General features: G+C 44.5%; 20 protein-coding genes and 1 long non-coding RNA gene across 42 annotated transcripts; 11 read left to right on the forward strand and 10 right to left on the reverse strand.

Annotated features, from left to right (window-relative positions):
• Positions 1-794: 794 nt before the first annotated feature.
• On the reverse strand, positions 795-17,739 carry itpkb (inositol-trisphosphate 3-kinase B). Of its 3 annotated transcripts, none has more exons than XM_084700629.1 (8): positions 17,409-17,739; positions 13,877-15,375; positions 6,185-6,284; positions 5,634-5,847; positions 5,284-5,488; positions 4,347-4,448; positions 3,819-3,890; positions 795-3,456 (listed from the first exon to the last, which is right to left on the reverse strand). In XM_084700629.1, exons 2-8 carry the CDS (start codon positions 15,290-15,292, stop codon positions 3,181-3,183), a joined length of 2,385 nt encoding a protein of 794 aa, XP_084556755.1. In that variant the 5' UTR covers positions 15,293-15,375; positions 17,409-17,739; the 3' UTR covers positions 795-3,180. The 3 variants fall into 3 exon arrangements, with proteins under 3 accessions (XP_084556755.1, XP_084556754.1, XP_084556753.1); XM_084700628.1 differs by having other exon boundaries at positions 13,877-15,372; positions 17,170-17,739; XM_084700627.1 differs by having other exon boundaries at positions 17,170-17,739.
• A 2,096-nt stretch (positions 17,740-19,835) lies between these two features.
• On the forward strand, positions 19,836-34,331 carry coq8aa (coenzyme Q8A, genome duplicate a). 2 transcript variants are annotated; one of them, XM_084699663.1, is made up of 15 exons: positions 19,836-19,946; positions 23,772-23,977; positions 24,065-24,487; positions 25,019-25,085; positions 28,051-28,125; positions 28,849-28,977; positions 29,845-29,930; positions 30,050-30,190; positions 30,733-30,814; positions 30,924-31,017; positions 31,803-31,944; positions 32,303-32,410; positions 32,684-32,749; positions 32,866-32,952; positions 33,185-34,331. In XM_084699663.1, exons 2-15 carry the CDS (start codon positions 23,795-23,797, stop codon positions 33,479-33,481), a joined length of 1,980 nt encoding a protein of 659 aa, XP_084555789.1. In that variant the 5' UTR covers positions 19,836-19,946; positions 23,772-23,794; the 3' UTR covers positions 33,482-34,331. The 2 variants fall into 2 exon arrangements, with proteins under 2 accessions (XP_084555789.1, XP_084555790.1); XM_084699664.1 differs by having other exon boundaries at positions 28,051-28,113.
• Positions 34,332-34,458: 127 nt separating this feature from the next.
• LOC146287007 (uncharacterized) lies at positions 34,459-37,563 on the reverse strand. 2 transcript variants are annotated; one of them, XM_084699666.1, is made up of 9 exons: positions 37,400-37,563; positions 36,860-36,915; positions 36,711-36,755; positions 36,386-36,407; positions 36,243-36,308; positions 35,950-36,156; positions 35,628-35,821; positions 35,280-35,338; positions 34,459-35,185 (listed from the first exon to the last, which is right to left on the reverse strand). In XM_084699666.1, the coding sequence occupies exons 1-9, from the start codon at positions 37,416-37,418 to the stop codon at positions 35,038-35,040; spliced, it is 816 nt and encodes a 271-aa protein (XP_084555792.1). In that variant the 5' UTR covers positions 37,419-37,563; the 3' UTR covers positions 34,459-35,037. The 2 variants fall into 2 exon arrangements, with proteins under 2 accessions (XP_084555792.1, XP_084555791.1); XM_084699665.1 differs by having other exon boundaries at positions 36,711-36,765; positions 36,858-36,915.
• A 2,083-nt stretch (positions 37,564-39,646) lies between these two features.
• On the reverse strand, positions 39,647-44,493 carry LOC146287008 (triadin-like). Of its 2 annotated transcripts, none has more exons than XM_084700781.1 (6): positions 44,087-44,493; positions 43,423-43,606; positions 42,533-42,571; positions 40,469-40,528; positions 40,005-40,136; positions 39,647-39,732 (listed from the first exon to the last, which is right to left on the reverse strand). In XM_084700781.1, the coding sequence occupies exons 2-6, from the start codon at positions 43,586-43,588 to the stop codon at positions 39,710-39,712; spliced, it is 420 nt and encodes a 139-aa protein (XP_084556907.1). In that variant the 5' UTR covers positions 43,589-43,606; positions 44,087-44,493; the 3' UTR covers positions 39,647-39,709. The 2 variants fall into 2 exon arrangements, with proteins under 2 accessions (XP_084556907.1, XP_084556906.1); XM_084700780.1 differs by having other exon boundaries at positions 43,423-43,611; positions 44,087-44,492.
• Positions 44,494-49,042: 4,549 nt separating this feature from the next.
• On the forward strand, positions 49,043-80,221 carry nkain2 (sodium/potassium transporting ATPase interacting 2). Of its 3 annotated transcripts, XM_084699875.1 has the most exons (8): positions 49,043-49,218; positions 63,929-64,066; positions 65,419-65,499; positions 71,268-71,468; positions 75,479-75,539; positions 75,976-76,062; positions 77,863-77,944; positions 79,120-80,221. In XM_084699875.1, exons 1-8 carry the CDS (start codon positions 49,165-49,167, stop codon positions 79,127-79,129), a joined length of 714 nt encoding a protein of 237 aa, XP_084556001.1. In that variant the 5' UTR covers positions 49,043-49,164; the 3' UTR covers positions 79,130-80,221. The 3 variants fall into 3 exon arrangements, with proteins under 3 accessions (XP_084556001.1, XP_084556002.1, XP_084556003.1); XM_084699876.1 differs by lacking the exon at positions 75,976-76,062; XM_084699877.1 differs by lacking the exons at positions 75,976-76,062; positions 79,120-80,221 and having other exon boundaries at positions 77,863-77,948.
• LOC146287010 (GTPase IMAP family member 8-like) lies at positions 54,478-58,490 on the reverse strand. Its single transcript, XM_084700174.1, has 6 exons — positions 58,460-58,490; positions 57,627-58,331; positions 56,722-57,435; positions 56,455-56,561; positions 55,418-56,195; positions 54,478-55,186 (listed from the first exon to the last, which is right to left on the reverse strand). The coding sequence occupies exons 1-6, from the start codon at positions 58,488-58,490 to the stop codon at positions 54,858-54,860; spliced, it is 2,664 nt and encodes an 887-aa protein (XP_084556300.1). The 3' UTR covers positions 54,478-54,857.
• Positions 80,222-82,501: 2,280 nt separating the features above from the next.
• rnf217 (ring finger protein 217) lies at positions 82,502-92,255 on the forward strand. Its single transcript, XM_084699394.1, has 6 exons — positions 82,502-83,769; positions 86,935-87,165; positions 87,479-87,643; positions 88,552-88,753; positions 89,700-89,771; positions 90,088-92,255. Exons 1-6 carry the CDS (start codon positions 82,834-82,836, stop codon positions 90,162-90,164), a joined length of 1,683 nt encoding a protein of 560 aa, XP_084555520.1. The 5' UTR covers positions 82,502-82,833; the 3' UTR covers positions 90,165-92,255.
• Positions 92,256-92,336: 81 nt separating this feature from the next.
• On the forward strand, positions 92,337-101,184 carry tpd52l1 (tpd52 like 1). Of its 7 annotated transcripts, XM_084699401.1 has the most exons (11): positions 92,337-92,457; positions 92,667-92,858; positions 93,234-93,745; positions 94,283-94,303; positions 95,687-95,805; positions 96,077-96,225; positions 96,892-96,993; positions 97,565-97,597; positions 98,061-98,075; positions 98,953-99,013; positions 99,434-101,184. In XM_084699401.1, the coding sequence occupies exons 3-11, from the start codon at positions 93,589-93,591 to the stop codon at positions 99,551-99,553; spliced, it is 777 nt and encodes a 258-aa protein (XP_084555527.1). In that variant the 5' UTR covers positions 92,337-92,457; positions 92,667-92,858; positions 93,234-93,588; the 3' UTR covers positions 99,554-101,184. The 7 variants fall into 7 exon arrangements, with proteins under 7 accessions (XP_084555527.1, XP_084555524.1, XP_084555526.1 ...); XM_084699398.1 differs by lacking the exon at positions 93,234-93,745; XM_084699400.1 differs by lacking the exons at positions 93,234-93,745; positions 94,283-94,303.
• A 344-nt stretch (positions 101,185-101,528) lies between these two features.
• hddc2 (HD domain containing 2) lies at positions 101,529-104,161 on the reverse strand. Of its 2 annotated transcripts, none has more exons than XM_084699402.1 (7): positions 104,125-104,161; positions 102,884-103,004; positions 102,593-102,714; positions 102,340-102,442; positions 102,171-102,239; positions 101,950-102,103; positions 101,529-101,809 (listed from the first exon to the last, which is right to left on the reverse strand). In XM_084699402.1, the coding sequence occupies exons 2-7, from the start codon at positions 102,953-102,955 to the stop codon at positions 101,685-101,687; spliced, it is 645 nt and encodes a 214-aa protein (XP_084555528.1). In that variant the 5' UTR covers positions 102,956-103,004; positions 104,125-104,161; the 3' UTR covers positions 101,529-101,684. The 2 variants fall into 2 exon arrangements, with proteins under 2 accessions (XP_084555528.1, XP_084555529.1); XM_084699403.1 differs by having other exon boundaries at positions 101,950-102,088; positions 104,125-104,153.
• LOC146287014 (uncharacterized) lies at positions 103,311-113,285 on the forward strand. Its single transcript, XM_084700245.1, has 10 exons — positions 103,311-103,398; positions 104,128-104,323; positions 104,620-104,822; positions 105,902-106,123; positions 108,121-108,376; positions 108,677-108,879; positions 109,391-109,594; positions 110,994-111,086; positions 112,092-112,287; positions 112,588-113,285. The coding sequence occupies exons 1-10, from the start codon at positions 103,378-103,380 to the stop codon at positions 112,905-112,907; spliced, it is 1,914 nt and encodes a 637-aa protein (XP_084556371.1). The 5' UTR covers positions 103,311-103,377; the 3' UTR covers positions 112,908-113,285.
• Positions 113,286-120,691: 7,406 nt separating this feature from the next.
• LOC146287015 (uncharacterized) lies at positions 120,692-146,457 on the forward strand. The gene is made up of 39 exons (XM_084700247.1): positions 120,692-120,878; positions 121,130-121,326; positions 121,426-121,569; positions 122,756-122,951; positions 123,203-123,399; positions 123,499-123,642; positions 124,829-125,024; positions 125,276-125,472; positions 125,572-125,715; positions 126,902-127,097; positions 127,349-127,545; positions 127,645-127,788; positions 128,975-129,170; positions 129,421-129,617; positions 129,717-129,860; positions 131,047-131,242; positions 131,493-131,689; positions 131,789-131,932; positions 133,120-133,315; positions 133,566-133,762; positions 133,862-134,005; positions 135,196-135,391; positions 135,642-135,838; positions 135,938-136,081; positions 137,271-137,466; positions 137,717-137,913; positions 138,013-138,156; positions 139,346-139,541; positions 139,792-139,988; positions 140,088-140,231; positions 141,421-141,616; positions 141,867-142,063; positions 142,163-142,306; positions 143,494-143,689; positions 143,940-144,136; positions 144,236-144,379; positions 145,566-145,761; positions 146,012-146,208; positions 146,308-146,457. The coding sequence occupies exons 1-39, from the start codon at positions 120,692-120,694 to the stop codon at positions 146,455-146,457; spliced, it is 6,978 nt and encodes a 2,325-aa protein (XP_084556373.1).
• Positions 146,458-147,646: 1,189 nt separating this feature from the next.
• Positions 147,647-149,899, forward strand: LOC146287016 (uncharacterized). Its single transcript, XR_014758454.1, has 4 exons — positions 147,647-147,833; positions 148,084-148,280; positions 148,380-148,523; positions 149,710-149,899. It is a non-coding gene; the product is annotated as an uncharacterized LOC146287016 (long non-coding RNA).
• A 489-nt stretch (positions 149,900-150,388) lies between these two features.
• On the forward strand, positions 150,389-162,059 carry LOC146287017 (uncharacterized). Its single transcript, XM_084700248.1, has 14 exons — positions 150,389-150,595; positions 151,780-151,975; positions 152,226-152,422; positions 152,932-153,094; positions 155,120-155,314; positions 155,413-155,606; positions 155,697-155,945; positions 156,316-156,385; positions 158,431-158,559; positions 159,183-159,377; positions 159,508-159,713; positions 159,842-159,988; positions 160,121-160,236; positions 161,654-162,059. Exons 2-13 carry the CDS (start codon positions 151,789-151,791, stop codon positions 160,172-160,174), a joined length of 1,986 nt encoding a protein of 661 aa, XP_084556374.1. The 5' UTR covers positions 150,389-150,595; positions 151,780-151,788; the 3' UTR covers positions 160,175-160,236; positions 161,654-162,059.
• Positions 162,060-162,229: 170 nt separating this feature from the next.
• On the forward strand, positions 162,230-165,139 carry LOC146287018 (uncharacterized). Its single transcript, XM_084699796.1, has 7 exons — positions 162,230-162,567; positions 163,258-163,452; positions 163,571-163,776; positions 163,913-163,949; positions 164,039-164,233; positions 164,402-164,612; positions 164,718-165,139. Exons 2-7 carry the CDS (start codon positions 163,266-163,268, stop codon positions 164,737-164,739), a joined length of 858 nt encoding a protein of 285 aa, XP_084555922.1. The 5' UTR covers positions 162,230-162,567; positions 163,258-163,265; the 3' UTR covers positions 164,740-165,139.
• Positions 165,140-166,112: 973 nt separating this feature from the next.
• trdn (triadin) lies at positions 166,113-190,686 on the forward strand. Of its 7 annotated transcripts, none has more exons than XM_084699509.1 (31): positions 166,113-166,639; positions 168,430-168,639; positions 170,289-170,342; positions 171,226-171,351; positions 171,447-171,473; positions 172,714-172,740; positions 172,860-175,121; positions 175,383-175,532; positions 175,697-175,861; positions 176,227-176,283; positions 176,526-176,552; positions 177,133-177,174; positions 177,337-177,381; positions 177,476-177,523; positions 177,752-177,802; positions 177,897-177,941; positions 178,024-178,077; positions 178,260-178,310; positions 179,144-179,353; positions 179,571-179,618; positions 179,786-179,824; positions 180,423-180,470; positions 180,564-180,617; positions 181,008-181,055; positions 181,301-181,345; positions 181,552-181,584; positions 183,509-183,556; positions 184,300-184,338; positions 184,436-184,465; positions 186,596-186,640; positions 186,795-190,686. In XM_084699509.1, coding segments are annotated over exons 1-31 (4,278 nt in total). In that variant the 5' UTR covers positions 166,113-166,638; the 3' UTR covers positions 186,944-190,686. The 7 variants fall into 7 exon arrangements, with proteins under 7 accessions (XP_084555635.1, XP_084555634.1, XP_084555636.1 ...); XM_084699508.1 differs by having other exon boundaries at positions 166,113-166,616; XM_084699510.1 differs by having other exon boundaries at positions 166,113-166,616; positions 172,860-175,097.
• Positions 190,687-194,817: 4,131 nt separating this feature from the next.
• On the reverse strand, positions 194,818-204,632 carry clvs2 (clavesin 2). The gene is made up of 5 exons (XM_084700556.1): positions 204,244-204,632; positions 203,642-203,816; positions 197,829-197,939; positions 197,240-197,472; positions 194,818-194,911 (listed from the first exon to the last, which is right to left on the reverse strand). Exons 1-5 carry the CDS (start codon positions 204,630-204,632, stop codon positions 194,818-194,820), a joined length of 1,002 nt encoding a protein of 333 aa, XP_084556682.1.
• Positions 204,633-216,424: 11,792 nt separating this feature from the next.
• smpdl3a (sphingomyelin phosphodiesterase acid like 3A) lies at positions 216,425-222,268 on the reverse strand. Its single transcript, XM_084700279.1, has 8 exons — positions 222,096-222,268; positions 221,254-221,467; positions 220,257-220,401; positions 219,863-219,959; positions 219,254-219,417; positions 218,963-219,143; positions 218,047-218,171; positions 216,425-217,069 (listed from the first exon to the last, which is right to left on the reverse strand). Exons 1-8 carry the CDS (start codon positions 222,190-222,192, stop codon positions 216,767-216,769), a joined length of 1,326 nt encoding a protein of 441 aa, XP_084556405.1. The 5' UTR covers positions 222,193-222,268; the 3' UTR covers positions 216,425-216,766.
• A 373-nt stretch (positions 222,269-222,641) lies between these two features.
• fabp7b (fatty acid binding protein 7, brain, b) lies at positions 222,642-224,172 on the reverse strand. The gene is made up of 4 exons (XM_084699646.1): positions 224,019-224,172; positions 223,630-223,802; positions 223,201-223,302; positions 222,642-222,894 (listed from the first exon to the last, which is right to left on the reverse strand). The coding sequence occupies exons 1-4, from the start codon at positions 224,089-224,091 to the stop codon at positions 222,844-222,846; spliced, it is 399 nt and encodes a 132-aa protein (XP_084555772.1). The 5' UTR covers positions 224,092-224,172; the 3' UTR covers positions 222,642-222,843.
• A 1,677-nt stretch (positions 224,173-225,849) lies between these two features.
• On the reverse strand, positions 225,850-242,959 carry pkib (protein kinase (cAMP-dependent, catalytic) inhibitor beta). Of its 2 annotated transcripts, XM_084700486.1 has the most exons (3): positions 242,801-242,959; positions 228,499-228,670; positions 225,850-226,097 (listed from the first exon to the last, which is right to left on the reverse strand). In XM_084700486.1, exons 2-3 carry the CDS (start codon positions 228,641-228,643, stop codon positions 226,012-226,014), a joined length of 231 nt encoding a protein of 76 aa, XP_084556612.1. In that variant the 5' UTR covers positions 228,644-228,670; positions 242,801-242,959; the 3' UTR covers positions 225,850-226,011. The 2 variants fall into 2 exon arrangements, with proteins under 2 accessions (XP_084556612.1, XP_084556613.1); XM_084700487.1 differs by lacking the exon at positions 242,801-242,959 and having other exon boundaries at positions 228,499-228,756.
• Positions 242,960-245,694: 2,735 nt separating this feature from the next.
• serinc1 (serine incorporator 1) lies at positions 245,695-251,191 on the forward strand. Its single transcript, XM_084699670.1, has 10 exons — positions 245,695-245,830; positions 247,036-247,197; positions 247,289-247,482; positions 247,618-247,697; positions 247,829-247,966; positions 248,266-248,435; positions 248,698-248,788; positions 249,197-249,338; positions 249,454-249,678; positions 249,906-251,191. Exons 1-10 carry the CDS (start codon positions 245,792-245,794, stop codon positions 250,042-250,044), a joined length of 1,380 nt encoding a protein of 459 aa, XP_084555796.1. The 5' UTR covers positions 245,695-245,791; the 3' UTR covers positions 250,045-251,191.
• Positions 251,192-251,284: 93 nt separating this feature from the next.
• hsf2 (heat shock transcription factor 2) lies at positions 251,285-256,965 on the reverse strand. Its single transcript, XM_084699669.1, has 10 exons — positions 256,777-256,965; positions 256,197-256,305; positions 255,789-255,916; positions 255,529-255,653; positions 254,848-254,923; positions 254,519-254,659; positions 254,137-254,249; positions 253,567-253,902; positions 252,867-252,969; positions 251,285-252,433 (listed from the first exon to the last, which is right to left on the reverse strand). The coding sequence occupies exons 1-10, from the start codon at positions 256,867-256,869 to the stop codon at positions 252,014-252,016; spliced, it is 1,644 nt and encodes a 547-aa protein (XP_084555795.1). The 5' UTR covers positions 256,870-256,965; the 3' UTR covers positions 251,285-252,013.
• Between the last annotated feature and the right edge of the window lie 25,855 nt (positions 256,966-282,820).

Raw genomic sequence — 282,820 nt, forward strand, 5'->3', positions numbered from 1 at the left:
CTGTATACAGTCAGTGTATCACCTTTGGCCCCTGTCCAAGCCTCTCCCCCTTCAAGGTCTGTGTTTCTCAGGCTTCCAGCTCAGGCCAGCCATGACTAAATAAGGAAGTCCTGCTCTGGGAAAAGCACAGGCTCACATGCAGGCATTCTTCTCCACCTCAAACAGTGCCTCTCCACACACACTCACTAATGACTGTGTGTATCAGTCTGTCAGCTACAGGTGTGTAGGTGTGTAGGTGTGACACAAACACAGGAATGTAAACACTTCTCCCCTGATCTGTAGGGCTGAGGCATAACAGGTTTGTGGTTAGATACAATCCAAATGATACAATAGATACTCCTGGACAACTGCTTCTGTGTTCATCTCTGCCTGCTGTGATCATGGATGTAGCTTTCTTCATGCTAACCAATCACAGGTGAGTGGTTGGTGTAACCCCACCTAGTCATTTCTGATTGTACATTGTACATCAGAACACCCAGCTACCTGCCATCAGAGCAATATATTAATAAATAAAGTGTTTATAGAGAATTTACATTCTATTACTAGCTCTGCTTGGCATGTAGGTACGTGTTTGATCTGTCACATTGCACCCAGAGCTAGAGCTTCTCTGGCAGACAGAGTGAGGATAGCTAACTAGCTAGCTATGGAACTAGCTCATAAACTGAATAGGTGTGACATCAATGACTTTTTCTTGTTGATATGTGAAAGGTCAAGTGGGCCATGGTTAGAATAAACAAATATACATTTCAGTCATATTAACAAAGAAGCAAACACAAAAACTAAGAAACACGTGGCTACATTTAGTGTTTATGTGCAAAAGTCACATAGAAATAAATATGGTACACAAGTATATCATCAACCTAAGATACTTTGAAGGGAGTGTTCAAAAACTGTACTCTCTAAAATAAAATTGACAAACATCTCTAAATTAATTCTGAAAAGAATGGATGAAGTTAAGACTTTAATTAAAATGCAAAACTGTGGAAACAAACCCTTGTCAGGTCTTTTAAGTAACACCACTCAGAGCCAGCAGAGGGCAGACCACTCCCAGTTCTCACCACAACCTGTTCACACAAGCCGTACTTCAGTAACATTGACCTGTCGCAGTTGAAAACTAATACTAAAACTCAAACTCTTATCAAGGATAAATGATGAAGAATGCTCTATTTAGCTAGGCTGTTATGATGTTCTACAATGTGAAGATATAGGCATTCCACAAGTGGAACTCTTGAGACAGCATGCTGACGGTTCTGGGGCTAGTGACTCTAGAATGCTGATGGTACTGGAATTTGTGACTCTAGAACACTGAAGGTACTGGGGTTAGTGAATCTAGAATACTGAGGGTTCTGGGGCAGTTGGTCCAGGATGCTGGTACCGGTTCACTTACTCTTAGAAGGAGACCTTATGAGTGTTTTGAGAAGTGAACCGTTTGGGAGTTTAGTTTGCTACCCTAAACACACTCCACATAGTCCCACATCTCTCTCTCATTTCCTCTGACTGAGATTGTTGAAGTGTTGAATGACTAAATAGCTATTATGGTATACCAGGAGGAGCATCTTTGAAGAAGTACTGTTTGGTCCAAGTTAACTTGGCTCATCTGTGGCTTGTTTCCTAAGAACTAAGAGATATTCTCCACCACCATGTTTCATTGGTTAAATCTAGGCTTGGTCCCCTCATTGGTCAGGCTGATCTAAACAAGCAGCTGAAAAACCTGAGTCAGGCTGCTTCAGTTTGGCTAGCGTGGTCAGGATGCTTGGTCAGGATGCACGATTGGTGCATTTGAAAGTCAAATGTTCATGCAAACAGCCAATCATCTAATGGAGCCTGACAACACGAAGCTGAGCAGGTCAGAAGGATCACAATGGTGTGCTGTCACAGCGACACTATCAATATTGTTAACACCCCCGAGGTGTGTTACACAACAGCAGTCAGTCTGAGGGGTTGTGTTTGCATCATGACAGAGAGAAACCAATCACTATTGCCAGAGCTATGGTCCTAACTTCTAAACCAGACAGTGAAACCTGCTGTTATGGTGCTGAGGTCACGACCCAGTGGTGTGCTTTTGAGGGGTCATAGCCCAGCGCTTCAGTTCTATAGTCTCAACCCAAAGTTCCGGTTATAACCCAGTATTCAGATTCTGAGGTGCTAAACCAGTGTTAGGGTGAAGGTTTTTCCAGACACACTAGGTCACCTTTGACTGAAATTACTTCACACTGAAGACCTTTGTGCTGGAAATGCAGTGCCTCCCCTCCAAATCTTGTTAATTTAAGGCTTCTTCCATTGTCGGGTGGTGTGAAAGGCACTTGGATCCGTTTGTACATCACTAAGGCACTGGGATTGATACACGATAGCATCCGCATACTGTCTCAACTCTAATCTTCTACAAAGGTATAATTCAACACAAATAGAAAGGAATGCATGAATGGTGATTAAAGGACATTTGATCTAGGCTATAACATTTCAAACATTTCATTTCTGTTTTGTAAAGGTAAGAATCGACAGACAGCTGAATCCAATCCCACGGGCCTTCAGTTGTTTGCCCGTTCATTCAAGGTCAAGCACCTTAGTCATTGTTGCAGCTCATATAAACATTATCATGTCACAACGTTGACAGAGCTACGTGTTCAAAAATGTTAGCTAAGACTACATTTACATGAACGAGTCCCCTACATAATAAAAACAATAGACTACAATCTCCAGAAAGTGTTAAAACCGGTTGCAGAGAAGGGTCTATAAGCAAAGGTCCAATATAATTGGACCAATAAGATCATCCCATAGGCTAAGGAACCTGTAGCCACACACTAAGGAACCTTTCGGCTACATTCTGGACCAATAGCATCACAGTTACTGTACAGCTGTATGTACAGAATCTACATGTTAACGCACACGAGTGACCATGTGACACCTCAGTCATCACTGGGGACTATCAGTCTGTCTTCATGGTGAGGATGGAGGGGTGGAGAACATGAAAGACAGAAGGGGAGGGATAAAGGGGGTCTCTAGTCGATGGGCAGAAGGGGGTTAGAAGGGTAAATAATGGTGTTGGAAGTTTGGGGTTAGGATGTCCTTGTGTGGAGGGGTCAGGGGTCATTGTTACCATCATAGGGAGGGAAAAGGGTTATCCTGATTTCAGAGAGGTCAGGGGTCAGGATATTCTCATGTGGAGGGGTCAGGATATTCTCATGTGGAGAGGTCAGGGGTCAGGGCATCCTCATGTGGAGGGGTGAGGGAATTAGACACAGCCCTGTTCTCAGAGTTGGTGACCATGGAGGTGATGATGTCTGTGAGGTTGTCGAGGCCATACAGGTAGCCGTCCTCGCGGTTCCCCTCTGCCCAGGTGGCCCTATGGCTCAGCTCCTGGCCGTCTGCCAGGGGAGTCGTCTTTCCAAAGTCAATCATCCACACCTTGGCCTGCTCACGATGATCATGGACGAACAGCAGAGAGCTGCCAATCACCTGGGAGGGGAGAGAAGGAGAGAACAGAGGCAAAGAGAAGAGAGGTGAGGAAATGAGAGGAGCAGAGAGGAAGAGGAGAAGTATTTCTGTCAGTACATTCACTTCAATTGTAGCGTGCGAGGGGTTAATCTCTTCTATTGTCTGACTCCACCAAGGTACTCACACTCCAGACACTCTTCTGTCTGACCACATAACTTCCAGGGGCCTAACCTCATTTCCTGTTTGGAAAACCAACATCCTGTGCGGGCTTGGTGTGTATGAGGGTCTGAGTGTGTGTTTATGTGTGCGAGAGTATTGTGTTTTCTGGCTCAACTCTCAACTGAGAGAGAAAGAGAAACAAGGAGAAAGAGAGCAGTTTTCACCTCATGAGTTTTGAAGAAGGGAGATATCTCCAGCGTATCCCTGATTTCCTTCAGTCTGTCCAGATAGCACATCTACAGAACACAAACAAGAAGCCATTTCAGCCATTCACAACCACTGAGCCAAGTCAGCAGCTGGGTCCAGTTCAAGAATGTTATTATCGCAAAAGACAATTGACACATTCAATGTTTCCCCTGAGATACATATGAAAAATAATCTAACTAATTGGAGTGTGTGTGTCAACCCTTGGACTTTTTGAAAGAAGATAAACACACTGCAGGCTGTTGAATGGAGTGTAAATTTTGTTTCACAGTTCTGTTTTTAGAACCCCCCAGAGATTATCCCCGCCTACCCTGTGACCTCACTTCCTGGGGAAGTCCTCTGAGCCCCGACTCATAGGGAGTCTTCACACACACACACACACACACACACACACACACACACACACACACACACACACACACACACACACACACACACACACACACACACACACACACACACACACACACACACACACACACACTTACCAGGATGTTATGGTTTCCTTTCACAAAGTCCTGAAAGGCCCCTGTGACCTGCTCTCTAGTCCTGGTCTTCTTAAAGTCTCTGTTCACAGTTCCGTCCTCCTTCTGATCAAAAGACGACAACAACACAGGCCACGTTCAGTCAACGGTCTAAACTCTGAGAGTGTGTGTGCGTGTGTGAGTCTCGGTCAGCCATCTGAGTCTTCTATGGCCTTTTCCAGGAGAGGGAGAACGAGGGGAAACTGCAAGCTCCACATGCTTCACTGCTACCTCCACTTCTCCTCCTCCTGCCATCTCCTCTGCCACCCTCTGCTTCTCCTGCCCCCAGGCCACCCCCTCCCTCTCCTCCTCCACCTCCTACATGCCCAACATGGTTTTCCCCAGGACAGTAGAACTGGTCTTGTCAGGGCTAAACAAGGTTAATCCCACAACCGGGGGAACAGAAGATTGGGTTCTCCTCTGACAGTCTCCAAATGTGGTCATCTGCCTCAAGCTGACCCTGTTGTTGCTACTGCTGTCTTGAATCTATTCCTGTCACACTGTGTGTGCATGTGGGTGTGTGTGTGTGTGCGTGTACAGGGGGAGTGGGGCAGAAGGACAAAGAAAGAGAGAGAGGGATGGAGGAAGGAAGGGAGAAAAAGGCGGGGGTGCAAAGAAAGACAGGACCTGTGTGCACGATTATTGTAGCCACGTCGGGACCTGATGTTATTGGCTATAGAGGTGCCACACACAGACGTCAGGGATGACAGAAACACACACAGAGACGCATTCAAACACAAGCACACAAGCGCACACACCTAGACACACACGTGCGAAGAACATACAATGCGTACAGAGACGGGGGTCTCCCCTCTTACCTTTCCATCACACACATGCACACCGTAACACATACACACACCCACACACAGACAAACACACACACACACACACACACCCTCACCTTGATGCCCTCGATCCTGAAGCCCAGCGTGGCAGTGGAGGAGATGGTCTCTCTCCACTGCATGTACCTGGGCTTGGTGACGGCCTGCTGCTGGCGCTCCTCCGGGGTGGGGGCCTCGGGGTCCACCTCCACCATCTTGGCGTACATGTCCTCCCTCAGGCTGGGCTTCTTCCGGGCCTTCGTTAGCTCCTCCTCCAGGTACGTCCTGATGGGAGAGGCACCGCGGCTCTTCACACGTTTCAAAGACACTTAGACGTGTGCGAACACAACACCAGACGCGCGTCACGGACGCACGCACGCACACACAGGACAAAAGGAGAGTGAAGAAAAAAGAGGGTGCTGCTGCTCACCTGACTCCCATCTTACAGTCCATGACACAGGGCAGGTCGAACTCAGCCAGCAGGTCGTCCATCTGGTTGTACTTCTCCCCGTCCTTCTCCACGTCCCCGTGATAGGCCGGGATGTACGGCCGCAGCACGTCCCTCATGAGCCAGTCCAGGCAGCGCTGCTCGCAGTCACAGTGCTTCTTCAGGATACGCCCGTTAGCCCCCGCCTTGAAACTGCCTGAAGGGAAACCAGGAGGCTGCTGAAAACGACAGACTCTCCCCTATCCTAACTGTCAGGTTTAGAACATTCTGGAATGGAACCAGAGAATCCCCAGATTTAGGTCATTCTTGAAAATTGGCAGACAACCCGAACCACAACTGTAACTCTCGGATTTTGTCATTATTATATACATTTGCATACAGATAAAACAAGTGCAACAGATGATTGTTAGAGCATAACTTTAGGCTGCATGCATCATTTGAAAAACAAAATCTTAAGTTAAAGTCTTCGTGTTTTTTTCCAACAATAAACAATAAATGCATCCAACCAAAGAGCAGTCCTTCAAAGGTAATACCTGCATGCCCTGCAAGCTGTATCCATGGATACTTCTTCTTGAATGACATTACAAAGGGGGACCAGTGGACCATGTTTTTGATCTTCTTCCATGACTTGTGCTGTGGACACACACACGCCTCAACATTTAAACCATAAATAATGCTTTGGGATTATTCACCATCACCTTTCACCTGTTTATGTGTGCAAAGACTTGTTTCATTGTTGGAGCAATGAGTTCACATTTCCAGTTAAACTATAAACTTTTTTGTCTATTCAACAGAGAGTGAGATAAAAAGAGGAAGAGAAAGAGAAAGAGAGAAACAGAAAGAGAGCTCTTTAATCTTTCCTTCTGGCAAAGCCTGAACATTCTCCACTGCTTTCTCCAGGGGGAACAAGGGCTTCCCCCCGGCGGCCAGGAAAACCTTCACACACAAACCCATACACACACACACACACACACACACACACACAGCCACACTTTGAACACACTGTGCTATCAGTGGGCTCTCGCTGTTCTAGGCCATGGCACAACATGAACTATGGGTCTCCCTCACACACACACACACACACGACACCCATGCACACACACACTGCTGTTTTGGCAAACACAAGAGTGAACGGTGCCTGTGACTAATTTTAAGAGGCCCTCTCAGTAATAATAATAAGATTAGCCTTGAGAGAACTCAAGCGTAGCCGGGAAATCCCTTGCACTCTTCCTCATTCGGCCTTCGTCATTTCCCTTCAACCACAGAGCGACTTTTAAGGATTTTCTCTGAGCTGTCCTCCCTACATGGAGGTTTCAGTGTTATCTACCTCAGGAATATGAGCATGTCTGGGCAGGAGAGGAGCTGTATGGGAGGAGACAGGGAGGGGGATATGGTAGGAGGGGAGATGGAGGGGGAGATGGTAGGAGGAGAATGAGGGAAGTAAGAAGGACAGGAAAATGAAAATAGAAAATCTTTCCAGCGAAATAAGCTTGGACTTATAACTCATGACAGTTTCTATTTGAGTTGGGTTATAGTTACAAATACTACTGTTTCTGTTGGGTTAGCCTGGTTAGGCTAACCCAACAGAAGGTTAGGATTTATGTTCTGGGGTTAGGTTTAGCCAGGGGTTTAGGATTGACTACATTTGGTTAAAGGATAGCTGTGATTAACAACATTTAGCTAAAGCAAAGGAGGAAGGCAGAGATGCCGAAAGATGCTCCAGTATAGAGACATAATTGCACACACACAAACACACATACACTAAGGGTCTTTCCCCTGCATCCCCAGGAATCATGGTGGAAACTCAATGTCTCTTAGGGTCACCCAGAACTTCCCCTCAGATTATACACACACATGCATGCGTGCACACACTGAACACATACTGTACACACACACAGCTTCAAGAGACAGTGTGATCCACTCATGCTTGATTGCATGCTGGTGATTCTCCACTAATGGTGAGAGACAGAAAGAGAGATACAGAAAGAGACACTTAGAAAGACAGGGGAGAAGGAATCAAGACATAGAAAGAGAGAGAGAGAGAGAGAGAGAGAGAGAGAGAGAGAGAGAGAGAGAGAGAGAGAGAGAGAGAGAGAGACAGAGAGAGAGAGAGAGATGTTCTGAGTTCCACGGTGGAGCAGTTCTAAGTTCTAGAGACGTTCGGAATTCCAGAACTTCCTGTGAACCCGCCCTCCATTCATCTTCAGCTCCATAACATTTAGTGACATCTTCTCTCTATTCACATGTAATGGTTTATAGGAAAGGAAAGGGTTTGAGGGTGTGTAAGTGTGTGTGTGTCTGGCGTATATCAGGGTAGCTGATGTGAGACAGAGGCTGTCAGATGGAGGAGCTGGGTCTTGGGCTGCGAGCGCTTAAAACCCCATCAGTAACACACACTACACACACCCACACACACAAATGCACCTACAAATGCACACACCAGTGTTTCCGCGATGCTGATTTTTCCGTGGCGGCCCACCACGGCTACATTTCTGCCGCCACGGTATCAGAAATAGGGCTGTAGAAAAATTTAGGCCGTCAATCAGCAGTGATTGTTAGAAAGCATATCAGAGGATAGCACGGACACGCGCTTCACAGCGCAGTTGAGTTTGCGTGTGTGCGTCCTTGAGAACTGTAGCACTAAGTCGTATAACTTATGTTGTCAGTTAATTTAAGCCTGAAAAAAATATGTGCAATATTACATTAGCTATAGACTATTACATTAACCTGCTCCGAAATATAGGGTTAGCACTCTGTTTCGGCGGTGGGGGGGTTAGGGTTAGGGGGGGGTTCAGACAGACTAGCCCCCACTACTAAAAAAAATCCCAGAGGAAACACTGGCACACACAAATGCACACACCCGGTGATGGGACACCAATGTCGGCTGACGGTGAAGGCGCCGAGGTAGGTGTGTGTTTGTGTGAGGGAGGAAATGCAGCTCAACCTGCCAGTTGTAGGAGGCATCAGGAAAGACAGAAAGAGGATGGAAACAGAAGAGTAGAGACGGGAAGAGGCAGGAGGACAGGAACTCTACAGAGGTTGGCGACAGGACATTCCTTTATCAGTGGACAAGCAGAGGATTGATCTCAGTGCTTCATACATGCTAAGCTCTCGCACTGAGCTACAGTCCCATGTACTACATCATCATCATCATCATCCTCACCAGGTAGTTTATTATAAACATCCTCAACGCTTTTATACAGTATTTTATCATAAATAGTCACTGATTGATCTCAATCTCGAAAATCCAATTCAATCTCTAATGGTATGTCTAATGCTATCTCTACTGCCTCCTCTACTGGTAGGCTATATTTAATGGCATCTGTTACTACTAATGGTATCTCTAATGGTATTTTTCAACTCTATCTCTAAGACCATTCTACAATGTATCTCTAATACTATTTCTATGACAGAGCAGAGCTGTTACAGTACCTTGGTTGCTCTGAGGAAGAAGATGGTAGATGTGCTGATGAAGGCCAATGCAGGGACTAGCAAAGCCCACATTCTGGAAAACAGGAAGGCCATGCTTGGCCAGGCTGGCCTGCTCTACACTAAGATTGGAGCTGGTCAAAACAAGGTGGATCCAGATCCCTAGCTTTCTACCTCCACCCCTGTCTAGTCAGGTCCTATCGACTCCCTCTCTCCTCTCCTGTGGAGCACATAGGTAGACAGGGAGAGGAGGGCTAAGGGTTCAGAGTCAGACAGTCGGGTTCACACAGAAGGCAGGCCAAACACCACATGCTCATTTGTTTGACAAAGACTGGACAACAAAATCAGGGCCATGCAAATGATCTGGTGGACCAAGACAGAGGACAAATAAGATGGTCAGACAGGCAGGCAGATTGACAGTCAGATGGATACACAGACAAACAAATAGACAGGAGGCAAGCTGAAATACATCCAGAGAGGCCATTAGATGCATAGACAGGCATGGACACAGGCAGAGGAACAGACAGACAGAAGAAGTTATGTAATAGACACTAGATAAACACAATTGAATACATATAGGGGTTGGTTAACATTGCGTTTCTTCTGATTGTTTTAATTGTCACTACATCCATGAACTTTTAAAGTAAACAGTGTCTCTGATGACAGTGCCACCCTCCTCCTTCCACACACACACACACACACCCGCACACACTGACTTGCACAATTCCAGTAGCTGCAACTCAACGCCAACATGGCAGGTTTTTGTTTACCTAGCTTAACATCATGTATTTCCATAAGGAGAAGCAGTATTTGCATGACTATGACTCTTGCCTAGTACTCTGCTTAGGTTTATTGTAATATGATTGCTAGCACTGTCTGTCTGCCTGTCTGCCTGTCTGCCTGTGTCTGCCCATTTGCCTGTCTGCCTAGGTCTGTCTGCCCTCTAGTTTATTGTGTAACCTTACACAGTGCTTCAGAACTGGGAAACCACTTAATGGTTTAAACCATGATGCCACTTAAAGCCAGTCAACACTATGTTCATAGTAAGTCTAAATACCAGTTTCACACTTGCCTATAGTACGTGCGCACACACTCTCACTGACACTAAAACACACACTATCTGAAACCACAAGACTTTCCTACTACCGTCTCCACCACAGTGCATTTTGGGTATTTTCTCACAAAATGCAAAATGTTTTTTCATGTCACTGTGTGTGTGAGAGTTTTTGGTGTCCAGAGTGAGTGTTGTTTGTTATTCATTAGGTTTTAAGAGGCTGGTATCTGTCAGGGCTGTGGTCCCATCACATGACGTCTGGGTCACAGGAACCTACAGCGGTTCTCACTCCTCTGTCCTAACTCACTGAATTACACGGCTGTATGAGAATCACATGTCTTCTCACACACACACACACACACACACACACACACACACACACACACACACACACACACACACACACACACACACACACACACACATACAATGCAGCTATCTTTCCTTGCTCTCTATGATGAGTTTGTATTCTCTTAATTTTGCCATTGTTTGTGTTATACTGTGTAGTATGTTAGCTGTGTGTGTGTGTGCGTGTGTGTGTGTGTGTCCGTGTCAGCATCATATCTCTTCCAGGCCAGGCGGACAGGCTACATTGTGCTATTGTTCTGATACAGCCCAGCAGCTATATCTAGCATCAGAGAGGAAAAGGATGCCACTGTGTGTGTGTGTGTGTGTGTGTGTGTGTTGTTGTGTGTATGTGTGTGTGTATGTGTATGCATGTTGATGATCTCTGTCTATTACTGTAAATAAAATTAAAAGTATGTCTCTCTCTATCTCTCTCTATCTCTCTCTCTTTCTCAACCACACCTCCACCTTACTGATGTTGTTAAAGTTTCCACTCTGAACTAAGGGGGAGGAAGTGGGTTTGAACCCTCGCTGAGCTGCAGGAAGACACAGGGGCTCGGCCACAGTATTTTCCACATCTGCACTCTTGAAAAAGAATTTTAAAAAGAAAAGAAAAAAAGAAACGTAGACTGAAAGAAGGACAAAGATCTTCTGACGATAGCAGAGAGTTTCCACTGGCCCATGTGAAGGAGTGTGTGGAGAGTGTGGTTCTGTGTGCTTCTTTATCATGTGGGACATTGATAACAATCCCAGCCCTGTCCCCTGACCCTTGACCTGAGTCTGTGGTCCCAGGTCAGAGGTTGTATGGAGGTTGGACAACTACATTATCCCATCTTATTATATTATATTTGATACAATATTATTTTCTGTCCTGTCTTATTTATTTTGCCCAGTCCCATCCTCTCCAATTCAGCACTATTACTGTTTACTATTATGTTGTATTATTTCATGCTCTAGTCATCAGAGTAGATTCTGAATAGAGAATTCTTTAGAAGCCAGCTGCCATTACTACCATAAATACACATGCATATGCAAGCTCCTGTTTTTAGATGAATACAGGAGATACCTTGTGCTTAGTCAACTAAAAAAATATTTGATCATCTTCGGTCAGTGCGTACATTTAAAAAATGATATACTAAGAAGATAAGAGACTGGCACACCACAGAAGAAACATATTCCAACCCTTTACTTAATTGTTCATTGTCTTCATAGCTCAAAACCTTCAGCTACATGTAAATTAACAGGAACTTTAATCAGCCCAAGTATAAATACAAGGCTTCTAGCACCTTGTCAAGACCAGTAAACACACAAAGGTCTATTCTAGCTAGTCCCTTTAAGGCAAGAGACAGAGGGAGAAAGAGAGAGGAGAGAGAGAAGAAGATAGAGAGGTCACAAGAGAGAAAGAGAGAGAGAGAGAGAGAGAGAGAGAGAGAGAGAGAGAGAGAGAGAGAGAGAGAGAAGGGGGAGGAGTTCATTGGTGCTTTCCCCTCAGTGGCTAACCAAGCAAAATAGGCTCCCTGCACCCAGCTTGGGCCTGCCTCTCGCACACATACACGCACGCACACGCACATTTAGACAAACAAAAGGGGAGGGGAAATGAAAAATGTTACACTTCCTGTCTCATGCACAAGAAAGCGAGGCCCTCCGTGTTCTCCTTACACACACACACACACACCCTGCAAACCCCAGCTGTTTGAAACATGCCTAGTTTGACGTCAGGCTGTTCCTAGGCAACAGGCTACAGTGGTGGGGTTAGATTTTCCATTGCTCTGCAGCAACAGATCTTTACACAGCTAAGCGTGACCCAACACTGTCTGAGTGTGTGAAAAGAATGTGTGAGTGTGTATGTGGGATTTGTACTGGATGTATATGTTTGTGTGTGTATGTGTGTGTGTGTGTGTGTGTGTGTGTGTGCGTGTGTGTGTGCGTATGTATCCTTGCATATTTTGCAGAACAGCAAGGGTTCAAATGGCATGCCTCTGAAGGGTGAAGAGAAGGCTTGTCAAGTACTTTAGTTCTCTAGTCGTCTAGGCTACATTGGTTTTCTTGAAGAAATGTCAAATATTTCAGCACTATACTGTTTTCATGTATCAATGTGTGACTCGTGCCATGTGTTTAAGAGCAGGCAACACCTCAATGGGACAGCCAGGGAGCGTTTGGTGATAGTGTTAATGGAGTCTCCCTCTCTGAGACCCCTCCTCCACCTGCTGTCTCCTGGGGAGCAGGGGTGCTACACATAGATGGAGTACCAAGGTCTGGGTGAGCATCAAATGAATCGCTTGGTCTGTTGGTGCATCACATCGATTGGCTTACTTGGTCTGCATGAGCACATTGATTGGCTAGCTAGGTCTCAATAATCATCAAATTGATTAGCTTGGTAGGTCTGTGTGAGCATAATGGATCGACTAGCTAGGTCTGGATGAGCATCACAACAATCGACTAGCTAGGTCTAGATAGTCAACATTTGCATTTGACACTGGTGCCATCACAGCACTGAGTTAGTAGGTTGATTGATAAACGTGTGTCCAAAACCAAGGCTTAGTTAGTACCACACACAAGTGCACAAGCGCACAACTTACAGTATGTTAAAGAAACATTTAGCTAGTGATGTTCCGTATGTTTCATGCCTAGTAGTGACAGACACAACCACCACACACAAAGCTCCTTTATATGAATACAAAGTTAAATCAAGACTAAAAAATGTTATGTTCTGTAGTCCAAAGCTTCAGAATGGACACAGAACGGATACTTAATGTTGCAAATGTAGAGTTATTCTGGGTTGGTTGATATATACAGTATATTATTAGTAGAGATTCATTTGTTTCTCTAACAAATTAGTTTTTCTCTAAAACAGAATTCTCTCATTTGTAAACAGATCCCCCTGTCTTTACAAACCCCTTCTGTTCTTTGAACAACTGACAGTGGCACCATGGTTTAAGTGTTGGAGTACATGTGTGAAGCTATGCCTGTGTCTGCATGCTTGTGGGTGATGCTATGCATAAGTCAATTAGTCTGTCGATATCTGTTTGTGTGTGTGTGTGTGTGTGTGCAAGTGCATGCGTGTTTACAACTGTGAGACTGGCGATGGGATACACAAGCAGCTTTGTTAGAGAGAATGTCAACAGTTACTCATGGAGAAGGACACAAAAGTGCTGAGCAACAAAGAGCCAGGAGCCTCTTAGTGGGGCTTCCTAGATGGCAAGTCTAGTAGTGTTGCAACAGTGTAGTGTACTCTTCTAGGGTGTTGTGTTGTGTAGTGTGGTGTGTTGTGGTGTAGTGTAATGTAATGGAGTATGGTATATTGTAGATTAGGGTAATGTCATGTAATGTTGTGCCGTTTCGTGTAGTGTGTTGTGAAGTGTAAGGTTTCAGAGTGGACAGTGGGGTGTGTACTCACAGCTCTTTGCTGAGTGTTGAGCAGGGCAGGCACGAGTCCCTCAGTCCTCTCCGGGTCACTGGAAATGTCATCTTCTGATTCCTCCCAGGACGAGGAGAAACCAGTGGAGGAGGCTGAGGAGGAGGAGAGCTTCCTGAGGGAGCGAATGGAGCGGGGGCTGTGGCCAGGGCTTGGGTTGGGACCGGGGCTGGGGCAGTGGCCGGGGCTGGGGCAGGGCTGAGGCTGGCCAGATCCCCCTGCATCTGGGCCCTCTGCTGGGCCTTCCATACCGTGGAGGGTGACTATAACGGCGGGAATGGTGGGGGTGGAAATGCTTGGGATGGGGGTGGAGAGGCTGGGGGTGGGGGTAAGGGTGGAGAGGCTGGGGTTGGTGGTGGAGAGGCTGGGGGTGGGGGTGGGAAGGCTGGGTGTGAAGGTGGAAAGGCTGGGGGTGGGGGCAGACCCCAGTTCCAGGAGGCGGCCCTCGTCACCAGTCCAGGCCAATGTGCACTCTGTCGGGTAGGTTTCCGTTGGCTCTTCTCCTGCTGGCTCTCTTAGACACGTCTTGGTCTGGGGACCTCCTGGCTGTTGTTCTCTCTCCCCTCTGTCTTCTCTCTCCTCTGTCTCCCGCCTGTTCTCTCCCCCAGGCAGAGAGCTGCCAGTTAGTGCTGTGCTCACAGAGGAGTGGCTGTTGTGACTGCTAGCAGGACTGAGCCATTCAGTCTGACATCCTCCTGTTCTGTTTCCAGTCTCGCTGCTTGCCTCCCTATTTAGCTTAGTCCTGCTGCTCTCGTCTCCTTCATCCCCTCTCCATGCCCCCCTCCCATTGGGAATCCCCAGGAATGGGCTGTCCCTGGACTGGGGGCTGGGCGGGGCTTGGGGCGGGCCTAGGGCGGGGCTGAGTGTTTGGGGGGAGGAGACAGTTCTGCGCGAGGGTCTGGGGCTACGTTGCAGCTCTGCAGTCTGCACCTGGGCTCTGAGACCGGAGATCTGAGCCTCGAATAGACCCACCTTCTTTATCACCTCCACGTTCTGCAGCTGCCGGCTTATCTGTAGGGCCTGGACGGACCTCCGTGCCTGCACTTCACCGTTAGCCTCCTCCTCCCCTGCCCCTCCTCCTCCAGAGCTCAGCCGACGCACACGGTTGCCCACCATCACCCCCAGGGTGTCTGGCCGGCGGCCAGGGGAGCGGGCACGGGGGCTGGAGGGGGTGGGTGAAAGGGTGCGAGGGCTGGGGGGGCCAGAGGAGGGGGGAAACACAAAGGAACCCCCACTGGGGCTGAGGCTGGCAGGGCTGTAGGGGCCTCCACCTAGCAAGGGGCAGTATGTAGAGCGGTCGGGCACCGGCAGTATCGGCCGGCCAGAACGGGGACAGCTTTCACTCTTCAGGTTGTTGGTGTTCATCATGATTAGAGTGTTGAGGGCATACGCTGCCATAGTAGCCTGCTGGCTGAGCAGGGGCCCATGAGGGCCCTAGTCCTGGTCTGGTCTGGGGGTCCAGGAGCCCAGCATGGCAGCTGCTGTGGGGGAACACATTAAGGATCTGAGGTGAGGTCCCTTACAGGAAGGAAGAGGTGGAAAGGCACTGACAGAAAGGATAGAACAAGTGAGTTAGATACCACAGAAATCACAGAGAGAGACCAGAGAGAGACCAGGGAGAGGTCAGAGCTGTATCTGTTCGTGTTTGGGCTGTTCTATAAATCAACAGGAGAGAATCCCTGACCAAGGTCAAATTCAAGACCAAGGCTGCGGATTGCTGGTGTTTGGAAAAGCAATCCACAAACATGCAGCAAGAAACCACGCAATTTAGTTACCTCGTTAGGCAAAAACATTTTTTGTTTCAAGTCTTGGAATGTTAGCCTTGATTCCCGAATCAGACTGATACCGTGGCATTCCCTGTATTAGTGACAGTCTAAACAGTCAAGGCTGAAACCAAAGACTGAACTAAATAAACAAGAATCTCCACAAGAAAGAATTTCCAGAGTTTCTAAAGCAAACCTTATGTTCAGGTCCTTAGTTGGAGAAACACTGTTGGAGCAACTGCGTTGAAGCCAATCAGCATCAGCTCTGATCCACAAATTCTACAGTTACACAATACACTACATATCACACTATAACACTACATGTTATCCAAATTGTACTAGGCTAAACATTCAACGATATACAACAGACTATACTATATAAGAAATCTTCTTAGATACTCTAAGAAAGAGGAGACTTAGTTGAGGTGAAGGATGTGAGAACCTGGGTTGAAGGTGAGGAACTCCAAAATAGCTTATCGGACAACATGGTAGACAAAGTCGAAACTGCTCAGACTGAGCATACTTTTTGAATTGTATATGCAATCTTTACATTCTACCAGGATTTGGCTGATTATGTACATGGATTCTTGACAATGACCCACATATTCTCTAAGACAGGGCTATACTTGTTGGCTCTATGTAGAAAAAATGCATGAAATGCCATAACATAACACTATTAGGCTAAAGGCAAACATAGTTTTAAAAAATGCTTTGGGTCTAGCTTCAGTCGTTTGGAAATTGGATTCCTCTCTTCAAGGAAATTCTCTTCAAAAGAACTGGGGTGTCAGTTAACAGGTGCATTAGCCCCACACACACATCCATGCACTCACACATGCACAGTGGGGGGCAGATAGTACAGTGAACAGGGTGCCTTACAATTGGCCTGGAGGTGCTTGTACGCTAAACTTTAATATTAGTTTGAATTCCTGTTATCTTTAAAATCCCATGATGTTGTCTGCACATGTTAGGATTAAGGAAACAAGAGGTTTAACTCGCTATTCTGGATATATGCTACACGCCCACAGTACAATTTTTTACTATGTTATAGTGCTTGTTGTTAGGATTGGTAAATTCGTCGGACAAAAGAAACGGCATTATTAATCAGTAACAATGTTTGTCATAACAATTTTCATCAACTCGGGATGTAGCGCTGATGGAAGTGGCATAGGCAAACGGATCGCCTGATACAGATGTGACAGTTTACAACCATTTTGCAGATATTGTTCAAAAAGTGTAGTTTTGAATGAATGGTATTTATTATTATCACCTGCCTGTTTCGTTGTCTTTTTAACTGTATGTTGCTTTGTTTCTTCAACTAAATCAGTTGGCTAAATGTCTACGTTACCACTTGCTACAGCAGCATACAACACAATGTATTCACAATTTATAGTGAATGGGCATGGGCAAAAGTGGACTATTATAGTTTGAATCTAGGTCCCTTTGTAGAAAGTTCAATGCCTTTCTAAAGAAGACGATGATACTTAAGTTTGAAAATGAAAATAAGAGTCTCACCTTAGTCAGTTGGTTAACCGACACCCATCCGTCGCAAAAATCACAAATTCTATCGTTTGATTCTGAATACACGCTTCGAAGACTTTGGGCATTCCGTCAGAAGCTGAAGCAGTCCAGGCGCGTCTCTAACTTATTTGAATTATCGTTGAGACTTTACATAGTTTAACACACCAACAAGTTATCCACGAACGGAAAAGGGCAACTGGTAGAACTCTTTCTGTAATTAAATTAAGTTTAACCTTGTCCTTTGTGTATCCAGAAGGCGTCATCCGCACATCGTGCAAGCTTCACAGTAGGCTACTTTGCTCCGCCGTAGTAAAACATTTGTGTTTGCTTAGTGTTGTTCTAAAAGCAGGAAGAACGTCGTACAGACAGTCAGTGACTCGCAATGCGTACCAACAAGCTATTTTTCTCTCAGTTGCCTCACAGGAAAGAGAAAAACTCAGTGCGCACCCAGCGCAGAAGAAACGTCAGCGAGGTTGTCTGAATGGCAAAGCATCCCCCCACTCCACAAAGTAAGCTACTAATAACAGCACCTAGTAATAATAATACAAAATGGGTTGAAGCATTACTTTAATTTAAACCAGAACGGAAAGCAAAACACCGGGGAACATCAACACACCGCAATATACTACATTCAGTTTGCAAGGGGAGTGTTGGCTTTCCACATGTCATCATGTTTACACAATTTCGTGGTTGTGAATGACAAAGTTTATTTGCCAAATGGAACCCTGCCCTTCTTATCAACATGGGTATTTGCTGGAGACCGGTTGTTAATTTCATCAGAATTCCAAGAGCAATCAATTATGTCTTCTGTGATTTGTAGGCTCCAGTCAGCCAGACTGTCAGTCTGCCAGCCAACCAGCCAAACAACCTGTCAGACAGTCAGCCAGATGGCCAGCTGGTCAGCCAATCAAACAAGCTAGCCAATCAAACAACTGTCGGTGAGCCAATCCAACAAGTTAATAGTCTGAAACAGACAGCTAGCCAGTCAGCCAATCAGGCGACCAATCAGTCAACCAAACAGCCAACCAATCAGTCAACCAACTAACCAGTTAGCCAGCCAGTCAACCAGTCCGCCTGCCAGCCAGCCAGTGACCCTAACAGGCTTACCAGAGTGGAAACTCTTGGTCTGTTTGTGGCCTATCTCATTTGAATGAGCCTAGTCAAGTGGGGAGATGGTATGAAAATGAATTTTCCATCCCTTGAGATTCAGACCACACTATCTGTGTTGTTAAATTTCAGACTAAGCAACCTCTTTCCTGTGTTATCTCATTAGGCTTAGGGTTACAATTTGAATCAAACATAGAGTAGCCTCTGTGTTGTCCCACAATCATAGATATATAATCAGAACGATAAATTCATAGAAGTATACTGTAGTCAAATAATAGAAATAACTCTGTTTAAGAATAGAGGTTCAAGAAATATATAAATACAAAACTAAATTGTATATAATATAAGCATACTTATCCATGGAAAAAAGTCAGAAAAAGTTATGTTGAGTGGATTGCAGTGGTGTTTAAAAGGTTTGTGAACACACGACACACACACTCACTGTGTGTGGCACGCAAGAGATTCTTCATGGGAACACTGAGATCAGGCCTGATAATCTGTTACTGGTCCTAGACCAGACCAGATCTACCTGACTGTTACTTGTATTAGACCAGACCTAACTATAAGTTACTTGTCTTAGACTAGACCTACCTGTGTGTTACTGGTCCTAGATCAGGTCTACCTGACTTTTACTGGTCTTAGACCAGACCTAACTATAAGTTACTGGTCTTAGACCAGACCTAACTATAAGTTACTGGTCTTAGACCAGACCTATAAATTACTTGTCTTAGACCATACCTATAACTATATGTTTCTTGTCTGAGACTAGACCTACCTGTCTGTTACTGGTCCTACATCAGATCTACCTGACTGTTACTAGTCTTAGACCAGACCTACCTAACTATAAGTTACTGGTCTTAGACCAGACCTAACTATAAGTTACTTTTCTTAGACTTGACCTGTCTGTCTGTTACTGGTCCTAAACCAGGTTTACCCGTCTTTCACTGGTCTCCAGACCAGAACTCCCTGTCTGGATTATCTGTCTGTTACTGGTCCCCTAGAGGGGAAGGCTGAGTCTTCCTCTTGGCTAAGGACTAATAGCAGTCACAGTTTAGATGCTCGTGCTTTTACTGGCTGTTGCACATCTCAGTTAGAGACGGTCGTGGTGTTGAACTGAGCGCTGGTCAGCGTACTCCCAGTACATGTGGCCCATCTACTGTCTACAGCTGGTATGGCATGTCATTCGGGTTTACAATGAAACCAGCAGGTGGCGGTGATAGATAATAGGGAAAGTAGACGAATAATCCCGAGTATGCCATATGCCTGTCGGGTTTGTTACATTTTTAGCTTAATCTGTATCCCACAATGAAATCGATTGGTTTTATTATCTGCTGCTCGGCAGTGTAGATTAAAGCATGACTGAATAGTTTCACTACAATCAGCGAATGTTTTTCAGTTGATTAGGCACAACCCCTCCTTGGCAGGTTTCTGAGATCGTTTGTTAACTACCTGAAAGACGAGCCAACGAGCTACCGCCGAACAGCCACCACCCCTCCAAGTTGACGCCCATCTGTCAAAGTCTCATCCAATGGAGCGTCCTGTGGGCGGGCTGACAGCTTCCATCTTTCTGCACAGTTGGTAAACATAGTTGACCTCATGGTGATCAGACGAGTCGTCAAGGCAGCAACACTGAAAGGGCAATTACGTACTTACAAATTCGAGAGGTAAGTGTGTACTTTTCATTATCGTTACACTTTGTAGCGATACAAGTTTTTTTTGTCTTATTTAGACAACACTTTGAATAAGCAGAGGTGCTAGGCAAGGCAATCTACCCAAGAAACGCTCATTGCTAGCGATGTTAAGACAACTAGGCTAACTAACACGTTAATACATGAACATTGTCACTAGTAGTGTGACATTTCAACGAGGGAACAAACTTGCTTTTTATCGCCTGTCTGGTAACTCGATTGTTGTCTCACGTTAACAAGTGTAGCTACATAAGACTAGTTACGTTGCTGTCATGTGCATGGATCAAACATAAAGACCATGCGTTATTCATTTTGAGAGCTGCTACTTGGTGCGGTGAATTAATTGTAGTGCAATATAAAGCAAACTGTCTGATCTTAAGCTCGAATATTGTTTGACGACAGAATCGCTTAATTTTCCATTGGTTCTACCAAAGGGCCGGAGTAGAGCATAAGGAGAGAGGGGTGTTAAAACGAGAGAATAAGTTGCAGAAGGAGAGGGGGCAAAGGGAGTAAAGAGACGGGGGGGGGGGAGGACATAGTTCTCTTGCCCATAAACGACATTTACCAGCCAGCAGCTGTGCCACAAGCTGTCCTGTCTGTCCCATAATGAATATGTGGATACAGTAACCGTACAGGTTGCAGTATGCATGTGTTAGCATAGTAGGCCTATGCTACGCCACAACTTGTGACTGATGTCGCATTATAGGCTACTGTTAATTACAGGGTCTATGCAAATACATGTTGCAGTGCAGTGCACTAGTTCAAAGCCATGCTTCCTTATTAACTTGTTACTCAAAGCTGCCCACTTGGACACCAGCATGCGTGGTTGCATTGTATGACATTGTAGAATACTAGGCCCACTAGGGAACAAACATGTGAGGTGTGATAGGGAAGGTCAATAGTATCTAATTACAGTTGATAGCTTGCTGTGATTTTCATGAATGTGACCCTACAGAAACAACAGTGACCTACTTGGTAGTTAATCATTCGCTGTCACTTGGGGAAATCTGTTGATGTGTTAGGGAGGGAGGCAGGAAAGGAGTGAGGGAGGGAGGTAGGTTGAAAGGGTGGGTAAAAGAGAGAGTGGACGGATGAGGGCAGTGTTGAAGAGGGTCAAAGAATGAAGGTGAGAGAGAGGGGCGGGGGGAATTTGAGTAAGATGTTGGAGATGGTATGAGCAGCGGGAAATGGCATGCCCGTCTTGTTGACGCATAGCCTTGTGTCAGGCTATCTGGCTGTCCGTCAGTTAAGGTTGTTCTTGGCCAAGGTCAGGCCCATGACTGGGTTAGGGTCAGGAGTGGGTTAGGCTGCCTGCTGTATGCCTGTTGACAGGGTTGTCTCAAGGGCAGATGTAGGCAGCATGCCACCCCCAAACCAGAGCCGGCTCCCCACTAAGTCTTTGAGGAAGCAGGGAGACTGGGGCATTCCTTCTACTTTCATTTGGGGATTTCCCCTCACTGCAGGTTCAATTTCATGATGATGTTTAGGCTAATATCTGCTGCTCGTGCTTCAACTAAACAAGCTTTACAGAGTACTTCTGAGCACTCGCTAGCAGTGCATTATCTGTCTCTGCTTTTCCCTGCCCGGTTGTGTCCTGTGAAGACACTGTCAACACTGCCCAGCTTCAGAATAATTCAACCATTAAATGCCTGACTGGGGTCAAGGTTGTGGGCTTTGAAGTTAATAAAAGTATACAGAATAGGCTGCTCCTGCTTACCACACAGTATTTTTTAATTTAGCCTTTTATGGACGTTTTGGCCCACCAACAAATGCCTTACAAAATATTTGTAAGCCATATGGCGCAACAACATATTTACTTGCTGACGCCCCCTGCTCTGGGTGTCAGTTATGGTAGTGACAGAGTTGCTTGTTACTTCAAGTTGTAGGTCAACTGATCTAGCCTATAGAATACGGTTAACTCGCTCCCTTCCCCTCTGTCAAAACGAGAAGTTGCTCAAGGCATTTCATAATCCTTTACTTGGCATGTTCTTGTATCTTTTGCCATGTTATGTTAGTCTTTTTCTGCCCAAAACACAGACCAGACCAACAGCTCACTTGTTTCACCCTTATAAGAAGGCCCTGTGAATGCTGTCCATGTGTGGATGAGGGCTACAGTGGAAAATGGTAGATAGCAACACCTTTGTAAAGTTGTTTTTTTTCTTCCTGCTGGACCACACCTAACAGTAAATACCTGCAAGATTTGTTTTAGTGCCTGAGCAAGAACTCATCCTATTGGTCCAGAGAGTTGTGTCGAGGCTTGCTGTCACCCACACAGCATCAGGAATGTTGTCATGTTTTCATCCCACTACAGTCAAAACACAGTACTCTATCTGTGTAGATGGTGACTGGTGAGCCACACACAGCCTTAGTTACGGACCCTAGGATATTTTACAGTCTTTTAATGTCTTAAAAAGTATTTTAAGACTGACTGGGTTTGTTGTCTTTCTGGTCCTGTACTCTGGCAGGTTCTATAGTCTGGCTAAGTCTGTAGTTTGAAGCTTTTTGTATAGGCTATAAGAATAACCTTTTTCTCTGTCAAATGCCTGGGAAAATATCAGATTAAGAGAGATGACCTTTAAAAGGGAGGCAGTGCTCTGACGTGCTTTCTGAAGTGTGTTCTAAGGTGCATCCTAAATTAACACCTTAAACACCTGATTTAAATGAGCCTGTTAAATCTGTTTTATCCACAGGTGCCCACGGTTACCCTAACCCTGCCAAACCCTAACAAACCTTTATCAGCGGTGCTATGTTTTACTGAGTCAGGGTCAGTTCTCCTCTGGTGAGCTGGACTACGGATGTTTAGAGTAGAGTGGCCTGCTCTTAGCACTGTGTTGCTTCTCACCAGACCACTGAACACTGCATGTCACAAGGGGGTGAGGTTCCTATACAGTAGCTCCCTTGAGAGAAGCAGAAGTCAGGTTCCTACTCACTGAGCCAATGTCACATGCTGACTAACAAGACTCTCGTGGACTCGCTTCGTCACCAATCACACCCCCTCGACACACACTGATGCACACAGACTCACGCAAATCGTCATCGCACACGTCCGTTGGGACCTCTCACAGTGTGTTCTGCAACTTCCTCTGTTCTTCGAATGTTCCAGCCAGGGCAGAGGAGCTTTTGTAGGCCAGATGAAGAAGCAGCTGGGCTGGGGTATTATTAGACAGCAAGGCATCTTGGGAGATTTATCTAGAGCAGGGATATGTGTTTGTGTGTGTGTGTATGAATGTGTTTGTGTATTCTTGTTGGGACATTGTTTCCATCCAGTCTGACTAGAGGGAACAAGGCAACCTTGAGAGCAAAACATTTTGGAAGTTTTGTTTTAGTCATAGGCTCATGTGGAATCATCAGAGGAGAACAGCCTGGTTTGTATTGTGCTAAAGTGAACACACTTGATCTGAGCTTTCTCATGTCAACAGAATTGGGCTTTATTTCCCTCGGTGGAAATGGTGTAACACCTGAGTGGATCTGGTCTGAAACTTGTGTGTCCAGTTTATCTCCTGTCTACAAGCTTCCAATCACTGGTTCTTGTTTTCACGACTGTACGTGTCAGGGTGAACACATGCATAACCTCTACAATGACTGGTTACCATTTGTTAAGCCTGAACAAACAGTCAGTTTATCAGCAGGTTTGCGGTGTGTCTGTGTAGCTCCTTGCAATCCAGTCCATCAGCCAACCAATCAGCTTCCAGGATGCTGGCATTAGCCAAAACCCCCTGGCTCTCTCATTGACTAATCTTTGTGAAGACTTCTCAAATTTTTGCCTTGTTTTCTGCCCCCACCTTCCCCTGTTGCCTCCAGTGTGTGTGTGAGTGTGTGTGGGCATGGCGGCAGCCGGTGACGTGATGTTGCTAATGCGTGGTCTGGCCAAGCTGAGCCAGGCTGTTCTTGAGACCCAGGCCAGCACCCTGCGGGCAGGAGCGGGGGGCGAGGGGCTACAGGCGGCAGCCCAGAGCATCCAGATGAGCGCGGAGCAGGGACTCTCTGCTGCCATGATGAAGATGCAGGTAAGGAGAGAAGGGGAACGCCCTCTGCTGTCAGTCTGCCACGTCAGGAAGTGATGTAACTAAGCACCCCTGTCTGCTGTTGTCCAGGAGTTGAGCGGTCAGCAGCAGAGCGCCCCAGATATGGGGATGGACTCGAGCTACGATTTCAGCAGCGAGGAGGCGGCTGTCAACTCCTCCGAACACGGACGCTTCCGGGAAGAAGAGGCCAGCTTCCCAGAGGAAACGGGAAGTGGGCACGGTACAACCAGCGCAGCAGCAGGCCACGCCCAAGGGAAGTCTCTGTTTGAGGGTTACAAGGATCCCAGCAAGCAGTTCACCCCTCCAACCCGCTCCTTCCATTTAGACAGAAAGTGTTATGGACAGACCCGAGCGTACCATTTGAACAGGCAGTTTGTTGGACAGCTGAGGTCCTACCACCAGGACCACCCCTCTGTGGGAGGGCTCACTGCAGAGGACGTGGAAAAGGCTCGCGAGGCCAAGAGGAAAGACAACAAGCCACACAAACAAATGGTACACACACACTCCCCACACACCCACTCAGGGAACACACACCCACTCAGGGAACACACACCCACTCATGGAACACACCCACTCAGGGAACACACACCGACTCATGGAACACACACCGACTCATGGAACACACACCCACTCAAGGAACACACACCCACTCAGGGAACACACACCCACTCAGGGAACACACACCCACTCAGGGAACACACACCCACTCAGGGAACACACACCCACTCAGGGAACACACACCCACTCAGGGAACACACATCCACTCAGGGAACACACACCTTCTCAGGGAACACACACCCACTCAGGGAACACACACCCACTCAGGGAACACACACCCACTCATGGTTTGTTGTCTTGCCCTCATACCATCTCTTCCCTTTTTCTCTTTCTTTCTCTCCCTCTCGACCTCCCTGTCTCCCCCTCTCCTTCTACCTCTCTTTCTCTGCTTCTCCCCCTCCTCCCTTTCTCCATCTCTTCCCTTCCCTCACTTCCTCTGTCCACCTCGCTCTCTCCATGGACCAGCTGAGTGAGAGAGCCAGAGAGAGGAAGGTGCCAGTGACCAGGCTAGGAAGACTGGCCAACTTTGGAGGTGAGGGTTATTTATGTTGGCCTCTGTCAGTCTGGTGGAGACTGCGGGGAGACGAGACAGGCCTGGGGGGGGGCCCGACTGAGAGTGAACAAAGCGGATGTGATGATGGTCCATCCATGTTGTTAAGCAACACCTTACTCATGCCCACTATGCTTCTCTATCAGACCCGGTATACTCTAAACAACCCTGAAATCCAAACAGCAGGGAGATCATTTTGTGTACGTACTGTATCAGTATGTGTGAATCGGCGGAGAGTTAAAGTAGGGCAGATTGATGCTGAAGGTTAATCAGTGCTGCTGATATTGCTGGATTAGGCACCTTCTGCTATGGGGTGGAGGTGGGTTACAGTTAGAATGGACAGTTACTACAGAGGGTTAGTGTCTAAAGTTAGTACAGAGGTTTAGTGTTTGGTTTAGTGCAGATTGTAAACCCTGGGGATTAGATTTAGTGCAGAGTCAGTATAGGGGGTTATTACAGATGGTGGGTGTGTAGAGGGTTAGAAGAGAGGGGTATTGTTTGTACAGAAGGAAGCTTGTTTGTGATGGAGGGGATTATGAGGCAACCTCGGACATCTTTCTGACTCTTGACCAGCTAACCTCTGTTCCCTCTCTGGTTTGGTTAGGGTCACCATCTGCACTCAGTAATAAACAAAACACACATATTGAAGGTCCTTCCCTCTTGTCAACATCCACTCACAAACATGCAGGCACCTGCAGAGTTATGTGTGGAATTAGAGGTGGAGCGGAAAGGTGGATCCTCAGGAAACCTGGCAACCTTGGTGCCCCTGTGCTGCTGAGGGGAAGTTGCTGTGCTGTCATTGGCTCGTTCAGCCTTCGCACTTTGATTTCAAGTTACCCATCCTTTTGCTGTAATCTCAACCAAGCAAGATAGGCTTCATCGTCCCGTCCCCCCCACCCCTGCTGCGTGTTGTCGTGGCCTTCTTGTGTCACCTACCGATGATGGGTGAGGTGGTACAGGTGGTGTTTCAGTCAATGTAGCACCTCCATGTTGTCCTGCGAGGTTCACTGAGACGCTCTCTCGCCAGATCTCTAAACAGGCTGCCTGTATGCCACTCTCCGGTCACATACTGATCTGGTCCTGAAACATGATATCTGACAGCTCACTGGTGGCATGCTGTCTCTGCTTTTGTCCTGACGTGAGTCTTTGAGTTGCTGGGTGCAGTAGGAAGGTTTGTGTGTGCATGTTGGTGAAGAACCGTCAGTGTGACCTTTCTTAGCTGCATGTACAGTCGGCCTGGTCCACACATCATAGGGTGCAGCAGGCCATCACAGGGTTATTGCTAGGGCTGGGGTTAGTGCTGTGGTTGGAGCTTGGGTTATTGCTAGGGCTGGGGTTAGTGTTTGGGTAGTTTATTCATTAACTGGGTCTCACCTAGGTTGTTGTGGTGGATGTCTGCCGCTGGCCTCTAACATTGGCAGCCTGTTAATGTTTATTCAGACTCTCCTGTTCCTATCCCCTTAAGGGTGTGTCTCTCGCTCTACTCTCCATTCATATCGCCTCTCTCTGCTCTAATCTCTTCTCTCACCCTTCCTATCTCTGTTCTCTCTCTCTCACTCTGCTGTCTCTCATGTCCCCCACTTCTCAGCGAGCACCGCACTTCTGCAAGTGGGGGAGAGAGCATTGGATTGCATAACGGTGGTGTTATGTAATCCTCTGGCTCGCAGTGCTCTGGAGAGAGAGGACTCTGCCACAGCTTGTTGTTGTTTTACCCCTCAACTCCAGCGCAGATGGAACGATACACTGTAGAGTGTGTGGCTTTAGAACTGCTGCCCTCAGTATTACATGCAGGTTATTACATTGTTCTAGTGATTGTAACAACTGGTGATTCGTCCGTAGACGTTATCGGTGTTCTAGAACGTTCTATATTCAGCATTGAAACGTGAGGTTTTCTTTTCAGCATTCGAGACTGTGTGAACTCTTTCCCCTGGTCAATCCTGATGGCAACATAGAATGTGTCAGCTCTTTGTGAGCCTGATCCTTGTAAGACGATGAACTTGCTCTCCATTTTCTCTCCTCTCTGCTACATGCTCATTCTTCACCTTCCACAAGTCCTGTGCATGAGCACAGCCAGAATGCCAGCTGGCCGGTTCAAGCTAAAACATGATGACTTTATTAGGAGTGTCTCTCTGACCATAACCCCTTGCAGGCTTTCCCGCAGAAAATGTGAGTTAAGGTGGTAGGGTGGGGTTTGCCATCATAGAAGGGAGACTGGCATTTTGGAATGGAAGGGAGAAAACAGGACAGAGTAACAAGGTGGATATTGCTATGAAAATAAATAAAAAATGTGTTGCTTAGGCGGCCGCCTTAACTGAAAAGTCCTGCGGGAAACCCTGCCTTGTGTTTGATGCCGTTGTAATCAAGGCCAAGGTCTGAATACTGGCCCTCCTACCAGAGAGAGAAGGGGGTGGAAAGGGGTGGGGGGGAGAGAGAGAGAGAGAAAGAGAGAGAGACAGAGATGAACTTCACCTTTTCATCTAAAATAACAAATGCATATTATTGAATCCTATGAATTTGTACATTGCCAGGATTCCATATATCCAGATTAATAGGGTGGAGGTATATGTGTGTGTGTGTGTGTGTGTGTGTGTGTGTGTGTGTGTATAACCAACATTAGTTTCATAACTGGAGTTATAAACTAGAAAGGTCTGAACAAGTGGCGTTTCCCAGATCTATTCACCATTCCTACTCTGTAGCTTTGACTCCACAGCTACCGGAACATTAGGACAAAATCTGGTCATTCAACTAAAGAGAAAGCAGGACAAAATCTGCTTATTACCTGTCAGCACTCAGCCCCTCACATGTATTAACTGTCTGTTCATGCCCAGAAGATTCAAACATTGAACTGTACACCCCCCCCCCCTCCCTGCTAGAATGTAAACTGTGATCAGGGCTAGTTGGGTTTGTTGTTAATAGTGTTATTGTCTATGTTGTTGTTGTTGTGCAGGTCTTGCGGTAGGACTGGGGTTCGGGGCTCTGGCTGAAGTGGCCAAGAAGAGCATGAGGCCAAGTGAGAGACACGGTAACTGTTACACATGACCCAGCTTCCTATCCATGCAGGAAACTGGTATATGTTTGACAGTACTCTCTGCATGCATGCTCACTGAACACACACGTACACATAAAATACACGCCAACATGAAAGTAACACAAGCAAAGCAGGAGCGCGACTTGCTCTCTGACTGTTTTCACGGTAGTTTGTAGCCAGGCTGGAGGGCTGGGGGACAGGAAGACTGGGGAAGTGGAGATGTGGGTAGTGGAGGACCAGGGGAATAAGGTACTGAAGGACCACAGGAGCTTCAGGTTGAACTGGAGACCTTGACAGTTGGGATTGACCTACTGTGGTAACTACCTGTAGGCGGTGCTCCATATGCCAGGCTTAATCTCCTTCTGCTCTTAAAGCTGGCAAATACACCTGGCCAGTGATGTCACAACATGCCCCACTGACACACATTGTAATACCCACAATGCTCCTAGGCTGGCCTGTCCTGTCTAGCCTGTCCTGTTTGATCATGATAGGTTTCAGACACAAACTTGTGCCAAGCAGCAAGAACACACAATATATGCTCACACAGCTAATTGGGTTCAAAAGAAAACAATCTTCTTTGTGGTGGACTGTGCCTTGGTCCAATAGAGCAGACCAGACAGTAAACAAACAGAGCTATCTCCCTCGCCTCCCCCCATTCAATTGCCCTAATCCCCCTCTTTGCCCTTTTCCCACCTTGATCCCCCCTCCATCCTCCAGGTGAAAAGAATGCGGTGCTGGACTCCACCAGCCCCTTCCTCTCGGAGGCCAACGCTGAGCGGATCGTCAGAACGCTGTGCAAGGTCCGTGGGGCGGCCCTGAAGCTGGGCCAGATGCTCAGCATCCAAGGTGAGACGCAGGGAATGGTCGGGGGGGGGGGGGGGGTAGAGGAGGGAGATGGGGGGGGGGGGGTAGAGGGGAGAGATGGGGGGGGGGGGTAGAGGGGAGAGATGGGGGGGGGCAGGGAGGAGAAGTAGGAGGAAAAATTGGAGGGGGGGGTTGGGGCTGGGGCTGGGCTTGCGAGAAGAGGGGAGGCGAGTTATGTAATCTGCAAGACATGCTATTGAATACTTAGCACTGCTATCATGTGGGTGGTCTATTGGCTCACATGACTAAGGCAGGAGAGCCATTGTCACTCTCCTTGAATCGATGTCACCTTGCCACCTAGAGCTTTAATGGTGAGATCATTTATAAGTAGGATTTAACTGATTTGGCAAGCATCTGAAGTTCCCTTGGTGTCGCTTAGGGAATAGGGTAAAGGTCAATCACAGAAACCAACTAACTGGCAGAGGAGGGCAGCTAGAGAGGGAGGTGGCTGTGTCCCTGCACCTGGCAGACAGCAGGGTAGAGCGGGCAATGAGTTGGCATTTCACCACCATTGTTATGTCAACCGTGTGGAACGTCCCACATATAGCAGCTCTCTGCTGAGGAACGCTGAGTGACAGGAGCAGCCTGGCATGGCAACACTTATAATAAGACTGGAATCATGTCAGAGACACGACCTTCAGGCTGGAACCAGCCCACAGGCATACGTAAACACTGTCTTACATAAACACTCACACACACTCTGACCCACACACTTACAAGACACAGACACCAACACTGACACACACACACGCACACACACACACACTGGCAGACACACACGGATTGACATGAAATGTAGGGCTGTGTTGATCAACCAGTCGCAACTGCCCCTCGTCTTTCTTGTTTCAGACGATGCTTTCATCAACCCCCAGCTTGCCAAGATCTTTGAGCGTGTGCGCCAGAGTGCTGACTTCATGCCCATCAAACAGATGACGGTAGGTAGTGTTGCAAGTGTAGTCCCCCAAGGTCCTGTACCCAGAAATCATTCCAGCACCAGATATGACATGAGAGAAAGAAAATTACTCAACGTGTGTGTGTGTGTGTGTGTGTATAGAAAGCCCTAAATAGTGACCTGGGTCCTAACTGGAAGGACAAGCTGGAGTTTTTTGAGGACCGCCCTTTTGCCGCGGCCTCCATCGGGCAGGTGCACCTGGCAAAGATGAAGGATGGCAGGGAGGTTGCCATGAAGATCCAGGTGTGTGTATGTGTGTGCGCGCGCGTGCGTGAGAGGGAGCGTTTGTGTGGGAAGGTGTTTGCTGAAGCCCAGCGCAGTATTAGGGTTAGCCCCTTGGTCTGTTCCATGTCCAGCCAGCTTTGTTTACTTTTCATGATCTGGTTAGAGCTCGGCAGGCTAGCCGGTGGTCCTTGAAAGCTTGTTCCCCTGTGGGTTTGTGCTCATAATAACATCTTGTTTATACTGGTGCAGGCTGTGTGGGTGAATCTGCTCTGGGCCTCGGAAATCAGATCAGTTTTCCCAGCAGTATATCACCCCAGCTCTACACTGCAGGAGACATACAGTAACCCATCTCAGAGCAGAATGGCTAAAGACACCGCCTTACCTCTCCAGTGGTCGTTTAGACATATTCACATATAGACCTCGGCATGTCATCTCATTCACTTAAGCCCTTCTAGCAGGTTGTGAGCGCAGCTATGAACTTCAGTCTGTGGTGACTTTGACAAGCGGTTGTGGTTCTGTGTGGTGTTGTGACCTGGTTCTGTTGGTCCCTGTGGAACCAGTACCCCGGAGTGGCCCAGAGCATCAACAGTGATGTCAACAACTTGATGACGGTCCTCAGCATGAGCAATGCTTTGCCTGAAGGTGATCACAGTACACACACATGCTTACACACACACACACACACACACACAAATCTGCACACGCAGGTCTATGCCCATCAGGTAGACATGAGCACCTTGTCCCTTCCCAGGCCTGTTCCCAGAGCACCTGATCGAAGTGATGAGCAGAGAGCTGGCTCTGGAGTGTGACTACATCAGAGAGGCTCAGTGTGCCAGGAAATTCAAGTGAGTCCAAAAAATAAACAGCCCTGACTAACCTAGCACATGATACTAACCCAGGACAATGATCTATACTACCCCAACTAACCTAGCACAATGATCTATTCTACCCCAACTAACCTAGCACAATGATCTATACTAACCTAGCACAATGATCTCTACTGCCCCAACTAACCTAGGACACAGATTTTACTACCCCAACAAGCCTAGAATAATAACATGTATACCAACCCAACTAACCTAGCACAGTGACCTATAGGTCTACTACCTTAACTGAATTAACTTTATCCTTGATAAAATCATCAGCTAGTATCTGCCTGTACTATCCAGATAGCTACTCTACTTGATATAGCCACCAATACTACACTAGTTAGCTTCTGCGCTAGATATAATTCCTTTTATTAGCCAGTTACACTGCTGATATAGTTCCAGTTCTACTGTAGCTATCTACTCTTTAATACTTGTCATTCAGTATAGCTAGCTACCTGTATTGGCCTAGCTAGCTACTCTACCTCTCTCTCTAGTGAGAGTCTAAGAATAGAAGAATGTTTTTGGCTTGAAGTCGATGGGGTAGGTTTTCAAAGGACCCCCCCCCCCCCCCCGCTTGCTGTAACACTATGAGGACAGTGATTGTGAGTGATTAGGTTTATGTCCAGAGTCCAATCTCCTGTTACACACACAGACGCAGATGTAAAGGAGTGAACATATTGTGTAGCTGTCACCTTGACCTGGAACACTGCCATGTTCTATGTGTTGTGGTCGACATGTTCCTTGTTCTACATGTTCTCCAGGCTGCTACTGAAGGACCACCCATTCTTTTATGTGCCTGATGTCATTGATGAGATGAGCGGCAACTCTGTTCTCACGACAGAGCTGGTTCCGGGGTTCCCTCTGGACCAGGCCGAAAAACTGCCCCAAGAGCTCAAGAATGAGGTGAGGAACCACCACAGACCCCTTGGATGCTGCACTGATCCAGTTTGAACAGCTCTGCCCCAGTCTAACCAGTACTGCCCCCATTTGCCCCCCAGTGTAACCATAACTGCCCCAGGGACAAGGCCCACAAGTGTATCTCTGTAGGTTTTGTGTAATTAAGTGGCGCCACAATCCATTCAACTGTACTCAACTCTACATGTGGCGGAAGCTGGGATGCTGCTCTCTGCTGGTCTAGCTGTGGAACTGCAAAGTGTAAAACAGTACTTCAACCAACAGCACAGGTCACGTTCTACCACATTTAGCGACACTGTTCCTATTGAATACGAATGTGCTCTCTCTGCCCCCCCCCCCCCCTCAGATCTGTGAGCACATCCTGATTCTGTGTCTGAGGGAGCTGTTTGAGTTCAGATACATGCAGACAGACCCCAACTGGTCCAACTTCTTCTACGACCCGCAGACGCACAGGGTGAGTTCAGCTCCAAAACCATGTGACATGAGTCTGTCATCATGTTTCTATTGGTTAACAGATCCGACCAGCCAGATGAGGCTGAGTAGCGACTCCACAATACAGAATTAGTACAGTGTAATACTGTTGCATTCAGTACAGGACTATGTATAGTGTGGGGGCAGCTGAGGCAGGGTAGCAGGCTGGCTAGTAAGTTCTTGGGAAATGGTGAAACAGCTGTCCCGAAACTTGTTCCGTTATGGTTATTATTAACTGGTGCTGTGCTTCTGACAGGTGGCACTGTTAGACTTTGGAGCCACAAGAGGGTTTGATGAAAGCTTCACCGATGTCTATATCGAGGTGAGAGGCACCCCACTGGAACCACGTACAGAGTGGAGCCACACACCGTTTAACCACGTACACCTGTGTCTGGATCGTTCGGTGTGACCCTTGATCTTTTGTCCCGATTTTCTCAGGTCATTAGATCAGCATCGGAGGGAGACAGAGAGGGGGTTCTCAAGAAGTCTATAGAGATGAAGTTCCTCACCGGATATGAATCCAAGGTGGGTCACCCCTTTCTGACTCCTTCCTCAGCCTTCCATCCCATTTCTCTCTCTCCACCCTGAACCTGACGTTCACCTACACACACTCACATATGCGTTCTCTCCCTACCGACCACCTGCCTCCCCTGGTGTCCTTCTGTCTCTGCACACTCCCTTCATTTGTCTCTCTCTCTCTTTCATCTCCATGGGACTCCCCACCTCCTGACCCCTCCTTCCTCCTCCCCCCCTGCAGTCCATGGAGAATGCCCATGTGGATGCGGTGATGATCCTGGGCGAGGCCTTCGCCTCCACGGAGCCGTTTCACTTTGGCGCCCAGAGCACGACGGAGCGCATCCATAATCTCATTCCCGTCATGCTAAAGCAGAGGTTGACTCCGCCCCCCGAGGAGACCTACTCGCTGCACCGCAAGATGGGCGGGTCATTCCTCATCTGCTCCCGCCTCAATGCTAAGCTCAGCTGCAAAGCCATGTTCCAGCAGGCTTATGACAACTACTGGAGGGACCGCCCCAAGCCCCAGCCCAGCCAATGACTGGCCTGACCCACACTGACGGACACTGCCCAAAGCCAATGGCAGGGCTCACAGGGCTGGGATCAAGGGTCTGAGGGACTGGTGTTTGGAGGGAGAGAAGGCTAAACCAGCCTAGTGATGAATGTATATGGGTTGTCCTTTTTCTCCTTTTCTCTCCATCCCTCTCTTCCGGTAATGTCATGTTTTATTTGTCATTTTTGAGTGAGCGTGTTAATACACCATAGCTGTTCAGTTAACAATTTATCACAGGACTGGTCTTACGGTCAGTTTGTTAGTGTCTGAATGCGTCAAGTTAGCTGGAAGCAAGCAAAGGGAGTCTGACAATCGGGAGTGTAAATCTAATCTACTGCTTTAGTCTGGTCTGACTGTCTACACTGGGAATATTTCAGACATGCCATTTTGTAAGAAGGGTTATTGGTATCAAAGTAGTCCAATTAGAAAGCCACCAGAGAACAAGCATAGGACACCAGCCTGTGACACTGCTTACTGATTACTTCGAAGGACTGATTGTGTTATTGTATATTTTGCAACAGCAAACCCCAGGGTTATTCAGTGACCCTCAGAGAGTATCATCTTAGCTGTACAGACGATGGAAGTGGGAGAGCGTGGGTCTCCGTTGGATGGAACATGAGGACGTTGGAGGAAAGACGATGCACAATAACTTTCTTGGCATACAAATGAATAATGTGCCTATAGATTTCTAGTTGCGGGTTGTTAATGACATGTCTCTTTATATCGATATTAGAAACGACAACAAAAAAAGATGGTTTTACATTTTCTAATCAAAGGCATTCTCACCACATGTTGTGACGATCAACAGGAAAATATTAAATATGTGATTCTAAACTTACTTTCAATTGCGTCTGTGTTTTCTGTGTATGTGAAGTCAACAAACCACATGGTAAGGGATTCTTCCTGTTTTATTAGAGAGCAAGTCTCCTCTCAGTGAAGTAATAGAGGCTGCATTACACACACACCACCTGGTGGACCTTCTACTCTGCAATATAAATGTCATGTATGTCCCTTTATGTATCTTCATACATACATCAGCTACCACTAACCAACAAGAGCAACAGTCTAAGCAACAGTCATTGTGATCCTTGAGGAAACTAGCATTGGGTTCAGCAAACCATTCCTAAGTACCGTTGTACTCCCGGAACAAGTGCGTCTTGAGCCTTCTCTTGAAGGTGGAGAGACAGTGTCTCTGATGGAGGTGGGGAGTTGATTCCACCACTGGGGGGCCAGGCAGGAGATGAGCTTGTGTTGGGACCGGGCGGTCTTGAGTGGTGGGACCACCAGGCGGTTGTCTGAAGAAGACCGTAGGTGGCGGGTGGGGATGTAAGGCTGCAGGAGAGACTTGATGCAGTCGGGTGCAAATTGAATATATTGACTATTAGTTTGAGGTTTTGAAATTACATTACTAATACATTGCGTGTTTATAAGTCAGACAGAAACAGGACTAGGACTAATATGACATCGAAAATGCAGAGTAATAATACAGGCTGGTTTGATGTTCCTATTACTTGGACTGTACTCAATATAATGTGTTAAAGTGTTTAATCAATTCGGATTGATTCATCCCTGTTTGCAGGCTGAAGTGCTTCTTCCCTGTTTGCAGGCTGAAGTGCTTCATCCCTGTTCCAATAAAAAAAGCTGCACAACGTCTGTGACATGGCACCCATGAACCACATACCAGATGTAGCTCTGCAAACCAGAAACATATCAACATGAATATGCAGAAACTACAATAATGTAATTATTATAATTAGGTGAATTTGATTTAAATATTGAAACTTACAAACTGTTCACAATTTGATAAATCATATTTTGGATTGCATTGAGAATTCCATGGTCAGCCTAGACAGAAAGAGAACAGGCCTGAAATCTACAGTGTGAACATGTGAAGCCCTGCCCAGACAGCAAAGTCCTCTTTACACACACCTGCACACACACACACACACACACACAGTGCTGCTCACACACACAGTTCTGCTACAACAGTACAGCTCATACACACACACACACATATTCCTCCTCACACAGTCCTGCTAACACACACACACAGTCACTAACATACACACAGTCTGTGATAGTTATCATCTCTAATAATGACAGTGAAAAGAGAAACAAAGGAAGGATTTGAAACCTTATAGCCCAACTCAGAAGATATCATTTTGAGTGATTTGTCGTTTTGCGGACAGGTCAGCAGTCCTCCTTGGGTGGCGTGGTACAGGAAGTTCACAGTCAGAACATCATTTCTGGTCACATGTCTGTTGATGTCAGGTATAGTGTAGTCTGGGTCAAAGGTGTGATGTAGCACCACCAGGGCAAGACGCTTCTCTGTAACAGACACACACACACACACGCACACACACACACACACACACACAAACACACACACAAAGATACACACACAAAGTAATATATCTTTCACTGAACCAAATCTTAGTTAACTGATTTCCTCTTACCTAGCATTACCGGTTCATTACACTTCTCCAGAAAGGCTACAACGTCAGTGCCAATGCGAGAGACAATTGGACAGAAAGCCAGGATGAGGTCACACTGCTCTACTGACTCCACCTTGGTGAGGTATGTGTATGTAGTGAGGTATTGCAGAATCTGCTCATCAGAACCCAGGACTTCCCCAAAAATCAGGAAGAACACCTTCTTAGGGCCTGCAGAGAAATATCACCAACACGTTACAAAGATTAGATTAAAACACATTTAAGTCGGTAATAAAAACAGACATAATAAATATTACCTTTGATAATACTAAACTCCTCTGTCACTTCATTGACATGCTCTGGCTTTGACTCTTTCTGAGCATCTATAAACCAGAAATGTTGATTAGTAATGAGTAATAATACTAGGGTATAGATTTGCTCTGTGTTAATAGTACTCTACCTTCCAGGGCATCAAGATTCACCTAAAAAAGATACACATGGTGTTCAGTGTTTCAGTTTTATCAATGTCTGCTAAAAACAAAGACACTACTGTTATTCTGCATACTATTCCTCTCCCGCTCACTTTTTTGGCCGTCTAACTAGTTATCATTGTGCCATTCAATGTTTATTTCAGTCAGGAGACTCAGGCCTAGGAGCTTAGCAAAATGTAGTACAGATACACCATCTTTGCATGTACTCAGCAGCAATGTTGGATGAGCAAATGAGTTCTTGGTCTTCAATAGACCGCTCTGTTAATGTTAGTGAGATTGATTGGATGTGCTTACTGTGAAGATGGAATGGCCAGCTGATGCATTGGTCCCCTCATCTGCCTCCAGATCCACCCATAACCATGTAGAACACAGCAGGTCATGTGATCGTCCTCACAAACACACACAATTCTGGTTTCTCATACACACCCACGCTGTGAGCCTACCTGTTTACCCTCTGACATGACAGTTGACATTCCACCTGCAAAGCGACAGGTCTGCTCTGTCACAGAACAAGAAAACATCCCAGAATCAGGATACATTTAAGTTGCACAAAGCTTTATTTTATTTTTTATAAATAGCGGTAGGCTACATGAATTTAATGTTTTTTTAAACAGGGGGTGCAAAGGGTAATTAATTACACATTTTTGCTTACAAAAACATGCTCAAAATACTAGATCTTCAAATGTAAAATGAATCATTAGAGTACAACAAACCATGATAGAACATACAACTCTGAAATCACGTATATAAATATTCTAAAAACATGTAATCGTTTTTTTACATAATTTTTTTATTATGTTTATTTCATCCCAACGGTAAATGTGCAAATGCACCCCTTGTACCCGCGGTAAAATCGCCTATGACAGCATGCATAGTAAAACGTATACGTTTTATGTCTGCAGCATGTGATTTTAAACATAGGCCCCTCGACTTGTCAGATATTACTGTATTGTTTGATCCGTTTAAATAGGTTATTAACTTACCACGAGGCTGCGTTTCCATTCTGAAGAAAAACTTGTTCCGTTAGTCTATATCAGAGGACGTTATTTACTGAATTGTTTTTCAAAACACTTAGTTTAGAGCAGACCCTTCGTACCGTGTGCTTTCAGAGAAATAATCTGATGCGTTGTTAAGATTGAAAGTGAAAGTAAAAGTTATTCAGATGTGAATTTGTCCTTCCTTTACCTATTTTCGGGGTTGTCATTTCTGCTGTTGTAACATGCTTTTGGTGTGTTCATGCTTATTTTAAACAACAAAATGGCCATTTTAAATGTGTCCTTGGGCAAGGCACTTCAACTTACTTGCGGGGGAAATGTCCCTGTACTTACTGTGAGTCGCTCTGGATAAGAGCGTCTGCTAAAGAACCAAATGTAAATAATAAACTACTGGCCATTACACTACAAACATAATCAACCAGAACATTTAATGAATTAAAAAACAATTTTTGCTTAATCGTTTGAGTTACGGTTGTGGTTGCATGTTGATGCATGTTCATGGTTGATGTTACTTTCTGTAACTGGACACATAAAACAGGTTCTGGGTAGAGCTAGTTATTTGTTTTACCAGCACTACTCAACCTTCCTCTAGATGGAAGTGTATCCCCAGGCTACCTGAAATTCCATCTCAGACTGCACTCCAGACAGTAAAGCTGCAACAGTTAACATTATAAAATACCTAAAATATGGGAAACAGTGCCCCCAATTCTGGTATGAATTTATGGGCTTTCCATGCAGCTCAAGAACAGTAGATTCAAAAAATAATCCAATAATGATAGAAGGCCCACCTCGCCGATTGGCTGTAACAGGATTGCTGGAACATACATGGCTGGAAAGTAGCGGGCCACTGCAAAATTAGAAGCGTATACATTCCACTGGCACTGAGCTGTCTGTGTTGCTAAACAACTCTCAGAGAACCTCATTAACTTACACAACATGCTTACATGAGACTAAATGTATCCTTTTACAGTAATGGAAAATCGTACCTATTGTGTACTGTAACTAGCCTGCTGCTGGGTCACAAACTATGAGCTGGAATCATGATTTAGGCTAAAGGAAGAGAGAGCCAAAGCTGTCTGGTGACCTCGAGGGGGGAGGGAGGGAGGGGTCACACATGAAAGCTTAGTCTGCATCCCCCCTGCTTCTCTGGAAATACAACAGCATGGTGACAGACTGACCTCCCAGAACCTGGCAACCACACAGTACACATTATGGCAACTCTTCTCCTTTTATTCAGTGTTTCTAAACCTGGACCCCATACAGCAGCAGGGGCATGAGTGCAAACTCAACAGCATGCGGGGATGCAGCCCGTCAAGTCGCTTCCCCCTCTTCCCCTGTCAAACCTGACAACCCTGTAGAGTCTTTGCAGCTGCTGCTATGTGACCTCTGCAGCAGGCAGATCTGGGGGAGGCCACACTCACTCCACAACAGAGAAAAACTCATGTTTTACACATCACACTATAATTGTTCCTAAAATGCTTTAGAAATGTTCCATGAATGAATGCTTCATTACTGTACTGGCTCATTGAGGACACACTGCTTACACCACCACGTCTTCATCCGTGTTCACAATCATCTCAGAGTTTTATGCATGTCAAATATCACAATAGTTGCCATTCATATGTCTCATCTTCATGGAACATTATAAATAACACATTAATATCACATTGCTGGGAACTGAATAACTAAATGCTAGGGTTATTGTGCTGAAAATGTAATATTCAGTATCTAACAAATCGTCACTCAGGGATACAGTAATACTGTAAAACGCTGTCTTGCATCAGTCAAGGTTATGACAGTTACCAGGGGTGTTTAGAATATTGATTATAGAGATTGTATGACACGAATAGCAGATTTGGGAACACTGGATGTCCTAGTTGTGCTGTGCTCGTGTGTCGGTGTGTGTATGTGCGTGTGTGAATGGATTTGTGTCTGACTGAGTGTGTGTATGCATGTGTGAGTGTGGGAATATAATTTGAGTGTGTGTGTGTGTGTGTGAGTGAATGTACAGTCTGTGTATGTGAGTATGTGCAGCTTTATTGACATGTCCTCTCTGAGCAGATTAGCCTGAGGGCTGAACTTTCTGTAAATAAATAAAACCAACAAATACTGTATAAACACCACCTTTCAGCCAGTGAGCTGTGTGTATGAGAGTCTGTGTGTGTGTGAGAGTCTGTGTGTATGTGTGTGTGTGTGTGTGTGTGTGTGTGTGTACGTCCTTAAATGACAGAAGCATTGAGAGACAAGATTGTTTTTATTCACAAGGCTATCCAAAGACCAATGCACAGTTAGACGGCTTCATAGCTCCTCGTTGTGTACCCCTGAAACACAAAACAGGTTTAAACAGGTTTACAACATAACTGCTATTTTCTTTCTTGCTTTGGCTATGGATTCTCTTTAAAACAGTATTTCACTTAATCTGTTCTTGGCAGTCCTTCAAACACAGTATCTCAAAGCAAAAGGCTTGTATTCATTGTGCATCCCTATTTACTCACACTGACATACTCGCACACACACACCTACACACACACACCAACATCCTCACACACACTAACATACTCAAGCACTGTAACACACTCATATGCAAACATACCCTCTATTTCTTCTTCCTCAGGTGCAACCAGACTGGATACAAAGGTCACAAGTAGGTTTAGCCAATCAGTGGAGTCCTCTGTAGCATCGCTGACAACCACCACAGGATCAGAGATCACCTGTTGAACCCCACCTAATAAAGAGGTAAGGGTTAGCCACCTGACAGTAGAGAATGGTAAAGAAGTTAAGTATTAGTAGAGAAGATCATTGTGATAGTAGAATGGAGTAGAGTACAATTTGGAGTAAAGCATTGAAAGAATAGAGTGGAGTATTACAAGAGTAGAGTGCAGTATTGGGAGAACAGAATAACGTATTACAGTAGGAACATTTGGCAGAATATATCAGGCGAGTAAAGTAGAGCGTATGGAGTTTTGGGAGAGTAATGTAAGCAGAATATAAGGAGGGTAGTGTGGAGTATTTATAAAGTACAGCAGAGTATAAGTAGGGCAGAGTAGAATGTCTTGCCTTTGGACCTGCCTGCCTCTTTCAAGGCCTTCCTGACAGCAGCAGGAGGAGGAGCCAATCCTGCTGGGACCAAACACACATCAGCATGGGGACAATGGAGGGTGAGGGGCGGGTAACAAGGAGGGGGTGACAGTAGGGGTAATAAGAGAAGAAAACAGGAGGGGTAACAGTTATGGGTAAAGTAGAGTTAACAGGAGTGTAAAGATATACATGTATCTGCATGAACAGAGACACGAGGACACATTCTGTACTCTTTAATTATATTACTCTGTAATATATACATCTTTCTATAAATATGTAAAGCTATATTGTATACACACCTGAGCACATCCCTAACTCACGTATAACAAGATGAAACTGTGATCATGCTTTAAATCACACTGATCACAAACACACAGTCGACACATGCTGTTAGAGTCTCCACGATTGAACTCCTTACTAAGTGGGCGGGTACTTTTTTTGGCTTGTTATGTCTATTGTGTTTGTCTCTGTCTAATTTCCTCTAGATTTAATTAAATGTGTTCTAACAGATGATGTGACTCATTTCAATATCATACATGCTGCACAAAGAGGATCATGACATTTAATATGAATGTGAAGCAGAAGAGAATATGACCACTAATGAAATGCTGATTGATTCAGTGACATTTGTTTGATTGTCCTTCTGACAAAAAACTGTTCTGGAGCATTCTGATGCAGCCTGATTGTTGTTCCCAGGTGTGTGTTGCTGTAGCAGAGATGGTTATAAACTCCCCGTTGGGAAGCCAATGATGGCAATAATACAACCAGCTACCATTGCTACCTGTCTTTTACAGGGCAATGTGACACAATCAAAATCTCAGCAACATCCAGAAGTGAAGTGAGTCTACTTAGAATGAAACTGCTGTCACACATGTTGAATAATAGCAGATCGCTGAACGGAAGAATATGTTTTGATCAGTATACTATACAGTATGCGACACAGGGAAGGAGATATGCAACAGACTGGGAGCTGTCTGGAAACGTGTGGTTGGGGAACGTGTGGTTAATGAACATGTGTGTGGTTAACGTGTGTGGTTGGAATGTGTATGGTAAACATGTGAATGGTTAACATATGTATGGGTTAACGTGTGTGGTTAGCATGTGTATGGTTAACATATGTATGGGTTAACGTGTGTGGTTAGCATGTGTGTGGTTAGCATGTGTAAGGGTTAACTTGTGTGGTTAGCATGTGTGTGGTTAGCATGTGTAAGGGTTAACTTGTGTGTGGTTAGCATGTGTAAGGGTTAACTTGTGCGGTTAGCATGTGTGTGGTTAGCATGTGTAAGGGTTAACTTGTGTGGTTAGCATGTGTGTGGTTAGCATGTGTAAGGGTTAACTTGTGTGGTTAGCATGTGTGTGGTTAGCATGTGTAAGGGTTAACTTGTGTGGTTAGCATGTGTGTGGTTAGCATGTGTAAGGGTTAACTTGTGTGGTTAGCATGTGTGTGGTTGGCATGTGTGCTGGAGAACATGAGTGTGTTGGAAGTGTTGAGAGTATGCTGGCCACTCACCATTTGTTTCAATACTGCCATATTGTCTGCCATTTCCAAACTCTGCCCTTTATTGAAATGTCATTCTGGGGTGTCTGATTAAGTATGCAGGCAGAGTCTCCATGTTAGTGTTTGATGGGGGAGAGGACTAATTTCCAACCTAACACTTACTCAGCAGACATCTAGCATGCCTAATAGTATTTGAAATCAAACCATCAAATTCTCAAATGTTGGCTGTAGCCTGATCAGGCAAGGGCTGATAGGCAGAGCTCCTGATCCATAGAAAACACACAGGCATGGCCAACAGAGCACAGGGGTATCAATCCAGAGCAAACACACAGGCATCGCCAGTAAAGTTAAGTGTTACTTTTCCATAGCAAACACGCAGACATGACCAGTAGAGCAGGAGCTACTTATCTATACCAAACACTCAGACTTGATCAGTAGAGCATAGAGCCACTAATCCATAGCAAACATGCAGGCATGACCAGTAAAGCACAGAACATTGAGGATGAGCAAAATGGAGCAGATCAGGCAGAAGATGAATTCTTTACCAGGTGGCAAACAGGGGTCATCACAGTATGATGTATAGTCTGGATGGCATGGCATCATCATGGAGATGTGGTGGTGAGGGGAATGAGGAAGGGAGGGGGGAGGGGGGAGAGGGATTAGAGATGGGAAAGAGATGTGAGACTAAACTAGTGAGAGACTGGGGGCGGTGCGTAGCGGTGTACTGAAGACTGGAAGAGGTGAAGGGTGGTGTGTGGAGGTGAAGGAGTGTGTGTATGGAGGACTGGAGAGGGAAATGATGGTGACAGAGTGTATGTAGGGGGGCATGGAGGTGAGGAGGTGGAGGATTGAAAACTGGACAGGAGGGTTACTTGGGATAGGACAGTCTTCAACTCGGCAGACGTCTAACGAACGTGAGTTAATCAGATTTACGAGAAATCATGGTGCCCACTTTTGAAATCCCATTCAAAAATGTGAGTTTTTTTGGAAGACCTCTATATGTAAATTAGTTTTAAATGCAGATTAAGTGTGATATGATGATATGAGAGTTGATCATAGCTAAACACATTACACAATCATAATTTGTGTAATTCACAGCCAATCATCAAAGTGGATTGTTTTTTTACAAAATAACAACAAAACTATACTAAAAACACCCATCTTCAGAGAATACATTGTGTTCAAAGACATGATAACAACACAACAAAATCAAACTGGGTATGCTGTGATCTGTAAAGATAACTACAAAAAGGATCAACCTTAAGAAGAAGTCCACATGGAATCCAAAGGCTCAAGAATAACTGGCCAAACTGTTTCCAGCAGAAGTGAACAGGAAGTAGCTGTGTCCAATATAAGTGATATAGGAAGTACCAATGTCCAATATGAGTGGAGTAGGAAGTAGCTGTGTCCAATATGAGTGAAGTAGGTAGCTAACCTGTCAGTGTTTTGTAGTCAAGCAAGTCGAAGAGGACGACGGCCACACTGGCCCAGGTGATCAGCAGCGCCACGACCAGCATCCAGCCCATTGGGGACCGGAAGGTCAGGTAGAGGTCATCTAACACTGTCCTTTTAGAGCCCGCCTCCTTGCTGGTCACCACCATGGTAACAGTGGATGAGGACTGGACTAGGAAACAATGGAGAGACATTTCATCTCTCTTTCTCTTACGTTTCTATAGTGACATCTCATGTCGTTGTGTGTTGAGTGATCTGTTCTGATTCTCTCCAACAAGCCCTGCATCTGCTGTCTGAAAAACCATAGAATAGAAATTGGAAAAGCTCTGGAACATTTGCCAACATGTTGAGCCAGCACTGTTCCATGCCAACCATGGCAGGCGTTCAGGTCATCAGACCAGCTCTACGATAGTCCACACCATAAGCACCCTCCTACAATATACATGATCCGGTAGATACTCCTGTACTAACTCCTACTGTGTACAATATATACGCATGTACACATGCCAATATATCTTCTCCTATATACAGTACACTTATACATACTCTTATACACATGCCAATATATTCTCCTACATTCGGTACACTCCTAAACACTCTATATAACTCTCTTATACTGCCCCCTCTCAGACCTGCAGATACTGTACCTTCCTCTGCCATGGTGCCTCCAAACTGTAGGCACTGTGCTGCTTGATCCGTCAAGCTAGCTGTGGAAGCCAGTACCAGGGCCCCTGCACACGTGTGTCAGTCCCCTGTTGGTCCTCACAGACAAACAGCGAGACGACAACAAAAGCGTTTGAAGAGCCAGACTGGATCACTGGAGCCAGTCCTGCCCAGTACACAGTGTCTGATGTTGCAAGTGTCTGTCCGCTCTCCTTGAACCACCAGACAGCAATGATGGAGGGTTCTATTTCCTCCTCAGTGGAGGTTCAGCAGCGGGAGGTAGCCGGCTGGGTTAGCAATCCCAGGGAAGAGGGCTGTTTGAGGGCAGAATATGTTGGAGAGTCCCCCTGCCCCTGTGGAAAGCTGAGCTCACCCAGGCTGCATGGGGCGACAAGGTAACCTTACCCCCAGCCTCTCCCTGCATAGCCTTCTGGGAGTTATTCTTAGTTGCAGACACCAGCTGCATTCTGATAGTTCTTTTTTTTTTTTTTGGACACAGGGACGAGAACTACAAAATACAGTTGGGCATACAGAGAAAGACAGAAACTCTCTCTCCCTTCCCTTCTCAAGTCATCCACCTCTCTATCCCTCCTCCTTTCTTCTCTATCTGTCTATGCCTCCTCTTATCTTTTCCATTTCTCCATCTCTCAATCGATCTTCTTCTCTACCTCTATATTCCTCCCTTTCTCCCTCCTCCCTTCGTCTTGCGTGCTACAATCTCCACAGCTCTCCAACCCACTTTGATCTGTCTGCCATCATCCAGATGTGTGCGCCTGTGTGTTTGTGTGTGTGTGTGTGAGAGTATTTCTGAAGGTATGTGTGTGCGTGTGCATGACTTTGTTTTTGTGTGTTAGAAAAAGGGAGATGGAATGGGGTGTCCCCTGGAGGCATGATGATGCCGTTCAAAGGCTCCATCAACGCGATTACAGCCCAACATAAACAAGGTTGATGTGCTTCACACACACACACACACACACATGCACACACAATTACATACACCTTCTGTTTCATCCTGAGGGCATGAAAAGAATGGGTTGTGCTGTTCTACAAACCTTTCGGTCTCACTCCTGGTTTAGTGGTTTGGTAGAAATAACTCTTGTAAGCTGCAATGTGTGAATCCTTATCATTAGATGCTGATCCAGGAGGTGAGCTATCCTTGCTGGCCAGAGGCCACCTCTTATGCTGTCCGTCCGTCTGTTTGTTTGAGAACCCACACGGCAGTAACGCAAAATCCTCCCATCTCTCCAGAAAACCAGCTACCAGCCACACATACCGGAGCTGTGCATCCGTGCGTGAGGGTGTGTCAGTTTGGATGTATGCGTGTGTGTACTTGTGTGTCTTGTGTGGCTGTCAAGGGTACCTGCTGCACACAAACACAGCCAGCAGGTTGAGCAGACCCCCCCTCCTCCTCCTCCAGCCGTCTGAGAGCTGATAACAGGATTATCCTTCCCACCGTATCCCAGTCTGAGACACCACTGCTCTCATTACAAACAACACACCACAATACTCATAATACCGGCTACTCCACTGGTCTGTGGCCTACTCTGACCATGACAAGCTAGGCTTTGAGTGATCACCGGCTGAGTAGGTGAGGACAGTTCATCTGCAGCAGTACCCCTAACTGTCCACCAGGAGGTGGCGTACTGGCCCACCCAGCAGGTCTCTAGTGCTTTCTTACTGAAATATTAATTATGTCTGTTATCCACCCGAGGCATTGTTGTTGGATTTAATTGGTTCATTATGTGAGCTTACATAAGCAGCCTTCAGCCTGGCTGTAGTCTCACAGGTAGCTCAGACACCTCTCAGCTTGACAAATGCCAATTCACATACACACACAAACACACACACATACAAGCACACACACGCAGACACAAACTGAGAGGCGGAGACACACACACATTGCGCCTATATCTAGGTCAGCCAGATGCCTATAGGCCTGACTGCTGTAGGGTTATAATTAGCACTAAAACACTTACTTTGATGCAACAAAACTCTCTCCCTCAACTGGTCTGTGTACTTAGCTGTCCTTTTGGAGTTTGGGATTTGAGTTAACCCTGGTGTACTTAAGTAATGGTCAGGACCTTTATTCCAGGGTCAGGGATGTCGTCTAGAGAGGAAGGAGGGCAGGAGAGGCGAGGGCAAGAGACGATGGAGAAGGGGAGAAGATCAGAAATGAGGAAATGCTGCTTAAACTACAGTTTAAAGCATCACAGGAGCTCTGTAGACAGCAGTTCATGATTTTTTTAAGGATCAATATTTCAGATGGTCTTCTGTGTAAACTGCCTCTCTCACCCAGACTGAATGGAAACGGTCTCACACACACCACGCATATCATAGCATGGGCATGGAGACGGGCAGAAAGAATGACAGACAGAGAGGGTACAAAGAGAGGAAGAGAAAGAGACAAAGGGGGGAAGACAGATACCAAAAGGTGTGGAGAGAGGCTAAGAGAGAGAGAGAGAGGCAGGTTGAAGGAGATAGCCTTTTCACACCTCAGTTCGAGTCAATAACTGCTGCTTGACACTCACACACAGTTTCTTTTTGTCCGTGTGAAGCTAACTGCACCGCTAGGGAGTCCTGAAAGACTCCAGTTGAGGAACTTGCAATAGTAGCAGTAGTAGTAATTATATTTCAGTCCTTACTAGGCATCCAAGCAGGGAAGCAGCAGGAGCCGTACTGCTGTATTACAGATTATTAGGATTCCTCTGGTAGAAGGAAACCTATTGGAACTGTTAGTTTTGTTATGATTCCAAGATGTCCTGGATTCAAGGTTCAAATCCTGGTCCATCTCTGTTGCATAAAACCTGGATTGTGTACATCTGTAGGATACATTTCTCTGCCATAACAAAGTAGCAAGAAGGACGTACAGACGAACAGAGGGCAGGCAGGCACATGAAGACACAGACAGGCGGGCGGGCGGGCAGGTGGGCAGGCGGGCAGGCAGGCAGGGATCAGTGTCAGAGCGGTCTGAGGCTGTCAGGAGCGGACGGCAGCATCTAGCCTACAGATAAGTAATAAACATATCCCCATCTCTCTCTACATCTCTCTCTCCTTTCTCAGTCTCCCATTCTGTCTACTCTCCTTGCGCTGTTACCTTCCCTCCACCCCCATCTTTCTCCACCCTGTCCTCGACTCCTCTCTCCATCTCTCTCTCTTTCTTCTTTTATCTTCTCTCTCTCCATGTCTATGCCCTCTCTCCATCTCTCACTCTCTCTATATATCTTGTGTATTACTCTCAGAAGCAATGCTAGGAAGGCCATGTGAGATTACCCACTATCTCTCTCTCTCTCTCTCTCTCACACACACACACACACACACACACACACACACACACACACAGCATCAGTTTGGTCTAATATATGATAGCCAGAGGAGGATGGGATGTCACACCCGGGACAGAAGCTCACAGTAAATACCTGGAGCTGTCCCTCTAGATCATCCTGATAATGAAGCTATATGGAACACACTGCTACAATCGTGTGTCGGGGGATGTGCGTGTGTGTGAAAAGGTAGAGATAGGTGAGCGAGCACGAGAGAGAGAAAGAGAGAGAGAGAATGAAAAGGGGAAAGAGTGAGAAAGAGAGTTAGGTAGAGGTACAGTTAGACTGGGTGTGTGGGAGATATGTCAACTCAGAGCTGGTGGATAGGGTGGGCAGACCACTTTGGATGTTATCACCATATAGCGTTGTCAATGACAATGGAACGTATCCCACGTTAAGAAATCCTGCCATCGGTTGCATGTCACACTCCTGCACAGCCCATCGATCTTGTCTGCCGGTTTACAGTAACCTGTCGCTAACTCCTCTACTCTGAATCTACACCTACAACACAACATTATCACCTCAATGTTAGACAACTCCTCGCCAATCAGGCTTACTGCCAAACAGACCCGAAAGCTAATCCGTTATTCGGTGCTGGTTTCTGCCCTCGGCAGCGCTCTATAGCCTATCATATCTCTTCGGCGCAGCGTGAGAAAGGAACCTCGCCGCCTCCCCGCGGTGAGAGACGCTGCGTGCGGCTCATTCAATCTGGAGCGTCAGATGGTGGGGCTGGCGACAGCGCAAGGTGCACCGCGTCGTTCTATTGTCCCCGTTTTTACCGGATTGTCTCGGCCACCGACCACAGGCTGTCAATGATACAGTAACCAACTGAACCAGCGCTTAAATCATGGTAAACAATTTTTTCCTATAAGTTAATAAATGGTATTGAAACGGGAGGACGCAAGGAACTGAAGATACCCTGTTCAGCTTCAACGCTTTCTGACCAGAACGGATATAATTCAACTGATATAATTTGCTGCACTTGTCTTTCAAATACTGAAATTAACATTTAAAATAAGGATACTTCATCCTCGGATGGTTTACATCCCACATATTATTTTTGAGTTGTCTTCAAGCCTGAAGAGATATTGAGGTTTATCAAGCTTCGGTTAGATTTCTTCAAGAGCCCAAGGCAACCTTTCCCGGGAGGGAGGAGCGAGGAGACTAGAGGAACAGTCTCCGTCAACAACATTGCATTGTTTCTCTGCAAAAGACCATATCAAGGCGACACTGATATGCTAACATTACTGCAATGATCCAAGTGGCCTGGATATAGCCTTGTGTTTGTAGTGCTTGGCGTGCCTGGGTGCATTGATTGCCAATTTAAGACATCAGGCGCAGCCAGTAATCCATGTGTTTTATCTTGTTTTATCTAATGATTTGTTTATGATATATTTGCCAAGATAATGCGGCTACAAAAGAACCACGGACTTTCGAAAGGTTGAACTGGACATTCAATCCAGATTTGCCCTGTGTTCGATTCAAGAGTATGAAGGATTAGCAAATTGAATCAGTTTTCCCTGTTTGCCTTTACTCTTGAATGTTGTTATACACTGCCCACCAATCCTACAGACTATAGTTTGGATATAATCAGCTTCTTTGCGTCTAAACATCCGAAACTTCTGCTCACACGTACGGCGGCCAAGCAGCCCTCGCCCCTACCCGGTTACCAAGAGGCTACGGAGATTTGGGAGTTACAGCGACCCACGTGGAGGGAGAACTGCCGTGGACCGGCCGACACCATGGGTTGTTGCAGCGGCCGGTGCACGCTGGCTTTCATCTGCGGCATGCAGCTGGTGAGTTGTTACTGTTGATGGTGATATGTAGCGGAACCCTATCCTGCGTGAGCGCAGGTTAAATGACTTCTGCTTCTAAACTAAAAGTTGCGACAGTATAATGCAAATAGCGATTAATAGTTTAGGGGGATTCTCTCCCACAAAAAAAACAAAAACAAATAAGGGGCTCTGAATTACACAAAGGGGAGTGCACCTAGGCCAGCTGCACCCCGGTGCTCCTAGTCTTTCTGCACGCACGAGATCTTCCTCACCAGCTGTGCCACCGGAGAATGGTGCCAGCTGGGGCGGGGATATCGACTGTAGGCGATGTTTGCGCTTCTCCTCCGCACTCGAACGCAATTAGCTTTGTGTTGTCTCGGAGTCACAGAGTTTGAGTCTCAGGGGCAGCCCCATTCGTTGTTTAACGAAGCTGTCATGTGTTCATTTGTGAGTCGGTAGATGAAGCAAGTGTGAGTGACGGGAGGTGATACACCCTGCTCCCTAGCAGGGATGATTCCAGCTGATGCTTATGTCCTTATACTACATGTCTTACTAAGACAGTCTTAGGCCTACTTACGTTCAGGTGAGTAGGCAGGTCCAGTCTTTGTTTCATGGGCCTGTCGTCATGGAAACACCTGGTGGTCTCAGATGTTCCACCAGACATTGTGTGGGTAACGAGCCTCAGCCTCCTGCGGATGTCACCATGACAATGTGACTTATACAGTGATTCACCATCACTGTCACTGCTAGGGGGCGTTTCAACCACTACAGCCCTCCACACACCATCTGGTGTCACATGATGAATCACCCTGTCCTGATAGGTCACAGCAGCCCACACCCCAGGGCAGGTGGATAGCCCTTGGGGAGTGTGAGTGTGCAAGGGGAGGGGTGAAGGGGGTTGGTAATTCTGACTGCTAGCCCTAACCGTGAATACTGTCGTTAATGCAAATATTTCAAACTTTTTATGAGTATCACAACAGCCCAGTTTCACGTCAAATAAATACAAAGGGCAGTATGGTTGTTGGTATGTGCCCAAAACCAGTTGGTTTCTCAGGTGGGTCTCAGGACAACAGAAAACATGGTCTCTGGTGAAAGTTGTGGGTGGGGGATATTCTCATGAATAATCCTTTGGGGCTTTCTGAAATGTTCAAAGTGAAAATGAAATATGAACACATCCAATGATCATGTACAATTTAAATCAAATCAAATCAAAAAAAATTGTATAGCCCTTTTTACACGCAAGAATGTCACAGAGGGCTTTACCCGGTGATTGGCACCTCTGACATGAATGTCCTCATGTATTTAATAATTAGGGGCAAAAATCGCTGTGATTTACCACTTAATAATTAAAAGTAACTTCAATCAGAATCAATCAATCAGAATCAAAACCAGGATTGATGTGTTGAGCTGTGCATGGATATCAAACATATGAGTTTAACAAAATAAAATTGTTTTTGGTGTTTAGCTACTCTTTAAAGCTGGTAGCTGTAACCAGCTGTGCATGTGGAGGACTTGAGGGTCTGCTAATTGGCAGTAAAACACATCATTAGGACTGGCACATTAGGCTTATTGAACCGTGGAGGCTTCATCCCACAGACTGACTGCTCAAATCTCTGTGGTCTCCAAACTAATAAACAGAGTCCCTAATCACTTGCTTTGTACATGGAGTTTATATGAACACACTGGCTAGATATCGGTGCACTAATGCTGTGTCTAATGTGTCTATGTTTTAACTTGGCTAGTGTGGCATTCTGTACCATGCTGATCTGTGTCAGGCTAATGCTGACTTTGAAAACCTCGACCTGACATTCTGATCGAATAAGCTAATATGGAACAGCATTCCCAGTGTACTGGTGCTACTTTGCAGCTCAAAATGAAGATGAATTGGAAATCCAATCAAAGACACAAACGGGGGTTGCTCTGGTGGCTGATGAGCAGCATACTGAATGGGCTGAGGCTTCACTGCAGCCAGGCTGATTCCACCCCGGGCCATTTCGGCATGTCTTCCCCTCTCTCATTCCCCTGCCTCTCTTGTCTAGATTGATCTGTCATATCTAATAAAGCATAAAATGCCCCAAAATATATTTAAAAGCCAAGCTTTTGCCCTCATTACTAAAGCCTGGGTTCCAACTCTGTTTTGGTGAAATAGTAAACAGGCCTGTTATGTTATTTGGACCACTATGCTTCTCAGACTAGTTATATTATCCTTATCAGTTATGGTACTCAAACCAGTTCTGTATAATTAGAGTTTTGATGATACATGCAGCAGGAGACAAATCCACTTGACAGCATGAATGTGTTGTTAGAGGCCAGAGTCCTATAGTGTTGTATAACCAGTACTGCTGTCAGCGGAGGTGGGGGGGGGGGGGGGGGTGGGGGTGTAGGGGGGTGGGGGGGGGGGGGGGAGTGTACGGGGGTGGGGGTTCAATTGGACACAGTCTACAAACCAGATGGCTGCAGCCATGGCCTTTTATGTAGGTAATTGGCTTCGAGTTGTTTGAGTCCAGCTTTTTATACCAGTGATTGTCAACGGCATGAGCTTTCCCTGGATATCCTCACAGGCCCCACAAAGACAGCAGGTCTAGTGGCAGGAGTTAAACACACAATCAACACGTGCTTCAAAACACACAGCAATCCTATGTCCTTAAATAGAGCATGAAGAATGGGACATGTTGCCTTTTCTTAGCTCTTCCTCTGACATCCATAGCAGTGGACCAACCCTGCCCCATGGACTGTGGAAGTGTTGGGGTCGGGCTGATTCTAACAACTAAAGCTTGGCAACTTAAGCGTGGCTTGATACCCTTCAGTTTCCCCCTCATCCTTGTTAAGGCATCTATAATGCATGTGCAAGTGAAAGCAAAATCAGGTGGTCACAACATGTTGGTCAAAGTTTGCAACCCTGTAGCTAACTAACGATAACAGAGTGAACCTTTCTAAGCTGCTAGACTAGAAACATCCAGATTTCTAACCAGGGCTAAGCAAACCACAAGAGCATCTGCACCTGATTGACAGGCAGAGAGATCTTCAGGGGCGACGTGATAGCTGGAGAGATGCTGCTACTGGAATCTGACAACTCTGAATGATTTAATGACTCTACACATGTAATAAATCAGTCACAATTTAACATGACCTATACATTTGAGCTGTCAATGTGTGAGTGTGGGTGTCTGTTCTTGTGTGGATGTGTGCCTGTGTGCTAGCACTTGCTAGATTAAATCTTTCCATCCGGAAGGTTACACCCATTGCTTTAAACCTACTGTATTCCATTAACCTATCTTCTCAGGCCTGTCCATCTGCTGTCAGTGGGGACATCAAACTTACAGCTACCAGTGAGACTAGCTCCTTGTGCTAACAGCTAACAACAACTGGTGCTATCAGCTAACATTGCTAACAAGTATTTGTGCTAACAGATACGTTATGCTAACAGCTACCTGTGCAGACAGCTAACAGGTACTTGCACTAATATGGCTAACAGCTATGTGCACCAACAGTCTGGTGTTGTATGGGTAGTAGTGATTTATTGTGGAGTACAGCAGCCTAATGTACTGTATGTGTGGTCATGTTCTGTAGTCTTGAGTACAGCAAGCTGGTGATGAATGGGGGTTGATATATGGCGGCACTGTCTTGCATGTGCAGATGAGTTGTACTGAGATCCTTTGCAACAGCAGGTGTAGTTGATCTCTGGGCTGTATATGTAATGCAGTAGGTATGACTACAACCTCCTGACAGCACATCACACCCCTGAAGAAGGCAGCATGTTAATGACTTTAGATATCCATGTAAAATGGTTATTCTTTTTTCCTTTCTCGCTCAGTCGCTTTCCAGCCATTTGACTAGTTCACGGAGCTGTGACGGCCTGGCAGTTCTAGAGAGGCTGAGAGGCAGTGGAGCGTGTAAAGGCCTATAAGAGAGGCCGGAGGCTGCCAGGGAGACTGGAGGAAAAACTGTCAAAGAGAGAGACAGGGAGATGGATTTGCAGATGGGGGGCGGGGACAACGGTTGAAAATGGAGAGAGAAGAAGGGAGGAGGCGGATGGAGAAGCGGGGAGAGCAGGCATGACTGGACACAGGGTTCAATGAAAGCACATCAGAGGCATTCTGCAGGATAATTATGGGATGACCGGAGGCGAAACCATGGCTTTGAAGAGAGAGTAGAGGACAGCAAATTGTGGGGGTCAGATGGATGTAGCTGGTGTGGGTCATTGTAATGTGTTAACAGGGAAGACTGTTTTCCATGTTACATAGACAAAGAAACTAAGACCAGTGATACCCATCCCTACATGGAGCTGGATTCGTGTTTAGGAAACAGGCCGAAGGTGCATTTGAGAAGCATATTAGCATGCCCATGTTGTGGTGATGGTTCTGGTGTCTGTCACTTCATTATAATAGACATGTTCCTCTTGTCGTGCTTATCAACAAATACCCAGAATGCTTCAATGCCTGTGATGAGTCCTTGTTGTGATCACCTTTGATGCTGTCGCACTCTCCCTCATCTCTCCCCTACCCTGCTCCTGCCCTCATCTCTCCTGAACCATACTCTCTCCCTCATCTCTCCCAACCCTGCACTTTCCCTCATCCCTCCCAAACTCTTCTCTCCCTCATCCCCTCTCAACTCTGCTCTCTTCTTCATCCATCCCCAACCATGCTGTCTCACTCTTCTCTTTGTAACCCTGCCCTCTATCTCATCTCTCACCCTGCTGGTATACCACTAACCCTCCCAACCCTGCTGATCTCTCTCTAACCCAGCCACGAGATGCTCTCACATTCACATTTACATTCACATAATCAGGAGTTGATTGATAGAAATGGGCGGAGACAGTTCCTAATGGCAGTTATGTCAGCTGTCCAATTCTCATCCAGGCTTTTCTGAGTGACAGGGATGATGGCAAGTGACTGAGTGACTGAGTAGCTCACACGTTGTCAGCATGCCTCTCCCACGAGCACTGAGGACGAGAGGTGGGGTGAAGGACAGACAAAGGTAATGGGAGGAGAGGGGGTGGGTGTTAGAGAGGAGAGGGGAGAGTGAAAGGACAGGGAAGGTAGAGGAGAGGGGAGGTGGAGAGGAGCAGGAAGATGGAAGGGTAAAAAAGAGGAGGGGAAATACGATAGAACATCAGCTGTCTTCAATAGCAAAAGGTCTTCTTGTACTTGCTAACATTAGATGTCTAGAGGATCATTCTGCTAGTTTTGTTAACTAACATTAGGCTGTCCAAAGGATCAGCCATTTTTTTGCTGTACTACATGAAGAAAGACTGGAAGAAAACACAGTCTCCATTCTGGATAAAGAGGGATAAAATATATATGTTTTAATTACAGAGTGAAATTAGGTATAAAGTAAGTACAAAAATAGCTTTGCTCCAGCAACCATCACTCAGACTAACAAGGTGTATCAACATTGCACACATTGAATTGTACAACATTGTATTTTTTTATTTTGAGTGGTTTAGAGATGATTTGAACCTTGAGTACTTTCATAATGTCTGCCGTCTATTGTCTGTGTTGACTCTAATGTGTATCATGATGGATGCCTCATCTTACTGCAAACCAAATCTTTAAAATAATGTAACATGAACTTAATAACATTGGATACAGTAGTCACAATACAACACAAACCCTCCCCCTATACTTTGTTCTAGAAAGCAAATCCATGGATCTCTCTTTTCATTTATCTCTGTCTATCTTGTCATACACATGCTCGCCCTCAAAAACCAACGAGTGTTCTTGTTCCGCGGTGACTCTGGGTGTTGTCGGGTATGCGTGGTCGGCTTCGCTGATGCAGGTCTCATATAATGATGAGCTGTCACGTTCAGGCAAATGCCCTTCTCCATAGTAGTTGTACTCTGAGGAGAAGGCGTCTCCACTCACTGACCCGTACCCTGATGTGCAGGCTAGAGCATGTCCCCTCATCAGCCAGTCTGACACCTTGCCTCCTGCCCCGTAGACACAGTACAGGTAGGAGCTGCCGTCCTCTGACGGTGCCCCTCCGCTCACTGAAACACAGTGTAACACACACAAGTTTACCATACTCAGTATCATCCAGCTCTTTGGGCTGAGTTGGAGACTTTGTTGCCATAAAATATGAGGGGGCCCTTTTAGCTGGCTAAAATGTATCCAATGCGTGACAGTCCTGATGTTGTTATATTACTGGGGGGGGGGGGGGGGGGTGTATGTGTTCTATCGATACTCAATACTGGGGAGGATGTGTTTCTATTAATACTCACAACTGGGGGGTATGTGTTCTAGGCTGCCCCTCCTCCTCCTCATAGGCAGTAATGGCTCCTCTGGCTCAGTCAGCACAACCTTCAACATCCGGTCTATTAGATCCTTCTCCCTCCTCTTGGACTCCTCTTCTCTCCTTCTCCACTCTTCCTCTTTGTTTGCCCACTCCTTCTCTTTACTCCTCCACGCTTTCTCTCTGTCACTCAACTTATCCACTTTTGTTACGAGTTTGTGTAACACAGACGATCGATGTCTCAAGTCTACAGCTGTGTTTCTATTGCTCATGTCTGCTAAATCAACTCTAACACTGAGCACCTCAAAGTGGCCCAAGTTTCTCCTGGTCATTTCCTCTATCTTCTCTATCAGCAGGGTGAGATCAGCCATGTCTTCTGTGTTCTGAAGCACATGGTACCTGTGACCACATTTCTCCACCAGCCAGTGGAGGGCTTCCCCTTCCCCCTGGATGTGTTGCTCAATAGCCCTGTCCCCTAGCCAGTAGCCCCAGGTGAACAGAACTAGGGCATATCTCCACACCCTCTCCCCGAGAACCTTCATGTGCTCCTCCAGAGCCATCCTGTCTTTCTCAGAGAAGGAAGAAGAGAGTGGAACCACCAAGAGGAAGACGTGAGGGCCGGGGGAACACAGGCTGAGTCCATGCTCTCTGAGCTGCTCTGAGCAGTCAGTGTCCCAGCCGGGGGATTCTATCACCATCAGGTTCCTCCCAGCCAGCTGTCTCTGTCTCATCACATATGGGGTTGGTTTCCTCTCAGCACCAAACTCCTTTGAATGGAAACAGGAGATGTACTACAAGTGAGGTGACAGCCTTAGGCCACATTATCAACTCACATCAGGATTGCCAACTAAAGGAAAACAACAACCCAAAAATATTACGGTAAACTAAAAATAGGTATTTATTTTCCGGAACAGCTGGGTGTTTCCTGTTTTACTGGTTATGTTTCTTGTCACATGACATGGCAAAAGTATGCAGGTAATTGCATGCCCACACACACGCACTGCTCCATTATCCTGCATTAAGTACCTTTGCTATAGCTGCTTCTTGCAGTATCATATTGGCAGCAACACTCTTCCCAGTATTGCTTCTGCCCAGCAGCAGCATCCTTAGCTCTGTCTGCGTAAGGTCTTCTCCTGTCAGACAAGCAGAAAAAAATCACTTTTGCTATTATCCTGACTATAAGCACATCAGCACACATTTTCTAGAATTCTGACCACGTACACATCAAGAAACATTCATTTCATAAAAATACTATTGTTACTAAATAAATTGTTATAGCTGAAATGTCTTTACCTTCAAATAAAGCTCTTAGTAATGTTCTTTGGCGGTTTACCGTCCTTCTGGTAATCTCTGCTCTTCTATCTGCCTCTCCACTGGCCTGCCGTAACACCTTTGAAACATCTCTGTCAGTCTCATAATAGCCTCCTCCGTTTCCCGCCACCATCTCCTCTATCTTGTCCAGCAGCTCTGAGACCTGAGAGCCATCCTCTCTGCTTAAACTGTCGAGGACATGATACCTGTTCCCACATTTCTCAACAAGCCACTGGAGAGGCTTCCCTTCGCTCTCAATGTGCTGCTCGACCGTAGTGCCTCGTAACTTGTCTCCGTGTGTGAACAGTATCATAGTGTGGCTCCAGACCTTCTCAGTGAACAGGTTCACGTGCTGCTCCACAGCTACCCTGCTGCACTCTGGGAAGCCCGTGTCCAGGGGAACCACCAGCAGCACTGCGTGGGGACCAGGAGGACAAAGTGTCACACTGCGATTGATTTCCAGCTTGTCCAGCTTGGAGGTTTCTTCCAGGGTGTTTTTATAGAGCCAGCCCGGAGAGTCGACCACCTCCAGATTTCTCCCTGATGCGACACCGCGGGCTTTCTCACTGCTTGTCGTTCGTTTACACCCAACTTCAAACGTTTCTCTCCCCAGGATGACGTTTGCTGCTCTGCTCTTCCCAGCCCGGTGGCTTCCTGTTAGCACAATCCTCATGTCGGACAGCCTTTTGCATTCATCTGGGAGAAAGAGGATTTCATTTTTTAAATAGTCATTTTTATTAAATCTGATAATTTATAATCATTTTCAAGAACGATAATTAATAATTAACAGTAATTTAAATTCTGTTGAATTTGCCTTCACATTACTATATTGAAAGTCCCTCTAGGATTCAACTTTACATTCTGTAAAACAGTGTTTCATGACTAACCTATTTGACTGCGGAGTCTAGATCTTTGACTCTGTACTTCAGTGATCCTCTCTTCAGCTCTTTTCTTGATACATCTCATCTTCTCCCCCAGTTCATGAAACCCCCCTTTCTCAATTTTGAAGTGGCCTCCTCTGTTTCCTGCCACCATCTTGTCTATTTTATCCAGCAGCCCTATGATCTGAGTGCTATTACCACGGTTCCCAATGTCCAGATAATGACAGCGGTCCCCAGCTTTCTGGACAAGCTGCTGGATAACAGGCTGTCCTTTGATTAGCTCTTGCAGAGACATGGAGGGAAGCGGAGCCTCTGCTGTGATGACTATGATAATGTGTCTCCAGACCTGTTTACTGAACAGAGAGCTCAGGTGTTCCTCCAGGGCAGCTCTGTGCTCCGCATCGAAGGGACATTTCACGGGCATGACAAGGAGGAAGGCGTGGGGCCCTGGAGGACAGAGGAGCACATTCCGCTGTAGTTCCTTTTGGTCCAGCTGAGGGGTCAGAGACAGCGGACAGGGCCACATACAGCCTGGAGTATCCACCACCGTCAGCTTCCTGCTCCACACTTCCTGTTGTCTCAGGACCTTCTTAGCATTTCTGGCTCCCGTCTTGAAGAAATCTCCTCTCAGGAAAAGGTTGCCCACAGTGCTCTTAGAGCAGTCCTGTCTCCCTCCAAGACCCCTACCTCCCAGTAGCACTATTCTCAACTCTGATTGGTGGTAGCCATTTTAAAGAAAGAAAGAACGTTAATAATTATTAGATCATTTATTATTTTACAGCACCAAGATAGTGACTTTAAAGCATAATGTCCGGGCTACTGGTAACCACTGTACTCACCAGCGACAGCTACAGACCCTGCTGAAGCCATGCTCATCTCTGCTCCCTCACCACCTCACAAACACAACTGAACATGTGTTTTCACAATAATGTAGGCTTGTATGAAGTACTGTATGACATAGTGGGCAAACTGTCAGTTCACCAAGCCCCACTCCTCCCTGTGCCATTCTCCTCTCGTCATTTCATGAAATGCCACACTGATTTCAAACAACGTTGTCAAACGTCTTTACCATGAAAATGTTATTCCAATTGGATTTCTCTTCTGACTCAAATGTGTTGAAAATGTGTGAACGCATGTGACTTACCAAGTAATGTACTTCAAATATACAGAACAGACTTGTTCAGTAGACAGTCAGATCAGTGTAATGGTGTCTGATGTGGTGTGTTGCTTATATGTATGAGGAAGTAGAGCCCAGAGCCAAGACAACAGCTTTGCTCTACTGCATTCTCTTCACATTACACAGAACAGGTTTCTCTAGGTGTGTCAACCACCCATCCAAACACACTCCTAAAAGCATAACCCACCCTAATATGTACATGACAATCTACATCAGCCACTACGGTGGTCATCTACAAGTATGATGTCGGGGAGTCACCTATGTTTTGTTAGTGTTGCATTTGGCAGTTTGCTGTATCCAGATTGCTGTGTCTACATTGCTGTTCACAGTGCACTAGTAAAGTATCCAGGATTTTACTCAGGTCTTTGGCAGTAGTTGTTGGAATGTATAGACTTGCGGATAAGTGAAAGAATTTGTGCATGATTTGAATGATGGTAGGGTGTTACACCCACACTCACACACACACACACACACACACACACACACACAGACGACGCCGAAGCAGGGTAAGAAGAGATTGTAGAGGGACATGGAGGTCAAGTCTGAGAGAAGGAGGGAGGGAGCCAGAGGGGGAAAATAAAACAGAGAGTAGGGCTGGAGAGGGAGATAGAGTGACAGTGGGAGTGCTGTGTGTGTGTGTGTGTGTGTCGGTGTGTGTGTGTGTGAGAGAAAGAGGCTGGGGGCCGAGGCATAAGCCCACCATATCTCTGGTGTTGAGACCACTTGACCGCTGGAGGGTGACTGGAATCAGAGAAACTGTTCCAAGCTTTCAGCTCTGATTGATCTGTTATCTCTCCCCTGGTCTGTGTGTGTGTGTTCACATGTGATGTGTGTAGGTGTGCATGCATGTATATGTGTGTGTGGGTAAAAGTGCACATGCAACTGGATGTCCCTGTTTGTCTACTGCTTGTGAGTTTCTGAATGTTTTCATAGCTGTCCATCTGTACTGAGAAGATCATTGGAATTGGAAGATAATACCTTAATACCATTTAGTTACACAGCAATTCCCATCAACTTCAAACATTTTAACCACACCTATTGCTCTATAGTTGCATGGTAGTTTGGTACCTTAAAGTGTTGCTGATAAATGTCTGTAGTCAGGATGTTGTAGACTTATTTCAGGTCTTCTATCTTCCTCCCTCCACGTCTTACCTCACCCCTCCACTTTACTCCATTTATCAGCTCCCTCCCTCCCTCCCTCCCTCCCTCCCTCCCTCCCTCCCTCCCTCCCTCCCTCCCTCCCTCCCTCCCTCCCTCCCTCCCTCCCTCCCTCCCTCCCTCCCTCCCTCCCTCCCTCCCTCCCTCAATCCCTCCCTCCCTCCCTCCCTCCCTCCCTCCCTCCCTCCCTCCCTCCCTCCCTCCCTCCCTCCCTCCCTCCCTCCCTCCCTCCCTCCCTCCCTCCCTCCCTCCCTCCCTCCCTGCGTCTCCCCTCAACCTCCTCCCCACTCCTGCCCTCCCGGCTCTCCCTCTTCCAGCATGTTCAGCTCCTTGGTCAGCCATTAGAATAATGAAGTGATGCAGCTAGGTCGCACAGGCAGCCTTGCGTGTGTTTATTGATATAACTGAAGACAGATCCACGGTAGAGTGTGCGTCTGTTCCTGGAAGATGCTGAAGTTGGTGTTTGCATCTGGAGAAGGGGAGTAATATCTAAAGTAGTGTGAGAGCTGCTGTGACAGGCTGGCCCCCACCACAGGCATGGAAGTGCCCATGAATTACTTTCGAGAGAAAGCAGAAAGGAGGACTCTGCCAAATGTAATTGGAGTTTAGAGGTCCACACACATAGACACACACCTACACCCCCCCCCCCCACACACACACACACACACACCTACAGTCAATCCCCACACACAGTCTCTCTCCATTTCTCTGCCTCTCTGTACCCCCCAGCCTGTCACTTAGTAGTCAAAACACTCTGCTTACCTGGCAGGAAATGTTGGAGGTATAGAGGCCATCTTCTCCCTTGCCTTGTGTATGTAAGAGTGTGTGTGTGTCTGTGCATACAGTTTGTGTTGGTATGTTTGTACATGTGTGTGTGTGTGTTATTAATGATGTAGCCCAGGCTAATGTTCTTATCCTTTTGGGTATCCATCTGCAAGCCTCTCTCCTCTGTCACCAGCTCCACTCTCTCTAAGTAGCCTCAACCCGCCTTAACCTCCCCCCCCAGTTAGAGGGAGATAATACCAGCTATTTATCATGCAGGATTCAATTTTGGCCCAGCAATGCTCCTCGTTAGAGAGTTTCAACTCATAGATCAACCATTTAGTTGTCCTTTTACATGAGCGGGAAATCATTTGTGTGCATTTTATTTATTTGGGGAAAGTGAGAGGAGGGGGCTGTGCCTTGGGGGGGGGGGGGGGGGGGGGGGTTGGGAGGCGTTGGTGCCAGACTCCTACAACTGGACAAAGAGGATAAAGACCAGGACAAAGACAGAAAAAGCGGAGGCAGTTTGAAGGCCCCTTGTTCAGATGTACAGGGTATCTACGGCTACCAGACAAGAGGATGAGATGGGTCAGGGTCTCTATGGTAACCAAACTAGTGATCAGCGTATCTACGGTCGACAAACTAGAGGCCGAGATGGTTCAGGGTATCTATGGTAACCAGACAAGTGGTCAGGGTATCTATGGTAACCAGGCTAGAGGTGAAGGTATCTACAGTATGTTATCTAGACCAGAGGCTCAGATCCAGATAAAAAATAATTTGTCATTGATACTGTCTTTCAGCTTTGAAGCTGATGTTGTCTTCCATTTGAAAGTGTGTGTGTGTGTACAGTCTTTGAGGGAGCAGTGACCCTACCACTTGCTGCTGCATGATTAACGAGACTGGAAACCCTAGTATTACACGCACACTCAGACAGACCTGGATCCACTCATCTATTGATATCCTCCCGTCCTGTTTGTGTGCTGCAAGTGTGGTCCAAACTGAGGCTGGACTCTGTAGCTCTGTGTTCTGTGTTGCTCCATGCTATAGGGACTTTCACTCTCTGCAACACTCTATTCTTTCCTGCATGCTTGTATTAAACTCGATCGGGCCTCCGAAGTCTTGATCTCCTGTTACTTGGTTGTATTCAGAACCGACTCAGCGAACCAGGGAAGCAGAAGGGCATTAACAGGAACTAGAAGAGTCCACAGTCACACAGCTTTCATCCTCTACGCTGTGTCCTCTGAGCTGTCTGGACCTGCTAGTGGGAGCCCCAACCCCAACTTCTTGTCTTTCGCCCTCTATCTATCTATCTATCTATCTATCTCTCTCTCTCTCTCTCTCTCTCTCTCTCTCTCTCTCTCTCTCTCTCTCTCTCTCTGCCTGTTTGTCGGTTTGTCTTTCTGCTTGTGTGTCTTCCTGAAAACGGCAGCACTCTGGAGGCGTTTAAGTTGTTTGTGTTGACATGTTTGTGTTGACATGTTAATGCTGACATTTTGATGTGTCTCGAGTGCGGTGTTGTATTATTCATAACTGCAGATGCGGCTTTCCATAAATATTCTCTTAATTGTTTTTGCGAAACTTGTCTCTGAAGAATCCACATATTAATGCTATGCTGTTCATGCATTCAGCATTTTATCTCACAGTCTGGAGAAATGGTAAAAGACTTCCTGTCAGGAAAGTTGCCGTTTTCTCTCCCTGTCTAACGCTCTCTTTTTCTCACTATCCTTTTTTCTCTCACTCCCGGCTGTGTGTGATTGATTAGTTTTTGTGTCAGTGATTACAGTGGTTTGTGTGAACACACTGCATACAAAAACAGCCCTGAGTCTCTCTACACTTCCATTTCAATCAACCGGCCAGGCCTGCTGTGGATGGGACCGTGAGTGTCTGTGTATGTGTGTGTGTGTGTTTGTGTGTGACTGTGTGTGTGTATATGTGAGTTAATGTTTTCAGGATCAACTTCCATCCTAATCAGTGTCTCAGGGCTGAAGTGTTCTCAGCCAGGATCCAAGCGTATTATACCTCAGTAATGAGATTCTCCTGCAAATACACTATGCTGCAGTGTGTTTGTGGAGTATGTGCGAGTCTGTGTGTGCAATTGTGTCTGTGTGTATGGTGTCTATGTGTGTGTGTGTTTTTGTTCTTGTGTGTGTATAGGATGAATGTGAGTGTATGTGAGAGAGTGAATGTAGGAACTGATAATAACTGTTTGCAGAAAAATGTTTTGGTAATCATTTTTCTCCTGAGGAAATAAAACGATTACATACGATATATATCTGTGTGAGTCATAATAAGATGTTTGAGATGGTTGAGTACACTGTTCATGTTTACTGATGGTCAGCTACTACACTGTTTACAGTTCTGGTCATTTTCTGGTAGTGTTCTGGGAGAGTTTCAGGCCTGCTAGTCTGATTAAGGTGTCTTTGTCCCTCCACCCTCTACCTGGGTCTGTGTCTGGTAGTTATGTGATTCTGTCCCTAATAGTTATGTCATTGTGTTGCGACGCTGGTAGTAATATTGTTCTATCCCTGGTTGCTGGTAGTAATATTGTTCTATCCCTGGTTGCTGGTAGTAATATTGTTCTATCCCTGGTTGCTGGTAGTGATATTGTTCTATCCCTGGTTGCTGGTAGTAATATTGTTCTATCCCTGGTTGCTGGTAGTAATATTGTTCTATCCCTGGTTGCTGGTAGTAATATTGTTCTATCCCTGGTTGCTGGTAGTAATATTGTTCTATCCCTGGTTGCTGGTAGTGATATTGTTCTGTCCCTGGTTGCTGGTAGTGATATTGTTCTGTCCCTGGTGGTGAAGTGGTTCTGTCCTTGGTCCCTGGTGAGTAAATACAGTGTCCCCGGTGCAGCTGAGTACGGCTGCTTCATTCTGACAGGCTTATTTCCCCTGTGACCAGGCTCTACCCTCTGCCCTGCCCATTAATGGGACGCGTGTGTGCGTGTTTTGTGTGTGTGTTTGTGTGCTTTAGCTGGTTACTGGATGGAAGCTTTCTGGTCACATGTGTTCTCCATGATTTCAGTGGTGTGTGTGTGACAGCAGGCTTTTCAGGATGTGTGGTGTGTGTGTGTGCATGTCGGACACACACATCTCTCACTTGCTCTGTCCAGTGTGTAAGGTTGCACTGTAGAAACAAAGTTTACCTTACAAACCGTTGCCTAAACCCTTTCCCTCCCTCTATCTCCCACCCCACCTCTCTTTCTCAGGTCAGTGTTCTGGAGCGCCAGGTCTTTGACTTCCTGGGGTACCAGTGGGCCCCCATCCTCACCAACTTCCTGCACATCATTCTGGTCATCCTCGGCCTCTTTGGGACCATCCAATTCAGGCCCCGCTACGTCACAGGGGTGAGTCTTCGTCCTCCTACTGAAGATGAAAGAAATGTTGATTTTTGTCACACACACACACACGTGCAAGGACCGGAGGAGGGAGGGAGTTGTCTGTATGCTGCCTGTGTCCTGGCTTCTGGCTCCGGCAAAAGGACTGTTTCCATGTATTGATGTATGGATACGTGTTTGGTGTGCCTCAGTCCACCGTAGCAAAATGAGCATCAAACCTGACTCTAATCCGTTGAAGCACCAGAGCACCCCTGAGACATGGTATTCACACCCTGCTTCATGCATTCAGACAAGGAACTGAGAGAAGAATGGAGAGCAAAAGGGAAAATGGACCAGAGAGAAGAATCCTTTATTCGTATCACACAAATGGCGCCCGCATGCCAAGGCCTCCGCCCCTGCTTTTGTCCCATTCTGCTGTCCTTCCTCATCATCTCCTTCCCTTCCCGACGTCTCCCATCTCCACCTCCTCTCTTTCGCTTCCTCTTTTTCCCTCCTCTTCTTCTCTTTCTGTCACCTTCTTCACCTCCAAGTGTTCCTGCCTGCCTCATTCCTCCTCCCCTCCTATTCTCTAACCCTGCTCTCCTACTTCTCCCTGCTCTCCTCCTTTCCACCCTCCCCTCTGCAGGGTTTTACATGTGTCTTGTGTAGTTCATACCAGACCAGTGTTCAGTGAATCAGCATGTAGAAGGAGGTTACCAGGCTGTCCATGCTGCTAGTCACACTGAACAGTGCTGAAACACTTCAGTGCAATCTTGTTTAGCAGCGCTGCTCACATGCTGCCTCGCAATCTGCTGTGTGTGTGTGTGTGTCTCAACTGTCAGCGTGAAGACATGCTCCAATCTGATACGACAGCTTCTGTTATCTGAACACCAGTCCGATCTGACTGGCAGACGCACACAGACAAACACACACACACAGACAAACACACACACACACACAAACACACACAGACAAACACAGAGACAAACGCACACAGACACACACAAACACTATCCTTCTCTAACTTTAATTAGCTACAGAAACACCTGTTAGTAAGATAATGACGTGGTTTTCGTGTTGGCATGTAGACAGGCCATTCTTGTACTGGTTCTAACCAGCCTGTTAAGAACAATAGGTGTCCAATCATTTAATTTATCTATGTTTGTGGAAGCTTTGATGAACACGCTACACTTGTTAGCTAAATTCATGCTATTTACACACTAATATATTGTAAAACATACTAATACACTCTAATACACACTGATAGACAATGATACACTAATGTTCGAACACATGAATACACAGTACTTGATTGTAATACACACTTATACACATGAGGGTCTAATTCTTTACTTTTCTTTCTCTCTGTCTTTCCTCCAAAGTATGCCGCGTGGCTTGTGCTGTGGATGACCTGGAACGTCTTCATCATCTGTTTCTACCTGGAGGTGGGGGACCTATCCAAGGTAGGCCCACCTGGTGACATCACTTCCTCCTGGTGGTGACATGACTGGTCATCTCTGGTTTTAGAAGTGACATCACTGGTATGAGAGGCAGATACACTGACTTCACTCTCACTCTCTCTTTCCCTCTCTCTCTTTATCTCTACTGCTCTCTCTCTCCCTCTCTTGCTTCCTTTGTCCCTCCTTCTCTTTCTGCAGCTTTAATCATTATCTGTCATTCCATCTGGCAGTTTCTCATCCGCTCATGTATGTGAAAATGAGAAAAGATATAATTAAAATGTCAAAATGTCACATATTCTACCCAATTAATAGTCAAACCAGCCATGTAAGTTGATTAAAATATTCATCTAACAGTTTTATCTGTTAGGTTTCCATTTGATAGAATAAAGATTTCTCCCCTTCCCTCCTTTCTCTCTGACTTTAAGGTACCCCACCCACCCTCCTTGCCCACACATACACACACATACACACACTAGCCTAGTCACTGCCTAGCACAGTTGAACTCATCTCTGCATTGTGTCATTGCCTCCAGGAAGCCCCTCAGAGTCATTAATTTAGATTCCAGTCTGTGAAGCAGTGAGAGCCAGATCAGTGTCCCTCAGTAATTAGTCCCTCCTCAGTTGTATCTTTCTCTACCACTTCTTTGTTTCCTGTTTATAGCCCCACCAACCTCTTTAATAGGAGACCGACACTGAGCGGCATCTAGTAGCTATTTGTTAGCTACTGTGGTGGACAGCCACACGTGGACAACCACATGTGATGTCAATATGCATGAACAGAGTTCCGTGCTCCAGCAGAATCGCAGGCTTGAAGACGACTTATACACGATTTATATTCCATTCTCAAACCTACAGTATGAATCCCCCTTTCTTTCTCGCACACACACACACACACACACACACACACACACACACACACACACCTTCCTGATTCTGAGGTAATGACATTTGATCCACGCTTCAGTCACTAAGCCTTTTTCAGGAGGGCTTCTAGAGTAGCACTGGAGGATTCGGAGGGATTTAGGATTCCAATTAAATGTAAATAAGCATGCAGCTTCTCAGCCTCTTTTCTTACCCAGCCTCTAAACGTGCCAAGCCTTTCACTTCACCCAGTCTCTTCAACTGTCCCAGCTTTTATTCTTACCCAGCCTCTAATCTCACCAAGCCTCCAACCTCACCCGGCATCTGGGGCCTCTGTGTTACTCCCTGCAAGGCTGCTATTTTCTCTTACTACCTGTTGTCAGCCTGTTTGAGTCCATCCCTCTTGCATCTCCATTCTGCATAACTCTCCTTTCTGTCACTTGGTAGGAAAACCCTCTGAAGTATTATGGGATGCTGGTGCAGGGACTCTTGGGAAATAAAAGAGACAGTGTTGTCTAAAGTGCTGAGACTGGAGATGCCGGAAGGGGCACAGCAGAACCTTAGAGAAACAGAAAGACAGATAACGAAAACACACAGACTGACAGATAAGGCTAACAGTCAGGCATACAAACAGATAAGACAGACAGACAGACAGACAGACAGACAAGGCAAGCCGACGGATAAGGTAGGCAGACAGCTCATTCCCATCCTCATGCAGCCCTCCGCTCCTTATGTAGGCCAGCAGGATGATTACAGGGATTTCAGACGTTCTTCTTCAAAGGTTTCTTCTCAGCCTGGTGATTTAGCGGGCTCAATGGAGTGGAGGAGGAGAGGTGGACAGGAGTACTACTGATGTCGCAATTGAAAATGGACATGCTCTGGATGAGAACGCTAGATAGAGACAGAGATGAAGCCTGAAAGAGAGAAAGAGAGAGAGGGTGGGAGGGCGGGGATATGCTGCCACACAGTGAGGTGAGCCTGTTCATGTTACAGCCCTCTCCAACCAGACCTGCATCTAAGGGTTGTGCCCTCTGTCACCAATCCCTCTTTCCCCCTCTCCATCCCTGCATCCCTCCATCGTCTCCGTGGAAACGACACTCCGGAACATGGCCCAGATCCAACGGCCAACTGGAAAAGCTTTTATCTCGATTGAACGAGGCTTATTTTGATTAATGCAGTTTAGCAAATTATTATGATGCCATACTCTGGCTGCTGGTTTTATGCGATGGCAGGATCCATCTATGGCCCTGGTCACTGTATCCACAACATGGCCCTGGAGTCACAGTTATATTTAGCTGGAAACAGAGGTGCTGAGCAAAGAACATAAATCAGTGAGCTTCCCATGGTTACTGAAACCATGGATACTGTAACTGAAACCATGGATACTGTTACTGTAACCATGGATACTGTTACTGAAACCACGGAAATCAAAGAATGCATGAGCCTCACACACACGCAGACTGACATTGGGTTAAAGGAACAGTTTGCAAGGCTTCATCTTCAGCATCAGAGATAGAGAAAGCAAGGGCAGAAACACACAATGGCAGCAAATAGATGACAGATGGTGATCAGCACGACCCTGCAGGAAGGTGCTGACTCTGCCCAATGCGCCGGTGTTGCACCAGGAGGGCTCGGATTGGTTGGGGGAAAAAAAAGACCAATAGGGACTGTAGACTGATAAGAAGAGAGCATTTGTTTGTTCCATCCCACAATATCCTGCTGATCAGCACCAGGTTAGAGCTTCACTACACACACACACACACACACACACACACACACACACAAACACAGCGAACCAGGCTAAACTAGCCCTTGGTTCTCCTGGTCTCGTTTGAGCACAACCCCCAAGTGTTCCTGATCTATTTCTGATGTTCTTTTAGCTGCCAGCATCCTAGATACACTTCAAAGTCACTCTGACATCCACACACAGATAATAACACATACACTGACACACGCACACACACACACAAAAGTACATACATAGACCTACACATGGACAAAACACGAACACTCACACCACGCACATACACCCTCACACGCACATTAAAACAATTAAACCTAACCCCTCCCAAAACATGTAATGTCAGACAAGCATTCCCCATGTTAAGCCCCCTTCTCTGCGTTGAGCTGGAGAGCTGTGCGATGCTCATGCTCTGATGCAGTTTGTACTCTGCTAATTGTCTCTGAATCCATTAACATTTACAGACAGTGGAGAGGTTATTAGAATCCTCCACAGAGATCAGAATGAATCATATCCTCTCTAATGATGTGTTTGTCTGAGAGGGTCACCATATATACCACCCTGCTGAAATATAGAAGATAGACTGAGCCTAATCTAAGACCTACACTCCTCACACACAAACACACATGTACACACACAGCACGCACACACACACACAAATCCAGTAAACATGCGCCAATTGAGATGCATTTTTTGACGTTACATAATATTTGGGAGGAATTCAGAATGATCTCACACAGTGTCAATGCCTGTGACACTTGAGATACCTGTACACGTTGTACATGCAGTGCACACACACACAGAACACACACATACAGAACACACACATACAGAACACACACGTACAGAACACACACAGTACATACACACAGTACACACAGACACATGTGGATCCTGTGAGGGAGGGAAGAGAGGGACAGTGTTACGGCACGAGATGTGGAGAGGACGATAGAAAGCGAGGGATGAGGAGAGGAGGAGAAAGAGCTCTGGTGTGTATGGCTCTCACATGTCAGGAACAATATATAACTGTGGAAAATAGAGAAGTCATTGTATGTTGAAGAACATGAGGTATTAAGGAGCACACGCACACACACTAAGACACACACACACAAATACAAAGACGCACAAAAGTCCTTCAGTGGAGTGTGAGGTGTTGGAGTGCATCTAACTGGGAACAGTGTGAAGGCTGCTGTTGTGTCTATCTCATGCACTCACTCACTCTCACACACCCTGTAGTGTCCCAGTGGATGGGTAAAGCCTGCCATTGTAAGGAGAGAAGGGGGAGGAGGAGGAGGAGGAGGAGGAGGAGGAGGAGGAGGAGGAGGAGGAGGAGGAGGAGGAGGAGGAGGAGGAGGAGGAGGAGGAGGAGGAGGAGGGATGTCAGGGTTCCACAAGTCAAGATTTCATTATGCTCTATCCATTCCCATTCACTCTACTCCTCTCCTCTTGTGTCCCCTCCGCTCCTCTCCTCTTCACTCCTCTCCTCTTCACTCCTCTCAACTCCTTTTGTCTCCACTCCACCACTCTGCCCTCTCTTCCCCTCCCTTTAATTTCTTCTCCTTTGCTGTGCTGGAATGCTGGTAGTTACTAAACAGCAGGCACTGTCAGATGGTTTTGAGGCTTTGGAGAAAAGTCTTGTTGTCTCGATCACCTCAAGAACACAGAAGGTTCCACACACACCACCTCCAACGCAGAGTTGGTCATAAATGTGACACACACATCCTACGCTTGGCTCGTCTGCATGGCATCTGCTCATCGAACGACTACAGGCTTTGATCTAACAGAGGGAGCCCTCCCCCCCCCCCCTCCCTCCCCCCCCCTCTCAGCCTCCCTCTGAGATAGCATGCATCACCCAGGCCAGTGTAGCAGAACAGAATGACGCCATCCTAAACGTTCTTTACCCCATCCTCCCACTGCGTCCCCTGGATCCCTCCTGCTGTCTGCTCCTCTGCCCCTCTTGTCTTTTCTCTCCCCTGTCCTTCCTCCCCCTCGGAGAGGGAGACAGGGTGGATAGAGAGTGAGTCATCAGTAGACATGTTCAAAGGAGTGCAGAGAACCTCTTTGATATCTCATCTTTCTTGTTTCAGTGCTGACCGGCTGGCTGGCTGATTGACTGACTGGTTTTCTGATTGATTGACTGACTGACTGGTTGGATGACTGGCTGCTTGGCTGGCTGCTGGCTGACTGGTTCTTTCTAAAGCCACTTCACGTTGAGAGGCTAGTGTAGCTTAGCTTTTCTGAGGTACCCTGTGGATGTTCAATGCTGCCGAGTGAGAGAAGCCAGTGTTGTTGAATGATGCCAGTTCAGTTTACCTGCTGCTGCTGTGCTACCTATAGTGTATGGGTATGAATCCCAGTGGATGGCCTCTCTCTAGCTCTGGGTTTAGTTTTGAGCTAGGCTTGTGAAGGCACGTGAGCTCCCAGAGTCTGTTTGTGCAATATTTATTGACATAAACAATCTCCCATCTGTTAGAGACAAATGAGACGGCTGACTGCAGACAAAGAGCTGCTCAGCCCACGTAGAGCGGTGGCAGTCTGGCTTATTGTGCCTGGAACAGTATGGCTGTTTGTGTCTGTGTTTGTATGTGTGCGTGTGTGAGTGAGTGTGTGCGTGTGTGCGTGTGTGCATGCACGTGTGTTGGTTAATGTATGTGTGTGTGTGTGTCCAGGACAGTCCTAGCCCTGCTGTAAACAGACCCACATCAGAGCCTTCATTGTGTTGCCATTTCCAGCTGCTGAACAACAGAAACATGCTCACTCCACCATGAAATTAGCTCATTTAGCAGCGCTGCCTTAATTTATGAGTTAGGATAATGCCGACCACATGCACACCTGCACACACTTTCACACACTGGGGATGTCTCCGAAGCCATACTATTCTGAAGAGCACAGATAATGTGAAGTTTATAGGCTTTATTCGGATTCAGATTATTTTATCACCATTGCCTCTAACATATCATCTGTTGAAATGGAAAGGAAATGGAATGAAAAGGACAAGAATAGGATTCATAAATCCAAATGGTTGGATTTAGACCTGTATGAAAGGAGTGTCTGTGTGTTTCACCTGTATGGACTTGCCTATTCAAACCCTAATAGACCTTTTAGCTGTATCTCTCTGAGTGCCTGTAGAATCTCCTACCCTTAGCTAACTGGTTCCCCCCCCCCCCCAGGACTCTGACCTCATCATGACCTTCAACATCTCCATGCATCGCTCCTGGTGGATGGAGAACGGCCCAGGATGCAGGGTGACCCCGGTAACCCCCCCTCCATCCTGGGCCCCGGAGGACCACCGCTACATCAGCATCTCAGGCTGTCTGCTGGACTATCAGTACCTGGAGGTGGCCCACAGCTCTCTGCAGATTCTACTGGCTGTAAGTACCTACCCTGGCCTACCTACCTACCTACCCTCCCTGCCCTGCTCACCCTGGCCTACCCACCTACCCTCCCCGCCCTGCTTACCCTACCTAGCCTCCCTACCTTGCTTGTATTACCGACCCTAGCCTGTTTATCTTACCTACCCTACCTACCCTATCCTACCACAGCCTTCCTCCCCTGCTGTATACCCGTACTCCCCTTCCTCTTCTCCAGGGATTCAGGCAGAGCAGGGAAGGCAGTGGAGGAGTCAGGGCACCCTTATAAAACCAGAGTAGTGTCAGCCAGTGTTCCTCTCACTGTCGAGGCTCAAACAGAGATAATTATGAGGATTAGGATGAGAGAAAGATGGAGGGAGACAGAGAGAAAGAGGGCTGTCATTTCCACATCACTCATTCCTCTGCTGGAGGACAAGGCTGTGAGTCTGTGTGAAGAAGCAGAGCAGCACTCTGTGATAATTAGGTCTCCCTCCCTCCGTCTCCTCCACTCTCCCCCAACCACCCCAGCCTCAGTGCCTGCCTCATCCACAGCCTCAGTTTAAGCCCCATGCCCAGCCTCAGCTCCAGCCTCAGTAAAAGCCTCAGACCCAACAAGCCCCTCCATGTTCTGTCATTGTGAGAGTTACTCTCCAGGGATTACACCTAGCCTATAGGGGTGACAGAGTTACTTCCTCCAGAGATTAGACCTAGCCCTCACATATCAGACAGTCTGGGGGCTGTGGTTACCCAGACAGGTTAATTTCCTTCAGGCTAATGGGTTCACTGGCGACAGCAGCAGCAGATTTATGTACAGCCAGGAAGTCAGGATGTTGCTAGGCAGATTTTTCCTTCACACTGGGAGCAGGGGACAAGCCCAGCAGGGACCATAACACACGGTCACACGCACACACACACAAACACACGCGCGCACACACACTTACACACACAGGTCTAGGTTAGCTTTGGGGGCCTCTCTCATGACTGGATGAGTGTCCAATGAGCTGTGTCCAGCTCACAGTAGCATCACTGATGCCTCTTAGCCCGCAGCTCACAGTACACACACAGAGACACACACACATGCATGTGTACACACACACACACTTGCACGTACACACACACTCATGCAGGTACACACACACAAGCACACAGGCCTGAGAGCATCAAAACCAGGTCAGACAGCTCAAACGAGGACCAGAGCCCATACAATACCCACAATGCTTGAACGCACATACAGACACACACACACACACACTCACACACAATCTAGACGTATTGTGTATTATCTTCACGTCACCCTCGCTCTCCCCTCTCTCACCTCATTCTCTCTCTACATTTCTCCCCCTTCTCCCACTTTTTGGTCCGTGTCTTGGTCTCTCCGTGTCTGTGTGTTAGTGTGCAGATTGAAGCGAGGGTATCAGCACAGACATCTCTCTGAAATAGAAAACCAACAGTCCTCCGCCACCATGGTGTCTGGCGGTGTGACACACCGCCCCACACTCAGCCCGTCCCCTCTCCACCACTCTCCACTTACACCCCCCCACCCCACACACACACAGTTCAGCAGTAAATCTTGTGTATGGTCTTTGTGTTTTTTCCTCCTCTGCTGTCTGAGTGACAGGCATGCAGACCCTATCAGGGTCTCAGCCTCATCTGAGAAGGAGGGGGGCTGGGGAGGGGCAGATTATTGTCCTTTTATTTTTCAAATGTCAGAGTCGACGTGGCTTGGTTTTTAATGTACCCCCCCGTCCCCCCACATACACACACGCACACAAACAAACACACACACCCACACACACAGGACTGTGTAGTATAGCTGCAGTCATGAAGAACAGAGAGGAAATAGTACATGGTGAACATATTAGAAGCAACCAAAGTGCGTGTGTATGTGTGTGTGTGCCAGCATTGTCTGAGATATTGACTTCTGTCTGAAACTGTCAACATGCATACATCTTTATTTTAAGAAAAGCATATTTTCTCTCATGTTGAGTCATTCTGCCCCAGGCTAATTATAGAAATTGATTTCAGATGTTGGCCTGAATGCGTTTGAAAGCCCTTTACCGTTGCTGTGCAGAGAGCCTCTGTGGACTGGTGGTGTTATGGGTAGTGTAGTGTGGCCTGACATTCTGCAGCCAATGCACACCTGACATGATCCCAATTAGGGCCGCTGAGATTATTGATCCTGGAGTATGGATCCTTAGCCTTACACACGGCTCTCTCATCATTCTGGGTTTATACTGGGATAGACGCTCCACCATAGTAGTACTGGGTTAAAAGTATTAAGCCGGGAAAGACAGAAAGCAGACTTCAAAGTAAACCCACGTGTCAGCTATCAGGTGAACAATAATATCTCAACTCCAGTCCTTAATTATGTCATTTACTGCTTTATTTGAACTGTGCTCAGACTTTTTCTATTATTGATGTACAGTATACCTCTGTAACAGGGCATACATATTTCATGATGATATCTCATTCAAACAGCCACCATATTAATAGGGGATATGTCCACTCAGACAGATAGAGAGGAACTACAGAGTGTTGTATACGGAGATATTACACCCGGCGCCTGTCAAGGTTTAACTCCTACAGATGAACTGGCTGTGCTTTGTGGTGCTCAACATCTGGTCTGTCTCTTTGTGTGTGTTTGCCTGTGTGTATATATATATATATATATATATATATATATATATATATGTATGTGTGTGTGTGTGTGTGTGTGTGTGTGTGTGTGTGGATGCCCACACATTGGCAAAATGTGTGGGAGGTCGCTGTGTGTGACTGGTGTCCTCCATGTCTGGGTGTGGTAGTGTAGCAAAGCATGATGGGTATTATGTTAATGTATCCAAGAGGAGACGCCTTCCAGCTGTCAGACTGCTGGCCTGAAGCTCGACTTGGAGAGGAGGAGGAGAGAGGGGAGCAGAGGAGGGGGAAGGAGTGGAAAGGGGAAAGGAGGGAGGGAGAGGGGGAAAGGAGGAGAGACAAGTAGAGGGGAGTGAAAAGAAAGGAGTTAAGGGAAGCAGAGCAAAGATGGAGAAAAAATTAAAGGGGCTGAGGGAGGGAATAGAGCAGCACATTATTCAGATTAAATGAGGGCAAGACCTTGAGGTATTCCTGGAATCTTAAATCTGGTTGTTAAGATTTACTGCTGAACCCTGTGAGAGTGTGTGTATGTATGTGTGTATGTATGTTGTGTGTGTGTGTCCTATCCAATCAGAGACCTCCAATCAGTAGGGAACGGTATTACAGCTCAATAGGAAGCCAGTGATGGTGAATAAGATTGATGAGCGTTGCAGCAAGGTTGTCTACCAGACAACCAGACTGCACGCCTCTCTGTACCAGACTACACAATACACACGCCTCTCTGTACCAGACTACATGTTACACACACTCTCTGTACCAGACTACATGTTACACACACTCTCTGTACCAGACTACATGTTACACACACTCTCTGTACCAGACTACATGTTACACACACTCTCTGTACCAGACTACATGTTACACACACTCTCTGTACCAGACTACATGTTACACACACTCTCTGTACCAGATTACATGTTACACACACTCTTTGTACCAGACTAGTTTAACCTATACCCTGCAGTGTTAGACTGCTCTAGATACCCCAACACCTTCTCTCTTCTCTCCACACACATCTAACACTCCCCTCTCCATAACACTAACACTCCCTCTCTCTCTCTCTCTCTCTCTCTCTCTCTCTCTCTCTCTCTCTCTCTCTCTCTCTCTCTCTCTCTCTCTCTCTCTCTCTCTCTCTCTCTCTCTCTCTCTCTCTTTTACACACACACACACACACACACACACACACACACACACACACACACACACACACACATGCTGCTATGAGGATACAGTAGATCAAAACTTAGACACTGAAACCTCCCATTTTGCTGTCATTAGTCCTTTATTAAGAGTGTCTGAACTCCACAGAGATCTGATTGGTTGTGACTTTGTCTGTGTCTGTCTGATTGGCTAACTGACTAACTGCCTAACTTCTTCCTTGTTTGTGGGTGCAGCTGGTGGGGTTCATCTATGCCTGCTACGTGGTTAAGCTGATCTCAGAAGAGGAGGACAGCTGTGAGTATCTGTTCTAAACACACTTCATTCTCTCTCTATCTCTCTCTCTCTCTCTCTCTCTCTCTCTCTCTCTCTCTCTCTCTCTCTCTCTCTCTCTCTCTCTCTCTCTCTCTCTCTCTCTCTCTGTCACACACACACACATTTTCTTTTTTCTCACACAGTCTCTCTCACACACACTCACACATACTATCTTTCTCTCTTGCACACACACCCATTTTTACATAAGCACACACACAGTCACACATGGACTCTCTCTCTCTCTCACAAAACACTCTCTCGTACACACATACTCTCACACGCATACCCTCACACAAGAAATAGAAATATGTCCCAACAAAATTGTTCAAGAGAGAAAGAGCCAGTGTGCCACCAAGAGAGAGAGTCTAGACCCATACAATTTCTCTCATTCTTTCTTTCTCTTTCATTCATCACCAAGCAACAGCGATAAAGACAGAGACAGAAGAAAGAGGGAGAAGAGAGAGGAGAGAGAGCAGGAAGCGAGGAGGAAGGGTGCAGAAAGGAGGTAGGGAGGGGGGTCACTGCTCTACAAGCAGACTGTGTTCTTTCAATAATAGTTATAGGATCTCTTCTCTGATGTCTGCATTATAGTCATCAGATGTTTCCGGGTGCTGGAGTATCTATTAGGTACAGGGCCTAGTGATCCTCCCACTTTGAGACTGGAGATGTGGTCGCTGTCCAGAGAGTCAGCCTAGTTGGCACATCAAACATTTTTCAGGTCAGAAAGAAACGTTTCAAAGAGCACTTGAAGGGAACTGACAAATGTTCCATGTGGTATCTCGGAGGGTTCTTTGTTGTTCCAGAGTTATACACAGCTACCTTTGGTTTATAGAACTCGACACTCATACACACTCCTTCCCTCCTCTTTCCCTCCACCACCCCCCCTCCCTCCTCTCTCTATCCTCCATTCCCTCTCCCTCTCTCCTTTTAACCCCTCTCTCCCTTCCTCTCTCCTCTGTGGCCCAGGAGTGGTACATGTCATTAGAGTTTTAATGAAGAGCAGCTGGTAGTTGCCACTCAATAAAGTCTTTCAGACAGAAGTCTCTGTACCAGACAGACTCTTTGTACCAGACTACACGTTACACTCTCTCTGTACTCAACTAGACCCTCGCAATGGATAATGCTGACATTAGACCATCCACTGACATTCTAGAGCTGCCCCAGACATTTTGCATTATGTCTGATAGAGAGAGAGAGATAAGATAATGTGAGGACCAAATCCATGCATTATTCATGGCCAACCAGGAAATTATGTTGCAGTCCCCCACTCCGGGATAACCAATCAGCTTCAGTGAAGCAGAAAGGCGGGATCTCCTGCTGGCTGAGTGACAGCCGAGTTCCATCAGCAGATATAAGCTGTTTATAGTGTCTCCCTTTTTCCCAAGCTAGAGTATGTGTGTGTACGCATGCACGTGTGCATGTTTCCATGTGTGCGTGAATGTGTGTGTGTGTCGTCACCATGCAATCAGTGTGCAATATTTCCTATTATCCCTGCTAATACCATGATGAGTGGCCTGCAGGCTTCTCCACACGAGCACATTAACACACATCTGCCCATCTGAATGCTAATATTAGAGCAGCTTCATTACACTGAGGGAGATGCTGCTACAGGGCTGACAGACTGCCCACAGAGGGAGGGGCCAGACAGACTGCCCACAGAGGGAGGGGCCAGACAGACTGCCTACAGAGGGAGGGGCCAGACAGACTGCCCACAGAGGGAGGGGCCAGACAGACTGCCCACAGAGGGAGGGGCCAGACAGACTGCCCACAGAGGGAGGGGCCAGACAGACTGCCCACAGAGGGAGGGGCCAGGCAGTCTGTCTACAGAGGGAGGGGCCGGACATGCATGTTTTAGCTGATACAGTGCATATGATAGAGGGTTGGTGTCTACGTCTTGTAGAAGCTGTGTGTCTTGTCCTCATTGTTATGCTGTGTCCTGAGACTTGCCAGTACCAGGTTCAGATGACTGGGATGAATATGTGCTCCATCAATGAAATTGGGAGACAGGATTGTATTGATCATCTGTTGTCTGTGTGTATGATGGATCGGAGCAAAATTCTCAATCAACCCTGAGATCCTGGTCTTCCTCACTCTTCATCTCTCAGCTCTGAAGCTCTTCAGATCAGTTCTCATACAGACCCTCCCCCTGGCAGGCCAGACCAGTCAGCCAGCCAGCCAGTCAGCCAGTCAGCCAGCCAGACATAAATACACACGCACACGTCCACGTACACACGCCTACACAGATACAGGGTCCTCCCAGCTGTGTTCTGAACTCTCTTGACTGATCTCTCATGTGTCTCTCCAGTTGATTTTATAGGAGGATTTGACTCTTATGGATACCAGGGACCTCAGAAAACCTCCCACCTGCAACTCCAACCGATGTACATGTGAGTATGACCCTGTTACACCCACACACACACCCACCCACCCACACCCACACACACACACACACCCACTCTCCTGGTCTGATTGAAGTTTGGTGGTGGTGCTAAGCTTCTCTCATTCTGAGAAATATCAGAGTGGTAATGCTTCTGTCAATACGGCTTAGATACTGCACGCTTACATGCGCACACAAACCCGCACGCACCCACACAGGCAAACACACACGCACGCACACAGGCAAACACACGCGCGCTCTCACAGCCATTGACATGCGCTCAGATGCGGATCAGCATTAAAACAGTGTGTATCTGGGCTCCTGGAAGGATTCGATGATCTTTAGATGAGATGAGAGGAGGAGTGCAGAGGATAACAACTGAAGGTGTGTCCTCTTAGTGGGATTATCACCTGAGCAGCCACCCTCCCTGATAACTGCCCCCAGAAACAAGCGGCATCTTAGCCTACACCCTGCCGGGTTAAACAGACCTATAGAATGTATCTCAGGAAAAAGGACCATTAGAGACAGGGAGAGGGGGAGGAAGGGGGAGGAGATTGGGTGACAGGGAGAGAATAAGAGAGAGGGGGAGAGAGAGACATACACAAAGGACTGTTACAAATAAAGAACACAATTACAGAGCGTGCTGTGGTTTTATAGCCCCCAGAGGAAGACACAATAGCGATCATACATCAAGGGAACAGGCCTGGAAATGCTTGTGCACAAATGCACACACACTCAAATGCATGCACACACACAGACACGCATGCTCTCCCTGTCCCGCACAAACGCACACACACAAAAGCATCAATAGCCAATCATTCCTCCCAGCTGAGACTCATTAAGAGCAGGTTTTATAGGTTGTGGTTGACAGTGAGAAATCCTGGTCTGAGGCCGCTGAGATATATATCCCTTTCTCTCTTCCCTCTTCCTCACCTCCTCCCCATCCCTCTGCCCTGTTGTCTTCTTTGGTATTGTGATGAGCTCAACATGACATGGCCCCCAGACGAGCTACCAGCATTGGAACTGTGACCTATTCTATAATCGTATTGTAATTGACAATACAATGTTTTTAATCAGTATCATTATGTATTTTGTATACATGAGTAGTATTATAGCATAATCTGTGCTTTGTCAAATCCATACATGCACATCTGACTTCATGTTATCTCCTCTGTTCTCTTCCAGGTCAAAGTAACGAGGACTGCCTTACCAACATCAAAAGCTACTGTTTTAACTTCCTGTCCATTTCTTCAATGTCTTAAACATGATACTGTGTCTTAAAGTATGTGAAGAGCCAGAGACTCCATGCTCTAACCTCAGAGAGAACACAGTGGATGTTCCTGTGTGTGTGTGTATGTGTGTGTGTGTGTGTGTGTGTGTAGGACGGGGTGACTGAGTGTGTGTAGTATTGTGTCTGAGCCGGGCCTGGACTAGGCCAGTCTGCTGGAGCAACAGTGCCACTGTGTGGCTATACATGGTCACCACAGGAGAAATACAGAACCTCTACTCTCGGAGCTGGATGACAGAGACACATCAGGGAGCCAATAGTATTAATCTCCCTGGACCACGCCCAATTGGACATGTTGACCCGTTGGAACACTGCCAACGGGATCCCTAGTGTTCCAACTGTGTTCCCACTTAAATTATTGGACAATACTCTTCACGATGAGACTCTAGTCTGTCTGTGTTTGTGACACAGGGAATCTCAATCTGAGCAGCAGAGCTCTAGGCCCCAATCTCCCTGGACGTATTAGTCCTGACAGTGCCCAGGAATGTAGATGGACAGATGGCAGACTGAGCTTGGCTATCAGGTGGATCACAGGAACACCAGGCCCAGACAGCCGGTCTGGACATTTCTAGAGGCATTTGTGTTTGCATGAGGTGTCGACTCTGTGCCCTATTTATTCTCTGACATCACTGGATTGTTCCCAGACTAGCTAGTGCTGTGTGCTAGTATGCTAACTGGCAAGCCTGCTGAGTAGCTAGAAAGGTATTCTAACTGGCTAGCCTGCAGACTAGCTATAGGGGTGTGCTAACCTGCAGACTAGCTATAGGGGTGTGTTAGCTACTAGCCTTCCCTGTTACACTGAGTGTGAACTTTGTGCTTTTCTAAGACAACGTTGAGTCTCTCCTAATGACAATGACGTACACTTACAAACTATTATGAAACTTCTTTAAACTTCTAGGCATTTTTAACATGTGTGACAGTGTTTACTCTTTTTATAGTTGAATACTAATTGCTGATGTTGTGTATGTGGGGACTTGTATTCTTTAACTGTATAATGTGTCAGGGGAGTGGAGTTGGGTGGGGTGGGGGGGGGGGGGGGCAGGGTGTATAGTGTCAGAACAGCCCTAAGTGGGGGTGGGGACAGTATCTAAAGTGACTGAACATGTTTCTGTGTGGTGGACTAGTCACCCTAGATCTATCAGGATCCCCTCTCAACTATCAACCCAACCACGGAATCAAACCCCAGTCTCACTTGACTGCATTAGCATGCTGAGTATGAGCTCTGGGAACACTTCAGGTCTCAGTGAATCACCTCTGTTACAGGAGTATCAGCCTGTAGATCTTATGACAGGGTCTTCTCAATCTGACCAGGTCTCCATGGAGACCAACTGAGCATGTCTGGACCTTGACCTTTCAGTAACCCTAACCACAAACCTTCCTACCAGATAGCTCTTCCTGTCACAGAGGCCAAAGATACCAGGAGTTTACTAAGATGATCCACTTCATCATCGGAGAGTGGGAAACAATGTCTGCAATAAACACAGAAAAATCCAACTTTCAAATTTGTGGAACTGGGAGAAATGTTTCCTGGTTAAATGCTTAAAGAGCAAGCAAGTTGGCCCAAATTCACATATTAGGGGACAGGGAGAGAAAGACCCTCATGGTCAGAGAGAGCAGCACTAGTGTGGTTAACATAGTGAACCGGAGCTACCAGGAGAGGTCTGGGGGCCAGCAACTTGAGTTCTACTGAATTCTACCATTCTCTCTAGATGTAGACATTTTATATTTATGTTACTTTTCAAAAATACTGTAAATATAATAAAAGCCAACTATGGAAAAGGCGGTTCGGTGGTTTGTGTCTGGTTGTGTGTGTGTGTTTGTTTGTAAGAGAGAGAGAAAGAGAGAGAGACCTGCGTGTGGCTGTGGTGAACCTGTTGCTGCTGTAAGTTATCTGTGCTCGTCAGCGCTCTTCAGACGGATCACACACTTAGCCTCATGTTCCACTCAGGCACTGTCCATAAACAAGACTATTAGTTTCATGGCTCCGAGGGAGCACGTGCAGACACACCTGTAGATCCCATGGCACCTTTGAAGATCTCTTCAGACACAACATCCACACTCACCTAGTCCCTGGAGCACGAGGAGGACCATCACAAACTGTCCTACTCGCGCTCCTTTCCACCACTCTTTTCTCTGCCACTCTCTTGCTTTCCCCCCACTCCCTCTCCCCCCTCCTCACTCTCTCTCCCTGTCCCACACTTTCTCTCCTCTACGCCACTTTCGTTCCTCTCCCCGCTCTCTCACTCTCCCCCACTCTCCTCATCCCAACCCTTTCTCCTCTACTCTTTATCACTCTTTATACCTCCTGTGCCCTATGTATAACTAGGACGTTCAATAACCAGGTATGTGTCAATGGAGAGAGGAGCATGTTGACACCTGACACTAGGACAGACATGGCTGGTAAACAAAACCTGGGACTGACAGGAAGTGCCTCACTTAAACAGGGGAAGCTGGAACCTGAATCACAAAGTTATATAAAGGTTCATCTGAGCTGAAATGAGAGGGTGATGATATTGCAGATGTTGTAATACCAATTGTGAGGATCTCCTGTTCTGACAATGTCCTGCTCTGACAGTACATCCCTACAGTATATATATTGACGTTTACTAATTCATGATAAATACATATCTTGTTAATTATCTTGAAAATAATTATAATATTGTTAATTGTTGTCTTGGGGATATACATTCAAAAGACTGATGCAGTGTTGACAGCAGATTTCTGGTTTTGGTGTCATGCATATAAGTGCATTTCTATGTGCTCTACTGCCTCTTGTTGGTGACTCTGTTATTGCAGACCGGTCACTGCTACATTGTCGGTGGCGTCATATCCAGGCCTGCTGACTGCAATATTCATTGTCCATTCATTATGATCATCGCTGTCTGTCTGTTCCGGGACATAATACTCCGCAGTAATATAATGATTCCAGATATTTGTGGTGTCATTGATCTAGCCTAAAGAGTCTAGTTTCCCAGCAAGAAGTTGATCTGGTCTAGATTACATTACAATATTTCCAAAATTGTGCTGAGTAAAATCAAAGACGGTATTACGATGTAGGCTATATGTTCAAATAATTTTATTTTATTTGGAGTCTATAATACCAGTATATGTGTGCAGAATGTGGATTGTATATGTGTGCAGAATGTGAATTGTGTGGGCCTTGACCTCAGAACACGTCAAGTGTAGGCTACAGACTTCGTCTAGCAGTTGCTCTGGAGGCGCATCCCGCTGCGCCAGGCTGTGCGTCACGCAGCAGCGGATACCTGGGTACCTGTTGATACCCAGGCGGATACGCACGTGCCAGTCTATCCCCTGAGATGGAATATATAATGTTTGAACCGCAATTACGCTACAAATGGATCCGTGAAGTTCACCCTATTGGGTCGAACGAGCCCTTGCTGAAATTGCGACTATACAAGCGACCGACAGCAGCTGCAGGTCATGTGCGGCTTGGTGAGTGTTAACATAAAGCTCTAGCTTTATGCTCACTCACACGTAGCCTAGACCCGGAAGCACAAGTCGAGGCTGCTCGGCTTTGTTTTGTTTTGTTAGTGACTGGAGTTTGGAGCAAGAAGGGAAGGAACGTGCATGGATTGTTCTCCGATTCGGGAATGGAAGATGACCAGATGTCGGAGGACAATTATCCGTGTAGCACGCTCGGTTTGATCGGGAGCTGTGAGGACGAGACGGTCTACAATGTCTACAAAGAGTTGCCCGACAAAGTTGAGTCAAGGGGCACAGATTTTGCACAAGATGCCCAGGACAGTAAGGTTCAGACAGCGGGCAGGCACTTGGACATGCACATGCAGAGAATTGAGAAGAGAACGAGCAAAGAAAACGAAGATACGGACAATTTTCGGAGACAGAGCGCGGTGCATATTTTGAAGAGGAATTTCGGGACGTCGCGGTCGTTTTCCACCCTCAACAACAACAACAATACAGCGGATGACCAAAAAGACTCGGATAATAACATTGTTGAAATTGTCATTAAACGTATGGAAAGTCTGGACCTGGAGAAGTCCAATTGGGGAGAACCGGTGGATATAAGTGAGCAAATCGCGGATCAAACGAAGGGATTAACGTCATCCGATTTGGATCAAGTTGATGTAACAGATTCTGACGAATGTAGTGAAAGTAACCGGACTGACGACGACTCATTTCAGTTAAAGGAGCATGTTTATTGTACGGTGTACTGCATCGCCAACGACAACTATCGGAAGCCTCCAGATAACCGTGAAAGCACAGAACATCAACATATTGAGAAGATATCGCCGTCTACATCGGATGTAACACCAGCAGATTTATCTGTGGGTTTGCGGAGGCACAGCGATGCTGATACGGGCCACCGCCCCAGTAACGTCCCAGAACCCTACACGTTATCGAACTTGATCGATTCTCGATCTCTGAGCAACTTTTACAACAGAGATTACAGTGTATCAGTTCTTATGACGTGTCGAATCTGTTTGGACGACAAGCATATAAAGCCGCTACATTGTTGCAAAAAGGCTGTCTGTGAGGAATGCCTAAAAAGATACATCAGTTCTCAGGTAGCAAAACAAATGATTTCTGTTTGAAGTGTGCGTGTTCATTAAAGCATCCAGAAAATGTCACCACCATAAAGGAGAAAGTGTGTCTAGCCAGACCCCTTAGACCTGTATGTTTGAACATAGAACCACTCTAACAAGGCCTGGGCTTCCATCATAGGTCTGTCTGTTGGGCTTTATGGCTTTATTTGTTTTCATAGGAGGAGCAATTTGTCTATGGTCTTGGATCCTATAGTCTCCAGACTTCTCGTCTCCTATAGTCTCCTAGCTTCTCCAAAGAGACTCTTAACATCTCCAGTGTGTGAGTGTGTATCTGTGTGTATCCTAGCCTGTTGTGTGTGTGTCTCAGCCTGTGTGTGTGCTCACACTGTCTCAGTGACCCATGCCATGTGTTAGCTGGTGCATGTTAGGAATGCTTGTCTTAATGTGCTGTACAGTAATAGCTGAGCTGTGTGTGCGTGTGTTTGTATGTAATTCCCTCTTTGTGTTAGTAATTGTTGTTTCTGGTCCAGGGAAGTCATGTGTTTCCTGCTTTCAGATCCTTCTGCCTGACCTGGCTTCTTCTGACTCCTCAGTCTGTCACAGACACAGCGACCACAGACACAGCGACCACAGACACAGCGACCACAGACACAGCGACCACAGACACAGTGACCACAGACACAGCAACCACAGACACAGCGACCACAGACACAGCGACCATGAAAAGTTGCATACCCACCTATACCGACACAGACACAGAAACACCAGACCCAGACAGAGGTGTCTGGGTCTGGGTCACATATAGACTGAGATCACAGAGATAGTGGGGGTTTTGTTGAGACCAGGGGCCTTGTTGTCTCCTGTAAGCACAAAGAGAAAAGTCAGAAAGAAGCACAGACACAGCCTGTATGAACTGGCATGTGTGTGTGAGTGTGTGTGGTATCTCCTGTGCTGTGGCTCTGGGGAGGAGACAGGGGTTGGCTGGTTCTTATTGACAGTTTAATCACAGAGTTCTGTCTCTGTGGAACGTAATGAAATCAGCCTGCCAGAGCACCGTCTGACTGAGCCTGCAGTGTGTGTATGTGTGCGTGTGTCATGTTGGGGGTTTAGTTATAAATGCTGATCGGTTGGCATGTGTGAAGCCCTTTATGACATTGGCAGTAAAAAAGGGTATACAAATATGATTGGATTTGACCAGTTGGTTGCAGGTAGGCAGTAGGAAAGTTGTAAAGCAATTGTTGTAGTAAAAGTGTGGTGGTAAAAAGAGAGGTTTTAGTCAGGTGGTACTTTAGTTAGCCTGTAGTTAGGTTGTCGTTTGTCCAGCAGGAGTGTGCACTAACCTGTTAGACCAGCTTGGTTAAACTGCTGCTCTTCACAGCCAGCATGAGTGAAACAGCCAACGCCCATTGTTATATTGTTACAATAACACACAAAACAGATCTCAGTATGTAGGATAGAGTCGGAGACAGAGGTGATACTCTCATCTGTAGGATTACCAGTATGAGCTCATGATGTATTCTTTAGGATATGGAGGTGATGGTCTCTCCTGTGTAGGATATGGAGGTGATGGTCCCTCTTGTGTAGGATATGAAAGTGATGGTCTCTCCTGTGTAGGATATGGAGGTGATGGTCCCTCCTGTGTAGGATATGGAAGTGATGGTCTCTCCTGTGTAGGATATGGAGGTGATGGTCTCTCTTGTGTAGAATGGAGGTGTGTCTGCTCTTACCCTGAGTGATCTATCCACACTGCCCCACCCGGTGAGTCTTAGGTTGTACAAGGATCCAATAATATCCTTGTCAGAAAGCACCCATGGCAGTATCTGTGGTGAACCTCTTTTTTTAAAGCCCAGCCTACTCCAGCCTTGCCTTGCCCATCCCTGCCCCGCCAAGCTCAAGCCAGACTATTCCTGCCCAATTTAGATACAATTTGCCCAGCCTACCTCAATCTAACCCAGACCAGTTTAGACCAAATGTACCCAGCCTAGCCTAGACTCAAGTATCCCAGTTCAGGCCTTCTTATGTGATGGGTGTGGGGGATGTTTGGGGTTTAGGTTTAAGGCTCAGTTTAGAGTTAGGGTTGGGATTGGGTTTTAGGGTTAGTGGTGACAGAGGTGGAATAGAATGAGACATCAATCTAGGCACCCAAGTGAGACTGACATGACCACTAACTACCACAGCATTGTCTTTGTGCACACAGCCAGAATTCAGGTGCTGATGTAAATGTGTGTGTCACTGTTCTCTGGGTAGTGGTAAACAGTGTTATGACAACTCATGTTGACAGTTGTGTTCTCAGAGCTGCTCTGTTCTCTCAACAACAGATCCTCTTCAGTATTCCAGGCTGCTGTCACAGCAGGCCTAACCACACACACACATACCAGATAACTAGACACAGTCACATCTCAGCTATCTACACACACACACACACACATTCCTGCAAGCTAGACACAGACAGATCCGAACTAGCTAGACACACACACCCCCCAGCTAGCTGGACACACTAGACTATATGGGTTATGACCCCTGTAGGAGTAGGTCTCTCTCTGTCCTCAATAGGAAAATATTTCTATTTTTGTCTCCAGTTAGGAGTTGGTCACTCTTTGTCTGTCCTCAGTATGAGCAGGTCTCTCTCTGTGTCTCTAAGCATCTTAGCTCTCCTGGCTCTTGTCCAGTCTTCCCAGGAAGTCTCTGTCTGGTGCCAAGTCACATGACCTATGGTGGTGTAATGGATCTTATTGTTGCCTAAGAATTCTCTCCTGAACCAACCCCCACTGCCGTACCCTTCACTCTCCTGTCTTCTTCCTCCCCTTTCGTCTTCTCTTTCCCCCTAGGGAGTAGTAAAGGTCACAGGGCATCTTTCATCATACACAGCACTCAGGACGCACACAGCTCTGCTATCTAGGGATTAATGTTCAGCTCAGAACAGCTACCTCCATGAATGTATACTTGAAATGAAATGAACTTTGCCTCTGCCATGTAGCAAAGTACTTATGTACACAAGACAGAGAGAAGTATTTGCAATGAGTGTGTATGTATGTGTTTTTGTTGATTGAGTTATCCTTTACGTACATACTTTACAACCCTGTTACTGTTGGTAGTATGACCCAGCTAATCATGTCTCCATTGGGTTATCTCAAACCACATGCTTGATAATATTGGCTGACAAGCCTGTTCATCATCCATCCTTAGGTGCGAGTGGGCAGGGCTGACATCATCTGTCCAATCACAGAATGCAGTGGTTTCCTGGAGGAGAGTGTAGTGGTGTCTCATCTGGCCAATGAGGAGGTAGCAAAGTACCGCTACTTCCTGGAGTTGGGCCGATTAGACGCCAGCACGAAGCCTTGCCCCCAGTGCAGCCTCTTCACCTCCCTGAAGACCCGCTCCCTTCAGACACCCAGCCGAGCAGAGCACAAGTACAAGGTGAGGTATGGGAGGTGAACCCCACAATGTGACAAGGATCTCAGAGTTAGAGTGATGTGATTCTTTATCTCAAAGTTAAGGTTTGATGTGATTGACATCTCCTTCATTGGAGAGACTAATAAAAAACAATCTCTCCTCTGCTCTCTTCCCTCCTCTTCATGTCCTCCTCCTCTTCCCTACCACCATGTCCTCTTATTTCATCTTCATATCCTCACTTTCCCCCTCTTCCCCACCACCCTATTCAAACCTTATCTGTCTCCTATCTGCTGGCATCTCTCTTTTGTCTTCCCCTTTTTCTCCTATTCCATGACAGGTCCAGTGCAGTAAGTGTCATTTTGTGTGGTGTTTTAAGTGCCACGCCCCCTGGCACCAGGGTCTGAAGTGTCGTGACTACCGGAGGGGAGACAAGCTGCTGCGGACCTGGGCCAGTGTTGTCGAGCACGGCCAGAGGAATGCCCAGAAGTGCCCCCGCTGCAAGGTTGGTACTGGGGCTGGGAATGGAGCAGAGACTTGGGCCTTGGCCTCGATTGGCCCCCTGGCTGAGCCTAATGAGGGTACTGGTAGAGATGGTAATCAAACTCTAACATGTTGTCACTGGCAAACAAATGCTGCTTCAGCAAAGTGAGGTCAAGTCCTTTTAGTATTCAACCAGTTTAGCGTAAAATAGGTAGAGATGTTCTTCGGCACTGAGGAGTCTTCTGTGTCAGCCGGACAGGAAGGAGAAGCTGCTTATCTGGCAGGATGTCTGTTAGTTGTTGTTGTTGCTACCTCAGCTTCAAACAAAAGCTGCTTGGACTGAGTTGGTGTTGGGGAAAGTCATGAGACTACCCTGGGCAGAGAGTCAACCTTGATGTCATTAAAACCAGTCTATCTTAATAACATAGCTAAATCTAGCAGCTAACATGGCTAAGCCTAGCCTAGCCATACCTACCGAACAGCGATGTTTGATCCAACATCATTCTGACATACTGAGCTGTTAATGATTTTTACAGATGGACTGGGCTGTTAGACAGATTGTTGTTTATTCAGATTGTTAGCTAGCCATAAGGTTGTCTCGTCAGGTTGTTAGCTTGACAGTTTGTCAGACCATCTCTCTCTGGTCAGCATCAACATGAGTCAGGACAGGACAGGAGACAGCGGGACTATATGTTCCACACTGTTAATCAGCTCAGAGGCATATGGGCCAAATTGAGCAAATCACACAAATGTTCACAAGTTGGTTCCAAGAAAACCAACAGGGGTTTAGATGTAAACATCCTACAGTACTGGATAATGTAATATAACAAGTGATTAAGTTTGACAAGTTGAATGATAACTCATGAGATGTGTGACCATGACAAAGTGTGATAATGTGTGATACTGACAAAAACCTTAACGCTCCTCTAGATCCACATACAACGCACAGAGGGCTGCGATCACATGACTTGCACGCAGTGCAACACCAACTTCTGCTACCGCTGTGGGGAGAAGTACCGCCACCTGCGCTTCTTCGGAGACCACACCTCCAACCTCAGCGTGTTTGGCTGCAAGTACCGCTACCTGCCTGAGAAGCCCCACCTCCGACGCCTGGTTAGAGGTTCTGTGTGTGGTAGGCTGGTTGTTCTCTCTCTCTCTCTCTCTCTCTCTCTCTCTCTCTGTCTCTCTGTCTCTCTGTCTCTCTGTCTCTCTGTCTGTCTGTCTGTCTGAGCAAATGTGTGCCTGAAAGATTTGCATGTCATCAGGATACTGGAGTCAACAATGGCAGCAAAGAAAGAGCTGGTAATTGTTTTTTTGCCAGATCAGAGCCTGCTGAACTGAGGTGTATGCATGTGTGTCTACGTGTGTGAATGTGTGTGCATCTGTATGTGTTTTCTTTAAGTGGAGCTCTATCTCCCCTAGATCATGACATGCAGTAGCTGGATCCCCTGTTTCTCTTGAGCACTGATGGTGCAGATGGTACCTTGTTAGCCTGGAGCTAGTTAACAACCGCAGGGGGCCTGGGAAGCCATCTGACACACAAGGAGCTAATGTAGCCCTCTGAAATTCTAAACTACATTACCCAGCAGCCCCAGGGGGACTGCATCTCACTTACTGTTCCTGCAGTCCTTTCCAGTAGCAGGTCACCGTACATCTGGGCCTAGGAAACAGCAGAGGGGACTGGGCTACTAAAACAAATTCCCAAATGAAAGGCTCCTTCTATTTCCTCTGGCATGTACATTAAAAATTAACACCACAAGTGTGATAACAGTTACATGTTAAACAATGGCTCAATTCAACCGTGTGAATCTGGAGAGTAGAAGGATAAAGAGCTGTTGAAAGGAGTTACTGTCCACATACTTTCCAAATATCACACTTTCCAAATATTTTTCAAATGCCACACTGATACTACTCCAGAAATGGACAGGTTACTGCCAACCCTCTAGATCTTTAACTAGATCCTTTAAGTCTCCCTCTCTCTCCTTCCCCCATCCCTACTTCCTTCCCTCTCCTGCTCTCTCCGGTCCTCTTCCCTCTCTCTCCTGCTCTCTCCGGCCCTCTTCCCTCCCTCTCTCCAGTCAGCAAAGTGGTGGTAGCACCGGTGGTCATTGTGCTGATGGTGGTGATTGGAGCTCTGTCTCTGGTTATAGGTAAGAAGGATCTATCTTTCTCACACACACACACACACACACACACACACACACACACACACACACACACACACACACACACACACACACACACACAGAGAGAGAGAGAGAGACATAAGTGCCTCCTTTGTTGGTGTAAACAAAAACGAACAGGCTGCTTATCAGTTTTAGATAACATTAACACACACATCCACAGCTTATCTGTGTTAGACTGCAACAGGAAGACTGCAGATAACCATGTACAGCAACAGACATGACAGGTGTTGAGGTGTACCCCACCCCTATGTTCTTTAACCAGTCTGTCCCTCCTCTCTAGGACTGGTGGCCTTCCCCATCTACTACATCTGTAAGAGGAGGAGGAAACGGACCCATGGCACCGGCCGCTGGATCTGAGGAGGCCCCTCCCACATCCCCCCTCCAAGGCCTTGCTCTGCTCAACCCTAACACCATATTATTTATTCAGCCTTTTCAGGGATTGTGTTTTGTGTACATGAATAGCCACATGACACAGTTGAATTACTGATAGTTTGTGAGAATTCTATGACATGTGCACTGTGAGTGGTGCTTGTGTTTGAGTGAGGTGTAGGCCTGGCCAAATAACATCCACACACACGCACACACACACTAGTGTCTCTAAGCCTCATCTTGCTGTGCCAACAGCAGTTTTGTGCCCACACAGTGGTATGTGCATCATCAACAGAATGTGTTTGTTGTGAAACAATAATCAGAGCTTCAGTGAGGGTGTGTTCTCTCATCTCTTGTCTGTTTGGGACATGGCTCGCTTGGTTTTGTTCTGTGTTGCCAAGAGATATTCTCGGTCCACAGCCCTAGACATATGTAGAAGGAGGTGGGCCCCAACTTATTTGGATTAATACATTTCTCTGCCATGAAAAACTACTTGTCAAAACATATTTTTATTATTTAGACAAGCTTGAATATAGGTTGCTCTGTATCAGTAAACTGTACCTTTGATGTATGTCATCAGTACATACAGAAAAAATAATTCTTAAAATATTGGAATATGTTTTGGCTAATGAGGGGGCTGTCAGCTGAGTCAGAATATCTCCCAGAATTCTAGAAGAGCTAAGTTACCTCTGGAGAGTTCTAGAACGCACCAGAACTTCCCCCAGATTTATAGAACCATCACATCTTTTTCATCTGCAGACCACAGATACACTCTGGGACAGGGTAGGAATGGTGAGACTGTGTGTAGGGGACTAATTAACTGCTGCATGGAACAATCACTTCAGTCTATCATAAAGACAAGGTTGATTAATTGAAACCTGTCCAGGATTTGTGTTATCCTGCAACAGGAAAACACAAGTGATGATGATGAAAATGTACTTCTCTATGGTTACCATCAGGTCTTTCTTATCACATCATAGTGCATCACGATTACAAGTTTAACTTTTATATTTGTTACTCAGGGTGATTTCCTTCCCATTCTGCCCTCTTTCAACTGAGTCACTCCCTGCCGGTCTCTCTTTCTGCCTGTCTGTTTCCTGAGTTGTCTGTCTGTATGCCTGTCTTTCTACTCCTGTAACCACCACTGGTGTGTACCACAGCAACACTATGCTGCTCCCAGAACTCTCACCAAGGGAGAGTAGGTCTGCTGACACGCTGTCAGGACTCACCCTGAGAAGACTCTCACGTGCAGATGCCATTTTGATTTGACATGTTTAGATCCTCAGATTTTGTTAGGCGATTGATCCTGACGCAGCATCCAGTGGGAGGTTGAGGGTGTGAGGTGAGGGTAGATGGCCTCCCCTTCTGTGTCACCGTAGGGAGCTCTCGCTGTCTGAAGACCCCAGGGGTGCCATACAGGAATTACACTGTTATTGAAAACAAGTAACACGTCACTGCAATATTGTTACACTGTCGGTCACATGGCACTGCAATGTTGTTACACTGTTATTAACATGTTGTTACTGTGATGTTCATATCATGTTGTTACAAGCTATTTGTGAACATGTTTTTAGCATGTTTGAGCCATATGTCTTACATGTTATAGCCGTGTATTAACATGTTCCATTAACATTCATCTGGTGCCTTTATAGAAGTCTTATACAGATTTAGAACTTCACAGACCAGATACTCAAATTATACCTGGTCCCAGATTACAACACTTTGAATGATTTTCAGATGAGGCCTAATCTGTTTGTGGAAAACTGGCCCTCTTATAATCTAGAAGTAAACTCAATCTCCGATGTTACTTTGACTTTCACTCCAGAGGACCTTGCCTCTGATCCTGTACTCAAGTAGTTTGCACAATAGCAGGTAGATGGTCAGTTTCTCTACTGATCCTAGATGTAGGCTGAACACTAGCTGGAAACCACCACATCACAGAGAGTAGAGTATTTAATGTCTAGGTTTGCACAGATCTCTGCTCCTGGTGGCTGGAGTTCAAAGATACACTGCTATCTTTACATATATGACTCCTGTATTTTACCTGAGGGAGACATTAAAAATAGCTTTTGAAATGCCTGTTCTGACTGAGTTGTGTGTTGTTGATCATACTGTGTGTGTCACGCTCTGCTCTTCATCCTTCAAACAGTCACAGGCGCCGCGTTCCGCCATCAGAGGGCAGAAGTAAACCAGTGAACGTTCATAACGGCTAACGACTTTCTCGGAAGGCAGCGTTGATAATGAAACAATGTATCAGACAACGGCCACCAAATACAAACATGTAGGCGTCTATCTATAAGCACTGTCAAAATGGTTGGATAAGCAAGTTTTTATTTAAAGACAGTTTCAACAGTTTATTATTTCAGGTCTCCGATTGAATCAGGAAGAGTGCAGTCAACAATTCCACTTATTGGTTGCCATTGGTGTGGACATTTTTAATGTTATGTGTATGCCATGTTGGCATTGTGGTCTGACGTATTCAATTGATAGGAATAACCTGTCCAGTCCTGTTCGGCCAGGGCGACGCTCCGCCCTTCCAGACTGTACAGTCGGTGACGCCGGATAATCGTAAACACTGTGTTCTTACAACCGCGCAAGCTACTGCACTTACTTCTGAAGCGGAGAGTAATTAATATTTACTTCAAGTAGTTCACCGGAGCACTATGGAAACCAGACAACAAGGTGAGTTTAAACGATTACTTCAAAATATGTAAACTATTAGCTATTGTTAAATGGTCTAGATGATGATCATTATGTTCTTTAAATAGGAAAATATAGTGTGCAAGATGCGTTGGTCTTATTACACACTCGATGTCGTAATATTCTAGATTAGTTATTGATAAAATGATAGACTTCCTCACTGTGATCATTCTCATCATCATCAACATCAACGCACTAGCCAGTTGAGACTAGAATTAACTTATCATGACGCATCTACTTAACTAGACCATGTGGTACTCTTTCTCCGCTGCAGAAACCGAACATCTTTAAATCAGCTTCAATTGGCTCTAATGCAATGCATTGACAGTCGAACGGGTTTGTTCACATTCATTTCAGAGACATATGACCGGCCCGAGGCCTAAGATTTCCTCCCCTCGTCTTCAGAACACACTAATAGAAATCTTGTGACCGGAGGTATTCCGCTGCCGACAGGGCAGAGCAAAGTGGACCCAACTTTGTAGTATTTCCCCTCAGTATGAATATTATCTTTGCCCTATCTGCAAAACAAGATGAATATGGGTTTGTTTTTCAACCCCAAAAATGCTATGTTTACCAACAGCCCCAGATCCCCATCTATGAATGCTGCTGCTCTAGGCTTCTCATGGTGACTAAGGATGGGCCATGGAGTCTGTCATGTCTGCATGCATGCGTGCGTGTGTAACTTAGTGCTCTTGTCTCCCACCCCGCTGCCATGCCGGTCGTCCTCCCAGATCTGTACTCCAGTGTTCTGGGGGAGGCGGTGGTCGGGGACTGGGGCGAGGGCCCTGCTGGGGAGGACTGGGGTAAGATGTCCCTGTCTGAGGACTGGGTCATGCCCAGTCACTATGACATGCATCTGGAAGCTGCAGGTGATCCACTTCATAGTAGACAAGCTGAGACCCCTAGATCTAGTACACGTCTGTACTAGCAGCAATCCCTAGACCTAGAACACTTCAATACAAGTAGACTAACTGAGACTAGGAGGTTAGCTCAGTCCCAACAGTTGGTGGTTAGTTTAGTCCCCAACAGTGGGAAGTTAATGTCTAACAACTGAACGTTTCCTCATTCCCAACAGTCGGAAGTTAGCTAAATGTATACCAGTAGGAAGTTATCTACTGTTGTGTCATAGATGACTAACATGTGATCGTGTAGAACTAAATCCGTATCGATGGTGTCCTGACATCCATGGACATGGTAGAGAGTGGACATGGACATGTGACCATAAGTCACATGGTCAAGCTCATCACCAGCCCAAAGCAGCAAATACATAAACACGGCCATCTACCATTATTGTTATGTTCAGAACCACCTCATCCGTATAGGCCCTGTAGAAAATATAATGAAATGTTATCAAGTGCATCAAGTTAACCTGATCCCTCCCCCCTCCTTCCTGCTTCCAAATGAAGAGAGGGGACACCTGAGAACAGGTAATGTAGTCTTCTGCTGTTCCTACTGCTTCTGAAGGAAATCCTACTGAAACACATCACCATGCAGGGTTACCTCCCCACTGTTCTCCCCTGGCCACTTTTCTTGTATCTCCATTTTGTGTCTACCATCCAAACCCCACCCCACTATCCCAATCTTTCTCCTGGTCTCTCAAGGCCTGTCTTCTTCCCCTCTTACATTTACATGTATTCATTTAGCAGATGCTTTTATACAAAGCGACTTCCAAGAGAGAGCTTTACAAAGTGCATAGGTCACTGATAATAACAACAAGATAGCCCCAAAGCATTGCGGGTAGCCAAAACAAGAAGCACACATTGTGAACAACCAAAAATTAAGTGCCAAAGGGAAGAACCATAAGAGCATGTAGTCTCTTACCTCATTCTGTCTGGATGAGGAGGGACGCCTTCCCTCTTCTGTAAGATACTTCAAAATCTTCCCTTCATTGTGCCCTGGATGGCATGCTGCCTAAAGTTAAATCTAGTTAGATAATCCCAGAGGGCAATCCTACTGCTGCCAGAGATTACGTAACGGCAGAGACGGCGAGGGGTCTGGAGGCCAAACACCCCAGCCAATGATCACTTCATGATGAGTTTGAGTAAAGAGTTTATAATCCACATGTCTTTAGACAGAGATCCCTCACTGCAAGGGGAATAGATCACCAGCAATTCCTCCCTGCTATTGATTACATGACCAGAGATCACTAGAGATCCTTCACCTCTCTGTCTATACTATTGGACCAGATCACAAGTGATCCCCACTGCTAAAGACTAGATTACAAAGATCCCTCACCTCCTAAGGGTGACGGGACATACTTATTTGGGCTCTAACAACAGATGCCAAATTCGGAGGTTGCCAGCATCAGGGCAGAAATACTATATAATTCACTGGGATGACCAACCCTTATCCTCATCCCCATGGACTCCCGGTGTCATCCTCTGTTATGACGAACCCGAGAGAGTGAACACACTATCCAAATATCATGTAATAAGGACTATTACGCAGGCAGGCTGCCAGACAGGCATGCACACAGGCACAAATACACACCAGGGCTTTGGATCTGTCCTCTGTTGGAGGTAATGAAATTACAGTTCAGTTCCAGAAACTGTTAAGAGGAACAGTGGACAATAGCAAATCAAGTTAAGAGCGGGAACATTACAAATAGAGGATGTAGAAGCTGTGTGGTTTATGGTCAGACCATTTTTTGTGCTGGTTGACAGACCAAAGTTCAGAGCTCTCCAGCAGTTATCAGGGGAACAGACCTGTTCTGATGAATCCAGCAGAGATGATGCCAGCTGGCTGGCAGGCTGGCTCATCTCACTGATGTTAAACCTCAGATTGTGTGTGTGTGTTGGTGTGTGTCGCAGGTCTGCTTGATGCAGAGCCTCTCAGGGAATCGGAGGAGGACAACATGGTGTCAGACGTGGACCTCAACAACACTGTGACCGAAGAGGAGAGGGAGGAGATCCAGCAGGAGCTTGCCAAGGTATGAGAAGAGGAGGGGAGAGGGAGGGAAAGAGACGGGGATGGTTTGGGTCATTTGCATACTCACAGACAGAGCAGGTGAACAGTTATGTAAATATGGAAGTAGTTTGACAGATAGTTTCGAATTTATAACTCAGTATACTAAAGGGACAACTGTCTCCTCTGGCTTTGAGTTTAGGGTTGTTCAAACAGCAGCTACACGATACAATGTACAGTAGAATACAGCGTATATCCATCCCTCATCTCATCTGTCCCTCTCATCTCCTCTCCAGTTAGAGGAGGAGATCTCTACTCTGAGGCAGGTCCTGTCCTCAAAGGAGAAGCAGCATGCAGAGCTGAAGCAGAAGCTGGGCATCACCCCCCTCAGTGAGCTGCGCAACAACTTCAGCCGCAGCTGGTACGACATGCAGACCTCCACCGCGTAAGTACATGGGCCCGTGTGCGTACACGCACGTGTGTGTGTGCGCGCACGTGTGTGTGTGTGCGATGAGGGTAGGTTGTTGTTATTGTTGCCATTCATAGAATGTCACAGGGAGAGTCCATCATTCTGGCATTTAAGCTGTGTAAGTAGGAGGGGGGGAGGGAGACAAAAGAGAAATAGATATAGAGAGGGAGACTGGAGAGGAGGGTCAGGACTCAGCCCTGAAGGTACACACGTCCTTTCAGTAAAGATTTCTTTCATGGCCATCACCGAGGGAGGTACACAGATACTGAGGTCAGTCATGCAGACAGCAGCATAAGATTCTGCTGCTCGTTAGGAGCATAAAATCAGACAGCATGCTGGGACATCCACCTCAGTCAATAAATTCTGTGACATCAGCTGAGCTTCCTGCCTTCCTATTAGCCTGTCAGTCTACCTTCCTGTCTACCTTCCTGTCTGTCTGTCTGTAGGCCTGTCGCCCTTCTGCTTGTCTGTCTGCCTGATTAAATTATTTAAAGAGTTTGCAGAAACCAAAGGCAGTATGTTGTTAGAGCAGCTGTATCAGTTACTCTGTCCTGGCTCTGACTGATACCTTATACCACTACTGGGAGAGAGATGCAGACACTTACACTGTGCGTTCCTGTGTGTGTGTGTGTGTGTGCCCAGGTACAAGAAGACGTCAGAGACCTTCAGCACAGCAGGCCAGAAAACCTCTGCAGCATTCAACAATCTGGGGTCTGCCATCAGCAGGAAGTTTGGAGACATGAGGTATAATGTCACTTCCTGTTACCACTACACACCAGCAAGCTTGATATAATTATCAATCAATTATTGAATCTATTGATCTTTGTTGTGGAGTCAATGTCTGCCATGCCACATGCACTACCCATAGATTCAGTGGTAATGCAGTCCAATTCTACCCCCCTCCTTTGCCCTAAAGGTCTACCCAACACCTCCAAATGTATGTCTCTTAACCTGCCCCTACCCCTTTGACCAGATACTTGAGATGACTATTACAGCTTGGAGTGGTGGTGGTGGAGGGAGGGGGGTGTTGTATAAGTCTGGTAGTAAGCAGCTTATAGCTCTCATGCTGTGAGCTGGAGTATATATTTCCCCAATCGCTGGTCTGGGATCAGCTGTATGGTGGTCCTACAGGGACAAACAGAGCCACACACAAAACACACTTTTATTCATGAAAGTTTACCAACTACATGTTATTCACAATACAGATATTAACTGACTAATGTTGTGCATGATGGAATTCCCAACTCCATGTTGTCTTCATGCTGTTACTAAGTGTCAACAGACAAGGCAACAAGACATTCTTTATGTCTTACAGCATATATGGTTTAGAATTACTGTATCCCCGGAGGTATGTTCCTTGTGTGTGTGTGTTCGTGTGTGTGTGTATGTGCATGCGTGTGCTTTAGTGTTTTAGTAATTTGCATGCATGTCTGTTTGCATCCCCGAGTGTGTTTCCCATGACTGAGTATCTGTGTGATTCTGAACTCCTGATGCTAACCAGTAAATGATCTACTAACTAGTAAATTAACTGATTAAATATCTCAGCAGCATGTAGCATAAGCTGCAGACATAGTTCCGAAGATATATTCATGACATGATTCATGAATATATATTCAGAACTATGTCTGCAGCTTAAGGTGTAAAGAGTATTACCAGTAACCAGTTATTTTGTTTGTTTTTTGATGATTGATTGCATTTGAAGTGTGTGTGGTTCTGAACATGCTGCTGTGCATTTGGCAGTTCACTGGTACAGAGAAACAATGATGAAACAAACCAAATGTTTGTCTGTTTTTCCTGTTATGCTTCAAAAGATCAAATTCAATAGGGTAAGATGTGGTGTGCTGTTCATGTTGACATGGTGTTCAGTAAGATATGGTGTGCTGTTAGAGTTCATGTGTGCATGTGTTTGGGATAAAGACTGCTACCATCTCAGGAACTGGACTGGAACTGAAGATCTATGACCTTTTCCCAACACACATGAATTACACACACAAAAACATGCACACACACTACACTAGCAGCAAACAGTTTGCAAATTAATTACATCAGTTTCAGGGAGCACCTGATCTCTAAGTAAATAAGACCACTGATGGAACGCTGATGAGTTTCATTTAGAATTTTAGTTCCAGTGCAGGGTCCCAGTTTCTGTCTGCCTGTCTGTCTGCCTACTCTACATGCATAGTTCAGTCAAGCTACGATAAAAATGGTTTCTTGCTACACGATGGTTCTACATAAACTGAAAGGAAAAGTGTTTGCTTTAGCCTGCAGTCTGAACTATCTGTATTTATTTGTATTCACTGTGTACGTGTATGTGCACGTGTGTGTGTATGTGTGCGGACGTTTGCGTTTACGGTATGTAACGCCTTATTAATCATTAACCCCTCTCTCTTGACCTTGCTCTCTGGGGACAGCTACTCTATCAGACATTCTATGAGCATGCCTACCATGAGGTAAATGTGTGTGTGGTTCAGCATAGCTGTGTGTGTGTGCTCAGTTGTGAGGTATCTATGCTCAGTAACTTATAACGTCCAGACACACTGAAATCTAGAACAGCTTTACAACTTTCCTGATTTGACCTGAGCAGGTGATTTCCATGGTTTACTATTATGTGAGTGTCTGCAGTCTAATTAGAGCACTGTTATATCAAGTCTATCCTAAATTGACCATCACCAGTAGGCTAACATTCATCTGCTCGACCAACAGAAACTCCCCCAGCTTCAAGTCCTTTGAGGAGAAGGTGGAGAGCACCGTCTCCAACATAAAGGTATTAAGAAGCAGCTCCTTTCTCTATCCAAGTACTGCTGTTCATCCTCCTCCGGAACATCAGCAGGGGGGTCAACATGGGAGGCCTGGGTGTATCATATTCAATGTTTCACCTAGATGTAGTTTGTGTCAGACTAAGAACCTGGCTTAGCCTGATGGCTATTTATACACACCTACTAAATTACGTTAAACAGCAGCCTACTGAGAACAATAACACTAGGCAGAGAGAGACAAGTAGAAAGGGGATTAGAGGTGGAGAGAGAAAGACGGAGAAATAGAGTGAGAGAGGTATGGTAAAGAGGGAGGACAGTAAGAGAGATTGCCATACAATGTAGCCAATCCAGCCTATTTTAACGTGTTCTTGTGTGTACGCGGTGGATGTGTCCCCCCCTCCCCTCCCTGGGTGTGTTCGGCTCTGGAGCAGACCAAAGTGGGCGGGACCGGGGGGAGCTTCGAGGAGGTGCTGTCCTCAGCAGCCCACGCCAGCACCCAGGACACGCCCTCCAACCACCTGATTGACAGCCCGGAAGAGACCCGCTAGACTAACCACTTGCAAGACCAAACACCAGACAGCTCCGAGCAGGCAAGGGATGGAGCCCGGGGTGGTTCGGACTATTTGAAATTTTTCCAGTTACTGTCCATGACTACTGTCACTGCCCTTTAACACTGACCACTGTTACTGTCCTCCAACACTGACTACTACTGTTACACTACAGTACACTACAGTATACCACATATATTGTATGTTACCTGTTATAGTGTATGCTGTTATATTATATCATATACTGAACCATAGAGTCTGCCTGGAGTGTGTGGTGGGCCTCGTCTGTCTTCGTGGGCGGAGCTCACTTGGTACACCCTGCCAGACAAGATCAATCAAGAGCAGACAAGTGATGTTGATTTCAGATGGTGAAAGTGCCAGAGCTCGTTCCCTCTTTACTCTTAGCTAGGATCAACATACATTCTGTAGCTCAGACACAACTTGGTCACACTGTAGGACTATCAGACTTCAAAAACACATGAGGTACAGTTGATTTAGGTCACACAGTAGAGTGAAGCCAGTAGAATAATCCTGAAAGTGCTGATTGGTGTTAAATCAAACAGACCTGTTTTAGAACAATATTCGGATGTAGGGAGGAGCTGACTGTAGAACAGTCACAGGAACGTAACCACGGAGACCTCAGGCTTTCCCCTGATCCCTGCCCTATTCAGGTCCAGCTGTCTGCTGCCTCCCTCTGGCCTTCAGGTGACACTGTACTGGCTGCTCTGAAAAAAACATTTAGGCCCAGTTTCCCAGACATGGATGAAGCTCGGTCCTAGCCTCAAATTTTTTCAATGCAAATCTTCATTGAATTACTTTAGGACGAGGCATAATTCTTGTCTTGGAATCTGGGCCATGCACACTCAGAGCTGTTTTCTATTCTCCTGTCCCTGTATTTCAAACAGTCTGTCAGTCTGCCCTGTTATAGCAGACATCTACTTAGTGTACATGTTTAGCAGTGCAGATATACTTGTACTTAATCAAAACATGATTTTTATAACAGTCAAACTGTTTTATTACCTTTAGTAGAGCAACTGACTTTTATCTGTATGTGCTTTTAAGAAATGCCCAATGAGAGGCCAGTCTCATCATTACTGGGTCATAGGGGATCATGCAGGGGTCAAAGGTAATGTTAGGTAATAATACTTGAACTGTCACCTGCAAAAGGTGTACTCTGCACTGTGGGGTAAGGGCCTGAACTATAATGTCCTTAATTAACACTATAATATTAACATGAAATGCAATTCCTGCCAATCAAATCTTACATTGGGAGTATTCCTAAGGATTATTAACAAGAACAAGTGGTCATTTCAGTGTGAATGTGACAGGTCATAGGTTGTATTCAAGGTTAGCTGTGCTGTCATACCTGTATGGTCTCTTCACATAACTGGTCTGCTGAAGTTGCATTTTGCAGGTTTATAAAAGCAGACAAGGCTGACATGATCCCATAGGGTTTTATCAAACAGAACAGTTGCACTATTTTGCAAGTGAGATCAAAACCAAATTGTTTTTGTTTTTAAGAACTATTTGTAATAACAATTTATGTAAAAAGTACCCCACTAAAGTTATGACATTGTGAACTGTTTTTTTTCTGCAACTCTTAACATTAATAAAATATTTGTTCAAACCAACATTTTATCTCCTGTTGATTCAAATAATTGTTACCCAAACTGAATGAAGTTGTCACCTACTGAGACAGCAGGGTAGACAAGCATCGGGTTGGCACAACAAACGCGCAGTAACAAGTTACTAACTAAATAAAGGTCCAACAACTAGTGTACAAAAATAACTATGTTGGAGGTAGAAGTGTGTATGTTTGTAAGCGGTCAGGATAGGTTTGCACTGTCAAACTTCAATGTCAGAATGTGTCTCTGGAGGGTTATGTGTCACTTTCATGACTTCAACAAACTACACCCGTGTTGGGGAGAGCATGTCTGAAATTGTCATTTTGAATTGACCAGGAAGTAGATGGTGGTTTACAGTGACTCACTCTCCCCATCTGGCCAATCAGGGCCTTGTTTATGCTGCCTTCAATAATACAAAGTTTTGAGAAGACATGACTAGCCAGACATGCAGCAGCGGCACGCATATGTGACATGGAAGCTGTGTAGCGTATAGTAGAATGCTGAGATCAAGAGGAGGAGGGTGGGGGAGGTCCAGAATGCTCTTCACCCTGGGCGGCGGTGGCCAGATGACCTGCCCTCTCCTGGTTCAGACTGTGGAGCAGCTGGAGTACATCAGGATGGTGGAACCGACCTGGGGGAGGCACACTGTCAGGAACAGGAGGTGTAGCTTTCTCTGAATGTGTGTGTGTGTGTGTGGGGGGGGGGGGGGGCAGAAGACAGCCAGTGTGTGGCCAGGATACCCCTCCTGCTGCATGTGTGTGTGTAGCCTACCTTGTGTAGAGTCAAAGAACTCCTGCAGCCTTCCAGGTGTTTTCTCCAGAACCTCATATTCATGGGCCTGTAGGATCATCTCTAGCAGGTCAAACTCTTTCACCAGCTTAGCCTCACTCGTGCACTGGCTCTCGTACTCCTGTACACACACAGCCTTGTTCAATGAACACACATCTGGGCGAGAAAGAGACCAGAGAGAGACCAGAGAGAAGGCTACTGACCTCCCAGAGATCGTAGATCTCCTTCTTTAATCCCTCCGGCAGCAGCCCAGTCAGCTGGTGCATGGCCTCCTGGGAACACAGGAGTTAGGATGAGGTGGGGTCCACGTTAGGTGGGTAAGGGTTGTGCAGGTCAAGGATCACAGAGTGCAGTTCAGGATGTTCTACTGGCCTCTTCTCGTCTGTGTTTCTCAGCTTTACTGATGTTATCAGCCGGGGTGATATCTCCAACAATGCACTCTGCCATGTCATGGACCAGGGCCAACTTCATACACCTGCATGGATAGAGAGCATAGCATGCACTGTAAGTTCTACACCTACACTAAAGTTGTCCTTTCTTTAACTTTGAATGCTATCATTCAGGAGATTAGTGTGAGTTTGTCAGCCTAAACATTAACACAAAAGCCTACAGTACGCCCGCCTACCTCTCCTTATTCACGCTCGTGTCCGTGATGGTCAGGGCCATCATGGACATCCGGTACATGTGGTCCGACACGCTCTCCGGTTCCCTTACATTTCGGTACACCCAGCCGGTCCGTGGAACCCGCTGCAATAAGTATGGGGTATTTCAATTACCATTGAAATAAGAACTGCACTCAACATCACTGCCAAGATTGCTGCCAACAACGATCTATCATGGAAAACTGTCAACGTTTATGGGAGAACATGTCCCATAGTATGATGCATGTTACAGTAGGAATGATGTAGCCTTCTACCTTTAGCTGTCCGATAAGTTTCATGAACTGCAGCATATTGTTCATGCTTGCGGCGCTCAAGCAGGTAGCCATCTACACAAGTGCTTCCGGGTTTACGATTGTCAAAAATAAAATTATCAACCTTCAAAATAAGAGTTCATAAAATAACTGTAATCGAATATGTTGCAGTATTGCACTGACTCATTGTAATGTATACTACATGTGATCTAATGTAATGGATGTAACATGATGATAACAATTTGTTTTAATAATTGTCTTATCCTGGCATTTAACCTTCCGGACAAACAAACCAATCAGCAGAATCCGCCACACATCGATATGTTTTAAGTCTTAAAATAACATAGTTTGACAGTGCCTGCAATTACTTATTTTATAGTTGATATATTTATAAATGTATTACGTGCATCACTATACACACGAGTAAGTAGGCCTACGGTAGGCATATTAACGAACAGCGCTGAATCCGCAATCTATAGCTGTATCGTGGATGAGACATGGAAAATCCTTGTTTAATGGTAATTTGTCGTTTTGAGACTTGTTAAAAAAATGCATATATATAGTTTTTTTTAACAAGTCTCAAAACAAAGGTATATATATATTAGACCATTTATAACATTCAAGCCAGGTTCTGCGTTTGACATTTGCCCGGTTGTTTGTTTAGAACTTTCCAAATCGAAACGCAAAATGAAAGAGAAAGTTAAAGTTACATCTATCATAGCATTCAATCTTTTTTGAGAGCCATCTCCTTAGTCAATCCTTATAGAATGCTATAGGTCTACGCTATAATAGGTCTACGCTTCATACTTCGGATCCGGATTTCTTGGCATATTTTTTTCACTAAGGATTCGTTTAAGGTAGGCCAATGCATGCATGCTTTGATCAACGCATTGTCCTTTCTAAGGCCTATGGTGAATTCAGGGTGTAACATTTAACTTAACCTAGAGCACAAGTATGAAATTCCAAACAGATAGACCTTTATGCATGTCGTTTTCGGTGGAATTAAAAGCTAGTCTTAAAGTTGAAGTTACATACACGTCAGTCATTCGATTTAACGTCCGTGAAAACAAAAGCAAAAAATAGCAGAAAAGCTAAGTATGGCGTCATCTGGTGGCTATTCCAGGCCAGTGTGGACACGACAAACTATTTGAGTGGTTGAAGAAAACATATTGGTTATTCACACTTTCATTAGGATTTCGAACATAATTTGTTATAGTTGGCATAATATCTGTCATGTATCTTACCAGTGTGTAGAAATGAGCAAGTTCTACACTCTTGTGGTTGGGCATACGAGGGGGTGTCATGTGGAGATGAACGGAAATCTCACCTCAAGAGGCCTGACTGAAGTGATGTCACCAGCAGACTGTGATGTCATCATGGCTTACTGTCCAGTTGTCTCTCGACTAGGGACTGATCTTAAGGCAGCTATGGAAATAATTCCAGGTAATTGTTCTGATATAACATATCTGAAGTGGATTCAATGTATCTGAGGCCCATTGACATGTTACTAAAGCAACAACACAGGTAATTGCTGTGTTATTGCTTTTCAAGACTTTTAGTCACATGTTGAGTACTGTTGGACAGTGTCTGACATGGGTCTGATCCACATAAGACACCTGCCTTGTACCCTGGACTGAACAGGTTGGCCATTTATAGTTGGTATGAAAAGGATATTCCTGAGAAATAACAGTTTGTTCAATCATTATTTCTTTTCATCTCTCTGCATCACTCTCTCCCAGCTGATAAACGAGTCATCCTGGTGGTGCTGCATAACACCTACAACCCAGACTACACTGTACCTGACTGCAGCAGACATGTGACCAGAGAGGAAGTAATCCTCACTGTAAACTGTCTGTTCCATGACTCAAAAGAAGGACTCTTGAAGTGTTCTCAAAACGACAAAGCTGTGGCTGAGATTCTGGACTGCCTCCCAAGTTCTAAGGTTTCACATCCTTCTTACACTAGTTTGATAAACAGTGTTTTATGTGATGATGAGAACATTGTGCTGCTACTCTTGTTGTATTCTGTCCCCCAGGAGAAAGTGGTGCTCCCAGATTAACCCTCTAACAACAACACAGGCTGGTCTGTAAAGGCAGAATTCAAGTGGCACTGTGTAGATCTGAATAGTCAAGAAGGCGGTTTCAATACAATTTATTTAGTTTTTACAAACATAGTTTAACAGAGTACCCGTCATAGCGAAAGATATGCATATGTAACCTACAGGTCGTTCAAGAGAGTGGTGGAGAACAACCCTATATCCCTGCCTTATCAATATAGCGGTCTCTGTGATTGGCCAGCACTACTCAGTGACAGTTTGACTCCATACCAAGTGTCCCACAGTTCTGGAGACGGTTAATGATACACAAAGAGGATGTCTGACTTGGCCATTTCCTTAGTCAAAAGGTTAGGTCAGCTCGCTCAACTGATAACCATCTCCCCAACCCCCAGACCCAACTAAGACCCTCTGGCTCTTAGTTATATATCATAAAACAACACCATAAATACCTTAAGACAATCTGAGTGTCCCTTCTACAGAGTAAACCACACCACAGAGCCTCAGTTTCTTACATTCGACTGTCTATAACAAAGGAACTTACTTTTTACCGCTTAACGAAACATAGATATTGTAACTATGTCAAAAAATGCCATTACAAGTCAGCTTCTGTCTCACTAACTCATGACAAAAGAACATTACTTTGATCATACCAGATAACATGCCTGTGTGGCTGAACTTGTCATTGTTTGCTTTACACATTTGTTTCATTTGATGGATGAAGATGTACAACTAGGAGATTGCTTTGTCTTATCAGAAAGACAAAGATGCAGTAGGTCAAACTACATCATCAACAAAGCAGTGAGCAGATGTGACCAAGTAAACGTGATCTCACTCTTCAGTATAAATACAGCTACCAAACTCATTTATTTTATAGGTGTAGCTAGATGAAGGGATGTCTAGAGGGGTGGACACTTTGGACACTAAATGTGATCCTTTTTTTAATCCTTGTGACTTTTTTTTCTCAGGCACCTGCAGTCACCGACAAAACGTGTTCCCTGATCCTGTTTGTGTTCCTGGTCCTGGCTCTGGTCCTCTCCTTGGCTCTGATCATTGCCCTGATCGTGGTGAACACCCCAACCAAAGACCCAGCTCGTACCCCAGCTCTGTCTGCAGCCCTAGCCCTGGCCCTGGCATCGAGCCTGGGCTTGGGCTTGGCTCTTCAACAGGCCCGGAAAAGAAATGCATTATTTTAAAGAAAGGAAATACGTATTGTAAGCTAAAGAAACAAAACACCTTAGACTTCCTGATATAAGCTTCTGTATCAATGAGTTGGTATCTGTCTCAATAACCATCTATAAATGTAGCCGGTAGGCTAATGATTAGCACATAAGTTTTATTTTGCTTCAGTTAGCTGTGGCTGTTGCCCGTTGTGACACATGGGTTAAGTCATAATTATTTAACCAATGGCATGGAATCAGGATATGAACTAGAGATTTGCAACATTTTCTCTAGCCTATATCATCAGGGTCGTCTCCAAGGGGGGGGCATTACCCGTCAATTATCTGTACCAGATAACAGCAGACATGTGACCAGAAGTGATGTAATTCTCACAGTGGACTTTCTGTTCCACGGCAGCAGAGGAGGAGTCCTGAAGTATCTTTTAAATAAAAAAGCTGTTGCTGCGACTCTCAAGCTCAAGAAGCTCAATATCTGTTCAAAGGTGTGATGTCATTCTCACACCATACCATACGTAATAGTGCTGAAGTGTAATAGAATGAATGGGATCTAAATAGAGATGGTTCAATAGACAATATAAAATGTCCTCTCTTAATAGCTTAATCCTCAGGTCCATCCTGTTCAGAAGAAAAACATTCCACCTCCCTAGTCCAAAGTCATTGACACTGGTTGTCTTGGCTCTGGCCCTTGGCCCAGCACTAGTTCATTACTCAACTTCTAAAGAAGGTTATCATGGTAATTTAATTGAAATACTTCATATATTTTTTCATATTTAGCCAACTTCATGTACAGCAATAAAGTAGCCTATGTTGTCTAAACCATCTTAAGGATTGTTATCTATAACATTCAAGCCAGGCTCTGCGTTTGACCTTTTCCCAGTTGTTTGTACGTAGGAATGAGATTTCTTGGAATGTCCACGTCGAAAACTCAACATGAAAGTGAAAGTAAAAGTTACATCTAACATAGAATTTGATCTTTAATAATCGGTCTACGCTTCATGCATCGAATCCGGATTTCTTGGCATATTATTACCATCACCAACACCTCTTTAAAGGTAGGTCAATTCATGCATGCTTTGATCAACGCATTGTCCTTTTTTATGGACATGGTGGATTCTTTCAGGGTGTAACATTTAATTGAACCTGGAGGACAGGTTTGAAAAGTTAAATAGATAGGCCATATGCATGTAATTTTCGGTGGAATTTAAAACTATATTGTTCAAGTTGAAGGAACATGTACGTCAGTCATTCGATTTAGCGGTATTCACGGACGCATTCACAGACGCATTCACAAATCGGCTACAATTGTAGGCCAATACTTTTTCGAGACTGCGCCTCGGGGCAAATCTACACTCTCAGTCATAGCCCGTTCACCTGAACCGCTCGCTTGCCTGCTTGTGCCATCACCGGCAAAGGGGATCGAGAAGATTGGAAATAAATTATTTAATCATAACCTGTCCTAAGATTGTGGATATTAGGATCCAATTGTTAACTTGGATAACCTGAACACAATCTGTTCAATTCATGCCTCATGTTTAATTTACTTATTAAGTAATGTTTATGTATGTAATGGTGGCCTTACTTAATGAATTGCATTTGAAATATTACGAGTAAATAAATACAGAAAATAATGTTATTTTTAAATGGTCAACTGGTAGAAGAGTCAATTGCACAATGATAGTATTGACCAGTATAGGCCTGTAAACACTGTCTGGGGTATATAACCCAGGTGCGGACAAACAGAACAGTGACGTCAAACTGGGGATTCATAAGAAAGTATTGATTTACAGAGCAGTCAAGTAAAATAACAACTTCCAAAAGCCAGTAAATTCAAACGTAAAAATCCTAATTAAAAAGCAGTAGGCCCTAATCCAGCAATGTAAAAAACAAAAGCATAAAATACTGTGAGTCATGTTCCAGTATGAGTCTCAAAGTATGGCGTCATCTGGTGGCTATTGCTGGCAAATGTGGACACACGAACTATTTGAGTGGTTGAAGAAAACATATAGGTTATTCACACTGTAATTAGGAATGAGCTTTGGCATAATTGTTGTCATGTATCTTTCCAGTGTGTAGAAATGAACAAGTTCTACACTCTCATTGCCGGGGATACTAGGGGGTGTCATGTGGAGATGAACGGAAATCTCACCTCAAGAGGCCTGACTGAAGTGATGTCACCAGCAGACTGTGATGTCATCATGGCTTACTGTCCAGTTGTCTCTCGACTAGGGACTGATCTTAAGGCAGCTATGGAAATAATTCCAGGTAATTGTTCTGATATAACATATCTGAAGTGGATTAAACATATCTGAGGCACAGTGACCTGTTACTAAAGCCACGACACAGGTAATTACTGTTTTAATGCTTTTCAAGACTCTTAGTCACATGTTGAGTGCTGTAGTTGGACCGTGTCTGATATGGGTCTGATCCACATAAGACACCTGCCTTGTACCCTGGACTGAACAGGTTTGCCGTTTAAAGTTGGTGTGAAAAGGAATATTCCTGAGAAATAACAATTTGTTCAATCATTATTTCCTTTAATCTCTCTGCATCACTCTCTCCCAGCTGATAAACGAGTCATCCTGGTGGTGCTGCATAACACCTTCAACCCAGACTACACTGTACCTGACTGCAGCAGACATGTGACCAGAAGTGATGTCATCCTCACTGTAAACTGTCTGTTCCACGACTCCAAAGGAGGACTCTTGTTTTGTTCTCAAAACAACAAAGCTGTGGCTGAGATTCTGAACTGCCTCCCAAGTTCTAAGGTTTCACATCCTTCTTACACTAGTTTGATAAACAGAGTTTTAAGTGATGATGTGAACATTGTACTGCTACTCTTGTTGTATTCTGTCCCCCAGGAGAAAGTGGTGCTCCCAGATTAACCCTCTAACAACAACACAGGCTATAGTCAGCTTCTATTTCACTAACTCATGACAGATGAGCATTACTTTGATCATACCAGATAACATGCCTGTGTGACTGACCTTGTCATTGTTTGCTTTACACATTTGTTTCATTTGATTGATGAAGATGTACAACTAGGAGACTGCATTGTCTTATCAGAGAAACAAAGATGCAGTAAGTCAAACTGTCCATCATCAACAAAGCAGTCAGTGGATGTGACCAAGTAAACGTGATCTCACTCTTCAGTATAAATACAGCTACCAAACTCATTTATTTTATAGGTGTAGCTAGATGAAGGGATGTCTAGAGGGGTGGACACTTTGGACACTAAATGTGATCCTTTTTTAAATCCTTGTGACTTTTTTTTCTCAGGCACCTGCAGTCAATGACAAAACGTGTTCCCTGATCCTGTTTGTGTCCCTGGTCCTTGCTTTGGTCCTGTCCTCGGCTTTGATGATTGCCCTGGTGACAGAAAACATCCCATCCACGGCCATAGGCGTGGCCCTAGGCCTGGCTCTTGCCTTGAGCGTGGGCTTGTGCTGGGCTCTTCGACAGGTCCGGAAAAGAAATGCTTTATTTTAAAGAAAGGAAATAAGTATTGTTATCTAAAGTTACAAAACACCTTTCCTGATATAAGCTTCTGTATCAATGAATTGGTATATGTCTCAATAAAGATCTATAAAAGTAGCCTGTAGGCTAATGATTAACACATATGTTTTATTTTGCTTCAGTTAGCTGTGGCTGTTGCTCTTTGTGACACATGGGTTAAGTCATTATTATTTAACCAATGGCATGGAATCAAAATGTGAAGTACAGATTCAAACATTTGTGTAAAACTTGTGTAAACCTTGTGTAAACGTTGCCCCTTACAAGGTTAAAAGCTTTTATTAAAGATTCCCCTCTTTTTTTTAGTTGCAATTTTGATTGATAGTTATTGGCTATATTATTGTTTCGTGAATATTAAACATAGCCTAATGCTACAACAATCTGTCTTTATTATTATAAACTACAATTTGTCATTATTATTGTTATTGAAAATCTAACATGCAATTTAACAGAAGAAAATCGATACAGATAATTTCAGAAGGTAGGTTAATGCTTCTTTTGTATCACATAAATAGGCTACCGCGTTTTTCCCCGGGTTTGCTTAACTTCTCACAAAGATATTTAACTGTCTTTTTAGGGTTAATGATTAAGACATTCTTCACTGTTGTGACAAAGAATACCCCGGAGCCTCATGTAGAGATTAACAGACGTCTCACCTCTTAAGGCCTGACTAAAGTGAGTTCAGCAGCAGAGTGTGATGTCATCATTGCCTACTGTCCAATCATCTCTTGATAGGGTCAGACACTGATGCAGAAATTAATTACATTCCAGGTAAGTGTTAATGAACTGCTCAATATTGTTTCTCTAAAACTCTCATATTGCTTTGACACACTTTCAAAAAATGCCCCCCCCCCCCCCACGCGTTTAGTCAGCTGGTAAACCAGTCACCACCAAATCCTGGTGGTGCTGCATCACACCTTCAACCCAGACTATACTGTACCAGACAGTAGCAGACATGTGACCGGTCAAGTCATTCACATTAAAGAAGGACTCCTGAAGTGTTCATACAATGACAAAGCTGTTCATGAGATTCTGAACTTCATCACTAGGGTTTGGTATACATTTTTACTTCAAGTTTGAAGCCAGTTCTATAATCTAAGCAGCAGTAGTTCATTACTAAACTTCTAAAGAAGGTTATCAAGGTCATTTAATTGAGATACTTCATATATTTTTTTCATATTCAGCCAACTTTGTGTAAAGCAATAAAGTAACCTATGTTCTCTAAACCATCTTAAGGATTGTTATCTGTAACATTCAAGCCAGGCTCTGCGTTTGACCTTTGCCCTGTTGTTTGTACGGCATGAGAGATTTCTTGGAATCTGTCCATGTTGAAACGCAAAATGAAAGAGAAAGTAAAAGTTCCATCTAACATAGCATTCGATCCTTAATAATAGGTCTACGCTTCATGCTTCGGATCCGGATTTGTTGGCATATTATTATCATCACTAACGGTTTGTTAAAGGTAGGTCTATGCAATGCATGCTTTGATCAACGCATTTTCCTTTCTGAGGCCTATGGTGTAACATTTAACTGAACCTTGAGCACAAATTTGAAAGGACAAACAGATAGACCCTACATATGCATGTAGTTTTCAGTGGAATTAAAAGCTAGTCTTAAAGTTGAAGTAACATAGGCTACACGTCAGTCATTTGATTTAGCGTCTGTGAAAGCGTCTTGTAGCCCATTTGATTTTTTTTTACACCTTACAGATTATAGGCCATTCCGCTACTTCATCGAGACTGCGCCTCAGGGCAAATTTACACTCTCAGTCATAGCCCGTTCATCTCGCTTGCCTGCTTGTGCCGGCAAAAGTGACCAAGATTGGAAAAGGGCTCACTTATTTTATCATGGCCTGTCCTAAAATTGTGGATGTTGCGATCCAATTGTTAACTTGGATAACCTGAACACAATCTGTTCAATTCATGCCTCATGTTTAATTTACTTATTAAGTAATGTTTATGTATGTAATGGTGGCCTTACTTAATGAATTGCATTTGAAATATTACGAGTAAATAAATACAGAAAATAATGTTATTTTTAAATGGTCAACTGGTAGAAGAGTCAATTGCACAATGATAGTATTGACCAGTATAGGCCTGTAAACACTGTCTGGGGTATATAACCCAGGTGCGGACAAACAGAACAGTGACGTCAAACTGGGGATTCATAAGAAAGTATTGATTTACAGAGCAGTCAAGTAAAATAACAACTTCCAAAAGCCAGTAAATTCAAACGTAAAAATCCTAATTAAAAAGCAGTAGGCCCTAATCCAGCAATGTAAAAAACAAAAGCATAAAATACTGTGAGTCATGTTCCAGTATGAGTCTCAAAGTATGGCGTCATCTGGTGGCTATTGCTGGCAAATGTGGACACACGAACTATTTGAGTGGTTGAAGAAAACATATAGGTTATTCACACTGTAATTAGGAATGAGCTTTGGCATAATTGTTGTCATGTATCTTTCCAGTGTGTAGAAATGAACAAGTTCTACACTCTCATTGCCGGGGATACTAGGGGGTGTCATGTGGAGATGAACGGAAATCTCACCTCAAGAGGCCTGACTGAAGTGATGTCACCAGCAGACTGTGATGTCATCATGGCTTACTGTCCAGTTGTCTCTCGACTAGGGACTGATCTTAAGGCAGCTATGGAAATAATTCCAGGTAATTGTTCTGATATAACATATCTGAAGTGGATTAAACATATCTGAGGCACAGTGACCTGTTACTAAAGCCACGACACAGGTAATTACTGTTTTAATGCTTTTCAAGACTCTTAGTCACATGTTGAGTGCTGTAGTTGGACCGTGTCTGATATGGGTCTGATCCACATAAGACACCTGCCTTGTACCCTGGACTGAACAGGTTTGCCGTTTAAAGTTGGTGTGAAAAGGAATATTCCTGAGAAATAACAATTTGTTCAATCATTATTTCCTTTAATCTCTCTGCATCACTCTCTCCCAGCTGATAAACGAGTCATCCTGGTGGTGCTGCATAACACCTTCAACCCAGACTACACTGTACCTGACTGCAGCAGACATGTGACCAGAAGTGATGTCATCCTCACTGTAAACTGTCTGTTCCACGACTCCAAAGGAGGACTCTTGTTTTGTTCTCAAAACAACAAAGCTGTGGCTGAGATTCTGAACTGCCTCCCAAGTTCTAAGGTTTCACATCCTTCTTACACTAGTTTGATAAACAGAGTTTTAAGTGATGATGTGAACATTGTACTGCTACTCTTGTTGTATTCTGTCCCCCAGGAGAAAGTGGTGCTCCCAGATTAACCCTCTAACAACAACACAGGCTATAGTCAGCTTCTATTTCACTAACTCATGACAGATGAGCATTACTTTGATCATACCAGATAACATGCCTGTGTGACTGACCTTGTCATTGTTTGCTTTACACATTTGTTTCATTTGATTGATGAAGATGTACAACTAGGAGACTGCATTGTCTTATCAGAGAAACAAAGATGCAGTAAGTCAAACTGTCCATCATCAACAAAGCAGTCAGTGGATGTGACCAAGTAAACGTGATCTCACTCTTCAGTATAAATACAGCTACCAAACTCATTTATTTTATAGGTGTAGCTAGATGAAGGGATGTCTAGAGGGGTGGACACTTTGGACACTAAATGTGATCCTTTTTTAAATCCTTGTGACTTTTTTTTCTCAGGCACCTGCAGTCAATGACAAAACGTGTTCCCTGATCCTGTTTGTGTCCCTGGTCCTTGCTTTGGTCCTGTCCTCGGCTTTGATGATTGCCCTGGTGACAGAAAACATCCCATCCACGGCCATAGGCGTGGCCCTAGGCCTGGCTCTTGCCTTGAGCGTGGGCTTGTGCTGGGCTCTTCGACAGGTCCGGAAAAGAAATGCTTTATTTTAAAGAAAGGAAATAAGTATTGTTATCTAAAGTTACAAAACACCTTTCCTGATATAAGCTTCTGTATCAATGAATTGGTATATGTCTCAATAAAGATCTATAAAAGTAGCCTGTAGGCTAATGATTAACACATATGTTTTATTTTGCTTCAGTTAGCTGTGGCTGTTGCTCTTTGTGACACATGGGTTAAGTCATTATTATTTAACCAATGGCATGGAATCAAAATGTGAAGTACAGATTCAAACATTTGTGTAAAACTTGTGTAAACCTTGTGTAAACGTTGCCCCTTACAAGGTTAAAAGCTTTTATTAAAGATTCCCCTCTTTTTTTTAGTTGCAATTTTGATTGATAGTTATTGGCTATATTATTGTTTCGTGAATATTAAACATAGCCTAATGCTACAACAATCTGTCTTTATTATTATAAACTACAATTTGTCATTATTATTGTTATTGAAAATCTAACATGCAATTTAACAGAAGAAAATCGATACAGATAATTTCAGAAGGTAGGTTAATGCTTCTTTTGTATCACATAAATAGGCTACCGCGTTTTTCCCCGGGTTTGCTTAACTTCTCACAAAGATATTTAACTGTCTTTTTAGGGTTAATGATTAAGACATTCTTCACTGTTGTGACAAAGAATACCCCGGAGCCTCATGTAGAGATTAACAGACGTCTCACCTCTTAAGGCCTGACTAAAGTGAGTTCAGCAGCAGAGTGTGATGTCATCATTGCCTACTGTCCAATCATCTCTTGATAGGGTCAGACACTGATGCAGAAATTAATTACATTCCAGGTAAGTGTTAATGAACTGCTCAATATTGTTTCTCTAAAACTCTCATATTGCTTTGACACACTTTCAAAAAATGCCCCCCCCCCCCCCCCCACGCGTTTAGTCAGCTGGTAAACCAGTCACCACCAAATCCTGGTGGTGCTGCATCACACCTTCAACCCAGACTATACTGTACCAGACAGTAGCAGACATGTGACCGGTCAAGTCATTCACATTAAAGAAGGACTCCTGAAGTGTTCATACAATGACAAAGCTGTTCATGAGATTCTGAACTTCATCACTAGGGTTTGGTATACATTTTTACTTCAAGTTTGAAGCCAGTTCTATAATCTAAGCAGCAGTAGTTCATTACTAAACTTCTAAAGAAGGTTATCAAGGTCATTTAATTGAGATACTTCATATATTTTTTTCATATTCAGCCAACTTTGTGTAAAGCAATAAAGTAACCTATGTTCTCTAAACCATCTTAAGGATTGTTATCTGTAACATTCAAGCCAGGCTCTGCGTTTGACCTTTGCCCTGTTGTTTGTACGGCATGAGAGATTTCTTGGAATCTGTCCATGTTGAAACGCAAAATGAAAGAGAAAGTAAAAGTTCCATCTAACATAGCATTCGATCCTTAATAATAGGTCTACGCTTCATGCTTCGGATCCGGATTTGTTGGCATATTATTATCATCACTAACGGTTTGTTAAAGGTAGGTCTATGCAATGCATGCTTTGATCAACGCATTTTCCTTTCTGAGGCCTATGGTGTAACATTTAACTGAACCTTGAGCACAAATTTGAAAGGACAAACAGATAGACCCTACATATGCATGTAGTTTTCAGTGGAATTAAAAGCTAGTCTTAAAGTTGAAGTAACATAGGCTACACGTCAGTCATTTGATTTAGCGTCTGTGAAAGCGTCTTGTAGCCCATTTGATTTTTTTTTACACCTTACAGATTATAGGCCATTCCGCTACTTCATCGAGACTGCGCCTCAGGGCAAATTTACACTCTCAGTCATAGCCCGTTCATCTCGCTTGCCTGCTTGTGCCGGCAAAAGTGACCAAGATTGGAAAAGGGCTCACTTATTTTATCATGGCCTGTCCTAAAATTGTGGATGTTGCGATCCAATTGTTAACTTGGATAACCTGAACATAATCTGTTAAATTACTCATGCCTCATGTTTAATTTACTTATTAAAAGGTTGCCCCTACTTAATGAATAGCATTTGAAATATCATGAGTAGCCTAAATAAATACGTCAAATAATTTAATTTTCAAATGGTCCATTGGCAGAGGAGATCAATGGCACTATGATAGTATTGACTACCAGTATATCTGTTAACACTGTCTGGGGTATAGCCTAACCCAGGTGCGGACACACAGAACAGTGACGTGAAACTAGGGATTCATAAAAAAGTATTGATTTACATTTACATTTATTCATTTAGCAGACGCTTTGATCCAAAGCGACTTCCAAGAAAGAGCTTTACAAAGTGCATAGGTCACTGATAATAACAACAAGATAGCCCCATAGCATTGCGGGTAGCCAAAAACAAGAAGTACATATTGTGAACAACCCAAAAATAAGTGCTAAAGGGAAGAAACCATAAGAGCATGTAGTTAAGCAAGTTACAATTAAACAGCATGAATCTCTAAGTGCAAGTGTACCTGCAGGAAAGCAATACAAATAGGATTAACTAAAATAGAATACAACAGTTTAAATCAGCTACCACTAACCAACAAGAGCAACAGTCTAAGCAAGTCATTCAGATCCTTGAGGAAACTAGCATTGGGTTGAGCAAACCATTCCTAAGTACCGTTGTACTCCCGAAACGAGTGTGTCTTGAGCCTTCTCTTGAAGGTGGAGAAACAGTCTGTGTCTCTGATGGAGGTGGGGAGTTGATTCCACCACTGGGGGGCCAGGCAGGAGAAGAGCTTGTGTTGGGACCAGGCGGTCTTGAGCGGTGGGACCACCAGGCGGTTGTCTGAAGAAGACCGTAGGTGGCGGGTGGGGGTGTAAGGCTGCAGAGACTTGATGTAGCCGGGTGCAGTCCCGTTCACTGCACGGAAGGTCAGTACCAGGGTCTTGAATCTGATGCGAGCCATTATGGGTAGCCAGTGGAGGGAGATGAGGAGCGGGGTAACGTGGGAGCGCCTGGGTAGGTTGTAGACCAGGCGGGCCGCCGCGTTCTGAATCCTCTAAAGAGGGCGGGTTGCGCATGCTGGGAGACCGGCGAGCAGCGAGTTGCAGTAGTCCAACTTGGAGAGGACAAGTGCTGTGATTTGCAGAGCAGTCAAGTAAAGCACAGTTCAAGAGTAAAATAACAACTGCCAAAACCCAGTAAATTCAAAAGGACAAATCAAAATTAAAAAGCAATAATCCAGCAATGTGAAAAACAAAAGCAAAAAAAAACCTCATGTTCCAATATGAGCCCAAAGTATGCCGTCATCTGGGGGGTATTCCAGGTTAGGGTTTACTGAAAACTTTGAGTTGTTTAACCCTGAAAAAAGGCTTACTCCAAGGTTTCCGTTCCAGGAAGAGAGGTAACAAAACCTTTTGGTAAGTTTCCAAGGTAACTTACTCTGTGAAACTAACCTGCTCGCTAGCAGGTTTTCCATGCCAAACTCTGTGTTTCTACCTATTCCCTCACAAAAACATTCCACCTCCCTCAGCCTCATTAAAAGTAATTTACACTGGTTGTCTTGGCTCTGGCCCTTGGCCCAGCACTTGTTCATTAATCAACTTCTAAAGAAGGTTATCATGGTAATTTAATTGAAATACTTCATATATATTTTTAATATTCAGCCAACTTTGTGTAAAGCAATAAAGTAACCTATGTTGTCTAAATCATCTTAAGGATTGTTATCTGTAACATTCAAGCCAGGCTCTGCGTTTGACCTTTGCCCTGTTGTTTATATGGCATGAGAGATTTCTTGGAATCTGTCCACTTTGAAACGCAAAATGAAAGAGAAAGTAAAAGTTCCATCTAACATAGAATTCGATCCTTAATAATAGGTCTACGCTTCATGCTTCGGATCCAGATTTGTTGGCATATTATTATCATCACTAACGGTTCGTTAAAGGTAGGTCTATGCAATGCATGCTTTGATCAACGCATTTTCCTTTCTGAGGCCTATGGTGGAATCCACCATAGGGTGTAACATTTAACTGAACCTTGAGCACAAGTTTCAAAGGACAAACAGATAGACCCTACATATGCATGTAGTTTTCAGTGGAATTAAAAGCTAGTCTTAAAGTTGAAGTAACATACACGTCAGTCATTTGATTTAGCGTCCGTGAAAGCGTCTTGTAGCCCATTAGATTGTTTTACACCTTACAGATTATAGGCCATTCCACTACTTTATCGAGACTGCGCCTCAGGGCAAATCCACACTCTCAGTCATAGCCCGTTCATCTCGCTTGCCTGCTTGTGCCCGCAAATTTGATTGGAAAAGGGCTCAATTATTTAATCATGGCCTGGCCTAAAATTGTGGATGTTACGATCCAATTGTTAACTTGGATAACCTGAACATAATCTGTTAAATTACTCATGCCTCATGTTTAATTTACTTATTAAAAGGTTGCCCCTACTTAATGAATTGCATTTGAAATATCATGAGTAGCCTAAATAAGTACGTGAATTAATGTAATTTTCAAAAGGTCCATTGGCAGAGGAGATCAATGGCACTACGATAGTATTGACTATCAGAATATCTGTTAACACTGTCTGGGGTATAGCCTAACCCAGGTGCGGACACACAGAACAGTGACGTGAAACTAGGGATTCATAAAGTATTGATTTACAGAGCGGTCAAGTAAAGCACAGTTCAAGAGTAAAATAACTGCCAAAACCCAGTAAATTCAAAAGGACAAATCAAAATTAAAAAGCAGTAATCTAGCAATGTGAAAAACAAAAGCAGAAAAATAACTAATGTTCCAATATGAGCCCAAAGTATGACGTAATCTGGGGGGTATTCCAGGTTAGGGTTTACTGAAAACTGAGTTGTTTAACCCTGAAAAGAGGCTTACTCCAAGGTTTCCGTTCCAGGAAGAGAGGTAACGAAACCTTTTGGTAAGTTTCCATGGTAGTTTTCATGGTAACTTACTCCGTGAAACTAACCTGCTCGCTAGCAGGTTTTCCATGCCAAACTCTGCGTTTCTACCTATCCCCTCCCACTTTCTGAGCCAGCTAGCATTGGCAGACATGGGATATCCTTTCCTGGTTCAGCCGAGCGATTTCGAACAAAATTTAATTCGCTTAGTTATAAACTGGTGAACACCTAAGTTAACGTTACCGTTGTTACGTACGCCACCCCGTAGGGTGGGGACCGACAGCCCGCTGCTCAGCGACAACCAGTGGACAGTGAAAAGTGCATGGAGTCGTGGGTGCGAGCAAGGACACAGAGGCGAGGTGTACAGTGAAATCAAAGGCTTTTATTTACCGGTCAATGCTGGACGGAACCAAATCAAAGAACTGAAAAGAAGACGCTCCTGCCGCCTACCCGCCATAAGCTGGCACACGATCAAGGCGCCCTATCCAAACACAGAGGGTGGTCCGCCCAGACCTCGCCTAACGCGTCTAACAGGGTTTGTCCTACGGGAGTAAAAAGAAAAACAGTTAGACACCAAAACAGTACTGAAAAATGTCCGACCCACCAAATGAGAGAGAGCGCGAACTGAAAATACGGCTTTTATATTGTCCCAAACCAGCCTCAGCTGGAAGCGCGCTGATGAGAGGGTGGGGCTTGACGAGCACCAGATCGGAGACACGGGCTGGAATCAAGGCGTCCTCTCCGACCCAAATGGTTCCTGCTTGTTGACATACAAAATACAAACCAGCAACAAGCAGAACAAACAGTAATAGTAACCTGGGGGATGTAACATCGTTTCCCGTCACAATCTGTAATTTATTTTAGCAACATTCTAAGCCCCAGGGCCTTCATCGCTAATGTTACACTCAGAACTGAGCAAATGATTTTTGGCACTGAAATAAAGACAAATAATTGAAATTGTATTTGGTATTTGGTCTTCTTCATTGCCCACAAATCTAATGAGTATTTCTATTGGCTATTGTTCCAACTTCCTAGAATTTACATGATTCACACCGTCCTGTAATTGGTGTTCCAGCAAATCTATTTCAAGATTGTAGGGGGTCAATATTGTCCAAACAACTGAAACTAATCCCCCTATGGTTTGAAGAGAGATGGGAAACTGAACAGTGTATTAACATTAACCAAATAATGCCAATACCAATGGAATACAGTTATTTGACTCTGTGGGTTAAATCAGAGCAAGAATGGTCAAATTAAGGTTAAATAATATAATAATTTACTCATATTGCAAATGAATGGAATCAATGAAGGTTACCTCCTACCTACTCTACCATGATTATTGTAAACCAGAGATAGAAAGCAAGAGGTGAGGAAGAAGGAGTAGGACAAGACAGAGCTGAGGAGAAGGTCTCAGGAGATCAAGAATCCACAGAACAATGCTTCACAGTTCCTTTTATACCCAAGAATAACTACAATCACACCACAATCTTGACCCTTACTTATCAACATGACTGCAATGCTACAGTAAGTTAAACACAAAAAAAAAGAAATTCAGCAAAGTCAACAATTAATATTCATACAGGCTATTGTTCCTACTATTAACATCACCTGTGACCATGCATCCTCCTGCTTAATGACCAACACAATTTCATGTAGACCTTAATGCTGTGCGTGCTGTATCGTGTTTTTTCCCGACGAGTAGGCCTAATTTAGGTCAGAGGGCCAAGGTTTGAGAGTCACGGTTCGCTAAAACATTGAACATGCTATTTTATTAAGTCCACCACTTTTTCTAATATTAACGGACAGTGGGGTTAAATGTTCAATGTATGGACTGGCTATTGCCTTCAACTGCATTGAGCAATTGTCTCCCAATTGTCTCCCCTTTTTTTCCGGAATATGTGCTCGACCATAAACACTAAATAAAACACTAAAGCAGTTTGGTGAAGTAGGACAAAGTTTTTTTGTCACGGGGTGCCATGGTGGATCCTAGTATCGGAGCTCCATTGATGTTGGCTTTTAATAGTTCTCATGCCAGCGCTTAACTCTTGAGTTGACGTACTCCGAATTGAGTGAAAAATTAATATCAGCTTTTTTGGAAGCAAATTTTCAGAGTTTCCCATTTTTGAGTAACTCAACTCAGAGTTCAGGGTTAATCTCAGTGTTTGTTTAAACCCGCTACCTGGAATACCCCCTTGGTGGCTATTGCAGGCAAGTATCAACACAACAAACTATTTGAGTGGTGAAAGGAAACATATTGGTTATTCCCACTTTAATTAGGATTTCTACCATGATTTCTTATAGTAGCTTTGGCATAATTGCTGTCATGTATCTTTCCAGTGTGCAGAAATGAACAAGTTCTACACTCTCATTGCCGGGGATACTATGGGGTGTCATGCAGACATTAACGGAAATCTCACCTCAAGAGGCCTGATTGAAGTGATGTCACCAGCAGACTGTGATGTCATCATGGCTTACTGTCCAGTTGTCTCTCGACTAGGGACTGATCCTAAGGCAGCTATGGAAAACATTCCAGGTAATTGTTCTGATATAACATATCTGAAGTGGATTAAACATATCTGAGGCCCATTGACATGTTACTAAAGCAACAACACAGGTAATTACTGTTTTATTGCTTTTCAAGACTGTTAGTCACATGTTGAGTGCTGTAGTTGGACCGTGTCTGACATGGGTCTGATCCACATAAGACACCTGCCTTGTACCCTGGACTGAACAGGTTGGCCGTTTCAAGTTTTTTTTTTGTCTCTCTGCATCACTCTCTCCCAGCTGGTAAACCAGTCATCCTGGTGGTGCTGCATCACACCTTTGACCTAGACTACACTGTACCAGACAGCAGAAGACATGTGACCAGAAGTGAAGTCATCCTCACTGTAAACTGTCTGTTCCATGACTCCAAAGGAGGACTCCTGAAGTGTTCTCACAATGACAACGCTGTTTGTGAGATTCTGAACTTCATCACTAAGGTTTGATTTACATTTTTACTTCAAGTTTGAAGGCAGTTCTATAACCTAAAGTGACTTGAGTTAATTTGAAAGGCAATGCTTGGTTTTCTGTCTTTATAGTCCCAGTCTCTAGCTCCAGGCTCAAACACAGACCAGCCTCTAGCTCCAGGCCCTAACCCTTCCACCGCTACCTCATCCCCGGATCCATCTTCAGCTCCAGTCCCAGCTTCAACCAATAACCAACACCCACCTGCCTTAGTTAAGGTTTGATATCAATTTTACACCATTTTGAAGTAATTTCCGCTGTGTCATTTCCTGAATAATGCTGCAAGAGTGGTGAGAGAAAATATTTAGCTTTCTGTCTTAATAGCTCAAACATTTCGCTCTCACAGATTTATAATGTGTTTAGCTGTGTGTGTACTGTGTATATTATTATTAATATTATTATTATTAATTTTTTCTGGACACAACAAAAAACGGTCCATAGTACAATATAAAACATTGCAAAAGACATACAAATACTAGATAAAACACATACAACAAGAAATGACTACAACAGCCAGTTCCACAATACACAAACAGAATGTTCAGATATAAGCATATAGCCTAAAACGCCAATGGTTCCACATGTATAGGAACAAATAGAAACAATATGACACTACACAAGAGGATGATACACACTGCAACACTATTACTGAATCATCATCCACAAGTTTAAAACACAGCTAACACTAACAATGAACAGTTGACTGCAACCAAAACAAGAAAACAAGTTGACTCGAATGAAGCGCACAAACACAGAATCCATTGTAATCAATTGTTACAAACGTTTACAAGTCAGGTCCATGAACTCAATCAAAATTTTTTTAAATCCTGGTCTCTAGTATGCACAGAGAATTCACACTTGTTAAAATCAAATGTGTTTTTATCAACCACCAGGTGTGTACTCTGTCCTTACATGCAAAATGTATTACAATAAATACGTAGAATAGTGTAATTTTTAAATGGTCCATTGGCAGAGGAGATCACTGGCACAATGATAGTATTGACTACCAGTATATCTGTAAACACTGTCTGAGGTAGGAACCCAGGTGCAGACAAAGAACAGTGATGTCAAACTAGGGATTCATAGGAAAGTATTGATTTACAGAGCAGTCAAGTGAAGCACGGTTCAAGAGTAAACCCAGTAAATTCAAAGGTACAAGTCTAACTTAAAAAGCAGTAATCCAGGCAATGTAAAAAACAAAAGCATAAAATGCTGGAACTCACGTTCCAGTATGAGTCTCAGAGTACAGCTTCATCTGGTGTCTATTGCCGGCAAATGTGGACACGACAAACCATTTAAGTGGTTATTATATATAAACATGTTGGTTATTCCCACTTTAATTAGGATTTCTACCATGATTTCTTATAGTAGCTTTGGCATAATTGCTGTCATGTATCTTTCCAGTGTGCAGAAATGAACAAGTTCTACACTCTCATTGCCGGGGATACTATGGGGTGTCATGCAGACATTAACGGAAATCTCACCTCAAGAGGCCTGATTGAAGTGATGTCACCAGCAGACTGTGATGTCATCATGGCTTACTGTCCAGTTGTCTCTCGACTAGGGACTGATCCTAAGGCAGCTATGGAAAACATTCCAGGTAATTGTTCTGATATAACATATCTGAAGTGGATTAAACATATCTGAGGCCCATTGACATGTTACTAAAGCAACAACACAGGTAATTACTGTTTTATTGCTTTTCAAGACTGTTAGTCACATGTTGAGTGCTGTAGTTGGACCGTGTCTGACATGGGTCTGATCCACATAAGACACCTGCCTTGTACCCTGGACTGAACAGGTTGGCCGTTTCAAGTTTTTTTTTTGTCTCTCTGCATCACTCTCTCCCAGCTGGTAAACCAGTCATCCTGGTGGTGCTGCATCACACCTTTGACCTAGACTACACTGTACCAGACAGCAGAAGACATGTGACCAGAAGTGAAGTCATCCTCACTGTAAACTGTCTGTTCCATGACTCCAAAGGAGGACTCCTGAAGTGTTCTCACAATGACAACGCTGTTTGTGAGATTCTGAACTTCATCACTAAGGTTTGATTTACATTTTTACTTCAAGTTTGAAGGCAGTTCTATAACCTAAAGTGACTTGAGTTAATTTGAAAGGCAATGCTTGGTTTTCTGTCTTTATAGTCCCAGTCTCTAGCTCCAGGCTCAAACACAGACCAGCCTCTAGCTCCAGGCCCTAACCCTTCCACCGCTACCTCATCCCCGGATCCATCTTCAGCTCCAGTCCCAGCTTCAACCAATAACCAACACCCACCTGCCTTAGTTAAGGTTTGATATCAATTTTACACCATTTTGAAGTAATTTCCGCTGTGTCATTTCCTGAATAATGCTGCAAGAGTGGTGAGAGAAAATATTTAGCTTTCTGTCTTAATAGCTCAAACATTTCGCTCTCACAGATTTATAATGTGTTTAGCTGTGTGTGTACTGTGTATATTATTATTAATATTATTATTATTAATTTTTTCTGGACACAACAAAAAACGGTCCATAGTACAATATAAAACATTGCAAAAGACATACAAATACTAGATAAAACACATACAACAAGAAATGACTACAACAGCCAGTTCCACAATACACAAACAGAATGTTCAGATATAAGCATATAGCCTAAAACGCCAATGGTTCCACATGTATAGGAACAAATAGAAACAATATGACACTACACAAGAGGATGATACACACTGCAACACTATTACTGAATCATCATCCACAAGTTTAAAACACAGCTAACACTAACAATGAACAGTTGACTGCAACCAAAACAAGAAAACAAGTTGACTCGAATGAAGCGCACAAACACAGAATCCATTGTAATCAATTGTTACAAACGTTTACAAGTCAGGTCCATGAACTCAATCAAAAAAATTTTAAATCCTGGTCTCTAGTATGCACAGAGAATTCACACTTGTTAAAATCAAATGTGTTTTTATCAACCACCAGGTGTGTACTCTGTCCTTACATGCAAAATGTATTACAATAAATACGTAGAATAGTGTAATTTTTAAATGGTCCATTGGCAGAGGAGATCACTGGCACAATGATAGTATTGACTACCAGTATATCTGTAAACACTGTCTGAGGTAGGAACCCAGGTGCAGACAAAGAACAGTGATGTCAAACTAGGGATTCATAGGAAAGTATTGATTTACAGAGCAGTCAAGTGAAGCACGGTTCAAGAGTAAACCCAGTAAATTCAAAGGTACAAGTCTAACTTAAAAAGCAGTAATCCAGGCAATGTAAAAAACAAAAGCATAAAATGCTGGAACTCACGTTCCAGTATGAGTCTCAGAGTACAGCTTCATCTGGTGTCTATTGCCGGCAAATGTGGACACGACAAACCATTTAAGTGGTTATTATATATAAACATGTTGGTTATTCCCACTTTAATTAGGATTTCTACCATGATTTCTTATAGTAGCTTTGGCATAATTGCTGTCATGTATCTTTCCAGTGTGCAGAAATGAACAAGTTCTACACTCTCATTGCCGGGGATACTATGGGGTGTCATGCAGACATTAACGGAAATCTCACCTCAAGAGGCCTGATTGAAGTGATGTCACCAGCAGACTGTGATGTCATCATGGCTTACTGTCCAGTTGTCTCTCGACTAGGGACTGATCCTAAGGCAGCTATGGAAAACATTCCAGGTAATTGTTCTGATATAACATATCTGAAGTGGATTAAACATATCTGAGGCCCATTGACATGTTACTAAAGCAACAACACAGGTAATTACTGTTTTATTGCTTTTCAAGACTGTTAGTCACATGTTGAGTGCTGTAGTTGGACCGTGTCTGACATGGGTCTGATCCACATAAGACACCTGCCTTGTACCCTGGACTGAACAGGTTGGCCGTTTCAAGTTTTTTTTTTGTCTCTCTGCATCACTCTCTCCCAGCTGGTAAACCAGTCATCCTGGTGGTGCTGCATCACACCTTTGACCTAGACTACACTGTACCAGACAGCAGAAGACATGTGACCAGAAGTGAAGTCATCCTCACTGTAAACTGTCTGTTCCATGACTCCAAAGGAGGACTCCTGAAGTGTTCTCACAATGACAACGCTGTTTGTGAGATTCTGAACTTCATCACTAAGGTTTGATTTACATTTTTACTTCAAGTTTGAAGGCAGTTCTATAACCTAAAGTGACTTGAGTTAATTTGAAAGGCAATGCTTGGTTTTCTGTCTTTATAGTCCCAGTCTCTAGCTCCAGGCTCAAACACAGACCAGCCTCTAGCTCCAGGCCCTAACCCTTCCACCGCTACCTCATCCCCGGATCCATCTTCAGCTCCAGTCCCAGCTTCAACCAATAACCAACACCCACCTGCCTTAGTTAAGGTTTGATATCAATTTTACACCATTTTGAAGTAATTTCCGCTGTGTCATTTCCTGAATAATGCTGCAAGAGTGGTGAGAGAAAATATTTAGCTTTCTGTCTTAATAGCTCAAACATTTCGCTCTCACAGATTTATAATGTGTTTAGCTGTGTGTGTACTGTGTATATTATTATTAATATTATTATTAATAATTTTTTCTGGACACAACAAAAAACGGTCCATAGTACAATATAAAACATTGCAAAAGACATACAAATACTAGATAAAACACATACAACAAGAAATGACTACAACAGCCAGTTCCACAATACACAAACAGAATGTTCAGATATAAGCATATAGCCTAAAACGCCAATGGTTCCACATGTATAGGAACAAATAGAAACAATATGACACTACACAAGAGGATGATACACACTGCAACACTATTACTGAATCATCATCCACAAGTTTAAAACACAGCTAACACTAACAATGAACAGTTGACTGCAACCAAAACAAGAAAACAAGTTGACTCGAATGAAGCGCACAAACACAGAATCCATTGTAATCAATTGTTACAAACGTTTACAAGTCAGGTCCATGAACTCAATCAAATTTTTTTTAAATCCTGGTCTCTAGTATGCACAGAGAATTCACACTTGTTAAAATCAAATGTGTTTTTATCAACCACCAGGTGTGTACTCTGTCCTTACATGCAAAATGTATTACAATAAATACGTAGAATAGTGTAATTTTTAAATGGTCCATTGGCAGAGGAGATCACTGGCACAATGATAGTATTGACTACCAGTATATCTGTAAACACTGTCTGAGGTAGGAACCCAGGTGCAGACAAAGAACAGTGATGTCAAACTAGGGATTCATAGGAAAGTATTGATTTACAGAGCAGTCAAGTGAAGCACGGTTCAAGAGTAAACCCAGTAAATTCAAAGGTACAAGTCTAACTTAAAAAGCAGTAATCCAGGCAATGTAAAAAACAAAAGCATAAAATGCTGGAACTCACGTTCCAGTATGAGTCTCAGAGCACAGCTTCATCTGGTGTCTATTGCCGGCAAATGTGGACACGACAAACCATTTAAGTGGTTATTATATATAAACATGTTGGTTATTCCCACTTTAATTAGGATTTCTACCATGATTTCTTATAGTAGCTTTGGCATAATTGCTGTCATGTATCTTTCCAGTGTGCAGAAATGAACAAGTTCTACACTCTCATTGCCGGGGATACTATGGGGTGTCATGCAGACATTAACGGAAATCTCACCTCAAGAGGCCTGATTGAAGTGATGTCACCAGCAGACTGTGATGTCATCATGGCTTACTGTCCAGTTGTCTCTCGACTAGGGACTGATCCTAAGGCAGCTATGGAAAACATTCCAGGTAATTGTTCTGATATAACATATCTGAAGTGGATTAAACATATCTGAGGCCCATTGACATGTTACTAAAGCAACAACACAGGTAATTACTGTTTTATTGCTTTTCAAGACTGTTAGTCACATGTTGAGTGCTGTAGTTGGACCGTGTCTGACATGGGTCTGATCCACATAAGACACCTGCCTTGTACCCTGGACTGAACAGGTTGGCCGTTTCAAGTTTTTTTTTTGTCTCTCTGCATCACTCTCTCCCAGCTGGTAAACCAGTCATCCTGGTGGTGCTGCATCACACCTTTGACCTAGACTACACTGTACCAGACAGCAGAAGACATGTGACCAGAAGTGAAGTCATCCTCACTGTAAACTGTCTGTTCCATGACTCCAAAGGAGGACTCCTGAAGTGTTCTCACAATGACAACGCTGTTTGTGAGATTCTGAACTTCATCACTAAGGTTTGATTTACATTTTTACTTCAAGTTTGAAGGCAGTTCTATAACCTAAAGTGACTTGAGTTAATTTGAAAGGCAATGCTTGGTTTTCTGTCTTTATAGTCCCAGTCTCTAGCTCCAGGCTCAAACACAGACCAGCCTCTAGCTCCAGGCCCTAACCCTTCCACCGCTACCTCATCCCCGGATCCATCTTCAGCTCCAGTCCCAGCTTCAACCAATAACCAACACCCACCTGCCTTAGTTAAGGTTTGATATCAATTTTACACCATTTTGAAGTAATTTCCGCTGTGTCATTTCCTGAATAATGCTGCAAGAGTGGTGAGAGAAAATATTTAGCTTTCTGTCTTAATAGCTCAAACATTTTGCTCTCACAGATTTATAATGTGTTTAGCTGTGTGTGTACTGTATATATTATTATTAATATTATTATTATTAATTTTTTCTGGACACAACAAAAAACGGTCCATAGTACAATATAAAACATTGCAAAAGACATACAAATACTAGATAAAACACATACAACAAGAAATGACTACAACAGCCAGTTCCACAATACACAAACAGAATGTTCAGATATAAGCATATAGCCTAAAACGCCAATGGTTCCACATGTATAGGAACAAATAGAAACAATATGACACTACACAAGAGGATGATACACACTGCAACACTATTACTGAATCATCATCCACAAGTTTAAAACACAGCTAACACTAACAATGAACAGTTGACTGCAACCAAAACAAGAAAACAAGTTGACTCGAATGAACCGCACAAACACAGAATCCATTGTAATCAATTGTTACAAACGTTTACAAGTCAGGTCCATGAACTCAATCAAAAAAATTTTAAATCCTGGTCTCTAGTATGCACAGAGAATTCACACTTGTTAAAATCAAATGTGTTTTTATCAACCACCAGGTGTGTACTCTGTCCTTACATGCAAAATGTATTACAATAAATACGTAGAATAGTGTAATTTTTAAATGGTCCATTGGCAGAGGAGATCACTGGCACAATGATAGTATTGACTACCAGTATATCTGTAAACACTGTCTGAGGTAGGAACCCAGGTGCAGACAAAGAACAGTGATGTCAAACTAGGGATTCATAGGAAAGTATTGATTTACAGAGCAGTCAAGTGAAGCACGGTTCAAGAGTAAACCCAGTAAATTCAAAGGTACAAGTCTAACTTAAAAAGCAGTAATCCAGGCAATGTAAAAAACAAAAGCATAAAATGCTGGAACTCACGTTCCAGTATGAGTCTCAGAGTACAGCTTCTTCTGGTGTCTATTGCCGGCAAATGTGGACACGACAAACCATTTAAGTGGTTATTATATATAAACATGTTGGTTATTCCCACTTTAATTAGGATTTCTACCATGATTTCTTATAGTAGCTTTGGCATAATTGCTGTCATGTATCTTTCCAGTGTGCAGAAATGAACAAGTTCTACACTCTCATTGCCGGGGATACTATGGGGTGTCATGCAGACATTAACGGAAATCTCACCTCAAGAGGCCTGATTGAAGTGATGTCACCAGCAGACTGTGATGTCATCATGGCTTACTGTCCAGTTGTCTCTCGACTAGGGACTGATCCTAAGGCAGCTATGGAAAACATTCCAGGTAATTGTTCTGATATAACATATCAGAAGTGGATTAAACATATCTGAGGCCCATTGACATGTTACTAAAGCAACAACACAGGTAATTACTGTTTTATTGCTTTTCAAGACTGTTAGTCACATGTTGAGTGCTGTAGTTGGACCGTGTCTGACATGGGTCTGATCCACATAAGACACCTGCCTTGTACCCTGGACTGAACAGGTTGGCCGTTTCAAGTTTTTTTTTGTCTCTCTGCATCACTCTCTCCCAGCTGGTAAACCAGTCATCCTGGTGGTGCTGCATCACACCTTTGACCTAGACTACACTGTACCAGACAGCAGAAGACATGTGACCAGAAGTGAAGTCATCCTCACTGTAAACTGTCTGTTCCATGACTCCAAAGGAGGACTCCTGAAGTGTTCTCACAATGACAACGCTGTTTGTGAGATTCTGAACTTCATCACTAAGGTTTGATTTACATTTTTACTTCAAGTTTGAAGGCAGTTCTATAACCTAAAGTGACTTGAGTTAATTTGAAAGGCAATGCTTGGTTTTCTGTCTTTATAGTCCCAGTCTCTAGCTCCAGGCTCAAACACAGACCAGCCTCTAGCTCCAGGCCCTAACCCTTCCACCGCTACCTCATCCCCGGATCCATCTTCAGCTCCAGTCCCAGCTTCAACCAATAACCAACACCCACCTGCCTTAGTTAAGGTTTGATATCAATTTTACACCATTTTGAAGTAATTTCCGCTGTGTCATTTCCTGAATAATGCTGCAAGAGTGGTGAGAGAAAATATTTAGCTTTCTGTCTTAATAGCTCAAACATTTTGCTCTCACAGATTTATAATGTGTTTAGCTGTGTGTGTACTGTATATATTATTATTAATATTATTATTATTAATTTTTTCTGGACACAACAAAAAACGGTCCATAGTACAATATAAAACATTGCAAAAGACATACAAATACTAGATAAAACACATACAACAAGAAATGACTACAACAGCCAGTTCCACAATACACAAACAGAATGTTCAGATATAAGCATATAGCCTAAAACGCCAATGGTTCCACATGTATAGGAACAAATAGAAACAATATGACACTACACAAGAGGATGATACACACTGCAACACTATTACTGAATCATCATCCACAAGTTTAAAACACAGCTAACACTAACAATGAACAGTTGACTGCAACCAAAACAAGAAAACAAGTTGACTCGAATGAACCGCACAAACACAGAATCCATTGTAATCAATTGTTACAAACGTTTACAAGTCAGGTCCATGAACTCAATCAAATTTTTTTTAAATCCTGGTCTCTAGTATGCACAGAGAATTCACACTTGTTAAAATCAAATGTGTTTTTATCAACCACCAGGTGTGTACTCTGTCCTTACATGCAAAATGTATTACAATAAATACGTAGAATAGTGTAATTTTTAAATGGTCCATTGGCAGAGGAGATCACTGGCACAATGATAGTATTGACTACCAGTATATCTGTAAACACTGTCTGAGGTAGGAACCCAGGTGCAGACAAAGAACAGTGATGTCAAACTAGGGATTCATAGGAAAGTATTGATTTACAGAGCAGTCAAGTGAAGCACGGTTCAAGAGTAAACCCAGTAAATTCAAAGGTACAAGTCTAACTTAAAAAGCAGTAATCCAGGCAATGTAAAAAACAAAAGCATAAAATGCTGGAACTCACGTTCCAGTATGAGTCTCAGAGTACAGCTTCATCTGGTGTCTATTGCCGGCAAATGTGGACACGACAAACCATTTAAGTGGTTATTATATATAAACATGTTGGTTATTCCCACTTTAATTAGGATTTCTACCATGATTTCTTATAGTAGCTTTGGCATAATTGCTGTCATGTATCTTTCCAGTGTGCAGAAATGAACAAGTTCTACACTCTCATTGCCGGGGATACTATGGGGTGTCATGCAGACATTAACGGAAATCTCACCTCAAGAGGCCTGATTGAAGTGATGTCACCAGCAGACTGTGATGTCATCATGGCTTACTGTCCAGTTGTCTCTCGACTAGGGACTGATCCTAAGGCAGCTATGGAAAACATTCCAGGTAATTGTTCTGATATAACATATCAGAAGTGGATTAAACATATCTGAGGCCCATTGACATGTTACTAAAGCAACAACACAGGTAATTACTGTTTTATTGCTTTTCAAGACTGTTAGTCACATGTTGAGTGCTGTAGTTGGACCGTGTCTGACATGGGTCTGATCCACATAAGACACCTGCCTTGTACCCTGGACTGAACAGGTTGGCCGTTTCAAGTTTTTTTTTGTCTCTCTGCATCACTCTCTCCCAGCTGGTAAACCAGTCATCCTGGTGGTGCTGCATCACACCTTTGACCTAGACTACACTGTACCAGACAGCAGAAGACATGTGACCAGAAGTGAAGTCATCCTCACTGTAAACTGTCTGTTCCATGACTCCAAAGGAGGACTCCTGAAGTGTTCTCACAATGACAACGCTGTTTGTGAGATTCTGAACTTCATCACTAAGGTTTGATTTACATTTTTACTTCAAGTTTGAAGGCAGTTCTATAACCTAAAGTGACTTGAGTTAATTTGAAAGGCAATGCTTGGTTTTCTGTCTTTATAGTCCCAGTCTCTAGCTCCAGGCTCAAACACAGACCAGCCTCTAGCTCCAGGCCCTAACCCTTCCACCGCTACCTCATCCCCGGATCCATCTTCAGCTCCAGTCCCAGCTTCAACCAATAACCAACACCCACCTGCCTTAGTTAAGGTTTGATATCAATTTTACACCATTTTGAAGTAATTTCCGCTGTGTCATTTCCTGAATAATGCTGCAAGAGTGGTGAGAGAAAATATTTAGCTTTCTGTCTTAATAGCTCAAACATTTTGCTCTCACAGATTTATAATGTGTTTAGCTGTGTGTGTACTGTGTATATTATTATTAATATTATTATTATTTTATTTTTTCTGGACACAACAAAAAACGGTCCATAGTACAATATAAAACATTGCAAAAGACATACAAATACTAGATAAAACACATACAACAAGAAATGACTACAACAGCCAGTTCCACAATACACAAACAGAATGTTCAGATATAAGCATATAGCCTAAAACGCCAATGGTTCCACATGTATAGGAACAAATAGAAACAATATGACACTACACAAGAGGATGATACACACTGCAACACTATTACTGAATCATCATCCACAAGTTTAAAACACAGCTAACACTAACAATGAACAGTTGACTGCAACCAAAACAAGAAAACAAGTTGACTCGAATGAACCGCACAAACACAGAATCCATTGTAATCAATTGTTACAAACGTTTACAAGTCAGGTCCATGAACTCAATCAAATTTTTTTTAAATCCTGGTCTCTAGTATGCACAGAGAATTCACACTTGTTAAAATCAAATGTGTTTTTATCAACCACCAGGTGTGTACTCTGTCCTTACATGCAAAATGTATTACAATAAATACGTAGAATAGTGTAATTTTTAAATGGTCCATTGGCAGAGGAGATCACTGGCACAATGATAGTATTGACTACCAGTATATCTGTAAACACTGTCTGAGGTAGGAACCCAGGTGCAGACAAAGAACAGTGATGTCAAACTAGGGATTCATAGGAAAGTATTGATTTACAGAGCAGTCAAGTGAAGCACGGTTCAAGAGTAAACCCAGTAAATTCAAAGGTACAAGTCTAACTTAAAAAGCAGTAATCCAGGCAATGTAAAAAACAAAAGCATAAAATGCTGGAACTCACGTTCCAGTATGAGTCTCAGAGTACAGCTTCATCTGGTGTCTATTGCCGGCAAATGTGGACACGACAAACCATTTAAGTGGTTATTATATATAAACATGTTGGTTATTCCCACTTTAATTAGGATTTCTACCATGATTTCTTATAGTAGCTTTGGCATAATTGCTGTCATGTATCTTTCCAGTGTGCAGAAATGAACAAGTTCTACACTCTCATTGCCGGGGATACTATGGGGTGTCATGCAGACATTAACGGAAATCTCACCTCAAGAGGCCTGATTGAAGTGATGTCACCAGCAGACTGTGATGTCATCATGGCTTACTGTCCAGTTGTCTCTCGACTAGGGACTGATCCTAAGGCAGCTATGGAAAACATTCCAGGTAATTGTTCTGATATAACATATCAGAAGTGGATTAAACATATCTGAGGCCCATTGACATGTTACTAAAGCAACAACACAGGTAATTACTGTTTTATTGCTTTTCAAGACTGTTAGTCACATGTTGAGTGCTGTAGTTGGACCGTGTCTGACATGGGTCTGATCCACATAAGACACCTGCCTTGTACCCTGGACTGAACAGGTTGGCCGTTTCAAGTTTTTTTTTGTCTCTCTGCATCACTCTCTCCCAGCTGGTAAACCAGTCATCCTGGTGGTGCTGCATCACACCTTTGACCTAGACTACACTGTACCAGACAGCAGAAGACATGTGACCAGAAGTGAAGTCATCCTCACTGTAAACTGTCTGTTCCATGACTCCAAAGGAGGACTCCTGAAGTGTTCTCACAATGACAACGCTGTTTGTGAGATTCTGAACTTCATCACTAAGGTTTGATTTACATTTTTACTTCAAGTTTGAAGGCAGTTCTATAACCTAAAGTGACTTGAGTTAATTTGAAAGGCAATGCTTGGTTTTCTGTCTTTATAGTCCCAGTCTCTAGCTCCAGGCTCAAACACAGACCAGCCTCTAGCTCCAGGCCCTAACCCTTCCACCGCTACCTCATCCCCGGATCCATCTTCAGCTCCAGTCCCAGCTTCAACCAATAACCAACACCCACCTGCCTTTGTTAAGGTTTGATATCAATTTTACACCATTTTGAAGTAATTTCCGCTGTGTCATTTCCTGAATAATGCTGCAAGAGTGGTGAGAGAAAATATTTAGCTTTCTGTCTTAATAGCTCAAACATTTTGCTCTCACAGATTTATAATGTGTTTAGCTGTGTGTGTACTGTGTATATTATTATTAATATTATTATTATTTTTTTTTTTCTTCTGGACACAACAAAAAACGGTCCATAGTACAATATAAAACATTGCAAAAGACATACAAATACTAGATAAAACACATACAACAAGAAATGACTACAACAGCCAGTTCCACAATACACAAACAGAATGTTCAGATATAAGCATATAGCCTAAAACGCCAATGGTTCCACATGTATAGGAACAAATAGAAACAATATGACACTACACAAGAGGATGATACACACTGCAACACTATTACTGAATCATCATCCACAAGTTTAAAACACAGCTAACACTAACAATGAACAGTTGACTGCAACCAAAACAAGAAAACAAGTTGACTCGAATGAACCGCACAAACACAGAATCCATTGTAATCAATTGTTACAAACGTTTACAAGTCAGGTCCATGAACTCAATCAAATTTTTTTTAAATCCTGGTCTCTAGTATGCACAGAGAATTCACACTTGTTAAAATCAAATGTGTTTTTATCAACCACCAGGTGTGTACTCTGTCCTTACATGCAAAATGTATTACAATAAATACGTAGAATAGTGTAATTTTTAAATGGTCCATTGGCAGAGGAGATCACTGGCACAATGATAGTATTGACTACCAGTATATCTGTAAACACTGTCTGAGGTAGGAACCCAGGTGCAGACAAAGAACAGTGATGTCAAACTAGGGATTCATAGGAAAGTATTGATTTACAGAGCAGTCAAGTGAAGCACGGTTCAAGAGTAAACCCAGTAAATTCAAAGGTACAAGTCTAACTTAAAAAGCAGTAATCCAGGCAATGTAAAAAACAAAAGCATAAAATGCTGGAACTCACGTTCCAGTATGAGTCTCAGAGTACAGCTTCATCTGGTGTCTATTGCCGGCAAATGTGGACACGACAAACCATTTAAGTGGTTATTATATATAAACATGTTGGTTATTCCCACTTTAATTAGGATTTCTACCATGATTTCTTATAGTAGCTTTGGCATAATTGCTGTCATGTATCTTTCCAGTGTGCAGAAATGAACAAGTTCTACACTCTCATTGCCGGGGATACTATGGGGTGTCATGCAGACATTAACGGAAATCTCACCTCAAGAGGCCTGATTGAAGTGATGTCACCAGCAGACTGTGATGTCATCATGGCTTACTGTCCAGTTGTCTCTCGACTAGGGACTGATCCTAAGGCAGCTATGGAAAACATTCCAGGTAATTGTTCTGATATAACATATCAGAAGTGGATTAAACATATCTGAGGCCCATTGACATGTTACTAAAGCAACAACACAGGTAATTACTGTTTTATTGCTTTTCAAGACTGTTAGTCACATGTTGAGTGCTGTAGTTGGACCGTGTCTGACATGGGTCTGATCCACATAAGACACCTGCCTTGTACCCTGGACTGAACAGGTTGGCCGTTTCAAGTTTTTTTTTGTCTCTCTGCATCACTCTCTCCCAGCTGGTAAACCAGTCATCCTGGTGGTGCTGCATCACACCTTTGACCTAGACTACACTGTACCAGACAGCAGAAGACATGTGACCAGAAGTGAAGTCATCCTCACTGTAAACTGTCTGTTCCATGACTCCAAAGGAGGACTCCTGAAGTGTTCTCACAATGACAACGCTGTTTGTGAGATTCTGAACTTCATCACTAAGGTTTGATTTACATTTTTACTTCAAGTTTGAAGGCAGTTCTATAACCTAAAGTGACTTGAGTTAATTTGAAAGGCAATGCTTGGTTTTCTGTCTTTATAGTCCCAGTCTCTAGCTCCAGGCTCAAACACAGACCAGCCTCTAGCTCCAGGCCCTAACCCTTCCACCGCTACCTCATCCCCGGATCCATCTTCAGCTCCAGTCCCAGCTTCAACCAATAACCAACACCCACCTGCCTTTGTTAAGGTTTGATATCAATTTTACACCATTTTGAAGTAATTTCCGCTGTGTCATTTCCTGAATAATGCTGCAAAAGTGGTGAGAGAAAATATTTAGCTTTCTGTCTTAATAGCTCAAACATTTTGCTCTCACAGATTTATAATGTGTTTAGCTGTGTGTGTACTGTGTATATTATTATTAATATTATTATTATTATTAATTTTTTCTGGACACAACAAAAAACGGTCCATAGTACAATATAAAACATTGCAAAAGACATACAAATACTAGATAAAACACATACAACAAGAAATGACTACAACAGCCAGTTCCACAATACACAAACAGAATGTTCAGATATAAGCATATAGCCTAAAACGCCAATGGTTCCACATGTATAGGAACAAATAGAAACAATATGACACTACACAAGAGGATGATACACACTGCAACACTATTACTGAATCATCATCCACAAGTTTAAAACACAGCTAACACTAACAATGAACAGTTGACTGCAACCAAAACAAGAAAACAAGTTGACTCGAATGAACCGCACAAACACAGAATCCATTGTAATCAATTGTTACAAACGTTTACAAGTCAGGTCCATGAACTCAATCAAATTTTTTTTAAATCCTGGTCTCTAGTATGCACAGAGAATTCACACTTGTTAAAATCAAATGTGTTTTTATCAACCACCAGGTGTGTACTCTGTCCTTACATGCAAAATGTATTACAATAAATACGTAGAATAGTGTAATTTTTAAATGGTCCATTGGCAGAGGAGATCACTGGCACAATGATAGTATTGACTACCAGTATATCTGTAAACACTGTCTGAGGTAGGAACCCAGGTGCAGACAAAGAACAGTGATGTCAAACTAGGGATTCATAGGAAAGTATTGATTTACAGAGCAGTCAAGTGAAGCACGGTTCAAGAGTAAACCCAGTAAATTCAAAGGTACAAGTCTAACTTAAAAAGCAGTAATCCAGGCAATGTAAAAAACAAAAGCATAAAATGCTGGAACTCACGTTCCAGTATGAGTCTCAGAGTACAGCTTCATCTGGTGTCTATTGCCGGCAAATGTGGACACGACAAACCATTTAAGTGGTTATTATATATAAACATGTTGGTTATTCCCACTTTAATTAGGATTTCTACCATGATTTCTTATAGTAGCTTTGGCATAATTGCTGTCATGTATCTTTCCAGTGTGCAGAAATGAACAAGTTCTACACTCTCATTGCCGGGGATACTATGGGGTGTCATGCAGACATTAACGGAAATCTCACCTCAAGAGGCCTGATTGAAGTGATGTCACCAGCAGACTGTGATGTCATCATGGCTTACTGTCCAGTTGTCTCTCGACTAGGGACTGATCCTAAGGCAGCTATGGAAAACATTCCAGGTAATTGTTCTGATATAACATATCAGAAGTGGATTAAACATATCTGAGGCCCATTGACATGTTACTAAAGCAACAACACAGGTAATTACTGTTTTATTGCTTTTCAAGACTGTTAGTCACATGTTGAGTGCTGTAGTTGGACCGTGTCTGACATGGGTCTGATCCACATAAGACACCTGCCTTGTACCCTGGACTGAACAGGTTGGCCGTTTCAAGTTTTTTTTTGTCTCTCTGCATCACTCTCTCCCAGCTGGTAAACCAGTCATCCTGGTGGTGCTGCATCACACCTTTGACCTAGACTACACTGTACCAGACAGCAGAAGACATGTGACCAGAAGTGAAGTCATCCTCACTGTAAACTGTCTGTTCCATGACTCCAAAGGAGGACTCCTGAAGTGTTCTCACAATGACAACGCTGTTTGTGAGATTCTGAACTTCATCACTAAGGTTTGATTTACATTTTTACTTCAAGTTTGAAGGCAGTTCTATAACCTAAAGTGACTTGAGTTAATTTGAAAGGCAATGCTTGGTTTTCTGTCTTTATAGTCCCAGTCTCTAGCTCCAGGCTCAAACACAGACCAGCCTCTAGCTCCAGGCCCTAACCCTTCCACCGCTACCTCATCCCCGGATCCATCTTCAGCTCCAGTCCCAGCTTCAACCAATAACCAACACCCACCTGCCTTTGTTAAGGTTTGATATCAATTTTACACCATTTTGAAGTAATTTCCGCTGTGTCATTTCCTGAATAATGCTGCAAAAGTGGTGAGAGAAAATATTTAGCTTTCTGTCTTAATAGCTCAAACATTTTGCTCTCACAGATTTATAATGTGTTTAGCTGTGTGTGTACTGTGTATATTATTATTAATATTATTATTATTATTAATTTTTTCTGGACACAACAAAAAACGGTCCATAGTACAATATAAAACATTGCAAAAGACATACAAATACTAGATAAAACACATACAACAAGAAATGACTACAACAGCCAGTTCCACAATACACAAACAGAATGTTCAGATATAAGCATATAGCCTAAAACGCCAATGGTTCCACATGTATAGGAACAAATAGAAACAATATGACACTACACAAGAGGATGATACACACTGCAACACTATTACTGAATCATCATCCACAAGTTTAAAACACAGCTAACACTAACAATGAACAGTTGACTGCAACCAAAACAAGAAAACAAGTTGACTCGAATGAACCGCACAAACACAGAATCCATTGTAATCAATTGTTACAAACGTTTACAAGTCAGGTCCATGAACTCAATCAAATTTTTTTTAAATCCTGGTCTCTAGTATGCACAGAGAATTCACACTTGTTAAAATCAAATGTGTTTTTATCAACCACCAGGTGTGTACTCTGTCCTTACATGCAAAATGTATTACAATAAATACGTAGAATAGTGTAATTTTTAAATGGTCCATTGGCAGAGGAGATCACTGGCACAATGATAGTATTGACTACCAGTATATCTGTAAACACTGTCTGAGGTAGGAACCCAGGTGCAGACAAAGAACAGTGATGTCAAACTAGGGATTCATAGGAAAGTATTGATTTACAGAGCAGTCAAGTGAAGCACGGTTCAAGAGTAAACCCAGTAAATTCAAAGGTACAAGTCTAACTTAAAAAGCAGTAATCCAGGCAATGTAAAAAACAAAAGCATAAAATGCTGGAACTCACGTTCCAGTATGAGTCTCAGAGTACAGCTTCATCTGGTGTCTATTGCCGGCAAATGTGGACACGACAAACCATTTAAGTGGTTATTATATATAAACATGTTGGTTATTCCCACTTTAATTAGGATTTCTACCATGATTTCTTATAGTAGCTTTGGCATAATTGCTGTCATGTATCTTTCCAGTGTGCAGAAATGAACAAGTTCTACACTCTCATTGCCGGGGATACTATGGGGTGTCATGCAGACATTAACGGAAATCTCACCTCAAGAGGCCTGATTGAAGTGATGTCACCAGCAGACTGTGATGTCATCATGGCTTACTGTCCAGTTGTCTCTCGACTAGGGACTGATCCTAAGGCAGCTATGGAAAACATTCCAGGTAATTGTTCTGATATAACATATCAGAAGTGGATTAAACATATCTGAGGCCCATTGACATGTTACTAAAGCAACAACACAGGTAATTACTGTTTTATTGCTTTTCAAGACTGTTAGTCACATGTTGAGTGCTGTAGTTGGACCGTGTCTGACATGGGTCTGATCCACATAAGACACCTGCCTTGTACCCTGGACTGAACAGGTTGGCCGTTTCAAGTTTTTTTTTGTCTCTCTGCATCACTCTCTCCCAGCTGGTAAACCAGTCATCCTGGTGGTGCTGCATCACACCTTTGACCTAGACTACACTGTACCAGACAGCAGAAGACATGTGACCAGAAGTGAAGTCATCCTCACTGTAAACTGTCTGTTCCATGACTCCAAAGGAGGACTCCTGAAGTGTTCTCACAATGACAACGCTGTTTGTGAGATTCTGAACTTCATCACTAAGGTTTGATTTACATTTTTACTTCAAGTTTGAAGGCAGTTCTATAACCTAAAGTGACTTGAGTTAATTTGAAAGGCAATGCTTGGTTTTCTGTCTTTATAGTCCCAGTCTCTAGCTCCAGGCTCAAACACAGACCAGCCTCTAGCTCCAGGCCCTAACCCTTCCACCGCTACCTCATCCCCGGATCCATCTTCAGCTCCAGTCCCAGCTTCAACCAATAACCAACACCCACCTGCCTTTGTTAAGGTTTGATATCAATTTTACACCATTTTGAAGTAATTTCCGCTGTGTCATTTCCTGAATAATGCTGCAAGAGTGGTGAGAGAAAATATTTAGCTTTCTGTCTTAATAGCTCAAACATTTTGCTCTCACAGATTTATAATGTGTTTAGCTGTGTGTGTACTGTGTATATTATTATTAATATTATTATTATTATTAATTTTTTCTGGACACAACAAAAAACGGTCCATAGTACAATATAAAACATTGCAAAAGACATACAAATACTAGATAAAACACATACAACAAGAAATGACTACAACAGCCAGTTCCACAATACACAAACAGAATGTTCAGATATAAGCATATAGCCTAAAACGCCAATGGTTCCACATGTATAGGAACAAATAGAAACAATATGACACTACACAAGAGGATGATACACACTGCAACACTATTACTGAATCATCATCCACAAGTTTAAAACACAGCTAACACTAACAATGAACAGTTGACTGCAACCAAAACAAGAAAACAAGTTGACTCGAATGAACCGCACAAACACAGAATCCATTGTAATCAATTGTTACAAACGTTTACAAGTCAGGTCCATGAACTCAATCAAATTTTTTTTAAATCCTGGTCTCTAGTATGCACAGAGAATTCACACTTGTTAAAATCAAATGTGTTTTTATCAACCACCAGGTGTGTACTCTGTCCTTACATGCAAAATGTATTACAATAAATACGTAAAATAGTGTAATTTTTAAATGGTCCATTGGCAGAGGAGATCACTGGCACAATGATAGTATTGACTACCAGTATATCTGTAAACACTGTCTGAGGTAGGAACCCAGGTGCAGACAAAGAACAGTGATGTCAAACTAGGGATTCATAGGAAAGTATTGATTTACAGAGCAGTCAAGTGAAGCACGGTTCAAGAGTAAACCCAGTAAATTCAAAGGTACAAGTCTAACTTAAAAAGCAGTAATCCAGGCAATGTAAAAAACAAAAGCATAAAATGCTGGAACTCACGTTCCAGTATGAGTCTCAGAGTACAGCTTCATCTGGTGTCTATTGCCGGCAAATGTGGACACGACAAACCATTTAAGTGGTTATTATATATAAACATGTTGGTTATTCCCACTTTAATTAGGATTTCTACCATGATTTCTTATAGTAGCTTTGGCATAATTGCTGTCATGTATCTTTCCAGTGTGCAGAAATGAACAAGTTCTACACTCTCATTGCCGGGGATACTATGGGGTGTCATGCAGACATTAACGGAAATCTCACCTCAAGAGGCCTGATTGAAGTGATGTCACCAGCAGACTGTGATGTCATCATGGCTTACTGTCCAGTTGTCTCTCGACTAGGGACTGATCCTAAGGCAGCTATGGAAAACATTCCAGGTAATTGTTCTGATATAACATATCAGAAGTGGATTAAACATATCTGAGGCCCATTGACATGTTACTAAAGCAACAACACAGGTAATTACTGTTTTATTGCTTTTCAAGACTGTTAGTCACATGTTGAGTGCTGTAGTTGGACCGTGTCTGACATGGGTCTGATCCACATAAGACACCTGCCTTGTACCCTGGACTGAACAGGTTGGCCGTTTCAAGTTTTTTTTTGTCTCTCTGCATCACTCTCTCCCAGCTGGTAAACCAGTCATCCTGGTGGTGCTGCATCACACCTTTGACCTAGACTACACTGTACCAGACAGCAGAAGACATGTGACCAGAAGTGAAGTCATCCTCACTGTAAACTGTCTGTTCCATGACTCCAAAGGAGGACTCCTGAAGTGTTCTCACAATGACAACGCTGTTTGTGAGATTCTGAACTTCATCACTAAGGTTTGATTTACATTTTTACTTCAAGTTTGAAGGCAGTTCTATAACCTAAAGTGACTTGAGTTAATTTGAAAGGCAATGCTTGGTTTTCTGTCTTTATAGTCCCAGTCTCTAGCTCCAGGCTCAAACACAGACCAGCCTCTAGCTCCAGGCCCTAACCCTTCCACCGCTACCTCATCCCCGGATCCATCTTCAGCTCCAGTCCCAGCTTCAACCAATAACCAACACCCACCTGCCTTAGTTAAGGTTTGATATCAATTTTACACCATTTTGAAGTAATTTCCGCTGTGTCATTTCCTGAATAATGCTGCAAGAGTGGTGAGAGAAAATATTTAGCTTTCTGTCTTAATAGCTCAAACATTTTGCTCTCACAGATTTATAATGTGTTTAGCTGTGTGTGTACTGTGTATATTATTATTAATATTATTTTTATTTTTTTTTTTCTGGACACAACAAAAAACGGTCCATAGTACAATATAAAACATTGCAAAAGACATACAAATACTAGATAAAACACATACAACAAGAAATGACTACAACAGCCAGTTCCACAATACACAAACAGAATGTTCAGATATAAGCATATAGCCTAAAACGCCAATGGTTCCACATGTATAGGAACAAATAGAAACAATATGACACTACACAAGAGGATGATACACACTGCAACACTATTACTGAATCATCATCCACAAGTTTAAAACACAGCTAACACTAACAATGAACAGTTGACTGCAACCAAAACAAGAAAACAAGTTGACTCGAATGAACCGCACAAACACAGAATCCATTGTAATCAATTGTTACAAACGTTTACAAGTCAGGTCCATGAACTCAATCAATTTTTTTTTAAATCCTGGTCTCTAGTATGCACAGAGAATTCACACTTGTTAAAATCAAATGTGTTTTTATCAACCACCAGGTGTGTACTCTGTCCTTACATGCAAAATGTATTACAATAAATACGTAGAATAGTGTAATTTTTAAATGGTCCATTGGCAGAGGAGATCACTGGCACAATGATAGTATTGACTACCAGTATATCTGTAAACACTGTCTGAGGTAGGAACCCAGGTGCAGACAAAGAACAGTGATGTCAAACTAGGGATTCATAGGAAAGTATTGATTTACAGAGCAGTCAAGTGAAGCACGGTTCAAGAGTAAACCCAGTAAATTCAAAGGTACAAGTCTAACTTAAAAAGCAGTAATCCAGGCAATGTAAAAAACAAAAGCATAAAATGCTGGAACTCACGTTCCAGTATGAGTCTCAGAGTACAGCTTCATCTGGTGTCTATTGCCGGCAAATGTGGACACGACAAACCATTTAAGTGGTTATTATATATAAACATGTTGGTTATTCCCACTTTAATTAGGATTTCTACCATGATTTCTTATAGTAGCTTTGGCATAATTGCTGTCATGTATCTTTCCAGTGTGCAGAAATGAACAAGTTCTACGCTCTCATTGCCGGGGATACTATGGGGTGTCATGCAGACATTAACGGAAATCTCACCTCAAGAGGCCTGATTGAAGTGATGTCACCAGCAGACTGTGATGTCATCATGGCTTACTGTCCAGTTGTCTCTCGACTAGGGACTGATCCTAAGGCAGCTATGGAAAACATTCCAGGTAATTGTTCTGATATAACATATCAGAAGTGGATTAAACATATCTGAGGCCCATTGACATGTTACTAAAGCAACAACACAGGTAATTACTGTTTTATTGCTTTTCAAGACTGTTAGTCACATGTTGAGTGCTGTAGTTGGACCGTGTCTGACATGGGTCTGATCCACATAAGACACCTGCCTTGTACCCTGGACTGAACAGGTTGGCCGTTTCAAGTTTTTTTTTGTCTCTCTGCATCACTCTCTCCCAGCTGGTAAACCAGTCATCCTGGTGGTGCTGCATCACACCTTTGACCTAGACTACACTGTACCAGACAGCAGAAGACATGTGACCAGAAGTGAAGTCATCCTCACTGTAAACTGTCTGTTCCATGACTCCAAAGGAGGACTCCTGAAGTGTTCTCACAATGACAACGCTGTTTGTGAGATTCTGAACTTCATCACTAAGGTTTGATTTACATTTTTACTTCAAGTTTGAAGGCAGTTCTATAACCTAAAGTGACTTGAGTTAATTTGAAAGGCAATGCTTGGTTTTCTGTCTTTATAGTCCCAGTCTCTAGCTCCAGGCTCAAACACAGACCAGCCTCTAGCTCCAGGCCCTAACCCTTCCACCGCTACCTCATCCCCGGATCCATCTTCAGCTCCAGTCCCAGCTTCAACCAATAACCAACACCCACCTGCCTTAGTTAAGGTTTGATATCAATTTTACACCATTTTGAAGTAATTTCCGCTGTGTCATTTCCTGAATAATGCTGCAAGAGTGGTGAGAGAAAATATTTAGCTTTCTGTCTTAATAGCTCAAACATTTTGCTCTCACAGATTTATAATGTGTTTAGCTGTGTGTGTACTGTGTATATTATTATTAATATTATTATTTTTTTTTTTTTCTGGACACAACAAAAAACGGTCCATAGTACAATATAAAACATTGCAAAAGACATACAAATACTAGATAAAACACATACAACAAGAAATGACTACAACAGCCAGTTCCACAATACACAAACAGAATGTTCAGATATAAGCATATAGCCTAAAACGCCAATGGTTCCACATGTATAGGAACAAATAGAAACAATATGACACTACACAAGAGGATGATACACACTGCAACACTATTACTGAATCATCATCCACAAGTTTAAAACACAGCTAACACTAACAATGAACAGTTGACTGCAACCAAAACAAGAAAACAAGTTGACTCGAATGAACCGCACAAACACAGAATCCATTGTAATCAATTGTTACAAACGTTTACAAGTCAGGTCCATGAACTCAATCAATTTTTTTTTAAATCCTGGTCTCTAGTATGCACAGAGAATTCACACTTGTTAAAATCAAATGTGTTTTTATCAACCACCAGGTGTGTACTCTGTCCTTACATGCAAAATGTATTACAATAAATACGTAGAATAGTGTAATTTTTAAATGGTCCATTGGCAGAGGAGATCACTGGCACAATGATAGTATTGACTACCAGTATATCTGTAAACACTGTCTGAGGTAGGAACCCAGGTGCAGACAAAGAACAGTGATGTCAAACTAGGGATTCATAGGAAAGTATTGATTTACAGAGCAGTCAAGTGAAGCACGGTTCAAGAGTAAACCCAGTAAATTCAAAGGTACAAGTCTAACTTAAAAAGCAGTAATCCAGGCAATGTAAAAAACAAAAGCATAAAATGCTGGAACTCACGTTCCAGTATGAGTCTCAGAGTACAGCTTCATCTGGTGTCTATTGCCGGCAAATGTGGACACGACAAACCATTTAAGTGGTTATTATATATAAACATGTTGGTTATTCCCACTTTAATTAGGATTTCTACCATGATTTCTTATAGTAGCTTTGGCATAATTGCTGTCATGTATCTTTCCAGTGTGCAGAAATGAACAAGTTCTACACTCTCATTGCCGGGGATACTATGGGGTGTCATGCAGACATTAACGGAAATCTCACCTCAAGAGGCCTGATTGAAGTGATGTCACCAGCAGACTGTGATGTCATCATGGCTTACTGTCCAGTTGTCTCTCGACTAGGGACTGATCCTAAGGCAGCTATGGAAAACATTCCAGGTAATTGTTCTGATATAACATATCAGAAGTGGATTAAACATATCTGAGGCCCATTGACATGTTACTAAAGCAACAACACAGGTAATTACTGTTTTATTGCTTTTCAAGACTGTTAGTCACATGTTGAGTGCTGTAGTTGGACCGTGTCTGACATGGGTCTGATCCACATAAGACACCTGCCTTGTACCCTGGACTGAACAGGTTGGCCGTTTCAAGTTTTTTTTTGTCTCTCTGCATCACTCTCTCCCAGCTGGTAAACCAGTCATCCTGGTGGTGCTGCATCACACCTTTGACCTAGACTACACTGTACCAGACAGCAGAAGACATGTGACCAGAAGTGAAGTCATCCTCACTGTAAACTGTCTGTTCCATGACTCCAAAGGAGGACTCCTGAAGTGTTCTCACAATGACAACGCTGTTTGTGAGATTCTGAACTTCATCACTAAGGTTTGATTTACATTTTTACTTCAAGTTTGAAGGCAGTTCTATAACCTAAAGTGACTTGAGTTAATTTGAAAGGCAATGCTTGGTTTTCTGTCTTTATAGTCCCAGTCTCTAGCTCCAGGCTCAAACACAGACCAGCCTCTAGCTCCAGGCCCTAACCCTTCCACCGCTACCTCATCCCCGGATCCATCTTCAGCTCCAGTCCCAGCTTCAACCAATAACCAACACTCACCTGCCTTAGTTAAGGTTTGATATCAATTTTACACCATTTTGAAGTAATTTCCGCTGTGTCATTTCCTGAATAATGCTGCAAGAGTGGTGAGAGAAAATATTTAGCTTTCTGTCTTAATAGCTCAAACATTTTGCTCTCACAGATTTATAATGTGTTTAGCTGTGTGTGTACTGTGTATATTATTATTAATATTATTATTATTTATTTTTTCTGGACACAACAAAAAACGGTCCATAGTACAATATAAAACATTGCAAAAGACATACAAATACTAGATAAAACACATACAATAAGAAATGACTACAACAGCCAGTTCCACAATACACAAACAGAATGTTCAGATATAAGCATATAGCCTAAAACGCCAATGGTTCCACATGTATAGGAACAAATAGAAACAATATGACACTACACAAGAGGATGATACACACTGCAACACTATTACTGAATCATCATCCACAAGTTTAAAACACAGCTAACACTAACAATGAACAGTTGACTGCAACCAAAACAAGAAAACAAGTTGACTCGAATGAACCGCACAAACACAGAATCCATTGTAATCAATTGTTACAAACGTTTACAAGTCAGGTCCATGAACTCAATCAAATTGTTTTTAAATCCTGGTCTCTAGTATGCACAGAGAATTCACACTTGTTAAAATCAAATGTGTTTTTATCAACCACCAGGTGTGTACTCTGTCCTTACATGCAAAATGTATTACAATAAATACGTAGAATAGTGTAATTTTTAAATGGTCCATTGGCAGAGGAGATCACTGGCACAATGATAGTATTGACTACCAGTATATCTGTAAACACTGTCTGAGGTAGGAACCCAGGTGCAGACAAAGAACAGTGATGTCAAACTAGGGATTCATAGGAAAGTATTGATTTACAGAGCAGTCAAGTGAAGCACGGTTCAAGAGTAAACCCAGTAAATTCAAAGGTACAAGTCTAACTTAAAAAGCAGTAATCCAGGCAATGTAAAAAACAAAAGCATAAAATGCTGGAACTCACGTTCCAGTATGAGTCTCAGAGTACAGCTTCATCTGGTGTTTATTGCCGGCAAATGTGGACACGACAAACCATTTAAGTGGTTATTATATATAAACATGTTGGTTATTCCCACTTTAATTAGGATTTCTACCATGATTTCTTATAGTAGCTTTGGCATAATTGCTGTCATGTATCTTTCCAGTGTGCAGAAATGAACAAGTTCTACACTCTCATTGCCGGGGATACTATGGGGTGTCATGCAGACATTAACGGAAATCTCACCTCAAGAGGCCTGATTGAAGTGATGTCACCAGCAGACTGTGATGTCATCATGGCTTACTGTCCAGTTGTCTCTCGACTAGGGACTGATCCTAAGGCAGCTATGGAAAACATTCCAGGTAATTGTTCTGATATAACATATCAGAAGTGGATTAAACATATCTGAGGCCCATTGACATGTTACTAAAGCAACAACACAGGTAATTACTGTTTTATTGCTTTTCAAGACTGTTAGTCACATGTTGAGTGCTGTAGTTGGACCGTGTCTGACATGGGTCTGATCCACATAAGACACCTGCCTTGTACCCTGGACTGAACAGGTTGGCCGTTTCAAGTTTTTTTTTGTCTCTCTGCATCACTCTCTCCCAGCTGGTAAACCAGTCATCCTGGTGGTGCTGCATCACACCTTTGACCTAGACTACACTGTACCAGACAGCAGAAGACATGTGACCAGAAGTGAAGTCATCCTCACTGTAAACTGTCTGTTCCATGACTCCAAAGGAGGACTCCTGAAGTGTTCTCACAATGACAACGCTGTTTGTGAGATTCTGAACTTCATCACTAAGGTTTGATTTACATTTTTACTTCAAGTTTGAAGGCAGTTCTATAACCTAAAGTGACTTGAGTTAATTTGAAAGGCAATGCTTGGTTTTCTGTCTTTATAGTCCCAGTCTCTAGCTCCAGGCTCAAACACAGACCAGCCTCTAGCTCCAGGCCCTAACCCTTCCACCGCTACCTCATCCCCGGATCCATCTTCAGCTCCAGTCCCAGCTTCAACCAATAACCAACACCCACCTGCCTTAGTTAAGGTTTGATATCAATTTTACACCATTTTGAAGTAATTTCCGCTGTGTCATTTCCTGAATAATGCTGCAAGAGTGGTGAGAGAAAATATTTAGCTTTCTGTCTTAATAGCTCAAACATTTTGCTCTCACAGATTTATAATGTGTTTAGCTGTGTGTGTACTGTGTATATTATTATTAATATTATTATTATTTATTTTTTCTGGACACAACAAAAAACGGTCCATAGTACAATATAAAACATTGCAAAAGACATACAAATACTAGATAAAACACATACAATAAGAAATGACTACAACAGCCAGTTCCACAATACACAAACAGAATGTTCAGATATAAGCATATAGCCTAAAACGCCAATGGTTCCACATGTATAGGAACAAATAGAAACAATATGACACTACACAAGAGGATGATACACACTGCAACACTATTACTGAATCATCATCCACAAGTTTAAAACACAGCTAACACTAACAATGAACAGTTGACTGCAACCAAAACAAGAAAACAAGTTGACTCGAATGAACCGCACAAACACAGAATCCATTGTAATCAATTGTTACAAACGTTTACAAGTCAGGTCCATGAACTCAATCAAATTGTTTTTAAATCCTGGTCTCTAGTATGCACAGAGAATTCACACTTGTTAAAATCTAATGTGTTTTTATCAACCACCAGGTGTGTACTCTGTCCTTACATGCAAAATGTATTACAATAAATACGTAGAATAGTGTAATTTTTAAATGGTCCATTGGCAGAGGAGATCACTGGCACAATGATAGTATTGACTACCAGTATATCTGTAAACACTGTCTGAGGTAGGAACCCAGGTGCAGACAAAGAACAGTGATGTCAAACTAGGGATTCATAGGAAAGTATTGATTTACAGAGCAGTCAAGTGAAGCACGGTTCAAGAGTAAACCCAGTAAATTCAAAGGTACAAGTCTAACTTAAAAAGCAGTAATCCAGGCAATGTAAAAAACAAAAGCATAAAATGCTGGAACTCACGTTCCAGTATGAGTCTCAGAGTACAGCTTCATCTGGTGTCTATTGCCGGCAAATGTGGACACGACAAACCATTTAAGTGGTTATTATATATAAACATGTTGGTTATTCCCACTTTAATTAGGATTTCTACCATGATTTCTTATAGTAGCTTTGGCATAATTGCTGTCATGTATCTTTCCAGTGTGCAGAAATGAACAAGTTCTACACTCTCATTGCCGGGGATACTATGGGGTGTCATGCAGACATTAACAGAAATCTCACCTCAAGAGGCCTGATTGAAGTGATGTCACCAGCAGACTGTGATGTCATCATGGCTTACTGTCCAGTTGTCTCTCGACTAGGGACTGATCTTAAGGCAGCTATGGAAAACATTCCAGGTAATTGTTCTGATATAACATATCTGAAGTGGATTAAACATATCTGAGGCCCATTGACATGTTACTAAAGCAACAACACAGGTAATTACTGTTTTATTGCTTTTCAAGACTGTTAGTCACAAGTTGAGTGCTGTAGTTGGACCGTGTCTGACATGGGTCTGATCCACATAAGACACCTGCCTTGTACCCTGGACTGAACAGGTTGGCCGTTTCAAGTTTTTTTTTGTCTCTCTGCATCACTCTCTCCCAGCTGGTAAACCAGTCATCCTGGTGGTGCTGCATCACACCTTTGACCTAGACTACACTGTACCAGACAGCAGAAGACATGTGACCAGAAGTGAAGTCATCCTCACTGTAAACTGTCTGTTCCATGACTCCAAAGGAGGACTCCTGAAGTGTTCTCACAATGACAACGCTGTTTGTGAGATTCTGAACTTCATCACTAAGGTTTGATTTACATTTTTACTTCAAGTTTGAAGGCAGTTCTATAACCTAAAGTGACTTGAGTTAATTTGAAAGGCAATGCTTGGTTTTCTGTCTTTATAGTCCCAGTCTCTAGCTCCAGGCTCAAACACAGACCAGCCTCTAGCTCCAGGCCCTAACCCTTCCACCGCTACCTCATCCCCGGATCCATCTTCAGCTCCAGTCCCAGCTTCAACCAATAACCAACACCCACCTGCCTTAGTTAAGGTTTGATATCAATTTTACACCATTTTGAAGTAATTTCCGCTGTGTCATTTCCTGAATAATGCTGCAAGAGTGGTGAGAGAAAATATTTAGCTTTCTGTCTTAATAGCTCAAACATTTTGCTCTCACAGATTTATAATGTGTTTAGCTGTGTGTGTACTGTGTATATTATTATTAATATTATTATTATTTATTTTTTCTGGACACAACAAAAAACGGTCCATAGTACAATATAAAACATTGCAAAAGACATACAAATACTAGATAAAACACATACAATAAGAAATGACTACAACAGCCAGTTCCACAATACACAAACAGAATGTTCAGATATAAGCATATAGCCTAAAACGCCAATGGTTCCACATATATAGGAACAAATAGAAACAATATGACACTACACAAGAGGATGATACACACTGCAACACTATTACTGAATCATCATCCACAAGTTTAAAACACAGCTAACACTAACAATGAACAGTTGACTGCAACCAAAACAAGAAAACAAGTTGACTCGAATGAACCGCACAAACACAGAATCCATTGTAATCAATTGTTACAAACGTTTACAAGTCAGGTCCATGAACTCAATCAAATTTTTTTCATCCTGGTCTCTAGTATGCACAGAGAATTCACACTTGTTAAAATCAAATGTGTTTTTATCAACCACCAGGTGTGTACTCTGTCCTTACATGCAAAATGTATTACAATAAATACGTAGAATAGTGTAATTTTTAAATGGTCCATTGGCAGAGGAGATCACTGGCACAATGATAGTATTGACTACCAGTATATCTGTAAACACTGTCTGAGGTAGGAACCCAGGTGCAGACAAAGAACAGTGATGTCAAACTAGGGATTCATAGGAAAGTATTGATTTACAGAGCAGTCAAGTGAAGCACGGTTCAAGAGTAAACCCAGTAAATTCAAAGGTACAAGTCTAACTTAAAAAGCAGTAATCCAGGCAATGTAAAAAACAAAAGCATAAAATGCTGGAACTCACGTTCCAGTATGAGTCTCAGAGTACAGCTTCATCTGGTGTCTATTGCCGGCAAATGTGGACACGACAAACCATTTAAGTGGTTATTATATATAAACATGTTGGTTATTCCCACTTTAATTAGGATTTCTACCATGATTTCTTATAGTAGCTTTGGCATAATTGCTGTCATGTATCTTTCCAGTGTGCAGAAATGAACAAGTTCTACACTCTCATTGCCGGGGATACTATGGGGTGTCATGCAGACATTAACAGAAATCTCACCTCAAGAGGCCTGATTGAAGTGATGTCACCAGCAGACTGTGATGTCATCATGGCTTACTGTCCAGTTGTCTCTCGACTAGGGACTGATCTTAAGGCAGCTATGGAAAACATTCCAGGTAATTGTTCTGATATAACATATCTGAAGTGGATTAAACATATCTGAGGCCCATTGACATGTTACTAAAGCAACAACACAGGTAATTACTGTTTTATTGCTTTTCAAGACTGTTAGTCACATGTTGAGTGCTGTAGTTGGACCGTGTCTGACATGGGTCTGATCCACATAAGACACCTGCCTTGTACCCTGGACTGAACAGGTTGGCCGTTTCAAGTTTTTTTTTGTCTCTCTGCATCACTCTCTCCCAGCTGGTAAACCAGTCATCCTGGTGGTGCTGCATCACACCTTTGACCTAGACTACACTGTACCAGACAGCAGAAGACATGTGACCAGAAGTGAAGTCATCCTCACTGTAAACTGTCTGTTCCATGACTCCAAAGGAGGACTCCTGAAGTGTTCTCACAATGACAAAGCTGTTTGTGAGATTCTGAACTTCATCACTAAGGTTTGGTTTACATTTTTACTTCAAGTTTGAAGGCAGTTCTATAACCTAAAGAGACTTGAGTTAATTTGAAAGGTCTCTAGCTCCAGGCTCAAACACAGACCAGTCTCCACCTCCTGTTAAAATCAAAAGTGTTTTTATCAACTACTAGGTGTGTACTCTGTCCATACATGCAAAATACATTACAACCAATTTAACAAAATGAGAGTTTGTTTGCAGGGCCAAGACAAGATATTTCATGTTGCTTTTATTTTCTGACAAGTATGTTGTCTATGAAATACATTTACTGATGACAAGAACAAGCCACTGTTATAGACACATGAACTATGAACTTTTCACTTTTCACAATTTTCATCCAGTAATGGTGTGTGTCTATAGACCATCATCTCTCAGTTATATAATTGCACTGATAGTTTTTTGCTACAATAGCCCATGAGTTTAACTGCAATTTATGGTTATAACATGTCATATTTTGTGTTTGGTTTTCCTTGGGCTGTTCCTGCTATGGGTAGACCTCATGCAGCTGGTGTCCCTGTCTGCGTTCCTGCTGGTTTTCCTTTCTGCAATGCTGCTGGTTTTCCTGTCTGCGTTGCTGCTGTACTGGTTGTCGTCCGACCTCCATACCAACCTCAAGTGTCAGACTGATACCAGATGAGAAATCCAGATTGGTCAATACAGAAGATCATTAGACTATAATAAACTTTAGAAACAGTTATTGTATTGAACATACACCATTAGTTAAAATTATTGTGTCAAGATCTGCAATTATGCTTTTTGGTGCACATTTTATATTGACAATAACTAAAAGTAAAATATGTCCTGGTAACCTAATGTTAGCTACAGTTTTATGGAAATTAAAAAATGCGAGTTGGTGTCGATGAACATTACATATGATTTATTCTACTAAATAATTGTTGTTTAACTATAATCTAAAAGTGAATGTATACTTCTGTGTCAAAGAGTCTTGATAGATATGTATTTGTGCATTGATTACTTGATCAGTATGAATTCAATCTCGGGCTGCATGATGTAGCTAAGTTGGTCCACCTTGTCCTGTTCTTCATCTGGTTCTCAACTTCAACTGCTCTGGGCCTAATGGCTCTTTAGAGGAGCGTCCCTTAAGTGTGGAATTAATTAATTCAAAATATGAGGTGATGTTGCGTAACATGTGACACGAAAAGGGAAAGAAAGGGAAAGTGAAACGACACTGAAACGTTTAAATGTAGGCTAGTATAACCAGGCTGTTCCCAAATAATTCCGATTCCTGTGGCAGCAGAAGTCTATGGGCTATCATTGGAACCGGGATCAGAGGTAGGCCTATAAACTAAAGGCCTCCATTATCACATTGTCCTTTTAAAATCTAGGCTACAGCGAATAACAGATCTGGCACGGCGCTCGAATTAGCTATAGCCTATCATTGCCGAGAGTATGAACACACTTTGACTTGCCATTAGTTTTTGTTGGTGAGAAATGAAATAAATAAGTATAGGTTAGCTTGTTGTTGGGGTTTTGTGTTTGCTCCCAGGATTTTTGTTAGAACCCAAGTGGAGTTTTCCGTTTCTTACATGTAGGTGAATGGGTGGTTGTTGTTGGTGGTGGTGGTGCTGAAACAACACAGTATACGTTTCTAGAACGTGTACAATTAACATCACACTCCCGACACCGCATATTACAGGTACAACAAATAATGTTACCAATGCCATTATAATTAAACACATATTATAATATGTGTCTACTAACATTATATTAATAAAATCCGACCACTGTCGAAAACGAAACTTAACATTCCACGGCGCAGTATAGACACAATGCTCCGACCGAAACTTAGGACAATTAAATAAGGTTAAACAATGAGAGGACTAAGAACAACAACCAAACAATTTACTTTTATCATGAACGCACCATTTTGCTTAAAGATTGCTCACTGCGCCGGACACCCTGCCAGTAAACACGCACATATTTAACCAACATTTTGCAGGTGCCCTAAAGGCAAATGTAAAATAGATAACATTTGCGCATTTTATTATAGAAAATAATGTCTATTTGTTGAGTTGTTGAGCAGTTTTCTGTTTCAAGTGTAGTCTGTAAAAACAATATAACATATGCCGCTATCATCGGCGACATCTTTCTCATGTCTTGACTTGTAGGTCTAGCCGATATTTTTGGTTTATCATCTAGTTACATTTACATTTAGTCAAGAGCAGACTCTCTTATCTAGACAGGATAAGTAGTACAAGTACAAGTACAGGGACATTCCCCCGAGGCAAGTGAGGTAAGGTGCCTTGCGTCATTTTGCACGGAAGGGAATCAAACCGGCAACCTTCCGATTGCGCCCAATTACCTAACCGCTCAGCCATCTGACGGTCAGGTGGTTAGTTAGCTCTTCTGATAAAAAAGCATTCATAAAGCCTCCCCTCATGCGATTTTGTTGTTGTTGTTCCAATTCCAATCGATACTACAGGCTATTACTATGTGTGTTGAATAATAAACATAGCCTAAAGCTTCAACAATCTGTCTTTATTATTATAAACTATAATTTGTCATAATCATTGTTCATGATAATCTAACATGCAATTTAACAAAAGAAAATCGTCACAGATGAATTAAGAGGTAGAGTAACCCTTTTTTGTGTCACATAAATACTGTGTTTTCCCCCGGGTTTGCTTAACTTCTCACAACGATATTAAACTGTCTTTTTAGGGTCAAAGATGAACACATTCTTCACTGTTGTGACAGGGAATACCCTGGAGTCTCATGTTGAGATTAACAGACGCCTCACCTCTAAAGGCCTGACTAAAGGGAGGTCAGCAGCAGAGTGTGATGTCATCATTGCCTATTGTCCAATCAACTCTCGACTAGGGACAGACGTTGAGGCAGCAATGAAAGATATTCCAGGTAATTGTAAATGAACTGCTCAATATTTTTTCTCTAAAACTCCCAAATTGCCTTGACACTTTCAAAACATGCCCCCCCCCCCCCCCCCCCTTTCTCAGCTGGTAAACCAGTCATCCTGGTGGTGCTGCATCACACCTTCAACCCAGACTACACTGTACCTGACTGCAGCAGACATGTGACCAGTCAAGTCATTCACATTGTGGACGTTCTGTTCCACAACACTAAAGGAGGACTCCTGAAGTGTTCTCACAATGGCAAAGCTTTTCGTGATATTCGGAACTTCATCACTAAGGTTTGGTATACATTTTTATTTCAAGTTTGAAGGCAGTTCTATAACCTAAAGTGATTTTGAAAAGCAATGTTTGGTTTTCTGTCTTTATAGTACCGGGCTCCAGCTCCAGGCTCAAACACAGACCAGTCTCTAGCCCCAAGCTCAAACACAGACCAGTCTCTAGCACCAGGCTCAAACACAGACCAGTCTCTAGTTCCAGGCACAAACACGGACCAGTCTTTAGCTCCCGGCTTAAACACAGATGTTTCTCCAGCTTCCACTGCTACCTCAACCCCGGACCCATCTCCAGCTCCAGTCCCAGCTTCAACCAAGAACCAACACCCACCTGCCTTAGTTAAGGTTTGATATCAATTTTACACCATTTTGAAGTAATATCCGCTGTGTAATTTCCTGAATAAGGCTGCAAGAGGTGTGAGAGAAAATATTAAACTTTCTGTCTTAATAGCTCAAACATTTTGCTCTCACAGACGTATAATGTTTAGTAGTTTGTGTCTACTGTGTATAGGCACAAACAGAAACAATATAACACTAAAGGACTATAAACACTACAACAATAATAGTGAATCATCATCCACAAGTTTAAAACACAACTAACACTAACAAAGAACAGCTGACTGCAACAAAAGTTCACAGAACCAAATTGACTTGAACGAACAGCACAAACAGTCTCCATTGTAATCAATTGACCGTTCCCGAAACTCCTCCCTAGAACGGCCCTCGTCCAATCGTCTCGTCCAAAGAGAAGAAGGTCCGTCAAGTTTTGACTCAGAAGCAACATGGTTAAACGGTGTGCCAATGGGACGTGTGGATCTGACACTAGATATCCCAAAAGTTTAGAGAGAGGTGTGGTATTTTTTCAATTTACAAAGCCGAAGACTCAAGAGGGTGCCAGTGCGCGTTCACGCGTAGGGGAGTGGGATTCTGCGGGGAGTGAGAATTCGGTCCAACACGGGCGGTGGATAAAACAGTGTGGAAGACCCCACTCCCAACTTAATTTAGAGAACATCACCAAACATATAGCATATTTCTGCTCCAAGGTAGCTATATAGCGTTAAGCTGCTAGCGAACGATATCTAAGATGTTAGTTGAGAGAACATCCCCAAACAATTATGGTTTATGTAAACTAGTAGTATTACCACTACTAGTGCATAACTAGTGACTCCAACAAATGTGTTAATGTTAAAATCAAAATGGTAATGTTAACGTCTGTAAAATTGCAAGCTGAGCTAGCTAGCCAACGAACGCCAGCAAGTTGCTAAGAGCTTAACATACTGTATCAATGTTGAACAAAACGTCAAGCCATTAAAACAAGCCATTATAAACTTATTTTATTTTAATCTTCGTAGAATGTTGTGTGTGGGCGACCTATTCTTGAGTATCCCAACCCTGTGCTTGCTGTTCAAGTGCCTGGCCAGGCAAGGCTACTTGAGACCTGTATGCTTTGCTTTGGCTTCGATTTTTGTTGTTTCCCCTTCGTTCTTAACTTTAATATTTTGAATATATCCTTCCACTGCATATTGCAGTCCCTTCTGCCTGGATCTGGAAGATATCGCACAGGTATTAACTCAAAAAATCCTCACTCACACTGACAGCTGTAGCGCTTATCCCCGTACTCCCGTACTCGCCATGGCTTTTGGGTTGACAGTTCCGGGAATTATGTCGGACGTAGCAACAGTAACTAAGGGGGCGTGGCCCTGGGGAACGGTAAATTCAGAGCCATAGAAATCACATCTTTTTCTATGGCTCTGCGTAAATTGTGTCGGACGTAGCAACAAAAACTAAGGGGGCGTGGCCTGGGGAACGGCCAATTGTTACAAGCTTTTACAAGTCGAGTCCATGAAGTCAATCGAACAAATGTACTCCTGTTCTCTAGTATGCACAGAGAACATACTTGTTAAAATGGAATGTCTTTTTATCAACTACCAGGTGTCTATTCCGTCCATACATTCAAAACACATTACAACCAATTTAACAATATATTTCATGCTGCTTTTATTTCTATGACATGTATGTTGTTTATGAAATGCATTTTTTGATGACAAGAACCAGTCACTGCTATAGACACTAAACAATGAACATTTCACTCGAAATTTCATCCAGTAATTTTGTGTGTCTATAGACCATCAACTCTCAGTTTAATGATTGCACAGATAGTTTTTTGCAATAATAGCCCATGAGTCAACTGCAATTTATGGTTGTAACGTGATATTTTGTGTTTGGTTTTCCTTGGGCTGTTCCTGCTATGGGTAGACCTCATGCAGCTGGTGTCCCTGTCTGTGTTGCTGCTGTCCTGGTTGTTGGTGGACCTCCATACCAACCTCAAGAGTCAGTCCGAGTCCAGATGAGACCTCCTGCTTGGTCAATAGACAAGATAATTAGAATTGAATAGACTATAAATAGTTATTGCATTGAACATACACCATTAGTTAAAAGTGATGTGTCAAGATCTGTAATTACGGTTTTTGGTGCTTATTTTATATTGACAATAACTAAAAGTAAAAGTTGTCCTGGTAACCTAATGTTAGCTACAGTTTTATGGAAATTAACACGTGAGCTGGTGTCAGTGAACATTATGTATGATTTATTGTACTAATTAGTTGTTGTTTATATGCATGTTTTGTTTTGGATTAGTGTGAAGTAAATCTTTGTCATAGATGTTTTACCTTGTTCTTCTTCATAAAGTCGTCCTATACTGCACTAAATCAAACATAAACCCTCAAGTAAACAAAGAAAAACGCGTAACATATTTCCATTAACCTTGGGAAGAGCAATTTTGTGAGGGATCCCCTTCTCCAGATTCATAGCAAAAAAAGTGCCTTCTGACACCTGTTCCTCTGCATGCCTGAAGTAAGGACTCCGCCCAGACAAAGACCTGCCCAGGTTTCAAAAGGGAAAGCTCAGTTAGATTCAGACAGAAGTTCAGACTCAACGGACCAGGCTTGCTTTAAAGAAGGTAAGCACACCTTACACTGCAACATCCATGCTTCCTAGCCTTGATGGCACGGTGTCAGGGGCGGTTTTAGGCACGGGCAGACCGGGCAGCCGCCTGGGGCGGAATTTTTTCATGTAATTTCATTTTCCCTTGTTTGTTGGTGCTCGTTCCGTGTGGTGTCGGGGGGGCGGCCGACGGGGTAGGGGGCGGCACAAGATTTCTTCCTTGGGGGGGGGGAACTCGACCGGGGCGCAAAATGTGCCAGGACCGCCACTGCACGGTGTGCAGATGAATGAATGGTCTAGCGATGGTTGATCCAATATTGTACAAATCGAATATATTACAGAGTATTGGACAGCTTCATCACAATTCAACCAGGTGATTCTGATGTTCTATAAACATTACATTTATGTAGTTTGATATAAAGAGGGAGTAAAAGTACAAAATTAGTTTTATTACTGTAAGTAGATAGAAATGTGGAAGTCGATATTATCGATATTATTGTTATATTATACATTATATAAAGACACTTGTTTTTATAATAAACATCAATACTGAAAACCCTGAACACTGAGCTATCACATCTAACCTCCATTCCTTGGTAGTGTAATCATATCCTGTAATCATATCCTGTATCTCTCCAGGGTCAAGGATGAAGACATTCTTCACCGTTCCAACGGGGGAAACTCTGGAGTCTCATGTGGAGATGAACAGACGTCTCACCTCAAGAGGCCTGACTGAAGTGATGTCAGTAGCAGAGTGTGATGTCATCATGGCTTACTGTCCAGACATGTCTCGACTAGGGACTGATGTTGAGGCAGCAATGAAAAAGATTCCAGGTAATTGTTCTAATATGTTAACTACTGACTGTTCTATTGGGTCACCTTGAAATTTTGAAATGATTTACAAGAAATATACTATGTGTCCTTCAAATTGCACACAATCCCCCTCTCTCTGCATCTCTGTCAGCTGGTAAACCAGTCATTCTGGTGGTGCTGCATCACACCTTCAAACAAGACTACACTGTACCAGACAGCAGCAAATATGTGACCAGAAGTGATATTATTCTCAAAGTTGACTGTCTGTTCCACGACAACAAAGGAGGACTCCTGAAGTGTCCTTTAAATGAAAAAGCTGTTGCTGCGATTCTCAAGAAGCTCAATGTGTGTTCAGAGGTATGGTATCATTCTCACACCATACTACTAATGTGTAACTTAATGGATGGAGACTAAATAGAGATGGTTCAATAGACAATATTGAATGTATTTTTTATACCTTAATCCCCATCTTTATATCTTTATAGCTTAATCCCCAGGTCCATCCCGTTGAGAAGAAAAACATTCTGTCTCCCTCATCCTCATCAAAAGTCATTGTACTGACACTGGTTGTCTTGGCCATAGCCCTTGGCCCAGCTCTACTTCGTTACCCAACTTCTACAGAAGGTTATAAGGTAATGTAATTTAGATACTTTATTTATCTGCATGGTGATAACACAGAGGAGAGACCACACAAGCATACATTATGTGTAATATGCAGGAAAGAACACTACATAATTCCAGTTTATTTCTGACTGTGTTAACAGCTCCAGACTCAGCTCCAGCTAAGGATCCCTCTTCAGTATCAGCTTCAGCCTTAACCCCAGCCTCTACCCCAGCCTCTATTCCAGCCCATACCCCAGCCCCTACGCCAACTCCAGAGGTATGGCATCATCCTTACACCACTTTATAGGCAGTGATGACATGTAACTATATGAGGTCTAAATAGACATGGTACAAGAGACAATATTTCAATGTATATCTTACTGTGATAGCTTTAACTTCAGGTTCTTCCCTCCTCAAACAGCTTGCCTTTCACAGCTTCATCCTCAGCCCCTGTTGGTTGGTTCTCAACCTTTTTTCAGTGACATACCCCTTGTGAAATATTGTTTTCAGCCAAGTACCCCCTAACCAGCGCAGAGCATTTTTGATTGAAAAAAAGATGTAGGCCCTAATACACAGCGCTATGCCTATATGTGTTCAGGGCATGAACAGGCACAACTCATGGGTGTTTTTTTTTATTTGTTTACTCCTGCAGAAGACAATTAAACAACAAATTGCCATCTTATTTTCTCTCTCTTTGCATCTCAGCTTCCCTCAAGCAATACAAAATGTAGTGTTCATTCAACATTACATCACATATTCAATGCACACTACTAGCCAAGAGCTATTCAAATTTCACCAGAAAACATTTAGCAAATTAATGTTAACATCACGAAAAACTATATCCAGAGGAGATCTATCCACGGAGGTGGTTTACGTATACTTGGGAGTAAATATAGGCCCTGGACTTTGATCCAGACCCGACCACCAGAACCGGCCCCCACATGCCACCACAGCTGCCCTGCCCTGTTAATGCATGCACATTCTGAGTTAGATTTGATGTTAGTTCGGACAATCAATAGTTAATGCGAGCACGCATAGCGCGCAATCCGAAAAATGTTGCCTTTATTTGAGCGCAACATATTTTTTTAGCTTTGTGTAAAATAAACACAGCCGTTTTTCAATTGGTAAAACTTTGTGCGTAGCAACCCACCTTCTGACTTCAGGTTTCAATGACTTTCCGTTATGTTAAATGACCGGACTACTTGCGGAATGGTGAATTAGAAGCACAAAACCCGTTGCCAATGACAGCGGTGATAAACTTTTCGCTGCGATGAATATCAAGAAATTACAGACTTGCGAACGCAGACATTTAACGTACATATTGCCCATACAAATCAACAGAACTTTTTGGAACATTCTGAAGAGCCGTATAACTATTTTTAAAGGATTTTTGAATGGATGCTAATGGTTGCTAATCTTTAAAAATCTCACGTACCCCCTGGCCTGCACCTATACCCCAGGGGTACGCGTACCCCCGGTTGAGAACCACTAGTAGGCCTACATGGCCTTTAAGTCAGCAACAGTACCTGACCAAATCCTTAAAGAAGGTTACATTTAATAGTGACACGTTAAAGAACTGCATGATGGTAACAGTGAGAGGAGAGACCCCACACAAAGCATACATTATAAAGTAGACTGCAGGAAAAGAGTTCCAGATGAATTCTAGTTTGTCTCTATATGTGCTGTGTCTCCAGACCGAGTTCCAGAAACAACTTAAAACTCTGATCCAGGATTTGCTCCAGACTGAACTCCAGACTATACACCAGACTCAGGTCCAAATCCAGACTGAGCTGCAGAATATATGTCAGACTCTACGGCAGACATCTCCAGACCCAGCTCCAGACCCAGCTCCAGACCCAGATCCAGACCCAGATCTAGACACAGCTCAAGAACCAGCTCAAGAACCAGCTCAAGACCCAGCTAAAGACCCATATGTAGACACATCTCAAGGCTCTCTATGGAACATTTTGTTTTTTTGGAAGTGAGACCAAAGGCCTTGTGTCCCTTGATTAGAATGAGAACAGGATGGACTTATTCTTTAATATCCTTAAATAAAGCTGGTCATAGTGTGTGATATGTCATTGAGTTTTAATCTATCTACACAGCAAATGTGTAGGTTAGGTTGGCACTACAATAAAATAAAATGAAATCACATTGTAGCCCTTTTTACAACCAATGTCACATACGTTTTTACATACATCCATATAACTGCAACTAAACCAACCTAACCCTCAAGGAAGACAAGGAAAAGCTCTCAGGAAAACGTTATTTTTATTACTCAGGTGGTTCACCTCAGGTAGCATACCAATCATGTATCTTACAATACCTGTTCCTCTGCATGAATTCCCAGGCAACTTTTATTATGACTGTGTGGGACAGAGAATGTATGTTTATGTGTGTGTATGAGTGTGTCCTCTAGTTTCCTATTGTCTTCAAGAACATAGCTGGGCAGGTGAGGTGGAAACAAATGTGCACAGCCTTACTAGAGACACCATCCAGGACCACACCTGCATACGCTTCCTAGGAGAAAGTGAAAGCTCTGACAGAACTCAGTGTGTGGGTTGAAATTAAACAGAAAGACAGATTCATCTGACTTGTTCTAAATGAGGTAAGTACAACCTACTTTACATCGTCCATGCTTAATTCAAACACAATGGTCATCACTGTACACACACTGTTTTGTGTGTTGTGCGACACACAATGGTTGTATTAAGGGTTACAATGGTTGTATAAACAGGCACATTTCTTCCAAAAGATGTGTTCCTAAACCTTGTTCTTTAAAACTAACACATGGCACACTTTTGAGTTTATATTTGTGACAAGTTTTCCCTGAATTTAGTTTTGATTTCATCTTAATCTGGTTTAAAGAATGGAGGCAAATTCAAACATGGAAATTTAGTAAATGGACAGAGCGACTTATAGTAAGTACAGGCATTCTCCCCGAGGCAAGTAGGGTGAAGTGCCTTGCCCAAGGACACATTGTCATTTTGACACGGCCGGGAATCGAACTGGCAACCTTCAGATTACTAGCCCGACTCCCTAACCGCTCAGCCATGTGACTCCCACCTAACTAGTACTACTGTGATACTTAGATTACAACATAGTTGCCTGTATTAATATACTCACTACAGACTGTAATAGGATATGTGGGCAGGACTGACAGCTAGATAAATCACTTTTGTAAATTCTGTATTCGTATGTTCTGCCTGATTTGTTTTTGTGTCATGAACAGGGAGCTCTTTATTGCACACCTGACTTCAATCACCTAGAACTGTCCTCCATCCTTATATTTGTCCAGGCTTCAGTATGGAGAAATTCTTCACTGTTCTGACAGGGGAAACTCTGGAGTCTCATGTGAACATGAACAATCGTCTTACTTCTGAGGGCCTGACTGAAGTGTGGTCACCAACAAAGTGTGATTTCATCATGCTGTTTTGTGTGCCTCTCTGTGGTTCAGAAACGGATATTAATAAAGCTCTGCAAGATATCCCTGGTAGTTATTCTGACCTGTAAAGTCTTGTATTTTTTATAATAACTTGGGGGTTTTGAAATTTAAGGTGTACTGTTTCTTTCCTTTACCACTTCTCACTCATTCACTCACGCTCTGTCAGCTGGTAAACCAGTCATTCTGGTAGTGCTGCATCACTCCTACAACCCAGACTACACTGTACCAGACAGCAGCAGACATGTGACCAGCAGTGATGTCATTCTCACAGTGGACTGTCTGTTCCACGACAGCAGTGGAGGACTGTTGAAGTGTCCTTGGAACAACAAAGCTATTGATGAGATTCTGAAGATGCTGAAAATAAATCATTGGGTTGTTCACATCTTATCATTATGATGAAATTACCTGACAAATTATTAGATAAACAGAACTAGAAAACTATACATGACATAAACTTTGTGAAGACTCTTTAGATTAATCTTTGATTCTCTGCATGTCACTGGCACAGGCACACACTGCGTGTGACCAAGACAACATTTGTAAAGGTAAATTTAGGAGGAACATCTAACTTCAGACATCTGCTTCTACAGTGATTTCTGCTTCTTGCAAAAACCTTTTAACTGTGTCTCTCCAGGGTCCAAGATGGTCGCATTCTTTTCTCTGGTAGTGGGTAATCCTATGGGATGTTATGTGGAGATGAACAGACGTCTCACCTCAAAAGGCCTGACTGAAGTGTGGTCAGCTGCCAAGTGTGATGTCATCATGGCTTACTGTCCAGTCACTTATCGACTACAAACAGATGTCGAAGGACCTTTAAACAAGTTTCCAGGTAATTGTTGAAAAACTGCAAATTGATTTGTAAACTGCTGCTGACGTTGCTGTCCCTAACGTTGTCAGACGATAAGGCATTTTCATAATTTGTTGTTTGTTTTTGTTCTTCTCCTTATTCCCCCTATCTCTCTCTGTCTCTCTCTCTCTCTTCTACTCTCTCACTCAGCCGGTAAACCAGTCATCCTAGTGGTGTTGCATCACTCAATGAAGTCGGACTATAAAGTACCTGACAGCAGCAAATATGTGACCAGTAGTGATGTCATCCTCACAGTGGACTGTCTGTTCCATGAAAGTTGTAACGGGCTACTGGAGTGTCGCCAGAATGAAGAAGCTTTCAAGGAAGTGTTGAAGAAGCTGGATCTGGACCTGGCTGTCATGTAGGGTTGATTATAATCCCTAACATCGAAAAAACGGATGAAAACAGATACATGAGTTAAAGGGTCTCCATTGTTTTTAATATATTTTTCATTTTCTTTTGCTAGGTGTTCCGATATCATACTTTGATAGATTGAAGTCACTTGGTAGACGACAAAAAAACATTTCACAATGAGTAAAGTTGTATGAGAAAAAGCCAATGTACAGTAGGTCTGTGGTTATATACACTAAACTACTTGCAGAAAGTATGACTATTATGTTGAATGACTGTAATAATACTTGTAATGATTGCATTGTATTTTTTAAACAATGGGGTCAGGTGGCCGACCGGTTACGGAGTCGGGCTATTATTCAGAAGGTTGTCGGTTCGATTTTTGGCTGTGCCAAATTATGTTGTGTCTTTGGGCAAGGCACTTCACCCTACTTGCCTCGGGGAGAATGTCCCTGTACTTGCTGTAAGTCGCTCTGGATAAGAGCGTCTGCTAAATGACTAAATGTAAATAAACCAAAATAATTTTATGATCTGGATTCTGATGCTAATATCATAAATTCTTCTAATATGTTTTAGATTTATTCAAAATAAATATTTGGAATCAAGATAGCTGATGTTGTACCTTGTCCTGCTTTACATTAAATAACCACTTCCCACTGATCTAGGAAACAATAGGACATCAGATGAACAAGATAAGACAGGCTGAAGTGAGGGGTTGGGAATTGCTGTGTGTGTGAGCGTTATTGACCAGATCAGCAGCAGATCAACAAAGTGCAGATGAGCTGTTTCGCCTCCAATCAACAGTGTCCAACCGAGCATGATTATACCTCGTCTGCAGCTACTCACACAGACTGATCTGTATGGAGGACAGTCAGACAGAACAGTGGGGAACAGAGGGGGGTCTCACTCTGTGTCTCTGTCCATTGTCCCTTCATCTCTCTCTCTTATTTTTTTCTTCTCTTCTTTCTCTCTGTTTAATCTCTGTCACCTCTCTCTTGCATTTTTTCTCACTCTCTTTCCTCAAAGGTTTATCTTTCTCTCCTTCAAAGGATTCATGAAAACTAATGAAGAGAGTGTTCACACAATGCCAGGTTAGTACAGCAGCTGAACAGTGTATGTGTGTAGGTGTGAATGCTTATATAAGTTTGAGTGTATCTATGTAAATGTAAAGATATATCTTTGTCTTTGGTTGTTCCCATGACCACCAGAGGGGGAGAGAGAGAGGAAGAGCGGAGAGAAAAGATAGCTGAAAGGTCCCTGGACTGAGGATTATGTGCTTGTGTACATTTGTGATGCCCCCTCTCTTGCTCCCTCTCTCGATGACAGCGCTGCTCTGGGACTGGGGGGTGGTAGGGATGTTTGACAGGGGTACTTGGGAGAATGTGTGTGTGTCTGTGTTGGAGGGTCACGCCCCTGGCCTAAAAAGGCGAGGCAGTATGCAGCTGGTAAAGCACCTCTAATAATAACCCAGGCCTGGCCAGGAACTGTACAGGCGACCAGGGCTACAGAACAGAGCTGACAGGGCTAAGGTTACCTTGACGTCCCGCTACCACCTACCCACCTCCCCCCTTGCAGATTTCCTGACCCAGCTACACCCAGCACCACCACAGGAAACCTGCTAGCCTTAGTTTGATCTTTTATCTCTCTGCAACAATCGGCCCCTGGATTGCGGATCTTGCCTCCTCTGTCTCGCCCCGCCCTAACCCCCACTCCCTGTGGACCTGGTCAGTGATCGGGCCCTGGAGTCTTGAGAGGACGTGCAGCAGGTGGTGTGTCTGTGGTGCTCTCCTATGCTTCCATGTAAGGGGGCTGGGTCCAGTTCCTATCTCGGCAGCATCCTCTAGACCAATAGTCTCAATCTGGACTTCAATTACGGGACCGTCACACGCTTGTGGTGTGTAGAAGCTACATATTTATGCTCACGGCAACTTTGTTTCCACGTTTCGGAAGGATTAACAACATTGTGGATTTAACGTTTTGTTTTTTGTGAGCACCATGACTCTGGCAGTCGAAGGTACAGTATCTACACTCCACTAAGTATGTCTTTCTATTTTTCCTTATACTTTGGTCACTTCCATTCAGGATTTTGTTTGACTTAATGTACAGCATGTTAGATTCTCAGGGACTGTGTTCTGCTTGGTGAAAGGAATGTCCTGACTGAAGGCTTCTAAAAATACTGGCTATCATGTAGCATATTGGCTATTAGCTGGGCAGCCTTGAGACCCATGCAAGTGACGTCAACAACGCTGCAGGTTTCTGAGGGGGATGATCTCCTAACTCACAAACACACACACAAACACAGGCACAAACACACGCACACACAAACACATACAAACACACAAAATCTGCTTTGCATTCTCACTGGTTTTCATCTCTGGTCCCTGGTTTTGCAACTTCCACACTGAAAGGTTTTTGGATATTGTAAATTACAACATCTTATTTTTATCAGACTTGACAAAGTGCCGTTGAAGATAAGAGTGTACCAAGGCAGACACTACTGCTGTACCTAGTATGGGCCTGATGGAATTCTAATCTTAAAAGAACAGGATGCGGTCATGTGATCATCCGCATGATCATAGAGTTCTTAACATGGTTCTGTTGTGGAATGAATTGTCATTGACAACCTGCTTGTTAATGAACTGTCTCCATAACAGGGCATGTAACCTCACAGCACAAGAGACTGTTAATCACCCAGCATGGATAAAGGGTTCATAGAGGTATACTGATAGCTGAAGAACTGGTTATAATGTTTAAAAACATTTAATGGATATTTACAATTTGAAATTAGTAGTAGTTGTTTGGTAAAAATAATATTTTACTGTGTCAGTAAAATAAAATAGGGTATACCTAAACAAAACCATAACTCCACTGATTGACAGTTGAATAAATACATAAATAAAAATATATGGCCAGAGATGAGCTTTAGGAATGTCTGCACGGAGGAATGTCTGCAATGTTACACATTGTGATGATTGAACTGTTTTATTATTGTTTATGTTGTGTGAGGGTGAGAGGAAGTGAGACATTCAGCAGCAGAGCCACCTGAGTCAGCAGGCGATTTAGGTGTGCAATACCGCTGGTGGTCAGCAGGGATGATGAGACACAACAGGTGGTCGAAAACCACAGCAGGTCACACACACATACACAGACACAGACAGAGACACATAGTCACATAGTTTCATAAACCTACAATCTATGAACATGCAACATGCTCACTCACACAAAAGATTTCTCAAGCCCATACATGCACATATTCACATGTTTGTATGCATTTGGCTGGTACTAATATGCACCCCCTTGAACTTGTCCACTATGACTCTGCAATCATGTCTGTCTTCTCTCTTATGACATCCTGTCTGAGAGAAGAAACGCAAGATCAAACCTTTGGACACGAGGCACAGAATTGGTCTCAACCCACTGAGCTAAAGCATATGTTTAACATAGTTTCACAACCCTTAACACACCAAGCTAAATCCCATAGGTCTTGCCTTAGCCCAACAACCATTTCTCTAACCCTGCCTCAACTTACTGAGCTAAAAACTGAACCACAGTGTTATACTTAACCTGTCAACCTGTCAACTAACCATATCTCCATGACGACCAATCTTTCTTGTAACTGTGTCTCTATGGCAACCAACCTGTCTTATAATTGTGTCTTTATGGCGACATGTGTGTAATTTAACCGTGTCTCCATGGTGACCAACCTGTCCTGTAACCGCATCTCTATGGCGACGAACCTGTCCGGTAATTGTGTTTTTATGGCGATCAACCTGTCCAGCAACCATGTCTCTATGGCAATCAACCTTTCCTGTAACCATGTGTTGTAGTGCGTTCCTCCACCACCACCATGGTCATTGAGAGCAGGGGCGGAGAGGCGGCCTCAACCTCTGCACGCAGCTCTAAGAGGACTATGACGGATGACCTCTACACGACCTTCAGCTCGCCTATGGCTTGGATCCTGGTCCTGGCCCTCATCATCACCTGGTCCTTTGTGGCTGTGATCATGTTAGACCTGGCTGACTACAAGAGCCTCTCAGGTAATGCCACACGACTGACCTGCACAGCCTACACCACACCTGCATGTAGTCATTCTTTATGCTTCAGTAGCACTGAGACTGAGGCTCTTGAAATGTTGATATACTGAAACTAGATAGATTACATCCCCAACTTGAGATGTCATGTTTGCCTTTAATTGTCAGGTCTAATTTTGGCTTACAAAGGGCATTACCAGCGGTCTCAACAAAAACGTGGGACAGAACGTATAGGAGTTTTAGAACAGCAGATACTGGAGGTTCTCTACCAGATCTAGTCGAGGAGAATGGATGTTGCGTCCTGGCAGCCGGCTTATCTGGAGTGACCTATGGGACAATGGGGGCTGGTCTCTAACTGGACATCGATTGGCTGAAGGGGGAAGTGTCAGTGACACTGTCCAGATGATTGAGCGTTCTCAAAACCAGCTGTTATTATTGTTTGACAGAAGTGAGATAGAGTAATGCCATTAAAAAAACAGTATAGGCCTATACCTACGTTTGCATCTGACATTAAAGCTAAGATCTTGCCTCCCCATTTCAGGCTGCCTAAAGCCTTGATCCTTCTCTCTTCTCATCTCTCAAACCACCCTGCTCTCTCTGGCCAACATGTGTTGTCAGTAACATGAGGCTTCATGCTCTGTGTCCAAGCCAGATACACTACAGTCCCCATGTCCAATCTCAGGTCCATGCTTAGCTCAGCTGCAATGTGTGTGGTGCAGATAAGCCCTGTTAACTCAGTAGTTGGATACATATTGATTGTGTCCACACTGTATACTGATGGTCAGCCCTGGGGGAGAGAAGCTTTTAAAAAGGTGCTGAAACTGCAACTGAATCCAACAATACAGGCCTATAAGTGTCACTGTTTTATGATCTGACAGGTCTTTAAAAGGGTGTGGCAGTAGTGGTAATCATGGCCGTTCAAGAAGACTGCTGTGTCACGCTGTTTAGGAAGACTGCTGTGTCATTCAAACTTGAGCCAAGACTTGTGACTGGAGTTGAATGATAAGGAGGGTCTTTATGATTGGATGTTTCTTTACTTTTCTTTACTTTCAAACCTTATACAATTAACACATTGTGCTTGGCTTACATGATGTGTTTGGAAAAGGTTTCTAAAGTTAGTTGCCATGTCCTATTTACATTATTCCTACCTGTGTGTCTAAGTTGATGCAGTATGTGTTGACATTGTTGTGACATATATCATGTTCCAATGTTATTAATGTGTATGTTATAACCCTCATATCTCCTGTTCCATCCTGAGTTAACTTTGTCATGGTCACTGGTGGTGGTGAGCTGGTTTGATCACAGTCTCTCTCCCTGCCATCTCTCTCTCTCCTTCCCTCTTACTCCCGTTCTCTCTGTCTCTCTCTGCCCCCCACTCTCTTTCTCACCCCACTGCATCTCTCTCTCTCCGTGCCCACTTTTCACTCCCCCCTTTCCATCATACAATCACTACCGTCATGATAAAGGGAGCATGCTGCTCCCTCTATCATGGTCTCTCTCTCTTTCTCCCCATGACTCTCTCCACTTCCTTCTCCCCCTCATCTTTCTCACCCTCTCTGTTTCCCTCTATTCCCCCCCACACTCCCATTTATTTATCTGTGCCCCTTTGCTTACTATCTGTCTCTCACCTCGTGCCCCCCCCCCCCCTCCCCCAGGTGCCCCCCCACCCGCTGTCAGAAAAGCTCTGAAAGATGGAGGCAGGTCTAGAGGCAAGAAAGTCACCGTCTTCTGCTTCTTACACCGCAACCTCTGACAGTGTCAGACACTAGCACCTGCATGTCTATAACCTGTGATCTGCAACATTCATTTGAGCAGAAAATGTGCATCCTTTCCATACCCAAAGAGCAACTTAACATTAGGTCATTGTATCATTAATCATCAGGATGTTAGATACACACAACCCCAGGTTATTGCAACCTTATCCTAGTAGCATACTTACAAGGGTCCCACTCCTTTTTCCCTCCCCTTGATCAATATACCACTTCATCCCTATCCGGAAAATTTACCAAATATCCGAGAAGAGATGAAGAGAGGAGGGCAAAGAAGGAAGTGAGGGACACAGGAAGGGATCAGACTGTAGGGGTGCTTCGAGATGGTCTTGTAGCATGTTTCCCTGTTTGCTGTTTCCTGTTTCTGCCTGCGAGAAGAATGGCAAAGTACAAGGTTGTGTTCCGGGGGAGCTGTGTAGTTGTTTGTTGGCCTGCTAGACCTCAGGGGATGTTCCCCCATGTGTGTTGTGATGATCTGGGAAACGGCCCAGTCTGTCTCCAATGCAGACGACCTGGAACCCCACCAGAGGTGTGAGGTCACATGGTGTAGTCTGAACGCCAGACAGCCACTCAGCACACAAACAGCTTTGACCTATCAGAATGAATCTCCGTGTTTCATGTGCTGGCATGGGAACAGTACATTTGAATCATGGACTTCTCTGCTTTCTTAATTTAGTAATTGAAACCTTTATTTGTTTGATACATGTTTAATTTGTGTAGAATGAGAATGAAGAGCAACAAATGATTCATAAGCAGTTTTCTGGACCCAGATCTGTCCACTATACTGCTATACTGGCTCTATGTAATCCCCCCCCCCCTCCAGGTAGTCTCCACCAGCTCAGCACAGACCCCATGAAGGTGGTCAACGAGGCCGTGGTGGAGTCCACTGGTTGGCTCAACATGCTGCTGACCTTCGCATCCAACCTGGTAGCTCCCGAAGATGAAGAGAGTATGTAGGCCCACACACACCAACACTCATACTCGGGACGGAACCCAATAGAGCTTTGTACTTTTTGTTTCACATTTCACCTCTCTGCATTTTAGGTAACCTATATGCAGTGCGGAAAAAAGGTTTGTATTCTTGCATTCATTTATATTTTGTTATGTACTACATGTCATCTATTATGTCACACCTGCCATCTTCTGTAATTAAATCATTGGTGTTTAATTGATGCAGATTTGAAGTGATGTGCTGCTAAGAGTTTTACTTTGCATGACCACAAAGGGGTACAATCCCAGTAAAGCTTCCTGGAAAGACACAGAGTCAAAGGTCACTGTGGGGTTGCACTGCATAGCCCTGGCTGTAGAGCTCAACTGGTGAAACGGCAAGTCACTAGTGACCAGGTCACTAGTGACCACTCGTGAAGATTTCTGTAGTATAGATCATGTATGCATTTTAACTGTCTTGTGAAGGCAGGCATCTTGGGGCTTGGCTTCTTTGAAACATGCCACAATACTGCAGCAAAGCATTATCTGTGTCTTGGCAATGTTTGGAAATGTCTCTTTCTGCATGGCAACAACCACCAAACACATACACATAACCGCAGGATATAGGGGTGCTCCTGTACCCACAAATGTGTTTACCCCAAAATAAATCAACTCAATTCAATAAGATGTGAGACAACTTTATTATAGTAAGTTGCTGCAGTGCAGCATACATTTGTCTTTGCAAAGCTTTAGCCATGAGTTATGTTCTTATGAGTCTGGTCCGTAGGCCTGTATACCATTTGAATACTTGTTTTTCGTATCAAAGTTGGCAATGAGCATCGCGGACAGTGTACAAGCGCTCCGCATAGTCAAGCCTCGCTCTCATACTGGAAGTTATGTTTTCATGTGACACTTCTCAAGTCTAAGTGTCTCTGAACCAATCAGAGAACAGTATTTCATATCAGTTGCCATATCAGTTGCCAGGTCAGCACACTCAAAATGTTGATGATGTGTATGATCATTCCAAAGACATAGGGTGGTACGAGGACGAGGAGGGTGAGGAGGAAGAAGGTACTATGCTTTTTCAGTACATATGTTATTAAATCAGTCACAACATACAGTAAAACTCTTGATGTTCTGGTTCTTGTTTGCACATCAACATTGTTGATGGCTATGCGCACCACAAAATAAATAATCTTTTGTTTCTCTTGCAAATGTGCATGATATTTTTTGTATTGTCACAGCTTGTTACATTGCTACTTACACCTTACTAACAGATCTGTATATCATTAAGCTAGCCATGTGATGTGGTGGTCACACTTTCAATAATTCTGCAATAAATCTAATTTCAATGTTTGGGGTCTTGCCATTCCTCCAATTACAGGAGATTTCCTTCCAGCCCGAAAGAAAGGTTTGTGTCTCTCATATTTTAATGAGATCCTATTTTCATTCACTCTCAGTGTATCACGTGTATGTGAGACATCAACGTCTCTTTTGGGTCCCAATGTCTTACACATTGTTATACTACAGTTGTAGAGATGCAGCTACCAAAGACTGAAGTGTTAGAGGAGGAAGAGGAGGAAGAGGAAGCAGTGGAAGAGGAGCTGGGGGCAGATTCTGATGAGGCAGAGGCTGAGGCAGAGGAGGCAGAAGAAGAGGAGGAAGAGGAGGAAGAGGAGGAGGAAGAGGAGGAAGAGGAGGAGGAGGAAGAGGAAGAGGAGGAAGCAGCCACGGCAGAAGCAGATGACGATGACGGCGAGGATGAAGATGATTCTGCAGCTGCTGATGCTGAGGAAGAGGCTGATGAGGCCGAAGAAGAGGAGGCAGCTGCTGATTCTGCTGATGTGGAGGTTGAGGAGGAAGGACAGGAGGAAGGAGAAGAGGCACCTGCAGAAGCAGATGATGATGATGATGATGATGATGGGGAAGACGAAGTGGAATCTCCTGCTGTCGCTGCCGGCGATGACGACGACAACGATGACGAAGCTACACCAGAGGAAGAGGCTCCATCTGTGGATGCTGTCATTGACCAAGATGAGGAAGATGAGGATGTGGCAGAGGTTGCAGCAGTTGACGGGGCAGCTGATGAGGATGAAGAGGAGGAGGAGGAAGAACATGCCTCTGTAGACAATGAAGCAGCTGAAGAGGAAGAGGAGGCCGATGCCGCCGCCGCAGCAGATGACAAAGTGGCTGCAGGAAAAGAGGAAGAGGAGGCGGAGGAGGAGGAAGAAGAGAAGGAGGAAGAGCCTGCTGAAGGAACTACTGCTGCCGAGGCCGACAACGATGATGACGAACAGGACGAGGTGAGGGAAGCAGAAGAGGCTGTTGAAGAATCTCCTTCCCCTGCAGCTGCTGTTGCCGATGAAGAAGATGATGATGAGGATAACGAGGCAGAAGCAGGAGCAGCAGGAGAGGTGACTGACAAAGAGGAAGAGGAGGAGGAAAAGGATGTTGAACAATCTCCTGCCGATGCAGCTGCTGTTGAGGAAGATGATGATGCAGGAGACGAGGCAGAGGCAGCTGCCGTGGGGGAAGTGGAGGAAGAGGAGGAAGAGGCTGCTGAAGAAGCTCCTGCTGATGACGATGAAGATAACAATGAAGTTGACGAGACCGAAGCAACAGCCGGTGATGTAACTGAAGCAACGGAAGAAGAGGAGGAAAAGGCTGTTGAAGAATCTCCTGCCCCTGCAGCTGCTGTTGCCAATGAGGAAGATGATGATGAGGATGAGGCAGCTGCAGTTGCACCTGGAGAGGAAGAAGAGGAGGTCGAGGAGGCGTCTGCTGAAGGGGTCGCAGCTCCAGGTGTTTCTGAAGGAGACGATGAAGATGATGAAGAGGACGATGGGGCGCCGGCTGTTTCTTCGGATGAGGAAGAGGATGCTGGGGCGCCGGCTGTGTCTTTGGATGAAGATGAGGAAGAGGAGGAGGGCCCTACTGTCAGGGATGCTGCTGATACTGAGACAGACGACACTCCGGTTAACGGAGAGGAGGATGATGGGGAGGACGAGGGTGTTGACGCTGGTGATGACGTCATCACTGACATGGACTCCACCGCTGCCACAGTCCCTACTGAAGAAGAAGATGATGATGATGATGATGATGATGATGATGTTGAAGAAGCTGACACAACACATGAAGGGGCAGTTGTTTCTTCCAGTGATGACGCCATGGCTGCAGAACCTGAGGAAGATGATGTGGATGAGGAAGATGATGAAGAGGATGTCCTTTCAACTGCATTGGAAGATGAGACGCCTTTAGCTTCCTCTGTAACCGATGATGATGATGATGACGATGATGATGATGATGATGATGACGAAATTGCAGACTCATTACCTGTTGACAGTGTAGCTGAGTTTAGCTCAGATGACACAGATGATGATGATGATGATGATGATGATGAAGATGACAAAGTTAGCAATGCAGACAGTGAGGACAGTGGTATCCTTGACAGTGGTGATGCTATTGCTGAGGATGATGGCGATGATGATGAAAAACCAGAAGAGGCATCAGAGGCTGCAGCTATTGGTGACATCCAAGACATTTCAGATGAGGATGATGGTGACGATGATGAAGTTCTCAGTCTGGATCTGACCAATGAAAAAGAGGACCTCAGCGAGGAGATAGTGGAAACTGACGAAGATGGTGGTGAGGATGAGGAAGATGATGAAATCCAATCAGACACCTTAATCAGCACCTCTCCTGACAAGGATGAGGATGATGAAGATGATGATGAAGATGATGATGATGATGATGATGACGATGAAGAAGGTGACTTAACCTTATCTCTGACAGGTAGAGTGGCGAACATTTCACATATACTCCTCAGGTCTATTTCTATATTTGAATGCTAACTACTTGATTTCTATTCCCATTTCAAACACACATATTTTCATTTCATTGACAATTGTCCCACGTTTGTAGAATCTCTCCATTATAATTACCCAAGTCAGACAAAACATCTAATGCAGAAATGAAAAATGTTTGTATTGAATACTAAGCTTATTAGACTGAAGCTAGATTGTTATGAAGAGGCCTGTTCTGTGCCATGTCCAGAGTCCAGTGAGAGCGCTGTGGACGACAGGATAGAAGACATAGAGCACAAGATAGAAGACATTGAGGGGAAGATTGTGGAAATCGATGAAAAGATTGTAGATATCGAGTGGAAGATTGAAGATATCGAGGGGAAAACAGTGCACACTGGAGGTGAAAGACCACCCACAATATTCTTAATTAATTTGCTTGATTGATAAACAATCACATGTTTTAGACAAGTATGAGTAAACTAAATAAAAAACAATTGTACAGTGATAAAACAAATTGACGCTGGTTTGGACAGTAGGGTGAACTCAACATGTATGCACTTGTAGATTTACTGCTTACTCAATCAGCGGTTACCATGGAGGCGGAGTCAGAGAAGACCATAGAAGAAGAAAAGCAGGAGGAGGAAGAGGAGGAGGAGGAAGATGAGAATGTTGTCATACCAACAGACAAGCCTGAAGAGATGGCACCAGCAGCCAAGACTGAACCCACAGGCAAGAATGAAAGAGAGAGATGAAAAGAAAAAAAAAGAAAAAGGAGAGGGATTATGCATCAGAAAATGATAAACCACTTAGGACACATTATACAGTCCTAAGTAACCTCCCCAGTGTTGAGTCATCTGCTGCACACTGTTGTTCTAATGCAAGCCTATTGATGAACAATACATTTAGTAGAATAATCTATCATAGAGGACTGTGGCAAGTGTCAGTGTGTGCAGGAAAAGCTTGCCACATTGGTAGAGTTAAAATGTAGGGTTAGTAATAATTTGTTACAGTAAATGTCCTGTATCTTGTTGTGTTGACCAACGCTCCAAACTCACCAAAAATACACTCTTTTATTGTCTTGTTATGTGTTACAGTTTGCACATGTTTGGCACCAGAAACTGAAGAGGCAATTAAACCTCGGGAGCCAAAAGGTATCACTTACTGTCCTGTGGACTGATCACTGGTTGTATAGTTCTGACATCATTCAGTTAGCGGAAATGTGCCAGTCTGGCGCCAGCTAAAGGATCACTGGCCTTACTCAGAGCCCCAGCCTTATGGCCTTACTAGACCAGAGTAGGACCTGTCCCTCCCCCCCCCCCCCACACACACACACACACCTGTTTCTACTATTCTGTATAATACTTGTATACATTTCCTACAACTATCATTGCAGAACATCTCAAGAAAAAGAAGATGAAAGGTAATGAAGTGATGTGAACAAGGTGTTTTCATTTAAACTAACTACCATCATCATAATGTAAAAATACTGCAGTTATGTGATTCAAGTCTAACATCCCCCGCATGACTCCCTAATTCACTGCCTGCTGAATAGGCCTCAACTAAGAGTATACATAGAAAGATAGATACAGAGAGATATACAGGCAGACAGACGGACGGTCTCTTCATCTGTACATCTCTCTTCCTGTGGATCCTGGATGCTCCTCTATCAGGCATCTTCAGGTGTCTGTTCACCGTCAGAGAGATGAAGCAGCCCTTTCCATAAATGTACATGTTTCTCTGAGGTAGAAATGCATTTCCCTGAGGTCATCTTCCATTGAAGGTTCTTTGGAGTTGGGCAAAGCACAGATTTAGCCAAAGGTGTTTCGAAATGACAGAAAAAGTTATATTTAAATGATCAAAAACAAGTTATATTGAAACTTTTATTTCACACAGCTCCTGGGGCTGTTTTCACAAAGCTGTCCTGCCTCGGTATGGCTGACAGTTGCTGCTGTGATCTGACGCTAGTTCCGCTGTGTTACAATGTTTTCTCTTCATTTTAGTCGAAGCTCCCAAGAAGGCTCCTGTTGTGAGAACCAGGAGAGGTACTGAAGAACTCATCTTTGGAACACATTGTTAACATTCTCAAGTTCTCTGCATTTGTACACTCTAATACCCCAACTTTGTACAGTAAAAATAAGTTCTAATCTAATTGAAAAGGTGACCATGACAGTGTGTTCTTTCTCTCTGTCGTTCCCCCATCACAGAGCGTGAGGCAATGAGGCAGAAAGAGGAGAAGACGAGGAAGAGAGGTAGGATGACTTAAGGATGAGGCAAATAGATAACAAGCAGTGGAGCCAACAATGAAAACTGTTGAATCATGTCCCTCCCCTGTCTTTACCACAGACATGTTCATGAGGAGACTTGACACGGAGGAGATAGTCAAGAAGAGAGGTATATGGGATTCTATCTCTTTTGCTTTCTCTTTCTTTATCTCACTCTGTAGTCATTAAATAAACCATTGAACAATGCAATGGACCATGCACAGTAAGTCATAGTCACACTCTGTGTTATAGTCATGCTCTCTCTCCCCCCTGTCCCTCTCTCTCTCCCCCTCTCTCTCTCTCCCCCCTGTCCCTCTCTCTCTCCCCCTCTCTCTCTCTCCCTCTCTGTCTGCCTCAGAACCAATAGTTGTCCGTAGGAGGGAACTGAAACCCAAGGCCACAAAGAAAGGTACTTCAACACCAGATCATCAGGACTGTGACCAGCTCCTGGTGTGTCATGCCCAAAACAGACAGAACTGATGTTTACCTTCTTTTTCTTTCAGCTGAGGTTGAACCCACAGAAGATGTGACAGCTCCTCCATCGGAAGGTATAGTACACAACACAAACACACACACATCCACGCACATGCACACACACACAATAACCACATCGATGCCTGGGTTTTACAGCTGCTCCTTGCCGACCTACGCCTGTCTACTACCCAGCGCCCCCTGGATGGTATGGTGAGTACTACAGCAGCAGCTACCACAACAACCAACAACTACTCATTCATTCTCTTTAATGAATGTATATGTTCCTGAGACAATAAAACTAATGTGTGACTGTATCTCTACCTGAGAGAGTGGCCTACTGTGTGACTGTATCTTTACCTGAGAATATGTTAAATGTGACGTTTATCTTCCAGTGCATCACATAGTCACAGATACTCCATACCCACCTCCGGCAGCCATGACAGGTACTTAATCTCCTAACTCCCTGAACTCCACAGAACAGTGGCCTCTTCATTGGCTAACATTAACACTGTGTATGTTGCTGTTTGTTCTCCGTCCTGGTGAAGAGTAGGCCAACAATATACAGTATTTATAAATGTAAATGTAATGTAAATGTAAATGTATTTATCAGATAATCTGTAAACAAGAATGTTTTTGTTTTGTGCTCCCAAGCTGAATTTTCCTTTCATTGTGTGTGTTGCTTTGAGTTCTGTTGCTGTCCGTACAGGTTGTTGGTTGTAGTCTTTCAGATCATACTCGTGTATAGACCTGTGGTTGTGCCTGTTTGCTGACACGTCCTTTGTGCTGAGATGTGTGTGTGTGTCAGAGGTATGTGGGGGGATCTTGGACTCCATATCTCCTAACTTCATGGACTGCAGGACCTATATAAACAGATAAACCATAGACTCTGCTAATGTGTTCTAGTCTTCAACCATCTTCAACAAAAATCAAACTCACAAGGATTATTTCCATGTCTAGGGGGTTTCAATAATCCAACCCAATTTTTCCAAACAAGTATTTGCAAAGCACCTATCCTGTGTGTGATTGGTGCCCTGCACCTTAAGTGAGCAGATGTGTCTGCTAGCAGGCTTCTTTGTTCAGCCGTGTTACGTAATCCCCTCGTGGCTCCGCCCCTCACCTGCACTTGCTCCCCTGCTCATCCTTGTCATGTCAAGTTTCAGAACAACTGATCAGGTCTTTTGTTTAAAACATTGTGTTAACAAATGTGCCGAGGTAGCGAGTGCTATGCACACTTCTGATATCCGTTATGCATAACAACTCATATAATTGTCTCCAGGATCTCAGATGCCAGTTCTGACTTCACATCCTGTCCAGCAAGCTCCACCCATGCAGCCCTTCCAGTTCTCTGGTCCTCCTCAGCCGCTGGCTCCTGCTCCGGAGACTGATGCTGAAGCCCCTGCCCCAGCCCCTGTCCTTGCCCCAGCCCCAACCCCAGACTCAGCCCCAGCCCCAACAACAGCGCCAGTTCCTGTGACTAAACCTGAAGGTAATTCGAACTTCTGTTAGAGACAAACAGAAGTTCTTGGTCAGTATATAACCAAGACAGAGCTAAGCAATCAGTTTTCTGTGCTTGATATTACACACATACATTTAGCAGTTAGACAGTCCTCCTGTCTGGTACCACACTGTTCATCCGTGTCATCTGTCCTCCTGAGTGGTCTGCTTCTGAAAGCAGGCAGCAGCTGACATGCTCTCCTTTGTAGAACAAGAAGTTTCTGCAGAGAAGCCGAAGGCTGCGGCTACAAAGAAAGGTAACTGTTTGGCACCCTGATTTACTATTCAACATCAACTGATCAAGTGGCTCTCCAACACCAGTACATTTTTCGTTGTATCTATTTTACTCCCCTCTTTCTTGGCATGCCTCTCTCACACACTCTTTCTCTCGTCTGCCCTGATCACAACTCATAACTCATTCCAGTGGCTAAGGACAAGGCCAGGGCCGCACCTGCAGAGCCGGGTAAGCACTCATGTGGAATCACTTCTGAATGTCTGTGCTGACGGACAGAGGAAACATTGATGTAGTGATGTGTGTTGTAGATGACTAGATTTTATTTACATTTACATTCACATTTAGTCATTTAGCAGACGCTCTTATCCAGAGCGACTTACTGTAAGTACGGGGACATTTCCCCGTGGTAAGTAGGGTGAAGTGCCTTGCCCAATGACACAACGTCATTTAGCACGGCCGGGAATCGAAACGGCAACCGTCTGATTACTAGCCCAATTCCCTAACCGCTCAGCCATCTGACTCCCTTTTCTTTGTGTTTCCTCATAATACTACTATAGAAGGACCATGTGACTATGAAACCTAAACAAAAAAAATCATATTGATAGCTGCTTTCAAACTCTGGTTTGATGAAAGGTATAAAGTCTTGAAGCAGAAGTCAAATTGAACAAGACATGTTGAATAATACATACACAAGTAAATCAACTTGAGATATATTATGTCCTTTGAACTTGATGTACCTATCTTTGTCACCAGGTGCCAAAAAGACAGAACATTACATTACAGTTTCGTGTTCTTTAACTTTTTCTTTCCGGGTTTGCTGTTCTAGGACCTGCGGAGACCAAAGAAAAGATCAAACCAGCAGTCGTAGAGAAAGGTGCAGAACACCAGTCCTCAGATATGTCTTCAGATAGACCTGAGTGTTCAAGGGTTGTTGTTTGTGTAAGGCTGTGTTCTTGCATTTTTACAGAGGCTGTTGTCGCCAAAGAAAAAGTCAAAACTGCAGCTCCCAAGAAAGCTACAGGTACAGCCTCTGACATGATAAAAAAGTTATGCTGTGCTTGAAATGCAATTTATCCTCTTAAAGTCAGTGTGTAAACAACTTCCCAGACAAATGGCTGTTGCCACAAAGGCAAACATCAAACAACCTGAGATCATGCGAGCAGTCAGACACAGATACTGAGCAAGTGAAGTGGAGTTAAGAGAGTAATGAAAGAGTTATGAAACATAACGTTACAACCATTCATAACTTAACTATAAGTCAGCAAAATAATGATTTTAAAACATATAGCATGGAATGGTTCTATCCAATGCTATCCATCCTATCAACCATTACTTTTCTGTCTATTTTCTAATAAAAGCCTGTCAGATTTGCTGCTAAGATAAGGGGGATTCTTGCTCTTGTTTGTCGCAGATGTTGCTGTCTCCAAGACCAAAACAAAAACCTCTACTGAGAAGAAAGGTATGCCACTGTGTTGGTTGCATCATCCTGTACCACCACTGGGCTGACAGTTTTACACTACACTCAGTGACACTTACTGCAGTCCTACTAATCAGTTATCGAAATAAAGAACTTTTGTTTTCTGTAGCCAGAAGCCAAACAAAGGTGAAGGCTTGTCTGAATATTTCTGAAGTCTGAATATGTCTAGTGAATTTTCTTTCCTCAGTCAGAGACAGTACATCCTCATTGTTCCGTTCTCCTCTCAGTTTCTACAGTGAAAGAAGAGAAGCCAGCCAAATCAGCTGATCAAGGTAAACAGACAAAGACATGTGTCCTTCCAAGGGTGTACTGTAGAATTGATTGCTTTAGTGGAACAGATGGCCATTATCCTGTTATTTAATAACATGCATGAACATGTTATATCATCAAACAGTTATTTGTGAAACCTTACATTTATTCATCCAGTGTTGACTATAAATGCAAACAATGTGAGACTAATGAAACTTTTTTTTTTCAGCTAAAGAGAAACCAAAAGTAGCAGACAAGAAAGGTACAGTATGGTAACAGATGATTGCATCAATGAATACTTCCATATTCTGGGTGGGGAGGATCCTAATGATGAGTTGAAGCTATTTTTAACTCTATGAAGGCGCTACAGTCTGAGAACTTGGCCAGTGTGGTGATTCTAAAGATAATGTGAGGAGACTTTTACCCTGAGTTCCACCCCTCTGGGTGTCCATGTGTGTAGGTTATAGGCTGAGACACAGTGGCGTGTTTGACCCAAGCACATGCTCCACTCGTCACCCCCCCTCCTCCTCCTCTCCTCTGCTCCTTCCATCCTCCTCTCTTGATTTGTCATGCTCTATATCTGGAGTAGTAGAAAAGGCTCGCCTCAATAGGTCAATCTCTTTCTTTCTTTCTCTCTTTCTCTCTCTCTCTTTCTGTGTCTGTCTTTCTTTTTCTCTTTCAGTTTTTTTTCTCAGTCTTTATCTCTCTGTTTCTCTCTCTATCCATCTCTCTCCATCTCTCTGTTTATCTATCACTCTCAGTGTCTCTCTCTCTCTGCCTCTCTATGTGTCTTACTGTCTCTCTGTCCTCTCTTAAATTTCTTCTTTTACTTTCCCCCTCTCCTTATCTCTCCCTCTCTCTAGCGAGGGGTCTATGATGCATGTCAGGGTAGAGCGGATGGGTGATTTACTGACTAATGCTGTAGAAAAACAACAACAACACTGGCAGCAACAACATCAACAACAAACAATACACTCTACTGACTGAGGCCTGAAATTAAACCAAACATCAACACAGAGACGCGGCTTTGCTGAGGAGTGAAACTATGTCGATAATGACAGCTCTCTGATTTTGGCAGGGCTGACTTCACAAAGGCTTTGATTGTATGAGCATAACATTTGACGTAATTACAGAATATGTTTCCATTGTTAGATATGAGCTTCCGCAGAATTACAGTGGGCAGAACTTTCTGTTTGAGTGCTCAACACAGCTTCTTCCAATCTTGGAATGGTTTAACTTAAACCGGTCCTGTATGTCAGTGTGTCATACATCCATCTCTAGGCTTGTTCATGATGCACTTTTCCCTTTATTCCACTAACATTACTGAGCTCACGATTCCTCTAGAGGGGGATGTGAGAGGCCGGCCCCCCTTGCAGTTCCAGCAAAGCATGCAGAGGCAGGGTGGTCTTGATGGTAGGGTGGGTAGAAGGCAGTCAATTCTACCCTCAAGTCTTGAGTAGTAACATTCATTATTTGTTTAGATGGCACATATTTTACAATTTTGGATTGGGTGTTCTGTACGCGGCTGTACTATAGATAGGTTTTAGTACTACTGTTTGTAGTTGTACCATTAGTGAGGCGCATCCCTTACCCTCACCCTATCCCTAATCAAACATCTGGAATCCTCTGATTTATGAGCGTGACAGAGCACCTCTCAGTGAAACTAATCTGCACAGCTATGTCATTGACACACTAGGAGTTTGCCTGAGTTGAACCTATTTCAGTCTGTTACATGTGGTGTTCCAAGCAAAACACCAGCACCTCTTTTACTAATGAACATGATGGATGAAGAAAAGAGGGGGGGAATATATATATTGAAATGTGAAGGTATTGATTTATGTAGGTGTGACTGGGGGAAACAGAATATCAATAAACCTTGAAAAGAAATTAATCAGATTAATTGGTTTCCTGAAGCCAATGTGGATGAAGGGATCAATAAACTGTTGCTGCAGGAGTCTCCCTTTTTCATGCTATTTTAGTCCTATTAGACACATACACTGGGAATAGAACTACAGTACATGATTGACTTTACAAGTCCACTATTGAATGTTTGGCTCAAGTAATTATCCTGGCTTCTTGATCATCTTTTGAAAATAATTATTACTGTAATGTTTTTCACTCTGGGGTTTAGAATGGCTCTCGTGGTATTGGTAATGCAATGTCTTGTCTGTTTCTTTATCTTTCAGTCACAGCCAGACCTACTGCAGCTAAGACACAACCGCCTGCTCAAGCTTGTACGTAAAAAGAAAACAACCACCACCAAGAAAAAAAATAATCTGGTTCTTGTTTTGGGATTTATGCTCTTGTTTAACGTGTTTGTGGATTAACAGTTTGGAATATTGTGTTTATCTTTTTAAATTCCTTGTATTGCGTTGTGTATTTTGGAAAGTATCCTCCCCAGAAGCCCTCCAGATGAGTATGCCTTCTGGTTCTGCCAGAGCTTTCCAGTGTGCTACACTACAACAGCAGTTGTCTGATTACCTGCCAGGCATAGTTATCGTCCTTGCACTTATCAAATAGCAAACACAGCCTGACAACAGGAAATTGGAGGTGTCAGACCACATTGTTCCAGACAAATCCAAGGCAGACATTTCTCTGTGTTTACTCGACATCCCCAATCAGGTTTTTTAAAAGCGTTCCAGAGGTTTGCACTCTGACTGTCGTTAATATTGTTACATTTCTCAGAACACAATTCGCAGTGCATTAGTGTGATATCACTCACACTCCCAGCGTGATTGGAGGAGATGTTTCTGCATGGAGAAACTGCAATTATAGGATGTGTCATGCTGTGTTAAAGCAAGGGGAGAACACACCAGAGATTATGAACAAAAACTCAGTGAAGCTTCAATGGCAGGTCATAATCTGTCTATCTTTTCCTTTTGGCGGTTCTTTTATCTCTGTCCTTTTTTGTTCTTCTTTCTATTTTCCTTCTCTTCTCTTCCCCCCCTCCCCTCTTTCTTTCTTCTTTCAACCAAAGCTGAGAAGACAGAGAAGAAGCCTGTGAAGGAGAGTAAAGGTGAGTGAGCCATGTGTCGTCATGGTCACCTCCATCCTTGGATCTCTCTCTCGTCAACCACGTCTGATCGCCCGTCTTTGTTCTCCTCTCTCCTCAGATGCAGATGTCGCACAGTCGGCTAAAGCCAGTGAGTATCTTATCTGGAGGCCTGCAGCCCAGATAAGCCAGGGGCTCTCTGGGGTACAGCTAGGCAGGGCTGTGATGCGGTTAGACACACAGCAGTCTATACTGTTGCACACTGTAACTGAGAGAGTGGAGGGAATGAGGGCTGAAGAAAGGCTAAATCAATGCTGAGACATGGCTAGGAATAAATGACAATACGAGTAGGTCGCATTGATCTACAAGATCAAATCATAGAATGTGATTGGCGATCACCCAGATTTATGAAGCACAGGTCATAGATATAAGAGCCCTGATGCCCCCTGATGCAGCCATGGCAGGTCCTGTTAGCCTTTCATGGTTTCGTTGACCCATAGGAAGTCCCTCCCCAGACTCACCACATGGTGGTGCTGTGGCTAACACTGGATCTGTACACAAGAAGATTTGTCCTTTTATTTATCAGTTTATCTAAAGCGCCATGCAGGGGGACACACAATATCTGTACACAAGCTGTTTCGGTCTATCATACCAAACCAGCAGGACACATCATACTGATAAGTGCTCCATGCTAATCATGCTAACAATGATATGGCTATGAAAGGCTATGAAATAATGACGCAATCCCACAATCTATGTTTGCTGTTTATAGAGAAGAGGGCCAGATCATCTTTGGCTTCTATTCGTGTGTCAAGGTATTCTCCTGTGGTCAGCTCACCAGGTCACACTCTGCAGGCATAACAACAATGACATCAATTAAGAGAGGATAATGAAATGGATTTAGTGGGAAAAACGGAACAGTGTTGATCCAATTGGTAGAAAGACTACGCATTGGGCAGCATTTAGTAATCAGAGGAAGAGATCATGTTTAGTTGTTGACAATTACAACACTTTCTAGATTGATTGATTGTTTCAATAACCATGCATTGATGCCATTGGGAGAGTGCTCTATTGAGTAAGCCTGTGGAGTTTTCATAGTCTGGTCTTGCAGCCCCCCCCCCCCCCCCCCTCACCACCCCAACACACATGCTCCCTATGTCTCTCCCCTGTCTCTCTCACTCTCTCTCACTCTCTGTATCCCGCTGTCTCTCCTTCTCTTTCTCCAGTCACTCCCTGGGTGGTGTGTGGCAAGTGTATTGACAGTATGCAGGCTCTAGGACCTAGGAGCTTGTCTTGTGTTGCTCTTTACATTTCACACTTACATTACAGTAACTGTTTTGTTTACATCCCTGAGGACCAAAACCCTTTAAGTCTATTTGAATAAATTTGATTTAATGAACCAACCAACACCTCTTTTTCTCTTTTCTCCTCACTTTCTCTCTTTCTGTCCAGCTCCCTCTCCTATTATGTCTCTCACTCTAGCTTTCAAATTGTTTTTCTCACTATAACTTTTCCCTTTTCTCTCTCACTTTCATTTTCTCATTTTTCTCTTTTTTGTTCTCTTTTTCTCATTTTTTTTCTCTTCCTCTCTCTATCCATTTGTCTCTCTGCTCTCTGTCACTCGGCTCTCTCTTTCTCTAATAAGGAAACCTTTTCCTCCCATCTTTCTCCCCCACTCTGTGACAGCTCTTTTATCCATCCCAGAATTCTGTGAAGGTCATCCCACCTGTACGGTTTGCTATTTGATATTCCCAGCACCAACCTCCTAGCGGTGGTCTCCCTCCAGGCTGGTCTCTCTGGTCTGCTGTTCTCCCCAGAGACAGTCTCTCCAATGGCAGCAGCACCACCATGCTATTGTAGTCTCTGTAAAAGGGCTGAAGTCCTACGGGGAGTGAATGGCGGTACACTCCAAACTTCCTCTGGTGAAAGAGAGATGAGAAGGAGGAAGAGGAGGAGAGGGCGGGCGGGGGGGGGGGGTGGAGGTGGAGAGGACAGAGCTACACCATCACATTGTGCTTGAAGGAGAATAAATACATGAGAATCTGGGCTTATGAGGAGCTCTCTTGTTCCCTTCTCTAACAGTGTTTCAGTCTTTCTTCATTTCCCTCACGCTCTACTCCCCTCCCTTGCCTGTCTGTCCCAATGCTCTCCCTGCTTCTCTCTTCCTTCCCCTCACCATCTCTCTCTTTCTCTCTCAGCCTCATGCTATCCTTCCCTGCCTCTTTCTCTCTCTTACCCTTTCACACATTTATCCCATGCTGTAATGTGTTTCTTCCCCTAGAAGAGCCTCAGGCTGATGAACAAGTTACAGAAAAGAAGAAGCCAGGTGAGACAGATGGATTTGACACCAGTATAATATCAGACTGTCACTTACTATGTATCATATATTATTTCATAAATCCATCATTTCACCCATTGGTCCATCTATCCATCCATCCATCCATCAAATCATGTGTTACTTCAATGTTCCTGTGTTCCAGGCCAGAGATACTTCCAGTGCATTTTCATGGGCGGAAAAAATGCCCAGTACCCTCTACGACCTTTCACTCCGGCCATGCCTCCAGTCATGCCCCCAGCTGCCATGCGGGCCATGATGGAGCAGCACCGAGCTAGAGCGGCAGGCCAGTAGGCCAACCCCTGACCCCTGACCTTTGCTAGCCATACCGCCTCCAGACAGCATGGGGTGCTGTCTACGTTCACCACTCTGCTGCAAGGTTCTTCATGACTCCTGTACAACATCTGAGGACAGCTAATGACTAAAAGAAAAAGGAGGATGAAGTACAGAGCTGTTCTATTTATTTCTTTATTCATCCTTTCAGCAGTCAAACTCCCATGCAATTTTAGGTCTGTTTAAAGGTACAGTCCACTGTTTAGTTTCCCTGCTCTTTTAACTGTTTTAAGCGTTGTGTTTTCTGGCCTGCTCCTGTCTTCAGTACTGTATGTGCTCTTCTTCTCAATTTGTATTTATAGTTTAAGGGTTGTTAAAAAATGGTTTAACAATGTATTTGTCTCACTATTAACAACTTTTGCTTACATTGTTAGCAAGCAATAGAGTGGAGCTTTTACTTCACTTTAACAAAGCAAAATGTGTGCCACTAAGCTGAAAGACAATGTACATTGAGACCATGTTGATATTTGAAATCACAGTTAAAAAAATTTGCGCACTCTTCTACTATCAGGCAATCTTCTCTAATAATTTGTTGTATATTTATTATGACATTCAAGTGCACTATGAATCATTTAAGCACATATCTTGAATTATTTATTTCACGAGACGAGGATCTTCAACTCCTGAATTAATTCGGTTTACTTTCCCCTGAAAAGAAATTAGGGCTTTTATTCCGGCACCCTGTCTACCAGGGTCAGACTGGACTTCGGGAGAGTCAGGAGATTTCCCGAACGGCTGGTCAAACGGCCACGGCATAATGGAAAAAATATATATATGTAATAATGATACACGGCCATGGGCCAGTCTGTGTTTCAAAGTCCCAGGCCGTTTTTCAGTCCCAGTCCAGACCTGCTGTCTACAGTTCTTGAACATATTTTTGAAAAACCAAAACAACAAACTTATAATTGAGGGGGATCTGTTCTGCCCTGTTCTGTTCTGTTATCTGTCATCGTTTGTTTCCTGTGCCACGTCCTGCTGTCATCTTCATCAGCTTGCTGCCTGAAGTGTATGTGTGCTAAGTATTATGGGAAAAATTTAAATGCAAAACAGACTCACGGGAGCAGACGCTATTTATCTGAACAACTTTCGTCTCTCAGAGGAGTGTGTGAGGCTCTGAGTGTGTGAAGCCGTAAAAGAGTTTGTGTAGCTGTGAAGAGAGTGCTTGACTGGAGAATGATCTGAATCTAGTATCTGTGTATGCATCTCTACCAGTGTTTGCAACCTTTTAGGGTTTAAGTGGTTAGCATGAGGTAGCACTTCCTTATCTCCATCTGTGTCTGATGGAGCAGTGGCATCAGCTGACTAACTACCATAATCTGGTGTACCTACCTGTCAAATACGGAGCCTTCGGTGCCTTCTCTCAAACTTTGGCAAACATTACTCATACATTCATAAATGTATGTGCTGAAGGGAGGACTGTATGTTGTTGCTGTATAGAGCATTGTTGTTGTTGTGTGGGAGTATGATGTAAACAACAGGCGGTGTGTGTAGTGCTACCCTGTTTGTTATCTGGGAGAGAGAAACTATGGACAGAAGTCTGTCCACGACTACAACATGACCAACTATGATTCTTGTGAGACGGTGGTACGATTGTCCTTATTTGATGACATCACGACCGTCTTGTTCCTACTACGGCACTGAAGAGTGCCCTTATTGTGACAGTAGTGCGTCTGGGTAGATGCTCAGCATGTCCTACTGAAATAGAGACAGATTGAAGAGGTCTTGATGACCTACTGAAACAGAAACGGACATTCAAAATACCTACTTATATTTATACTATACTTGATGACCATGTGAGTGCTACTGTTGGACAGTGTGAGAGGCGTCCTTGGTGGCAGAGAAGGGAAGCTTATAAAACGGCACCAGAGCAGGGACTTGGTACTGTACCTGTCTGCAAGGACAAACGATTCCTCGCTGCTCCGAGTGTGTGTAACCTCCTGAGATGGACAATTTGTTGACCAGAACAATCATCAACGATTCTTTCTGCAGTTGCAGAAATAGTATCTGCATTGACACAGTTAACCACACTGCATGGAATAGCCTGCAAGTAGTACCAGGCAGCCAGTAAGTTCAGTTGGCAGCAATGCTAAGAGCTCAGAGAGGAAGTAGGCCACAGGAAGTTGCAGACTTTGATCTTCCTGAGAATGAGGGAGCTGTTTCCTGCTTCCACAGGGAACATGACTGTGTGATGATATTGTTGTTGTTGTTGTTGTTGTTGATGTGTCTGACTCATAGCTTGAAGCACATTTTAGCTGATAGTCTATGATCGACCAACCGATAAACAACCAGGATTTTTTTTTTTACTGTTATTATTCTAAGTAACTGTGGCTCACATTTCATGATCAAGCAGACTCAGCCATGAGTATCCTAAACATTCAAATGCTCTTGTTGAAAGATGCCAAAGGATTACTTTAAAGAAACATACTCATGACAGTTGTTTAAGAAATGTCACAAGCTGTAACTATGTCTTACCTTTCTATTCTTTATGATCAGAGTAGTTTGTTTACTTTAGGACACGGTTGGGTCAGGGATTATGGACCTGCTTTGGTTTATTGCTGCATCACACAGGCTTTTGGAAAGTTCACCACTGGTTGCTGCAGATGGGTCCTGCCTTACTTAAGGTGCACTTGTTTGATTGTATCCAGCACACCAAAACCTGAAGATCAGCCGCCATAATGACCAAGAGTTAGACAAATCAAAAGGTTTCAACTCAGCCGATATGGAGCCAATGTGTCAGTATTTGGTCTTTAGACCTCAGATCTACTCCACAGTCAGCCATACCACTGTATGAATTTGAAACTTGCTCAACGGAACTGGACATGACTGATACTGATTATGTGTTGGATCTGGGAGTTCAAAATATACTGTAGCCATTTTAAGAGAGAAATATACATAGAAATTATATATTTCCTTCTTTAATGTCCTTATTTTAATTTCTAAAATGTTATGCATGACCAATATAATTTAAGCAATTTGTGTATATTAGCTAAACACAATGTTCAATGTAACTTTAACCACAGGTAGTCGTGGTCTCTAGTGGAAAAAAATAAGTCGATTTGACAAAAATGACACTTTTTGAAAGGCAGTAAAAACATCTGTCGAAGACATATGTCTTGGATTTAACATAAAACTAGACTACACTTGATGTTTTACTTTGTAAGATTATGTTGCAGACTATAACTTTGAATGCTGCTTTGACCTACTATGCATTTTTTGGGTAACACAGAATTTACTTGGTAGGTTTGATTTAACATTTTAATGTAATCTTTTGTTCGATCTTGCCACATTCTCAGTTTGTTTATTAATTATACTCTCACAGTTGCTGATAGCCTACATTTTGAAGCTATTATATCTCCCACATTTGATAAAAAAGCAGCCCTTTGTTTAGTTCAGTGCTGATCACTGCATGAAGTCACTAGTTGGAAGATCATTTGGTGTTGTTGTTTTCCTTAACACTCAATCCAAAAAAAGTCACAAACTGAAGAATCTGTTAGTCAATTGTTTTTTTGTTTTTTCTCAATTGTGTGTACCAGTACTGTGGTTGTTTTAAAGAACATTTTTTGACATTATTTGGCCTTCAAATCACAATGCAATTTCAATGTTACTCAAAATCCCAAAGACATAAAGGAGTTTCATCACATGTTTTGGTTGTGGTTGATTTTGATTGAAATAAATCCCATTTGATCACACTGGTTCGCACTGGATTGGTGGGCCATTTCCGTTCTCTGTCATAGCACCTCCCCTTCTTCCCAGTCCCCAAGGACTGAGTCTGGCTCTTAGCATCTTGGTGTGCTTCACTGTAACTCTGCAGTCATTTCATCTAATCTGTACCACTCAGGGCATTTAGGGACAATGAGTATTTTTCTTTAAGACTAATTTCAGTGGTGTTGTGTGCCACATTGTTAATCTGGAAACTAAATACCTAAATGCAATGTGATGTGTGACCCAATTTAGAGCTTAATTCTCATTAGGGCCTTGTTAAATAGACTCCCACAGCTTTAAGAGGTGTAGGCCTATGCGCCTGAGTGCATATGCGTACTTGTGTGCATGTATGTGCTTGTGAGTGTGTGCATGTGTGTGCATGTGTGTGCATGTGTGTGCTTGTGTGTATACCATGCCCAGCTTGGTGAGTCTCTAGGGTCTTCCTTTTGTTATGGTCTGTGTGAGAGATATGGCGCATGGAGGGGTTAGTCACCATGGCATGTGTCACAAGGAAACACGTATGCTGGACCATCAGCTAGCCAGCCATCCAGGCAACCAGCCAATCAGGCATTAATATGTCCATTCAGTCAACCAGCTTGACAGCAGAATGGTCATCCAGCACTGACCCAGCCATCCAGCCCGAGGCAGACCATATGTGAGCTGTTGAGTCCTGAGGGGAAAAAGATGAAGATGACTGTTGAATTAACACTGACACCTTCCACCTCTGGCAGACAGTGGGTGGCAGCAAAGAGATTGAAACCAAAACAAACACACCTAAAAAGAGATTGGACAGAGATGGAGATAGATGTGAGAGGTTGCAGAAGGTGTAATATTCAGTCCCATCTCACCAACATGCTGAAGGCCCTTCCCTCCCTCTGACGCACCAGGTGGTTGCCTCAACACATTGCTTACAAGAGTGTGGTTAATGGTCATTCTTAGGAATATGGAACAGGATATGGAGTATCTACCTCTCTTTTCATGGACACACAGAATCATGTCACATCTGTTCAACCGTTCACAGCGGCCCTCCCAGCCAATCAAACTGCGCCATTATGATCATGTGGAAAGTGAGGAAGTGTTTCGCACTGAATAATGCAGTGAGGCTGGTAGTTTGATGCTGGGTGTGTTGACAGTAGAGGGTTGCCAGTGTGTGTGTGTGGGTGTCTATATGTGTGTCAGAGAGAGAAAAAAGGAGAGACTGAGATAGAGAGTGTGTGTGTGAGTGTGTGTCTGTGTGCACAGTCACTCACAGTGGACATTTGTCCTTTTCTCTAAATTCAGCAGTGAGAAAAAGAGTCGGCTGCTGAGGTAGCAAAATTGTTCTGCCATACGTCATGTTGAACATCTCTCCAGGTGTGCGCTTCATCAACGCTCGGAGCATGACCCTCTTGCCCCACATTATATCAGATGATTTTATCCTTTTACAGGCACCGCATGTTAGTCACAGTCTACATCAAGTTAATTGGTACTGTGTAATTATGTTGTAATTAACAACCCTAACCAACAGAATTCGATTCAGATGTACAAAGGATAGCAGTGGTATTGGTTGTTTTTGTCTTTACAACATTTGTGACACAGTTTATTGATGATAAACAGTGAGTTCATGGCAAATTATAGTGTGTCAATATTTATTGTGTGTTGCTTGCTCATGTTTGATTCAGGTACGTTGTTTATTTCGTCAAGTTGTCTTTTAAGGACATTTAAACATGTACAGTATAACACCTCTCAACACTTTATGTTATGAATGGTGTGTAATCAGACAAGCTCTTTGTTTCTACATGTTATATACAATCAAAGTGAAAAACACACAATCAAAAAGCTTAAATAAAAAGCAAGGTGATGCATCCACTTCAACATAATAAATAAATTAACATATAAATTTTAACACCCGAAAAAAAACATTTTTGTATAAATACAGTTAAGCAAAGACAGTGTTTGTCTTTGATCAGTTTAGGTGGCTTTGGTTGATAGGAGAAGACTGGAGGCATGAAGAACATTCCAAATACTGATTCATAAAAGCAGATTAAACAGAATGCTGTTAACAGGGTTAAATCTCAAAACATCGGATCGAGTTGGTGGTGGATCAGAGCTCCATTTTTAACTATAAAACATAATAAAATGCCGCTTCTTTGTTTGATCTAATGATGGATGATAACAGAACATGGATTGAGGTGAATGAAACAGCAGAATAGCATCCCTGCTGAGTCAACTGCTGAAGCTGAATCAGCTCTTGAAAACCACGTCAGTGACTGATGCATGTCCTTCACAGAACGCTGATCGCAGCTGGACAATCAGAATACTTCAGATTAAACACGGTCAGACCACAGACTACTGTATCTATAGTTCTTGACTAGGGTCACACATAAACACAACACCATGTGATGGATGTGGACAGATCCATTGCCACTTCCTTTAGTCTGGACAAGCTTTTTCCTATTTCCTCTTCTTGTCTGTCTGTTGAAACACCATAGTCTCCCCTTGGGGTAAATAAAGTACCCTCTGCTACTAAGTCACAGCGTTACTTTATGAAGTCCCTAGCAGCAGAACCTACCAACGACAGACAGACAGACAGACAGACAGACAGGAGTATAGTCAAAAAGGAATGCAAACAGACTAGTTCTGGTAGTATTTTGTTCCTACACTGAGTCACTACTGAATTTGACTGAAGCATATCTCCAGTCTCTGTCTCGATCTGAATCACCTGGATTATAGTCTAGGTGTCGGCTGTAGTTTTCCATCTGATTCCCCCCACACCAGTCTTTATGTTCAATTCACCACCAGCATGAAATAGGATATGTTGAAAAATAATGTTTTTATCCTTAAATACTGTAACTGTATCTAATTAATTTTCAAGTAACACCCTTGAGTGTGAAGAGGCGTGCTGACAGAAGAAACATCTGAGAGGACATACAGAACCATCCTCGGTTCCTGTGGCATCCTCAAATCAAAACACACCTTACACAAGTACACGTTTTTTAGAGAACCACGACACAAAGACGAAATCCCCTCATAACACTTTCAGAACTGAATTCATATATACGATTATTAAACGATTACCAACTGCATGGGTTAAGTAGAAGCTTGTGGATAGGAAGTTTGTTTTGTTGTTTTACCAATGTAAATGTTCTCAGATTGAATAAACTGGGATTGGCACATATTACAGTGTTGTATATATCAAATATTCACCCGCAACACGTTTCTACTGTTTGAAAGAACAGAGTGAGTGACCTAACTATGAACATAGAACCACCCAAATGGCTTTGCAAAAGCACATCAAACTCTTCTAGCTTGTTTTTTTTTTTTTGTTAAAGTAAAGGGGAGTTTGCTTTAGTTGGGAGAACCCTGAACACCTGCTCTGAATCCAGTTAGCAACACCATCTCCACGCCCTTCCTCCCTCCCAGTTTCTATCCTTCCTGTTAGAAGACGAAGCTTGTCATTAAACTAATCCTGAGCTGCGCTTGCAAGATAGAAACATTCTTAAATAGCGTGTCGACGCTCCCATCCCATCGCATGCCCCCACCCCCATTATCCCAGTCCCCCCCCCCCTCCCCAGGCCAAACAGTACCCAGTCCCAATGAAGTAGGATTTCCTCTATGTACCTCCTGTACCTCCCAGTTGTGTGCTACTCTGTCCCTCCCAGCACAGACACACTTCACGGGTAGCAGAACATCCACAACTCCCATTAGAGGAGACCCTCCAACAACTTGTCCTCTTTTGGGGACTTCACAATAAAAGAGTAGTAACTGTACAGTTCAGAATTGGCACTTGACAATAATAATTACATAACGGATGACCTCAGACTGTACTGTTGCTGTTCTTTAATCTCGTCTGATCTGGAAAATGCAGTCTTGTCAAGATGGCTGCTCTCTCCAGATCCTTCATCCAGGTTTCCCGCCTCTCTCCATCCATGTTTTTGTCTTTGAGGTGTCTGCTAGTGCTTGCCTTCACAGTGCCCTCTAATCACAGTCTGAGGGCAAATATTTTCAGTGTGTGCGCAGGTGTGTGTGTGTGTATGCATTTATGTGGGTATGCATTTATGTATGTATGCATCTTCTGAATGCGGGTATGTGTGTGCGTGTTTGTATGTGTATGTGTGTGTGTGTGTTTGTGTTTATGTGTGTGTGGGAGCCATTCAGTCCAGAGACAGCAGAGGCTGCATGTTTTCCTCTTCACTCTTCACCTTGTCTGGTCGTTTTAGAACTCCTGGTTCTACCACCGACTGAGACCTGGAGAACATGAAACAAACATGGCTGCTGTTAGAGATGGGCACTGGCCAGGGAACCGACACCAGCTGACCCTTCTCAAACAAGGTCAACTGTCATGGTGGAACATCTGAGGCTGTCTAAAATTAAGTGATTCTCAATCGTCAAACATTATTCTGGTAGGACCATAAACAAGATTCAAACCCACATCTGTAAGGATCACCAAAACTGAGAATCATGTTGGGTTAATGTTGTCACAGAACCAGCTCTGGTACACCGGAAGCCCTGATACTGTGCGTACAAGCTCTACACTGGAAGAGGAGGATGAATAGGAAGATGAGGAGAAGGGAGAAGCAGAGGAAGGGGGGAATTTGGAAGAGGAGGAAGACAATGAGGAGAAAGATGTGATGGAGGGTGAGGAGAAAGAAGGAAGAGGAGTTGGAGGATGGGAAGGAGGAGCAGATCCGAGACAGAGGAAATTGAGTGCCTTAGAACACGGTGCTCAGATCAAGGTCAGTGAAGATTGGTTGTATAAATGCAGCTCCAAAATCCCTTAGCATGACATTTTGTAGAGACCTTGGGTCATGTCCAATGTGCTCACACATACAGGCGCACAGGCACACACATATTTACGCATAAACAGACTGAACACAGTGAAACATACCCTAACAAACAGAGAGAGGGTGAAGGGGAGAGATAATGTGAGGGGGGAAAGGAAATAAAATCATTGAGTGAAACAGAAAGAGAGAAAGAGAAACAAAATGATAGCCAGAGGACAGGGGAGACACACAGACAAACCAAACCATTATCAAAACCAATCCCCTCACACAATGAGAACGTACATCGCCTGATGCACTCAGACCCGAAAGGTTGTTTGATCAGAAAATGTAACTCTGGGAGAGTGTGTCTTTAACCTATATGTGATGGATTCCTGTAATAGAAGCCTAAGCTGCTTTGGGGAGCTCGAGCCAGGCCAGTGTTTATCAGACGGGCAGAGATCTAGGGCAGCTTGCTCTCCAGTCTCTGCCGTGACAGAGACACAGCACCGCCATAACGGCCATAACAGCAGCACAACTACAACCCATAAAGGGGGAATATATACACACACACACAGTTTCACCTTTGCAGGAGATTGAGGCCAAAGCTAATAATGTTGTGGTAGTACAGCAGGTCCACTCAGGAGGGTTACAAACGTCTGTGATTTTGCAGCTCAGATTGATGACAGTCAGAGATGAACATTAGAGTTTTAGACAGCTGGTACCTTTACTTGAAGGCATCGATTATTACACTGACACACATTCGAGAGTACACCTACACACAGACACACACACACACACACACTGCAAGTAGTCTCCAGTGACGTGTGTGTGCTGTGTTTTAAGGAGCTAATGTACCATATGAGCCAGTATGGTCTTCCTGACCTTTGTGTCTGCAGGGTGTCTACAGGGTGCTGATCTCAGTGGAGGCCGGAGACGATAGCTTAGACAACCGTGTGTCTCCTCACATCATACCTGCTGCTGGTGAATCACTGTAAGGACACTCTAGCCTCTCTATGTCAACTAGACAACCAGGATGATATGATGCAGTAGCAGTATGTTCTAGAACCAGGATAATTACGATGCAGTAGCAGTATGTTCTAGAACCAGGATAATTACGATGCAGTAGCAGTATGTTCTAGAACCAGGATGATTACAATGCAGTAGCAGTATGTTCTAGAACCAGGATAATTACAGTGCAGTAGCAGTATGTTCTAGAACCAGGATGATTACAATAGCAGTATGTTCTAGAACCAGGATAATTACGATGCAGTAGCAGTATGTTCTAGAACCAGGATGATGTGATGCAGTAGCAGTACGTTCGAGCAGGTCTCTCTCAGACTCTCGCTCATGAAGCAGGTCTGGCGCCCACGGCCACAGATATCACTCCATCACACTTCCTCATGCTCTATAAAGTAGAGCGTTCTCAAGCTGCACTCAGTGGCTGCTGATCAGGGTGCACACATGGGCGTGCCCACACACACAGACCACAGACACACTCACTCATTGAGTTGAATGCTCATTTCATGACCCAGTAAGTCCAGACAGCCTGCCCCGAAGAAAGACACTGAGACAATGGACTCTTGAAACACACACGCACAATAATTTCTACATGCCTAATTTGTCGGATCCGAGCAAAATCTGTGTCACGTACATTTACAGCAACTGTTATGGAGGCGGTTCAGTGAGACTCGCTAGTATGATTTCCCTGCAGACAGAGACACACACCCAGCTCATAATCCGGGCTTTCGTTCGGCGGCCTAGTTTGAACACATGAACATCCAAACCAGCCCAGCTTTAAGCCTAGCTATCCTACCTCTTCATGGTCTTGGGGGAGAGGTCCTTCTCCAGGTCTCTCTCCAGGTCCTGGGCCGACAGGGTGTAGGACTCGGGGCAGTAGTCTGTGTCTTCGTCGTAGGCATGCTCCAGCAGCGTGCGCGCCCACGTGCCCATGTCATAGGGGGGCAACATGCCCCCCAACTCCGAGGGCAGGATCTCAGGGTGGATGAGCTGGTGGAGGCTGTTCAGGTTGTTTCCATGCATGAAGATCTGGGAGGAAGTGACAACACAGGAAATGTCGTTGAGAGGACAGGAATGTGATTGTGGAGGGTTGTTCAAATGCATCGATGGCAATGATGTGATAGGTACACAGAAGTTAAAGGTTATCTATTCCCATGAGAGTATTTGTCACCAGGGGTGTGGGTGACTTGTCCCAATTATTTTTAGATCATGTCTTTGTTCCTCAAAGATTTTCGAACAGTCAAGGAAAACCTAACCCTAAATGACAGCCTTACACCCCTCACTCTGAATTAACCGTAAAGGAACACCCTCCAAACGTCTCACCCAATTAACAACATCCAAACATTTCCCCCTAACGCCAACTGTACACGCTACAACCTTCTCACCCGTTTTCTCGTCTTGTCCTTGAGGAAGGGTCGTATGACAGTGTACAGGGCATGGATGTACCACGGCTGGTTCACAAAATGGATGCCTCCGAACCTGGCTGGGAAGCTGTCCTGGAAAGATGAAGAAATAAACAACAATAAAAACACATGCATCACCATCCACCATTCATCTGTATTTCCACAATACACTGGGCACACAATAGTAACATAGTTACAGTATATATTAAATAAATAAACTAAACAACCATTATGTGTGCTTCACCAGGTAGAGTAAATTACAGTACAGTATAACAGCAGTGAATAGTTCTATTATAACCTCAAATGCCTAAATCATACTTTGACCGGAGTGCAACAGACGCTGGGATTATAGTGTGACATAACAGCTCTGTGTGATGATGATGAGCCAAAAAAACCTTTATGTAAAACATTAATCTGAGTTAGGATAGGCCAAGGTACCTTCTGCAACACCCCAATCTCACAATGCACCATGGTAAGAGTTTGGGTATTGTAGACACTTACACTATTGACAGAGAACAGGCTTTCAAATGCAAGAGGAAACATGAAGGACAAATAATCCTCCAACACTGACACCATTTTAACAGCAGTAGTCAATAAACAAGGATGTCTTTCTGTGTGAACAATAAAACCAATTTTAGGACCCCGCAGGATACCACTTCTAGCTGGAAACTCATTTATAACAACAGATAATGACAACGTGCTCCAGTGTTAAGTTATTGAAGTATTTAATATCCTTTTCCTGACATCAAAAAGGTTTTAGACTTCCACTAGGATTCCTCATTGTTTGGTGTTATTAGTTAATAAACGCATTTAATACTGCTTTGGGTTCCTTGCAGCGTTTCAAATCACTCCACACACATTGCTTCAGTTTGTTATCTGTATTCATCAGGTGATGTATTTAAGATCACAGACATGACAGATTCTGAGTAGAAGAGGTTTCGACTTCCGTTCCTAAAGGAGAAAGCCTCCCGTGGTGATTTCTTCATTAACGTGCTACGCTCCACCTCTCCACCCAGCAGGGCACAGCTCCCTCCCTGTATATGGCAATCAACTCCTCTACAAAACCAGAGAGCAGAGCAAATGCCAGCAGTCCTCTCTTTATCATCTGTAAGTCGAGGCAGCAAAAGAAACTCCTCCCTGTTAGCAGTGACATCCCGTCTGCAAGGTTCTACGCCTGCTCAATTCAACCTTTAGTTTGTGTGTTTGTCCCTTCAGATCCTGAGGAGGGTTTGAATGCTGTGTTGTGGTGAGGCTGTGTGGATCACACCTGAGACAGTCGAATGGAAAGCTAGTTCACCATTGATGCAACAAACTTGCCTGGAACAAGTTTGTTTAACCAACTAGCTATTTGGTTGCTGAAACCAGGACGACCCCATTCCTCTCCTAACATTCAGTTTGTTTCAGGCTTTCCAGTTCCATTGTAATAGATGAGCAAATAGAGCCCATCAAGACATTACTGAGGGATAAAAGAACACCAATCACGGAACCAAATAGGCCCAGGTTCAAGGAGAGTCCATGGTGGGCACTACAGTCGCCGGGCAGATTTGTGTGTCTGTTCTTCTGCCTGTGAAGCACTGTGGACCAGAGACGGATAGCGCCACGAAACCCAATAAAGCCCTTTCCTGTCTACTCCCCTCAGTGAACACACTAACACACAGACTGGCAGAGCCCCAGCACTGGGAGATTAACAGCCACAGTTTGCTACATGTCACTGGGAGTATATGTGTGTCGTTGTGAGTGTTTGTGTGTCACTGTGTGTCTATGTGTCACTGTGTGTCTATGTGTGTGTCACTGGGTGTATGTCTGTGTGTGTCTGTGTACTTTACTGTGTGTCTCCTCAAAAGGACACTGATAAATGCTGATGACACCACTTGTGTGTAAGCTGACAACCACCCCCCCCCCCCAATTTTCTTTTTACCCTCTGATAAGATGTGACGTTTGAACTCTACTGAGTATGAACAAGCACACAAGGAGGGGCTAGTTTAGATGTCAAATAAACGTGGGGTGTCGGGTTTGGATTGAATCTGGCACATTCATTCATTCATGAATATAAAGATCAAGGACATAGTGATTTTGAGGTATCTGGGTAGTGTACATCAAGGATGTAAAGCTGTTATTTAACTTTTTACTACCACTGTCAACTGACATTACAGATGCTGACAAGAGTCTTGTTTGAATCTCTCCTTCCCTTGCTCGCTCTCCTTTCCTCTCTCTACATCTGTCTCTTGCACTCTCTCTCTTTTTCCCGCTCCACCCTTTTTCTCATCCCTCTCTCTAAAACTCACATTTCCTCTTTCTCAAGCTTCTCTCTCTTTTCTCTTCCCTCTATTAACAGGGCTTTTTTTTGCTCGTAGTCCTGACTCTGCCGAGTTTGTAAACCCTGTCCTGCTCCTGTCACTAGTCATTGGCAAAGCATGAGTGAACTCATCCCATGGTAGAAAAAAGGGAGATAAAAAAAGAAAAACATCAATTTAGTAGAGACCCTTTAAAAATGAGACAGAAAGAACCCATAGCCTGCAGTGAAGAATGTGCTTTATTATCATCCCCCACTGTGATAGAGTCCGCTAATACAGGAAGTACAAAACACATACACAAAGATACACAACAGGAACTAGCCAGCGGCAGAAAAAAGACAGAATCGTACTCCCATACCATCACACACACAGAAACTTGGTCCCATACCATCACACACACAGAACCAGACCCTGTTCTATACCAATAAATACAATATTGTCTTAAGTGCAATATTTTTCTACAGTATAGTACATACTATAGAAACCATGGTGATAGAAAAATGAGGGATGACAACTGCCAGACCTCGCTATCAGACCAGTTCAACCGGATTGGCTAAACTTTTCTTACAAGCCAATTCAAAGCAATCAAAGTTATCAAGTCAGTTCTTCAGTTTTTGAGTTATTCACGCAGTCAGTCAGCCTGCCCTTGTGACTTGCATGAAAGGCTTTAAAACCCTCTTACAAACTACTTCTTCTACAGGCTTCTATGGGACCCTGAATCACCTGACCCTGAATCACCTGACCCTTAATCACCTCGCCCTAAATCACCTTACCCTGAATCACTTCATTATGAATCAACTCCCCCTAAATTACCTCACCCTAAATCACCTTACCCTGAATCACTTCATTATGAATCAACTCCCCCTAAATTACCTCACCCTGAATCACCTTACCCTGAATCAACTTACCCTGAATCACCTCACCCCGAATGACCTTACTCTCAATCACTTCACCCTGAATTACCCCTCCCCCTGAAACACCTCACTCAGAAACACCTCACTCAGAAACACCTCACCCTGAATCGCCTAACCCATTAACTCCTCCCCCAGAAGAGTATTACTCATTTCAGCATGTGCTGAGACTCTACTCACGCCTCGATGTATCTCGTGAATGGACAGCTAGCTAGCATATTCCCAACTACACACCTACAGACACATACCCCCCAAAACTTGTGAGTGCAGCATGAATACTTTATAGTGTGCTCAAAAGATGAGGTCTAAAGATAGCTGGCTCCAGCACAATCCTCCTCTCTCACGTCCCCAATTACCCTTGTGACAGACTCACCATTAACACTGATGAGGATTTGGTCACAGTGAATCTGGTTGCACAAGAGCATTTGAATAATGTGTCACCATCTCAAATGATTATTACCCATGATTGATTGAGCCCAGTGATAATGGGTTTTAAGCCATCCACTCAGAAGATATGAATTTGAATGAGTTATGTAAGGAAGATGACTCTGACATCAGAAACCAAAAGATTCAAAAATAATTATCAACTTAAATGAAAACATTGCAAACTAAAATACTTAGAGCACCCAAATACATACAGCACCCAAATATTATCTTCCTCTAAAGGGAGTTTTCCTCTAAATTTTGACCCAGCAGATCTCTCTCCCTCCCCTGGCCTGTGTTAAGCCAACACACTCAGTCCTCCTCTAGCCAGGCTCTCAAAGAGAGAGAGAGAGAGAGAGAGAGAGAAAGAGAGAGAGAGAGAGAGACAATGAGGCAGACATGCGTTTCTCCCTTCGAGAGCAGCCCATCTGGAGAGAGAGGAGCATAGCATGGTGGTCGGACAGGTTGCCACGGAAACTCAGCGTGGGGTGGGATGGAATGGGCGGGGGCAGTCGTGGGTGGGTGGGGGTAGGGGTTGGTCGAGTTGTGATTGGCTGCCAAACATTCTGTATTTCTTTAGACTAAAGAGGGACAAAAGACAAGTCAGACAAAGGGGGGATGGGGGGAGGAGAGAGAGAGATGGGGGAGAAGAGAGAGATGGGGAAAGGGATCAAGACATGGGGGAGGAGAGGAACATGGTGTGTGGAGAAAAGAGAGATGGGAGGAGAGAGAGAAATGGTGAGTGGAAAGAAGGAAGAGGAAAGAGATAAAAAGATGAGAAGCAGAGAGAGAGAGAGAGAGAGAGAGAGAGAGAGAGAGAGAGAGAGAGAGAGAGAATAAAGGTAGGGAAGAAAAGAAAGATACCCAGGAACGGGAGCAGGGGGGAAAGAAAGAATTGACGGGTGAGATGAAAGAGGGGCAGAAAGATCTATTCTATAACAAAGCATTGTGTGAGGAGACCAAGGAAAGCATCATCTGCTAGCACCAAGCTTTTGTTTCCTTGTATTGATTTGCCAGGAATACACACATACACCTAACAGTCCTGGTTCATCTCTATCATCTATCAGTACCTACTAGATACACAGTAAACTGATATGGTGAATTTGTGCCCTATGAATTCACTATCTACGACTACAAGTCTGTAGTTGCAACCTATAAGCCTGTAGCACCGTTTAAACACACTTAAACCTGTGAGGAAACAAAATCCCTCCTGGCCTCGCAGAGGTGGTTCAGAGAATTAGTGAATATATTTTGGAGTGAATCTCCATTTTCCCCTGTAAGTCTCTGAGTCCTGTGTAATCTGCTGGGATCTGTGCAGGCAGGGAGCTCAGAGCTGTTGTTAGCCAGGGTGTGAAATGTCAAGACATCCCAGCTCAAGTGTATCATGGTAGTTGTGAGTGAGACGCACCAGCTACAACAACAAGGAAATGATAAACCGACTGAGAAGAGATGCTGTAGAGCCCACACACACAGGCATTCACACACACATGCACATATGCAGACACACACAAATGCCCACTCCCAGACGCAGACTCACTCATGCACCTCGGAGGCACACACACACACATTCAAGCACTCTTACAGACACACACTACCGTCGCACACAATACAACATCAATCTGTTGATTCTGTCCTGGATTTAATCATCAGCAAAATATTTTTGCCAGTGTTTGTTTACATCTTCTTACCCCATGGCTTCGAGAGCCCCAGAGTGTGTGTGACTAATAGCTCTCATCCATTATTCACACTCTAATCTGTGTCTGGAGAGCCAGGAGAGTGTGCTATGACCTCATACTGGCCTCACATTGAAGCAGACCTAGAGGTCAACAGGGCTGCAGTATCATCCACGTATGGAGCTGCAGACACTGCACGTCAAACAGAACGCTAGCAGCTGCTTCTGGCAGTTTCTGATGTGATGTGTTCTCTCACCCCGTAGATTGAAACGTGAACGAAAAGGGGCCTGTGCTCAAGGGCGACCGTGTTCTACAGAGACAATGTTGAGGGGGACAGTGTTCTAAGGGGACAGTGTTCTAGGGTGGAAGTGTTCTAGCATGACAGTGTTCTGGGGTGTAGTGCAACAGGACCACAGACATTCAGTTGCTTTATCTGACAGACCATTTAAAAACTTCTGGAGCACCTCAAATGCAAAATAGAATCCCTGACTTACCTGTAGTCCCTCTATGGCCAACCTCAGCATACTGGGGGTGAGCTTGGAGGCCTGTTTGAAAGTGAAGTTGCTCCAGTCAATGATCAGGACGAAGCCGTTGACCTGCAGCTCTGGGTCCTCTATCATGGATTCCAGGGACAGCAGGATGGCTCTCAGGATGTCCACAAACGTGTACCTGCCGGAGGAGGAGATGACGTGAGGAGAACGTCCTGGTACAGACTTGTGGAAGGATGAGATGGAGGTCTATAGAGGAGGAGGAGGGCTCAAAAAAGCAACAAGAAACCCAGAAACAGTAGGACTTTAAAAGAGAGACAGAGAGACAGAGATGTATCTTGAACATAATGATTTCATTGTGTAAATCCATTAAGAGAATCACTAACTCCGGTCCGTAAAGAACACCAGAGAAGGACATACAGACATGTTCAAAACTGAAAATAAGTTGGGTATTTAGTTTAAGGCAAGTCTCTGTTATGCCAAGGATTAAGATGGAAACGTTTGGGGACAGAAGTTCACATAAGTTAACTTAAAAGCTGACCTTGTGTCATTGTGTTCTATTCAATGTTTAAAACATCTATCCCGCAGTGTGAGCCAAACAAACCTACCTGCTCTGGTCCCAATTCGCCGCGAACAGAACAAGTATTTTTCTTCCGAATCTGTCCAAGTTCGATAACACTCCTGGAAACCCATCTTTGAGAGCCTGCTTGATACCTGGGTCAGTCGGTTTGAGGTTTTTAAACATATCCAAGTTTTGTTGTCGGTACTCAAAGTACTGAGCCAACAACCGAAACGCCTCGAAATGGTTAAACTTCCGTGCTCTGAGAAACCGTAGGATAAAAGGATCATCTGTCCTGAGAAAGCCAATATCTGGACGAGTGATGATCATGTCCCTTACTTCCTGTATGTCCTGGTGGAGAGTGTCTGGATTCTCTTTCAGCTCCACCTTGGCTTTCTCCAGGGTTTCTGGGGACAAGCCAGCCTGCAAGTGAGTCATCGTTCCTGTAACAACTGCTACAACCAAAAGAACACAAATGGGAGGTAAAATGGTAACGATAAAAAGGTTACCGAAGAGGAAGCCGTCAACTATGACTGCGTCACGCAGAGTAGCCTGCTCTAGATCTAGAGTTCCTTTGAAGATTTCTAATGACAACCGGTATTCGGGGGCCTGTGATGCTCGGTGCAACCTAAGCTCTTATTCACTTTCTGGGCAGCGCCATTCCACCTGTATGTAACATTTGACTTGAACTTTCCACTCGTTCGTCGGCATTCTGATCATTTTGTTCTCCCTAGCAAATCTAACAACAACCTTTGTTGATTTTTTTAAACTGACTCTCCAAGCAACATGCTATCACAGGATCAGCTTCCAATTGCATCCAGCCTGTCGGTTGTCTTGGTAGCCCAACCTCACCAAACAGCCGCTATACCATCCACCCCCACCCTTATATACTATTATGTCTACAATTGCCACGAAAACATGTCACTATCCTACATTAAGCAGTCAGACAATGCGGCACCCTGCAGCAAGTTCGAACAGAACTCTTCTCTCTAAACGCATCTCAATTTGCGATACTGCTGGCAGTTTACCAGAAATTGGTTGAAATTTAAAGTCTGAAGGCGATATAATATTCCGTCGACATTCTTACTCCATTCTTATAGTCTATTTCCATCCTGTGGTTTTCAGTGGAAATACTGGAAAAAGATATCGGCCCAGGTCCGCGTCCCGTTTGTTCTGTGCGCCCCGCTGCTCCGGTTCCGTGGCGGATGGTTTACGTCAGTGCTGCTGCTGTTTCCGTTTTGTTGCTGGTGAAAGTGACTAAAATCCATCGCTCCGGTGATCCAGTCAGTCTGGCCGTCATCACATGCATGGCGGAGGAGGAGGAAAGAGAGAGGCTGACTAAGGGAGGAGGGGAGTCTCACCCGATCTTTATTCATTGCATCCCAACACCTGCTATTTCTCTCTCTCTCTCTCTCTCTCTCTCTCTCTCTCTCTCTCTCTCTCTCTCTCTCTCTCTCTCTCTCTCTCTCTCTCTCTCTCTCTCTCTCTCTCTCTCTCTCTCTCTCTCTCTCTCTCTCTCTCTCTCTCTCTCTCTCTCTCTCTGACACGTAGCCACTCTGTTGATTCATCTTCTATCATCATATTCCGAGCAAACACAACACACCAGATCTCCGCTCACTACAAAGATGGTGAAGTTGACATAACCTTTGAGGCCAACAGTAGTTCTATGCGTTGTAACCTCTGTCTGACATCCTTTATAAATCAGCATAACGAAACTGTTGTCAGATCCTTTGAAAAACATGTATCCAACCGTATTCATCTTTATCAAAACGGTGTATCCTTGTGAAACTTAATATTCAGATCCCGTACATATTCTGTCGACTGCAATCAGCTTAATCTCTCTGTTCTGATTGATTGCTGGCAGACGGACCCCGACCGAGTGGGCTTTGTTTAGGAGAGGTTGGTTCAAGCGACCCTAAGTCCTTCCAGTATTTTCCAGCGCGGGTAAATAATTAGCCAGCACCATGTCTGGTCCAGTAGGACTAATTGTTACAACCTTCTCCAACTGGAAAACATTACACAGGTTGACCAAGCCATTGTGAAACTCAGTAGACCAGGGTAAGGCATGTCGCAGCGCAGACACATAAACACACACACACACACACACATTCATAAGTGCGGGGAGTCTATAATATATATAATATTTTATATTTCAACCTGGGGAAATCCATGTTTTTGTTTGTTTGTTTATCAACCGTGGCTCATTTGCTTCCAGGCTTTACATATCAGTGGCCGTTGTTCAAAGTGGAGCCCGTCACGCAGTGTGCTTGTGCTGTTCCTACGTTCTCGAGACAGTCATGCGTCAAAAGCTGCTTGTGTGTTGAGGTGGTGTGCATGGTTCATTGATTCACCAGTTAGCTTGCTTTGTTGTCGTTGTTTAGTTACATTTCACAGTTCAGACACAATAAGTTATGTTGTCTTGTCAGCCTCTCCCGTGCTTTCACATTATGCGAAACGTCGGAGTGTGGAGGCAGATAAGGGCCAGAATGGATAATGTCCTGAACTGGCACTGGGACCCAAGGGGAGTAACCAGGGGTGTGATGGTGGTGGTGGTGGGGGGGGGGGGGGGGGGGGGTGACAGCTGAACAGTGAAAGGGAGGAAAAACAGACTCCCGGGAGAGAGGGAGAATGGGCAGCCGATAATTGCAGAGCTCCTCCGGGGTTATGGTCAGGCAAATCAAATGAATTATGCACCCGCATAGGAAATTACATTGGGTTGTGTAGTGGCTGCGCAGCTGTCAGTTTTGAAGTGGCCCCTCTGAATTGGCACTTTGGTATTTCAATGGTTGATAGGCCTGATAGGGCATAGGCCTAGAATGTCGTCTAATGTTAGATTTTTGTTTGTCTCAATGTATCTGCTCTTCCCTGGCATTTAGACTGACATTCAACTGTTATTGGACCACAATATATCGGTGTGAAACTCTATCAATCTATCCAAGGCTAGTAAAGGCTATCTTTCTGGAGGGGCCTATAAAAGCATGTGTCTTTCCATGACCATCTTGCGCCCAATATTTAGTGTCATTAAATGTCTCACTGCTGTTTGAGTAAGCCAAAGCTTGTGAGTCCAGCACTCCCGTGACCGATTCAGCACCAGAGTGAGTGGACAGCGCCATGGCCATTCTGTCAGGAAGCCGCAGCAGAGTCACCTTGTCCGACATGCACTTGTTCCTGTCGGCATATAGTCTGTTAGTTTGGCGTATTCCATCCCAATGCCTCGACCTGTAGGCTGTATCAAAACGTGCTGGTGTGAAAACGTCTGGTCTGTTAGCTGGGAATTACGGCTTTACCCGGGGGGACTTATCTCCTCTTCCAGCTGTTGCGAGAAGAAGTGAAGAGAGAAGGCCTATGGGGGAAATAGTATTCTGGGCATTCATCCAATTAATCAAAAGTCCGTTTTGTTTAAGCCGACACGTAACGGACACAATTCAATTTAACATACTCCTCTTTACTGTCGAACTTAGGTGTCATGTATTCTCAACTCAACGCTGCTGGAAACAAGCGGTTGGGTCCAGTGCGGCAATCTGCACGGACCAGCTAGCATCAGTGCTGTCCGGGTGAGCTCGGCTTCCATACTCGCATCCTCAGTCCTAGACAGTGATTCAGATAGCAGTAATGGACTCGTGTTGTTGGTTTAGCTGGGGCCCACCCTGGGGCATCTCTAAATCGCTCACTGTGTGTGTGCACATGTTCTGATGGAACAAAAAACATGTGCTGCTGTAGAAGTGATAAATTCAACGCCATATGGTCGGCCGGCATGCGCCTGCGGGTCCGACCGGATGTTGCTATGTGACATCTGGGCGAATTAGGATGAGCTAACATGCTAATGTTTTTGTGTGTAGTCCTATGAGAATGCTGTCTGTGTGTGTTTGTGTGTTCTACAGCCGGACAGTCTCCAGAGTAAAAATGTAGCCTCGTGCTCTTGGTTCAAGCAACTTGCCTTAAGTCTGTTACGTACAGACATACAGACATCACAGACATGCACACACAACAAATTGCCTGTGTGTTTAATTTGGTCTCAAATGTAGACACCTAAACTATTGTTCATCCTCTTCTTCCTCAGTTTCCTATTGGTAGTCTGAATCTGGTCACATCGTAAATTTCCAGTGGCAAAATGTCCAATTAAATAGAAAGCACTGCAAGATGTAAATTGATTAACCAGACAGTCATCAATGCTAATTCTGCCTTAGTGCGAGCTAAAATAATGCTGTCAAATGGATGAAGTACATATTCGCCGCCTACCGGTGGCAGTATTGCAGCATGGACATCCTTTATCTGGAATTCGGTTCACAGTCACCATAGATACAAACTTTAAACGTGCCTATGAGTAATGCATGTCATGGATCTCCTCCATCAGAAAATAAGAAATAATTTGCATTGTTTGTATTCAAATAGCAAAAATACCAGTACTGACCATGTATTAGGCCTATAAACCACCCATCATTTTGAAGCGTGGTGAGGAATAGACCAGTAGACCTGTAGATCAAAGCAAACTACGGAAGCTCCAGATCTGAGACACGAAGAACCATTGCTGATGTAATCACACATGTAGAATGACACAGGCATGTGTGTACATCATCATCTCATTTGACTCATATTGTAGTGGGGATCTATGAAGGCTTTAGTGGCATTGCTATACATATACATTGTCTTAGATTGGATTTGATACATTAAACTGACATATAATATATATTTACACACAGACTACTGCACCATGTGTAACAAGGCAGGTCATTGAGATTAACAATGAAGGAACACAGGCACTCAGCAGTAATGAGAGTACTCCACCAGCTCCACACACACACACACACACACACACACACACACTAACACACACACAAACACTGCAGTCTACCCTCCAACCTCCCTCTTTCACCCCTTCAAATATGTATCCACCACCCCCTCCCTCCATACACAACCATTCAACCATTCAATCCTCCATTTTCCCATATGCAGACAGTGAGCCTAAGCTGCAGGTGAAGTCATCTGTAGAGGGCACAGTCATTGGGTCAGGGGTCACAGAGGGTCAGTACAGTGTATATCAAGTGGAATGAAAAGGGTTGCAACCCCTTTAGGCTCGAGCTGGATCAAAGCTATTAGACTGGATGTTCTGCCAGGGGCAAACCCATTGACCCCCCAGTCTGGGTCCTGCTGCGGGGGCCAACTTCAGGCCTGCTGCGCCCCCCCCCCACACACACACACACACGCACACGCACACTTGCATGCGCATACACACCCAACACCCTGCTCCACTTACAAGCAGCCTAGCGACCTCTCTAGGAGTCATTACTGAAAACATGGTTGCCTGTTTGGATATTAGTAGGAATAGCTGTGTGATGGAGGGGTGAGGGTGTAAGAGAGGAAGGGGAGGATTACAATCGAGCGAAGAGGAAGGGGGTGGGGGATAGAGAAGTAGAATGTGAGCCTATTACACACACATGATACTGTGAGTTAAAATGATTATGTAAGTGCCTTCTAATGAGCTTAGATCACACTGTAGTACTGAACTGGGGGTGTAAGAGTTTGCTGGAAGTTATCTAGCTTTATTTGGGGTGAAAGCGACACACAGTATGTTTTTAGCCTGAAGAACCAAGACCTACATGCTCATCATCTTTTTTGGTGATTTGCAACTGAAATGCATTTCTTTACAACTTGTATTTTCCATTTTCATAGTGCGTGTCAAAAGTCAGTTCAACGGCCCACCAAACCAAACTTACTGGCCATCCCCATGTCCCCCTCCCAGCTGACAAGCCCCACTCATTTAAATCTTCTTGGAAGACCGTCTAATATATGCATTTCAGGCCGAACTATTCAACAGAATTTAATTTTTTTTAACATGCCACCCCAAGATGTTCCCTTACCCCATCTGGCTCCTCACTAAACATTTTCTGCATGCCCCTTGTGTCAGTCCTGTTCCTTCTCTAACTTCTCTTCTCATCTTTTACTCAAACAGTTTTTTATTTGGCTGACTGCTGCATTTTATTGCACACATATGTACATATATTTACCACTGTTACACTCGGTGCTTTGTGTAGACGAACAGCAGCTTGGCCCTGGAGGACCATGGGAAACCTCTCACACAGTGGGTCACATTTTAATTGGCAGCAGTCACCATCACTGGATGACTGGACTGCTTTCAAAAGCTCACTCTCTTTTCTCCTCTCTTTCTTCTCTTCTCTCTCTCTCTCTCTCTCTCTCTCTCTCTCTCTCTCTCTCTCTCTCTCTCTCTCTCTCTCTCTCTATCTCTCTCTCTATGTGCCACTCTCTCTCTTTGTGCCACTCTCTCTCTTTGTCTCTCTCCCTCTATTTCTCTGTCTGTCTCTGTCCCTCTCTCTATTAACTGCCTGTTTTCAAATCTTTCAATTTTTTTTTGCTTTTTCTCACTGTTTCTCTCTTCCTCTTTTTCATTCATGTCTGCTACAACAATACACGTAACCCACTGAACAACATTCCCCCGCTGCAGATACCAAGCTCTTGGTAGCTCTTTTCACTCCCTCACTCGTCCCTCTCTCTCTCTCTCTCTCTCTCTCTCTCTCTCTCTCTCTGTCTCTTTTTGCTCTTTCTCTCTTACCCTCACTTCTCTGTGCTCTTGTGTTTCCTAGAGAGAGTTTCCCATGGAGTGATTGAAGGATGGAGCGCCACTCTATTCCCAGCATTCCATTCTTTCTCTCAAAAGGAGAGGAGAGAGAGGGAAGGAGGGTGTATGTTTAGGGTGGGGTAGGTGGGAGGAATTGGTGATGGGGGTTTCTTGGCGTGAACATCATCTGAGGGTGAGGTAATGGGTTTTCTGTAATACGATTGGCTCCACGGAAACGGGCTATGCTGGTCCCACTAGGAGTGCAGGATCCAATCAGCTTAGAGCAGTGGGGGTGCAGATCTGAGGTAGAAGGAGGGGCTTCCTCAGGAGAACGCATAATGGAAGCAGTTCATACTGCCTGACAAACAGCCACTGAAGCATGAGAAGAAAGGCCCCCCTCGGCTACCCCTTATCCCCCCAGCCCCACCGATTCAAAACTCACCAGACACACACCCGGCCCCCTTCCAAACCCCCTAAAGTGCCCCGCTCATCCCTCCCCACGCCAACTGTTTAAACCCCTCCCCCCTTCAAATCTACTGTTGTACTCCCAGAGCCCCTTTTAGTACACTTACTGCTTCTTTCACTCATCCGATCCCCCCCTCCTTTTGCTTCCACCCTTCCCTTTGCCCCCCCCCCCTCCCCTGCATGCTCTTCCTTAAAGTAAGGGATACAGGCAGGACTGCGCATTTCCCCCTGTCTCTGGAAGCTGGGCCAAGCAGGTCTTTAGAAAATGTGGACCACTGCCTATGTGCGTCTCTTTATTGTGCTGAGTATAAGAGAGGGAGCAGGGTCTGTATGGGTGCAGCACTACATCACATGAGAGCTCTATGAATAGTCCCTTGTGTTGTGTTTCCCAACTAGGACACGTTGGCACACAAACCTATACGAGACCACAGCAGAGCAGCAGGTTGGATACACTTGACTCAAGCTACCACTGCTCTGGCTACTTTGTTTCATCATGAAACCTCCACAAGGTTTAAGAAGATTTCTGTAGCTCGAGGAGTGCTACTAGAGCAGCCTTGATTTCTTAGTAACTTAATAACTGTTAGTATAACTGTAGTTCTAATAACAGTACTTGCGATACTAAGACTAGAACCAGCACTGTGGACGCAGCTTGTGGAGTCAACTAAACCGTATAGCATGTTACACACATGGTGTTAATGTGTGGTTGAATTTTTTATTAATGAATTATTTTAATTCATGAAATTATAATAACAGATTGACATAAAAAAGTTAGTATTAAGCTCGAGTATCATTGTCATGTTTAGCCTGTTTAAACATTAGCCCCTCTCCTCCCCTCCACCTGATCGCATTATCAGGTGCTTAGATGATAAATCAGTCCACACTTAATGAAGTCAACGGAGTAAAGCTTGGATAAAAACAAAATAGCATTTACATACATATTGAGCCATGTTGAATCCAGTAACACTACAGTGGCCAAATGACTCTCAGACTTTCACAGAGTGGAGGGGGTGCGGGGTGTGGACAGCGGGGGGAAGGGAGGAGGGGGGAAGCAGAAAGAAGTAAGCAGTTTTAGCAGGACAAGGGCATGTCCCCCTGAAGGGCAATGACTTTAGCCGCCTGGGGAAGGGAGGGGGAGGGGGTAGCGGAGAGAGGTTACTTTAGGTCAGTGTGAATGGCAGGGTAAAGAGGATGGGCCAGCTAATTGTGTTAGCTCACAGAGCTAAAGCCCAGGGGTCTCTGCAAGGCTTTAATAATGATTTAGGACAGGGTTGCCCTTCAGGTGATTGGACATCAGTTACACAACAGATTCAAGACCGTGATAATGCTTGAGACCAACGCAAAATATATGTTGGCTTTAGCTCAATGTGCTAAGACTGCAGGCATGCAGGCAGGGTCTAGGCGGTACGATAAGACCATCAGATGTTCATTATAACTATGCTGTGGAATGTTGACCCAGCGTATGAAACTCATCACACCTCAATGCTCAAACTCAACATAACACACAGACACACACGTTACACTTATTATTATCTCTTTTACCTCGGCTTCCCCTCGGGTGTCTAAGAGACAGGGTCTAGATGGATGGAGACAACAACACTCACACACACACAGACTCACAGCCTCACTGCCTCAAAGCAGAACACTGCTGACTCCAGAAGCCTCACTGCCTCAAAGAAGAACACTGCTGACTCCAGAAGCTTCACTGCCTCGAAGCAAAACACTGCTGACTCCAGAAGTCTCACGGCCTCTAAGCAGAACACTGCTGACTCCAGAAGCCTCACTGCCTCAAAGCAGAACACTGCTGACTCCAGAAGCCTCACTGCCTCGAAGCAAAACACTGCTGACTCCAGAAGTCTCACGGCCTCTAAGCAGAACACTGTTGACTCCAGAAGCCTCACTGCCTCGAAGTAGAACACTGCAGACTCCAGAAGCCTCACTGCCTCTAAGCAAAACACTGCTGACTCCAGAAGCCTCACTGCCTCTAAGCAGAAGACTGCTGACTCCAGAAGCCTCACTGCCTCGAAGTAGAACACTGCAGACTCCAGAAGCCTCACTGCCTCTAAGCAGAACACTGCTGACTCCAGAAGCCTCACTGCCTCTAAGCAGAACACTGCTGACTCCAGAAGCCTCACTGCCTCTAAGCAGAACACTGCTGACTCCAGAAGCCTCACTGCCTCTAAGCAGAACACTGCTGACTCCAGAAGCCTCACTGCCTCTAAGCAGAACACTGCTGACTCCAGAAGCCTCACTGCCTTGAAACAGAACACTGCTGACTCCAGAAGCCTCACTGCCTCTAAGCAGAACACTGCTGACTCCAGAAGCCTCACTGCCTCTAAGCAGAACACTGCTGACTCCAGAAGCCTCACTGCCTCTAAACAGAAGACTGCTGACTCCAGAAGCCTCACTGCCTCTAAGCAGAACACTGCTGACTCCAGAAGTCTCACTGCCTCTAAGCAGAAGACTGCTGACTCCAGAAGCCTCACTGCCTTGAAACAGAACACTGCTGACTCCAGAAGCCTCACTGCCTCTAAGCAGAACACTGCTGACACGAGACACCTTCCTTGCAGCCTCTAACTGGAACACTACAGATATTGCTGACACTCCAGACTTCAATTATAACAGCGGGAGGACCAAAGAGATGCTGCTTGTTTAGTAAAGCTGTCAGATAATAAAGCTGTGAATGACTTCAAGGAGCAGTGAGACTCCAGTTCTGTGGATGTTTGTCTTAATTTTGTCAATGTTCCTCATGTTGGGCTAATGCCTCGGAAGGAGACTAATGGTGCCCTCATCACAGCTGCACATCGTGTAATCTCCTTGAGCATGTGGGTGTGCATATGTGTGCATAGGTGTGTGTGTGTTTGTCTGTGTGTGTGTGTGTGCCTGTGTGTGTATGTGAGTGTTTGTGTGTGCAGATGTGTGTGTTCGTCCCCTTAAAGATCTTGATGTCCATATCTGAGATTCCTGCTCTGCGGGGAGGCTAGTTACACAAACCTGACAGTAATCCTTCAGATGAGTTAGGAGTAGCAGAGAGACACCCCTGCAGAGAGAGAGGGGGAAAGAGAGAGAAGAGAAAAAAGGAAGAAAGAAACAACGATTATGGTTCACTCATTCAAAAATCAGTGTATAGCCCTTGTCCAACTACAGTACATCAGCAGAGAGGGAGCTGAATGTAGGGCACATTTACATTCAGCAGTTCTCACCATCCTAATCTGCTCAGCTCTATTGTTCTATCAATCCATAATGAGAGTGGAGTGGGGACTAACCCTCCAACACATCCCCCCGCCCCGCTGGCCTATGCATCACCCCAAATCCCCCATCCCCTAAACCCTGGCACGCACACCCTCCCATCCAATCTCCCCCGCCCCGCCCCAAACCCAGTAACCCCGTAACGGCAGACCAGAATGTGACAGTATCAAGCATGCATCATTAAAGTCTAGATCCCCCACCAGCTAATGGAATGACGAGCCCTCTTCCAGGCTAAAGGAGGTGTGTGTGTGTGTGCAAAAAGAGAGACTCCAGGGTTTGAAGTCAGATCTCACCCTCAGTCTGACATAATGGCCAGTGTTCTGAACAACACTGCAGCAAACAACCTGTTACATGAGCTGACTTTGGTCTCTCTACATGAGCTGACTTTGGTCTCTCTTTAAGATGACAAGAAGGACAGAAGGGGTTTAGCACATCTGCTTGCTGTCACTATATGGACTGAAATCAAGCTCAGTTTAATATGAATCCCAGAATTGGAAAGGAGGTCTTTAATAAAGCCAGATCATATGTACAACATACAGTGTATTTGACTATGCACTGTACTTCAGTGATCAGACTGTCTTCTGTTGACTTCTGAACACCGCCCCTCGCCCTCCACCACCCTCCCCGCAACCCGTTCGAGCATGAACTTGTACTGGAGGCAGGCCTACATGATCAAGTGCCAACCTAATGGCTACACTGTCTACCCCCTTAGAGACTCCTAGTCCCTTATCTCCTAGGTGATGTGCTGTCCTCAGGACAACCCTGGAGGAATTATGGTAATGAGAGTGACTCGCCATTCTATTTTCACAGAGCCAAGGAAACCCTACAAATATTGACCCTCGCAGACTATCGACTGTATCTCTCTCACACTCAATCTCTATCTTATCTGTCATTCTCTCATCCCCTCCCAATCTTTTGGTCTATCCCTCAAACTACATCTCCCCTCTCTCTTCTCCCTCCCTTTCTTCACCATTATGCCATCTCCATGTCTCTCCCTCCCTCACTTCTCGCCTCCTATCTGAATCTGTCTGTCTCTCTCGCCCATCTCCCCCCCCCCCCTTCAGCTCCCTCCCCTTCCTCTGAGGGGGGCAAGGGAGCCAGCTCTCTGATTGGCAGGTTACTGATTAATGCTCGTTAGAGGTGATCTAACAGGGTCATTAGTGAGGGGCCCCAACCAGACTTATACTGCTGTTTCCCCAGCAACGGCGTCCACTTTGTCGCCATGACAACCTGTGCCAACTCCATTTGCACGGTTGGGTCTGGTCACTGAGGCGGGACCAGGCAGAGTCAGGACAGGAATGCTAACAGGGGGGAGAAGAGGAGAGGGAGAGCAAGGGTAGTGGGAGGAGGGGGAGGTGGAGAGAAAGAAGAGGAGGTGTAAAGATGGAGGGAGAGAGAGGGAAAGAGAGACAGAGGGAGTTGGAGCGTTGGGACAGGAAAAGTGAAGAGTGAAGAGTGAAAAGCATTCGGTAAAGAGAGTAGCAGATCAAATGAGCCATGAGAAAGAGGAGTGTACGGTGGGGGGGAGGCAGAGGAAAAGAAGAAAAGAGTTGCGGAAGGAGAGAAGTGCGGTGAAATGGACAGAACCTATGAGTCAGAGAGAAAAGTGGGGGACGTTGAAAGTGGGGAGCAAAGACAAAAAGTGGGAAGAAGAGAGGAGGGAGGTTGAGAGAGGAGGGGAGGGAAGAGGAGAGGTCATGTGGGGTTGGGGTCTGCCCCCCCCCCCCCCTGCAGAGTGGGTTCTCTCTCTTTCATCCTCCTCACAGGGGGGAGGATCTAACCTCTCCCACAGCTCGATGACCCAGTGCCACTCTGCTCGTCTGGTCTGGACTACGCTACTAACTTCCCTTGTGGAGGAAAGGACAAAAACTAGAAAAGATGGAGGCAGGTGGAGAGAATATTTCAACATCCATTTCACACAAACACCACAGATCTCTTTGTATTATTCTCTCTTGATATTTATTAAAATGAACAATAACTCCATCATCCCCTCATATCTCATATTTGTTCAAAACATTCATAAAACATTTATTCTTTCTCAATAATGCATCGTTCCTCTACTACAGTATTGATGTAATAAACATATATAGGAATTTCAAAAGCGGCATACAATTATACAGAGATTCAAGAAACATTTCACGGTGAATGCAACCTTTAGCTTCAATACTTTCAATCAAAGATTAGGTATTACAAAACATAGATTTTCTTTATTCTGTGCTTTCTCATTAAAAAAGACAAAGATCCTTGATATGGCTAAATGTTCTTAAGAAACATAATGATGATTAATTTATTTCCCTTTCTTTATACATTTGGAGTATGAATCCTGGTCCAGGTAGAGCACAGCACACAGCTGGGTGAGCTTACAGTCATCCTCACACTCAATACTGCTGTTGTAGCTGACCATGAAGTGTGTGAAGTATTTGGGGAAGGTTTTACTGGGCTGGTCCTGGAAGCTGGAGGCCAGCTGGAACAGGCTCTCTGGCTGGAGGTCTTTCAGATCAAAGGCCTCTCTCAGGCTGTATTCAAGCTTCCAGTCAGATCTCTGTGACTGGTTGGCTTCTGTCAGGTTCAAGTAGTACTGCCAAACATCCTTCGGTCAGGAAGAGAGAAAAAAAGGAGGAGGGAGGATGAGAGAGGAGCAATAGAGGGGAGGGGAAGGAGAGAAAGAGAAGGAAAGAGGGGAGGGCCATAAGAAAGGAAGCGAGAGAGAAAGAAAGAGAAATAGAGGGAGAGAGAGAGAGTAAAAAGAGCAGGGAGGGTAGGGAAAAAGGGAGAGGGAAGAGAAGGAAGAGAAAGGGGGGAAAATTGAGTTAAAAGACCATAGAAATCAATGAAAAGCTATGTCAGACTCTTGCTCTGAGAAAGAACGTTGATAAGAAGTAGCTCTGTGTAATGAATGGCAGCCCCATTAATCATGAGAAGCCTGCTGTCTGATGGTTGAGTAGCAAAGCACAGCTATCCACAGGGAGCTAACTGTTACCTGAATGATGCTGACCTCAATAGCAGCTGGAGAAATAAGAGCATTCTAGATGTTTCTATTTTTTCAGCCTTATTATTACACAAGCATTCTCTCTCAATTTATCATTTTATCTCTCACCTTCTCTCTCTCTTTGTTTCTCTCTCTGTTTTCCTCAAGTAATTATTTTTACAAGAAAAAGAGTCAGATGGCAGAGCGGTGAGGGAATCGGGCTAGTAATCAGAAGGTCGCTGGTTCGATTCCCAGCCATGTCAAATGACGTTGTGTCCCTTTACCCTACTTGCCTTGGGGGGTATGTCCCTGTACTTACTGTAAGTCGCTCTGGATAAGAGCGTCTGCTAAATTTAAAGGAACCTGCCCAAGCCTATGCACAGTTAATCAGACCTAGCATCAGCCTGCCTCAGGACAGTTCTATCTCTGGTTAGGGATTAACCCTAACCTTATCTGTTGTTCCCCTACAGGGACAAACAGATCTACACAGCACTTTTTCTTAGGAGAGTATGATTTAAAATCCTCCCAGCCAGGTTGTGTGTGTGTGAGAGAGAGAGATAGTTTGAGAGCAGCTGCTGTTTGTCGGCTTGTCGGCTCACCAGCAAAGTATAGTCCTGGGGTTGGTAGAGGTACATGCGGAAGCCAGGATTGTTGGAATATGGTTCTGACACACTCTTGATTGGAGTAACAGCTGGAGAGACGAACAAGGAGTTCACCGGTTTACCTGCCACACACACACAGACACCCACCCACAGACACCACACCCGCATTGACACGCACACAAACACACAAACGCACAAGAAACACACACACAGAAGACGAAAACAAACAAGTAAACAGGATGTTGTTAAATACTTAGGGCAGGTCAATGTGTCAGTGTCAGCTCATTAGGCTAGACACATGTGAGTGGGTGTGGCTGCTGGCTCTCTGCCGTGCTCCCAGTCACACCACAACACGACGCAGCAGGTCGCCAGAGGTCATGTTGACGCAGTGTCTGATTGTCTGAGTGGTTAGCCAGAGGCAGCTCAATAACATGATCTTATTATGCATCATTACCGCAAAGGGTACACAGAAGGTCACAGTGTGTGTGTGTTTGTGAGTGTCGGTGTGTGGGGCTATGTGTGCCTAGAACGTGTGTGTGTGCATAAGTGCATGTGTGCGAGCATTGGTTTACCATCTCATAAAGACTTTAAGGCTAGTAAATGAAGAATGACTTATGTTATGGAACAAACCTCCTAATGAACTACTTACTGTCAGTGTGATGATGACAGATTTATCCTGTTTGCCTGCCTACTATGATCCAAAAAAGCTTGATGATAATGACGACTATGATTTTCCAGTCCAAAATGTATTATTTTAACTGTATATTTTCCCTTCTAAATACATACAAATAAACTGACAAACTATGTGGGTGCTTTGTAATATATGACCTCTATCACAACTTTTAACTATGTTTGTCTATGCTTATTATGCTATACATAGACGCCTATTTCACTTCCTGTTCTTCGAACCAACCTTGTTCATCCTGTAGGACCATAATGCTGTCTCTGTGGGTGTGGCCATAGAACTGTCCAGCAATGATGTCACTGTACTTCCTGAAGATTGAGACCAGCTGCTCGTTGTGGATCTCTCTGATGGCTGTGGTGTCCCGAGCCCAGGGCAGGTACCCCACGGGGACATGAGCTATCACAAACACCTTGAGGGGAGAGGAGACCAAAACGATTTGCATACATACATAGCTAAACATAGAAAATACAGATAGTAACATAGGTATTTACTAGAAATCTGGTGTCCTGTCTGAGTTACCTTCTCCCTGGCCTGAACAGAACCCTCCAGGGTCTCCTGCAGCCACTGCAGCTGCCCAGAGGGGTCTGTGGTGTTGAGGGTCTGCTTGTTAGGGCTGTAGTACAGGTTAGTATTCAGGCTGACCAGACGTAGGCCAGACTGGACCAGTTGGGAGTAGAAACCACCTGTAGGGAGAAGATCCACCAGACCATCATCTCCAACATGGGACCTGAGAATCCTGTGCTAATAGGCTGGCTGATGTGTATTGAATTAAAAGGACTCACGTTCAGTGAGACTGTTAAAATGTTACGGTGGAATGGGTTTAATAGCAAGAATCATATGACAATGTAACAGCCATGGATGTTGCAATTAAACCATTGATTCCAAGAAATAACATTCAGAGATGGACTTGCAGAGTAATACCAGACACCCTAGCTTCTCTGAGGCTCTGCTGGAGTAGGGTTTTCTATTTCACTCTCTGTGTTGGACATATCTATACCGTATCACTCTCGTTGTGAGTGTCATCTCCATCACTGTTGTCCATATGTAGCTTCTAAAAGAGTCTGCAGGGTCAGGGGCTGTCTATATTTCTCTCTCTCTCACTCTCACAGATGTATTGTGTCACTCTACCTTCTCGGAGGGTCTGCAGAGAGGAGGGCTTTAACCAGGGCTGCCACAGCTTGGCAGCAGCCTGGTAGATAGCATTAGTGGAGGTGGGATACTGATCCTGACAAGAAAGGCACATCACAGCTTATTAAAAACATAGAGAAATAATACATTAGCTGAATACAAACAATATGAATGTACAAACACTGTTTATTTACAGTGTGTACTAAATATATCACACACTGTGTACTCAATATATCATTTAAATCTAGCACATACTGAAAACTGCTGAAGACTAGTCAGAATATCAGTGGCCAATCATGTAAGAGGAAAAATTATCCAATCATTTGAGTGCGGAAAGTATACAGTATATAGCAAATAGCAGGTGAACAGTCGATAGTGTTGGAGAAAGACATACCTGCGGCCAATAGTCGTGGTTTCCGAGGGCGGGGTAGACAGGCAGGTCAGGGAAGTAGTGCCTGATGGTTTGAGTCATGTTACTGATCACCTGGACCACCATGTCTGTAGACAGCTCTCCTGCCGGGACGTGAGGGGGGCTGTCCCTGGGGACAGACAGGACTGTTATTACACGCTTATTACACTTAATACATGTTTATTACATGTACAGCTGAATGCAGCTTTTTCAGCAATCGAATGTCTCTGTGGAGAGGAGGAATTAGACTGTAATTACATAAAACATGTAGTAACATGAATCCGAAAATATGTTATGCCAATAGGAACACCTTCTATAATATAAATATGTCACATCCATGAGAACAATGTCAATGTCAGTGTTCTCATCCCAGCCACAGAGATGTTTTTAGAAAACCTGTCGCAACCCACACCACACCACACACCCCACACCCCAGACACAAACACAGATATTAGGACTTTAATTCAGTACTTTTTGTGTCACAATGTCATGTTCTATTTAACTGCTCTGGGTCCATTACCATTGATCTATGGCTTTTGTGCAACCATGCTGTTCCACTGCTAAATGTATCTATACTCAGCTGAAATTGTAATCTAGAGTCTTATCATGGAGATTTCTACAGACATTTCCTCGTTCTGGGACTGACAGATTCAAATCCAAAAATTGTAAGGCTGTTGCAATAATATACTAAAACCTACTATACAATTGAATAAAGGAACAACACTGGTGATCTGAAATGATGATCTGAAACTAGCATAGTGTGCTAGGACAAACATCCCCATGCATGCATGTAACATGAATTGAGAAGCATTAGGCCAAGATCATGACATTCACATCACACAGTGTAATTACCACAATTTGAACCTGATCAGCTGATACACAAACCAATCACCAACTTCTACACCAAGGTTCTAGATGAAACTCAGGGGAACTAATGAATGACTACTCTGGTCATCATATGGTTGGATGTTAAAGCACACACCCTGTCCATATCATGAACTGTGCCTGCTGGCCAGCCTGTCTGATGTGTGTGAAGGCAGACTGGATGAGCTGGTAAGGTGAGTCACACATGAAGTCTCCAAACAAGCCAGGATCGGAGGCTGGGATGCCCTTGGAGGAGAAGCACACCTTGGTGGGGTCCTCTGTCAGGTGGTACGTGGGGTCCAGGTGCAGGTCGGAGACATGCCAGAACTTTCCTATACCATGGCAGTGGAAGGAAGAGAAACAGAAGGAGGGAAAAAGAGAGAGGGAAAGAGCATGGACGCAATATATAAGATGGCGGAGAGAGGTAGTAGTGTCGAGGTAGTGAGAGAGAGAGAGAGAGAGAGAGAGAGAGAGAGAGAGAGAGAGAGAGAGAGAGAGAGAGAGAGAGAGATAGAGGGGTGAGAGGGTGAGAGAGAGAAGGAAAAAGACAGATTGAGAGAGATCAAGGAAGTGAGGGAGAGAGAAAGTGATAGACATAGAATTAAGCTATTCCTCTGGGTATTATTACTAAGATAATTAACAGGGTTTTATATGTTCATGGCTATTGCCCCTAAAAAACAATACTGCTGTCATGAGAATTGTGTCAGGTTGTGTGTATGCACGGGTAGTTTCATGGTCCCTAACCCTAGGACCATTTATAACAAGAAGTCCATAGATACATTTCTATAAACAGCTTCAAACAGCACTGCACCGACATGAAAATGTGTATATATAAGAAGTTATATATATATATAAATAAATAAAAACATATATTCTGAAGGTTGTTACACTGTTACATTATTGTTTAGGAATTGCGTATTGTTCCCGTACTCAGAGCCCCAGGCCGAATCAGTGACTTACCTACGCCTCTCAGGTGAGCAGGTGAAGGTTTAATAGGAACCGCGTTAACAAAATATAATTGCAGCCCAAACAGGGAGAGACAGGACACGAATCCCATTGTCGCATTACAGAATTACAGCGAATGTTGAGCGGGAGTTACTTGCTTATATCGTTAGAAACGTTCTCATGATATAAACAGGAAGCACGGGGATCACGTGATCGTGCTCTGTGTTGTGGGTCTCCTGTTGCGAGAACAGTGCGGTTACTGGAGAATTGGATACGCTCCAAACAAGAAACCAAGTAGCGTGGAGTTCACTACAGCCGCACGCACCGGTTGATACTGCAGCGACCGCTTTAAACATTATATTATGGGTAGTTGTTGGCGTATTGATACTAAGACGTTTTCTACACTATAGATATCTGAGCGATAGTTCATTACAACGAGCCTCCTCCAAGACTCTACTGCGCCTAATTTTAAATCGAGTCTATTAGGCTACAAGGTCAACGTCACATGTATTTTCCTTTTAAGAGTGTTATTAAAAAAGATTACACATTGTTAGAAAGCACTCACTCACTTTTATTTAAGTACGTTTGACATACGATGATTTATCATGAAAGAAATGTAGTTTCCAACACATGTCGTAAAACATTTGGAGGGATTAAGTGCAAGGGGCAGCAAAGCATACAGTAATAAAAACAGGAGAGAAAAAAAACACTTCTTGGATGTGGTCCGATAAAAAGGGGCTTATGATCCAATTACGTCATCAGCTCACGCCTTCTCGTAGGTGCGCACCGCCACGATGTCTTCAAACTTCAGGTTCTGAGAATGAAAGTCAGTTGTATTAGTTGAGCAATTATTAATTTAACAAACATAATATCTAACACGTGTTGTAAACAAATCATAATATAGCCTAATATTTTATGAATCGATGAATTCAATGAAAATCACGGAATAGATTAGGCCTATATGTTGACTAAAATTAGAGCATATCTATAGGCCTTTTAGTTGCCATTTCATTCACACTGCACACCTTTTAGTAGGCTGTAACTTCCTCCAAACCGACAGAAGGGAGTGCGATATAATTTGTTCGCAACTAATTTAGCAATAGTAGAAATAATCTCTCACCATGACCAGCTTTCCGTCCTTCAGTTCCCTGACAAACGTGGTCTCTTTTCCGTCCCACTTCTGCACGTGCACGAGCTTGTCGCCATCCATGGTAACGGTGGACTACAGAAGGATGGAGAACAATGTCAGCCTGGCGCTCCGACGGACGCACCTGTCTGTTGCCCAATACCACTATTTCATAGGTATATCCCCTAAAACTCCCTCGTAAAACAAAGGAGACACTGACTTGCAATGGAGACATCCTAATTATATTGAGATACAGCCTATCTACGGTTCATGATGCCTAAATATTTGACCGTGATATCTAACGTCCCTAGGGTCCCTTGAAGTAATGCGTGCTGCCATCGTTGTAGCTGTCAGTGCATTGGTCATTTAAAGTGAATAATAAGTTATTTTGACGCCACATCAAAGAGCCCCTTTCCAACTTACTTTGCAGTTCCTGTCATCTGCGGTGCTCTCATCGAACTCCTCGCCCAGTTTGAAAGAAATCTCGGTGTTTTTGAAGGTGCTCTGGGTCTTGATGACAACCTTATCACCCTCCTTGGCGATGACGACCGTTGGCTTGGTTACGTTGCCAACCTGCCTCGTCGCAAAACCAACACCTGTCAAAGTAAAGTCAAATCATATTCGAGACAATTGTTTCACCTGTTCAGAATAAGAACAAAAAGTTAAGAAAAAAATAGATTCAGAAGAGTGTAATTATGTATTCATTATCATGTAGTTTCCTAAAGATTCAGATATTTATTTGGGTTGGCCTGAGACAGTCGTGTTACAAAGTAATTATATAGGCCTATATATATAAAAAAAAAAACGCTTACCAAGTGCTTTCATGTATTCGTCGAAGTTTTCACTGTCGACCAGTTTCCAGGTGGCACAGAAGGTATCGACCATGTTGGTGGTTAAAGGAGTTTGAGGATAGCGGTAGTAAAGTTTGAGCGGTGATGCAAAGACTACTGAGTTCTCTCCAGTGCACATACAATATCATTCTGGGACTGTTTAATATGCGCGTTTATGGGTGGGGTTGAAGTTCCCATTGGCTCAGAAAAAACTACCTGCCTTGTGATTGGTGTAGAAAGCTTGAATGTTTTACGCCCCAATACCCTCAGTTTGGGGTCAGGCCGGGATTTTAAGACAATTACGAAATATTACGCGAATTACTAAATATTATCCATGTTTGTGCAATACAGCTTAGTGGAGATTATAAATGTTTGTATTAGTGCAGTCTAGCTACAGTTTTCTCAATCAACATCAACATGAGTGTAAAGCCACATTTGGGGACAAAAAATGACATGAGGAGGGTAGGGAACGGTAGAAACCACCCATCCGGAATCTGAGTTGGTTTGACAGTTCTTTGTCTATGTCAAATACAATATTCCTAGTCAGACACCGAGGCTGTCTGCATGCAGAACACAATTGCAACTTTCATGGGGTTTAAGTGCAATTGTAGGCCTTTTCTTTTAAGAATTACCACATCAATCGCTAATTTGATTTAATCTGAGTAAAACAAAAGGTAGAAGGCCTTCTACTATTCTTGGTATTTACGAGATAACTAAAACCTACAGGATTGTTATGACTCTAAAAGAGAAAGGTCTGTCTTAAAATTATCCACAATTCATGTTAATTGTTTGTTTAAATTAATCAATAATTTGGGGGAACGACAAGCCCCGTGACATTGTTGTAAAATGTGTTTGCTGCCCCCTTCTGTTGAAACTACTCATGCAACACAAACAGCTCAATTGCAATGAAGGTAAAAGCATCTCACAAACGTGCCCGAGTCTGCAAAAGTGTACGCAGCAGGCTACTCCATTAATACAACTAAGATGTCTCTCTCCTGACGGTTCTGATGAACAAACTATGGGGCCAACGACAGAAATACAGCCTGACACCGTTGGTACATAGAGAATATTGTTTATTAGTGAATGTTGAAATGAATCTTTACAGGGCGGCAAATGTAACAGTAATGTAAAATTCTATATACAGAATGAAAATACACATATAACTCTTCATTACTTCTAATAAATCAGTTGTCAGCAACACATCTCTTTTTTAACAGTAAAAAACACTCACAAGGTAGAGGTTGCACTTTAGCACACTATTAAACAACAATTATAAGATAAAAATTTACTTACATCACCAAATGGAATGTTTTATACTTTTGTTGTGCAAAAAAGAGAGATTCCCACAACTACATGGAGACATTCTGAAAGAATGCTGGAACAACCCCACATTATTATACACAAGACCAGCCCTGCTCCCTCCAAACCATCAATGACATTATGGCCATAACCTGTGTTCGACCAATGTTGTAGCTCACCAATTAGACTGCATATTATGCTAACATAGACAGGGCAGATGCAGAATCATTGATTATTCACAAATAAATCATGAGCCAGAGGTAACCATGGATACCCTAAAACTGATAAAAAAGACAACAGCTCTTCCTCCTTGCAAGCAACATATTCTCTTTCCTTCCTTCAATCCTTCCATCCTCCGTTCGTTCCTTTCCTCCTTCTATGTCTTTATCCCTTCCTCAACAACCCACTCTCCAGTCTGGCTCGTAGAGCGTCCTGATGTTGCATAGCACGGCACATGAAGCTGTTACAGTTGTCTGGTCAATGGGGAGTGCTGGGGGAGGGAGGGGGTGGGGGTGGCTGGGGGGTGGGGTCTGTGGAGAATAGGCCCATGATAGAGAGTCTGCTTCATTCTCCATCCATCTGTACATCCATACGTCCGTCCCTCCGTCCATCCTACCATCAGTCAGTCCATCCTCTCAGGTAGTCAGTCCTCCAGTGATCCAGAGCTCCATCCCTACTACGTCCCCTCAGCCTTCTCCTCCCCATCGGCCGGGGTCTTGGGCGGGCTACCGGATGCCCCCTCTCCCCCTCCCTCTGCATCATCTGGAAAACACCCGGAGGAGCACTCACCACAATTAGCCACAATTCCACAGTAACCATTTCCCCTGTCACTTTCCCTTATAGCTGCTCATATTTCCAGTCACATTTTAGTCATCAAGCAGAGGCTATCATCCAAAAACACGAAATCAGCACATCTGTCTCACTAACAATGTCATCATTACATTCTTTCTGATGTCGAATGCTGACTAAAGGAACGAGCCTCTTTGTGGCTCTACAGAGCCCTATTCTTGAAGTGTACACAATCATTTCCCAGCAACCAGCTGCTGTCAGAGCTCTCCTCTCCTGGCTGTTTTGTGGGAAGATCAGTACAACGTTTGTCTTTTGACGTTGTCTCATTCATTCTGTTTGTCAGGTAAATAGTTATATTCTCTGATTCACAAAATCATGACATAACACACACATAACATACAAATAACACACACATAACATACACATAACACACATAACACACACATAACACACATAACATACACATAACACACACATAACATACACATAACACACATAACATACACATAACACACACATAACACACATAACACATAACACACAACACACTCAGGCTTTCAGAGCCCCCCCAAAAAGTATCTTGTTGCTTCAGCAGTCTAAAGCCTGTTTTTTTACTCCATCTCAGAATCAGAAGAATCAGAAGGGATTTGATCTGAAGATGTGCTCAACTTGTTACATCGACAGCATCCAAATGTCACGGCCATGGCCGTGCCCCCTTGTTGTTTTTGGTTTTGCCTTGTCTTGATGTCATTGTCTTCACCTGCTTCTCGTTGAGTGGTTTCAGTTGTCATTGGTCTTATGTCCACCTGTGTCTTGTTTGGTTCTATATATTTAGGTTCCTGTTTTGTGTCCAGTCTTTGTCTTGTTCTTACCCTTGTTACTGTGAGTACCCTGTCTGTTTCCTGTTTCAAAATTAAACCCTTGTTGGATGCTATGACTGGCTAACTCTCCTGCGTTTGGGTCCTACCCCCCCCCCCCCCCCCCCCACACACACACACACACACACATCGTAACACTATATCCCTCTACAAATATGACACAGAGCAGAACATAAACCAGGCAGAGGGGCTTCTGTGTGTGTCAGATTCCTTCTCAGTCTGCATGGTAATGCATCAGACAATATGACCGCGCGACAGCTTCTAGTTAGGATCTAGTCTCGTGAGGTTGATCATGTCTGCTTCAATCCTCTCTGGACAAGCTCTTGGAATGGGCAGAGGGACTATGTGTGCGTGTATGTGTGTGTGTGTGTGTGTGTGTGCCTGTATGTGGTATGTAAATCAAAAACATTTACCATGTGAGTTATGGTCTGTGAAAACCCCCACAATAAGAAATGAAATTAAAATGATCTCCACAACCTAAACTTAATTTCCATCTTTTCTTCACAGTGCACATGTACTGGCCCTCACAACAAGCAGCTATTGTGTATTTTGGTTAGCATATCTGTCCTTGATCCACTTAACAAATTGTATTAAATCTGTGTTTGTTGGGGGTGTCGTGAAATAGACCGAAAAAAGGAGAAGAAAAACCTGCAAAACATTGATCCTCCCCTCTTAACCAAAAGCCTACACGGTCTCTCTCTCTCTCTCTCTCTCTCTCTCTCTCTCTCTCTCTCTCTCTCTCTCTCTCTCTCTCTCTCTCTCTCTCTCTCTCTCTCTCTCTCTCTCTCTCTCTCTCTCTCTCTCTCTCTCTCTCTCTCTCTCTCTCTCTCTCTCTCTCTCTCTCTCTCTCTCTCTCTCTCTCTCTCTCTCTCTCTCTCTCTCTCTCTCTCTCTCTCTCTCTCTCTCTCTCTCTCTCTCTCTCTCTCTCTCTCTCTGCTCAGAGGCTAGTGAGCAGTGATGACTAACAGTAGCCTATCTGATATTCTTCTCCTCTCTCGCCTCCATTAAGGCTCTCTAAAAGCATTTGCTGATTTCCATTCAGGTGGTTTCAGCTGGCCTCCTCTCTCCAGCCAACCTGGTGAATGACAACTGTTTAGGCTGACAGGCAGACTGCAGCTAATGGTTCTAGGGTGACAGTGGTGGAGATGGTGTGGTGTGTGTTTGTGTCTATGTGTGTTTGTGTCAACGTGTGTGATCACAGGAGTTCTGAGGAGCACTCAGCCCTTTGCCTAAGTGTGTGTGTGTAATGACTGGTCTCTTATCTCTGTAGTGTGGCTCGGACACTCCATCAGCCATACTGTACACAGACAGCATCTGCTTCACTCAACACACGAACAGAGACTACACAATCGGCCAAAAGCAAAACGTATTGAAATCTATTCCTGCTGATTGGCATGAACCCTAATCCGGCCCCACTGTTCATACTGTATGTCGTTAATCACGTTTCAATGCAACCAGCTACAGGTTGTTTACACGCACGTCAGGAATCCACCCACCTGCCACGGAGAGCTCTGCCAGCTTGTCAGGCAGGTCCGCAGTGGCCGCTGCAGCGTTGGAGCCTAGGATGTCGGGCAGGGCGTTACGGCGGCCCGTACGGCTCGTGGACGCAAAGTCGGTGACAACAGGCTCCACATCAGTCATCTCTGGAGCCTGTCCTCATAGCATAGCCTGCAGGTAAGGAGATACACACACACAAACACACACACAAACACACACACAAACACACACACAACATGAATGTTTCATTGTGTTCCTGGAATAACCAGCCTGCGAGGGAAATGACTGTCCACATGTGTAAAGGGAACGTTAACTCCTTCCTTCCTCCTGCCTTAAAGCTGCTGCTTTGTAAAAGACCCAGGGCAGGGTCCAACAGATCCTATGCCGAAGACCTGTGTTTTTTGTAGATTCTGTGAGGCCAGGGGGGTTTTGTGGATGGAAAAACTGTCCTGGTATCCATCACCTGGTCTGACAGCTGTACCTGCCTGGCATTTGCTCTTTGCTCTCTTGCTGTGAATCCGTTGTCAGGGAGGAGGGTAGGCTACATATCTGGGACACACACCAAGTGACTGGTTGCTGTGGTTTCCTTCGCTGTATGGGATGCAGTGCACAATCTGACCACCAGAGGGATGATTCACAGACTGTTACAAGGTGAGGGACTGATCTCAATGTAAAACTCATTTACTTAGAGCTATGTAAAAATGTGGAACCAAAATGAAGGGGACCCAACTAGTGTTGTTCATCTAAGACTCATCTAAGAAATTAATTATATGTAGAAGTAATGGATTTTCTTCTGTATAACTGATGCCTGTGTCAGGAAATGTTTAGAATGACTCAAATACCCTATCTTTAAAGTTTATTGACGCTGAGATGACATTCATCCCATCTTCCCATACACACACACACACACACACACACACAGACAATATTCACATTGTTATGTTTTCTTCAGGCCCCTTCACCACTACTCCAGATCTATTTCAGGTTGTGTTTGGCAGCAAACATTGAGGGGGTTAGGACAGGGCTGGGACAGGATGTGAACAGTAACCTTTTTCTGGCTGCCAGCTATTGGCTGTATGAATTTAGACTGCTGATATTATAACTGTCAGTTGGACATGTCTACCACCTTTATCACCACTATCACACCCTTTCAGTGTCTCTCAGTTGTTTCTCTCTTTCTCTCTTACACTTTAGACAACACACACAGCCACACACACGCACACCCAGTGACAAAACAGCTAGAGCCCCCCCATTTAGCAGATGGTGCCCTGCCCTCACCATCAGTTTACTAGATGATAATCACAGGCTTGGATGTCACAAGATTTAGAATTTAATCAAACTCCCTTAGTCAACACTGGGCTATTCCTGGTCTGGGATGGACTCTTTTTATACCAGTAATCAGTACCACACCTGGGTCAGGCCTGCTAGAGCACAGAAAGAAGGGGTTGGGGGGGGGGGGGTGAGATGGAGATAGGAGGGCTGGGGAGAGGTAGGCTTGGCCAGGGGAGAGGGAACTCAGACTTCAGCTGGGACAGGCTGGCGGCTGAAAACAAGATGAGGTTGGAGTCAGTGCCATGGGCTGGAGCAGGGGTTTGGGGCTGGAGTCAGGGCCAAGGGCTGGAGCAGGGGTTTGGGGCTGGAGTCAGGGCCATGGGCTAGAGCAGGGGTTTGGGGCTGGAGTCAGTGCCATGGGCTGGAGCAGGGGTTTGGGGCTGGAGTCAGGGCCATGGGCTGGAGCAGGGGTTTGGGGCTGGAGTCAAGGCCATGGGCTGGAGCAGGGGTTTGGGGCTGGAGTCAGGGCCAAGGTCTGGAGCTTGTGTTGGGGGCTGGAGATGGGGTTAGAGTCAAGGTCATGGGCTGGAGCTGGGGGCTGGGCTGGGAACTAGAGTCAGGGCCAGGGTCTGGAGCTGAGGATAGGGGCTGGAAATAAAGATGGGCTGAGGGCTGGAGATCAGTTTTCCTGGATGTGGTTTTCACAGTTTTGTCCCTTTCATCCTGGTCCACTGGGTGAAGACAGAGATGAATGCTGTGCCAGCCTGTCTTTACTGGGATACTCAGCCAAACAGCTACACAGAGTCTGCCAAGGCTGGTGGGCAGGAGGCAGCAGCTTGTGTGCTTGTGAGTTTGGTAAGTGTGTGTATCTGTGTGCATAAGTTGACTAAAAACATTACTCACAGGCCACCCTCCGGGCTGTTAGAAACACAAGCTTGTCTTCACAATGCTTGGCCTTTAAACTGAAATGGGTGTTTCTCACACGTGTAACATATGATTTGACTTTGTGTTTTTAATCACAGCATTTTGAATATGTTGTTTTCTGCTGTTATCATATACTGGCATCAGTTTATATTACAAAAGGCCAACATTGCTAATGCCTCCTGTCTTACAGGAGATATAAGGTACACATTGCCTGGAGTCTGATAATTTTTTCCAACCTAATGGTGACGGCTGGTATTTAGAGATGCCTAATTTACTTCTAGTTCAACGACAAGGTGCATTTAGCAGCCTGGGGTCCTCTCCATTCAACGTAACATTTTCTACCCTTTCCAAAACAAACATTGCTTGTTTTTTGTGAGACATTCTACCACCCAGACATTATAGAGCTTTGGTGTGAGGGGGACTCCACAGTAACAAACCCCTTGTCTGAAACAAAGACCATTAATCTAGCCCTAATCCATACTAATCCTTAATCACGTCCTATCTTGTCTGGTTTACAAGTCAACCTCCAAGTAGAGGTCTAATTTATATCACAAAGCTAAGACAAGAATACCACGGTCAAACACTTTGACTGATCATGAAGCGCTTTGGACCCTGTGCCATGAAACCACTGGACCGGTCTGGACCGGTATCACAAGTGTGATCGTCGAATCAAATCAAACTACAATTGCTTGAAAGATCCACAGACGGACAGACAGACCGATGGACGGACGGACAGACTGATCAGAGGGTTTTTTAGCGGGAGTGGCTGAGGATGAAAGCTGCAAGTTTAATGGAGAATTTAGATTGCACTTCACACAGGCTATGACAAGGCTCGAGCACTTTTTATTGACTTAATGAGTGCTCTTTTTGAAGTAGTATAGCCTTCAGTATTAGATGCTAAAGGACACTTAACTCTGTTATTCAGGCAACAGTGTTTATAAATAGATGAAAAGCAAAAACATGATTATGTATGATGTCAATGCTTACATAACATTTAATAATGCATCAAAATGAAAACAAATATATAAATAATCAAATAAATTAAATTAAAACACTGTGGAAAAAAGACAAACAGCATTAGGACTGGGACCGGTAAAACCCTAAGTCTTCTAGAACATAATGATACCGTGGAGGCTTCCAGAACCCACAGACTGAACCCTTGAGGGAACAAGATAGCACAACCAGAACCGTGAAGGCTTCTACAACTAACAGAAAGAACCCTGAGTGCTTTTCGACTACACGCCATGTTTCGACTGACATTCATTTTGCTCGTGACTCATCCGCTGTTTGGCTCGTTCTGTGCAGACCGGAGGACATGCTCCGTCTGTCTGCTGTCTCTCCCGGTCCTACACTCACCACATCTCCAGACACACACATCCAGCCACGCTGACCACGCACGTGCTGTTTACTATGGACCACAATGACCATGCAGTACTAAAGACCATGCAGTACACATTAATATTGACAAACATTGACAACACCACTGATCACATCCCTGTTCATTCTGGAGATTTGGTTTTCTTCTCAGAGAACAAGCACTGGACTCTTTCCCAATACACACTGTAAACACTGGCTCCCTCACCGTACCACTCTGCAGGAGACCATCCACACACCGGGCTCACCCAGACCTCCCACTCCAAACATTGACTCTGACTGGCTGCTTAACCAGGAGAGATAGTCTCTTAGAAACCATCTGGTGATCCAACCACAGGAAAGGAACTGCCAGCAGGGCATTACTGGAAAGGCAGTAAAGCTTGATAAATGACAACATTGTTGTTTGGGGATTTCAGGACTTTGTTGGATGTTGGTTTTAGACAGCATTCTAACAATGGTGCCCCATGGAGCAATGAGGCCTCTGGACCTCACAGCAGCTTGGCCCAGTCTGATAAGGGCATAGACTATAGCAGCTTCTCATCCTGTATGACTGTCTACCACACACACACACACACACACACACACACACACACACACACACACACACACACCAGTCTATTTAATCTCTAAAATGTAAAAAATGATGACATTGGAAAAACAATGACTTCGGACATGGGCTGCATCTCTGTGTATCAGACCAACCTTCACGCTCATCCAGCTTTTCCCACTTATCTTATAGCCCCGCCTGTAACCACCACGCCCCCTCATACAGTAGCTGCCATTGGCCCACTGTCTCATATTCTATGGAGAATTTAACAACCCTGTTAATCCATAGAGAGATATACATCCAGTAAACTGGAAAGTGTAACCTAAGAGGATTGATAGGTGATGACGGGACAGACAGATAGACAGAGAGATTTGGAGAGGAGAAAGAGTGAGTGACAGAAAGAAAAAGGGATGAAGAGAGAGGGAAAGAGAGAGAAAGAGAGAGGGGGCAAGGGAGAGGGAGAATATGACCTCTCTGATGACACAATGTTTAAACATGGATTAGAAACACAAAGAGTAAGAAGAGAGTGATGTTTTATGTCCCCGTTCTATTCCAGGTCACCTGTTCTAGAATCTTCCATGTGCCATGGATCCTTGTCCACGTGTGTCCTGTACTTAGGACAATGTGCCGACTAACTATCACCGTGGAGGTGGTACCAGCTCTGCTGCCTCCTCGGTTGGAGAGAGGTGCAGCTGGGATCTAGGACAAAGCTGAATTAACAGTAGCTGTTCCGCAGCGTGCTCCACTTCCTGTCTGTGTGCGCTCCACTTCCTCTGGGTCAGTGAAGCCACATTCTATAGCATATTATTACAGACCTCTCCGCACTCTTGTGCAGGAGATTTGAAACAAAACACTCATAACTAGGGACTGCATCCAAACACACCAGAGAGTCTGTAAAAGTGAGAGTATGAACAGGCAGCAGGTCACCTGATGCCCCAGCACTGACCCACTACCTATAAACAGCATGAGAGAGGATGCGTCATCATCACCGAATGTACTACATATCATCACCACTACTTTCCCTCAATCCTTCTCCTCATAATGGGATTGGATTGGTTCCAATCCACAACCCTCTGACACTTGATTCCTTCCCATGGACAAGATCAGTTCCTAATCTCTTGACCCTGACTTGAAACCTCAATCACGTGTGTCCAACATAGTGTTTTCTTCAGTCCATTTCCTAAGGGAAAGAAACTAGGAGACTGCGGGGGCCATTTTGAGGATTGGCCAGCAGCCCCAGGACCCTGAAATGATCGTGGCTGTAACAGTGGGAAATCAAGAGGAATGAGGTCACATGACTGTGAGGATAAACAGTTGACTGGTCATTATTCCCACCGGTCTCATAAGTCATAACCTCGCAAAACTGGGGCAAACACACATAGAACCACACTTACACAAACACATGTACACACAAAACATACACATACCACATACATGCAAAAACAATAGCCCCCACACACATATACACGCCCACAAACAAACATCCATGCAAGAATGGGCACACACAAACCCTGCCAGTATGGCTAACACAAAACAAAACCCAGGCGTTCTTGCCCTGGGAGAGGGTGACCCCTGCCTCTGCTCCCACAGCAGGGTCGAGAGGGATCCACTAGCCCTGCTTCCACTCCCACTCCTGCTCTAGAACATACTGCAAACTGTGTCCAACGCGGCACACAAACAGAGGCCCTTTTACTCTGGCAGCAGTGTTTTACTGTCCAATAAGCAAGACATTCTAGACTAGAGAGCAACCCTGAATGATTTCCCTGGAGTCATGAAGAGCACCGCAGCAAAGAAAACAAAGTCTGAATTCTGCCATTATGTGCTACTTAAAGGTTCTATATATTCCCCTGAGTTCAGACTATTTTTGCCCGTTTTTGTCTGTCCCTAGTTCATTACTAGCTCTGCTTAGATCTGTACCGATCAGGCTTGTGTGTTAGACTACCTTTCTAGAAGGGAATTCTCTGATTCTAATCTGATAGCATTTAGCTTCCAAATACAGTAAGGAATCTGTAGTGTGTGTTTGTGACAGAGTGTGTATGTGTGTGTGTGTCTGTGGATGTGTGTGTGGTCACGTAGTCTGTTTTATGGTATCAGACATAGTCCAGATGATGAAGGGGTCTGCGGTCAGAAGCAGTATGTTCAGCATGTGTCTGTCAGGTGCTTACTATGGTGAGAGATGCCATTAGCAGCATGTGGAGATGAGCAGTGAGACAGGAGCAAGGACAAACCTGAGGAGAGACTGGAGGAGAGAAGAGCAGAGGTTCTTACCCATTTGTTAGAATAGGAGATGGATCCTGGTTAGCTTGCTAACAAGCAAAATGTTGAATCTTTGCTACCATGGTTTCAACACATATAGCCCATCTAGTGATGTCATAGTCCCTATAGTGTTTGCGTCCCATTAAACCCATGCAGGATACAGACGTATCCTGTACACATACATTAACAGATTAGATGGAAGCAGGAATCTTGCTGGTCTTTCCACTCAGAGTGTCTATATTTGGCTTCAAGATCCCCTGCTGGCAGTGAAGGCTACACCTCCCAGAACTGGCCTGTCAATCAAATGTCCAACAGTCAGACCCATGACTGGCAACGGACTTGAGAGCAAAACAAAGCTCTAAGATTTGATACCTTAAGACTTGTTTAATATTTAAAAAAGGCTACGTTGACTGGCTAGCTAAAGATGTTGGGCCCATTACCAGAGGTATGATATGGAATGTGCTACATAAACATGCTAAGCTTGGATGTCAGATACAAATGTATGGCCCATTACCAGTAATGTAGGAGAAGTGTGCGCTATGTAAACAAGCTAAGATAGCTGAACTGGTAGAAGGTTAGCCGGATGACAGGGTTTAATCCCTCTATTTATAACCTAGTAGAATCGAGTATAGAAGAGAGTGGAGGACAGGAGAGAGAAAGAGGCACAGACAATGGAGGAGAAATGGATGAGAATTAGACAAAAAACTGATAGAGATAGAGAAAACGAAGGAAGGAGTGGGAAGCAGAAAAGGACAATGAGTGGATTATGATTCATCTACTTCTGACCACACTGGAGAAGGACACACACACACACAAGCACATTTCTATCTCCAAATATGAAGCATCAGCAAGTATTAAGCATTCTTTAATGTTATGTTCAGCTGCCTGTTTGCATCCTCTGTCAAACTGGACACTTCCTGACAAGGCAGGGATGGAGCTTCTGATAGGCTCCTGACTTAATGACTATGTTGTTCTTGGGCATGATTCAGGGATGTTTAGGGAGGATTTGGTCCAATCTCTAGGGCACTATCCATTCCCCCTGCCCTCAGACCCACCACCCTCTGAGGGGATTTGACCTGAACATGTGTCCGTAAATAAACCATCAATAACCCAGATGTCCCGGGTCTTTCATCCTATGGGGAAGAGAGGAGAGATCTGGCACAGGGCTCGTTTCCCAACTAGGATTTGAAATATCAGCATGAAATATGTCTCTGGGACAAGGAAAGGATGTAGCATAATCTCGAGTTCACAACCTTAATGTTCTACTTGGGCGCTATGCATGCTTCTGTATTCAGTTACACACACACACACACACACACACACACACACACACACACACACACACACACACACACACACACACAGCCATGAAACACCCTGGTAATAAACAGGCTGGTACTGAATGAGCTCTGGAATGACAGACGACAGCAAAAGGCCAGTTTTCTTCACAGATGTGTGATCTTCCTCAGCAGCAATAAAAAAGGAACAAAAACATCGTCTGTGACTGTGTCCTGCGATCTCCTGATTCATGAAAGGCCTTTCACAGAGGGAGCTGGTCAGAGCATTCCCCGGGACACCACTGCAGCTCCTTTGAACTGGGAGCTCTATCGGATCTCTTCCACAGAGCTTTGAAGAACAAAAAGCCAGCGTCGAACTGTTTGAAATAAAAACCACTGTCCGGGATCCACAGCTGGGTGGAAATGGGAACCAATGGTTATAGCTGATGTCTTACTGGAGTTGTTTGAAATTTATTTTTTATTAGATATGTGAGGTCCAAGATCTTGGGCTTTTTTCAAATTGTTTTTTGTATTCTTGTTTTTATCTTAGCCTATTTTTGGTATTAACTGGTTTCATCTGTATGAACCAATCATGAACGGAAAAAAAACTGTGTAATTAAAAGAACCCACCTATGATTAAGATGTCAGTTACACACAAGTGTGAAAACACACAAAGGTATGACAACCACAAACACATACACACATACAGACACACTCTAGGGTAGTCAAAATAGATCAAGCAAGCCCACCTAGAGCCTGGGAGAAGATAATAAGATATTGGAGTCTTCGTGCCTGAGACACATGCCAGAGACCCATCTATCACACACTCCTTCAATCCAGACACAAGGAGTCACACACACACACATACACATTGCACACACACACGCACATACTACTAATCTCAGAGCATCTCTAAGTGCGGCTCCTGCTTCATGGTCAGAGAGCGTAGTGCCTGCTGTGTGTGGAGTCGTGCCTGTCATGTAGGGCTTCAGCCCAGATTTCCCTCTTGGTGTATTTTTAGCCTCTCTGTGATGGCTTGTTCTAATCTGCACAGTGATTTAAGAAACTCCAGACAGACAGCCGTACCCAACACGAGGGCCTCATCAGTCCCCCCTTCCGCCCCACTCCCAGCTGGGTAAAGGCTAGGATTAAAGGCTGGTCATGGGGGGACCGTTTGGGTGTTGGCTCGGGGGAAGGACGTGTGTGTGTGTGTGTGTGTGTGGGGGGGGGGTTGTACTGAAATTGCACTGAATTATTTCTCTTTTTTTTCTTCTTTCTTTATATCTATCCATCTAGTCACCCTGTTTGAGTTCCAGAGTGCTGACAGTGACCTCCTGCACCACACCAGAAAGGCACCGTGCTGTGTTCAGAGAACATATCTCTGTCAGAGAACATCCTCAAAATAATCACGTGTGTACTTGACTTGACTCGCATTGCAAAAGTGTTTAGACTTTGAGTTGAGGCCGTGTACAGCGGAGCCACATTACTGTAAACACACCTCAAGCATGTGAAGCAGACAGACTGGCTGCAGTTAGTGTCATAGTCGCACACCACCACAGAAGACAGAGCTCAGCTGTGATGCCACATGAGTCCTCTGCCTGCCACCACCCCTCTTTCCCCACCGTTGCCTGTTGCTGCCTCCACTCCACTCCCCACCCCGGCCTGCTGTGCTCACTGCTGGTTGTTGCTCTGACCCCTGCCTGCTGTTTTCACCAGGCCTGCTCTCCCCACCCCTGCCTGCCATTTCCACCAGGCCTGCTCCCCGCCCCTGCCTGCTGTGCCTGCTGCTCCTGACACCTGCTGTGTGTCATGGTAGACATCATTCTGGTCCCACCCAGGCAAACAGGCAGATAATATATATTGAACAACCCTTTCTGGCCAGCATTTTATGCAACGTGTTGTGTGACTGAGACCTGACACAGTGTCAACCAAGCATTTAGTCAGCATGATATTAGTCATCCCTCATCCATAAAGAAACAGGCAGGCAGAGGGCTGCCAAAGACAACAAGGCAGCCAGGCAAGAATTCATAAAAAAAACAGGCAGCCAAGACAGGGGCCACATAGACCCAGGCAGTCAGTAAAGAGAGCCATTCAGAAGCAGGTAGCAAGGGGAACAGTCAGGACAGATAGACCCAGTGTGCATCCCCCCTCCAGGGGCCCGGCTGGCAGATGGAGACCCAGAGGGACTTAGCTCCGGGTGGGTGAGCCAGAACAGACCCAGGGGGTGGAGGAGCCACCAAGGGCCCCTGGCCTCAGGGACACACTGGAACTGGACCAGAACCCAGCCGATGATGCTTCCCCAACAACCAGGCCTTTTCTCCTGCTGATGAAGCTCCTTCAGAAAGGATGCCTCTCCATGGAAAATGAAGAGATGCCGACCAGTCGCTGTGAGTATACGACAGCAGAGCAAACCCCAGGGAGGAGCAGGGTTTGGAAGGGTGGAGGAGGAGGGTTTTTTTGGACACCAGCCAAAACCCTATTAGCCCCAAGAAAACAAACAACAGAAAGCAAGAGGAGAGAGAGAGAAAGAGAGAGAGGGAGAAAGCGAGGAGAAAAAGGGACAAAGAGAGGTCGCGAGAGAAAGAGGCAAAGGAAGAGAGAGCGAGAGACAGAGGGGAGCAGTGAGAGAGATGGAGCCTGTGTTGTAATTGTAATTCAAGAGTGTTAATTATATGAGTCATTAAGCAGTTTTGTTTATCTGCCCTTTAACTGCTACATCAGAAAGTATTCCACTCCCCCCTCCACAGCAGGTCCTGCTCACAAATACATTTGTACAAAAAAGATCTCAGAATATCAGCTTTTTACGCCCTACTCCCTATTTGTTTGTCTCTTTCTAAATCCAGGCCAGCAACAACAGTGGAGATGTAATCCAGTGAGAGAGATAGCTTTGGTCCTGACATCTCCATCAAAGAGATTTCAACACTGTGGCCTTGCAGTCAACAGCACTAAAACAAAACAAAGGAAGATTACTGTGTTGTTGTTTGGTGGTCCACTGCCTCTTCTTTGCCAGAACCAGGGGTTTATAAGGCTAAAGCAACCTAAGAAACAACCAGCGACCAGCATCAAAACAGCTGTCTTCTGATAGTCCGTTTGTTATCAACACAGTGTTTGTGTGTCTATATGCTTTTGTAGGTGTAGGTGCAGGTGTGGGTGTGTGTGTGCGCGAGGGGGTGTCTTCCCAAAAGTCAATCACAAATATCTAACAAGACATTTTTTGATGCATGCCCCCACTCTCACAATATAACATTACTGTATGTAAGTATTTGTGTGTGAGTGAATCTGTGGGACATGTCCAGATTTGTGATTTGTTTCATTCCCACACCATAGTACTCAATGACAGAAGAAGAGAGAGAGTGATAAATATGTTGCTAGCCTGGCTGGACAGCAAAAGCTCCATCACTTTAAAAAGAGCCAATCACTGAGAGCTGCATAGGGCATTGGTGTGTGTGTGTGTACATTTGTGTTATTGTGTGTGAGTGTGTGCGTGTGGGGGAGGTGTAGTGGTACACTATGGGCAGAAGCCCCCCTCCTGAGGCACCGTCAGTGACATACCAGCAGCTGAACTGTCAAAGTCATTTCCAGTTGCCTTGATGACTGGGGAGGGGAGGGAGACAGACCCTTATACAGTATGTTTAAGGCTAGCAGCATGTTTATCACGCTCTCTCTTCTTCTGTAAACAGTATGTTTAAGGGACAGACACACCTGTCAGAGACTGGTTCTCATAGTAGGAAGAGGCTCAGAGAAGAGATAGAACAAAGGAGAAAGGTTCATAAAGATAGTAGAGAGATACAGAGAGGAGATAGGATATAGAAGAGAGGAGATCGAATATAGAAGAGAGGAGAAGAGAATTAGGAAGCATGTGTTCTGAAAGCCTTAGTGTTTCCAGTGTACCATTTACCTGTGGTGAATAATCTGATGTGACAGCCCCTCCCCTCTCCCTGGCAGCTGGTTAGAGGACATTTTGTAGAATCAAACACTGCATATCAAACGCTGATCATGGATGATTTCACACTTTCCCACATTTGATGCAGGAAAAACAAACCATTTAAGTCTCTGGCTCTTTCTTGACAAAAGACAGCGACAGTCGTTATGTATTTACACGACGACGCCTCAGAACTGCTGTGTAGAAAAGGATGCCTCTCTTCATCTACTGTAACGCTCTCCTGCATGTACTCCCTAGGGGAATCGAACCCACAACCTTATTGTGGCAAAGGCGCTATCTTCAGTCAAGTGTACGTTGTCAGACTTTCCTCCCGTGCGTCCAATTACAGCCAGCAGCAAGCCAACAGGCTGCATCTGGGCCCCTGTCATCACTTCAGCCAATTAAAAGGATAACAGAGATGCAGCCCACCTGGCCATCATGACACTATGGAAGCAGCTCGTTAACAGAATACATGCTTTCTGAAGTCCACAGCCATGGCTGACTACGTTACTATCGTTACCTGTGGCAGGCCTACTGGACATCAATCCTGGTGCTCTTTTTGGCTGGATTAAAATGTCCTCTGTATTATACTAGTGTTTTCCCGATGAGCAGAACCTATAAATGCCGCTATCTACATATCATAGATTGAATCTAGTGTTGGGAGGGTCAGTATGTACAGTATGTTATTTTGGCTAATACTGTATGTACAGACATTGCAGTACTATAGGTGTACCTAAATGATCTGGTCTTCTTTATAGAGACAATTTTTTACAAATGAATAATTTCATTCAATAATTTCAGTCAAGTAAACATTCCATCATGCACGTCTCGTCTCATATTTGAAATACCATTGAAATACCATCAGTGACCTATAGAATACTAATGACCACACAAAGCACTGAGAGCAGAGACGGTTGTGATTCTATTTCAGTCATTCTCTGCTCAGAACACACAGAACAGTGTGTGTGTGCGCCCGCGTCTGACACTTACATGTGTTCTCTGCAACATGAGGTGTCAGTCTGTGTATACGTGTTCACTCATCTTGTGACAACACAGTAACACTCTTAACCCTTAAGGAACAATGAGCCCCATTTACTGGTTCTGGGGAGGAAGATGCTAGCTGCTGGGGAGCCCCATCTACTGGTCCTGGGGAGGGAGGTGCTAGCTGCTGGGGAGCCCCATCTACTGGTCCTGGGGAGGGAGGTGCTAGCTGCTGGGGAGCCCCATCTACTGGTCCTGGGGAGGGAGGTGCTAGCTGCTGGGGAGCCCCATCTACTGGTCCTGGGGATGGAGGTGCTAGCTGCTGGGGAGCCCCATCTACTGGTCCTGGGGAGGGAGGTACTAGTTGAGAGACTGAGCAGCAGAGTCTAGGCAGGTATTGAGGACCAGTGGATGGCGAGCTGGTGTTTCATCTGTGGAAAGATCCAAGTCAAGTAAGGGAAGGGGATCTCAACCATAATAGGAGCTCATTCTGATACATCCAAACATTCGGTTTTCCTAAGTAGGCTGTCCACATGGTCACATGTGTGTTCTTTATAAATGTGGCCAATCATTGGCCTTCAATTATGTATAACAGCCAAAGGGGCTATTAAGATGATTTGATTGTATTGTACAGGTGCATTCATCATGCTGTACCTTTCTAAACCCTCCAGATAGGATCATTACTGTAGCGTCTAATCAGACTGGAACACATCCGCCAGATACAGGAGGAAGCCAAGCATCTGTCTGGATTTAACCACCTGAAGGGATTATCTGAGCGAGATGGAGAACTAAATGAACTGGGTTACTCACCTGTCTACGGAAGATAAGGATTGAAATGATGCCATTCCACCACAGCAAACCAATGTTCCAGCCTTGCAAAGCCTTTCATGCCACTGTTATCTTCTGTATCAACTGACAAATGTGTATTGCTGTAGGTGCCCTGTCATTTAACAACGTAGTTGCTATGTGACTCCATCTACATCTACCCACTGGAATCCACCAGTCACAAATAAAGATCGACCAAGATACTTTGATTTGACCAAATCGATAAACACCAATCACCCAGGAGTCTGGAGTAAGTCAGCCCCACACATAGATCCCAAAATCAGTCCAAAAACAAAAGGGGTATTAGTTGCCTTTTTTAACCTTACAACAAATATGATATTCAGACAAAAGAAAAGCTTTCTATCACAAGCGCCCGTGTCACTGCTCAGTGTTGGGCTTACAGAGTGCAAAGCATTATCGTGAGAGTAACTGACAAGATGGTCAGAATCATTTCTTGGAGGGGGGATTCGAGTAAGATTAATATGTACTTTTCTCAATCGATAAGGTATACTGTTGGTTAGTCATTGGTTATAACGTTGTGGCTTAGAAAAGATGAGCTTTTGTTGCAGTTATTCTGAATAACAACAGATGTTTCACTCCATTATAATAGAAAATGTACAGTACCCTACCGAGAGACACCAATACTGCAGTTTCCACGCTTACACACACATCTGTCCATTGTATGCGCGCCACACACATCCACACACGTCCTACAGCAGTGTCATCGTGAATTTTGCATTAGGTTACATTCCTCCGATCATTTTTGTTCTTTCTTTTAACCACAGAAGATGTCATTGAAGACCAGTCGAATTAGAAACCTTGCAACTTACGCATTAATCTTTAGGTTATGCCGCTTGAGGGGACGCAACAACCTGACTACAGCGTCAAAGACAAATACACGAAATACTTTGACTTTCACTTACCTAATGAGTAGAACGAATGTTTGGACGTGACTGTGCGTTCACTGGTAGAAAATTCACCATCGACAACCGAAGAACAGGTCTCGGTGCGCACAGTGCGTCCTCATCGTGATCTTGTTCAGCCTCGCTTTCTCCCAGTCAGCGCAAGGATAACTACCCCCGCCGCGGCTTGGGTGACATCACAGGCATGCTCTACAAGCGCGGGAGCGCGCACGGTGGCAAACCGCAAATTCTTCTTAAATTCTTAGAGAAATTGTACCGCCTACAGTCCGAAACATTTAAGCATTTAATAAAAGAATAAGAATGCCTAGCCTGATAAGTAATATATGTCCATGTACACTCAATAGGCTTAAAATAGGAACGTAACCACTCGCACTTGTGATAAAGGGTTTTGGTTGCATCTGCTTTAATGTAACCTTTAGGCCTACATGTGGAAATATGTTTGTTTTTTGTTTTTACTGCAACGTCTTTTTCGTCTAACTGCTTTCTAAAAATAGGCAAGGAGGGGTGGTATAATATCGCCAGAAATAAAACTTGCCATGAGGGTTCCATTATATTTCACTTGACATATAGCTTTAGAGAACATTAATTCGCCCAGGTGTGTAATTATGTCATTAAATATGCATGGTTGGTTAAGGATGAGAAACGCGGGAGGTATGTGCACCCAATTTCCAGGTGGAGAAAGCGAGACAGACACATTAGTAGAGAACAAAGACTTGTCTCACATGTGATACTGAACCGGATTGGCCATGCAAAGCAATCCATTCTCCATTTACTTGTTGACAACTTTTGAGATAAGAAGTGATATTGTGTGATTTGAATAATCCAGTCCGATTTGCCGATTTCAATTTAAATTGGTTCTCATCACTGGTCTACACGGTACTGAAGCCTAATGTCAAGGGGTCATGTATTTTAGTGATAAGGACTCATCTTTGAAGATGATGCGGCAGAACATACATACATAACAGCTGTGTGCTGCTACCCTTGATGCATTTTTCAGATCCATTTAATCAATCAGTGACAAATCATTTTCCTTTTCATGAATGAATAATTTATTACTGTTTAAGTAATTGTTTGAAATCAGTAAAGAGCTATTGTGAATATCAACCTATCAGATGGACTGAGAATACAGCCTTGACAGAATTAGGCTACACAGTGTCCCTAATCTCATTTGATACCCATTAGTGCAATTACTATCATGTATCACACAGAGGCCTGGATGCAAGAGAACACACTGACTTGGATAGAGTTAAGTGTGAAGTCAACATATTACCAAAAGCCCTCAGGGATTTTATTGTACTGTTATGGATACATCCACACAGACTTTCCTTCACAGTAAAGAGGACATAGATTGGGAACACAGAGATAAAAACAATCACCTTGGTTTAATTACATCCATAGAGACAGAGACCAACTCTCTCCTGTCATTACGTCACCAAAGTCTGGAACACACTGATGAGACACACAGCTTACCCCAAGCAAGCTATAGATAGAACCAAATCAATGGTGCCATTTGAATTCCCTCGCTCATTAGAAGTGATGTACAAGAGCTCCTTTGTTCTCATGATCTTTGTAAAAAAAATAAAGCTAAATATCAATCATGGCTTTATTTTCTATAGATCATTGTTCCCACAGATTGTGTTGTATGCTCTCGGTTACTCTAGTTACAATTAAATGACCCCATTCAGGGGACAGCTAAGTGCCACACAATTGTTCCATTTAGAAAATAAGTGACAACATAAGTCACTTCAAGCAAAGTCAAGAGTCAATTTCGGAAGACACTGGTCTCCTATTGGTCCAAACCAAAAAGATCTATCTGGATGGATTTATTTCCATCACAGTGGAAAGGAACTTGAGATGGGTCCCACCACACCTGCCCATACTTAAACGTTGCTGTACTAAGGTTGACATTGAGGGAATAAGGTCAGAAGATGACGTTATCACTTTCCTTGAGTGTTCAGTTTTAAGTTTCCATAATTCTGCCTTTCTTCTTCTCCTCTTCCACTACTTTCACAGATTTACCCCCCCCCCCCCCCCTGAGTCAAGCCCCACAGTTTGAGAAGCTATGGCATGTGGGAAACATCCAGGATCTTCTAAAACCTCTCCAACCTTGACCTTGAGATCTGTGAGGGAAACTCCACACGGATGCAAGGGAGGAGCAACATTTTGAACGGGATGGAATCAAGAAGGAGAGATTCACCAAGTTTGACATGACAAGTACAAGAGCAGCTGAAAAGGATTACAATACGGCCAAGAGATCTATTCCTAGCCAGATGGTAGAGATGACCTTGTGGTGGTGGTTGGCAGGTGTCTGGGGTGTTATCACTCCCAGACAGGGGTGTCTGTTGTCTGCCTGGCTCTCGTTGCACTCACAAACACCCTATGGATGCTGAGCTACCCTGCTGTCTGTCGGCTTGTGAGTGAGTCAGAGGTCAACTGATTCTTTAGCTCGGGCCAGAGGGTCACACACACTTTCTCACAGCACATATCAACACAGCAGGTGCTTGGTTTTGGGGTGGTAGACAGACACAATTATATGATTACAGCATTTGTCTTTTGGTAGCCTTTTGTTATAGCAAACCGTTTATTAAATAGATACCTGTTGAGCTATGTGTGGACCCACATAAAGACACACACACACACACACAAACACACACTCGCACACACTCGCACACACTCGCACACACACACACACACACACACACACACACACACACACACACACACACACACACACAAAGACACACACACACAGACATGGGCAATCAAACCCTTACAGACAAGAGAAGACCCAAATAGAACATTCTACTAGCATTTTCTCTTGATCTAAACAAAATTGTTACGCATCAAGTCAAGCATGTAAATTCTGCTGGCAGGAAATGGAGTCACAGAGAAGGAGGAGTTTCATTGGCAGAACGGAAGTGGCAGTCAGATTGTAAACAGACGGCCAGCATCCATCTTTTCCAGTGGAGAGTATTATTTTAGCGAATCAACATGGGGGCAGTTCTTGGATTATGCTCCATGGCGAGTTGGGTAAGCCATTAATGTTCAATTGTTGATGAAAAAAGATATGTAACTAAAATATTTAGTGGCGGGTGATCAATAAATTCTTCCGACGATCGCTGTGGCAACCGCTAGTCTAGCTTTAGCTACTAACAGTGTTTTGCGCAGCAACATTCAACAAAAGAGATCAAGGGTGGTTCCCTGTTCAGCTTTGATGGTGCATTGACTTGAAAATGTGTCATTTAAACAACCAGTATTAGCACAAGCTTTGTAGCTGTGTCATTCGTACTATATTGTTCACAATATATGATATCCCAAGCTTTGAACGATATTATTATGTGTTAACTTGTCATATTGGTGACATTTCTGGGCCTCTCCTTTTGACCAACAGGCAAAGTGTCTGATCTGACATACGTCGAGAGCTTTCGCCTTACCTTGTTTTCACTTGCAATATTTTAAGACTTGAGTTAATGAAACAACCCGCTAGCTATCTACCTTTGCTTAATGTTAAAGTTGTAGAGCTGTGACAATAGTAACTATTAGCATGATAGCTGTGTAGCCAGATCAATTTTTCCAGATATAGGCCTACCCAAACGTTAGCGAGTAGTGTTTTCAGTTAGTGTTTGGTCGTTTGCTGTCAGTGTGTTTACAGTAATGCTCAGCTAAATTGCGACACCCATGCTCTACCTTCCAAAAGAGATTACATATCAGACAGCTGCAGCACCTGATATTATTTTCGTAGCTCGCATTTCGTAACATTGATTATGACGAACTGGAATAGATTACGTTATACGTTTTTTGTTTATATACAGGCCTAGCCTAGACTGTTTCATAATTTTAGTGTGATTGTTTATTGAATGACTTTAAATGAAATTAAGTAATGAAATGAAAATGTGTGGGGTCATCAAAGATACCGTGATGACTGTCTATTTTCACCTCTGATGACGCATGGCAAAACAGAAAGTCCTAGCAGTGATGACTATGCATAGACTCGCTGTATTCTTAGCAGGGATTTGGGCCTCCCGTGATCTTACCCAGATAAAACCTTTAAAGTAATGTCAGGTCAAGTTTAAGACCAGCGGTAAAGTTGCACGCTTATAATTGTAACCCTTGTTGACTACGATCACCGTCCACTGCACCTTTTCAGCCTCCCTGTTCCTTCCTTTCACCCGGCAAAGGTGCAAATGATTGTTGCAGCAAAATAATGTTTTCACTACTTTATGTCCCGGCCACAGATCCCCTGTCTATGTGGTAGCGCCCCCTGTCTGCTGTGCAGGTGTTGCCCCAGCGGAAACAACTCCACGGTGACCCGGCTCATCTATGCCTTCTTCATGCTGATGGGGGTGGGCATCGCCTGCATCATGCTCATGCCTGGCATGGAGAGCCAGCTCAAGAAGGTAGGCCTGCAGACAGCCTGGGACCAGAAAGAGAGACACATTCCCATCAGTCTCATCTTCCCAGGAGGACTAACTCTGTTTCCGTCTGCAGATCCCAGGGTTCTGTGAGGGAGGGATGGGGACGTCCCTCCCTGGGGTCGAAGGTCATGTGAATTGTGATGTCCTCGTCGGCTACAAGGCTGTGTACCGCGTGTGCTTCGGTATGGCCATGTTCTTCCTCCTCTTCTCCCTCCTCATGGTGAAGGTCAAGAGCAGCCAAGACCCACGAGCTGCCCTCCACAACGGGTACGGGTCAGGTGACCACACCTGGATCTTCCAGCAGGACCTCTAGCAGGCTTTTGTTCTGGTTTAGTTCCTACTAATAGGAAAACACGATTCTGTATCATACTTCTCGATTGATGTGTTTTCTTCTCTTTCCAGATTTTGGTTCTTCAAGTTTGCTGCAGCCACTGCCATCTCCATTGGTGCCTTCTTCATTCCTGATGGAGCTTTCACTACAGGTGAGAACACGTTAACATTCAGTCTGCCGAGTTTAGGTGTGCTTGTTTACCATCCCAGTGCTGCCTTACTTGGGAATTACATAGTCTAAGGAGGTAACTGTAACCAAGGTGTGCCTGTTTCATTCCACCAGTGTGGTTCTACATTGGCATGTCCGGAGCCTTCTGCTTCATCCTGATCCAGCTGGTCCTGCTGATCGATTTTGCCCACTCCTGGAACGAGGCCTGGGTGGAGAAGATGGAGGAGGGTAACTCGCGCTGCTGGTATGCAGGTAACACCCATCTGGACTGGTAGTGCTATGACTGCTGTATATTGCTTGTGAAAGAGCTATCTGAATAAAGCTTGATTAGGTTTGATTAGCTCAACAGACATGGTCATCCATGGAGGTGATTGGAGGGGAGAGGGGTGTGGAATGATGGAGAAGATGGTCTGCTAATGTTATGCTTTTGTTTCTGGACATAAGACTTGTTACATAAGATGAACCTTTCTCTGTCTCCCTCCACTATTTCCTATCTCTCCTCTCCCCACACCCTTCTCTCTCCCCACCTGCTCTCCTCTTCCTCTCCCCAGCTCTGCTGTCAGCCACAGCAGTGAACTATGTCCTGTCTCTGGTGTCCCTGGTCATGTTCTACATCTACTACACCCACGCTGATGGCTGCACCGAGAACAAGGTCTTCATCAGTGTCAACATGCTGCTGTGTGTGGGCTCGTCCGTCCTCTCAATCCTGCCACAGATCCAGGTAAACAACCACATCAGCACACGGTACCATACCAGAACAGGCATCACACACTCTGACTGGTCACCTCACGTGTGTGTGTGTGTGTGTGTGTGCGTGATGGGTGACTTTCCCAAGGGGACGTGTGCACGATGGAGGAATGACTTGACACTGTGCCGTCCATGTGGTGCCTGACGCACTGCAGTACACCGACAACACTCACATCCATCTACCCATCCTTCCTTGTCTCTTCTTCTCACCCCCCCCACCCCCAAACCCTGTGCAGGAGTCTCAGCCCAGGTCAGGTCTGCTGCAGTCCTCCCTGGTCACCCTCTACACCATGTACCTCACCTGGTCAGCCATGACCAACGAGCCTGGTAAGACTCCGACACACCACATGAGGATCACTGATCAAACTGTCCTCCAGCAAGGCTGTCCTCCAGCTAGAGGGAGGAGCTCTCCAAGGCTCTTTATTCTGTTAGGAGCTACAGTAGCTTGATAAAGCTTCAGCCATGTCCTCCCCCCTTTTAAACCTTATAAAGGTCAAAGACAATAGGATTGGTTAAAGCAATGTGCTTGCAGTTCTAACCAGCCAATCAGAGTGGTGTGCTCATACCACATGATCTATCACCTTTGAGGTCTCTACAAGTTCAGTTGGAAAATAACCAGCTGTGTTATCCCTGTGTTGTAGAACACACTGGTCCCTGATAAGAACATTCTGTGATCTCAACTCTTTGGGTGGTTGATCTGTGTCTGTCCGTGGACTGTCTGTTTGTCTCTCACAGACAGGAATTGCAACCCAAGTCTGCTGGGCATCATCGGGCTGAACAGCACAAGCCCGGCCGGCCAGGACCACGTGGTGCAGTGGTGGGACGCCCAGGGCATTGTGGGATTGATCCTCTTCCTGATGTGTGTCCTCTACTCCAGGTGAGGAGAGGACCACTTCCCCTTTCAGTCGCACATCCCAAACAGTCTCTCTCTCATAAGCATACACCGGTAACCGATATGTACTCATGTGTTTACCCCATCCACTTCCCCCCAGCATCCGTAACTCGTCCAATGCCCAGGTGAACAAGCTGACTCTGAACACTGACGAGTCTGCCCTGATTGAGGACGGGCCGCACCCAGAGAACTTTGAGGAGGGCGACGGCCAGAACAGAGCTGTGGACAACGAGAAGGACGGGGTCACCTACAGCTACTCCTTCTTCCACTTCATGCTCTTTCTGGCCTCCCTCTACATCATGATGACCCTCACCAACTGGTACAGGTGGGTGTCTGTCTGGCCCTGGCCACAGGTTCTCCTGTCAGGCTGTACATGGACCTGTATCTGTTGTGTCACCTTTCTTTGATGACTCACCCCAGACGCCTGGCTTCTGCTGACAGCACATGCTCAAAGCTCGCTCGGTGCGTTGGAAGGTGTTCTTCCTGTGGGACCTGTCTTTTCGACCACTTCACTGTGTTTGTTTATCCGTGTACTCCTCTCTCCCCCCCCAGCCCTGATGCCAAGTACGAGACGATGACCAGCCGCTGGCCGTCGGTGTGGGTGAAGATCACCTCCAGCTGGATCTGCATCGCCCTCTACGTGTGGACCCTGGTGGCTCCCCTGGTCCTCGTCAACCGAGACTTCGACTGAGGGACGACCTCCCCCCCCCCCCAACCCATCTCAGTTGAATCTAGTATGACCCGGGGCCTGTTCAGGGAGGAGGAGGGTTCTGGAATGTTAAAAAATAGACGCGTGTTCTACGGATGAGTATTTCTGCCTTTGGAAATTGGAACACATGGAGTTTAGGCCGTGCTTTAGAAGGTGATGATTCCATTCGCAAAGTTCTGGAACACTTTGCATCTCTGAACACGCCTCTGGCACTCATCTCCATCACCCACTAACTCCCAGTCATTGTGAATACTCAGCCTAGTGTTTGTTGAATGTTCCCTGCTGCCATTGTAAATAGTGTATGTTCATTCCCCCCAGTAGTGACTTTCACCAAGTTACTTCTGCAGTCTTATTTTTTGTCTTTTAACAAAACTGCATGCGATTGATTTTTGTACTTGGGTGTTAAGATTATGTAACACGTGTTTGAAGATGTGTTTGCAAAAGTTGGCAATTTGCAGTGTTGGGCTTTTTTGTTGTTGGTAAGAGAGTAGGGCTTATAGGATGGACAGGAAGCTGAGTGGTGGAGCCTAAATCTCTCCCTTCTCTGATTGGTTGAGGGCTTGACAAATTCAGGAAGAGCCATGTGTGTATTGAAATGTAAAAAAACACATAATATCACTTTAAAAGCTTAAATTTCAGTCATGTGTCCAGGCTAGTTTATAGCTGTGAAGTTCAAGATTTCAGATTTAACTTGGGTATCATTTTAGTTTGTGAGGGCATGATCAGTTTAATGGTAAGTAGCATTTGCATGATCTAGTATTATCTGCCATCTTGTATCCTCGCTTTGCTGTGCCCCTTCCCTTTGAAGAACTTCAATCCAAACCCGATATCTCTTTCCTTTTTTGCAAATTGCACATCTTAGCAGTGGCTGTAGGTCAGTTACTTAACTTCCAAGTTGCGTATGTGTTTTTAGGATTTGCACTGGAGTTTTTATCGTAAAAAAACAAACAATAAAATACTGATGTTTAAACAGCAGATAAGTTATTTAGTAGGTGCTTGAATATAGCTGCGATGTGTATTCAGTGTTTCTAGCAGACTGATCAGTGACATGTTCAAACCTGGCTTTTACTTTTGTGTTGTGTTCTTGCCTTATGTCATGTAAGTGCATCGAATAAAGATTAAAAGGCAACCACTCGGTGCTGTCTCTTATTTCCCCTTTTCTGTCCCGTCCCTGCTCTACAACGACGACCCTCCACGAAGAAGGAACACAGGACACAGACAATTTCATAACTCAACATGTTTTATTGCCAAGCCTATAAACTGACAAGAAGCTCACCGAGGCTGAATCACACCAGTGTAATGATACAAGTGAACTTACACACACCAGTACGTTACACAACAGTAGCTGGAATTGTGGAGACAGTTTATAGATAAATACAGTGGGAGATACAATGCAAGCACTTCTGTTCTCGTAGAATAAGGACAGCAGTCTTCCTTAACATATATGACCATGTGCAGAAAATCAAGACTCAAAAGAAACTTCTTTAGAAGAGATAATGGAACATAAAGACAACCAATGATCATTATCAACACCTCCTAGGTAGTCACAGCTCTACTTTTCACCGTGGAAGCACATTAAACTACACTTGCAGAGGGATACTGGGCCGCCAACTGATAAAGGATGGAATAAGTGGTTCTGTACCTTCCACTTGTCAATGTGTATGTTGTGTGTGTGCAGAGAGTGAATAGAAATGTAGGTTATGTACCAAAGTAAGATACAAGCAACAGTAAATCATCATTTTGATGAGTATATACAAAAGGTTCAGTCCTTTTCTTCTCCTCTTCCTTCGACTCTTCTTCCTCACCAGCACCCTCTCCAGGGGGCTTCTACCCTGGGCACTGACCAAGCCACGTCCAGGCCTTCAACACACGTCAGCAAAGGAACTTCCTTGTCCAGGACCAGGCCCCGCCTTCCCCTGTTTCCTCAACCACCCCAAGGCTCCTCATTGGCTTACACATCCAGCCGGGTGGGGTCTGTGCCAGTCCCCTGGGGGGGGAGTTCACACAGGTAGAAGAGCGTGGCCTCACTGGCCTCCGCCTCCGTCAGGGGCTCCAGGCGGATGAGCGAGCTGCGGGGGGGGCTGGATGTGTCCAGGCTGGGCTCCAGCAGGTCTGTGGAGGGCTGCTCCTCCAGGGGGGAGGCTGAAGGGTCGGAGAGGAGGGGCTGGGCCAGCAGGCTATCTGACTCCAGCTCCAGCTCGCCCGCCAGGCCGGGGAGGGCGTCTGCATCGGAGGGCAGGGGGGCGCAGCCGTCCAGGAAGGCCATCAGGGGGCTGGAGGTGTACTGGATCAGCTGCTTGTCGGCTGGTGTCTCCTCTGTGTTGTGTGCTCTGGCTAGCTGCTCTAGGTTCCCTTTAGAGACGTCAGTCTCCTGGCAGAGAGGAACACACACAGTCGTGAGTTAGAAACACCACTCTCCTGGAGAGAAACCCAAACACGCTCAGTTGAACTGGGCAGATACACGACACAGCTTGGGCGTGTACAAACTCCCAGATCTACGCATGAAATGGTTGGAGCTGAGCCACTGCTACAGCGGGGTGGGGGGGGGGGGGCAGTTTGACAGCACTCACTTCTGTGGGGAACAGAAGCAGCCATCATGCAAACTCGTTGGACAATTAAAACTGAAAATCTGAGAAGAAAATACAGGGAAAGGACAGAGGAGGAGGAACTAAATAACCGACCAGGAACACATAACTCCAGCCCCTGTAGGCTGTACACTAACTGACAGCAAAATATATAAAGTTAGTACAAATAAAAGATAGCATGTGTGAAAGTACTGTGAGGACTGTGATGGTTGAAGGTACCTCCAGCAGGTCTGGGTCAATGCTGAACTGTTTTCCATAAAGCAAGGCTTGAAAGTCCTCTAGACTACAGTCAATGCTGTCCAGGTAGTCCATGAGCTCCACCCTGCAGAACCACAGAAGAAGAGACATCACAGACAGGAAATGGAAAGACAATCAGCGACAAGAGTTAAAAACATTTCAGTGAAAAGTCACCGGTTGTCACAGAGATTCAGGGTTTCTCTCAGAAAATGTGTTAGTTAAGGTAGTATGGAGGGGTTTGCCGTCAGACCGGGGGGGGGGGGGGGGTTAGAGACTAACGCGTTCTGCAGAGAAGGGAGACTGGCGTTTAGAAATGGAAAGGGAGTAAACAGGACAGGGTAACACGGCGGATATCGTAGTTAAGGCAGAAGGCGTGTGCTGCTTAGGCGGCCACCTTAACTGAAAAGTGCTGCGGGTAACCTTGGAGATTTATTCCAAAGAGGCCTCTTGGGCAATCAGGTACCATCTACAACATTGCTCTCCAGCCTTGCCTCTGGACTAGCTGTCCATGTAGCATCACCAAGCAGAGGATAGTAGGACAGCACTATTCAGGAGCCTTTGCCCGCTGGATAGAGGACCATTGTCTACTCATGAGCACCCCCTATAGGCTGAGGCCCCACACGGCCTAGAGTTGTGGAGCACAAAGCCTAGTAGTGGCCGTGTCCAGGCCGAGCAGACTTACTTCCCCAGCAGGTTGATGTTCTGGGAGATGGCTCCGCTCTCGTTCAGAATAGAGTCCATCATCTTGACCGGGTCCTCCAGGCTCAGGGCTGACGACTTGTTCAGCTGCAGGGCACTACTGGTGGGCAGACTGGCGCCCGCCTGCTCTCTGGAGGAGGAGGCGGTGGTCTCCTCTGGACCCAGACCTCCTCCGCTGTAGCAGAAGTCAGTCTGCAGGGCCGTCTCCTCCGAGTTGGTGCCGGTTCCGTTGCTGAGAAGGTCTACGTCTGCCTGGGTCTCTGCGTCTGGGGGGAGGACCACCTCGCCGTCAAAGTCCACCTCGATAATCTCCACATCCCTGGAACAGAGGGCAGTTTCAGTTGATCTCATTCAATGGCACCAGCCGTTAAAACTAGAACAGCGTCTGAAGAAAGCAGAGAGAGGAGAGGCCAGAATCTGAAAAGGCCTCCCTCTTTTTCCAGTCCTGTTATTCCCTTTATAGCTGCTGTGTTGTCTGGGAGAGGATGTGAAAAGGGATGCATTTCACCACAGCAGTCCCATACACAGAAGAACCTAAATCCCTCCCTCCTACCCTTGATCCAGAACTCTGGACGTCTCCTCGGCAACCCCCGCATCCTCGTCTGTGACGTCACATATGATGACATCGTCTGTAATCTCGGAGCCGTTGATGCCGTTGACGGAGGACTGCAACAGCAAGGTCAGGTATGTGAAATCAGAGCACGGCAGATGCAGCACAACATCTGCTATTAAAGAAACCCCCACAGAACCCCAGACTGGCAGACGTTACATAAGATGACACGCAACTTGCAGGACAGAAGAATAAAACTCAACTACAACTAAATCAATAATTGTAACCAGGTAGTTTGGGGTAGTTATGACAACGTATTTGATTATCTCTGATCGTGGCATAAACACAGGAAGTGTTCTAATATCAGTAGGACTAGGTGAGCTACCTTGTTGAGGTCCATGTCTTCCTCATAGATCTGGTGGATGTATTTGGGCTTCTTCCCGTTGGTGCTCATCAGGAGAGGCCTCTTGCGCTTCAGGTTTAAAATGCGGTTGTTCTGAACCAGGGTGACGATGAACTGGATCAACTGTAAACACAGGTTCAAGTTCCAGTTCCAGTTCCAATGCATTGGTCATATGTGGTCATATAACCTTGTCTCTTCATAGAATTTCAGCTTTGTCACGAGCAAACAATATGCCACACTCACACACTAAGAAAAACACACATTAAGACAATCACGTGCAGAAAGGGTTAAGAAGCAAAACACACATTTACCTTCTTGATGAGCTGCTGTTGATGCAAGTGTTTCTGTCTCAGGTCGGATATCTCCCTCCACAGAGATTCATTCTCCCTGGAGGAACATGGCTCACAATCAACATCACCACAACCCACCAATACAGACACCAGCACATCTCACAATCACCATCATCACAACTCACTTCCACAGACACCACTAGCAATGGGGTTTCTCTAGCATTCCTTATTAAGTTAAGTTGAACTAATTTGCACAACTAAAAACATTAAATCTGCTCCTCAATGTCAAGGTAATTTTGTGCCAGAAAGACAACCTAAACAGAGCTTACGTTTTCCTTCTTGCATAATTAACTCTAGTGGTCGGGATTCAAGTTTAAGTTACCAACCAATCCCAATCGTTGTCAAACCCCCTGATCCTAAAAATGGAAACAGGCCCCCAAAATAGGTGTGGTGTAGTGAGGTCACAGGTGTCATGACCATCCTCGTAAGAGGCTCTTCCTCCCTCCCTGGTTTGATTAGGGTTCTCTCACCGACCTCCTTTCAAACACCGGCTTCTTAAACCACACACACACCTCCACGCAAGCGTCCAAGCTAGCACTTCCATGAGATGGCCGGGGAGCATTAACACTGAGGAGAGAGTTTGGCCAACTGAGCTCAGATATGCTGGAAGCACGGCCCCTGACCCTCCACCTCCAACCCTACCTCTTCAGGGTGGCCAGTCTGGAGTCAATGCTCTCCTGCTTCCCCTGGACGTTCTGCATGTTGGCCAGGATCTTGGTCAGGTCCTCCTGCCTGGTCTTCCCATCCTCTGGCCTTGAGTTAGACACCTGGAGGAGGTGTTGGTGGTAGAAGGGTGATGGTGGTGGTGGGTGGGGGGGGGGGGGGGGGAGTAAAAAAAAGCATGTGTCATAAGGAACAGAAGGGTCGCCCGCTTGCCTACTTCCTCATCCTGGTGGTCTCACCTTGCGCTTGATGTTCTCCAGCAGGTCATCTTGACCATGTTTGAAGTAGGGGTGCTGGAACTCCACTGGCCCATCCCGCTCTAGCTTCACAATGCCTGTGTCAATGTGCATCACCTTACGGAATCCATCTGAAATCACAGAAGTAGAGATGGGTGAACACACACAAGGACAGGGCTTTACTAAGGTTTTTAGATTTAAAGCGGTATAATAACTTACAAGAAATGCTCACAATAAGACTTTGAATTACTTATTTGGAAATTAAGATTTAGAACCAACACATAAACTGCGATTAAGCTGCTAGGAATCTGCATCCTCTTAAACACACAAACACAACTGCGGACATTCAGACTGGTCCTTAGGGATGGTGCATTCCAGTGGAACAGTTAAGCACGGTTATTTTAAACTTACACATATTCAGCTGTCTTACAAAGCTGGCCATGTTATTGTGCTTAAAGAACTTTGGAAGGATTTCCTTAGCGAAGCGCTGTTCATCCAGTACCAGGAAACTGTTGCCCTCCTTTAAGTTAAGAAAACATGACAATATAATTCAGTTTCGTTGCCAACTACGTTGTTAAATCAATAGCCTTAATATCATACAAGAGCTATGTGTTGAATTTGATGCTACTAAATGAACTGCCAATCAGTTGTAGTCAAGTCTTCGTTGAATAGCGTTGGGGTAACTAATGTAAACAAATGCGATGGTTGAAGAACACATGAGTGGCTAACTAAATAACGGTGTGCAGTGGTTTTAGCCATGGCCATAAAGATATTAACCAAACTGTGTAAGTATCCCACTGGTAGCTATTTAACAAGATAGCCAACTATCAAACTGTATTGCCATGAAATAACATCTATCTATCTAGCTAAAAATATGCCCTATTTTGCATTACTATATGGGGGAGGTGTGCGGTGCTGAGCTGGCTAACTTAACTAGCTCAAAACATGCTAACTAGCTCGCTGGCCAAAAGGATAACAGGGACAGTTTTACCTGACTCCAACAAATAAATTCATTTGTATCAGCATCTTCAACCAGAGTCCACAGCTTGGTAAGGAAGGCAGGGACATTGGAGTTCTGCTTCATTTTGAAATAGTACGTTTAGAAGACAATAAGACAAATACGCAATGTTTGCTATTTTCTGCAGGTGAAAGAAAGTCGATGTGTGAGGAAAAAACAACGTCGTAGTCGTAGTGCATGCAACTTCCTGTTTGCAGGGCCGATTCCAATTGGTCAAATATCAACTTACGTAAGATCCCTCACGTGTTTCATGCAAACATACACACAAGGTGCATCGTAGTTTTTCTCTTTCAAGGAATCCCAGACAGCGAAATCTCTGTTAGGTAAAATTACATAACTTCTGCTATCTTTTGTGTGCAACTAGGGCATAAAAAACGTATTGATATAAGGGTATTTTATGAACTATCACCTTCTAAATGAATTATCACACGACTTTTAAATAACGTTTCTCAAACCAATACTTTTATAATATAGCCTAACTAGCTATTTTTAAATTGTTTAGATTTGATCACGCCCATCTCCGCTAAAACACAAAACGTAATATGTAATTCTACCACTAGATGTCAGCCTTGGATAATGCCAAATCAAACCCGTGACGCTTGCGTGCCCCGACTCGGGTACCCAGCTGGGTACTAACCTAACCCAGCATCAAAATGATTGGATAAAAATGTCTGGAATGTAATGCTTTTATACCAACTATTTGCGTATATGGTACATTGGTTATAATTAGGATAGTTAACTATTTTCTGTCCTTGTGTCACCCAATTATTTTAGGCCCATGCGGGGCATCGAGGTATGGAGGGAGGGGGGGCAGACCAGTCCATAACAGTCTTAACACAGATCAAATCATTCCAACGTTTGCTACTAATCTTAAGCACTAAGTGAAGTTAACATTAAGTCTTAAAATTCAGCTTCTTGTACCTAGGATACATATTTGACCAGGACATAATGTGGGAAAAAAAGAAAAGAAGAAAAAAGGAATCAATTGACTTTTATAGTCATTTGAGTGGAAAAACCCATAAAGAAGGGTTCAGAGGTTAAGTAAAACCATTTCCCTACTGACGGAAGAGGGCCACTGTGGACTACCTCCTGTAAGAGAGAGCAGAACTACAGGAGAGAGCTTACCACCGACGATCAGAGAGGCTGGGCTACTGAGAGGCCAGGCGGCAGTTGGCCAAACATGATAGACAATATAGAGCAAATGTGTGTCAGAGGGCACTGTGAACTTACACCGGGAGGAACAGAGCTGCAAACTATCTGTTGTGATGTTGTTTTTCTAAATCCACATTTAGATTGGACTGTCCTTGAATGAAATACATTAGTTTTCTCCATAACCAGATGTGGATCAAGACTAGAACATGTTCTCTACACTTACAAATCATACCTGTCTCGCTCTTCACCTTGTTGAAGTAACCCTTACAACACTAATGTCCAGCATTTGGTGGAGGTTTGTGTGTATGTGTGTGTGTATGTGTATGTGTGCATCAGGGGCCCAGTTTCGGTTGAGAGATCCATAGTACCCACAGCGCATGTCTGTGCTAACATTGGAGGGTCGACATCATAACAAAACAAGGTTGACAAGTGCACTGCTAATTGGTAGAGACAGTAATATTACATCAAAAGACGTCCCAGAAGCCTGATAAATGGCTGTAATTAGGCAAGTCTTTGACTCTGAAGCTGGGAGATTACGGCAAAGGAGAAATCACAGCAAATTAAAGCAAGTAAGGTGACGTTCAAGTTATGGTTTACAGTAGGGATGCACAATCAGAATAGATAGTCCTCTGTCTACTGAAGGAACATGCCAGGATTTCACGTGTCTGCATTAATACCAGCTTATTAGACAACAAAAAGCAACTAGAATGTTGATTTGATTTAAAGGACAATATTTAATGATAAGATGTTTTTTTTTTGTAATCATGTTTTATATCATACAAGACATACATCAGTGTGGACTGCCTCAAATACAGTTTTTCTAACTTAGGTCAGTGCAGTGATCACAGTACAGGTTAGAATGGTTCTACAAGGGTTCTGAGGTAGTTTCAGCATTTAATTTGATGTAATTCAGGAATGGTTGCATTGTGGTTCAGGTGTGTTAGCTATGTTTGTAGATAGTTGCATTAGGTTTAGGATATGAACAGGTTTCTCCTTCTCCTGTGCTTGGGCTTCTCGTAAGGCGGACTGAGGCACTGAATTGTTCAAAACATTCCATTCTAATATCCATGCCCTGGACTGAGGGAATGGAGCGGATGACAGGAGGAGAGGTGGGGGGGGGGGGGAGTAGCTCAGGTAGTGGCTGTGAGGTTGCAAACTATCTCTCTGCCTTGCTCTCTGTCTCCCTCTTTCAGATGCTCTCTCCCTCTCTCCCTCCCATTTTGTATTTTTCATACTCTGTCTTTCCTCTCTGTCTCTTTTTTCCATCTCTCTCATAATCTTCTGCTCACTCTCTGTAGCTATCTCTGTCTAACTCTCTTTACCTATCCCTCCCTCCCTCCCTCCCTCCCTCCCTCCCTCCCTCCCTCCCTCCCTCCCTCCCTCCCTCCCTCCCTCCCTCCCTCCCTCCCTCCCTCCCTCCCTCCCTCCCTCCCTCCCTCCCTCCCTCCCTCCCTCCCTCCCTCCCTCCCTCCCTGTCTCTCTCTCTCTCTCTCTCTCTCTCTCTCTCTCTCTCAGTCTTACTCTCTACCACTCTGCAGCAAAGTTGGAACAGAAACGTTGGAATGAATTGACATTTTCCATTGGATGTAGAACTTGGACACTCTTTTTATAGTTGTTGTTCTCTCTCATTATTCGATTAATCCTGAAGTCTAACAGAACCGAAAAGGAAAGGAAAAATATATTAGTGCTGATCTCAGCAGATGTATTTTTTACCTAATGAATAAGTATGTTTAAAGAATGCCGTGTTGGTATTAGGCTGTCCTCAGAATGCCAAAGGTACACTTTTACAGCAGTTTCAAACATCTTTGATTAAGTGTAAGCCAATAGGTATGCCTCTGGATATTAATTGAGGCCGCATTTTCACATCCTGCCATGCAAAGAAAAGTCAAATGATCTCACCAAAGATGTAGTTATTTTTAAGAGCCATGTATTAATGCGCAACAATAAAACACACCTTCTCAGTTGGATGTTAGAGACAAAAGCTCAGCCATTTTTTTCTTATTATTATTCTCTTCTCTACCTCTCCCTTTGAGGAAGTTCTTAAAAAAAAGAACATAAAAAATATTTTTTTCTCCGTTTTTTGGAGCTTGGTAAGGCTGTGGGATGATTTAAGACAGCCCATGGGTCAGAAGCAATAAAATAAATGTTTGCACGTTTTAAACCAGTTGAGAATTTCTGGATGAGAAGAAATGAGTTGCTACATTTTGTCAGCTTTAAAGAATACAATGAAGGGATGACTGGGAGAAGAGAAGCCCTCTTGGGTAACAGAGCATCACTGGTGCACCTGTGCTCTATAGACCTCAATGGCTCTTTGCTTCTAACCAACACATTAGTATTCAAGATGGAAATGCTTGATAAAAAAGGGTTGAATAAGGAAAAATACCATTATTGAAAAAACATGTTTTATTGGGTTGTATGGAATATGATAATTTTACAATGTGAGTTATTGAACAGGATGGAAGACTGAGCCAAAAGTACTACAGAAACATGTAGTTCAGTATTGCTTTCAAAGTCATCGTTTTTTAAATGCATATATATACTGTATCTCCTGGGTGCCAGAACTGTTTTACACACTGAACGCTAAGGAATTGGATGCAGATGGTGATGTTTCTGCTGTGACAAGGATCAAAATAAGTAACATGATATCAGGATACCACCCCAACCCCTGCCATGACCACCATGTACCTGCTGGATGCACAAAGACATACACCATTTCAGGTTAACATCTGCTTCTTATTGTTGTTATGGCCTGTTGCTACGTGGCTTCGGACTCTCCAGCCATCTGTAATGGGGTGACATCATTTTATGTCCAACGATGCCTCACCTGTGACATCACTCTCTGATAATCATATCAAGTTGTTGTCAAGGGAACACCTGATCCCTCTTCCTCCTGACCCCATTCGGAACAGTTACAGGGAGTTCAGGCAGAGAGAAGGATACACACATGTGTTTGCACGGCATGCGCTGAGAGGACATGAAATAACCCGACACCTCCACATCCTAGCTCAAGCCCAGTGCTGTCTGTGGTATGAGCTGTGTGTCTGACAATCCTGCTTCACCTTGTTACTTTCTCACCAACATCTCTTCCCTGTTTGACCTCTGAGGTGATTAAACAGAGCAATTTGGCCTGGCACACACACAAACTCACACACATGCAGACACACACAAATTGAACTACACGCACAGACAAACTCACACATATGCACACACACACACACTAATTGAACACACTGAACTACACACACTTTACTCTCCGCCAGTATGCAAGACACGCCAAGAAAGAGAGGGAGTAATAAAAATGAAATAAATATATAAACAAAAAGCCTCCCAATGGTTTCAGAACCACCTGGCACACATGTTTATGTGTGCGGGTATTAACATTTTTCTCGTTGCTTCATGGCAGCAGAAAACCCTTCTAGCTGTGTCACTAGGCCAGGGGGACAGGCCGGCCAGCCTCCTTAGGAACTTTCACATGACCCAGGAGTGAACTACAAACGGGAATGAAGAACTACAACCGCCTATAACTAGCCACACAGACACAGGAGGAGAGATCTACAGTTCTTAGCCTGGTGAAGGTAGAGATACAGGTGCAGATAACATTATCCCTCTAACTATAGGTTGAAACAGGAGAGAGTGAAGAAATAATGTTGCTTGGATGGACACCAAGGATGAGAGGCAGCATTACGTAATACAAATGTTTAGGAGTTAGCAGTTGGTTCATAGAGGAGAGAGGGAGATACCAGGAAATTCTTTACGACGATGCCAGTTTTAAATAGAGTTCAATTTTTAGAAAAGGAAATATACTTCAGTTGCTCCAGAAGTTAATTTATGGTCGAATTGTGAATCAACAAACGACCCCCTTGCAAACCAGTCTCCGCTGGCAGCAGGGGGAGGGGGGGTAGGGGGGGGGGGGGTGGGGGACCATTTGAGTCCAATCCTCCAGAAAAACAGAGACAGAGAGACAATTCAGAGCCAATGAGAAAACAGCAGAAAATCCACAACAAAGTCTATTGCTTAGCTACTGACTCCATGGCAACAAAAGTTCCAAGCGTCTGTCAGTCCTCAGTATGTGAGTAAATTACTGATACCCCCTGAGCAGTATCCATTTTCTGTAACCCCCCCCCCAACCCCAAACTCCAATTCATTAGAGTTAGTGTCTTTATCAAGTGATTAAGAGAGAAGAGCACAGAGAACATAGGGTGTTTCACATTTGTTATAAAAGGCAAAAGTGTGACGAGTAAACAAGGGTATTTCAATGCACACACACAGACACACACACAAACAAACAGAATTTGACACACGCACACACACAAAACTCTCTACTCCTGCTCCAGTACTCCACCAGCAGCTTCCTATTGATCCTAAACTCCAAGGTGACACAGGTGTCTGGGATATCTGTGTGTGTGTATGCGTTTGTGTGGGTGTCCTCAGCAGATAAGCTCTATGCAAACCACTACGATATCTCCAGGAGAGATGGAGGCCACGGCTCCTCTCCTCTAAGAACGACTGTCTTTGTACCCTGGCAGATGCTGCTACTGTTGTGGAAGCTGCTACTCTCTATCCTTGGGTTGAGATACTTCAGCAGGGGGGCACCTGCAGGTGTGGCAGAGTCAATGTTTCAGCTGAGATAGGCTCACAGTGGAGGCTTTTCTTCCTCCGACCTTGAGAATGCTGACGCGGGCACACGCTTCCACTGGAGTGTGATATCAGCATGCATCCTCTCCCACTTGTGGACGCTACCGAGGCTCTGCACACACTGTTTAGCTACAACCGTTATCAGTGAACACAGCGTAGCCGTCTAAGCTATGTGGGAGACCCTGAGGCTGTGTACTGGATGAGAGTGTGTGTGCGTCTGTGATGTGTATGTGCGCAGCGTTCTGTGCTGGCAAGGGAAATGCATTCTGGGATGCATGTTGGCGTCACTCATTGCAGCTACCACCTGTGACACATGCACGCCTAAATAAACATGATGTCTTTAGAGACTCCACCAGTCCATAGGCCAGACCACATAACACATGTGGGATGGACACATATATATTACTTGTGAAATATTATACATACTCTATTAGTATGTATAATATTCAAATGATATCATATGCATATGCATGCCTTGCTTCCTCTGGTGTACAGCAGCATCAGCTAGCAGCTCCAACCTCAGTCTTCAACCCCGAACAACACTGTGCACCTCCTTTTCTCAGTGTTACCGGGGCCTTACCCCCCGTTGTGAAGTCACTTAGGCATTCTGTATGTGTCCTGCATCGAGAGCTACCCCCCCCCCGCCCCCCCCCCCACCCTTCACCCTCCAGGAGAGGTTGCTCTTTGTTAGTGAATCCCCACAACTCACCAGGCTCTGGACAGGGCTGCCCCAGACGCTGCCAGGTCCGCTGAAACATGAGTGGCAATCAGGGAGCTGGGGGCCACGTCCCAGGGGCTAGCAGAGAGACCAGCAGAGAGACCAGCAGAGAGACTTCTCACTATGCCTCTCTTTTCTGCTCCGTCAGCTGGCTCTCCAGCAGGATCCTGACTTAGAAGTTAAGTTAACTAAGGAAGAGAATTATTGTGGTTGTTAAAACTTCTGACAGAAACAGGGGAAATGTAATCATGTTTTCTATAATTAGATTTAGGAGAGATAAGTAGATTATTTGAGGGTGAAGTGGGGAATATACTCTATGTATGTATGTGAGTGTCTGTGTGTTCACAAATATGCATGTGTGTTTGTGGTTGTGTGTTTTTTGTAGGCTGAAGTGTTTTAGGAAGTTTGGCCGGGCCTGGTTAGTGCAGGACTATGGAAGGTTGGGAGGTTGTGTATCACAAACTACAAACTTCTGTAAAAAAAAAGGCAAAAAAAAAGAAGAAAAAAAGAAGTCTTGTCAGAAAAAAAGTGAACTGTTCAACAAATTAATTGCTTCATTATTGTTAACATTTATGAGATACCTGTAATTACATTTGGGTTTCACAAATGTTCCATAGTCACCCATAATAATTGGTTGACTGTCAAATAAAGTTGTTGAATTTATTTCGACCTCATTCCTTCCCCTGTGTTGGTTTTATGGCTTGGCAGTGGCGTCCCCATCTCTCCGTCTGCTGGGGCTCAACTGCTATCAATAAGCCAAGCAAGAACTTTAATGGAGACTTGTTAAAGGAATCACACTGTTGTTCCACAGTCTATTTCTGTCTCGCTGTAATTGCTCCTGTTTTAGCTGATGCTGATGAGCTCCATTCACAGAGAGGTGCTGGAGAGGTGCTTACTGTAAGTCGCTCTGGATAAGAGCGTCTGCTAAATGACTAAATGTAAATGTAATATGACAGTGGAATCCTACAGTGAAACATCATTTGAAGCCCTACTGATCCAGTGGGAGGGGCCTCCCGGTGGCTGTCGTTCCCCGCCCTGCTCAGTCATGACCTCAGTTTTACTGTAACCAGAGTGAACCTTGAGGAGTTTTAATGTGCGACGTCTAACTGTGTCACAGTGTGTCACTCTGGCCACATCTAGGACTGGGCCCTATGCAGCGTGGGGTCCCTCGCCCCCACAGGGACCTCGCACAGGAAGAGAGGACGCGTAAAAAAGGAAGTCAAAGCATCTGAAAACTAGGTGTAATTACAGGTTGCAGACGGAGCAACAGATGCCTGCTTGGTGGCCGTGGGTGTGTGTGCATGTGTGTCTTCACGCGTGTGTGTTTTGTCGTGTGTGTGTGTGTGCGGGGAGGAAGGGAGGGGGGAGACACGAGAGTGCGAGGTTTGTTTTATGGACCAGCAGACAGGCACAACAAGGCTGTAACTGGTGTGTACTTATCAAACTGTAAACACGGATAGAGAGAGGAAAAGGGAGAGAGTCCACACATTGTAGGGGACGTCTAGGAGTCGCACAACAAAACTGTGAACAGCTGTCTGCCTGCCTGGATCTCTGTTGGCCCGTCTGTGTGCCTGTCTGCCTCTCTTGCTTTTTGGTCTGTCTCTCTCACATCAGTAATCTTGTTATGTTCCAGAAGCGGGCGAACAGTTGATCCTTCTCCCGCGTCACTGTATAGCCCTGTCTCAATATCCACCTGTGTACAGCTGCCTTCTAAGTCTCTTAATGCTTAAATGAGATGTGTTTAGATGACGTTGTGGCCTGCTCCAGGTTCAAACAGATGGTTAAAAGATGAGACCAGCACGAGCGTCTCCACCGAGGTCTGCTCTCGCACACCAGTGCTCATCAAGGTGTCTGAGGAGGGCACAACAAGGAGGGCATGACCACGTCATGAGAGATCGGGATAGAGGACGTGAACGACTGTCATAGCTCAGTCAGGAAAACGTTGTCACAGTCTACATCCTGGTCTCATCTCTTGGGAGAGACTGGGAGAGAAACAGTTGCGAGAGAGGGAGAGAATGTTCCGAAAGGGAGTATAATATGACAACAGAATATTCATTGAATACCACAGTCCCCTACATCAGCTCATAGGGGAGATACACACATCCAGAAATGTCATGTTCAGTCGAAGGAGTGTGGTTTTAATCACTTTCTACCAGATGTTCCCCTGTCAAAGCGAGCTGTTATTGGAGAGCTCTGTCTGAAGACAGAGCTAAACATCCATCTGCCGTCCAATACTTGTAGAACAACACCTTTTGATCTGAGTCTGAGAAACACCATCCTGCAAATCCCCTTTGAGTCTAAACTGAAATCAATTATTCCTCACACACATATGCATGCACACCTGTGCGCTGCCTTTTCTCCCTCTCTTCCTTCCTCTCTCCCTCAATCTCTCTTTCTCCCTCTCTTTCTTCCTCTCTCCCTCGATCTCTCTTTCTCCCTGTCGCCCTTCGGCTGTTTCCGGCTCTTTCTTCTTCGTCCCTCTCTCTCTCTCTCTCTCTCTCTCTCTCTCTCTCTTCTCTCTCTCTCTCTCTCTCTCTCTCTCTCTCTCTCTCTCTCTCTCTCTCTCTCTCTTCTCCTTCTCGCCCTTCTCCTCTCTCTGTCAGTATTCAGGCAGGGTCATAAACCCTGGGTCTCCAGGAGAGGGCCTGCTTCTATCAGCTTAATAGAGGCTGGGTTATAAAGACCAGGGTCAGCGGAGTTCACCCCCCCCCACCCCCCAACACACATTGCAGACTTTAACACAGCAGACCAAACCCTACTGCTGACATCCCTAGATGTCAAGTCTTGACCACACTGTGTTCCTTGATATTGGAGGTCCGGAGGGGCAGGAGGATGGCTTCAGGAGAGTTGAGTAGTGCATACGGTCTATACCATTTGGGTGGGGGTTGGAGGCTGCGAGAGGCTTCAAGTTTCCCATGGTGGTTCCCATGGCCTCTCTTCCTCTAAAGCCCTACATCATGCAATCTTCACCCACAGACAGCAAGGGAATGTTAGCATACAAGGAAATGTTCAAATGCTATTGTTGTTATAAGCAGCAGAACCACAGGTGTATCCCTCAGCTGTGCGACACACGGCGACTATGGTTCAGAACCTGTGTGCCTGTGTGCCTGTGTGTGTTCGCCTGTGCCTGTGTGTGTGTGTGTGCTTCGCTGTGTGCGGCAGAGATGGTCTCTCTTCTCTCTGACGGTATGCAAGCATGTGAATTTGCCTCGCACACACACACACACACAAAAAACACACACGCACAAAGCTTTCTTAATGCCTCTCGTCTTTCTGCTGGTAAGAAAGCTTGAGAACTCACCTCATTAGATTTGGTGCCACACAAGATGGAGGGGATTTACATTGACAGATTCCACTGATCCTGTGAACCCAACTCACGGTCATGTGATTTCAGGTATGAACTGTGTCATGTGACTATGATTCACTTTTCGGACTCACCTTGTCACCAAGCAACAGCACGTTGCTGGTAATCCTTAGAACTCTTCCCATCGTAGTCATTTGACTGGAACACACACAGGAAGACTCAGAACATTTTCTGTCAGAAGGGGACTAAACCCACCCCAAGTGAGATTAGGGTTTTTTTGCAACGCTAAAAGCACAATTTCCAGGAGAAACTAAAACAAGAGAGGTGGTTGTTTTTCCCAAATGAAGAAGGGCTAGGTTACTGGCCTGGGTCAACATGACTGCCTTCTAGATGAGAATAAGCGTTGAAGGGGCTCTCACATGAGACACACAGAAGCAGGAAGACCTCATCAACCCCCCCGCCCGTGGCCCTTCCCCCCCCCCCTCACTCACAACCCCCCCTCATCTGTCTGGATTACAAGGAGTCTCATGTTCAAACATTCCTCGGTTCCCCCATCACACAGCTTTGGGACATGTTCCCTCAAATCTCTGATCCCGACAAAGATCCCACATTCCGGAACGTTTGAACTCCTGCGTTCCTCAGAGATCCTCACCTGCCTATCCAATTTCCTGTGGGCTGAGATGCAGGAATACCAGACGACTTCCATAAAGGTACACAAAGCCCCGCGGACATAATCTCAAAGCCACCTCACTTCAACAAATAAACAGAGGCAGAGGTGGACGGCACGAAGAGGACGAAATGCGAGGTTCACCGGGGGTCGGAGGGAGGAGGGGCGGGGGGGGGGGTCGTGGCGGACGAGAGGGACCAGACAAAGCAGAACCATCCGTTCCAGACATGCATCAGAACCAGCGCACGAGCTAGCTCCATGAACAGAATGGCGTAATGGAAACCCAGTGTTTTTATTTGTTCTGGTAGTTTCTGCAAAGCTTAGAGCTGGCCTGCATGGCTTGTGGTTTCAGCAGGCACATTGTGGTCAAAGGCTTTATCTACCAGGCCCCTGCTGTAAACCTTGATACATTTATAGCCTAACAAGGAGCAGGGGAGGACGAGATCCACCGAGGAAGGACAGAGATAGACGACCAAAAACGGAGAGAAGACGGGGAGGGGGAGCGGAGGACAAATTACTGAGAAGGGAAGGAAAGAGAAAGCGAGTGGGATGAAGAAGTGGGGACGTTGACGATGAAATACAGAGATGGAGCGAGACCTGAAGAAAGGGGGAAAGAGAGATGGAGCAGGAGATACAGAAAGGAGGAGATGCATATCAAGGAAGGAAGAAAGTGAGATCCAGAGAGATCATGAGAGAGAGAGAGTAAGACGATCCCAAACAGCCTATAGTCATCCATTCCTCTTACCCTACATGACCCTGACATCCAAGCAAGTAGAGGAGAGTAAACATTGAATCAACAACAAACACGTCAGATGTCCATTGACCCCCTCCCCCTCCTCTCTCCTATTCATCCTATTCAACCTCCTCTTACCACCCAGACCCTTCTGTCCTACAAAGTCAAGTTCCAGGACTGTTTTCCCAAATTCCCAAGCTGGCAGCTTCTCAGATTCATTAAAGACTGTTTGGTGGGTCTCTGTTACGTAACGTCAGCGTCTTGAGTTCACCATGTTTAATTCATGAAGAGGTGGCGAGGTAATATCATGTGTGTGAGTGTGTGCGCGCACGTGTATCTGTGTTTTTTTTTAAGCACGTTTGTGTTCGAGATTTGTTTGCGTTTGTGCGTCTGTGTGTGTGTCAGAGAGAGAGCGATCTGTTTGTGTGTGTGTGTGTGTCTAAGTGAGGCACAAAGCTGTTGCTAAGCTAGGCCATTCGAAGTTGCAGCAATGCACTATTTCTTCTGCTCCTTCCACTGGAGGCTGGTGGACGGGCTGGAGGCTGTGTGCTCGAGGCTAAGGCGGGGGAGGGAGAGGATGTGGCTTCGAGGCAGAAGGCTGGGGTGAGGCTAGAGGTGGGCTAGCTGGAGGTTGGATCCCAGCCTGCATGAAGGCAAATGGGGCTGCGAGGCTGATGGGCTTAATGGGGCTGAGTGTTGGCTGGGTTCTGGAGGCCTGGGGGCTAAGGTCCGAGAGCCTAGGGGGGGCTCGGAACTGGCAGGCCCGGCCACAGGGACCCAAGCCTGGCTGGTCCCCGGCAGAAACACCCAGAGAGAAAAGCAGGGTCCATACGGACAAAGGAGGGAAGGAGCACAAACCTGACCTCTGACCCCATCTCTGGGGAACAAGGCGGGTGCTGGCATCCACAGGCCAATACATCATGAGGACAAAAGGGGTATTCAGATGGATGGACTCACACACACACACACACAGAGAGGCTGCGCTTCTGTAACAGCAAACACACGTGTGGGTCCTCGTGAGTATGTTCACTGAGATGGTTCGATCTTCTACTTCTACTTCTCACAGGGAGGGCATGACTTCTATCAGCACCCGGCAGCAAAGCTATGGGCTTTGGCTGTGTCTTGGCAGACTACCACAGTCCTGCTGGTCTGTCAGCTGAGGAGTGGGAAGTGAATGGTCGCTGCCATAGTCAGTTACAGCTATCAGATGGGACACACGATCCTGTTGAGGCACCATGTACGGATGTGTCACAGCTGTTCCCACTGTCCACACCTCTCCCCTCCTCTTTGTTTTTCATTCTTCTAGTCTTTCAAGCCTCGTCTGCAAAAGCAAGCACCATCAAAAGCCCACAGCAGACGAACAGAGCCATGTGTCGTTTCTCAGCGCCAGCTCCACGGACCCACTGCCTGGATCTATACTGTAGCTCTGACAGCCACAGCTTTGATGTTACACACGTCTAGACTGGGTAGAAGAAAGTGTGGGAGAACAAGAGAATACGAGAGAGAGAGAGAGAGAGAGAGAGAGAGAGAGAGAGAGAGAGAGAGAGAGAGAGAGAGAGAGAGAGAGGGGGGGGGGGTGCCAGGATGTACCAGGTCTCCAGGACCACCATTCCTCCAGACTTGGATCACCGAGCTCACCCCACCCCAAACCAGCCCGCTACCCTGACAAACCTGTAACACACTCAATGACCCTGAACTGCTGGACACATACAGCGTACGCCTGTTGTAGGATATAGTATGTGTGATTTGCGTCTCTGTTAGTATATTTAATTGGTCTCATGCCCACTGTATTTTCCGTTCTATAAGTAAATCTGCATTCAGCATTCAGAACCACATGCGTCTTATCAGCTAAAGAACGCAGGAAATTCAATAAGCCATTTAGTCAGCAGCTAATTTTGATTTCAATGTGTTGAAAAGTGGATTTCTAAAAGTGAGTATGTTGAAGAGCCCTGTGTGTTGATGACAAGGTTCTCAGACGTGTCTGACTGACGAAATTGTGGAGTTATGGACCACAATGACACCACCTTCCATCTTGGCGCCACAGTAGTGAGTTACAGTGTGCGTCTCCATGCCCACAGTGGTGAGTTACAGTGTGCGTCTCCATGCCCACAGTGGTGAGTTACAGTGTGCGTCTCCATGCCCACAGTGGTGAGTTACAGTGTGCGTCTCCATGCCCACAGTGGTGAGTTACAGTGTGCGTCTCCATGCCCACAGTGGTGAGTTACAGTGTGCGTCTCCATGCCCACAGTGGTGAGTTACAGTGTGCGTCTCCATGCCCACAGTGGTGAGTTACAGTGTGCGTCTCCATGCCCACAGTGGTGAGTTACAGTGTGCGTCTCCATGCCCACAGCGGTATTTGTATTGTATTTATTTAATTTATTTTTACAGGGACAGTCCACATTAATCAACGTTTTAAGTAAAAGTGCCGGTTTTAGCCAGCCGGCTAATTTTCAACCGCAGTCCCGGGGCAAACTATTAAAACAGTTACAATACAGACAATCATTGAACAATGAACACACGCAGGGCAACATAGGACAAGCAAGATGTAGCATACAGATAGAGCAACATAAAACAATTAGCAACAAGACATAGCATACAGATAGAACAACATAGAACAATAGGCAACAAGACAAAATCCATAAAAGCAACAAAGCGTTTCCACACCTCACAAGCCACAAACAACATGGTGAGTTACAGTGTTTTCTCCATGCCCACCTGGGCTGTAGGCAGCTCTTGAGGAACGAACAAGGTTCAACAGAAGCTGAGAGATGTGCTTCTGCAGCTGTGTAAGCCTGCTGGGTTTACTAGAAGAGATAAGAAATGTACATTTCTTAGAAATTACATTTATTCATTCAGCAGATGCTTTTATGCTTTTAGAAATGAAGGGACGCAAGCCTCGTTTTTTACAGCCAAGGGCACTCATCTGTGTGTGGGTGTGGGTGTGTGTGCGTGTGCATGAGGGAATGTGGGTGTGTGTGCGCGTGTGTGTGAGATGAAGAGAGAGTGTATGTTTGAGAGTGAAAGGAAGCACCCACGCCCATGTGGAGAGTTTGACATGCTGCTGAGAGGAGGTGCCCACCTGGTGAGGTGCTGCACAAACGGGAAGGAGGGGGGATGCTCTCTCACACACACACACACACACACACACACACACACACACACACACACAGACAGTGGTGTGGATAAAAGCCGTTTGACCCTCCCAGTGCTCAGCAGCTTCAAAGGCTCTCAGGACAACAGAGGAGAGGAACACCTAATCAAAGACAGGATCACACACACACACAGTATGTACAGGCCAATACACACACACACACACACACATGCAAAAGCACGCATACACACGGCGAGACAATTACACAGCCACACGTGGACTTCCCCCTTGACCCCCCCACACATGTCTCTGGAACAAATTGTTTTTCGTTGTTATAGATTGTTTTTGTGGATGCTGTTGACACTGACACTGTACAGCAACAGAAAGAATCCGACAACAAATATTGGATTTAATAAAACAAAATCTTGTTTTATCTCTGTGATGTTCTGTCCAGTAGTGACTGGCCAAGGCTGTGTTGTCACTGATGAAGGGAACCAGTTTGTACCACCGAGCAATTCCCAGAAACATTCAAGAAAATAAAAATAGTTGCTTTGCGAGGTTGTTTATCCATTTGGGGGAGATTGTTGTGCAGGCTATCCTGTTACACTCATGGAAGGAAGAGACCAGCAGTGAGAATTTGAGTTCAGGAGTGAGGAGGAGTGGGGAGGTGTGGAGGTTAGCTGACCCTTGAAGAGGTGATGACGGATGAGGTGAGCTGGCGGATGTGACCATTGTGGTACACCAAGCCACACAGGGAGCATGGACACTCACTGGACCACAAACACACACACACACACACATGCACACACACACACACACACACATGCTTCATGCTTCTTCTCTCCTCTCCATCCACCAGACCACAGGTGGACTTACACCACTGGGAGAAGAATTAGTTAATAACAATAACACACATTCAGGATGAAACCGAATGGAAAGTTCACAGCTGGGAAGGGGGAGGGAAGTTTCCGACATGACTCCAGTCCTGCCTGAGCTTCCTGACACGCCGTGCGTCAGGTGAGGCCTGCAGCAGGGGAGGCTGGGAAGGCGTAGGGCGATAAATCCCTGAGCTGTTATGTTATTGTTCTCCTGGAATGTTGCATCGTCTGCTGAGCTGTGCCGCTCTCTTCAATGGGTACGACACAAACACGCATGCCCGCGCACACACACGCATGCACGCATGCATGCATACCTGCAGTACACAGGAACACACACACACATGTTGCCTTTAAGATAAAGAGAGACTGTCCAGATAGGCCTGTTGGTATTCAGATTGTGTTCTGAGGAGAGAATTAGCCCCTGTTTCTGATTTGCTGCATGTGTAAAGTATCCAGTTTTTTGGCTGTAAAATAGGTAATAATCCAATAAAAAGAACCCGGTGTTCTCAGTTAAATCTGTGAATAGCTTGATAATTAATCACTGAATCAATTTTATGACTTATACAGTCATTTACAAGGCAGTCCAGGGCTTTGTGCTTTGCGAACAGTCACTGGACTATATCAACCTCTCTCCAGCTGAAACGACTGGAAGAACATGTCTGTTCATGCTTGGATGACGCTTGCATGTTTGGGGAGAACCTTGTCCATGGGACAGTGCTTGGGGAGGATGGGGGGTGGAGAGAGGGTGGAGAAGGGCAGGGGAGGGAGAGGTGGAGGAAGAGAAGATGGGAAGGAGGAGTTTTGGGGTTCAGGTTTTTCCGACCATGAGGGGATGAAAGTGAAGCCGTTCGGCGGTTCAGCACCTGGTGGACAAATGTACTTGTTAACCTGATGAACTTTTATGAACCTGGTGACCCCGTAACTTGTGGTGACCCCGCGACTTCTGTCCAACCTGCTCTTCATGTACTGCTCACACCTTGGAAGAGAGGGGGAGTGGGGTGGAGAGAGAGAGATAGGGGGAGGGCTCAAGATGGGTCTCATCTGTGGCCAGTAGACGTTAAATGGAAAGTCCCGTCATCCACCTATCCCTCATCCTCCATCCCTCATCCTCCCGAAGTATAGCCATACCCAGCCAGCATACCTGGCAGACACATTAGCCTGTATCTATTATAAGCCAGGCTGTTCTTTCTCTGCTAAATAGTTCATGCCTCGGCCCTGGTGATGGCATGCAACACTGGCGTTCAGATTCAGACAACCTCACAGGAGGCCAAGAACACGTCCCTCCAAGAGCACAGTCTTGTTAAAGCAACGTTCCGGACTCAGAGAGAGGGGTGCGGTTCTCTGGGACGCCGCTCACGTTCCGTCCTCTCTAACCTTTGATGGAACCTTATGAATGAGAACCTTCACAGTAGAGCAGAGCCACCTGAACAGAGCCACCTGAGCAGAGCCACCTGAGCAGAGCCAGCACAGCAGAGCCAGCACAGCAGAGCCAGCACAGCAGAGCCAGCAGAGCAGAGCCAGCAGAGCAGAGCCAGCACAGCAGAGCCAGCACAGCAGAGCCACCAGAGCAGAGCCACTTGAGCAGAGCCACCTGAGCAGAGCCACCTGAGCAGGGCCAGCACAGCAGAGCCAGCAGAGCAGAGCAGGCACAGCAGAGCCACCAGAGCAGAGCCACTAGAGCAGAGCCACTGGAGCAGAGCCAGCAGAGCAGAGCCAGCAGAGCAGAGACCGTCCTTGTGGGCTCTCTGTATAGAAGAGGTGGTTTGAAAGCCTGCTTGTATGATGAACAGCCCTGCCAGTTCATCTGAAGAGAGTTCCTCTGGTTTTGTGGTGGTAGCCCATGTGCAAGGCTGGTGGTTTGATCACCGCATCTGCAGGTCATCAGTTGGTCCTTCCCTGGAGAACGTCGTTCATGCTTCACCACCAGGCTGAAGATTATGCTTTGACATATAAGTTGAGTCTTCGTAATGAATTTAACCCCGAGGATGCCAGTGGGGTCCTAGAGATGATTGAGTTAAAGAGCTTATGTGAGAGTTGTATTCACTAACTCTATTCTTAGAATGGATGCAGCAGGGGGCTTGAAAGGAGGAATAAAGCACCCAGTAACATTCTCCTAAATACTGAATAAATACCATTACCTCTTGTGACTGCAGTCACATGGTGTGTGTGTGTGGGTGGGTGTGTAAGTGTTGGTGTGCGTGTGTGTGGTGTGTGTGTTTGGGTGTGTGCAGTAAAAAACGCTAAGCAGACTCACATGCTTAGGAGGACAAGTGGGGGCCAAACGGAGGTCTTTTAGGAGAGCATAAACCTCCAGTTGGTCGAAGCCCCATTGCCAGTGTTTGCACAAGGCAAAGCAAACCGATGTGTGTGTGTGTGTGCTCTTGTGTAGACTCATACTCTTATGAGACAAATATGTCACCTGTGATACCTCGGTTCATCCATAAATCTGCCCTTTCACATAAAGCAGAGCCTAAGACTTATTAAGGGGATCATTAGTTGTGTGTTATCACTGAGGGCTTGGACGTAGCACTACTCTGGCCAGCTAGAGACTGGCAGACTGGCACAATGCTTGGCAGAGAGAGAGAGAGAGAGAGAGAGAGAGAGAGAGAGAGAGAGAGAGAGAGAGAGAGAGAGAGAGAGAGAGAGAGAGAGAGAGAGAGAGAGAGAAAGAGATAGAGAGAGAGAGAGAGAGAGAGAGAGAGAGAGAGAGAGAGAGAGAGAGAGAGAGAGAGAGAGAGGGAGTGTTGAGAGAGGGTTGGCATGGTGAACTCTGATGCGATGCCAGTGTTGTTTGAACGGATCTGAGAACCAACAGCCACAGGGGAAGAGCAGAACAGGACACACACATACACACACACACACACACACACACATCCCCAGTCCCAGTTGGACCCTGCAGCACCATTTCCCATTCACATCCATTTCAATAAACGTCTCCTAGATTCTTCACCCTCCACAAAAGACTGATCATCCTAACTGATGCTGGCTCTTTCATTACACAGACACACATACACACACACACACGCACAGCCACTGAATACAAAAATGTTCTCTTCCAAGATCACAGTCTTCATCAAACTAAGCTTGGGGGGTAGGGGGGGCAGAGTGGAGGGGGGCAGAGTGTGTGTGCATGTGTGTGGGGGGGCAGAGTTCCCCTTGCCACTTCCTTCACACACGTCAGACACCTCTCACATGTAGCTGCTGCTGAAAGAATATCTGAATGGGACTGTCTGTCTCCAGCCCATCTTACCTCCTCACCTCCTCTTTAATCAGCTCCTCCTCTGAGGCTGATCTAATGTGTGGTCCCTTGAACACCCTGCCCTCATGGTGCACACACACACACTCATGTTGAAAAGAGAGAAAGAAAGAGAGAGAGAGAGACGGTGAGAGAGGAAAGAGACAGAGACAGACAGAGAAAGAAAGAGAGAGAGAGAGAGAGAGACGGTGAGAGAGGAAAGAGACAGAGACAGACAGAGAAAGAAAGAGAGAGAGAAACAGAGAGAGAGAGAGAGAGAGAGAGAGAGAGAGAGAGAGAGAGAGAGAGAGAGAGAGAGAGAGAGAGACAGTGAGAGAGAGAGAGAGAGAGAGAGAGAGAGAGAGAGAGAGAGAGAGAGAGAGAGAGAGAGAGAGAGAGAGAGAGAGAGAGAGAGAGAGAGAGAGAGAGGAACAGAGGGTTTCTATTTCCTGAGATCATACATATCCTCATAACTCATCGGGGCGTAGTGACTGCGTAAGTGGATAATGAACCACTACTCAGCTCTCTATCATCCCCTGGTCCTGGGTCTGTCTGATGGTGTAAGGGTCTGCACACACGCACACACACGCACACACACAGATGCATAAGTATAGGTCGTGTACGTGTGCCTGCCTGGTAGGGTGTGTGTGTGTGTGAGAGTGTGTGTGTGTGTTTAGACAACAGCAGGAAGCGGGTCTCTTTCAGGGGAAGAGGAAGGAAGGAGAGACAAGCAGAAGACCTTTCCAACATGGTTTACAGACAGTCTCTCAGATGATGCATGTGTGATTATGGACCCACAAAAATGTACCAAAAAGTCACTGGTTTTATTCCTTCAGCAATACCAGGAATCCATAACATTCAGCAGAACAGAGCTAAATTCCTGCTTTATATACATAGAGACGACACAGAGGTTCATCAGAGGAGTTATGGTGCCATTCTGATTCACCTCATGGTGTTACTGGAGTTGTTAATTGATAGTGTGTGCTCATGGATTATCTTACTGTTTGCACATGCCATTAGTCCATCCATCACTTTCTTTCCATCACCACCTCACCACCACTATTCTCTTCCTGCCATTCAAAGGGGGCTGACGGCAGGAGAGGAGAATTTGGGGGACGGGTTAGGACAGGGTCTGATGGTGGAACCCAGTTTGGAGAGAGTCCTGAGCATTCCACGGCTGTTCTCTCCTCCCTGCTACATAGCTGAACCTCACGCCCAGCCCAGCACACCCCAGACACTGCCAAGTCTCTCCACTGCTGGGAATACTGGGCCAAGTTTAGACCCAACTGTCATTGGTCCAGGATGGGATGAGTGCATGTGTGTGTGTGACAGAGACAGAGAGGAAGAGTGTGTGTGCATGTGAGTGTATATTTTTGTATGTATGTGTGAAGATGGGAGTGTTTTTGTGTACAGGAGTGGGTGTGAGTGTGTGAGTGTGTGTGTGTCTCATGTACATCTTGGGGTACAGCACACACGCGTTTGGAGAGACAGCATACACAAACAGCTTCAGAGACAATACACGCATGCACACAGCTCTCAGGCATTTTTCCTGTCCAGAAACATTTCAAGGAGTGTGTTTTTTCTCGCCTTTTAAAAGATGTGGTGGTGTTTGAGGTGCTGAAATACTTTGCATTGTCATGTGTTACGCAGATGTTAACAGAAGAGGAGAGTGTGTGTTTGTCTGTCTGTCTCTGTGTGTGTTCAAGTGTGTGATTGTGTGTTTGAGAATGAGTGTGCATAAGTGTGTGAGGTATGAGTGTGTGTTTTTATTTATGTATGCGTGATTGCTTGTGTATGCATGAATGTGTCTGTGAGTGAGTGTGTGTGTGTGTAAATATGCAAATGTCGGTTTCCAGAATGGTCAAATTAAACTCAGTGTGAATGTAGCCACAGTGCAAGGTCAAGACTCACAGAAACTGCAGAGACATTAATCTGATTCCTGTGTGCATACATGTTTGATTCAGTGTGTGTGCACACTGCCAACAGCTTTTCATGTCACAGTTTTTTCTGATGTAAAGGACAGGTATGACTCTTCCTGGCATCCCCTCTCTTCCTCTGTCTTCCTCTCTCTTCCTCTCTCTTCCCCCCTCTCTCTCTTCCTCTCTCTTCCCCCTCTCTCTGTCTTTCTCTCTCTCTCTCTCTCTCTCTCTCTCTCTCTCTCTCTCTCTCTCTCTCTCTCTCTCTCTCTCTCTCTCTCTCATCCACCATTTGAACATCAATAACAGTAATAACAGTATATCCAGTTATACACCACCCTTGACCAAACCAGACCAACTCCTGGCCACCACAGACCAGTAACAAGACCAGTCCAGACAAAACCAAATCAAGACCAGGCCATCACAGACCAGGACCAGTTCAAACAAAACCAGTCCAATACCAAGCCAGACCAAACTGGCCCAGACCAAACTCAGACTATGTCATTAGAGAGAGGTATGTGTAGGGTAGTGTCCCACAGAAAACCAATGTGCTGTGAAGTGTAATTGCTGTGTTTATTTCTCTGGTCCTGTTTTGAAGGGCTAGATATGTAAATGTTTACACATGTGGGTCTGTTGAGAAGAGGTCTTCAGACCCTGAGGAGGACAAGCTGGGTCTGGAGACCTTTCACTCCACACCAGACACAATGACCAGGATGGCATTAACTATCCATGTTCACTATCTGTTCACAGTTTACAGGTCTGTCTGTCAGTCTGCAAGTGGTTCTGCTGGTCAGTCAGTCAACAGGTCAGCAAGTAGGTCTCTGTTATTCTCGCCTATCTGTTGGTCTCACTGTTAGCGGGCGGTGGTGTGGGTTGTTAGTGTTATGGAATCTGACATGTTTCTCTGTGTGTGCAAGCCTGCGTATGGGACTGATCTATTTCTAAATGAACCTGCTTGTTTGATTTTATGGAAGAATGTATGAATGAAACATCTGTCCCTGTGAGTCTCTCTCTCTCTCTCTCTCTCTCTCTCTCTCTCTTTCTGTCTCTTTCTTTCTCTCTCCCTTTCTCTCCCCCCCTTTCCTCTCTATTTGCTTTCTCTTTCTGTCATTCAAACCATCTCTCCTTTTCTTCCTCTCTCTGTCTCTCTATATTTCTGTCTTTCTCTTCATCTCCTTTGTGCCTGTGAAGTCCCTTATGGGGGGGGGATCATGTCTGAGTGATGTACCGAGTGAGTGAGATCTTGTTGTGCAGATGAACACCTTGCGAGTGGCTGTTTGACCAGTGTGACGTCAACAGGGCTGGAAGGATCGTTTGTTGCTGCAGATCTGTCTTCATGTTTCCCTCACACGCCTTCACTGGAACCTCAACAGGAACCAGGCCCACACACACACACATCCGCATGAACCAACATCACTTCTCACGACAACCTGATCAGATCTTTCAGGGAATAAAGTAATTAGGTGTGACTCACGCTTTGACCCAATCACATACTCTGATCCAAACACGCACTCTGACCCAATCACACACTCCGATCCAAACATAGATCCAAACACACTCAGATGAAAACACACAGTCTCACGATGTTGATATCCATCATCTGAAGGTCTGACACACAAAACAAATATGAGGACTTGAAGGTTTGAGTACCAATTTAACCATTTTCATCTTTATGAACCAAATGCAGGCACATTCCTTTTGCATGGGTGTGTGTGTGTGCGTGTGCGTTTGTGAATACTTGTATGATCTATTGCAGGTTTCCTTCCCTGTTGTACTGGGCTTTATATCAAGCAGGCCACAATTCCCACAGGTGGCCCAGTATGTCTGAAAACTCCATTACACACACACACACACACACAGAGCAGGATGTACAGCATTTACTGTAACATCTGTGTGGCTGGCGTGTGTTTGCCGTGTAGCTAGCGTGGCAGTGAGCCCTGAACTCTTCTTCTAATGTTGTGTGAAAACAAACACGCTTCTGTCTGTGTTCCCAGACGCGTGTCAGTGGAACAGGTCTGCGTGTGTCTGTGTGGAAGTCCGTCTGTGTGTGTGTGTTTTTGTATGTGTGTCTACACCAGAGAAGAGAGAGAGAGTTGGAATAGTAAGAGAGACACATTATCCCAGTTCCACACACATCTGCTCAACCAAAGGAAGCTAATGACTCACTAGACATCTTCCATGAGAGGCGTGGAGCCTCACTCAAAATTGCATTTATCAATTAGCCTGACGTCTGTATTTCTGTACAGTGTGTGTATGTGTGTGTGTGTGTGTTCTTCTGTGGAGAGGAGGTCAGGGTGGAGCACATCGGAGCCTCAATTCAATTTAGGGGCGTATGGCTCCTAAATGAGAAAATATTCCCAGTGTGTGTATATAGGTGTTTGTGTGTGATTACGAGTCTATGTATGTATTGTGTGTGTCGGTTTGTGGGCGTGTGTATGTGTTGCATGTTTGTGTGTGTATTTGCGTGTGCGTGAGCATGTTCACCATCACTGCCCTTTGGTATATTAAATGAACAACTAAAGCATGACATCTGTAAACGCCTCAGAGCACTTAATACCTTTAACTACAGCCGTGTAACACTGTTTAAGTCTCTGCGATCTGCTGGAAAGATAACTGGACAAAGAGCTTATATTTCGAAATGCACCTGGCAGAATGCATCTTCATATCCACACATTACAGTAAATATGGAGACATACAATAAAGGTCTCATAGACTTGAAAGACGTTATGTGCTGTATGAGGCCCCTGGTTCTCTATCGGGCTATAGACAAGGTTCCCTCGTGTATCTACACTGACCTCATTGGACCCATTGTGCCAGCTGCATCAAGCACTTCAGACTATAGATAGAGGAGGGGACAGAAGAGAGGAGCACTGAGACATGTTAGGATGGGTGGTCCTGGCTTTGTGCTGTCTTGCAAGATACAATACTGGGTTAAACCAGCAAGCCAAAGCCAAGACCTTGGCAAACAACATTAGCTCCAAAAACAATAGCTCAGAGAAAACGCAAACAATCCGAAAATTACACAAGACATAAGTGAACCATTAACTATACAAACGATTTACTTTGAGTAAAGGAAGAGTCAAGTATGTCAATGTGTTTATGATGTCTAATTTTGTTGTTTCGAGATTAACCTGCTGCAGTTCTTCCATCCAGCCAGCAGAGGGTGTGTGTAAGAGTCGCAGAGCACACATGTGGTTCCTGCTCATCTGCTCCCAGCTCTCTGAGCGCGTGCGGAGGGAACGCACCTCGGCTCTCACTGCAGACAACTTGAGGGGGAAAGAAATGACCTGCAAGAGGGGGGACAGACGGAGAGAAGACAAGGAGGGGAGGAAGAGGGGGATGGAGCGAAGGAGGGGAAGAAAAGGATTGGGGTCGCAAGGGAAAGAATGAGGAAGGGAAGAGAGGAGGAAGGGAGAGGGAGAGGGGGAGGGAAAAGGAATGAAGGGATGAGGAGGGGGGACGAAAGCAAACGAGGGAAAGATAGAGGAAGGGAAGCTCAAACACTTTACGAAGCTGCTTTAGTTTCGACTGTGGTGTCTTAGTGATTATGTTAGCCACACCACTTACTCCTCCATCCCCTGCGCTGTTGAAAGTGACCCATTAACAACACTGTTAACAGCCATCTGCCCCAGTCAAACACATAAACAGAATGCTGCCTTGATCACTAACTCACATACACACACAAGCACTGTCAAATGCACACAAACCCATACAAAGAGTACACAAAGAGAACAACCTGATAGGAATTCTCACTAGGGGAGCTGCGTATGGGGGGACATCAAGGGGACATCAAATCACTGCTGGATGCCTCAATGAAACACACACATGTCACACCACACACACACACATTCTAATACATATCATAAATATAATGACTTTTAGTGGATTTAAAAACCGTATTGGTTTATGTGTTAATACATGTTTTGGTAAATAGGTTTGAATCCCCATTACTCAAACAGTATTCAGTAATGTAATTGTTCTGATGCTGTGTGTCGTGTCTGACCTCTGGTGTGTACGTAAGCAATGACTGTGTTGTTTTGACAGCTTCAGCTGGCACCTCTCTCCCCATGACTGTGCCACTTCCGATGTGTCACTTCCTGTTTGTCCTCACTCAGCCCCTTACTGTGGCTCAAAGCATCGTGGGTAGGTAGGGCGGTCACCCGACGGCTCACCAGTGGACTGCCGGGAAAGACCACGAGGGCCTTGGCCAACTGGCTGCCGACGGACAACACAAGAATGGAACCCCCCCCCCCCCCACACACACACACACACACACACACCCTGTGAGACAGACTCTGACCAGTATTGTTAGAACTATGCACTTTCCTTGATATTCTGCTGTTCTTTCTTCATGCACTATTTGGACGTTGGATAAAGGTGTCTCCTAAATGAAAAAAATGTAGAAATGTGAACGACAGAGAGAACCGCCAAGATACTTGGGCTACACTGCACTCTCGCTAGCTCACCGGCTGCTTCTGTGACTTGCATGTTTTACAGAGGACAGTTCATATGTAAAGTACTATATTTGGCATTTTGGGATTTTGGGTAATGTGGTATAGCTGTACTGAGCAAACTAAATATATTGGGTAAACTAAACCAAGTGCCCTCAATCCCTGGTATTTGGTGTTTGGCTGAGGGCTGCAGTCACAGCCTGGAGTGTAGTGGTGGTGGGGGTGGGAGAAGGGGGAGGAGGGGGGGGGGTAGATGGTGAGAAGGCAGGGGGGAGCAGTACGCACGGATATCCTGCCATGCTCCAACCTCCCCCAGCACCCTTTCCCTTGGGAACTATAAAGAGTGAAAGAGAGAGAGAGAGAGAGAGAGAGAGAGAGAGAGAGAGAGAGAGAGAGAGAGAGAGAGAGAGAGAGAGAGAGAGAGAGAGAGAGAGAGAGAGAGAGAATAAGTAAACCGGCAAGGGTGAGAAAGAGGAAGAGAGTAAAAAGAGAGTGAGGGAGAGAAAGAGAGAGAGTGCAGGAGAGGGGGACAGAGAAGGAAAGAAAGAGAAAGAGAGAGTGTATGTAAGGGCCGAGTGCTTCCTCAGTGTGGAGTGGAGCAGTTTCCTGAAGAGAAGTGCTTGGTCAGCATGTGTTTGGTACATAGGAGCCTCTGTGTAGTGCCTGCTAATGAGATAGGGAACTGAGCACTGAACACACACACACACACACACACTCAAAAACTGACAGAACAACTGACACAAAACATTGGCACACCCAAACTGCAACACATGGACACCCAACAGAGTAATGTACAATATCCTGAATAACTACATACTGAAACACACACACACACACACATGCACATACACATGCATGACTGTTAGAAAAGTTAAATATGTAACTGTTAACCTGTGTTAAGAATGATTCTGTGTTCAGCATTCCTTGTCAGTAGAGAGCCCTCTCCCAACATGATCTCTGGGTAACACTAGGCTTAAGTAGTAAGTAAACAAACTGACCTACGCTGACCATTATCTTACTAGAGGTGCAATAAATGTGTTTAACCTTACCTGTGCTGAGTGAATCATATGGTCAAGCCTAGGTTCAGAGAACTCTGTAAGTTTCCACGTGCACGCGCACTCTCTGTGTCTCTGTGATCCATCATATTGATAGCTGATATGCAGGGGAGGGGACATCTCACCAATATGTTTAAATGGGTTGCTAGCACAACATGCTAGCAGACACACTTTGTAGCACA

This window comes from Hypomesus nipponensis, chromosome 6 (assembly GCF_054491055.1).
Source record: "Hypomesus nipponensis isolate SF chromosome 6, ASM5449105v1, whole genome shotgun sequence".
NCBI classification, from domain to species: Eukaryota; Metazoa; Chordata; class Actinopteri; order Osmeriformes; family Osmeridae; genus Hypomesus; species Hypomesus nipponensis.

Bases quoted from the DNA above. Each gene is read 5' to 3' on its own strand.
- coq8aa (XM_084699663.1), top strand. From the start codon at position 23,795: ATGGCGGCAGCCGGTGACGTGATGTTGCTAATGCGTGGTCTGGCCAAG. The intron at 25,086-28,050 runs GTGAGGGTTATT...GTTGTTGTGCAG, and splicing joins AAGACTGGCCAACTTTGGAG to GTCTTGCGGTAGGACTGGGG. The intron at 30,815-30,923 runs GTGATCACAGTA...GTCCCTTCCCAG, and splicing joins GAGCAATGCTTTGCCTGAAG to GCCTGTTCCCAGAGCACCTG.
- rnf217 (XM_084699394.1), top strand. From the start codon at position 82,834: ATGGAAGATGACCAGATGTCGGAGGACAATTATCCGTGTAGCACGCTC. The intron at 83,770-86,934 runs GTAGCAAAACAA...ATCCATCCTTAG, and splicing joins AAAGATACATCAGTTCTCAG to GTGCGAGTGGGCAGGGCTGA. The intron at 88,754-89,699 runs GTAGGCTGGTTG...CCCTCTCTCCAG, and splicing joins GGTTAGAGGTTCTGTGTGTG to TCAGCAAAGTGGTGGTAGCA.
- LOC146287010 (XM_084700174.1), bottom strand. From the start codon at position 58,490: ATGGCTTCAGCAGGGTCTGTAGCTGTCGCTG. The intron at 58,332-58,459 runs GTGAGTACAGTG...ACCACCAATCAG, and splicing joins AGGGTCTGTAGCTGTCGCTG to AGTTGAGAATAGTGCTACTG. The intron at 57,436-57,626 runs GTTAGTCATGAA...TCTTTCTCCCAG, and splicing joins TAGACTCCGCAGTCAAATAG to ATGAATGCAAAAGGCTGTCC.
- serinc1 (XM_084699670.1), top strand. From the start codon at position 245,792: ATGGGGGCAGTTCTTGGATTATGCTCCATGGCGAGTTGG. The intron at 245,831-247,035 runs GTAAGCCATTAA...TCCCGGCCACAG, and splicing joins TATGCTCCATGGCGAGTTGG to ATCCCCTGTCTATGTGGTAG. The intron at 247,198-247,288 runs GTAGGCCTGCAG...TTCCGTCTGCAG, and splicing joins TGGAGAGCCAGCTCAAGAAG to ATCCCAGGGTTCTGTGAGGG.
- hsf2 (XM_084699669.1), bottom strand. From the start codon at position 256,869: ATGAAGCAGAACTCCAATGTCCCTGCCTTCCTTACCAAGCTGTGGACT. The intron at 256,306-256,776 runs GTAAAACTGTCC...CTTAACTTAAAG, and splicing joins AATTTATTTGTTGGAGTCAG to GAGGGCAACAGTTTCCTGGT. The intron at 253,903-254,136 runs GTAGGAGGGAGG...CCTCTGTTCCAG, and splicing joins TCCAGAGTTCTGGATCAAGG to GGATGTGGAGATTATCGAGG.
- hddc2 (XM_084699402.1), bottom strand. From the start codon at position 102,955: ATGGCTACCTGCTTGAGCGCCGCAAGCATGAACAATATGCTGCAGTTC. The intron at 102,443-102,592 runs GTAGGCGGGCGT...CTATCCATGCAG, and splicing joins ACGAGCGTGAATAAGGAGAG to GTGTATGAAGTTGGCCCTGG. The intron at 101,810-101,949 runs GTAGGCTACACA...TGCCTCCCCCAG, and splicing joins GTTCTTTGACTCTACACAAG to GTCGGTTCCACCATCCTGAT.
- itpkb (XM_084700629.1), bottom strand. From the start codon at position 15,292: ATGGCAGCGTATGCCCTCAACACTCTAATCATGATGAACACCAACAAC. The intron at 6,285-13,876 runs GTGAGTACACAC...GTGTGTCCACAG, and splicing joins TCAACACTCAGCAAAGAGCT to CACAAGTCATGGAAGAAGAT. The intron at 4,449-5,283 runs GTGAGGGTGTGT...TCTTTTGATCAG, and splicing joins TCAGGATCGAGGGCATCAAG to AAGGAGGACGGAACTGTGAA.
- pkib (XM_084700486.1), bottom strand. From the start codon at position 228,643: ATGACTGATGTGGAGCCTGTTGTCACCGACTTTGCGTCCACGAGCCGT. The intron at 226,098-228,498 runs GTGGGTGGATTC...GGTGTTTTCCAG, and splicing joins GGCAGAGCTCTCCGTGGCAG to ATGATGCAGAGGGAGGGGGA.
- clvs2 (XM_084700556.1), bottom strand. From the start codon at position 204,632: ATGACTCACTTGCAGGCTGGCTTGTCCCCAGAAACCCTGGAGAAAGCC. The intron at 197,473-197,828 runs GTGAGAAGGTTG...ACTTCCTCCCAG, and splicing joins AGGACAAGACGAGAAAACGG to ATCTTCATGCATGGAAACAA. The intron at 194,912-197,239 runs GTAGGATAGCTA...CATGTTCTCCAG, and splicing joins TCCCCCAAGACCATGAAGAG to GTCTCAGTCGGTGGTAGAAC.
- LOC146287015 (XM_084700247.1), top strand. From the start codon at position 120,692: ATGAACAAGTTCTACACTCTCATTGCCGGGGATACTATGGGGTGTCAT. The intron at 121,327-121,425 runs GTTTGATTTACA...CTGTCTTTATAG, and splicing joins TTCTGAACTTCATCACTAAG to TCCCAGTCTCTAGCTCCAGG. The intron at 127,789-128,974 runs GTTTGATATCAA...GTATCTTTCCAG, and splicing joins ACCCACCTGCCTTAGTTAAG to TGTGCAGAAATGAACAAGTT.
- LOC146287008 (XM_084700780.1), bottom strand. The intron at 40,529-42,532 runs GTAAAGAATTCA...TGGTCCCAGCAG, and splicing joins TGACCCCTGTTTGCCACCTG to GATTGGCTCCTCCTCCTGCT. The intron at 40,137-40,468 runs GCAAGACATTCT...CCTCTTTATTAG, and splicing joins AGAGGCAGGCAGGTCCAAAG to GTGGGGTTCAACAGGTGATC.
- LOC146287014 (XM_084700245.1), top strand. From the start codon at position 103,378: ATGGAAAATCCTTGTTTAATG. The intron at 103,399-104,127 runs GTAATTTGTCGT...GTATCTTACCAG, and splicing joins TGGAAAATCCTTGTTTAATG to TGTGTAGAAATGAGCAAGTT. The intron at 104,823-105,901 runs GTTTCACATCCT...TTTTTTTCTCAG, and splicing joins ACTGCCTCCCAAGTTCTAAG to GCACCTGCAGTCACCGACAA.
- smpdl3a (XM_084700279.1), bottom strand. From the start codon at position 222,192: ATGGGATTCGTGTCCTGTCTCTCCCTGTTTGGGCTGCAATTATATTTT. The intron at 219,418-219,862 runs GTAGAGTGACAC...TTCTCCCTACAG, and splicing joins TCTGCAGACCCTCCGAGAAG to GTGGTTTCTACTCCCAACTG. The intron at 219,144-219,253 runs GTAACTCAGACA...TCTCCCCTCAAG, and splicing joins CTGTTCAGGCCAGGGAGAAG to GTGTTTGTGATAGCTCATGT.
- trdn (XM_084699508.1), top strand. The intron at 168,640-170,288 runs GTAATGCCACAC...CCCCTCCCCCAG, and splicing joins TGACTACAAGAGCCTCTCAG to GTGCCCCCCCACCCGCTGTC. The intron at 179,619-179,785 runs GTAACTGTTTGG...AACTCATTCCAG, and splicing joins GGCTGCGGCTACAAAGAAAG to TGGCTAAGGACAAGGCCAGG.
- LOC146287018 (XM_084699796.1), top strand. From the start codon at position 163,266: ATGGAGAAATTCTTCACTGTTCTGACAGGGGAAACTCTGGAGTCTCAT. The intron at 163,777-163,912 runs GTTGTTCACATC...TCACTGGCACAG, and splicing joins TGCTGAAAATAAATCATTGG to GCACACACTGCGTGTGACCA. The intron at 164,234-164,401 runs GTAATTGTTGAA...TCTCTCACTCAG, and splicing joins ACCTTTAAACAAGTTTCCAG to CCGGTAAACCAGTCATCCTA.
- tpd52l1 (XM_084699401.1), top strand. From the start codon at position 93,589: ATGCCGGTCGTCCTCCCAGATCTGTACTCCAGTGTTCTGGGGGAGGCG. The intron at 93,746-94,282 runs GTGATCCACTTC...TTCCAAATGAAG, and splicing joins CATGCATCTGGAAGCTGCAG to AGAGGGGACACCTGAGAACA. The intron at 96,226-96,891 runs GTAAGTACATGG...GTGTGTGCCCAG, and splicing joins GACATGCAGACCTCCACCGC to GTACAAGAAGACGTCAGAGA.
- LOC146287007 (XM_084699665.1), bottom strand. The intron at 36,766-36,857 runs AGGCTCACAGCG...ATGGTTATGGGT, and splicing joins ATGTCAGAGGGTAAACAGGT to GGATCTGGAGGCAGATGAGG. The intron at 35,186-35,279 runs GTAAGTTTCAAT...TCTGGTTTGCAG, and splicing joins TATCAAATTGTGAACAGTTT to AGCTACATCTGGTATGTGGT.
- LOC146287017 (XM_084700248.1), top strand. From the start codon at position 151,789: ATGAACAAGTTCTACACTCTCATTGCCGGGGATACTATGGGGTGTCAT. The intron at 158,560-159,182 runs GTAAGCACACCT...GTATCTCTCCAG, and splicing joins CCAGGCTTGCTTTAAAGAAG to GGTCAAGGATGAAGACATTC. The intron at 159,378-159,507 runs GTAATTGTTCTA...CATCTCTGTCAG, and splicing joins AGCAATGAAAAAGATTCCAG to CTGGTAAACCAGTCATTCTG.
- nkain2 (XM_084699875.1), top strand. From the start codon at position 49,165: ATGGGTTGTTGCAGCGGCCGGTGCACGCTGGCTTTCATCTGCGGCATG. The intron at 49,219-63,928 runs GTGAGTTGTTAC...TCTCTTTCTCAG, and splicing joins TCATCTGCGGCATGCAGCTG to GTCAGTGTTCTGGAGCGCCA. The intron at 71,469-75,478 runs GTAAGTACCTAC...TTGTGGGTGCAG, and splicing joins CTCTGCAGATTCTACTGGCT to CTGGTGGGGTTCATCTATGC.
- fabp7b (XM_084699646.1), bottom strand. From the start codon at position 224,091: ATGGTCGATACCTTCTGTGCCACCTGGAAACTGGTCGACAGTGAAAAC. The intron at 223,803-224,018 runs GTAAGCGTTTTT...TTACTTTGACAG, and splicing joins CGAATACATGAAAGCACTTG to GTGTTGGTTTTGCGACGAGG. The intron at 222,895-223,200 runs GTGAGAGATTAT...TTTCATTCTCAG, and splicing joins AGGACGGAAAGCTGGTCATG to AACCTGAAGTTTGAAGACAT.